The following is a 252,976-nucleotide window of genomic DNA, read 5'->3' on the forward strand; positions in this document are numbered from 1 at the left end:
CTTAATTGATAGTATGTCCAAAAGAATTATCTCAATTAATCACAGATAGATGGAGTGGCGTGGCAGAAAATTAGTGTCTTCGGATAGAAGAATATTAGAAATGTTTTCGTAAAATTAGTCATGCCCAATGTTAAAATTTAGAAATCGTGTTCGACGATTAATACATATATGACGACGAAGTGCGTTATAAAGCCTCATCTCCGATCAATAAGTCGAGTTTTAAATCATCTTATAATCATCTATGAGGGATTCGGTTTGCAAGATTGTATCTCGGATTAAATTTATAGTGTGTTTGGTTCATTCGATTCAGCCCCACAACTCAATCCTAGATGAATAATCATAGGATAATTAGTCATAGCTAACCCCCTATGACTAAAATAATCTCACAACTCAATCCTAGATTGTATCATTGTATTATTTTATATTGGAAACCGAACACCACCTTTATTAAAGGGATGGATGTGAAAGTGTGTCCATGCAAACTACTGATTTGATCGAGTGGTGGAGCCTCTGCAGCTCAAAGAAGAGATCAAGAGCTAGCTCGGCTAGAAAGGAGTTCGGCTAGAAAGGAGTTCGGTAAGCTCGGCTAGAAAGGAGTTCGGTAAGCTCGGCTTACCGAGCTGGAACTAGCCTGGAACTAGCCGAGAAGAAGAAGGCAGAAGAAGGAAGCTCGGCTTTGAGCTGGAACTAGCCGAGAAGGAAGAGTTCGGTTTTTGAGCCGAGTAGCGGTTATAACTAACTTTGGGAAATAGAGTTAGTTGGATTTTATTTCTTGATTGCATCTTGTATAAATAGCTCGATAGAGCTCAGTAGTGAAGTAGCAGAATTACACCATATACACACACACCCAGAGAGATTAATTCTCAAGATAGCGAGCGGTTGTGAGCGGTAGAGTGTGATCATTGTAATTGTAAAGAGTTCATCAATAAGATTCCGGTCATCTTCTCCGTGGACGTAGGTGGTTTATCACCGAACCACGTTATATCGTTTGCGTGCTTTATTTTCTCGATTACGTGTGTGAGATCAGCGGCATCGCAACCCAACAGGTGGCGCCGTCTGTGGGAATTTCCCAAAGGAGTTCTTGATTGCTTTCTGGGATAGTTAGGGTCCAAGAATTCCGGTACTTGAGCTGATCTTGGCGATTGCCCACCGTCTGTTTGAGAAATGTCTACAGCTAAGTTTGAGGTGGAGAAGTTCACCGGGAAAAAATGACTTTGGGCTGTGGAGGTTGAAGATAAAGGCCATCTTGATGCAGCAGGGCCTATGGAATATCTTGAAGAATGAAGTCGATGCCGAGAAAGAAGCGGAGGTCGATGAAAAAGAGAAAGGAAAGCTTCAGGATATGCAGTATAGAGCCTACAGCACCCTAATCTTGAATTTGTCAGATAGGGTTCTGAGGGAAGTCTCCAAAGAGGAGACAGCTGCGAGAGTATGGACAAAACTTGAGTCATTGTACATGACCAAGTCCACTACAAATCGTTTACACCTGAAGCAGAAGCTCCTTGCATTCAGATTCTCAGATGCGAGAGGAATTACAGAGCAACTTGAAGAATTTGGTAAGTGTGTAGATGATTTGGAAAATATCGATGAAATGATCAAGGATGAAGATAAAGCCTTGATGCTGCTGAATTCGCTTCCTAAGAGTTTTGAACACTTCAAGGATGCGGTGTTACTTGGAAGAGAGTCCAAGGTTACATATGAAGAAATTCATTCTGCTCTGAAAATGAAGGAATCGCAGAAGAATGATTATTCCACTTCTACTAGACAAAATGATCCAGTGGCTGAGAGTCTTTTCTTGAAGAAGGGTCAGAACAAGAAAGTTTTCAACAAGAAGAAACAAAACAAAGATAAGGCTGAGGGAGAGAGGGAGACTAGAAGCTGCTACTATTGCAGAAAGCCGGGTCACTTGAAGAAGGCATGTTTTGCTTGGAAAAGGAAGCAAGAACAAGCGATCAATGCAGGTTCAAATACTGCAGATCTTGCTCAGGAAGTGGAGGCCAATGAGGCCTTGAATATACTCTCAGGGGCAAGAATTGAAGAATGTTGGATCATGGACTCGGGTTGCTCCTTTCATATATGCTCCCACAGATCCTGGTTTCAAAAGTTGACAGCACACACAGGATCAGTAATGTTGGGGAATGATCAGACATGTGATGTTAGAGGGATTGGAGAAATCAAGCTGAAGGTGAGTGATGGTAGTGTAAAAACTCTCACAGAAGTGAGGTTCATACCTCAGATCAAGAGAAACTTGATTTCTTTAGGGCTGCTGGAGTCCAAGGGCTACAGGTTTGAGTCCAGTAACGGAGTGCTCAGGGTGACAAAGGGTCCCAGAATAGTCATGGAGGCCAAAAGAAAGAATAGCCTGTATTACTTGGTGGGTGAAACCGTGATCAATGCAGCAAATGTTACTCAGTCAGAGAGCCTGGATCTGTGGCATGCTAGACTTGGGCATGTGGGGGAAAAAGGCATCAAGGAGCTTGCTAAGCTGGGTGTAATGAGGCTGGGGACATCAGAGAGGCTCAACAAATGTGAGTCTTGTATTCTTGGAAAGGCAAAAAGGCTACCATTCTCTGGTGGAAAGCACACTACAACAGCTCCCTTTGTATATGCTCACAGTGACTTATGGGGGCCTTCTCCAGCAGAATCCATAGGTGGAGGTAAGTATTTCATATCTATTATAGATGACTATTCAAGAAAGGTATGGGTTTACATCCTCAAAGAGAAGTCTCAAGCATTTGAGAGGTTTAGAGAATGGCATACTAGATATGAAAATGAGAGAGGGTCAGTGCTGAAGTACTTAAGAACTGATAATGGGATGGAGTTCTTATCTACTGAGTTTGATAGCTTCTGTAAAATGAAAGGGATAAGAAGGCATAGGACCGTGCCAAGGAACCCTCAACAGAACGGGCTGGCAGAGAGGATGAACAGGACGTTGCTAGAAAGAGTGAGATGCATGTTGTTCTACTCTGGAATGCCAAAGAAATTTTGGGCAGAGGCTGTTTCTACTGCAGCTGATCTGATTAACAAATGCCCCTCTTCATCAATTTCTAATGAGACTCCTGATCAGAGATGGTATGGAACTTTGGGAGACTACTCAGGCTTGAAGATTTTTGGGTGTGCGGCTTATGCACATATCAAGCAGAATAAGTTGGAACCAAGAGCAAGAAAATGTGTGATGTTGGGATACCAAGATGGAGTGAAGGGGTATAGGTTATGGAATATGGATGAAGGGGGTCAGAATATCATTGTGAGTAGAGATGTAGTGTTCGATGAAGGAGAAATGCCATTCAAGAAAAGTAGAGCACCCCCTGGTGGTGACAGTAGCTCTAGCATACAAGAGTTTGACTTTGATGAGAAATCTGCTTGGTCTGATGCTGATGAGGATGTTGAAATCTCTGAACACCAAGAAGAAGGTGGAGCTTCCAGTTCTCAGTCAGATGAAAACACAAGAGGTGGAGATCCATCAAATCAAGGAAACAGAAGAAATCCAAGAAGGAATGCAGGCTTGCCCAGCAGGTTTTCAGATTATGATATGAGCTTCTTTGCTCTTTGTGTAGCAGAGGTGCTCATGTTCTCAGAGCCTTCAACCTATGAAGAAGCCATAAATTGCAAGGAAAGTCAGAAGTGGATCAGAGCCATGGAAGAAGAAATAGAGTCCTTGTTGAGAAATGGGACTTGGATTTTGGTGAATGACCCAGGGACTCAGAAACTCATAAGTTGCAAGTGGCTATTTAAGAAGAAGGTTGAAGTTGGGGAAGTTGAAAGCATACGTTTTAAGGCAAGGTTGGTAGCTAGAGGATTCACACAAGTAGAAGGTATTGACTACACTGAGGTGTTCTCTCCAGTGGTAAAACACACCTCCATTCGGATCTTATTGGCCTTGACAGCTCATTTTGATTGGGAGCTGCATCAACTCGATGTAAAAACAGCTTTTTTACATGGGGATCTAGAGGAGACGATCTATATGATGCAGCCTAAGGGTTTTGAAAGGCCTGGAGAAGAAAAGAAGGTTTGCTTACTTAAGAAAAGCCTATACGGGCTCAAGCAGAGCAGTAGGCAGTGGAACAAGAAGTTCCATGAGCAAATGGAGCTGATGGAGTTTGAGAGATCCAGCTTTGATAGCTGTGTATATGTCAAGAGAAGTGGAGATTTGATAATAGCCTACCTGTTACTGTATGTAGATGATATTCTACTAGCTGGATCAAGCTTGAGTGAATTGCAGATTGTAAAAGATGAGCTTAAACAAAAGTTTGAGATGAAGGATCTTGGGGAGGCAAAACGAATACTAGGCATGGACATTGTCAGAAATAGGAAGAAGAAGGAACTGAGGCTTGTGCAAGCTGAGTACATCAAGAAAGTGATAAGGAAATATCAGGTGACAAATGCAAAGGCAGTCTCTACTCCATTAGCAGGCCATTTTAAGTTGAGCAAAGAACAGGCGCCTAAAACCGATGAAATCAGAAGGGAAATGAGTGCGATACCATATGCGAATATAGTGGGAAGCATAATGTACTTGATGATATGTACAAGGCCGGATGTGGCTCATGCTATAAGCGTGGCTAGCAGGTACATGGCTGATCCGGGTAGAGAACACTGGATGGCTCTGAAATGGATCTTGAAATATTTGGGAGGATCTGTTATGATTGGTTTAAGATTTGGTGGAAAAGCATGGTCTGAGAAAGATGAGATTCTTGTAGGCTATTGTGATTCTGATTATGCGGCCAACTTGGATAATAGGAAGTCCCAAAGCGGCTACATATTCACTTTGTTTGGTACAGCCATTAGTTGGAAGTCGAATCTACAACCGGTGGTCGCATTGTCCACAACTGAGGCAGAATATATTGCACTAACAGAGGCCGCAAAGGAGGGAAAATGGCTACAAGGAATCTTACAAGATCTGGGGATAGAGCTGGGAGCAGTAATGATTAATTGTGACAGCAATTCAGCCATATGCTTAGCCAAGCACCAAATGTTCCATGAGAGATCTAAACATATCGATGTAAGGAGGCACTTCATCAGAGACGAAATTCAGAGTGGGAAGATCAATGTGGTGAAGGTTCCCACTGAAGAAAATGCCTCAGACATGTTAACCAAGTCACTGCCAACTTTGAAGTTCAAGCATTGCTTGAAGTTGGTGGAAATTGTGGAATGTTGAAGTATGGAACAGGATTGAGAAGGGAATCTAGATATTGATGGAGTTTTGCAAGGACAAGGTGGAGATTTGTGAAAGTGTGTCCATGCAAACTACTGATTTGATCGAGTGGTGGAGCCTCTGCAGCTCAAAGAAGAGATCAAGAGCTAGCTCGGCTAGAAAGGAGTTCGGCTAGAAAGGAGTTCGGTAAGCTCGGCTAGAAAGGAGTTCGGTAAGCTCGGCTTACCGAGCTGGAACTAGCCTGGAACTAGCCGAGAAGAAGAAGGCAGAAGAAGGAAGCTCGGCTTTGAGCTGGAACTAGCCGAGAAGGAAGAGTTCGGTTTTTGAGCCGAGTAGCGGTTATAACTAACTTTGGGAAATAGAGTTAGTTGGATTTTATTTCTTGATTGCATCTTGTATAAATAGCTCGATAGAGCTCAGTAGTGAAGTAGCAGAATTACACCATATACACACACACCCAGAGAGATTAATTCTCAAGATAGCGAGCGGTTGTGAGCGGTAGAGTGTGAGTGTGAGTTCATTGTAATTGTAAAGAGTTCATCAATAAGATTCCGGTCATCTTCTCCGTGGACGTAGGTGGTTTATCACCGAACCACGTTATATCGTTTGCGTGCTTTATTTTCTCGATTACGTGTGTGAGATCAGCGGCATCGCAACCCAACAATGGATATAAATTTTAGAATAAAAAAAATTGAAAGACAAACGCATACATAAACGAAATAATCATGATTCTTGACCAAGTAGAACAAGATAACTTAGTTTGACATAATAAGAGGCTAACTTAGATAGTTTTTAATAATCATTACTAAGTAGAACAAAATAACAGGATGGTTGATTATTATCTATGAAATCATTATTAATCATGAAATTAAATATGAAATAATTATTAATCATGTAAAAAAAGGCCTTAGTTTCAAAGTTCTAACTACTTGATTAGTGTGAAAATACACTGAAATAGAGTAGAAAAGCATAACCATTAACCACTCTGACTTAAAGAAATACAAATTTCTCTATTTTAGTGTCAATCTTAATCACACTAACCCACTCAAGAGCATAAGAATTCAGACAAATCAACTTAGGAAATTATATACTGGCATATCACATATCAATAGCTTCAGACATTTTTACAGAGAGGCACTTCAATGTTAATTTCAAATCCTACAAAAATGCAAACACTAGGTCAAAATTTGTAAACACTGTCAGCCCCTGAATGCATATATACAATTGAATGAAATCTCATGCTCTTTTTCTTCCTTGCTCACAGTATTAAGGCAAGTCAGAGCCACGGCTTCGAAACATATCCAACCTAACAAAGAGACGACATAATAAGCGAAAAGACGAATAACGAGACTGACTAAAACAGCTTGTCAACCAATAATACCAGTTCGAAGCAGCTGTCTCGGAAATATTATCTTGGTCTCCAGAAAGGACCTAAAACACAAACGCGGTAACTAAGGTAAGAGCGTAGTGTTCAGGTCGAACTTTCACAAAGTGCCAATTGTTATGCATGTCTAAAAAAGTTCGGTAAATTAGTATTAACCTTTATGCCATCTGGGGATAGATTGCATACCTCTATTTGCCACAGGAACAGGACCTTCGAAAGATGACCTGTTAAATTGCCTGTGGTTCATGGGTCGTGGAGGGAAATTCCATCTATTGTCGGGAAATGGCGGCTCACGAGGAGGACTGCAGTATGGCATGGGTGAACGATCATCTGGGTAGCATGGACCTGGAGAGAAAGAAAGGCTGTATTGAAAAGATAAATAAGGAGTGACAATAAGATTAGGGCGCAAGCAGGGAAAAACGGACTTACCAGAGATTGACGGAAATGGAGGTCTCCAGCACTCCCCAATATTGTCATGTGGTACAAATTTATTCCTGCCACGAACCTTATAGAAGTTCCCATTATCTACATCGCGTATGTGATATCTATTGGAATGTGAAGATGGTGGAGTATTCCTCCGTGCTTGTATCCTTTGTCCGTGGATATATGAAAACCGATTTGAAGGAGCAGGATGAGGAGGTCGCAAATGAAAACCCTTGTTGAGAGAATCAGTTTGTCGGTTGCTATAAGAAGCACGACTAGATACATGGGAGGTAGGCCGATCGCCATACGAACACACACTACTAGAATCGGTCATCTGTCTATGCCTCTGGCCTTCAAAGTCTTTATTTTCACGAACATAATGGCGCACAGCATCAGTAGCCGTTGGCTTGACTCTTGCCACAATACTCAGATTTGATCTGTTGGCATGATAATTTCTCTTGTACTCCTGCAGATGCACAAATATCATATCGATAGTAAATAACTTCAGCACTTACTCATCCAACAAAGTAGCAGCAGTTGTAGTTAAGCTAGGATAGAAAGAAACCTGACGACTAGAATAAGGCTTTGACTTGCAAGTTAAAGTAGAACTTGATAATGAAGCAGATGTAAGTGCCCCATCCTTAGATTCCTGAGGGGTAAATGGTGCTTCATAATGGTTATCGGATTGATGATTTGGTATCGTCTGATCTGCTCCAGTAATATTACTGGTGGAAGCAATTTCGCCTTCACAACATGGAATCACATCCTCCATTTCTAGCTCGCCATCGACATCTTCCAAAATATGGATGCGCTTATCAACTGCTGGAACTGGAGTATTCTCTCCTTCACTATTTTTAACATTATGCTCTGGAGTAACAGCCTCATAGCCCTCTCCATCGGAATCAGTTCCACCATCAATATCCCTAAGCATATGAGGCATACAGAAACCAGGAAGCTGAATGCTTGAATTGCTAAAGAAAAAAATGAAGCAGATTAGTAATAATCTGGAATTTTCTCATCATATTTAAAGACAACAGCCAATTTAAAAACACAAGATTAAACCTTCATTTTATTAGTTAGATTACAACATACGTTACATGTGTACATAATTCAATAGGTATTATACATTATGAAATAAGGTTCATGGTTTTCCCTCTACAACTAGTTATAGTGGTGGAACGGTATCCATCTTATATAGCATAACATTATCGTCTTTTACATACAGGTAATATATACACATATACAATTAGGGAGATGATCAAAACAAGTATGCATTTAAATCAAGAAATGCAGCCCAAATCTTGGCCCTAGGATTAGATGATATAATGGTCAATAATTAACCAAAAACATGGAAGGTCATAATTAAGCAGTTTTAGGTCATATTATAAGATTTGGGTTTAATGTCATGTTAAGATCATTTTAGGTCATTCTTTGTTAGAATGACCTAAAAGTAGACTAAAAATGACCAAAAAATGTCCTACGCATGATATGTTCTGCGTTTCTGTATTTAAATCTAGTTTTTCATAGATTAAAACCTCATACATACATATACAACAATCATTATATAAAGTGTGGTATAAGAGCTAATCACAAAATTGAAACATGTCTTCAGGTTTAATTCTGACTCGGGACAAAATTAAAGCCAATTACTACAGGAAAATGGAACTTGAAACTTGAAATGTAAATTATGTAACCAATTAATACTAGATTCATAAACTTAGTATCTTAATAACGTATCGTTGTGGCTTTAGACCTAATAAAACCCGATCAAAATGGAACTTCCAGAGACACCAATAACTGTTAAATTCGCAGATATAAACAAATTAAGGCTATACATACTGCAGCCAAACCAACACATCTACCATATTTAAGTGCGGCAAGAATCTAAAAAAGTTTGATCACATAAAGCCACTTTAATATGTTCAAGATATAGGCTATATATACTGCAACCAAACCAACTTACCTTCCATACTCATCCACACCCTCCAGTTCTCTTATAGGATCATCAAAAGCCCTTTCATTTCTCAAGGGTCGATGGGAGCCAACAAGAGGATATGAACCCGTACCACAAATGACATCAAGCTCACAGATATGGTGGTGGATTATTGATTCAGGAAGGATCTTTCGTTGCTGCCACACTCTCAAAACCTACCCATCAACAGAGTAAAGGGGAGTGTTACAGAATAGTTTTCTCAAGTAAAGAATCATGATAAGAAGGTCAAATAGCTGCACAGTTGGGAATCAGTCCACTAACTTTCAAACACTGTCGATGATTTTCACAAGAGCTACGACCAGGAGCAGCAGCTAATAATAATCGGGGTAGAAGTGCCTGGATTGCAGATGGATAAACACCACCATCACCTGAGAGCAATATGATTCGGTATAAATATCTTGCATGATACTATAACCACAAATGAGGTACATAGAAGGTTACACAATTTGCAATCATACTGCAAGGATAAAACTAAAATAACTTACCCTTGATGCCTCGGGAGCACTGCATAATAGAATCAACAAGTAAAAACAAGTCAACCTTTTTCCGCAAAGACGACTCCCTTTCCAAATTTTGGGCAAGTATTTCGACCACCTAGATCACAAAAAGGAAAAGTTATCACTAAACTCCCACTGGAGGTGCCCTCTATAACATCTAACAGCATTTATCTCCAAGCAAACCATTTCACAAAAGATCAGCTACATGTTTTGTTATATCAAGTCATGCAGCAGACCAATAACAGAATCGGGACATAGGGATAATCAAAGCACCTACCACAGAATGCATAACATCGCGAATTTGGTTGCTCACAGACAAGTAAAAAGACTGAGGTTAATATAAATAGTTGAAGAACTTAACTTAAAAATCCTATGGGTGCTATTAATAGTTTAATACTGCAAATTATTCACACTAAAGCACGTGTTAGAAAATTTTGGGGCCAAAAAACGCTCTGCATTATAAGAAAAATCTACCTTAGTTGCAAAACCAAGTTTTGCACAGTCAATTGCTATCCGTGTAGCTCGGCCTATGCTCTCTTTGGTTCTTGTCAATGATCTAATGATTGCTTGAAAGGACGACAAAGATTCCCCTTTGCTGGTACATTTTCCAGCAAGTTTAGTCTTTTCCAGATGCAACGGGGCATCTGTACTGGAAGAGCTATTATGCTCATTATTATTGTCTAATGAACCTAAGTTGCATCCGGAAGAACTTGGAGGAGATGATTTTGCACCATCTGCCCCATCAGTCATTGATGAGGTAGACTGAGCGACTGAAACCGTTCTATCTTCTACGTGGTCATAGGATGTTGAAGCGGAATGTAGTATAGAATGACGATGACTGCTATTCAGAACCTTTGTAGGAGTATCATCTGAGAGCACAACACTTGAGCCCAAAGATGCTGAACATGCTTCTTCCAGAAACTCAGTCCTGAAAATACAAATATGAAATACCAAACATTATAAAGCTAGTTAAATCAAGAAACCAAAAACCCTGGACACAGATAGTAAAAGTTTACCGCTTACTGTCGTGGTTTGACTTATTTGTTTCATCACCTTTACCATCTGCACTATCAAGCTGGACACGGGTGTCACCATTAGGCGAACAACCAGCACTTCCTTCCACATAGTTAGAATCTAAGTTCATCTGCGAAATATCAGGATCAGATGTCTCAGCAACTTCTTTCAAGTCTGAGCATACAGTCTTGGAGTGATTGGCAAAAGACATTGTTGTACCGACTGTGTTGCAGTTCAGATGAGTGGACTGCTCACTAACATTAACAGAATCTTGTTTAACATGATGTTCAGCATCAGTTTCTACAGGAAGATCATTTAACATGCACAACTTTACTCGTTTACTGTCAGCACCTTCTACACATTCAACTGAACTTCTGTACCCTACAGGATCTGAGCTATCAATACCACGAGTTTTAGTTTCTGAATCACCTTTCGGCGTTTCTGCCTCCGACTTTATACGGAACTCAGAAGCATGCACTAGAGAGTCACCATTTCTTAGGTTCTCAGTCGATTCCGATTCCAATTCAACCTTAGCTCTCTTTCCCATTGACAGGTCAGAGCTTTCCAAAGAGGGAGCATTTATTTGAATATTTGGAGCTGCTGAGCAATCTGAAGCTCGTTCAGAATATTCAGCAACATTAGCAGACATAGCCTCCAAGGCACGATGAAGGCGTTTAGATGGAGGTAAAGCAGCTTCCCCATCCACATAATTCTTTCTAGTCACAGAAAGGATAGGCTTCACAAGACTTGCATGTGATAGAAATGAAAAGGTTGGACCTTCTCCAACGAATTCCTTGTCAGCACCGTCTACCTGGAGACTTGGATGCTCAGAGGACTCTGTAACAAGACTGGCAGGAGCTTCAGACATTTTTTCTTCTTTAAGTACTAAAGTGACTTCTTCCTCCGCTGTTGGTGATAGAATCCCCATACGAACTCTGGCTCTCTTTACTAGAGGCAAGTGTTGATCACCATCATCCTTAGCATACTTTTGGGCTGTTTTCTCACTAAAAGTGGGGGAAACACAATCATTTCTCAGCATTCCTGCATCGGAAGCTACTACATCAGGTTTAGCTGCTTCAACAGTATCATTATTGTGTCTTTTTCTGTTTGGTTTCCTTCTTTTCTTAACGATAATATTGCTACTTTGAAAGTCAAGGCTATTGCTTAACTCACTGTTCCCCTCAGTATTTTCAGTGAAGGGCTGCTCCAATCCCACTGGCTTACAACCAGAGTCATCATTGTTACTAAGGGTGTCAGAGTCCCCAGTCATAATTCCAGAATCACTCTCTTCAAGGTTATCACTTGATACAAAAGCAAGCGAGCCAACATCCTCACCAACAGAATCATCAGTTGACTTCACAATCCTCTTACTTCTTCTAAAAGATCTATCATCTGATACATTTGCACCTGAGCATCTAGAGCTCCTAGTGTTGATGGTAGAAGGTATCAGGGTACTTTGGGGTCTATTAGCAGCTACCCTTGATGAACTTCTCAACACGGGGACAGATTTCCTTCTCCTTGCACCACTTTTCCTAGAAACATCGGATTGGTCCCTTGCCAAATAAGTTGCAGATATAGGTTTTTCTGTAGACACCCTTTTAAAAGGTATCTCGTCCAATTGCATGTCCTCATCCTGCAAAGCATCTTCAGCAGCTGCAGCTAAAGCAGCTTCAGTTAAAGAATTCAGATCATGAGTGGTCCCAGTAGAAAGTTGTTTAACTGTAACTACTACTGCATCATCTTTAACACATTCAGTCAAAGGTCTATCTCTGTTCTCATTGGCTATATTAGTTCCATCTGTATCATTAGTCTTGGAGACTTTATCTTGTTTCTTCAATTTCTCAAAGCAATTTATTATCTCATTCACTGCTCGGACAAAATCAGTGCCTTTCCCGTGGCGTCTTCCTACTAGAGATGCCTTCTTCTCTTCCGTGAATTCTTCTACATCAGCATGATTACAGAAAGCACTGCACAAGACCCATTTCAGAAAGAAAGGAAGGATCATAAACAGTAACATAGGCCATGATAATAATTTAGCCATAATATCAGCTATCTGCATGCACTTCTAATGTGGCATTAAACACAAATGAAAAAAAAAGTATAATTCCATTTAATGGCTACCATTCAAAATTGGATATCATTTATATATTTGCACACACATGCACACACATGTATATATATACAATTAATTTAGATTTTAATCTAGTTCAAGGAATGTGATACCTACATTACTGGAAGACAAATGACTAGACTCGTCAGAATTATGTTTGCTCAATCAGCAAAACACTCTTTAAACCAATAAAAATTAACTTCCCAACTGACTAATGTCTGTCTAAACTAACACGATTTCAAGGTTTCAACATTATTATTATTTTATAGAAGTTCAACTGAATCGTGCATAGCTTATGCATTATAAACCATTAGTGTTGTAAGTACATCAATGTCGATGCATGTATCTGTAACAGAGATAGTAAACATGCAGTTAAAGAATGAGGGCGGCACTAAAAGGTGATGTGCTAAATTAATATCAACAAGGATACACAAAGCAAAGCAATTTACAACCGTACTGCGGAAACTTGATGAATAGGAATCCAAATAAAGAAAGCTCACTGAGTGATTCTAATTCATTCTATTAAGTATAGTTTTATCAGAATAGGGATTTCATAAATCAATGAAAAGGGAAACTGAAGAACAAGAGGGAAATTTAGAGATTAAAAAGCAATATAACCTGAGAAAGCAAATAACTCACATTTGTTCAGTACCAAAAAAATGTACTACTACTTTCTTCGAGTCAGCAGTGTAACCCCACTGTTCTGGCTCACTCACCTGCCATGGAAAATTTGGGAGAAACACACAGTCAGCATTGTTTTAAAACTTTCAATAGCTCCCCTGGAAAAAAGTTGGGAATTTTTCACCAAAAAATTTGTCTAAGCCATGAATGTTCAGATCAAAAAACCGAATCATCAAAGAAAAATTATTTGTGGAGAATCGAATTGGTAAAATATGTGAATCATGTGAGATGTCCATCCAAAGCATGCTCCGTAAAACAATAGGAGCCTAAGCCTACTATAAACAAAATTCCCTATATAGTAAATCACCAAAGCCACCTATACTATCTAATAACAGAAAATTGGTGCGAATGAGTTTGGTAAGTTCATTAAGAGAAGTTATTATACTGGAAAGATGTATAAAGGATACACGATTTGTGCTCAGGCTTGCAACCTTCATGCATTCCCAAAACCCACAAAACTCTGAACCATATAGGATAGAAAACTATGATCTAACTGAAAAGTTACATTCCTTTCTCCAAATTTGAAAGAAGAAAACTATAAGATGCATGAATCATGGCATGGTAAAATCAATGGGGAGGCATTTATTTCTCATCCCAGATCATCTCTACTCTCTACCATTAGATATGTCAAATCCATTTATGCGTCTATTGGGGCCTAAAGGTGAATGAACAAGGGTACCATGCACAAATATAATAAGAATATACAATAACCAAAATACTTTCTCTATATCTTATACTATACATTTATTTGATCAATGTCAATAAATGTCATCATGATGCTTATATACAATTCTAAATGGGAAATTTGAAACAAACGGCAGATAAAAATCTTTACTATGATGCTTATATATATAACCAAGTCATATATGATAAACTTTTCTGATAACATACTAAACTACACCAAACTAAACTAACATCCCAATACGCCCTGGGTGGTATGGTCCCACAAGTTCATGCCAAAAACCTGATCCTACCAGAATTCAAATACTACTGCTATACTCCAGTGCTGTCAACAACCAGGAAGCCACTTAATAGCTAGACGAATAGTAGACCAATCCAATCTCAAGAAGGCAAGAACTCACAGTAATCCAATCCAATCTTATTCTTCTTATATTCCTTAAAAACAACTTGCAAAATACGTTTCTCAAGTTCTTTAGAGACAATGCTAAAATTACAACTATCACATCAGATTCATAGATACCAAAAAAAAAATCCAAAACTGTAACAAATACAACTACCAATCACTACAGCCTCGCTAAACATCCACCCCCCCCCCCCAAAACTAATTAAATCAATCAATAAAAAGGAAAATTAAAGACATACCGCCGCCGGCCAAGCCGGAAATCCTTTGACTTTAGCAAGCACAAGATCGCCTACCTTCCACTCCCGCCGGGTGGCAGCTGCTGCCGCAGCTTTATTGGCACCTTTTCTCCGGCCCGGCGCCATTCAACTACTACTTCAACTAATTATCCCCACACATTCAACAATTCTAATCAAGTAACAACATAAAACCCTAGCATCCTGCTCTAATTATCGCATGTAACGCCAATTATTTTTCCAAAAACGAAATTGAGTGCAAAATAAGAACTTCGTCACTCATATATAATTGAGTACAGTGAGCTGAACCCTAATCCCCATCACATAACGTGGGGTTGGGGTAGTAAGACAACGGTGTTGGGAGAGTTTTTGTTGAAGGAAAGCTGTGATAATTGGAGAAAACAGATATGAATGTGTTGGTTTCTTTTCGTGAAGGCGTTTGTGCTAACGTGCGCCGCTGTAGATACTGCGTTACCATAAACGTACGGGACTTCGGCCCAAATCCATTTACATATAGGTCCAATTTTGGGGCCCATTACTGTTTCTATTTGTTGATCGGAAAAATTTGTGTGTGTGTGTGTGTGTGTGTGTGTGTGTGATACTCAATTTAGTAAGTATTATTTGTAATTTCAAATATTTCAAATTGTATCTCATGCGATATGCACATGCAATAGTACTAAAAATTAGATGATCATATCAAATATGGAATTCATAAAAAAAATAGATGATCATATTTGAATATAGAATCTGATGAATCATATGTAGACATCACTTATATTGAGTTAAATGATAGTATAGTGTATTCATATACAAAATAATAATGTCGTTTGATTAAGAAGCTTCATCAATATTTACACGTAAGTAACCGTATTTTTATTGACTTGTGTTAATTGAAAACAGATTAATATCTCACGACTTTTTTGGCTAATTTGTGAAAGTGTAAATAGAGTGAACTTTGACCAGATTTCAAGTTTTTTCAGATTCTACTAAAAGTGGCACGATAGTAATAATAATAAGAAGAAGAAGAATGTGAAAGTGTCACGATTGTAATAAGAGAAGCGCTAAATTTTAATACTCCCTCCATCCCGACCTAAGTGAGACGTTTTTATTTTAACACAAGAATTTAGGTAGTGGTGTTTAGTGAATTCAATTATTGATAGTAAAGAAAGAAAGAGAGTCAAGTAAGAAAGAGAAATAGAGAAAAAGTAAGAAAGAGAAAGAGAAAATAAAGCAAGAGAGGATAAAGTAGGAGAGATGTGATGATAAAATAGGTGAGAGGAGTGAGTTGATTGTTGAAAAAAAAAAGAAAACGTCTCATTTAGGTTGTTGGGACGTACCAAAAAAGAATACGTCTCACCTAGGCTGGGACGGAGGGAGTATCTTCCTAGTACTTTTTAAGGTAACATGTAATATAAACAATACTTCTTTCGTCTCAAAATAATATGAACTTTAAGTTTGGCACGAATTTTAATATAAAATTGATAAAGTAAGAGATGTAGAGAGAAAAAATAATTATGGAGAATAAGTCCCTCTCATTTGAGATAAAATAATTTCTAAAATTAAAAAGTATATATTGTGGTGGGATAAACTAAAAATAAAATAGTGCATAATTTTGTGGGCCGGATAGAGTATAAGAGCATCCACAACCGTGCTCTTGCCAGCGGCACGGTTGTGGGCCCGGACGGTACAATTCATGCCTGCTCTCTGGCAAGAGCACAACACCCACAACTGTGCTCTTCCGCAAGGACGAGCACAATTAATATAAAATTCAATTAAACATAACATTTCCATAATATTAAAATCCATTTAAAAACCATAATAAATATTACAAATTACAAATAAAATTAAAAATACATAATTAAACTCCTTAAATTAAAAATTACATAATTAAAATCCTAAAAATTAAAAATTACATAATTAAACTCCTAATAAGATTACGCATCCGGCGGGATCAACCCCAATTGTTTTTGGAGACCTTTTATCATGGTCTCGTGTGTTTCAAGTTGCGTGGGGGTCATAGATGACCTATCGGCCATATTGAGTTGGCTTAAAAGCATCCACAGCGAGTTGTTCGGGGGTGGAGGTGGCACATAGGGAGCGGGAGCGGCTTCGGGAGTGGCTTCGGGAGTCGAGCCGCGACGACGGTTGGCCGCCGCCTTCTTCCTTCCTTGGGGGCGGCGTTGGGAACCGCTCGGTCCGGCGTCGGGGCTACCCAAGTTAGCTCCGGCGAGTTGGCTAGCCACTTCTTCCGAGCCGGAGTCGGATAGGGCTACCGACCTTGATCGTTTGGAGGAGCCGCTAGAGGAGGATGTTATGCCTCCCTTATACTTCGGGTGCGTCCGCGTCTCCTGCCAAACGTTAAGATATTTGAACGACTTATCGTTCATGGATTGGTAGGTGCTCAGCGCGGCGGTGATGATGTCGACCTCGCTTCGGCCGCTCCCGGCATTCCGGGACTCCTGGATGAAATAGCCGTTGAACTTGCCAATTTCTTCGTTGGCTCAGCCGATGCAGTTGCGCACCATACTCTCATTGCGCTCGATCGTTCCGGGCGGCCGGTTTGCATTGTACCGGCTAGAGACGCGCCACCAAAAGTGATCGCCGGATTGGTTCGTTCCAACCACCGCATCTTCGGAGATTTCCAAGTACGCCTTGAACAATCTTTCCATCTCCGCCGGTGAGTAAGGTGTGCGGACACCGGCGCGAGATGGAGGAATCGGCATTTGGGAAGGGGCGCGAGGCCTAGGCTCCGGTGTCCACCCGTAGCGCCCTTCGGAGGCACCTTGGTCGTCGATTGGGTATGGACGGTAGCCACCCGGAACGGCCGAATCTTGGGTTTGAGGAGGGGCCGAATATTCCGTTTCCGGACTAGGAAATGGTTGTGAACGGAACCATTCGGGGTTCCAACCGTGGGAGCCCGAAGGGTTATCGACTTATCGTCTTGGCGGGACATAGTGATGTTGTAGGGTATGAGAGAATGAAGATGAAAATGGATATGAGAAAATGGAGATGAGAATGGATATTGGAGAATGATGATGAGAGTTGTGTAGTTTGATGTGAATTTTTGGGGTGAAATTGGGGGTATTTATAGATGAAAGTGTGTATTTTTGGGGTAAAAAAATGAAAAAAAAAAATTAAAAAGGTGTAAAAAATTGTTATAAACGGATATATTTTTTTGGGGAAGTGAAATTTTTTTTTATTTTTTTATCGGTTTTTTTAATAAAAAACCGATTTTTTTTTAAAAAATTTAAAAAAATGTTTAAATGCAACGGTCGAGCCGTTGACGAATGGGAGCGCGCCACGTGTGCGTCCGCTGGCACGGACGTGCTCGATACATCGAGCAACGCCGTGCCAGCGGCGCGAGCGCAGTGGCGGCGGATGACGTCCGTGCCAGTGGCGCGGACGGCGGTGGCAACGGACGCCACACTGGCACGGACGGCGGTGGCAACGGACACCACCGCTGCGCATGCTCTAATACTTACTATAGCGCCGCCTTCAAAGTCGGTATATACATCCAATATGAATCCACAAAAATAGTGATATACTAACAAAACTTAACAACGAAGAAAACGAAAGAGGGTATATTCAAAAGTAATTAAAGTGTGACCGGATTTCTAAATTTGTATGTGCCGACTGCCGAGCAATATTTTGAATTTACAAATTGATATACCGACAATAGTGTGAATGAGATGAGACGATTTTTAAATACAAACTGTAACAACTTACTACGTACTCCAAATTATACTCCATTCCCCAAAAAAATTAAAACCCAAATATTTTTTTAATGTATCGAATCCTAATGGGCTGTCGCCTGTCAATAATATCACTTTAAATAAAATTTCTCAAAAAGGAGATTACTTTAACATGGCCTATAGTAATATGCAATTCCCAATTGCCTAAAATGTTTATCTTTTTCCCCCTAAATATAAATGTGATGACATAATATCGAAGGCATGAATTCATAATTCATACAAATACACTAAAAAATTGATTATAGTACACAACAAAACCCAATTCAATCCAAATCCAAGATTCTTATTTTGCTACCTCTTGAGAAACACTTGTCCATATCAAAAAAGGTGTTGGCTTTTTGGTCATGACATTAAATAAGGAGTATAAGACTAGCTAACAATGTAAGTGTGTTAAGCACAAAGGGAAAGTGACAAATGGCAACAAAATTAATATTAGTAGTAAAAAGTTTGATATTCTATTCGTGTGAAGAGGAAGGAGCAGATGCCCACATCCCACTTGTGTCTTTCCCTAAATGGGAAGGTTTTTCATTAACCACTTGGGCACACATTTTAATGCTTTCTTCATTTAAATTTTACTAGTACTCAATCTGTCCCTATTAATTCGTCACCATTTGATCCGGTATGAATTTTAATAAATATAATAGAAAGTCAGTTGAACTTTTATATATTAATTTTATAATAAAATAAGTGAAAATGAGTTAGTGGAATGTGGATTCACTACAAAAAGAATGGTAAAATTGAAAGGTGATAAATTTTTAGGGACTAACCAAAATGAAAATAAGTGATAAATTTTCAGGGACGAAGGAAATAATATTTATGTTATTGAGCCTCTTTAATAGAAAAGGTAAATTAAGAATGTATATTTCTTAGTTATCTTCTCTAATAATTTTCAAAAGAAGAAAGTAAATTAAAAGGCAAACATAAAATTTAATTATTTATCTTTTGTGTGAAGAAAAAGGTAAAGATACCTTTTGCAATAAAAAAAATGTATAATATTGTACATTCTAAATTACATCTTCCCTATAATGATTTCTTATGAAGGAGAGATAAATATGGTCATGTCTATTTAACTCTCTATTTACTTCTTCCATTGTAGATGCTCTTAGTAGGATAAATTGTTTAAGGAGTCACAATATTTGGTCAAACTCTAATAAGTTCTGATTTTTTAAATTAGCAAAAAAAAATTGTGAAATTAGAATTTGTTCATTTATTGCATAAAAAATAGATGATCATATCGAATATGGAATCCATAAAAAAAATTAGATAATCATATCGAATATGGAATCCGATGAATCATATGTAGACATCACTTATATTGAGTTAAATTATTATAGCGTATTCATATACAAGATAATGTCGTTTGATTGAAAAGCTTCATTAATATTTACACGTACGTAACCATATTTTTATTGCCTTGTATAAATTGAAAACAAATAAATATCTCATAACTTTTTTTGGCTAATTTGTGAAAATGTAAATAGAGTGAACTTGGACCAAATTTCATGTTTTTTCAGATAATTTACACTTTTTCGTAGTGTTCCATGCTTGGACAAACAGATTCATATGAAATCTTTCGTCCTAGTCAATTTTTTAAACCCATGGAATATTGTATACAATATTTTTAGTATGGCAAATAGAAGAAAAAGTAATGTTTTCTTTTAAAATGAATTTGTAGGATATGGGCATTAACTTAATGGTAAAGTAAATATAATACTCTGAAACTGAGTTTGAATAATTGAATCCATCTTAACACTTTCTAAAATTTTATTTATTCTATCAACTTTAAGAATAATCAATCCTCTACCAAGATCCGACAGCACATAGTTGGAATATAATTTAATCCAAATCCAAATTAAGAAACGTAATTAGCCCCTAATCCGACACGTGTACCTTCAAAAGATATTTTCAATCCACGTGTCCCTCGCTCACCCCTTACAAGGTGGATTTTTCCCATGTTCTTCTCTCCCTCATGCACCCGCCACTAATCTCCAACCGCGTGTATTACTGTCCAATACAAACCCACCACGTGCCCCTCGTCCCACCACCTCTTTTTATAAATTCCATTTCCACCGCCGCGGCAAAGTCGTTTACGTGATGGGCGAGTGGGGGAGCTCGAGTCAGGTGATGCGACTCAGCGAGTCAGCCAACTCGGGCCTGGTCAACGAGCGAGTCCTGTTCCTGGTGTTCGAGCACGTGAAGTGGGACATCCGCACGCTGTGCTGCGTCGCGGCCGTTAGCTGGAAGCTCCGCGCGCTGGCCAAGCGCCTTCTGTGGCGCGAGCTCTGCATCTCCCGCGCGCCGCGCATGATCGCGGCGCTCACCGAGGGCGCCACCAACAGCCGCATCATCGGCGGCTGGCCCGCCCTCGCCAAGCTCCTCTTCTTCTGCGGCGGATGCGATTTCGAGTCCGCATCCGCCGCAGTGAGGCAGTTCCGCCTGGGCCGCCCCCTCCGCGGCCACTTCACGGGGGAGTCGCGGTTCTCGAAGACGTCGGGGCGGAGCTTCCTCGCGAGGAGCTGCCGCGGCGACGTCCTCTATGTGAGCGACCCGTGCGAGCACGCGGAGGGAGGGGGAAACGACGTCGTGGGGATATACAGAGGGGTGTTTCGGTCATTTTTCAAGTCGAGGACGCGGGAGCGGCTGATCGCGAGGCAGATCGGGTTCGAGGAGGGGGTGCGGTGCCCGTATTGCGCGGCGAGGGTGTGGAGCATGACGGCGGCGCGGCTGATTCCGCAGAGGACCGCCGCGAGGAAGCTCGGATCGAGCGGCGACGGGGCGGTGGAGTACTTCGTGTGCCTCAACGGGCACCTCCACGGGCTCTGCTGGCTGGTGCACCTCTCCTCCGACGACGGCGGAGATGAGGAGGAAGACGATGACGGCAGTTTCTGCAGCGGCGATGAAGACGGCGGTGATCGGAATTGCATCAATTCAGCCAACAACGGTAATAATTGATGCAATTACATAATTAATCGGTGCACCTCTCCTCCGACGGCGAGGAAGAGGAAGATGACGACGGTGATCGGAATTACGTCGGTCGAGCTAACAACGGTAATAATTGACGCAATTAATACGTAATTAATCGGGATTAGTAGAATATTAAACCGGAAATGCAAATTTTATTAGTTTAATTAGTTAATGTTCACTGGCATCGGTGTGGGGATATCTTTTGTAGGATTAAAAATTACTATGAGTTTGGAAATTTCTAGTTCTAAATTTCTAATTAGTAGGAGTAGAATGAATTTCGATATTTTTATTTTGTTACTGAGAAATTTTTTTAGTCGCTTTATTCGGTTTGTCGTTTACTGATATTTTTCACCTTTTTGTATATGCGTTGCATGTGTTGCATGCATCAATAAGTTTGCCTTAGTATTCAAGGCAATTTGTGAAAAAAGTCAAATTTTGTAATTTTAAACTTAATTTTTAATTTTATTAGGACAAAATACGCTGATTTTTAATTATAAGACGTTATTAACATAATATTTCAACAAATTAGTAGCATATTTAAATTTAAATTATGTATTAAGTCTCTAATGGATCAAATTCATTGATAATATCGTCCTTGCATAGTTTTTACGATGTTATATTAAATATAATTTCATCCAAATTATATTCTTGACTCTTCAGAAAACTGAAATATATTATAAAATTGATGATTTTTTTTAAGTTATAATATAATCAGAATGTAATCAAAATTTATAATTTTTTTCTTGCAATTCTCACTTTTTTTGTACCGGAATTTGTTATTTTAAGTGACATCTTAATAGTACATGTTTATTTGCACTAATTAGCTTATATTTTTATGAAATGTTAAATGCATATCAAATAAAAAATAGGAACGCTTTCCCAAAAAGGAAGCTACAATAATTTTAATTCCAATTAATGTGACTATAGTTGAGATTTGTGAAGCATACAAATTAATTATGTCTGCCTTTACTTATTCTTCAAGTAAGATCTCATCATGAATTGGCCGATACTTGTTTTTATGTATATATATGCATTAATCAATAAATAAAATAAATATATTTAATTATAAGTGTTAAACTGTTGCACTTTTTTAGTTATGAAATTATTACAACTCGTAAAACAAAGACGCATCAATTCTCCAAATGGAGAGTTCTGACAAATGACAATGTTGTTTCAAGAATTAGTCAAATATAATATAAATATATAATCATCTTTTGCTTTGATATCATCAAATTAAAGACTAATTAGTTAATATCAATGTGAATTTTTTAGAATTTCCACACGGCAGATGTGATACACACGACTACAATCTACAAAACATAGCTATTTGAAGAAGAAAAAGGTGTCGATAAAATTTGAATTATGAAGTACCTATCTCTAATATTCGAAATTTTAATTTCAAACAATATATATTTCAATCGTTATAATAACTACCAACTTTTTGTCCAAAAGCAGGGGTGGTTGAAACGAAAAATAGAAGACTTTGAATTTAACCCATGAGAAAATATTCAAAAATAGAATATCGATTGAATACTTTCAGCGGCCAAAAGCAATTACATAATCTTAGTAATATATTAGTACTATATAAGTTTTAATATAAAATTGATAAATTAAAAAAAAAATATATTCAAAACTACTATTAAAGGTAAAATGAGACACACTTGTAGAGTATAAAAACTTATCACAGATAAATAATGACTAGTTTTAGTAAAGAACCAAATTGAAAAAACGACTATTTTCATGAATGGAGGTAGTATTATAAAGAACTACTACAAATTAGATTGAATATCAAAACAATAAATTTAGTGAAACATTTCTATTAATAATATTTTAATTATTTTATCTCTATGTCATTTGCTTTAAAATTTCGTATGAAAACTCGTGACGACTACTACCAAGACTATTTTACGTGGACAGTGCAATATAAAAATAAATCATGAAAATTATTGTAAGTATTCCAATAATGGAGTAGGGGGCAGAATGGTAATTTGAAATTTTGAAAATGCTGGTTGTATTGCAGTTATTAACGTTGAGAAATAACAAATGTGTGTTGAGAAAAGGAGAAAATCGGGAAGCAAAAAAAGAGCCGCGTTCTCCTTGCCGCCCTTGCCCTCGCCGCCTCCGCCTCCGCCTCCTCCGCCGCCTAGGTTCCATAATTCCTCTCTCTTCGACTCCGAGGAGACTAGGTAGACCGTTCCTCTCCATCAATATAGGTAATATCTCCCTCCACATTTCTCAACATTTCAACCACAACAATTTATCACGTCTTTCTCTTAACGTTATTTTTTTTCTTCATTTTGTTCCGAAATTAGCTCGGAAACAAGTTTTTTGTTCTCCTCTTGTTTGTATGCGAACATTTGGCGTTTGATTTTTTTTAAGTTTTGGAATTAGTTTTTTTTTTCGATGAATATTTTGTTTTCTGATATCGGATAGCGAGCAAATTCAATGAATTGATGTTAATGATGTGAGTGTTCGTTGAAATTAGAAGGATAATAGCATTGATCCTCTGTTTTGTGATATGTTCTTCGTAGAATGAGTTGCGTGCCGCATAAGAGGCATCATAGTAATATTTTCCTCTACATTTCTAAACATTTCAACCACAACAATTTATCATCAGTCTTTCTGTTAGCGTTATTTTTAACTTCGTTTTGGCTCCGCAATTAGCTCGGAAACAAGTTATGTGTTCTCCTTTTTGTTTATATGCGAACATTTTGCGTTTGATTATTTGTTTGCTTGATTTTTATGTTTTTGAATTAGCTTTTGGTTGTTCGCTGATACTATTTGTTTTCTGATACTGGATAACGAGCGAATGATTCGAGACATTGATGTAGGATGTTATGGTGTAATGCTTTGAGTTTTCGTTGAAATTAGAGGGATAATAGCATTGATCCTATGTTTTGTGATCTGTTCTTCGTAGAATGAGATGTGTGCCGCATAAGAGGTTGCTAGTACAGTATCATAGTTCTGATCTGGAGTTGTTTTGTAATTCTTTTTCTTAATTTTTTCAGGTTATTTATGGTAGTATGATTTAATGGCCTGTGATGTGGTATTCGACATGTTTTAGGAGCTCACAGAGATTGGTCTAGCTGATCAACAAGCTTCTAAAAGATTGTAAGTGGCAAGCAAGAATGTTTTCGATTAATAGTGAACTTTTCGATGTTATCTTTTTTCTTTATATTATTGAGGCAACTTTGATCACCTATCTGGCATTCATCTCATTCGAGCAGAGTTAATCGGTGATCGTTTGATAAGAGCATGGCCAGTGTTCAAGATATTGTCGTAGCAGCTTCCATCAATCTGTTAGCTGCACTGGCATTTCTTCTGGCTTTTGCATTCTTAAGGCTCCAACCGTTTTGTGATAGAGTCTACTTTCCAAAATGGTACAAAAAGGGCATACGAGAGAGCCCCAAGAAATCGGGAGCGCTGAAAAAGTTTGTGAACTTAGATTTCAGAACATATTTAAGGTTTTGGAAATGGATGCCTGAGGCGTTAAGAATGCCAGAGCCTGAGCTGATAGAGCATGCCGGACTTGATGCTGCTGTGTGCGTAAGGATTTATCTTCTTGGGTAAGTGCATAAGATTTGAGGTTATTACTTTGGTACATTGATATAGATTTGAAGGGAAAAACAGTTAAAGACACCAATTACTTTTTAAGTACTAGTATTATCCAAATTTACAAATCCAGCATTCTATGCTTTTTCTTTAATGTCCTTGAACATCAGTGCGATGAAGAAATTTCAAATGCAGATTGAAAATCTTTGTTCCTATTACTTTCCTTGCATTTGCTGTATTGGTGCCTATGTAATTGGACTGGAGAATCGCTGGATAAAATAAAAGATATAACGTACAGCAACATCGACAAGCTTTCTATATCTAATGTATCTTCAGGATCTTTGAGGTGAGAACTAGTTTTATTTTACTAGATATATTCATGTATTTTAGATCTATGGGCTATGAAATGCTTAAGGAGGACAACAAACACTGTTTTGATAATTTTTAATGCTATTTCATCTGGTAAATACTACTCAGTAAAGCTGATATCCCTTTTTCCCAGTCAGGTTCATAGCACACATTGCAATGGCATATGTATTCACATTTTGGACGTGTTATTCCCTTTACAGAGAATACAAGATTGTAATGACCAAGAGGTTGGAATTCTTAGCTGCTGAAAATCGTCGGCCAGATCAATTCACTGTGAGTTTATAAACTATGCTCCCTGCATCCATAGATGCTTATGTATAAGTTATTACAAATATTGATCGACAACTTTACCAATTGATCCTTAAAATGTGAATTTTTGAGCCTGGGCTCCATTTTAACACTCTATTGCTATAAGATGTGTGGATGACACTTGCCATTTCATTTTCAGGTCCTAGTGAGAAATGTTCCCCCAGATCCTGACGAATCAGTTAGCGAGCATGTGGAACATTTCTTTTGTGTAAATCATGCTGATACTTATCTCATGCATCAGGTGCGTGTTCAGTATGCCGCTATATTTCACAAGTTATGGGAATGTGCACGCACACACGCACACGCATATCCTCTTTTTGTTCACCAGACTTTGGACAAGAATATTGATTAATGATGAGAACTGAGCCTAAGGGAGAGAGGTCTGGCACTTTTAAAACCCGAACTTGTTCAAATTAGATGTGAAGAGTTGGATTCAAACCATCTTAGCTGCTCTTTGCGCGGATCCTAGGAATTATAAAACAAAATTATTTCTACATCAAGGGAATCATAAAGTCAATGCTCTAGCAGATTTCAATTTATTTCAATTTGACCCGGATACATTTGATTCCAACCTTTTAACTCTATATTGCTTGTTGATAACTGGTTCAGGTTGTATATAACGCAAATAAGCTAGCCACTTTGGTTGAGACGAAGGAAAGGTTTGCACAACTGGCGAACTTATTATCAAACAAGATATGAGAGAAACCCAAAAGCTAGGCCAAGAACAAAGGTAACTCGTTTGCACGTAATTTTCTTACTTTGAAGATAATGCTATAGATGAACTTATCATCTCATATTTTCTTAGTTTATAGAAAGGTTTTTGGGGGCTTTGGGGAGAAATCGTGGATGCCATTGATTACTACACAGAAGAAATCGAGAAGATAAATGGAGAAGTAAGCCTGCTAGTCTACATAATGCCATGCTAGGTTGTTATTCCATTATAGTTTGCTTGATTCATGCTATGTAAATATGTTGTTGTTTCAAATTCTGAGATCTTTCAGTAACCTAAGTGATTATCGTCGATTAGTAGGAAAAGAAGATAGTTACAGTGACCTAGTAACAAGAGTACTTCAATGACCTATCTTTAAGTTCTTTCTTTTCTTTGTTCCCTTTCACACTGGATCAGGAAGCTGCTGAAAGAGAAAGTTATGAGCGACCCAAATGCGATAGTTCCGGCGGCATTTGTTTCATTTTGATCTAGATGGGGAGCAGCTGTTTGTGCTCAAACACAACAATCAAGCAATCCAACCATCTGGCTGACTGAATGTTCGCCTGAGCCACGCAATGTCTACTGGGAGAATCTTGCAATACCATATGTTGAGCTTGCTGTGAAAAGACTGCTAATGGCTGTTGCTATGTTTTTCCTCCCCTTCTTTTTTATGATCCATATAGCATTTGTTCAATCCATGGCAAGCATTGAAGGCATCGAAAGGTTTTTCCATTCCTCAAACCAGTGATCGAAACGTGAGCTCAGCTCTATATAATATTTGTCTTCCTCTGCACATAACTTCCTTTAGCATGCACCATGATTTACCCCCCTTCTTCTGCACATAACTTCCTTTAGCATGCACCATGATATAATATTTGACCCTTTCCCCTTCAGGGAAAGGGTCAAATCCGTTGTTCAAGGTTTTCTTCCCGGCATTGCTTTGAAGATATTCTTGGTTCTTCTTCCCACAATTCTCATGTCAATGTCCAAAGTAGAAGGTCTCACCTCTTTTTCATCTCTGGACCGAAGAACAGCTGGAAATTACCATTTGCTCATAATTGTAAACGTCTTCTTCGGAAGTATCATCACAGGAGCAGCGTTCGAGCAGCTCCAGAAATTCCTCAACCAGGCACCATCAGAGTACGTTGCTTACCCTCTTCTTGTAGCTTGCAATTGCAATCCATACACATTGTTAAGAATCAACTAGCAAGTTGTTTTGTGAAAGTTCATTTTTGCTCGATCAATAACGAGTCCCTTTTTTTTTGCTGCCTTGCAGAATCCCGAGAACAGTGGGTGTTGCCATCCCAATGAAAGCTACCTTCTTTATTACTTACATCATGGTTGATGGTTGGGCCGGGATTGCTGCAGAGGTACTCCGAATAGTTCCTCTCGTTCTGTTCCACCTGAAAAACACATTCATAGTCAAGACCGAAAAGGACAGGGAAGAAGCAATGGATGCCGGTGGCATCAATTACAACTGTATTTCTTGTTGGGGCTCGTATATGCAACAGTCACTCCCTTCATCCTTCCTTTCATCATCGTCTTCTTCGCCTTCGCTTATCTGGTTTTCCGCCACCAGGTACGCTCGTATCACTCTGGGACCACCCCTCGTTAGTTCTAACCTGCTAAAAGCAGGTCTGGTTCTCCCACGCAGATCATAAACGTATACGATCAGAAATACGAGAGTGCAGCTTCATTCTGGCTAGATATACACCGTCGTGTAATCATAGGCTTGATAATGTCACAGCTGCTTCTAATGGGACTGCTGAGCAGAAAAGGTGTTTCTAAATCAACTCCGGTGTTACTAGTGCTCCCTGCCTTGACCATCTGGTTTCATCGGTTTTGTAAGGGCCGTTTCGAATCTGCATTCGTGAAGTTCCCGCTGCAGGTATATTCGACTTCCATCCACCTCCAGCTTCTTGTTAATCGAGCCATGTTTACAACCGCGCGTTTTTTTCCTTTTCGTGGTGCATACAGGATGCTGTGATCAAGGACACGTTGGAGAAGGCAACGGAGCCAAACTTGAACTTGAAAGCATACCTACACGATGCTTACACACATCCCGTGTTCAAGCCCGTTGAGGCCGAGAGAACGGTATTTATCGACGAGGAGGAGAACAATCCTCTTGTCACCACCAAGAGGACTTCACGTCGGGAGAACGGTGGCGGGGGCGGGGACGGCGGTGGTGGCAGTAAACCTGATTCTGGAAGGGTTACTCCCCGTGTTGTATTAGATTGAGAAGAACCCCAAGTTTCTAGGGGGTTTGTATTTTCGTAAATTCATATTCTTTTATTGGGTGATTCATTGCCCCGTGTAACTTTGTATTATAAGGTCAAATATACATGTTTGAGCTTTTAATTTTACTAAGAATGACGCGTTTAATCTATTCTCGTTTTTTTAAGGATCAATAATAATTTCTCATTTACCCGATCCCGTTAATCGAGATTACTCAAATCCTGACCTATTGATAGAAGGAAAATGGAGAAGCGTCTTACAAGCTAAATACTTCATTTTTCACTTAATAATCCACGTTAAATTTTCCGGCATACTAAAGCTGACGTGTATCGCAGCAACGACATCAAAGTGGCATTTTTACCCGATTTGGACGATTTGGACTCGACTCATGTATTTGGAAGATCAGCTACACCGGTGATGCATCTCAACTTTAGCTTGTTGCATTTGCTCGACAACTCCAAACTTTAGCTACCACGTCAAATTAACGGCCAGCTCTAAGAGAGCCAACACTTGATCAACGGCCCGTTGTTTCTCCTGCCATTTCAACCTGCTTGCAACTGATTCCGGGTCCAGAGCTTGTGAAGTCATGGCTTTTTGGTGCTCGGACCGCACCTCCTGGAGGAACACATCGACCTCTCTCACAAAATCGACCCTTAGAAGAACATCGTCAGCCTCAATGTTTGGCCTCATTGGCCCGTGATGCTAAATAAACAGCCAACGTTATCAAGAAAGAAACCATGAGAATCAAGACAAATATAGAATATGGCAACTTTCAGCATTTTACAAAAAAAATACCTTAACTAACGCTTTTCAATTCAAAAACCTCAACTTTGGAAAAAGTTTGATTTGTGACCCGCCTTAGAGAATCCGATGATAAAATGATGAATCACCTCACCGGAGTATACTATTGAATGTTGCAGATTCCGGCAAGGTGACTGATTATTCTGATGCCGGATTATGTAAAGCGGGACAAAATCAAACTTTGAAGTGAAAATGAAAACTGAGAATACATTTTGGAAAACGGTGGAAGTTGGAGACAGTGAGCCGAGGAAACATGCACCTAATACCAGAAAGGCGAGGCGAGTGATTTTACCTTATCAAGGTCGAATCCAGCAGGTACGAGGATGCTGAAAGGATCCTCTCTGGGAAAGGTTTCGATCATGAGCTTCTTGCACGCCTTGAGCCACCCGTCGTGATTGAATCCATCGTACATATTCAACATCTCGTTCAACAATCTCATCGCTGGAGTGGCCTCCCGCACCAAGATCTCAGTCTAAGAACGAGAGAATAATTCGGACAATTGTGACAAAATAATACTGCGTCCAATAACCACAGAACATGAGAAGTGAAGTTACCTCAACCCTCCTGTACAAGAGATCAAGACTTCTAATGGCATCCTTTTCTTCCTGAAATAAATATTCATGATTAAATCTCCCAATCTCAACAACTAAATTATTGCTACATTTTATCTCCATTTCAAAATTGGGAATCATCATCATCATCCTTGACATATCAACAACATAAATTTTATCAATCCATGCTAAGTATTGTGTTCATTTAAAAAGTAAAACATCTAAATTCACATTAATAGACATTGGGACACAGTAACTCACATCACGTCGAGCAAGATCAAGGCGATTCCATATCACCAAAAGAACCAGTTCAGTGAGTTCGCCTTTCTCAGCAGCTTCCACAATTCTCTGCAGTGAAAGTGTGTGATCCGATACTAGCTCGAAACAATAGCTAACATCACAAATAAAGAAATACTAACACAAAAAGGTAATCAAATTCTTGAGAAGCAACTGGAAAATGAATACAATTGAACACGAAATCAGTTTTTCGCAGCGACATATACACCTCGTCTGCAACAGTTTACTGGAATGAGGAGATTCGGGTAAAACGCATTGGTTTGAAGCAGATTCAATAATCAATTACTAATAAGATAAGAAACAAGCACATTCAATTTCTCATCTTCCTTCCATTTCTCTTCTATGCAACTTTTCTCCACAATTTCAACAATATACCTCTCTTTTTCCCTAAATTCCCTTCAATTGAGATAACATTCGACTTTTCAAGTTTCGAAATTAGCTTCTCTCTAAACCCTAAAACCCCAAATTTATGCTATTGCGAGAGAGAAAATAGTACCTCTTCGACCTCTTCAGCAGATCTAATGAAGCTGGAGACCAATTTCTTAGCTTTTCTCAGATCTTCATCGCGATAATTTTTGAGGCGCAATCCGATTTGACGATACTCATCAACTTTTCTCTCTTCTTCCTCGTCCTCCTCTTGCCGCCTCTTGTGAAACTCCTTCGTCTTTTCCCTCTGCCTAGCTTGCCATTCCTACACACACGCGCGCGCGCAGATTGAGAAAACCTAGAAATTGAATTGTGGAGCAAACGGAGCGAATACATACATCATCGTAGTACTCTTTAGGGAGGCCAGGTATGTAATCTTGCTCTTCTATCTTCCTGCATCTCTGTGCAATTGAGCTAGCAACGGATAATCGAGGAGAGAAGCTGCGATTGAAACAAGAGTGTGTGGGAAATGTTGATAGCGGCCATGAATTATTCAAGCTTGAGCATGTTAGGAGCTGCAAAAATTTTGCCTCCATTTCTTCGTCTCTGTTTTACCGGTTTCAGTTATATTATCCCTAAACACCGTGATTTTCTTTAATATTTTATTGAAATTGTAGTTATATAATACTATATTTTATTTAGACTGTTTTCTGAATTATACTGAAATTGAAATTAAAATTATATAGTAAATTTTTAATTTGATGTTAATTTTGTTTATGACAATTTAGTAATTGGTGTGAGTTTATATTGTAAAAACAAATTATTCATTTGTAGATCAAAAAAATATTAAAAAATAGTTAAAATCGGATTGATTTTTAATTGAATATATTTTTAAATTTGTATTTGTATTCATTAAGCATTCGGGATTGATTTTATGATTATGTTTTGTGTGCAAGTGTATATGTTTGTAAGATGTCCAATTCATAATATTTAAAATTTTAAATATTTACTTTGGACATGATACAAAACAATATTACTATACTGCATTCGTCTATAAAAAATTGTCTTAAAAGTGGACGACAATAGTAAAAAAATTGTTAAAGTAACTCATATAGAGAGATATTCACCATAAATAAATATGACTATTTTTTAACATTTTTTTAAAACCAATATTCCACTATTACTGTTTATTTACTTATTTTTCTTAGACAAATAGATGAATAACTATCAGTTCTTATTGAAATTGAGTTGAATCTCCATTTTAAATGCTCCACATTTTACTCTTGTATTGAAAAACCACAAAAGTTGAAATTGAAGTAAAAGTGACTACTCCATTCCAATTGCCAATTTTTATGATATTTAGTTGCTAAAATCATCTATATATATCTGAATTATACATAATCAAAGAGAGAGTCCATTTTTTGTATACATACTAAAATCATTGTCGCTAATAATCTACCAAAATTCATATTCCTGTTTCTACTATCATTTCTGCAGCAGCACCCATTGTACCAAACCCACTTATCCCAAGAAGAGCCAACGCCAGTTCCTCCTCATTCCACTGCTTCAGCCCCTTGCTCACCCTCTTCAGAACCTCCACGTCGACTTCGAGCATCCACGCGGGCGTACAGCTCACCATCAAACTCAGATACCCCGTTACGTACGCCCTCCACGTGGCCTTGTTGCACCCGAGCGATATCTTCCCATCGAGGGCGCTCGCGACAAACTCCAAGTGCTTCTGGAGAACCTTGGGTCGTCGTTTGGACGCAACCGACACTGAGTCCGCCCCCCACGCGAATATCCCAGAGTATACGGTGAAGTAGGCGAGAGCATACCCAGCCAGCATCGCGCCCATACCTCCTCCTGAATCCTGTCCGTTGGGGTCAGATCCGTGGAGGGATATGAACCACGACGGGAGTATCTCTTTGAATAGCGCCTGCACCGAGCTCAATCCACCGGTGAGCCAGACTAAGGAAGCCCCGAGTGAGGCTGCGAGCTTCACCTGACTCATTGCAGCAGAGAGGGAAACCTGGCCGTACTTTGTGTTGAACTTTGTCTTCTTCAGCTTCTCCGTTTTCTCCAGGGGTAACCCGCTGTTCACGATATCTTTAACAGTGTGCATTAGGAGAGAGACGATTTCTTCGATCATGAGCATGATGTTTCTGACAGCTCGGTGAACTCTCAAGTAGAGTATTCCGGGGGCTACCGCAGAAAGGCCTCCAGAGAAGTTGGAACCGAAGCCGTGGCCCAGAAGAGCACCCACGCCACCCTTGCTTGCAACGGAGGAAGAGTTTGAACCAAGGGCTGCAGCAAAGCAGACCCTGAGGAGTTGAACTATGGCATCACGATTGTGGTGGAACACAGTTTGGGATGCGGAGAAAACAAGAAAGTCGCTCCACCGTTTTACTTTTTGAGCCCATAAAGAAGATATTATTGGCATACATGGCCATGGACAACTTATGCCAAGACTACTTAAGGCTGGACCGACCATATTTAGAAGACGCTCAGAACCCCTGTCGAGTTTGTATGTTATTGTGAGGCTCACCAGAGCTGCCAAGGGTAATGGAAGTGTGAGCATAGAGCTTCCCCCTGCAAAGAAGATGGTACTTGTTAGCATAATGTTGAACCAACGATCAATAGGCTTGGGAGTCGCATTTTCTGCAGCACTAGAAAGTTCCAATGTTTTTCCCAGAAGACATGCCTACTCCAACAAAATCTCTCTATATAATCTGAATAACTTTATCACAGTACATAAAAGTTATATTTTGGATCAAATTCAATTTAATTATGCAAAAAGATATACAGTGAACTCTAGAGAAAAGAAAACTAAGCTGCAATAGGCAGTGTAAGGCAGCTAAAACGGGTCTACTACAGGTTATTATAGACAATATAAGGCCAGCACTAAAAAGACATACCGTCAGAAAGATCTGGGACATTGACACCAGTTGCAGCCAATATTTTATGTATTTGCTGTTCAACCATGGCTAAATTTGCAGCAGGGCTTGGCCAGTCGGTTCCATTCATAAAAGCAGGCTTCCAAAGACCCCGAGTCACTTCTGCTGACAAGTAACTTACAATAGTGGCCAAAGATGCAGGGAGAAAGTCAGCAAGATCTTTGAAACCTGAGATGAAAAACAATGGTATCACTTTGTCATGTTGATGCACAAATGGAAGGAACAGAAGTGACAGCATGCAACTAACAATGGATGTACAGATGCAACAGGACCAATGCCTTTTCAAACCACATCCATTCATTTTCTACTTTGATTTATGCAGTTTTGAGAACCTAAAACTGAATGGTACGTGACTGATAGTCATAGATTACAATCTAAGATATTATACTAGCCGATTGGTAAGATTATAGTCGATGATTAAATCAGATAACAGTTTGTGCATGTCAAACAGTAAAAGAAAGTGTGCAATCATGGGAGATTTTGTAGGCAGGTACAAAGAATTTAAGAAACTGGGCAAAATGGGTATTTTCTCTTGTACAGTGCAAATGGAGTTCATAAGCAGAATGAATTATTTCTGGAGTAACAGAATTTTACATGAAACAGATTTATCTTCCCAAAATACCAAGTACATATAATTGTAAATTTTTTAACTAACCGGTGGTCAATTCACGAGGTGATAGTCTCCCGTGGGCACAGGCTGTAAGGGCAGCATCCAGGGCAAAAGGAACAGCCTCTAGAATATCCCAAGCAGGTAGCTTAAGACGGAGAGAGTGATCATCAGACCCAGATGCAGATGAGGCGCTGCTTCCAGAAGTTGTTGAAGCCAGGGGTTGACCTCTGTTAATTTTTCGGAACATCATGTTTAGGAGAGCCTCCACAATCTCATGGACAGGATTTCCTGGTACTAGACCAGAAAGAATAGAAACAATACATTCCTGGTGTTTTCTGTACCAGCGCTTCAATTTTGGAAAAGAATCAATGAATACAGGTCCTTTCGGAGAAAATCTCGATGGCCTATTTGTTTTATTTTGATTTTTTGGTGAATTCTCATATGAAGCTAACTGGGAATTATGCACCAATAGGAGGTATTCCGGAGTTAAATGAGATCCTACTGGTGTAACGTCCCCCATTACATGTTCCAGAGGCGGCTGATCAAATCTCCACAACTTCAGCAGCAGAGTAAATGCATTTGAAAATACAACATGAGAGGAAATTTCCTCGCCTGTGCTAAGACTCCAGGACATAGTGGGTGCATAGGAACCAAAGAACTCACAAATTGGCATCAAGGCAGCAGCAAGTTGAGGAACCTGAATAAATTTTTCCGTACAATGTTGGAGCTTACTAGTCACAAAAACATTAAGAAATTTGACTTGGCTTCAACAAAACCTTATTGCTCTGTTCTACTCACTCTTGATGTTATTCTTTTTTTCTTTATTTTAATCATGGTATTCAACTTCAAGAAAATGAAATTAAAGACAGAAAATTGGACATAGCTGGACGTACCAAGCCATGCGAGGAAAAAATCTGAATGCAATCAACAGATGATACTCCAACAAGAATAACATTCACAAATGGAGCATAACCTATCAAATGGCTTTCACTTCCAGAAAAATCTGTAGGGAGAGCAGGCGAGAGCAATCTTGTGATTAGAAGGCCTGTATGTTCCTGTAAGCATATACACACAGCTTATCTTCGGAAAAGAGAGAAAGAGGGGGGGGGGGGGGGGGAGAACTACTCTGGTTTAAAATAATGACCTATCCCTTCTTCATATGCTGTCTCCTCTATTTTTAGGTTCAGGGAACTAGCAATCAACCAACATAAACTGAAGGTTGGAAATATTGCAGAGACATGTAATCAGTAGTACTTATTTCCATCAGCAAATTCAAAATGTATTACCTGTATGCTCCAACCACGAGTAAGAGAAGCCCCACAGAATATTGTAGCAGCGGAAATCTTCTCATCATCTGTGCCACTGACAGCAATCTCATACAACCGCTCCAACTCCGCTAAGCTTATATCGATCCACGAGCTCAAACTCAGTTTTCTTACTAACAAGTAAACACTAAAATACAACCCTATATATGCATCTTACTATTGTTGGCCACCAACCAAACTGAAGCTCGGAATATATGAGTCAGTTGCTTATGAAATAAGGATGTTTGGTTAAATAGATGATAATAGTCACATCACCATACCAAATGAAGTAATAATTTAATAGATCAAATTTTAAAATATACAGCCTTGTTAGCAACATTAGCTGCCAAACTGATAAAAGGATTATAATTTCAGTCACTTAGCATCTGAGTAGCACGTACACAAGTAAACTTTTCAAAATCATAAGTAGCACCTACCTAGTTGCTGGAGTTGACACCAATGCACTGACCATTGGAGGAGTTAAAGGTGACCCTTTCATGAAAGATGACCATCCAGGCACTTGACCGGAAATGTTTCGAGGAATTTGGCTGCAGCGACCTTTTACATATCCAGGCCACATATATGCTGATGTGTCCAACACATTTCTAGCAATGAAAGATTCAACAATAAGATGCCTGAGATTACCAGCTGCATGTGATTAAAAATAGGTCAGAGGGGCCACTTTCAACCATTAACAGGAACATGGAAGAGCTGGAAAGCTACAGAGGTTATGCATAGAATAATAAGAACTACAGGACCTGGGAAAAGAGCTAACACAGGCGTATATAGATATGGGCATATAAAAATGAAAAACATAAATAAGGTAAATGAGGCTCAATCTTTGAGACAGAAGGCAGAAGCAATGATGACGCAAATTCACCTTTCATATCACAAGAAATTGTGTTATCTGTAATAATTACTTAGGAAAATTGTAGCTCAAAATCAGAAAGCAAATCAAACAATCTCAGGTAAAGGAAAACCCAGACAAACTATAACAAATGGTAATTTTGTAAACATAAATTCCTGATGTTAGTGATGAAATACACGTAACAAAAATTAAATGAGATGATTATTAGTTTATTACTTAAAAATTAAAAGCAGAGGCTATACAAGATACTCACAAAAGTTCAAGGGTACGTCATTCAAGCTCATGCCACTAAGGTGGCCACTGCCAACAGACATGCCTGAAAGGAACAACATTGCTTTTGCAGCAGCTTGATTGGCCAAAGAAGTAACAGGTGGTGGTGCAGTCAACAACCCTTCAAAGTCATCCAACCGCTGAAGGCTTGAAATTAAGTCTTGTCGGCGCTTTCCCACCTGTTCCATATTTTTTCTCTGACTGACGGAGCATTGCTCAGCTTCACTGTTCAACTCATTTCCGTCCTCTTCAATAATATTAACAACTGAAAGTATGGCAATGGACAATAACATGCACAAACAAGTATCAAGACGAGGAACAGGACCCTCACTTGAATTCCTCTCCTGTGAAGGTAAGATACAGAGGAAAGTTTTCACAAATAGTGAATAGTGAATACATTTTTTAATTTCTTACAAATGTAAAGATTCCACATGTCAATTCTACCAAACTAATTAACAATGGCAACATCCACCAACATGCAATTTACCCGGTGAATACTAACAGCAGCTTCATGCAGAGAATTTAGGCAAAATATTTTAGATTGAATAGTTCAAATAGTTTTTTATTTTCTTTTCCAGTTGAAGAAAAAACTATCAAATTAATATGAATGCATCAAGATAAAAGAGCTAACAAAAACCCATAAGGCAAAGGTCTTACTCCCTCCGTCCTCTAAATATAGGAACTTTTGAAAGGGCGCGGGTTTTAATGCAAAATTGGGAAAGTAAGAGAGAGAGATAGAAAGAAAAGTGTGTTAATGGAAAATGGATCCCACCTCAATAGAGAGAGAAATTTCCTTAAATAGAAAGTTTCAATTTTTAGGGGACGGACCAAAAAGGAAAGAATTTCTGTTTTTAGGGGACGGAGGGAGTGCTTAGTAAGTGAGGAAAATCATATGCTAACGAATTAAGCGAGCTTTGTGTTTTTCTTTGTTCAAAGGAATTAATAGTCAATAATATCCAGTCAACACGACCAGTCTCGACAGCACAGCAGGAAGCACAGAAACAGTTATCATATTTCAACATGATTAAGTAGACAGTATTATCAGGTATGCTTGAATTAATGATCAGTTGATCAGGAAGAGAAACAAAAACACTTCCTTTATTTAAGATTATAATTATAATAAGAAAAAATTAATGCATTTCATGTATGTTGAATTAGCACCCACCCTCTGGACAAGACGTAAAGCTGCAGTCCACAAACCAAGAAACGCCTCTTGCCAAGTGGTTTCATTTAAAGCCTGCAGACCCTTCACCAAACCTGTCATACCAATTCAGTGTTGAAAGATATATATATATACAAAATATTAGCTTGAAAACTTGTAATTGTATTTGTAGGTAAATGTACCAGCAAGAGTTTCAACAGCACTGGTAGCTCTGACTTGTAATCCATCCATTGTATCTTCTAAATAAAGATCTATGGGAAGCCAAAGTGCAGAACGAACACTAGCATGACACTGGCTGGCAGACGACATAGGAGAAATAGCTGTCACTGCATGAAGTTGTTTCTGTGAGTTTGTTTTGCATTCACGCGACAGAACTTGGCGGGCAGCAGATGTCAACTGCAAGAGTGCCTCTGGGGATATATTTTTCGAGTTTCTTAGAGAACCAGACTTTGCAGCCAGCAGTCTTAAATGATCGATGAAGCATTCCCAATGCGCTGGCCTAAAAAGTAAAAGGAGGTGAATGTTTCAGATCCTGCATACAATCCCAAAGGAAAGAAGTCCGACAGCTAAAGTTGCCAAACTATATACCGTTAATGGAAAAGTATTCATTATTCTGTCATCTACTCAATGCAAAAGATATTCCACAATTTTACCAATAAAGCCAAAAAGAAAAGAAGCTTACATGTTTCGACGGGCCAAATAGAGAATCCTAGAAGTTGTTTTATCACGAAAAAACTCCCCAAGCATTTCAACGGCCATAATAGTATTTATCTTACTCAATGCTTCCTGGCGTTCCATTCTTTTCCCATCAAAATTATCAAGATGGTCAATGTCCATGTCTTGACTCCTAACTGGCCACCTTGATTTCTTTTCAGCAGTGAATTCTAACAGACCTTCATCATCAAGTGAAGCATCAAGTAGCTCCCATACAATAGAGAACACAAATATAACAATGAGAATCCCGGGTTCGGAGGATTGAACACGAAATATTTGGTAAAACTGGAGAACATCATTGATAGATTCCATTATCCTGAAATTCAGTGGTTCCAATTATCAATTGGAGTAACAGAAACTGGATCTTGTCTGATGCCAAAAGATCAAGAAATTCAACAGAAATTAGAAGGAGCTCACAAATCCGCTAGCAAGTACCCCTATGTCCCAAGCAAAGTATGCGGGTAATGAAACAGCTCAAATAATCAGTAACACCCCAAGTCTATTCCTATGATTTATAGCTCACGGAACCTAAACTGACCTTCAGGTTAAACACATCAATTTTTTTTAACAAATACATATCTTTTGGCCACATTAGGTAATATCGTATCATTCTGCTAAGCAATACCACAGATGGTGGCAGAGGATAAGAAATCTAAGAGTTCAAAATCAACACCATACATTACTTTGACAGTATAGCAAAAAGATTAGTCAAATTTGAAACCCGGACACACAGCATAAAGCAATAATATCATACTTCTGATAGTTAGGACCATTGATAAGCGACAGCAATGAGAATGCATATCTCTTAAGAAGCTCCATATACAATCTGTATGCCACCGGGTACCTCCTTCGACTTGGTATTACCCTGCATAACATTACTCTGGTCAGCACTCTTAGCTTCCCTCCACTTTTCATTGCAATATAAGTAAAATACCATTCTGGTTCAAATAAGAGCACTACTACACTAAGATGCCCTAGAATAAAGCTGTAAACAAATCAATCTAGCTTAACAGCCATACCTAGAAGAGAAATCATGCCAGAATACAAATAGAGAAACGCAAGTTATGAACAAAATTGAAACTAACCTAGTGGAAAGAAGTGCGAGAACGAGCATGGGCGGAACGATGCGAATAGTCAGCGCTTTCTCGAGGAATTTCCAGGCAATCGGGTGGTTATTCGACCAGCAAATGTGAGAAACGAGAAGCTCCGCGAGCTCGACGGAGGGCATGGAGACTCCGGCGGTGGTGAGGCTAGCGGAGAGCTGCATGGCCCACATGAGGGGATCGGTGGCCCTCTCCTGCGCGGACTTGGTCAGCTCCAGCACGCCGTCCCAGAGGCGCTGCTTCGCCGCCTCCTCGTCCTCCGCCGCCATGTGATCTCGAATTGACGAATTCCTAGCAGCGGAAAATTAGGGCATGGAATTGGGGATTTCCGGTTACACGTTTCAGTGTGTGAATGCAAATTTGAACAGAAGAAGCAATAGAGGGAGAAGAAGTAAAATCACAGTAGTCAATTTTGTGGGGCAAAACTATTAGCTCTTCCGAAGCTTCTATTGATCAATACTTTCTTCTAAGGCGGGGTTCGGTTTGCAAGATAAAATAATATCAAGATACAATCTAGAATTGAGTCGTTAGGTAAATCAACCCAACTTTGAAAACATAAATCAATCAACAGAATATAAAGGAACAACTCGCTACTGCATTCACAAATTAGAATTACTCTTCCGATATTTGATTAAAGCTTGAATTGCCCATTTGATCATAATCACAACATTTCAAATCCACTAAACAGCTCCTAACTAAGGCATCAACAAAAACTGAGCTGCTAATGCAACAAGACAGAAATCACTCAAACTACCAGAATCATCTAGTGAGTAATGTTATAGTCAAATTAAGCCAACAAAGCAGCGTGGCCATCGTATTTGAACCAGAGAGAGAGATTGTGAACATTCTTATCAGACATCGCTGCCCATTTTTCAACCAATTTTTACAGTATTGCGGTGCAACGTTCCGATAAACAAGCTGAATTTTAAAAAAATTTGATAGAAATCATACCTCTTTGATGACACCGCTAGGGTTTTGAGAGGATTATGGATAGAATTAGAATCCATGGAAATGAATAATCCATGCAAAATAATTTCCAAAAATTAAATCTAAAACTAAATGAAGGCTTGATTTTTACGTGATCTGTCAACTTAATTATGTTTAAGACTTAGAGGTAGGTAATATGCGTTTAAATTTCTAATTTTTTGTTAAAATTTGTCTTTACACACCAACTTTGTATTAATTAGTTTAAAATTAAATTGTTAACTTGATGACTTGCTTATGAGACATTATCGGACGTCAATCAAAACAATGTTAGATCAAGTAGTAAGTAGCAAGACAACATTAACATTAAACTGTATAATTTCATATGTTGAATAATGATATACTCCATATTAAAAAGGATCAAGATGAAAAGAGAAAACAAGAAATAAGATAGGAGGTACAACAAATGAAATCATCAACTTTAGTAAACGTGACGTTGCATCTAACAATGTCACGTAAATAAGTAATCAAGTTATATACTACTACTATCAATTCCAAAAAAATTTATTAATAGCAAAAATGAAATTTTTAATTCCAAAAATATGATACTCCCACTTAATAAAGTACTATCTAAGATCATAATGTATTTAGTTTTTTTTTTTTGCGGGAATACGACTGAACTTGAAGACAACCGACATGAAATATGACTCAAGTAACTTAAGATGAATGGAGTAATTTTTTCATGATAGAGAGAGTGGATAAAATGCGAGGGTAAACACACAGCCACTATTCTGGGTTTATAGTACAAAAACTTGCAAAAGATTGATTAGTTTCAACTACACAATCAAAGCTATAAGCCCTAGAGAAAAGATTTAGCATATCCGGAATAAAGACTTCCAATCTTGTGTCGAAGAACCCACTGCTTCGAGCCCATATGTCACCGAGAGCTAGCCGCCGCGTGCTTCTCTTCTAGTCGCATCATGCAGAAGCTCAACGTCAACTCCCTCAGGCGGCAATTGGACGTATCGGACCACAGATCCCCGGATGAAGCAGTTTCGCACTGAAAGCTGCAAAAAGTATGTTTCTTGAGGAGCACAAGATAGTATGGATATAACACATGAATGTAGGGAATCAACTATATCAAGAACAGTATTAATGAGGAGAAATCAATCGATCACAGATGCACGGATGGAAATTACTTGCCATGAATACTCAAATATGGCAATGGAAGTCGACAGATGCAATTAAACATACACATTGTCATAGAAGATTGTACAAACACTTGTAAAGATGGGAATTTGACCAGGCTTTTTGGAACTAGTATATAAACTACTAGTTCGAATACAAATTAGGAAGAATAATATACAAAGTGAAGTTTTTAACGAAATCTTCTGACGCCAAATGCATCATATTCAACGAAGAAACCAGCATTACAGCTCGACAGCAGAATGAGAATTTGTACATACAAAAACATGATTATTCATTGTCCATCAAACATTCAAAGTTTCGGTGCACAAGCAGCCTCAAGCCCTCAACAAAACACGATCAACAAATAAAGCCAAATGCTTGGTATTAACCATGAAACCAGCTTTACAGACAGTTAAGAGAGAATTTGTAGATAAAAAAAACTTGAATCTTCACTCTCCATCAAAACTTCAAAGTTCCAGAGCACTAGTGGCCTCAACACAACATTAACTACAACAACTCAAGCCAAATGCTTCGTATTAAACCAAGAAACCAAAAACTAGACTCTTCATTCTCCATCGAACTTCAAAGTTCCAGAGCACAAGCGGCCTCGACAAAACAATTAACTACAACTCAACTCACTCATAACCCGAAACAACTAGCCTAACTCAGATTATTCCAGATTGAATACAGAAACAAAATCAAAACACTTCAGCCTTGTTTATTCAGCAACAGGAGGGAAGTATAAAAACTCCCAAATTATACTATGGCATATGCATACATAGAACCATCACTAAAGAATTAAGCCCAAACTTCACAAATAGATAGTACACTAAAACCCTAATTAAACCCCACACACAAAAGAAAAAACAGAAAGCAAAGAACGAAAAAACAGATAACAAAAAGATCGCATTATTCACTTAACCCTAAATCGTAGAACACGAAAGGAACCAAGATATAGAGAGAGATAATACCATATGGGGATACTTGTCCTGATCAACAACCCTAGTATTCTCCAGCTTAATGTTGAGGTACTGATCCACCGAATGCAGAGTCCCTCTAATCGCTAAATCATTCTTCAATTCCACCGTCACTTCCCTCCCCACCAAATCCTTGAAATACGAGAAGAATAACTGCAAATTGAAGAGAAAAAAAAAAGAAAACAAGTAAATTAGGTTAAACCCCTAATTCAAAAATCAGAAAAAGGAAGCATCCGAAGAAGAATTCAACCATTTTTGCGAGGGAAATCGGTTTTCAGTTTCACTGCGCCTGCGACGAGAGATCCAAAAGCTGCTGGAGCGAGCTCGATGAGTAATGGGGGTTTTGCAGAATAAATTTTCGTTTTTTTTTTGCAGATGCGACCCCTGAAGCCTTGTATACTTTTACTTAAAGGTCCTTTATTAACTCTTATTTGCACTATTACCCATTAATATTGTTGTTTTTTCAATCAAATTGAAGAATACTAAATAGTATTTAATTTAATTATAAGTAAAGTATGAATAATGAATATCAAGTTGGATTTCATCCTTATCAATCAAACCAAACATCTTCTAAACAGTATAAATACCGACTCTTAGTAAAAAAATTGTTTAAAGATGATCCTAATATAAATTATATCATTAAATAAGTATCCAAATATTGTATATTTCCAACAAAATTTATTATTCTACTTCGGGAGACTCTACAATAATATTTCCAAATGAAAACTTCTTTCTTAATTCAGAAAAAGAGAAAAATGTCAACTGATGTGGCGTTTTTAAGGTTCGAAAAACACCAACTAAATTGACGTGTTCAAAGATGGAGTATATATTAAGCATATCATACAAGTGTCGAGTTTACTCGAATAGTCTCATTTTAACCGTATACATGTTCAAGTTTTAATGTGCGTAGTTTTCTACTTGGTTCGTATTTGATACAACGTCGTACTAGCTAAGGCTCGGATACCATCAAAGAACAAAACCATATATGCAATGCATACACACACACTATCATCTGTAGCAATCAAGCCACTTAACCCAATTCTTTAAGGATCCACATAAATAACTGAATCAAGGCACTCAACAATATAACAAATCACTTCTCTCAAAAAATAAAGAAATACAACAAATTACTATCAGAAACAGTAGGCATCAAAAAGAGTTGGGGAAAATATCAATTACAGATAGGTATGGTTCTTAGTTTACTAAGGGGAACCATACACACCATACAAGTTTATGGCAGAGGGCGTCGAGTTCATGCTCTAGACTGATCCATGATCTCAGATAACAATGAACGGAAGCAGATCATTTACACCTGTATCGAACACGACCAACAGCCGGACAAATATATTTCTAGTAAACCCTAAAAAAGGATCTAATGTATTTTTCTTACACTAGACAATCGCGACTTCTTACATCCTTTGTTTGACGCGTCTGCCATTGACATCACCTCCATCTAGAATACCTTCGATCCCTAGCTTGCCAACAGTAATAGAGTGTTCGTTGACCCTGGCAACATGCTCCAATAACTCGGTGAGCACCTGTGGACAGCTTTCTTTAAGGTACTCAAAACCATCTGTTTGCATGACAGCTGCAAAAAGAGATCACGCTTATCAGAAGCGGTTCCACACCAGTTAAGACTTTACGAAACAAAGGACATGTTATACAACAGCTATCATAATATACAAAGAAAGACTGATAAAATCTCAACAATTGACTTAATGAATTTTAGGACCATAAGGCAACTCAACCACGAGAAATTTATTCAGAAAGCAAAGCTGACACAATCATTCTGCAATGGTGTGCATCAACACTGTCAAGAAAACCAATGTACCCACAAAACTCTCGGATACTCAATGCTCAGCAATCTTAGGGACAGGTAACCACACAATTATGAGAACCTCAAGGTCAGCCAAATTACATAGTAGTATTTTCTATTGGTCAACATGCCTATGTAGAAATATCAAATGCACGACCTTATAGCTAATAGATTTCAGAGTCGGCACTATCAACCCAAAGCACTATTTTTGAGATAATTATTTGCGTCACCGTAACTAGATCCCTGATGCATCTAAATCAGTGGAGTTTCATGTTATGTTCCAAAACTAAAATACTTGCAATTTCAAGATTTACCTCTAAGATTTTCAGGAAGAGCGACAAATTTGAGACAGACAGATTTCAGCTGGAAAGAGTGGTGTTGTTCTGCAAGTGCTAATGTTGTTGCAACAGTATTGATGGCAACATCCTCACAAAGGTTGGCCTCACAGAGCAACCTCAACCTGTCTAAACCATACCGATCAGCAGCAGCAAGCATATGCTGAAACATCAATGTGGAGGCCCCTTTTGAGTTCAGTCCAGTAAGCTCTTCAAAATCAGGAAGTGCGTCCCAGTACATCCAATGAAGCAGGGCCTGAAAGGTAGGAAAAATGAAGCACAACAACGATAAAAAACTTGCAAAGGACATGTAACCAAAAATTTGCAGATATATTTAAACTAAATGGTAAACATAACTAAGAAAGAAGAGGTGAAAAGTTCTTCATTCACAAACCGGTATTAAAACATAACAAAGTAAGGACCTCCAAAGAGGCATCTCTCTCATGGTTTTCATACATGCTAGATGCATCACTCGAGGAAAAATTCACCAAATTCCATTCACCACCAAATTCTGGTTCGTAAACAAATTTATCAACTTCATTTTTACTTGAACAGTGGCACAGAGCGTGGGCTATTACATTTATATCTGTACATAAAGTGAGCTACATATTAACCATAGCAAGCACACTAGGCTTGCATATCAACTTCAATATGCATGTTCCAGTGCAAATGTTTACACCATTCCCATGTGGCACCAGAAAGTGATTGCTGAGTGCATCATGGTTGAGTGGAAATGACGAGCCCAATAAACCATACAAGAACACAGTACAAGACAAATGTTGGTCGGAAACATGTTTAATTTTACACTGTTTATATGAAAAGAAGTGCTTGAACTCTAAAGCATTTTACAAGCTATTCTGAAGAGCTTATAAGCTCGTCCAAGCACTTTCTAAACTGAGAGGTGGTTCTCAGTTTAAACATTTAAAAAGAAGAAGCCCCCCCTAATCAAATGATTTCTTAATCTGCAAAGTGGTAAATATTAACATAGAAACAATATATTTGGACAACGGTACAAAAGATTATTAATTATCATAATGTGAAAACTGAAAATCATTTGCAGTATACCTTAAACACAGGCGCCTCCATGTCTTCAATCTTTATACACTCCGTATTTTTATCCTTCATTGGACCATATAATTGAGCTCTGAAAACAGGTGATCGTGCTGCAAGAACCAACTTATGAGCAGAAAAGGTTTCTCCATCAACTTCAAAATTTACATCAGTCCCTTTTCCACTTTCTAGCAGCTGCCCAAAATGCAGGCCAATATTTGATGGGGAAACAGGAATCGAGTAGATCTTAGGTCCCTCTGTGCGCGAGTTAACAACACCAACACAGCAATGCACATGAAGGCAATCATCCTTCAGATAATCAGATGATTCCATAGCAGTTCTCTTGTAAAATCGTTTGTAGCCCCTGCAGCCAAATTTGAACTTAAAATTTACCATCCTCTACTTTTTAACAACCCATTACTTGATCACCTTGCATTCGTCATATACCACAATCAACAAAGTTTGAACACTTAACGAATTGTCAACAAATAGAGCCAATGTGCCATGAACTACTAGCATTATATATAAAGACAAAATCGACGAAGGCAACGCAGAAAAAACAATTGTTAAGACAGCCACCACTGAATACTTGAACAAAACATAAACACATAAGATTCACCACACTCAAAAGCAGACATTATTCTTACTAGAGATACCTAGCATACAATAGCAATTCGCATTCAACTACATCTCACAATCTATAAAAAAAACTTGACAGCAAGTACTCACTAATATAAAATTGAAAACCCACCACATGCTGCCTCGGTATTTAAGAGTATACGGTCCCGTCTCCAGCGCCCTACCGAAATGGCTATGAACTTTGTGCCGCTCCCTTCCACTTTGATCCAAGAGAGTCAGCTCAAAGAGTGCCCTAACGTCGGTGCCCTCACTAGCTAACGCGATGAAAAGCGAAACGTAAGTAGCATTATCCTCCGCGCTCTTTCCATCTGGATAAAAATAAACTGCCCACGAATACCCACCAACCATAAACGTATCCGACGCTACATACTTCCCAATCCCAATTCCCTTTGACAGCGAATACCCCGTGATCTTAAAATCGTGTGTGCCATTAACCGTCACCGTCTTCGACGTCGACGTTGTCTCCGCAGGCGAGGATGAGGGCTCCGCTGTTTCCTTGTCAAACCTGCCCATTATTCCCACCTCTCACAATCGTGATTGGACTTCTACACCAATTAATCGATATTTACCAAGAAATGTAACTCAATCGGGCTTTTCTCGGCCAGATTTTCTTAGACGGTGAAAATATATACGATCCGGAGGGGGAATTGGGGACAGATCTAGGTTAATTGGGGCGAATTTAAACTGGAAGTGGACTGCAGATAATAAATTTTAGGGTTTACCAGGGGCGATTGCGAGGAATTCTCGGGCTTCTTCTTGTAATTGAATTGAGATTGACGCGAGAAATTCCTCGATTCCCGAATGGAGCCGACGACGAAAGTCGGAGCTATTCTAGTTCTAGAGAGAGAAAGAGAAGATGGTTTTATAGAGAGAGAGAGAGTGGTAAAAAATGAATAGAAGAAACGACCACCACTATTTATAGAAATGGAGTGGCAGCTCAAAGTTGCTTTTCTGATTAATCACAATCTTACTTGGCAATGTCTCATTGGTTCATTTTATGCCAACTTTTTGAATCAATTAAAACGTTGGAATAGCATTGATGAAATTTAGTTAAGAGCATCTCCAGTGGGCGGACATCCCACTCGGACATCCACTAGGACATCCCAAAAACACCTCCTGCCACGTCACTAGGACATCCCACCCCACTGCCACATCACTAGGACATGCCCTGCATATCCGCCCTTCCCATCGCCCTTCCCACTAGGACATCCCGCAATTAAAAAATCACAATAATTTAATTTGTAGAAATGAAATTTGTAGTAAAAGAAGAGAGAAACTTGTTAACACAAGTGGTGCAAATGAAATGAAGTTCAACGAGCCGTATATATAGAATTTAAAAAAAAAAATCAAATATCGGACGTCCGACCGGGACGTCCGACCTTCGCCACAGTGGCGCCCGTCCACCCGCCCGTCCCCGGGACGTCCGAGGACACCCGACGTCCTCACGGGACGTCCGTATCCGACCTCCGACCTCCCAACGGCGGACGTCCCGTCGCCCTTCCCGGTGTCCGACCGGACGTCCTACCGGAGGGGCGCCATAGGAGATGCTCTAAGAGTTTAAACATAGCAATAGGAGTACTTTACACTAGATACTAAAAATTGAAATTGATACTCTCTATCCCACCATAGAAGTCCTAGGCACAAATTTTAAGAAACATAAAAAATGAGTTAAATAAATTAGTGGAATATGAATCTTACTTAAATATATTATTTTCATATCAAAATATGAGTGGAATAAGTTAGAGGAATATGTGACAGTGAAATATGACTCTTATTGTGGACGTACTCAGGATTCTTATTGGATTCTTATCGTGGGACAAAAAGAGTAATTAATTAAAGTAACATGAAAAATAAGGCCAATCCTAACAGCGATCGCGATGTAGGCTGAGACTGCTCTTAGTATCGCTACAGACACATTGAATTGTTTTTTATTAAATTCATTTTGGAGTTAATTTTAATGCCCTTTTTTGTCTATTGGTCCAATTTTGAACTTTTTACATTTCCTTTCGTTATTTTTTCTATTGTTATTAGTACAATAAAAATGTCATGCTCACACCACTTTCACTTACGTAATTTGGGAATTTAAATGGGACTGCTTTAATGGCAAAATTTGGGACTGGATGACGTCATAAAATATACAACAACAAAATACTTCTCTCCAAAAAAATAAGAAAGAAGTACAACAAATTACTGGCAGAGACTGAGAAACAGCAGGCAGCAAAAAGGTGGGGAGAAAATATGAATCACAGATCTTACAAATTTAGCAAGGGGAACCATACACATCTTACAAATTTCAATGGCAGAGGCCGTTGAGTAGTTCATTTACACCTGTATCGAACACGACCAGCAGGCCGACAACATATTTCTAGTAAACCCTAAATAAGGATCTAATGTATTTTCTTACTCACCTATTGGGAATCATTAGGCAATCGCGACCTTCTTACATTCTTTGCTTGATGCGTCTGCCATTGACATCACCTCCATCTAGAATACCGTCGATCCCTACCTTGCCAACACTAATGGAGTGTTCGTTGATCCTGGCAACATGCTCCAATAATTCGGTGAGCACGTGTGGGCAGCTTTCTTTAAGGTAGTCAAAACCATCCGTCTGCATGACAGCTGCAAAAGGCGATCAAACTTATCAGAGGCCATTTGCAGCATTAGGATTTTAAGATTATCTTGCTCTAATATACTACAATGAAATATCAAAAATCGATTTGATCAATTTAAGAAGACAAATCATTCTGCAATGTTCAAGAAGAAAAATACACCAAAAAATTCTTGGTTCTCAGTACACAGCAATCTTAGGGACTCGGGCAACCACAAAACTATAAGAACCTCAAGGTGCATCAGAAATTCAGATTACTTTCTATTGGTCCACATGCATATGCACAATGATCAAATGTAAGATTTTATAGCTAATAGTAGATTAAAGCCCAGCACTATCACTTCAAAACACTATTTTTGACATAATTATTTGCGCCAAAGTAACTAGATCCCTGGTGCATCCAAATCTGTGCAGTTCATGTTATATTTCGTAACTAAAATACATTGCAATCTCAAGATTTACCTCTAAGATTTTCAGGAAGAGCAACAAACTTGAGACAGACAGATTTAAGCTGGAAACAATGATGTTGTTCTGCAAGTGCTAATGTAGTTGCAACAGTATTGATGGCAACATCCTCACAAAGTTTGGCCTCACAGAGCAACCTCAACCTGTCTAAACCATACCGATCAGCAGCAGCAAGCATATGCTGAGACATCAAGCTCGAGGCCCCTTTTGAGTTCAGTCCAGTAAGCTCTTCAAAATCAGGAAGTGCATCCCAGTACATCCAATGGAGCAGGGCCTGCAAGGTAGGGAAAATAAAAATACTGATTGTTAATAACACATAGCAGCAATAAAAAGTTTCAAATAACATGTAAGTTCTCCAAGAGGCATCTCTCTCATGGTTCTCATACATGCTAGATGCATCACTCAAGGAAAAAATTCACCAAATTCCATTCAATAGAAAATGCTGGTTCATATATGAATGTATCTACTTCATTTTTACATATACAGAAAGTGAGATACTTATGCCATTTCCATCACACAACTACTGGCACCAGAAAGTGATCACTGAGTACATCATGGTTGTGTGAAAAGGATGAGCCATATAAACCATATAAGGACAAAGTGCAAGGAAATATGTGCGACTTTACACTGTTTATCGGAAGAGAGGTGCTTAACTCAAAAGCATTTTAGAATAGCTTATAAGCTCGGCCAATTAAATAGTAGAAGAGGAAGCTCTGCCTATGCAATGGTTTCTTGATTTGCAAGTGACAAAAAATTTGGACAACATAAAATTCAGATTAAGATTTGTAACGCAAGCACAAAAGAATATCCAATATTATATAATATGAAAGTCATTTGCAGGATACCTTAAATACAGGTGCCTCCACATCTTCAATCTTTATACAGTCCGTATTTTGATCCTTCATTGGACCATATAATTGAGCTCTGAAGACAGGTGATCGCGCAGCAAGGACCAACTTATGAGCAGAAAAAGTTTCTCCATCAACTTCAAAATTTACATCAGTCCCTTTTCCAATTTCTAGCAGCTGCCCAAAATGCAGGCCAATATTTGATGGGGAAACAGGAATCGAGTAGATCTTAGGTCCCTCCGTGTGAGACTTAACAACACCAACACAGCAATGCACGTGAAGGCAATCATCCTTCAGGTAATCAGATGCTTCCAGAGCAGTCCTCTTGTAAAACCGTTTGTAACCCCTACAGCCAAATTTGAGCTTTAAACTTACCATCCTCTACTTTTTAAAAACACATTACATTGTCCCTTTGCATTTACTCGAATATATGTCATATACCACAATCAACAAAGTTTGAACTCTTCATGAATTGTCAACAAATAGTGCCGTGAACTACTAGCATTATACAAAGAGACAAAACATATTGCTAAGACAGTTACCACCGAATACTCAATGAAAACAAAAACACATAAGATACACCACATACAAAAGCAGAAGGTAATACTTGTCCAACTAGCCCATCTCATTTTTCCTGTATAAACTTCACTAATAACATGCAATAAACCACAGTTCGCATTCAATTACATCTCACAATCTATAAAAGAAATTGACAGCAAGAACTCACTAATATAAAATCGAAAACCCACCACATGCTGCCTCGGTATTTTAGAGTATACGGTCCCGTCTCCAACGCCCTACCGAAATGGCTATGAACCTTGTGCCTCTCCCTTCCACTTTGATCCAACAGAGTCAGCTCAAAGAGTGCCCTCACATCGGTTCCCTCACTAGCTAACGCGATGAAAAGCGAAACGTAAGTAGCATTATCCTCCGCGCTCTTCCCATCCGGATAAAAATAAACCGCCCACGAATACCCACCAACCATAAACGTATCCGACGCTATGTACTTCCCAATCCCAATCCCCTTCGACAGTGAATACCCCGTGATCTTAAAATCGTGCGAGCCATTAACCGTTTCCGTCATCGACGTCGACGTCGTATCCGCCGGCGACGACGAGGGCACCGCTGTTTCCTTGTCAAACCTGCCCATCCGCGATTGGGATTCTACACCAATTAATCGATATTTACCTAGAAATGTAACTCAATCGGGATTTTCTCGGCCAGATTATGATAATTACGATCCGGAGGGGGGATTGGGGACAGATCTAGGTTAATTGGGGGGATTTAAACTGGAAGTGGAGTGCAGATAATCAAATTTTAGGGTTTACCGGGGGCGATTGCGAGGAATTCTCGGGTTTCTTCTTGTGATTGAATTGAGATTGACGCGAGAAATTCCTCGATTCCCGAATGGAGCCGACGACGAAGGCCGGAGCTATTCTAGTTGTAGAGAGAGAAAGAGGAGATGGTTTTATAGAGAAAGAAAGTGGTCAAAGAGACCACTGCTATAAATAGAAATGGAGTGGAAGCTATAAATTGCTTTTTTGATTAGTCTCTGTCTTACTTGGCGACGTCTCATTGGTTCATTTCTTCCATGTTGGTTGTGTTCACATAATGAGCTAAGAGCATCTCCAGTGGTAGGATGTCCCACTCGGACATCCACTAGTACATCCCAAAAACACCTCCTGCTACGTCACTAGGACTTCCCATCCCACTGCCACGTCACTAAGACATCCCCTTCACAATCCGCCCTTCCCATCGCCCTTCTCACTAGGACTTCTCGCAATAAAAAAAATCACAAATTCACAAATATACGTAACGGAATTATAATTTTGACACGGGAGTTCCTATCGTTCTCCATTAAGTAGAAATGAAATATGTAGTAAAAGAAGAGAGAAACTTATTAACACAAGTGGTGCGAATGAAATGAAGTTCAACGAGCCGTATATATAGAGTTTTAAAAAAAAAATTAATTACCGGACATCCGACCCAGTCCACAGTGGCGGACGTCCGCCCGCCCGTCGCCCGCACGTCCGAGGACACGCGACGTCCTCACGGGACGTCCGTATCCGACCTTCGACGCCACAATGGCGGACGTCCCGGTCGCCCGTCGCGGACGTCCGACCCGACGTCCGCCATTGGAGATGCTCTAAGAACATCCGACAGCGGCGGGACGTCGGAGTCCAAGTGAGACGTCCGCCATTAGGCGTCAACCCGGCGGACGTGGACGTCGCTTGCGGACAACGGAGTTCCGTGGCTTTCCGACGACGTCTGTCGGGACGTCCGCCATTGCAGTGTCACGATGGACGTCCCGATTTTTAATTAAAAAAACTCTATATATACGGCTCGTTGAACTTCATTTTATTCGCACCACTTGTTTTAACGAGTTTCTCTCTCTACGTTTCTTTTAGTATATCCAAAATGGCTAGTGATATTGGTAGTGGTACGGGTGGTAGTGGTAGGGTACTGATGACTGGCGCCGGCAAATTAACGAAGAGGTGCGGGCCGTTACGTCCAGGGAGATAAATCGCTTGATACAAGCGGCCTTGCAGCAGCAGCAACCGGCGGTACCTCGACCCATCCATCATCGAGCTATAGTACCCGGGGACCACATCGCTGCACACCGTCGGTTGTATGAGGACTACTTCGCTCTGGAGCCGCGGTTTGGGGAGAACCTGTTCCGGCAACGTTATAGGATGCGTCGTCCGCTATTTTTGCGTATCATGGGCGCTTTAGAGAATCGATACAAGTATTTCAGGATGAGGGAGGATGCGGTTGGTAAACCCGGCTACACGCCCATTTAGAAGTGCATTGTCGCAATCAGGTAGCTGGCATACGGAGGTGCGACCGACATGTTCGATGAATACCTCCACATCATGGAGACGACTACCAGCGAATGTCTGCAGTATTTTTGTGAGGGCGTTAGGGAAATATTCGGGGATAGTTATCTTCGGAAGCCTACCCCCGAAGATTGCCAGGCTCTGATGGATATGCACGGGAGTCAGCACGGGTTTCCGGGAATGTTGGGCAGCATAGATTGTATGCATTGGGAGTGGAAGAACTGCCCCACCGCCTGGAAAGGGCTGTACACTACCGGTTTCAAGGGCAAGAATCCCACGATGATCCTTGAAGCGGTAGCTAACTACCGGCTGTGGATTTGGCATGCGTATTTTGGAGTAGTCGGGTTTAACAACGACATCAACGTCCTCCAGTCGTCGCCCTTTTCAACGAGCAGTACATGGGCGTTGGTCCGGCCGTCAGTATCGTCGCCAACGGCAACCAGCACAATATGGGCTATTATTTAGCGGATGGGATATACCCTATGTGGCCAGTCTTTGTGAAGACGATCAGATGCGCAACAGAAGAAAAGAAGATCTATTTTGCGGGTCGTCAGGAGCCAGCGCGCAAGGATGTGGAGCGGGCATTTGGTGTGCTCCAGGCTTGATGGGCGGCAGTGAAGGGTCCATCACGGATGTGGTATATTAACATCATCGCTGATGTCATGTACGCATGTATTATCATGCACAACATGATCGCTGATGTTTGGAGGTGGTGCACGTTGGCCGGGTACACAACCTGATGAATATCGGTCGTTCGACCCCGACATGCAGTACGATCCCGAATTCAGTACGGATTCGTACGGTCTGTCTGACATAGAGACGTCTCCAACTCGCCCCTCCGCCGCTGCCGCCCCCGCCAGAAAGAAGCGGATCAAGTAACGGGCGTACAAGTTGCCACCTTCGGCAACGAATGAAGAGTACGCCCCCGGGAGGACGAACTACCAACCGGATGAAACCATCATCTTGGCGAGGTGTTGGGTGGATATCTCAGAGGACTCGGTATTCGCGAACAACCAAAAGCAGCTTGCGTACTAGGAGTGCATCGCCGAGCGCTACAATGAGGCGAAGCCGCCGAGCGCGTACAAGCGCCATAGGGAGCAGCTCCGCAAGCACTGGGATTAGGTTAAGAAGCAAGTCAACCTGTTCGCGGCGGAATACGAGAAGTGCTCGAGGGAGCAGGGAAGCGGCGAGAGCCTGAGCCATGTGCGCGATAGAGCGTTGTTGTCGTACCAGTCCATGTACGGCGACTTCAAGCATTTTTTAATGTCTGGGCGCTCTTGAAGGACAAGCATAAGTTTCAAGGCGGGATTCTGCGCACCGGTGCGACAAAAGAGGACGAAGACCACCGACACTGGTGGTTACACGAGCCGCGAAAGCGACACATATCCGGTGGACATCAACTGGACGTACACGGAGGATGAGAGATCCGGCACACCGATGTCCTCTCGGAGTCCCGTAGGCGTCAAGGCTGCGAAGAACAAAGGCGAAGGCGACATCCTCCTCGCAAGCCGCGGCTGCCCCTCCATCGCCGATCCCGACCACGACCCCGTCGGCACTTGCCTACGCGGAGTTGGCAACGGCCTCGATGGCGCGGACGTTGTTGGACACGTATAACGCCCTCATGAAGTGTACGGACCCGGCCAGAGCCGAATACCTCCAGGGGTTGATCGATGAGCCGCGCCGGAAGTTGGGGCTTTTGTAGAGTAATCAAAATTTTTTTATTTCTAACCCGTGTAATTTTTTTTAAACAATGTAGTATTTGCCGTTTTTTATTTAATCATTGTGTTTTTTAATTAGTTTGCATTTATATATATGAAAACATTTAAACTAATTAACAAAACAATAGTAAAACCTATATAAGGCGCCCTTTAGGGCGCCCCACTGCAGGTGAAATGGTAGGAGGATAAAATGCTGACGTGACGGTGCATAGGGCGGGCTTTAGGGCGCGCCTTAGGGCGCCCCACTGCTGATGCCCTAATATTGATATACATTGATATTAGTATAACATAGAAAATTGTCATTGAATTGTAAATCTATAATATAAGCTCGGATTTTGGATAGTCTAGCACGGTGAGTAATCGGGTTGAAAGCTTTATAAACTTCACATTCAACTAGAATGGTGATGAACGACCGAATCTAAACAATTGAAATCTTTATTTGTACATTTTCATCCATTATTATTTAAGTGATCCATCTCGGGTTGATACTAGAATTAGAAAAAAGTTGTATTTATTAATTTAATTGGGTTGAATCGATAGATAATTAAATAAAAAGGTACATAAAATTGGAATGATAAGATATAAAAAATACTACTACCTCCGTCTCTGAAAGTTTGTCCCATTTTTCCATTTCCGTCAGTCCCACAAAATTTGTCTCATTTCACTTTTACCATTTTTTGTAGTGAACCGCATATTCCACTAACTCATTCCTACTCATATTTTATTATAAAACTAATACTCATATAAGAGCATCCGCAGCGGTGACGTCCGTCCGTCCGTGCCGCTGGCATGGACACCCCTGTCCGCTGCTGCGCTCTTGCCGCTGACACGGCACTGCTCGATGCATCGAGCACGTCCATGCCGCTGAGCAGGGCGACGTGGCACGTTTCTATTGGCCGTTGGCATTTTTTTTCTTTTTTTAAAAAAAATAAAAATAATACCAAAATAAAAAAAATCGGATTCCAAAAAATATAGCCGTTTTATTACCGTTTTTTTGAATTTTTTTTAAAAAATTTAATCTCAAAATCATCTATAAATACAAACATTCATCATCCATTTGTACGAAATTCGGCCACTTATGAATTTAATTATATAATTTTTAATTTTTAGGATTTAAATTATGTAATTTTTAATTTTTAAGACTTTAATTATGAAATTTTTTATTTTTAGGATTTTAATTATGTAATTTTTAATTTTTTTAGTAATTAGTAATAGTATTTTGGGTATTTTTAATGCATTTTAATATTGTGGAAATGTTTTTATTTAAATTGAATAATAGAATGGTGGGACCTTTGAGCATGTCCTTGAAGAAGAGCACGAATGTGGGTGTTGTGCTCTTGCCTAAGAGCAGGGAGTAAAAGTGGGTCCGGCCCACATCCGTGTTCGTTGGCAAGAGCACGGATGGGGATACTCTAAAAGTAGGACTCACATTCCACTAACTTTTTCAATTTACTTTTCATTACATTTCTTAAAACCCGTGATATGTCAAAGTGGGACAATTTTAGGGGGCGGAGGTAGTAAGTTTAATAATTACTGACAGTTTGTGAAGATTGAACGTAGTATTTAGATGTAAGAGCATAAACATTACAACAAATTATAATCTATATTTTTTTTAGTAACCTCACTCTGATTAATTATAGTTTATACCATAAAAATGAAAACAACGTTATCTCAATATATTTATCCCACCTAATAAAATCTCGTGTACACATTGGTTACAAGTTATCAAAGTTCATATTAATATGAAAAAGATAACTTTAAATAAAAATAAATAGAACTATACAGAGACAACTTGAAGTCTTGAATCTAATTTGAATCCATAAATTGACGGCTGGGGTCGAAAGATTCCAATTTACAACCAACAAATGAAGGCTAGTACAAATCTTTGTCCGAATTCGGAAATCCAGGCTGGAATCCGGAGGTGTGCTGGCACCACAGCCTCTCATTTCGATCTTGATTCACATAAAATCACCGAATCAAATTTCGCATTATCAACAACTCGAAATCATAAGAGGCCTCGGTTTTGGAATAAAAATCTCGGCCAAATCTGAGGTGCGGCGGAGGAAAAGCCAAAATAAGCTCAGCCCATTATAAGATTATGTCTTCATTTTCCAATTTGGGGTTTTCTTGAGGGAGGGAGAGAGAGATGGCGGAGCTGTGTTTGATGGCTTCGCATGGCTGCCACCCTCCCGGATTGGGGGTTGCTTCCCATCAAGAACTTGCTCCAATTAGGGTTTCCGATGTGAGGATCTTATCCCTATTTTTAATTTGTTTTAGTGTGTTTGAGGAGTTGAATTAGGCTTTGAGTGTGCTATGGTGAATTGGTGATGATTCAATTGTTGATTCAATATTTTTTTTTGGTTGATAGAATTTGATATCTTCTTCAATATGAAATTGATTGAACTGTTTTCCCATGGTTATGTTGTTTAAGCCTCAATCCTCATTTGCAGTGAAGTATTGTTTTGAAGCACTATAAGTGTGTGTGTGTGTGTGTTGCATATTTTGAGCAATAATTCGGCACTCTGATGTGTTTCTTGCATAGTTGCATATATGTATGTTCCTTTCGCATCGGTCTCTGCCTTTTTGAGTTCATCGGGTTGCGAAGGGATGTATAGATTCTTCGTCTAGCTATATCTCGTCCGTGTTTAGGCATCTTGAAGTCCTCAGTTTCATGTGATTGCCTTTTCTGCACTAGCACAAATGTGTTGATCATTCGTATCCGTTTTGGATTGTCGATCTCTTGCATATGACTTCTCGTGTAGTACCGTTTGTTGTGAAGGCATGTGTATATTCTTTGTCTAGCTATATGCCTATATCTTGTTCGTGGTTAGGCATCTTGAAGTCATCAGTATCGCGAGACTGCCTTTTCTGCACGAGCACGAATGTGTTCCTTATTATCTGTTGTGAAGTGTTGATCTCTTGCTTATGACTTCTCGTGTTGTTGATTTCATATATACCGCCTGTTGCAGGAATTTCACCATTTCCTCCCCTACAACGGGTCGAGACAGGACCTTGTTGATCCCCTTTTGTTCAATCTAAGTGGGCTGCACAAGGAGGAGTGGAGATCCCCTAGTGGATTATTTGATCCAATCACTTACTCGGATTTGGCTCGACGTGTAGGAAGCATGCAGTCGTTGAGTTTCAAGGTTCGTATATCTGACTTGTTATGCACAGTCAAGAATGCAATAATTTGGAGTTTGATGGTATTGACATTTATACTGATTACTTTTTGAAGACAGACACCAGTCTTGATTCCGTGCCTTCTGGCTCTGGGATTGTCGAACGATGTGCAAAGCAGGAGAAGATCTTGAAGCTACTTGCCTCTGGATCAGTTGAAGAAGAAGATCCGTTGCTAAATTTGTCGATGCTCTATGATCTAGCGGGACCTCAGTCGCTGATAGCAGATTTGCCTCTTATATATCCAACTGGGGAGCTCTTTCTCAAGGAACCGTCGTTGGACTTGGCTGAAGATAGAAGCTACACCGGCACTGAAATGGCTGATATGCTTACAATAATCTCCGACATTCATTCACTGAAGAAAATGAATAAATCAAGTAGGCAGACGATGCTGGTCCCTTATTTCGAATGGTATTCTTCGCACCAGCTACTTAGCTTGTCTTCAACGTGTCGTCTCGATGAGATATTGTCATGTGAAGTTAGATTGAATCTCACCGGTGTTTCTTCTCAATTTGACAGGCGTAGAAAAGCAAGTGCTAGTACTAATGCATCAAAACTCGCGACTGAGAAAGTTATGTCTCCCAAGAGGTAAAGATCGCGTTTGCATTACATTGATCGAGCTCTTTTAGCATCGAAGTTGCTAGACTGACGAGAACATCTTAATGATCTTTAAGTATCTCGTGCTGAAGCAACAAGTACGTATATTGTTCGATTGATATGCAAAATTGTCCGTTGCTCACGTAAGCTCGTTTTTTTTTTCCAGCAATGATAAGGTGAAGGAAAAGACACCACGGAAGAAGAAAACAACGAGGGATTCCTACAGCAGCAGCTATCTTCACGCTTGCGAAAGTCTTCTATCCGTTATTATGGACAGGAAGCAGCCGGGTGGGAACACAATCCTCTCGTTGAAGAAATCCGGTCCCCAGCTACCCCGACTCCTTAATCAGTTCTCGGCCAGTATTGCCGGGACTGGCATTGCTGTAGTCTTATCCGTTCTCTGCAGAGCAGCCTACAGCCAGCTGCCCTTGTGCGCGTCCAAGATTCTAAGCACTGGATTGGGCTTAGGTCTTGTCTGGCTCGCTTGGGCCGTCAACAGGCTGAGGGATACGGTTGTCTCGATCAGCAAAACATCCAGCAAAGGCGACGTCAAGGAAGAGGAGATGGTGAGTGCTTTGGACAGGAACTTGAAAGACATCTACTTCAGGGTGATCACATTGGTCGCCGTTGTCGCCCTCAAGGTGGCCTAGCCCGAGAAATGAAGAGGCATGTGGTTCGAACCCCCGACCTATTGGTTTAAAGAGATTCATCTTACCAACTAGTCGTGCTCTTTTCTAATGCATCTCGTGTATAAACAAAGAAACAATGGAATTATAACTAATAAAAATCCATCGAGTACTAATTATAGAGCATTTGATTTCACTTGATTTTGCTACAAAACCAAGAAACTATTATAATGAAATTGATTTCAATACAAAAACAGTAGAGTAGTATCAACTCATTTGACCACCTCAAATTTTCAAGGCAAAGCATAGTAAAGTTACCAATGCAATGCAGAGAAAAAATTAATTATTAAATTTACTAAATTCCTAGTTTCTAAATGCATCAGCTTGCAAAAAAAAAGTGCCAGTGAGCACCATTTTAATGACCTATTTTCAGCTAAAGCTCTTCGTAGGCAATCCCTTGTGTCATGACAAAAGGCATACATGGTAAATTAAATCGTCTCGACTCGTTTCATCGCGTATAAACTGCATCAACTCATAACCTTTGAAACATCAACTCATAACCTTTGAAACAACTCCAGCCCCAACAGTCCGGCCACCTTCCCTCAGGGCGAATCTTTGTCCTGCCATTTTCAAAACAATATCATAAATCGATGGATCAAGAATGTTGGGAACAAAGGTAACTATAGTTTTTACAAATTTGAGTTTAAGGAATTGAGTGGCATTCCAGATTAATATAGACCAGAAAAATATTATACTACTACATAAATCATGGCATCCATAAAATAGACAAAATTGGATACCTGCTTCGAGAGGAACTGGATAGATGAGCTCAAAGACAGCAGTTACATTGTCCCCGGGCATAACCATCCTCACATTTTCGGGCAACTCAACTTTACCAGTGACATCAGCTGTTCTCAAGTAGAATTGAGGTTTGTAATTCGAGAAGAAAGCAGTATGGCGACCACCTTCCTCCTTTGTGAGGACATATATCTCTGCCTCAAATCTTGTGTATGTCTTAATGGTATTTGGTTTTGCAATCACCTAAACAAAAGACCCGCAAGTAAATCAATCAAAGAAGAGTGTTAGTATAGGCAGGAGTTTTATTGAGTGTCAACTTTCAAACGTGGGGCCATGAAATTATCAACTTGGATACTACCACCACCTTGGTAGGGTACTGCTATGGTTAGGCAGATGGCAATTTTATTTTTAACGAAGCACATTAGTATAAGACAGGACTACTGGGTTATAGAATATTTTTCTTTTATAGAAGCAGTTCTAATTTCTTGGAATGTCTATCAATCTCTCTGGGCAACTACCTTAGAATTAGAAAAAAAAACGGAATTGTAAAAACACTGATAGCAATATCAAGGCAGGAATTTCAAGTGACAGTTTTTGTATGAAAAACACAATTTCTTGAGAGTGGAACTAACCATCCCTCTTTGGACATCATCACGTTTCAAACCACGTAGAAGCAGACCCACATTGTCTCCAGCCTAGCAAAAGGTAAATTTTGTCAACAAATGCAACACGTCAATACAAGGTGAAAAGCAAACAATAATTAAATCCTTACCTGGCCATTATCAAGCGTCTTTTTGAACATCTCTACACCAGTTACTGTAGTTTTAAGTTTATTCTGTAGAAGAGAGAGATACATACAAATGTCAGTTTTGTATGTTGTTGAATTGAACATATTACTAATTTAACAGTACATAAGAATTCAGAAACCCATTTAATACCATGTAATAAAACTGTTTTGAAAAAGATCACCGGACATTACGCAGCAAGGAGATTTCAGGAGTATATAATATTAAAATTTTTCCTATCAATAGTAAGTATAAAATTCCACTTGATTGAAAAAAAACAGGGCATAATGGAGCTAGCAGTGAAACCAAAAGGAGGTATGATTTTAAATGTAGTAGTATAACAATTAATCATGAGAGAGAGAAAGAGAGCCTCCACACAAATCTGATTACTCACCTGCGACAGCCCTAAAATTTCCACTTCCTCCCCAGGTTTGATTATACCCTGTTCCACACGGCCAGTTGCCACAGTTCCACGCCCCTTTGGAATGCAAGGATGAAGACAACAAGATTACAAAAGGGTACAAGGAAGTTAAAGTATTTTCAAGAAAACTTTGCACTTTATAATCAGCAAAACAGATACTACAGTAATGCCTGACTCATACGTTTGATTAGTCGATTTTAAAATACATTTTGTAAAGAACAATTAGGAAATTTTGATAAGGATGGTTTAGCAAAGAATGACTATCACCTGAATGGTAAAAACATCTTCAACGGGCATCAAGAAAGATTTCTCAAGTTGGCGTACAGGATCGGGAATGTAGGAGTCTACAGCATCCATTAACTTCAAAATTGCCTGTTTCCCAATTTCTTCATTTTTACCCTCCAATGCAGACAAGGCTGATCCTCGGACAATAGGAATGTCATCCCCGGGAAACTTGTAAAAGCTAAGCAATTCTGCAAGTATTTTAGGTGATGTCAAAGTAAAGTAGCAGTCACTATCTGTTAAGGATCACAAAAACTGTTTTCTATATTGTGACTTACCACGTAGCTCCATTTCCACAAGTTCCAGCAGTTCTGGGTCATCAACAGCATCAACCTTATTCAGGAAACATACAAGTGATGGCACACCAACCTGCATTAATGTGTAACGGTTTATAGCACAAACCAAGCAGCAACAAGTAAGGTTTTTCTATTCAAATGTCAGTTTCAAAATCAAAACCTGGCGAGCAAGCAGAATGTGTTCCTTAGTTTGTGGCATTGGTCCGTCCGGTGCAGATACAACAAGAATACCCCCATCCATTTGTGCAGCTCCAGTAATCATATTCTGGTTATTGTTGAACAATTGTTTAACATAATGAGTACCAAAAACAACATTATTAGAACAGCAGATACAGAACATTTGCCCTGAAATTCATTTCAAATTTAAGCACAGGCCATTAAAAATTATTTGATTTAGCACTTTAAAGTTTAAACAGATAAACATTTCCAATTTCATCTAATAACTCAAATTTCACATCATGCATTGGAAGATTTCACTAATTTACATAGCAAGCCCTGTATCTAGGTTTTACTTAGATATGCACATTTTTTTATCTAAGGTAAAAATTGCTGCAAGGAAACCTAGAGAACATATACCCAGGATGTGTTCCGTACATAAAATCTTTACAGGATGTTTTATCAACAGAGAATATATAACACGGATCATTAGTCAAGAACGGGAGATAAAGCCCAAATCAAAATAGTCAATAAGTAACTGAGTACATCGCCAAACTTCTGACAAGAACGATTTCATAGCATGCAAACAGTGTCTTCATTATAATAATTTCTATTCTGGTTGGGATGGAGGACACAAAAAAATTCGTAGACAAGCAAAGTTAACTGCAAGGGAACTAAGAAAGCTAAATCTCCATGTGAAAATGTGACTTTGACTCATAATAAAGGATGTTTATCAGAAAACTTATCAAACACATAGCTAGGATCGCAGTATTATCTCCAGACACATTTATATACAGTATAATTTAAAGATCACCAAATAACCAGAAAAGGTAAGTATTAATTAAATCAAAGCATTAATAAAAATTTGCTCCAATTTACAAAAAAAGTAAATCTTTTATATCTCACCTTAACATAGTCAGCGTGACCTGGGCAATCTACATGAGCATAATGCCTCTTCACAGTTTCATACTCGACATGAGCCTGCAACAAGTACATACACATTAAGACAATAGAAGTATACTTGCATATAAATCTAGTGGAAAATCAAAGTACATAAAGGTAAATAAGAGCCCACCGTAGCAATTGTAATCCCTCTCTTCTTCTCTTCAGGGGCTTTATCAATTTCATCAAAGGCAATAGCCTTTGCCTTCCCTTCTTCTGCTAAGACCTTTATCCACATAAAGCAAAGGAATTCCAACAGGCATGAGAAGTTGAGAGCTACGCGTACTACCACAGTTTACAAAAAATACAAACAAACAACGAATACAAGCTAAATTCTCCGATTCCTTTCAAATCCTACCTTGGTAATAGCCGCAGTCAAGGTGGTCTTCCCATGGTCAACATGCCCAATGGTTCCGACATTGACATGTGGTTTTCTGTCATCAACAATCAAAATTCACTAAATCAATGCAAATCAGCATTTTACTAGAGCAAAAGTTTCACGATTCCACTATTCACCCTCCACTTATCCCAATACAGATCAGATGCACAAAATCTAATCCTCATCCTCTTTAAATGTCATCACCATAAATTTCCCCACAACCACACGTTAATATGAATGTAAAAAGCTCCAAAATGCTAATAGCAGAAAAAGGGAAACAAATCAAATATTCTAAATTAATGCAATTCGCCATTGCACTAGAGCAGCATCCTCCCACTCATATCAATACAGATCATACACACAAAATCAAATCCCTATCCTCTCTAAATTTCACCCCCTCTAACAACCAACCACACGTTAATACGAATGCTCAATGCGACAAATTGCTAATAATATCAGAAAAAATAACGAAAACAGCTGCGAATTAAAGGAAATCAAGTTACGTCCGGGTAAAGGTGGCCATGGATCTCCACCACGGATTGGGCATTATCGGCGAATCGGAAACGGAGAGCGGCGCGGCGACAGCGGATCCTCGGCAGCATGATGAGTATAATTGGGGGGAGAGCGTGAACAGCCGCTTCGAGCTGGTGTTCCTGAGCGCCACAGAGGCCATTTGATGCAGTAGCTGATTGAGTCAGTGGTGAGGAGAGAGAGAAAGAGAGAATGGAGTGAAAATGAGATCAGGGTTTTAGAATTAACTAGGGCTTTACAAAACGACATCGTATTCAGCCTGCTCCATTTTATGGGCTTTTTAGCTTCTTGCAAAGCCCACATTGAAACATTTGTTACCAAATTGAAAATTGGTTTTTAATTTGGATTTCTTAACTCAGGCTAGGATTGGGCTAACACAAAATTTTGACTAAAAGTTATGAACTATCACATGAATTAAAGTTAAAGTTATGAATTATATTCCAATTTTAAGAGTTATGGGATTGACTAAAAGTCAATAAAAAATATAATTTAAATGACAATTATATTTATATTTTAATACAAACTCGTGTGAACTTAGATGGTGGTTAAATATAAAAGTGAAAATTTAATATTATTGTTTTAAGTTAATTAAGTACCACTAGCTGGTATAATCAATTATTCCTACTAAAATTGAGATAACATGTGTAAATTTAAAATTTTCAATAAATTTGATAAAATCACAAAAGTTGTTTGTTTGTTGAGAACTTTAATGAAATTAAATGAATCAAGAAAACTTGTTTGTTTAATATTCATGTGGCTGTATTATGGCATTTAAACATACACATAGGTGCTCTTTACTAAGAGCATGCGCCGTGCCATTGGCATGACGGGTACCCTGCTCACCGCCGTGCTCTTGCCAACGGCACGGCCCTGCTCTTAGCTAAGAGCACCGCCGTGCCAATGGCAAGAGCACTAGCAGCGACGTGCATGCTCTGATTGGCCGTTGGTTTATCATTTATTTATTTATTTATTTTTAATTCAAAAAAATATGAAAATTCAGATTTAATAAAAAAAATATTTTTCCACTTCCCAATAAAATATATCCATTTTTTTCACACTTTTAATTTATTTTTTTCATTATTTTTATTCCAAAATCCACACTTTTGTCTATATATACCTCCATTTCAACACAAAAAATCACACTACACCAAACAACTCTCTCAACCTCAATTTTTAGGATTTTAATTATGTAATTTTTAATTTTTAAAATTTTAATTATGTAATTTTTAAATTTTTAGTAATTTGTAATAGTATTTCGGATATTTTTAATGCATTTTAATATTGTGGAAATGTTTTTAGTAATTGAAGTATTTAAATTGAATAATAGAATGGTGGGACCCTTGAGCATACTCTTGCGGAAGAGCATGAATGTGGGTGTGCGGAAGAGCATGGATGTAAGTGTTGTACTCTTGCATAAGAGCAGAGAGTAAAAGTGGATCCGGGCCCACTTCCATGGCAAGAGCATGGACGTGGATGCTCTTATAATCATAATATTACGTAACAGTCAATTTTTCACCCAACCGATAATAATTTTTGGCAGCTTTTTAATTATATTGCTAATACATTAGTTTCTTTAGTTATATATCTAGAAAAAATAAAACATAAAAATACATTCTTCAGACTCTATACATGGTTCTCAACAATAATTTTAATTATTAAAATATGTAATTTAACCGAATTTAAAATTTGTATTGTTTTGACAATATTTTTTATTTCCTTTCTTTCCTTTCGCATAAGCTATTTTAATCGTGAAAGTTAAGGAAATTCAAAAAAGTTGAAAGAAGCTTCTTAACCTTGAAAGACGCCACTCAATTATCAATATTTCCCTTCAAATATTCTCAACCTAATAACACTTTTTCTCATCTCATCACATATTTTTACAATATGTTGATGGATTTTTTCCCCACATTCTTGATCATTTTCCAAATCCTCTTACATTACATTCTAAAAGTTACCCCATTTGAGTTGAATTATCGTACAATTTTCATTTTTGGGGACTCAAATTCGGACACTGGTGGGCTGGCTGCTGAAATAGCTTTTCCGATCGGCCCGCCTCATGGACAAACGTTCTTCCAGAAGCCGGCCGGCCGCTTGTGTGACGGTCGCCTCGCCACTGATTTTCTCAGTAAGTTTCATCATTTTGTCGATATATATAAAAAGTTGATTCAAGTGTAAGGACATGCTTGACAAACTGGTAATGACTGGATATAGATACTTATATGTAGGGGTATCAAAATGGATACCAGGAATTGGATACCCGATATCCAAACCCGAAATATCGGGTAATTGGATACCCAATACCCGATTTTTCGGGTTTCGGGATCGGGTTCGGTATAGGATTTTTGGATTATTGGGTATCGGGTATACCCAAATTACCCAAATTACCCGATGTTTTTAATTTTTTTTAAATTTAATAAATTATGTATCTATTTTATTATTTAAAAAATCAAATGTACTCCTGAAATCCTTCACTCTTAAGTCACATTTAGGATTAAGGTATAAATTGTGATGTTTATTATGGATGAATGATATAAATTTTTTATTTCTAATAATTAGTAGTAATTTTTTTTAGCTTAAACTCGAACTACTTCAAGTTTGTATCAAATTCGAACTACAAGTTTGTATTTCTAAAATTTTGTAGTTAATCTTCTTAAAAAAATAATTTAAAAAAATATTTAAAAAATCCACAATCGGGACTGGATACCCGAAATAATTTTTGGATCGGGTATCGGGTATTAGATTTTGGAAAATTCGGGATCAGGTACCTGAAATTTTTGGATCGGGTATCCGCGGATACCCGATTTGACAGGCCTACTTATATGACTAAGTGTTTGGTATCATAGTTAACCTATCATGTAAGCATGTGGTATCCCTCTATGGCTCATCCAAGCCCGCAGTTTTTTTCCTCAAAATATAAGGATATGTATCTCACAAATTTTGTCGGATAGTATTTCTGCATCATTTCTTGTCTACTAAACAACAACGAAAAAACCCTTATTTGAGCTTATCTTGACACAAAACCCGCATATCTTATCTTACTTTGTAAATCTTCTTATATCTCATCTTTCTTATCAAACGAGCCAAGTGTGTTAGCCTAGTGATAGAATGGTTAATATTGGAGACTAAATGCATCCAATTCAAGTTCACGGGAAGTGGACTTAATTTCTGTTTATTCAAGAAAATTTGGTAACATTTGAAAAACGCCAAATTTTTTTGTTTATTTATCTATTAAAAGGAAAAGGCTACACATTCAAATAGACTGTGTTAATATGGAATTAAGACTAAATATCAGCATAAAGTCACAAATAAGTTAATGGGCCATTAATTACCACAATTATTAACAAGGTTTATAGCGATTACAATTTACCTTTTTTCAACTATGCTATAATCATATTTTTGAGGTTGTTTAGTGTTTTAGAATAACCGATCTAGTGTTATATGATATTCATTCTATGATCACAAAATTATCACTATATCATTACAAGACAACCAATACTATACAGTTTCATAATTTATACTCGTCCCACAAGAATATGCACTCTTTTATTTTTAGTCTGTTTCACAAGAGTATTATATGTACTTTCTAATTTTGAAAACTCTTTTATCTAATGAGGTGAGTCTCATTCTCCACTAACAATAATTTAATTACTTTTTCTTTTTATATCTCTCGTACTTTGTCAATTTTGCATTAAAACTCATGCACAACCAAAAGTTCGTACTCTTGTGAAACAGAAGGATTAATAATCATTATATAACTAAAAAATTATCAGTATAGTGTTACCGTTAACGGTATATACGTTGTGTAGTGGATGCAATGAGATTGCCATTCATGTGCCCATACCTTGACTCAATTGGTGCACCAAATTTCAAAAGTGGGTGCAATTTCGCAACCGGTGGCTCTACTATTCTCCCTGCCAAAGCCAATGCCATTAGCCCTTTCTCCCTCAACATTCAAGTGGATCAGTTCATCAGATTCAAAGCTCGAGTTCTTGATTTAATATCTAAGGGTACTCTCTCAATTTCAACAATATATATTCAAATATATTTATTTTTTTTAGAATAATAATTTTTGATGGTGGGCTTTTTCCAGACAAGAATTTGCGAAAATTTGTGCCTTCATCACATGACTTTGGAGAGGGTCTATACATGTTGGACATAGGCCAAAACGACATGGATGGGGCATTTGGTTTCATGTCCCAAGACCAAGTTTTTGCCCTAATCCCAACTATCTTGTCCGAATTTCGATTTAGAATAAAGGTTATACACGTATTTCATTATATTGTGGTTTTGCATATCAACTTTAAAATATGTGCGTGAATATTGAAAAAATATTGTTCCGTTACGATTTTAAAATCAATCAAGATTATGTCTTTGGCATGGCTCGTGACTTACTTGTGCGACACTTTCGTACGTCAGCTAGAATGATATCACATTGTAGGAAACGACGATATCACATTGTAGGAAATGAAATGAAATTGTATTATTAAATTTAGTATAAAACGACAACGTTTCGTTACCTATAATGTGATATCGTTTTGGTTGGCGTCGGAAAGTGTCACACAAGTAAGTCATGAGCCATGCCAGCGACATAATATGTCTTGATTGGTTTTAAAATTATAATAGATTAATATTTTTTCAATATTTGCGCACATATTTTAAAGTTGATATACAAAATCAGGATTACATAAAAGTTTAGTGATTATAAACAAATACTCCTACGAAAAGTTTGGCATAGTTGAATTTTGCAGAAATTGTACAGTGAAGGAGCTAGAAACTTCTGGATACATAACACATGACCCTTAGGTTGTTTGCCAAGAATTATAGCTAAATTTGGGCAAGATGAATCAAAATTGGACAAATTAAAATGCGTGGATTCACACAACCAAGCTGCAAGGCTTTTTAACTTGCAACTCCAAACCCTTTGTGCCGAGTTCCAACAAGAGTTCCCAGAAGCTAAGGTCACGTACGTCGATATTTACGCCATAAAATCCGACCTCATTGCAAATTATTCTCAATACGGTAATGAATCTAGATTGTATGCCCGTTTCATGCGTTAACAAGTGTTGTGAGGAGCGCAGGGCGAACTTATGCATATTTCTTAAACATTTAGGGTTGAATGAAATTTTATAGACTTCAATATTCTACATTATTAATTAATTTATTTCATGAATGTCAAAAGATCATTAATTAGAGATGAAAATGATAGACCTTTGAGAATTAAAGACATAATGTCAAATGGCATACGTGGTTTCAAATAGCTTCACGCCACTATTAATTAGCTTTGAGAATATAAAAAGATATAATTATGTGTAAATGTTATTCAATTTATCTAAAAATTCATCTTGTATTACTGTTTTGGTTCGTCCCTCAAAATCAATCTAGCTACTTCTATTTCTAGATTTCTTTTCACCGCACATAACATTACGTGCCATACTATTTCAAATATTTTTTCTCTTATCTCTCGAACTGTACCAATTTCACATTAAAACATGTGTCGTTCCAAAAGTCTTGACCCAACCAACTCGGTGTGATGCTAGTTGCGCCCCATAACAATACCGATTGATATTACTATGCAGGTTTCAAGGAAGGTTTAGGAGTTTGTTGTGGATATGGTGGGTTGCCATTGAACTATGATAGTAGGGTTATGTGTGGGCAGAGTGTGGTGTTGAATTGTAGTGTTGTGAAGGGAGAAGCATGCACCAACACAACTCAGTATGTTAATTGGGATGGAAATCACAATACCGAAGCTGCTAATCACTACATTGCTTCCAAAATTCTCACCGGAAACTACCTCGTTCCACCGCCACCGCCGAAGTCTACTTCATACTTTTCCCTTCTAACTAGGTAAAATAAACCACATAATAAATATTACCGCCTATGTTTGCTATTAAATGTTTCATCTGGGATCGGCACGAATGTGATGAAAATGGATGAAAAAAATTGTGAAATGTATCTCATTTTTATTTATTAGTACTAGTTTCGTGAATAAAAGGAGTTTAGTGGAATATATTACTAAGTATAATAAAAGTAAAATAAGATAGACATATAATAATGGTTATTCTAAAATGATAACACGGGATATTTAATGGCGGACAAATTAAGAGGGTATTTCTCATTTTCCACAATGCACGTATTGAATTTTAATTTATTGAATTTTAATTTATTTCATTTCATTTTTACTATGTTGTGCATGTTTATGCACTAGTCACCACTTCCTCAACCATTCGAGTTAATAAAAATAAAATAAGAATGGCTTCCTCAAAAAAACGATGTATGCCTATGGGGAACAACGCTTTATTTGTTTTAATGCGTAAATCTTGTGTATGGGTATAGTTTTCAATTAAAAAAAAAACTTATTTTCGTTGAGATAAACTTCTGCCCTCGAATTTGCTCGTGATATCTTTCTCACTATTCATGTATCTGATATTTTATTCGTTAATTATTTTTTTATTATATATAACTTGTAGTAATTGTTTATATCTATATTAAAATTATATGCAAATAATTGAAAATTATGGATTCCGTTAAAGTTAAAAAGGTTTAATTTAATGTATGTGTTTTATTGGGCTTATTATTGTCTTATCTACGATATAAGTAATGGGTCTACGAGTATAAACTTGGTAAAAATCATTTATGTAATTAATGTTATGCTGTATTCTGACCTTTTCAAGTTTTTGTGGGTCAACAAAACTAATATTTACCCAGACTATAATAAGGCCCAACTTCTACTTTTTATTGTTAAATAAAATGCATGAAATTAGGTCTTCAAATCTATAATTCGTGTGCCCTCTTAGCTCAACTATAAAGCTATCATGAAAATTATACCGACGAAACCAATATTAATATGGTCTATATATCGATATGAATAATATTCATAAATATAATTTTGTTGTCACAGAGGTAAGATTAGGCTGCGAAGTGTAGTTTTTACAAGTTAAATATGAGTATATAAAAAAAATGCGGTAACAAATGATAAAAATAACCACGATTGAAATAGCAATTTATTTTCTCCCCACTTACTAGTATCGGATATAGACAAATAATGGTTGTATTTAATTTATTTGGCATGGACTAAGATATCAAGCAAAAAAAAAACGTAAACTTTACTATATTTATGAGAGATTTAAATATATCACACTTTTTAATAATCAAACTTATGGATATTACACTTAGTGTAAGTTATAACTTCTCTCTTCATGTCCGTTTCATTATATTTGAGTTGGATTCTTTACATTTATCCATATTATTGTAAAAGGAAAATGGCTCCAATTAATTCATTTATCTTTATAACAAAATTTAATATACTTATTTGTCTTATTTTATGTTTTTTAGTTCAATTATTTAATCTTTTTTGTACTTTATCGGCTCTTCACTTGTGTGTGTTATTCTCTTTTCGCCTAATTCACTAAACATTTAGTATTTTTTTAATCTTGATGCCCAAAACAATTGTGTCAATTGTAATGGGATGGAAGAAATATTAGTATTATTTAACAATTTCACAACTATTTGTTAGCTCCAAAAAAGGAATATAATGCGTGTTATATACAGAGTAAAATTAATATATAAATGAGATTCACATTTATTCTCAACACACATTTCATAGACTTGTTGGAAAAAAACTCATATCACTGTTATATATTCCTTCTTTTCGCAAAAAATAATCTTGATAGCGAACGATGCAAGTTTTAATATAAAATTTGATCAATTGATAGAAAATATAGAAGAAATAGTTAAAAATTATTAGTAAAAATGAGACATGTCTTATTAAAGGTAAAAACTTATTATAACAAAATAGTGATTAAGTTTAATTAACCGACTAAAATGGAAAAATGTTTCATGGGTGGGGAATATAAATAATGAAAAGTCATGATATGGTGTATTTTCTTTGTAATACTATCCACCCGTGACTCAACTTTATTATTATCATCCTTATGAGTTATGACACTCATATGACCAAATAATTCTTCACTTAATTCCAAATTTGTTTAACTCAATAACCCACTCAATATTCCCATTAAATCCAATTAATTACACATCATTCACCAACAACCATAACCAATCACATGTCACCAGCCACAAATTAAATGTTAGAAAAGTTAGTAAATAAATGTATCACTACTAAAGCTGAGTAAGAATCATATGTTTTCATTATCATTTAAAAAGAATAAAACAATAACCCTCTAAATCCAGTTCTGTACACCTAAGCGAACCATGTGCTCCCTCACACCAGATCCCTTCTCCCAACGCGGTACCGTACAACACTCTCAACGCCATGTACAACACTGCAATCCGTTGAAAAATTCCCGCCATCGCACGACCCAATTAAAAAATTCCAGCTGTCGCCCACTACTATGTTTTTTTCCAACGCAGCAGCTCCTGTCTCGACCACTTGTGGGACCTGTCGAGCTTCCTGGATAAAGCAACCAGCACCTGCCACGTGGCGTCACCCTCCTCCACCGTGTCTCCGAACAGCAGGGCCTTCCTCACCCGTGGGTCCCACAGGTTCCGCTGGATCGCCGTCAGGTTCGTCGCCGCCACGTGCTCAAGCATGCCGCCGAGCTTGTCCACGTCGGCCTCCGCCACCGTGAGGCTGATGTCCGCCCACCGCACGGCATCGGGGAACGGCAGCCGGATCCCGTCCGCTATGATCACAGGGACGCAACCGAGCGCGACGGACTCGACCAGCCTCGGGCTCCACGGGGCCCACCCGAGCGGGCAAAGGCAGAACTTGGCCCGCGCAATCTCTGACTGGTACCCGGCAAACCTATGCCGCCGAAGATAGAACCGGCCGTCGTTGCCATACCTCCGCAGTATCGCAGTGCGCACACGCCTGTCAAAGAAGGGACATTTGCGTCATTTTCAATAAACATACTAATATTAGTTTACGAGGAGCGATATAATATTAACTTTTCTTAAATTGCTAATTTCTATCTCATCAACATAGAATTTTAAAATATCAATACGATCACATTAAAATGTCAATACAAATTTGTGTTGATATTATAAATATCAATGTCAACAGTGAGTATATTAAAATATCAACTAAGTTTATGTTCACATTTCAATATCATCGTATTGATATTTTTAATACACTACATTAATACGGTTAGCACTTAGCATCTTTAAAAAGTTAGCAACGGATCATAATTCTGAATCTACGTAAATTGCCTTCAGAATCAGAAATTTGAACAAATTATGGTCAGTCTCAAATTAAAATAGTTCAAAATACTTAATAAATTTGGATTTTACTATTTGGAACTTTATATTATTCTTACTAATTTTTAAAAATAAAAAACCAGAATACTCGTAGTAGTTTTTGTATTTTGCTAGTAAAAAGAAGTCATCGTTTTCATTTACTTGCTGTAGAATCGACCGCTGACATTCTTAGGGTGGACCTCCATCTTCCCCCTGAAAAATGCAAAAATGTCGCGGCGTCCATTGACCGGCGACGACTTCAGCGTGGCGTCAACACTCTCCGCCGAAATATACGGCGGCACCACCACATGCTCCACCTCCTGGCAAGGATGCTCACCTTTCACCCCAAACGTCTGCAAAATTATTGAATTCCTCAAAATTTCCGGCACCCCCTCCGATTTCGCCCTATCCTCCTTCAAATTTCCCCCAAATAATCAGTCAAAATCGATATATACACAGTTAGCAGTGTACATGATTTAGATAGACTTAGCAATACCATGGTGTGAAAGCATGAGCCGAAATCGTGAGAGGCGATGAAGACGTGATCGGAGCCGCGAGAGCGGTTCCAGAAGGGGAACTGCGACGAAACGTGTTCAATCGCGGCGGCGATGAGGGAGCGGGCATGGCCGATCGCGGGGAAGCCGTTGACCTCGCTGAAATTGCACGACACGTAAACAGGGACGAAGAAAAAGTCCGCCTGCCGCGGCTCGAGCGTCCGCGCCTCGCAGCTCATCAGCGCGCGGTGGATCGCCACCTCCGCCGCGAACAGGTGGCTGCTGCACCGCTCGCCGCCGCTTCTCCTCAGCCAATCGCGGTTGAACTTCGCCGGCAGATCGTAGACGTAGATTCTCATCCCGTTGAATTTAAAATCTGATTGATTGAAAAAAATTAATCGCTAATTGAGAATTCTAGTTGATTAATTAAGGTTAGTGAGCGATTAATTTACCTAGGGCGGAGGAATCGAGGCGGTTTTCCGCCATGAGAGCGAGGGAGGGTTTGGAGCGGGAGATGGTGGTGGTGGAGATGGTGGAGGGTTTGTGGCGGGTGATGATGAAGGAGGAGAGGAAATAGAGTGAGATTGAGAGGATGATGGCATGTTTGAAGCATTTATAGCGTGAATTGTTGTTTTTGGTGTGGAAAAGCTTCATTTCAGCATGGAATGATGCTTTCTTCTTTGTCTTCTTCGTCTTCTTCGTCTCCATGGAGAGAGAGAGAGTTGGTTTAATGGGGCTTTCTGTATTAGGTTTTGAGTTGAAGTGTGAACTAAGAAAACAGGGGATGAGCGATTGAGTAAGGATTTGTTGAGAGTTCGTTTTTTGCTTCAACAAACATTGTTACTCTTACTACTAATGAATGATGAGTTTATGGATTTGTTTGGTTTCATTTAAATGGAACAGATAGATATCGAAACTAAGAAATTTTATGTAATATTGTGATTTCTACGGTGTTAGTTACGTACTGATATCTTTTTATATTTCATTTATCTTTTATTATTTGTTACTCGTATTATTTAATTATTTTTTAGTATAAAATTGCTATTACTATTTCATTTGCTGCTATTAGTTATAGCGTCTCCAAACGGAGAAGTGAACTAATATAACTACCATATTTACCATTTTTTTCATAAAAAATCATTCTTTTGGAGGAGAGATATTTGAGAATGTTTTATACTTTTTCTCATTTTGATGAGGTATCTTTATCTTCCCATCAATGGATAGATAAAATCTTATAACTACCATATTTGCTTTCTTTTCATTAAAAACTCTTCTCCAATGGGAGAAGTATTTGAGAAGGTGTTAGAACATCCTTAACGCTAAGGGGCTGGCCCGCACCTGGGTCCCGGCCCGCTTCACCAGCGATGGAGGAGAGGAAGTTCCGGCCCAGGCCGGTCCCGGGGCCACAGTTGCAGCCTGAGGACGCGCCCGGGGTCCGGCCTGACCGGCGTTGGAGGTGCTCTTTTTCAGGTCCTGAGCCCCAATTTCAGGTTTCTTTTGCATTTGGAAGAGGAAGGAGGGGGATGGGGAGAGGAAGGAGGGGGCGACGATTTTTGGTTTCTTTTGCATTTGCACCCCCAATTTTCTCATTTTTTTGTTGCATTTTGAAGAATGATGAAGAGGGGCGAGAGGAAGGGGAAGAAGAGTACTTTTTTTTTTCATTTTTTATGTTCTAATTTAATATTTTAGTTTATAATTTATTATTTTTTAATTAAAAATGAATTTCTGGTGTTATAATTGTTCAACGTTTTTTATTTTACGTGTAAAATAGATGGTAAATTGTGAATAGTGCAATTTAATAGTTGTGGCCCGGGATGAGGCCTGCAGGATTAGAGCAGTTGTGGTCTGGGACTCAAATTTAGGGGAATGATGACGTGGAGGGGACTTTGGGCCTGAATTGGGGACGGGGTTAAGGATGCTCTTACACTTTATATTTTTTAATACATTTTGTTCTATTATTTTATTTTTAAAAATAATTTATGTTTTTATATATCTTTTTCCTTTGGAATGTGTTATTTTTTAAAATGATATATTTCGCTTTTTAAGAAGATAAATAAATAATATACCTTTTCTATATATCTTCTCCCCTAAGAGATGCTTTTATCCCATTTGAGATTGATACTAATACGAATTTTTTAAAATGTAAAATCATATTGGTGAAAAAAGTTTGATAAGTAGAGGTTAATTTTTAGATATTTGTTTATGATGACAGATCACTTTAAAATACTCATAAAAAATTAAATGCCAGTATAATGACAGATATCTTAAAATGAAAAAAATAAAAATTAATGGCGGATGGAGTGAGTGTTCATCTAGTCATATACAAGGTAAATGACTTGACGTAATTTATAATGGTAACTCATCATTATATTTTAGTAAAATTAAAACGCTAGTTACGAGTAAGGACCAATCATTATTAGCCAATAAGCATCCATTACTATGTTTTCATTATTAGCCATAGGGTTGAGAATTTAAATTTCAAATATCATACAAAATTTGGTGGTTTTAAATACTCGACTGTCGAATTAAATACTCAAATAGTTTCACGAATATGAATACAAATCGAATACAGTGACTTTTCACTTCAATTCCCTAATTTATTAGAACTATTCATATTAATTTCCTTCTTACAATTAAATAAAGGGGGTATGGTATAGGTTAGTGAGTATCCGCTAATTAAATGAGATCTGAATTTTAAAAAATATGGATAACAATTAGCTAGAATTTTTTTTACTACTTTTTTGTGTCTCTTTGATTTGGTATCTTGGATCTCCTTTGGCTGCCGAGCAGGGCCGTCCCGACAAAATCAGAGACTCTGTGCAAAAATCTAAAATGAGGCCTACCACTATAGAAAAAAGACAATGTATTTTAAAGCTATATGATAATTAAAGAAAAAAAGACAATGCATTTTAAAGAAATATACTATAGAAAAAAAGACAAATTGATGCGTTTGCGCTGCTCCCAATCGCAATGGCCGACGATGGCAGGCGCTGCAGAAGCGATCAACGATGGCTCTGGTGAGCTGGTCCCTGTTGCGGCGTTTGTTGATGGGGAACACCGAACACGAACAGGCGGCTCTCAGGTCTACGATCGGGAAAAGAAACCGATCAGAATTGGAGTCACGGTGCTAGAAAAAGGCCAGGGCGTTGCTATACAAGAGAAATAGCTTTGTTGGGCTGAAAAAATAGGAATACATGTATATGAGCTGAAATATTTCAGAGGCCCCTGAAAATTGGGGGCCATGTGCGGTTGCACAGGCCGCACGGGCCAAGGGACGGGCCTGCTGCCAAGTTTGCAAGTTTGTGTAATTTTATTTCCGACGAAAATAAATTGAGGGGTATTTTCGTCCAAAAAAAAAGTCGTCACAAAAACTATCATTGTGCTAATATAGATATGGATCTCCAGTGGGCCCAACTAAATGGTTTAAAATTTGGCTAAAGCCAGCTACAACTGATTAAGAAATGGAGTAAGATAAGTACCAGAATATTAACGATATTTTCTATTTTATTTCATATTAAGAGAAAAAATAAAAGACGATAAATACAAAAAAAATGTAGTGGCAGTCCTTTTACCGTAGAGTTTAAGCAACAATAACACACAACATTATCTCAATATTATTATTCTTTTTCGTTATTTATTATGTATGATTTAATTTGTGATGCTAATTAACGGATTGTGGAATTTGTCGTATCAAACTCAAATTCACACGCGTCGTTGTTCATGTTGCTTATTTAATTAGTGATGGTATGATGTGACACTCTTTGTTTTTATGTGATAGATTAGGTTGTCTTTTTATAATTAATCTGATTAATTAAGACATTTACTTACTAAATGAGCTTCGTAACACATGTCAATAAAGAAAACAAAGTCGGTTATTTGATTCAGTTCTACCCATATGATGCCTCTATAATTAGATTCCCTCCAAATAAAGTGTTCGGTTTCCAACTACAATAATATAAATTTAATTAAATATGATACTAAGAGTTCTTTTTACCATTTCGATTCTGATGTGAAATCAATTTTACTTTTACGGTAAAAAGGGATAAATGAGTACTTTCTATGTTTCTACTAAATCGAATCAATACAGTATTTTTTTTTGAGATGTTCCAACTAAATTAAGTTATTTAATTTTTTTATATAAAACAAAACATAAAATATCATATCACTATTACTTTATTTCACCACATTTATTTTTCTCTTCTACTCTTTTGTCTCATACGAGTATACACTTTTGGTTAAACACAAATTTTAATGCATAACTAGGAAAGTAAGAGAGAAAAAGAAATAATAATTAAAATATTGTTAATGGATAATTAGTCTCACTTCATTAAAGATAGAGTGAACTACATAAATGGTATCTAATCTTTCACTTTTGCACATAAATTGTACCTGATCTTCATTTTATACTCCGTGACAAAAATAATCTCAGATACCAAACGTGTGATTTTTTAGTTATGGAGGATATTTTTGGAAATTTCAATTAAATAGTACTCCCGCCGTCCCCAAAGAATATGCACTTTGGGTTTGACACGAGTTTTAATATAAAATTGGTAAAGTAAGAGAGATAGAAAGAATAAGTAATTAAAGTATTGTTAGTGGAGAATGAGTCTCATCTCGTTATAGAGAAAAGACTTTCCAAAATTAGAAAGTACATATTCTTGTGAGACAGACTAAAAGGAAAGAGTGCATATTCTTGTGGGACGGGGGAGTATCAAACATGTGAATTTTTTTCTTCCTCTCTTATTTCTCTTCTTCTTCTTTAGTTTCTTCTTCTTTCTTTTTTCTTCGTTTTCTTCCTAGTTTAGTACTCCCTCCGTCCCGCACTACTCGCACGTTTCCTTTTGGGCACAGAGATTAAGGAATGAGTGATAGACAAAGTCAACAAATACGGCTGTAGGTATAAATTGTTACTAAAAATGGAAAGAGTGCAAATAAATTGGGACGCCCAGAAAGGAAATAAGTGCAAGTAGTGCGGGACGGAGGGAGTATTTTATCTTACTTTCTTCTTTTCTTTTTTCTCCTTAGTTTATGTTTCCTCTTTTTTTCTTTTGTCTTCTTTCCTCTTATTTCTTTTTAGTGTTTTATACATATATCTAACTGCATTCATAATATAAATCAAGAACAAAACATCTAATTAAATCAATTATTTAAAGCAATTAAATTAATTCAATATTTTTTATTAAATTATTTTATGCTCATTATAGGGTTGAAACACCTAACAAAAAATATTCAAAACTCTTTATATAATTATGAATATCACAATTCTAATTTTTTAATAAAACTATATTGATTAATTATTAAATTAATATAATAATAATAATTATTATTATATAATATTATATAATTCATAGTTTAAATAATTATACTATAATTATTTATTAATTACTAGTACTAGTTTTTAGTATTATAACAATAATATTATTATAATAATTAAATATAATTATAATTAATTAAGTATATTTGAATGATATTAAAAAATAAATTAATTATTAATTTATAACATCAAAATAATAATATTAATATTGATTAATGATAATTATATAAAGAGTGAAGAGAATGAGATAAGATATTATAATAGTATCACTTTTGATACTTGTTTTGTGTATGCCCAAAATATCGTCTATGACACAAATGGAAAAATGTATTTGTTTAGAGGACATTTTGGGGTGAAAATCGCATCAGGTATAAAAAATGTGATTTATAGGTACCAAAAACGATATAAAAGAACATGTATTATTCATGTGTAAAAGTAAAAGATCAGGTATCATTTACGTAATTCACTCTTAAAGATAAAAAAAAGTTTCTAAAATTAGAAAGTGTATATTTTTGTAGGATAAATTAAAAAGGAAAGAGTACATATTCTTGTATGACAGATGACAGAGGGAGTATTTTATTTTATATAATCAAGTCAACATAATATCATAATCTCTATGCCCAAAATTTGTACCTCAACTTAATTGAGACGGATGGAGTAATTAATTTTTATATAAAGGAAATAACACGGCTATAATAAGAAATCCAAAATAAATATTACTCAACTTTAATAAAATTGACAAAGTATTTTTTACTTCCTCCATCACATTTCAATAGGCCGTTATATAAAACTGAAATTCGATACATAATTAACACTCAAATAAAACATTTTATGTACACCATGTGTCATTCGAACCGCTTGAATTATCTAGCCTCATTACCTTATTATTTATTAATAGTAATATTTACAGTATATATTTAACCTTTGAAAATAACCTCACTATTTGTTAACTTCTCCCACGTATTTATAAATTATTCATTTTTTTAGCATGTGACAATGAAGTATTTTATACGATCATATTTTAGCATTATAATATAGTAACTGATTTTATAATGTATACATGATATTTATAAGAGAGGTATTTTTTAAAAATTATGAAAAACTTAAGCTATAGTAGTTTTTAATATCAAATCTAGCCATCTCGAAATTTCAGCCCATTTATTCATCAAATATAAGGGTAAACGGTTTGAGCCCATATAAAGAATTAAAGGATCTTAATCACGGGCCGGGTTCGGACTCTTTAACTGACCCGGCCCATTACCCTTCATATTCCTTATATTGGCGCTCACAATTTTCAATCCGCCGGCGCCAATTTCACAACTGCGCATTGAGAGAGAAGAGATTGAAGAGAGAGAAAACGCAGTGAGCATATCTGTCCCTCTCAGAGAGAAGAAACGACTGGCGGAGGCTTGTGGTCCGCTTGATTTTGAGTTTGAACAGCCGATTCAGTTTTCCCCTGCTCCGCCGAAGAAAAGGTATAACCACTTTCCCCCATATTTCTCTCGTTTATACTCTCTCCGTTGCTTGATTTTGGTGCTCTACTACCATCTCGATCTGTGTATGTGTTTACGAGTAGATTACTAATTGTTGGTGACAAAATTGTAACGAGAACTTTGATCGCCGCGTTCTATTGTAAAATTAGGTTTTATTAGGCACGCACATTGATATTATAATATGAAGTAAAAAAATGGGGAGAATGCTTCCTTTTGTTAATTTTGTTCAGATTATGACTAAAATTTTAGTAGTTCCGTGCGGTTTTATGTTCTCTTCAATGGACACTATTGTATCTAACTGATTTGCATTTACTACACGAGAAGTTGATTATCACAAAATTTTATTGAATCACCTTAAATAGGTGTGTTGTTATTGCTGATATTGAGCTTGCACACTTTTTAGATTATTGTTGTAATTCACTATGTTAAGATGAGAATGAATAGTTGATTAGCTCAGGTAACATTGGACTGATTATTGATGAGTAATTATTTCCAATAGTGATATTTACTTCACCAATGGGTTCAAGTGTTTTTAGATTTTCAATTTTTATGGGTTATGGCAATCTGGTTTTCAGAAGGATTTCTAGTTGCTGTTTCATCTTTACACTTATGTACGCATATAAGTTTTCTGGTAGTGTAATTCTTCTTATATTGTAGGAAGAAACTTATTGGGCTGGATGATCTCTTGCATGATATTCAGAAAGAGCAAAAGAGACTTGATGAGAAAAAAAATCAAACAAAAGAAGATACGAAAGGCTTTTGATGCAGAAGATGATGATGAGGATGCTGAAGCGGCACTACTGTCAGAATGTGTTGACGAATGCGAGAAAGAGGCATGCTCTTTTCTTTTTTATTCTGTATGCGTCTTTGCGTATATTTTTTTTGTGTGTAGACTAGTTTCCTTTTTTCCCTTCTTTTGATAGAAAAAGTAACTGTAGATACATCAAATAAATGGTGATGAACAAATGCCCTACTGGGGAATACAAGTTTTTGGAGACCAGGTACATTTTTTTAACTTGTCTGGTCCTTGTCTCCTGCTCCTAGATATTAATTTGCCTCTTGTGTGATTTGAACAAGTTTTTTAATAGGACTATTTATTTTTGTCTAACTTGAAGGAGAAGTTGCCTCAGCTGGAGCATCCAGAACTGAAGAGTACTGGTCTCATTCAGTTATTTATGGATAAGAAGATCAGTCCGTTGCTGGATTTAAACTTTGAGAAAGGTTTTACTTTCTTATCTTGTCATGAGCGAAGAAGACTTGGACTTCTGATTTTGCACTAGTTTCTGTAAAATTCTAAAATTATTAACATGGAATCAAGTTTTCTTTTGTATTGAACCTTTAAACTCAGTTATCTATCCCTTAAATCTATTGTAGGTGAAGATTTCCTTGAAGGATTGTTGGCGGATGGCTGGTTACTGCACCTTTGCGTGCCTCTGGCTGTGTTGACAAATCTATTGCAACATGGACATTTAACTTAAGTGTGTGTCATGCCAAATATAATAATATACCAAAATGTCTTTATGAATTTCTCTTATGCTCTTTTATCATGATTTTCCAGTGTTATATTAATCAAATATGAGGTTGATGCAAGCTTCCTGTGACTTCTGGTCTGCTATATTCTCAATTAGAGATAAGGTTCTTGCTGGGTTTCGACACATGCATTAATCGTATCTAATGATATAATCTCTTTTAGGTTCTAATCTTGAGGTTTGTTTACCTTTTATGATCTTAAGCAGCCAGATACTTGTAATATCAAGATTGACTGGTTACCTAGTTATTCAGATCTGAAGAGAGCTCTCCAAACATATGGCTTTTCTTTTGATTTATTTTCTAAGTCTTCAGCAGACATTCAGATGGTTTCTGCTGGTAAGCATTTCAATGCATTTAAAGTTTGAAATTTCAAGCATGGACACTTATCCTTACTTCTCTTTTCCTTTTGCTACTCAGACTTGAAAATGTTTTTTTAGTGGTAATTATATATGTGCATTATGTTTGAGAATCCGTATCAGTAGACGAGTAAAATTGTATTCCAGCTGTTGACACCTTTTCCCAATCTTTTCATAGATTCTGTAATAGCAGGACCACCGCAAAACATTCAATGTTGGATAAAGTTTGTTGGTTTCTGTTGCCAATCAAGGTATGCACATATGATGTTGCTACTTGCTAGATGAGATGTCATGCTTTCTTGAGTTAATTTTAGTCTTTTTAATGTCTGATTACATTTCTTTTTAATGAAATTGTAATAATGGAGTGCTCATTTCAGTTGGAAGAAGAAGGCAGAGTTCGGTAAGCTCGGCTTACCGAGCTGGAACTAGCCGAGAAGAAGAAGGCAGAAGAAGGAAGCTCGGCTTTGAGCTGGAACGAGCCGAGAAGGAAGAGTTCGGTTGTGAGCCGAGAAGGAGTTCGGTCTTGAGCCGAGGAAGGAGTTCGGTCTTGAGCCGAGGAAGGAGTTCGGTCTTGAGCCGAGGAAGGAGTTCGGTCTTGAGCCGAGGAAGGAGTTCGGTCTTGAACCGAGAAGGAAGAAGCAACCTAGCCGAACTAGCCGTTGGAGCAGCAGTTAGTTAGCTGAGATGTAGCGGTTATTCTTCTTGCTTTCTTGATCCTTCTTGTAGTTAGTTAGTAGCAGTTGCTACTTGATTGTAGAGCTTTAAATAGCTCACCGTGTATGTAGTTTAGAGTAGAGTTTAATCAATAAAGAGTTTTCCAGTTTCTCTCCAAGATTATCATCTTCAATACTCAAAGTGTGAGTGTGTGTGTTTCTGCATTGTGTGATCTCATACAACAGTGAGTGTGTGTGTGATCTTATTGAGTGTGTGAAAGCCTTGTGTGCGTAAATCCCAACAAGTGGCGCCGTCTATGGGAAAGGGATATTGAAGCTGATTTGCAGAGGATCAAACGGTTTCAGAGATGGCAGCAAGGCTTGATGCAGAAAAGTTCACAGGCAAGAATGATTATAGCCTGTGGAAGATGAAGATGAAGGCGGTCTTGATTCAACAAGGCTTGGCGGCAGTTCTTACAAAACCAGAGGAGAAAGGAAAGGCTCCAGTGCTTGATGATAGAGCTCAGGCAAAGATGGAGGAGATGCAGCTCAAGGCACATTCTGCAGTGATTCTGTGCCTTGGAGATAAGGTCTTGAGGGAAGTTCAAGAAGCCAAGACTGCGGTGGAGATCTTGGACAAGTTAGATGAAGTTTACTTGGCCAAATCCTTGGCTAACCGGCTGTATCTCAAGAAGAGGCTGTATGCCTATAGTTTTTCTGGAGATAGGTCCATCATTGAGCAGCTAGAGGAGTTCAACAAGATCATTGATGACCTGGGATCTGTTGATGTCAAGATTTCAGATGAGGATAAGGCCATTCTCACATTGAATGCCTTGCCTAGCTCGTATGACCAGCTAAGTGATGCAATTATCTATGGAAGAGATAAACCTATCACCTATGCAGAAGTCTATTCAGCCTTGATGGCCAAAGAACTCCAGAAGACAGCCAACAGAGGCTCTGCAAGCTCCAATGTTCAAGCTGCAGAGGCCTTGAATGTGAAGAAGTTCAAGAAGCAGAACTTCAAGAAGAAGTTTGAGGGCCCTAAACCCTCAAGTTCTGATGCTCAGAAGGAAACCAGAGCTTGCTATTGGTGCAAGAAACCTGGACATTTGAAGAAAGATTGTCATGCATGGAAGAGAAAGATGGCCTCTGAGGGACACAACCAATCTGATTGTGTGGAGAGTGCTGATCCCCCGGCTCAACTCATGAATATTAGTGACAATGGGGTCAGTCACAGGTGGATAATGGACTCGGGGTGCAGCTTCCATATGTGCCCCAATAGAAGCTGGTTTCATGATCTTCAAGAAGCATCGGGTACGGTTGTTCTTGGAAACAATCATACTTGTCAGATCAGAGGAATAGGAAAGGTAAAGCTAAGCCTACAAGATGGCTCTATAAAGATCCTAACTGGGGTGAGGTATATTCCAGAAGTGAAGAGGAATCTCATCTCATTGGGAATGCTGGAGCAGAAAGGGTTCACCATATTGATGAGTCAAGGAAAATTGTTTGTTAAATCTGGAGATGCAGTGATGATGGAGGCTGACAGAGAGCATATTCTCTATTATCTGAAGGCTAAGGCTGTTGATGGAGAAAGCAATGCAGTGTCAGATGATTCCATAATGCTATGGCACAAGAGATTGGGCCACCCAGCTGAAGGAAGCTTGAAAGAACTCATCAAGAAGGGTCTGATCTCTGGAGATTTCAACAAGATGAACCCCTGTGAGCAGTGTATACTTGGAAAGGCTAAGAAGGCACCCTATCCTATAGGTATTCACTCTTCTACAGCCCCTTTAGACTACATACATAGTGATCTTTGGGGGCCTTCACCGGTGTGTTCAATTGGTGGAGGAAAGTATTATCTAGCTATCATTGATGACTATACAAGGAAGTTGTGGGTATATATTCTTAAAGAAAAATCTGAAACACTCACAAAGTTCAAGATATGGTGTAAGGAAGTTGAGCTAGAGAAGGGTAGAAGTGTTAAATGCTTAAGGACAGACAATGGCCTAGAGTTCTTGTCTGCTGAGTTTGATCTGTTTTGTAAAGAGAAGGGTATGAAGAGGCACCGGACTGTTCCTGGTAATCCTCAGCAAAATGGTGTTGTGGAGAGGATGAATAGGACAATCCTAGAGAGGGTGAGGTGCCTACTTCTTGGTTCTGGTTTGAGCAGCAGGTTCTGAGGTGAGGCTGTGTATACAGCAGCCTATCTCATCAATAAATGCCCATCTACTGCCCTGAAATCTGAAACTCCTGATTACATGTGGTATGGAGCTCATAGTGACTACTCAAAGTACAAGGTGTTTGGGTGTGTGGCCTATGCTCATGCTAGGCAAAGCAAGCTTGAAGCTAGGGCTCTGAAATGTATTATGTTGGGGTATCAGAGGGGTGTTAAGGGGTATAGGCTCTGGTGTATTGAGCCCGGTAAGCAGAAGGTCTTGGTGAGTAGGGATGTGGTGTTCTTGGAGTATCAGATGCCATACCTGAAAGATAAGCTGGACTCCAGTGAAGATGAGGGTGATTTCTTCAAGGTGGAGCCTGTGGGGGTTGGCCTAGGAGCAGGTGGAGTTATTGACTCAGGGAGTGAGTCTGATTCAGATAAAGAAGAGGCTCCAACTCAGGGCAACCAGGCTGGTGAGTCTATATCAGACTCTATCAGAGACTATCAGCTTGCAAGGGACAGAGTTAGAAGAGAAACAAGGCCACCAACAAAGTTCTCTGATGTTGTGTATTATGCTCTGTGTGCAGCTGAAAGTATTGATGGCGCAGATCCACTCACATATAAAGAAGCTATGCAGAGTAAAGATAGAGAAAGATGGATTGAAGCCATGAATGAGGAAATAGAGTCTTTACTCAAGAACAAAACATGGATTTTGGTGGACAAATCCAAGCTGAGTACAGATGAGATTGAAAAGGGGAGAGTGAAGGTGATTAAGATTAACACCTTGCACAATCCGGCTGACATGCTAACAAAGTCTCTAGGTAGAGACAAGTTTGATCATTGCAAGAAATTGATCAATGTTTGTGCAAGAACTGAGATGAGCCCTCAGGTGGAGAATTGTAATAATGGAGTGCTCATTTCAGTTGGAAGAAGAAGGCAGAGTTCGGTAAGCTCGGCTTACCGAGCTGGAACTAGCCTGGAACTAGCCGAGAAGAAGAAGACAGAAGAAGGAAGCTCGGCTTTGAGCTGGAACGAGCCGAGAAGGAAGAGTTCGGTTGTGAGCCGAGAAGGAGTTCGGTCTTGAGCCGAGGAAGGAGTTCGGTCTTGAGCCGAGGAAGGAGTTCGGTCTTGAGCCGAGGAAGGAAGAAGCAACCTAGCCGAACTAGCCGTTGGAGCAGCAGTTAGTTAGCTGAGATGTAGCGGTTATTCTTCTTGCTTTCTTGATCCTTCTTGTAGTTAGTTAGTAGCAGTTGCTACTTGATTGTAGAGCTTTAAATAGCTCACCGTGTATGTAGTTTAGAGTAGAGTTTAATCAATAAAGAGTTTTCCAGTTTCTCTCCAAGATTATCATCTTCAATACTCAAAGTGTGAGTGTGTGTGTTTCTGCATTGTGTGATCTCATACAACAGTGAGTGTGTGTGTGATCTTATTGAGTGTGTGAAAGCCTTGTGTGCGTAAATCCCAACAGAAATATTATGCAAATAATGAACCTCTATCTCACATATACTACGAATAAACATGTATTTGCAGGGATGCTGATATAATCGCCTCAACTCAAGAAGTACAAGAATTGCTGGTTATAATTATCTCTCTCTTTCTAGATCGACAACTTGTAGGACTAGCTGTTATATTGCATGAGAGCTTGCACTCATTACTTAATTCCTTCAAAGAGGAGAAGTGGCCCAACTGCTGTGATAACGTAGCAAAATCTGTTGCGTCAAGGTTATTTCCTTTTTAGACAGCCACTTTACACTACATTAAATGCGAGTCACACACCTTTACACTACACTAAATATGTGAATGCCAGAAAGTCCTGTTTACAGTCTTTTTGGAGTTATCATTTTCTTACCCGCACTCTCCCTGAATGTGATGACCGTGTTGTAGATGGCCTTGCGATATAAATTGTTTCAGAGTGGTGGAGAGAATTGAGGGAGACAATGAGAGAAGTAAGCAGCTTCGAATTGCAGTTGCACTACGATTTCTTGCAGCAATTTTAAAAAAGAAGGTAGGTACCCTCGATCCTTGCAGTTGCAATTCATCTTGTTGCTTCTGTTGCGATATATGCTAGACATCTGCTCTTATACAACAACAAAAGTACATAACTAGCCACTGGGAAAACATTGATTATTCTTGACACAGCATTTAATAGATTATGGTTTTGTGCTTAACTGCTTATTCTTTAAGTCAGCAACCTCAAAAATGACGTTTATATCCGCAGGTAAGTAGCACAGTGATGAACCTAAGGTCGCTAAATATATAAACACTAAATAAAATATATGGATAATTATTTAGTGTTGATATTAACTGTATGGATATTATATATTTTGTTAAAATTATAATTTAATAAAATAAAATAATTTAAAAACTAATTTAAAAAATAAATGATAATAATAATAATAAGATGATTAACAAACTAATTTTATTACATTAATCATTTTTAATATAGCATGAAAAACATCATAAACAAAATAGACAAATGACTGTTGCATGATAAAGCAATTAAATTTAAAATTTTATAAACTAGAACTACTATTAAAAAATGATCGTCCTTCCAATTACTGTATATTATGTGGTATATATATTATTTAGTGTTTATATATAGTGTGTCTATTATATATAGAATATGCATAAACTTTCCGTATAATAAAATGGTGTACATTATTATAGAGTGTTTCCATCTTTTATATATCTAGTTGGAATATATATTTCCATTTGTCAAAATTTTATGGATGTGACACATCAAATAGGATTGCCACCTTGATATTCCTTAACTAGGGATTTTTTTTTCGTTTGTAATATATGGTTCATTGATTTGTATGGCGTTTTAAAAGTTTACCATAGGTAAAGTAGTTATAAATAGGATTTATGTTCACTATACTATGTAGGAAGTGGCATACATGATTGGTACCAAAAAGAATACATAAATGTGATTTTTTTTCACTTTGAAAGGGTATTAAAAAGAATATCATTTCTAATTAAAAGTGTGATTTTTTCGCTTTTAAAATTTTCGTGGGACTATTTGTAACCTTTTTCTAGGAGAATATTCTCAAATTAAATAATTCAATTTTTATATTTAAATTATAATATTTTAAGAAAATAAATTTTAATTATATAAAGTTCTTATTATTAATGAGACTTATTTTTTGTTCCTTCCATACAAATTTATTAAATACTCTATCCTCCACAAATTAATGTGTTATTTTACTAGTTTAAGACATCCACGATTTAAAATTTCATTTTTTTTTTCATTTTGGTAAGTGAACCCAAATTTATGAAGATCTAGATACACATAAATACAAATGATATAAATAGAAGGAATTTAAAAAATATAATACTGTAATACCCCGACTTTTCTACCCTTTTTATTTGTTCTCGAAAGGACGTTGTTTACGCATCTGAAAATTTTTAGCCTTTATTTCTTTTGTCGAGAGAAGTATTTAATTTTTTTGGGGTCTATAACAATTATTCTTTTCCTATCCCAATTTATTTATTCACAAGCCAAATTCTTTTTGGAACTATTTCAGCCCAATTTTGGAGAAGACCAAGTCAGGTTTTATTTCATCAATTTTGAGCCCTTCTCTGCTCTCTTTTCTGTTACCACATTTGAGAAGGAGAAAGAAATCAGAATTTAAATAAAGGAGCAAATCTCGGCCATAACTCCAACATACATATCTCCTCATGATCCCACGTTCCTATATCATAAGATCTTTCTGCACTATTTCATTCAGTTTCAAATCGATGGAAGCATTGACAGAGAGGGCAGAGAGTAGGGATGTCAATCAGGCCAACTCGTTCGGGTTGTCGGGCCATTCGGTTACGGGCTATTCGGGTTATGATTTTTTCGGGTTATAAAAGTTCGACCCTAACCCTAACCCTTCGAGTTTCGGGCTAACCCACCGGGTTATTCGGGCCAATGAGTATTTTTAATTCTTTTAATATTTTCAAAAAAATAATACGTATTTTAAATTTTCTTTATTTATATACATATTTTTAATTAATCATTCAACAATGAAATACGTATTTTTAATTTTCTTCAATATTTTTAAAAAAGATTAAGTTATTTAAATTTAAATAACTTATTCATTACATAATTATTTACAAAATATCTATCAATAGTATGTTTATGTTTATGTATTTAAAACATAAATCAACACTTTGTTTCAAAATTCAAACATAAATCAATTCGTAGAAATTTAAATAAAATTTTCTTAACGTTAGAGGTGCATCGTAGATGTAACAAAAATATTTTGAATTGTTAAAGAGTGAATTATCAAGATGCTAGCTAATTGGAGTAACTCTAAGTTTTCTTGAATTATGATTTGTCAAATTTAATTTATTCCAGCTGTAAATAAGTCAAATAATAATTTATCTTTATTTTAAGAATCATTAAAGTACGCATAATTTAATGACGAAGCGGCGTCAAAACACTTTGCACTATTATATTGGAAATATACTAAAAGAAAGCTTTTATATACGAGTATTTATGAATCCATGAACCACATAGTGATTTTTTTCGTGATCTTATATAGTCGGTTGACGTATTTGGATTTTGCATGGTTTTAGAGGGTTGTCTTGGATGATTTTGATTATATTTCTATATTTTGGTATGTTTACATCTTTGTTGAGAAATGATAGAAAATTGATTAGAAAATGTGCACAAAATATGTGGATGTGCAGCAGCCTTGTTTGAGTCAATGTTTCTCGTGATTTTGAAGTCTGATAAACCTCTAATACATATCATTCTCTTCGTCTTCGAAAGAGCTTCGCGTGGATATATTGCACGCCTCAATCGGAGCTTTGTAGAGAAAGTTATGGCCGTTACAAAAACTGCTCGCTGTGTAGAAGCCTTCAACCCGACGGGCCGACCCGTAACCCGAACGGGTCAGCCCGCCTAACCCGACAACCCGAACGGGTCAGCCCGAATGGCCCGATTTTAAATTCGGGCTGCGAAATCACAACCCTAACCCTGTATTTTTATCGGGTTATTCGGGCCGGCCCGTGGGTTCGGGTTACATTGACATCCCTAGCAGAGAGTAAAAGCAATCAAAGATAGATTTTTTTCACCACACAAGTAGACGATGGTGCTGCCTGTGCATGTCTGGCAGCGGCGATGAAAACATCTCCGAACAGCAGTTAAGCGGCGCCAGAGTTTCGCGACGATGATGACGGGGGTGCGACTCGGGCAGCGCTGAAATTTCGTTGAGAAGAGAGGGAACGCAGCAGCGAGATCGATGGAGAGAGAGAGAGAAAGAGTGTTTTGGGCCATATTGCTTTGGGCCTAGGAAAAATTTTTAAGTTTGGGCCACCTCCTTTAAATTAATTTTGGGCCAAGGAATAACATAAAGGAGGATGGAATCAGAGGAAGGATTTTCTCCACGGACAAAATTGAAGTAGAGGTAAGGAATTCAAATTCAGAAAATTAAACGAACAAGGTGGGCTTTCGAACTAAAGTTTTACTGTGAGCTTTTCGAACTAAACTTTTACTGTGGGCTTTCGAACTAAAGTGTTTTCAAGAGCTTTCGTTTTAATATATCGGTTTGAGCATCATGTTATGTGTCATTGATTTATTATATTTATTCCAATGATGAGGCAATATATGTGATCAAAGTAAAAGTGTTGTTGCGCATGTTATGTGGTGCTATGTGTTGATTTCCTCTTTTCTTCCCCGCTTCTTTAACCCCCTAGTCGCGATCAACCGTGTTTTCTATCCTTAGAAAATGCGGAAGTGACAAATACATTCATAAATAATGTAAGTGAAGTGATGAGACAGTTGCATGACTGTAAACAGTGACGGACACAGAAATATTTTATGGCAGGGGCTGTACAATAAATTTTTTTTAGTTAACATACACTTCTTTCGTCTTTTAAAAGTAGAAATTTTTATGGCGGCACGAGTTTTAAAATGAAACTGGTATAGTTAGAAAGAAAAATTGATAAACTAGTTGAAATAGTATTAGTTATAGTGAACTCTACATCATTAGTAGTATAATTAGTGATGCAAAGATTTTTAAAATTTTAAAATAACTAATGAATCAAAATGATAAACATTTGAACCTACTGTATTTATAAGAGTAGTAAAAACATGTTTAGTACATTTTTAAATTACAATGCAACAATTAAACATTTTTAATACACTAAAAAGTACTAATAGAAGTAGAACATGTGATATAGGCATAGCCTATAGGTAGGGGACTTGATATTTGCCAATTTTACTATTCTTATTAATTTAATTAGTCTTGTTATCTCATCTCATCTTCTTCCTCAAGGAGCAACAATAGCCATTTTTTTTTAAAATTCCTTGTGTAATTTCAACTTTCAGCCCTCCTTCTTGTTCAATCATTTACATTTTAGACTTCAAATACATTAGTTTGGTGAGGGCTAAAGACATTTTTCAAAAATTTCAAAATTGTTTGAAATACAAAAGATTAAAAAAAAAGTAATTTGGGGAGGGCTTAAGCCCTTCCTTCCTTGGCTGTGTGTCCGCCACTGACTGTAAAACTAAAGTGTACAATTCATAAGGGCATCCACAACCCCGTCCAAAATCCAGGCTCCAAGTCCCTTCCACATCATCATTTCTCCTCATTTTATGCGCCAGACCACAATTCCCACAACCCCACAACAAGCCCCATCCAGGCCACAAACATTAATTTGCAGTATTCGTAACTTTAAATTATTTTACTCTTAAAATTGAAAATGTTAACAATTATATTTCGGAAAATTCATTTTTCATTCGGATCCAGACCGGATGACAAGTCCGGCCCGGCCCCATTTTTTTTGAAGCGTTGCATAGGCCCAAAATACAATAATCAATTGATCATTATACAAAGACCATAACCCGAAGTCAACTTTATCACAGCTCTGCATTTTCTATATATACAATACAAACAACTCATCTCTATATATAGACACACATATATATAACTTAATTATATTACTATTATATAAAAAATAAAATAATGGAAAGTGTATTGCTAGTCTCAAACGGTATCCGGTGCTCGAGCCTTCCGGCCAGCTACGTCCGGCCCGAGCCCGAAAGGCCCAAACTTTCAGAAGTTGCAGACTTTTTCAATGCTCCCATCGTTGATTTGGGCTCTGCCGATCTCTCTCTCATGGCCCGACAAATCTCTCATGCTTGTCACCACTATGGCTTTTTTCAGGTAGTTTTTTCTTCATAATAACCATATTATTGCTTTCTTCATCATTCTAGATTTAGAGTTTTTTGTATGTATGGTAGGATTTGAACCCGAAAATAATACTCTCCTCGTCCCGTTTACGATGTTTTTACTTGGTGGGTGGCATGGGAGTTTGCGAAGAGTGAAAAAATAGTTGAATGTATAAAATATTGTTGATATGACAGACTGAAAAAGGAAAGTTGGTACTGGATTTTAGGAGTTGTGGTTTAGTGTGTTTGATTATAGAGAGAGAAGTAGTTGAATGCATGTGATATTATTTGTTGGGACAAACAATAATAAATAAAAGTGGGACATTTATTTTATGATTTGAAATGTAGGTGATAAACCATGGTGTGGCAATAGAGAGCATGGATAAAATGTTGGATGTGACAAGAGAGTTCTTCAATTTGCCTGTGGAAGAGAAAATGAAATTGTACTCAAATGATCACACAAAAACCACAAGATTGAGCACTAGTTCTAATCTTCATAAAGAGAAGATTCATAATTGGAGGGATTATCTTAGGCTCCATTGCCACCCTTTAGACAAATTTGTCCATGAATGGCCAACAAACCCTACATCTTTCAAGTAACTCTCTCTCTCTCTCCATCTCTCTATATGAGTGTGTGTATGATAAATATGCTTGATAAGACACTTGCAATGATCTTTTTATGATAAAATGAGAATAGTTTTGTAGAATTAGGGTTTTTCGTTCGTCAAAAAGAAGAATGCGTCACTCTAACTAAATGCTATATATATCCCTTCCGTTTACTATAAATACAAAAGATCATATGGAACGAACGAAAAAATAATTGAAATATTGTTAATAGAGAAAGAGTAGTCCATCTTATTAAAAAAAGAAAGTAATTAATTTTTATAGATTATACAAATTAAAATGAAAATGAGATTATTAGACAGAGGAGATAAGTATATATATAAAAATGGAATTACTTACGTAAATATGAAGTTCATTTATATGAGAATATGATTCTCGATATGTCATCCATGAGATATGTTTGTAAATTCAATATTCAATAAATTGAAGAAGCAAGTTGTTAATAAAATTAATGGACCATGTTCCTTTTCGAGAAAGTAGAAGTATTCTCACGTGGAATGCTAGAATTGCCTTTGCTATGTTCAATGAATATATTATATAATTACCCTCAAATTAAAAACAGAGATATGATGACATGATGTACACATAAATTTATCCCTTAAAACTCTTATAATGCCTTTAATATCTTATTCTCATTATATCAAATTATTTACTAAATAACAATATTCTTACATGAAATATTAGCCTATATTTTACTTATCCAAACACTTACCTAAGTATTTATTAAAATTGGTAAAATATTAAAAGAGTTAAGTGGAATTGATGGAATATACAAATATTTTTTTTGTAAACGAAATTCTCTTTAAATGTATGTAAATTTATATATTGTGTGACTAGTTTGAAAAATACGACTTAGAGAAACATAACTAATTCATGCGTCCTATTTAAATAGGCCTAAGAGCATATTCCATTTGTTATGAAACCAATAATTTATACCATTAAAAAAGGAAAATTAATCATTTTTGTCGAGAGAGATGAAGTCCATTCAAAAAAAGCAAAAGAGATAAAATTGGTCTATAGTAATTTGATTTAGGAAAAAAGATTTTAAAAATAAAATTCAAGAAGAAAAACGCTATTTATATTAAAAATTTAAACCTTTTGGAATAATTGATAAAAGTATTTTGTTTTATGACGTTTTATACATGACGTCATTCACTGACGCCAGCTAAGTAGGAATATTCTCTTACTGACAGACACGTCATTCAAGTTTATGTGTAAAAACGCGTTTTGGCTTATGACGAGTACAACTATAAAAATATTGGACCACTCAACGATTTATTGTTCTTTATTGAGTGGTCGTTGCCCATATTTTATTAATAGTGCATTGGTATAGGTATTTTATTCGTGATAGACATTTGAAATTAATTAATAAAAAAAGTAAAAGGTTGAACTTAGTATTGCTTGTGTGGATCTTGATCAGCACCTTCTAGATTACGGCTGCTATTTTTTTTATTTTTATAGTCGATTTGTAAACACTAATTAATTAACTAATAGTAATAAATTAATACTATTATATACTCCTTTAATTTTTCTGCAATAGTTTAGGAAATCTCAAACTTTTTAAATTAAATTACTTCGGACTTTAAAATATGGAGTAATTTGCTTCATTGGATATATATGTACATAATTATCTTTGTATTTATAATTAATAAAAATTCATGGTTCCATCCTAAAACAATAGGAGTGGCATATGACATTTATATACTACTTTCTCCGTCCCATTTTAAGATTCACGGTTTACCACTTTTGGATGTCCCACTTTAGGAGTTCCGGTTGGAATATTCCATAAATGGTAATAGGCCCCACATTTCACTAATTTTTTTCGACTCACATCTTATTATAAAATTAATATATAAAAGTAGGACCCACATTTCACTATCTTTTTTCACCAACTTTCCTTTATATTTCTTAATACCCGTGCCGAACTCAGATGGACTCCTAAAATGGGACGGATGGAGTACTAGTTTCAGTTTTCTCTTGACACTGATGTGAGAGAGTTATATGTTACATTAGGAGTCCCATTGACTTATCTGCACTCGTTTTTAAAAAATGATAATATATCGTTAAAGTGGAGAAATACTAAAGTAAATGAGAGAATAATGTAGGATAAGCTCTCATATATATTGTTGGATCAGTTAATAAGAGTCATATTTCACTTTTACTATATGGAGAGTAGTCCCCACATTTCATCAACTTATTCCACTCACATTGTATTATAGAGTGAACTAATAAATGGTACCTGATCTTTCACTTTCGCACATAAATGGTACATGATCTTTATTTTATATCATTTTTGGTACCCTAAGACAAAAATAATCATAGGTACCAAATATGTGATTTTTTTGTTATGGAGGATATTTTTGGAAATTTCAATTAAATAGAACCAAATATGTGATTTTTTCTTCCTTCCTTTCTTATTTTTTTTCGTTAGTTTATTCTTCTTTCTTTTTTCTTCATTTTCTTCTTTATTTTTAGTATTTTATCTCCGTTTCTTCTTTCTTTTTCTCCTTAGTTTATGTTTCCTCTTTTTTCTTTTCTCCTCTTTTTCTTTTTTCTTTTTAGTGTTTTATACATACATCTAATTGCATTCATAATATAAATCAATAACAAAACACCTAATTAAATTAATTATTTAAAGTAATTAAATCAATTGAATATATTTAATTAAATTATTTATACTCATTTTAGGGTTGAAACACCTAACTAAAAATATTCAACTCTTCTTTATCATTATGAATATAATTCACAATTTTAAATTTTGATTAAGACTATATTGATTAGTTATTAATTTAATATAAAATAATAATTAATATTTATTAATTACTACTAGTTTTTACTATTATAACAATAATAATATTATAATAATTAAATATAATTAGAACTATAATTATGAGTAAGTATATTTAAATGATATTAAAAAATAAATTAATTATTAATTTATAACATCAAAATAATAATATTAATATTGATTAATAATAATAGTATAAAAAGTGAGGAGAATGAGAGAAGATATTATAATATCACTTTTGGTTCTAGTTTTGTCAATGTCCAAAATACACTTTATGACACAAATGAAAAAATGAATTTATTTAGAGGGTATTTTAGGGTAAAAATTGCATCAGGTAACAAAAATGTGATTTATAGGTACAAAAATCGATATAAAATAAAGATTTACCATTTATGTGCGAAAGTGAAAGATCAGGTACCTCTAACTAATTCAATTCATTTTTTTATATTTTTTAAAATCTATGTTTAAATCAAATGGGACTCCTTATGGAAGGGAGGGTGTATATGTTAGTATTGCCTCGAAGTTTGAATTAATGTGCTGAATTTTGATTCATTGAATAAAGAGAAGTGACCAAATTTGATTCTTTTAGAACTCTCCTTTCCTTTTTATACTAACAAATGAACTTTTTTTCAACAAAAAGGGCTTGACTTTAACAGTGAGAGAGCGACGTAACACTAGAAAAAGATAAGGAATATCTGAAGATTCATGTTTCAATTTGTAAGCATAATTATGTTTTAAAAGACTATATGCACGACTAATTATTTTTGTGTAGTTGGATAATAGGAGATTTTTTAGTTTAAAATACAAATTAATCTCAATATACATAAATTTAATAAATCTCTAAAAGTTATAGTTTTATTAAGACAAACCAGAAAAAACAAAACACGCTCTTCTACGTCTGTATGCATACAAAGCATGAGGATTATGGCCGAGATGTAATCACCCACTAATTTTGCTTTTTTTGTTTATATTCTTAATATAAAAAATAATTTGAATATTTTCTTGCTTGCTACTACTATATCGATGATTCATAGAATTTGAATAGATTTCATTCCGATTTTTAATTATGTGTTTTGATTTTAATTGTTTAATGAAATTACTAATTATTATTTTATTCATAAATATTAATCTAAATATATAGCAAGAAAAAAAATAAATATAAATAAAATTAAATGTTTAAGATATACTCCACTTATTCAATGATTTTGTCTTGAATCAGTTTGGCCCAATAATTTTACATCTAATAGTATTTGATTCCTTCTTCATTCTTATTCACAACACATTAAAAAAGGTTCAAACTATTGAAAATTAACTGAAACTATCTTGATGTTTATCCTAACATCTAATAATATTATGAAAAAAAGAATGAGAGTAATTATTTTTGTATACATAGGGAAATAGTGAGCAATTATAGCAAGGAAGTAAGACAATTGGGCTTGAGACTACAAGAAGTAATTTCTCAGAGTTTGGGCCTTGAAAAAGGCTGTATAAATAGTAGCTTGGGCGAAGCGGTCCAGCACATGGCAATAAACTATTACCCACCGTGTCCGGAGCCCGAACTCACGTTCGGGCTCCCGGCTCATACCGATCCCAACACTCTCACAATCCTTCTTCAAGACACGCAGGTTTCGGGCCTTCAAATGCTCAACGATGGACAATGGTTGTCTGTCAAGCCCGTTCCGAATGCTTTCGTTGTTAACATCGGCGACCAACTTCAGGTTCGAACCATCTATTTTACTATCTTTCACTTTATTTTCTCTATAGTTAATTCATAAAGCAACACTTCATAAAAAATTGTGAGACTTAAAAAAGTATTTTCAACATAAGATTATTTTTTAGCGTCATCATTTGTTTTAGACATGTCTGAAGATGTCATTTAGCTCACATTTAGCATTAATTGTTTTATGCATTTTGTTCAATTTTATTACTCCCCCGTCCCCAAAGAATATGCACTTTGGGATGGACACGAGTTTTAATGTAAAATTGGTAAAGCAAGAAAGAAGTAGAGAGAAAAAGTAATTAAAGTATTGTTAGTGGAGAATGAGTCCCACCTCATTAGTGAGAAAAGACTCTCTAAAATTAGAAAGTGCATATTATTGTAAGACGAACTAAAAAGGAAAGAGTACATATTCTTATGGAATGGAGGGAGTATCTTACAATAGTTATTGATATCATTAATTTGACAATTGCATTAAAATCAGAGCTTGATTTTTTAATTTATTATTTTATTTAAAATTATCTATCTTTGATTTTGAGTGATTGTAAACTAACGACTTCAATGGAGTAACATTCGAGGTAGTAGAATCAAAAAAATATATAAAATTCAAACGTATTACAATCAAAATATAAATAGACAAAATAAATAAACCGAGCTTTGATTTCACGGGTTAGATAATTAATAATAGTATGTGTGCTGGCTTGGTGAAGTGGTTAATATCCAAAATCAAAATCTTCTTATTTAAGTCCACTATAACTTCACCTTTAAAGGATTATTATTGTGTTTATTTATCCATTTAAAAATAAGCCCAGCATCGTTGTATAGTCTCAAAGCCCAATAATAGTGTGCGCTTACAAATTGGACGCCCATACTTTTATTCTTACTTTAATTTCTACTAATCTATTTTAAATTAAGCTCTAAAAGTATAAAATTATTTACGTGTTTTGATTTGATTATCAAAAGTGGAGTATAAATTGTGATTTGAATGCAGGCGTTGAGCAACTCAAAATACAAAAGCACGTGGCACAGAGCGGTAGTGAACTCGGAGAGAGCAAGAATTTCAATAGCGACATTCTTGTGCCCGAGTAACCGGGCTGTGATCAAAGCTCCGTCACAGCTGATTGAGGACCAATCACAGCCCATTTACAGAGACTTACACTTATGCTGAATATTTTGATAAATTCTGGAGTAGAAACCTTGACCAAGGCCATTGCTTGGATCTTTTCAAGAATATCGGCTAGACAATTATTATGTCCTAAAATCTATATTTAAGCTAGACAACTATTATCATAAATGTAAGTCTACTACCCTTATTTCAATAATGTTTCTTGGAACAAATCCTCCCAAGGTAAGCTTATGTGAAAATGTCACTATGAATATGTATGGACAATAAATAGTGTGTATGGGGTTGGTATAGTGGTGGCGTGGTAATTTCTGACGTCTGTTACGCGATCTTTAAATTTAAATTCACTTACCCCGTAAAAAGGCATGGGAATTAAGAATTCTTTATTTTATTGAGCATAGGGGAATACAAACTCATATAGGCAGCAAAACATCTTGCCATAGCTCTTCCATCATCTTTTGGAGGGTATTCTAGTAATTTCAACTGCACACCCTTCACCAAAAGGGATAAAAATCACACACTGAAAAACTCAACTCAACTCAACCACACCCCCAAAGTAAACTTGTCACCACACTTATATCATCACTATGATTTTTTTTTTCTGATTTACTTAAGCAACTCCATAATCCAAGAATTGTAAGCACAAGAAGCCTTGTGGAAGTGGTTGAAGCCAGCAGCTTTGGCCAAGTGGTGAAATTCCTTTTCTGTCCTTTCCTTGCCACCTGGGTTGTGGGCCAGCATGATGACGTCAATGTGGACAACATTCTTGGTGGCAAGGCCAGTGTCTGGTGCCTCTGGCAAAACACACTCAGCCAAAATTACCTTCCCATTTTGTGGCAATGCATCATAGCAATTCTTCAAGAATTTCACACAGTGCTCATCACTCCAGTCATGGCAGATCCACTGTAAAAAATTTTTTTAAAAAAGGGCCAAATATGAGTTATTTTTAGTACTACGTTTTTAATACTAATAGAAGAACGTTCAAATTACAAAAGCCAAGGCAAAAAACATCATCCTACAAGTTGTACAAATTCTCACCATACTCGTTATTTTGGGTATTTGCATGTAAGTTGTTAAATTTTCGTCAAATTCTTATTTTGCTTACCAGACACTATTGATTTGTTCATATTTTGCTATCAGTCAAGATTACTACCATGCATTGTTTCATTGTCTAAAATGTGATGCTACTTTGATTGGCGCCACGTAAGAAATTCATCGAGAACAAATCAATAATAGTTAGGAATTTATATGTAAATTTCGATTTTCATTAGAAGGTGGTGTTTTGGTAATTGAAGGTTTACCTTCATGAAGATGGCATCCCCTTTAGGCACACTCACAAACATGTCCCCACCCACATGCTCCACACCTACACAAACACAACACACATATATTTCGATTTGGAAATCCACAATCTAAAATAATTAATAGAAACTCAAAATAAAACACACACCTGGATAAGATGGGGCATCTTCAATAACATGGGGCAAATCAAAATTAATGCCCTTAATAGAAGGATATTTGGAAAGAATCATGTCCAGGGTGGCTCCAGTTCCTCCACCAACATCAACCACAGTCTTCACCCCATCAAACCCATTGTAAGTTTCTAGAATCTTCTTCATTGTGATGGTGGAGTGGTTGGACATGCCTTGGTTGAAGATCTTGTTGAATCTTGGATCTGTACCATGGTACTCGAACGCAGTCATCCCGTACGCTTTGTTGAAGGGAATCCCTCCGTCAAGAACTGCATCTTTTAGGTGGTACCTTTTCTCACACAAAACACAATCTTACTATAAGACCGTGGCCGTAGTCAATTGTTTCAACATGAGATGTGTGCGGAATATTATACTATGAGTAATAGTTTTATAAGTGTAATGAATTAGTGAAATGTATGATCTATTAAGTAAACTTAATATAGTAAAAATGAAACAAAATATTATACTGAACATTTTGAAATGACAAAATAGTAGTGGTATTAAGAAACTATTAAGATTCTTAATGACGGATATAGAGAATACTATTAAGATTCTATTCCTCATTAAGAATCTAGAGGCATGTCAATTTTTTGAGTCAAAATTTAGTGGTCCGACTATATCATCGAGTGTTATGTATAGTTAATTATAATTGTAAAAATAATTTTTATTTTATTTACCAGTTCTTGTAATTATAAAAAATTGTGCTCACCAACCCCATGAATATATGCAACATTTAAAGAAATAAAAATAATAAACAAATGTGGGACACACCAATTGAAAACGACTAATTGTTCACCTAATTGTGATAAGATGTCTAAATAATTCATTTTAACTTATAGCTCAAAATATTACTACTACTAATAATTATGACACGTTTGGTGGCCATGTAGTAGGTCAAGATAATAGAATCAGATTTTTGCACACTATTTTTTGATAGAGAACGAAAACAGCCTAGGAGAGTGGGTCCCATGTGGAGCTTATACTATAAGTTTAGTCAATTAATTGCTTTGCTTAAGATTATCATAACCTAATCATATACTACTATTTAAATCCATATATACCAATCAGATAGATATATACTTAATCAATTAATCAATTAGGGATGGCTAATCGGTCGATTCAGTTAATAATTGTACAAAATTATCAGTCCGCCAACTAAATTATCTAACACGTGACTTCAAGGTTACTAGACAAACACTCTAACCACTAAACCAACTCTTTTGATTAGGAAACTAATACTTATATTTATTTATATACTATAATTCATTCTTTTCTCAGTTATTTACTATAATCGATAATTGACTTCGCACTGAAATTCTGATATCAATAGTCTCGATTTTTCAATTATCAATTAATCAATCAATAATCGTCAAATCGATAAATCACCCTGATGTAGACCGAGAGCTCGTTCCAAAAGACTAGCATGTTAGGAGATAGAACAACTTTAATCTATATATCCCACGTCAGTTATTGTTCTCACCACCGATAGGGGAAATCAGTAGATAACACAACCCTATACCTAAATTGCACAATTATGCACTGACATAATAAAATGAAAAATGATCATAGGGCCCATATTTCAATAAAATATACTAGCATTATTCTCCACCTCATAATATTAGATCAAATTTCAAAATCTACATTTATTAAAAAAAAAACTCACCAACTCTCCATAAGCACTTTATCTTGATTCATGAGCGCCAGCGGCGCCATGGAAACTCCGTCGTCGTTCTTGGTGAGGAACTTGCACACCGGCGCGAGGCCGTAGCGCCGCCCCACCGCTCCGTTCTCGAGCGTCTCCAGGCGGCACTCGAGGACGGCGTAGCTCGCGAGGAGCCGGAGGATCCGGTCGAGCATCACCGGCGCGGCGGCGTTGGCGCCGCCGCCGGGGAGTTGCGCGGCGAGGTCGGCCGGGTTGACGAAGGCGCCGGCCCCGGCCCTCTTGATGAGCTCGAGGAGGTCGAGCTCGATCGCGGCCTTCAGCACCATCGGCAGGACCGAGGCGCTGGCCAGCTGCATGGCGAAGAGGAAGTTCTCTTCCTCTTCGCCATGTGGATTTTTGGCTGTGGTTGAATTTGTAGCCATTTTTGGGTTTTGATTTAGTTTTCTTGAATTTTTGTTGATGATTTTGGAGTGAGAGTGGTGAGAAAAAGTAGGGTATATATGGAATTCGGAGTTTACCTAACTTTTGTAGTGGTTTGAGATATAGAGTGGTTGGAAAAGTATGGCTCCCACCACTACCTTTCATCAATTTCCTTTTACCAAATTTCCCTTTTCTTCTAGTTGCTTGGGATATCAATTTGGAAGTTCAACTCTTTCCTTTAAAAAAGGCTTATTGTTGAAAAAATTAGTAAAATAAAAAATTGGGTTAAATTTTGGTCTCTCACAAATATTTAGAATCGGTTTCAAAAATTGTGAAATTTTAATTTGTTCACATATTTGTATAAGTTTTTGTGGAATTTTATTTTTGTTACCATTAAAAAGTTATTGAGTTATTGAGTTCACATATTGGTGTTCGGTGATGATATTTTTTTCCGACATATAATATTTGTAAGGGGATTAAAACTCGATGATTTATTCTGCTGATTCTTAAAGTTGCAGATTGAATATAATTTGATTAAACATTAGTATGATTTTGATGACAATTTGCTCAATTTATAATGATGATATATTCAAATGATTCTTAAAATGGATGTATTCAATTTATAATGATGATTTATTCAATCAATATATAATTATACTCTAGTATGATATTTATGATATTTTTTTTCAATTTATAAATATTACTCCTTGATCTATGCTCCATTTGCTTCCAGTGCACTTTTCAATAGATAGATTGGGCGTTTGAGAGGAATAATATACGAGTGAAATTTGAATTTTATTTTTATAATAATAAATTTATTATAAAATGAATTAATACGCTTACTTAAAAAAATAGAATAAGACTTGCAGTCTTGCACTGAGAGCGGAGAAAAATAATAAAATAAGACTTAGATTACCTCGAATAATAATATTCTACTTTTTTTTTATTATAAGACAAACTTTTTGATCTACTACATCGAACCTCCACATTTTCTCTTTGCACGTGTATAAAGAGATTGACACGTGTCAGTCGCAAAAAGTGCATGAGATAAAATGAGATAAGTTTTTTATACATGGAGATAAAGTAATTTGTTATTGCGTGATTTTCAAGGAAAATAATACTCATGTCCTTGCATTAAGTTGATTCTATTACATCAAATATCAATATATAACCACACGTAAAATTGAAATGGACCTACCACCTATAATACTATAGCACATAATGTTATTTTCGCACTCAATTATATTAATAATTTCGATAAATCAACCACATTAATAATAATAAAAAGATAAACTACCAAAAATATCATGAAATATGTAAAATTCTCGTCAAGTCCACAATTTTGAAATTAATCCGTGTTTATATTATTTTTTTAACTAAACGATATTGTTTATTGTATGAATTAAGTATAAATAAATAACATTGTTTAATTCATTGCAATCTCCATATATGACTTTTTGACTAATACTGTATAAAATTTTATGCTTATATTTATTACTATCATCTAAAAGTTTAGCAATTTACATATATAATAAACTCGAATTTTATTTATAAAAGAACGATAATATGGTAATATATAAAAAATAATTAAAATGCATATGGATTATGGATGTTATTTTTGTATCGACGTTCATCCTATTTAATGCCTTGCGCTGACTCTTCCCATCGAAGAATTAGTCAATTCAAATTGGAAAATACAAAAGCGAACCAAATAAATTAAAGTCATTTAATTTGTTACGTAGGAGTACATAATTTCCGGTTAATTGAAAGGGTGAAATAAAAAAAATCCATCACATATATATATATATATATATATCATGATTTTTTGGCAAAAAATTAAATCCAACCCATACATTTGTTCCTATCAAAAACTATTTGTAAGACTATGTATCGGCAAATCATCACATAAATCGTGATCAAATTCATATTTGGATTGATTTAATTTAAACGTGAAAAGTGAATATACGAAAAAATTGTTTTACTTGATCTTGTTTGGCAAAGGTATAACATCGAGTATAGTTTTTTCATCATTTTTATTTTATTTATTTACATGTGTAGTATTTTTTTCGATAAAGTAAATTAACTAATTAATGGATAAAATATTAATATAAGATAAATTATAATAATTTATGTGACTTTTTAGTGTAGTTAATTGTCAGCAAATACAACTACTTTATACGTTAAGGCATATGTTTTCACACTATCATAATAACAAAGCTTTTGTCTTTAATAGTGTAGATTAGGATTTATGAATTATAATTGAAGAAAAAAATTTAATAAATTAATGAGATTAACGTTATATTGACCATTTATCTGTATTGATCAATTAATGTATTTTGAAGAATATTCTTGGGCCAAAAACGACGACTTACCAACTACCACCTAACAAAAGGGTGACTTTGATCAAACTTTTTTTTGGAATGATTCTTTAAATTTCAATATTGGAATTAAAAAATACATATAAGGTTTTCCAGATTTAATATACTCCGTATTTTTTATAAATCTAATATTCAATTTTTTACGTGATTAAAATATGTTTCGACTTTTGAGCTATAGTAGTGACAAGTTGTACTTAGTTCACTCTACATCGCAAATCTACTTAAAATATTACTCCAATTGCATAGTGAGATTTAAATTATTATATTAATAAGTTTCGATTTGTTGTTTGAAACATTGTTCAACAATCCAAAAAATAAATACTCTCTCCATCTCATAATAATTGTAACTCTTTTCCATTTCGGTCTGTCCCACAATAATTATCACACTTCATTTTATCATAAATGATAAGTAGGTCTCACATTCCACTAGTCTCACATTCCACTAACTCACTTCATTCACATTTTATTATAAAACCAATATAAAAGTGAGTCTCATATTCCACTAACTTTTCCAACCAACTTTTTTTTAACATTTCTTAAAACTCATGCCCACAATAAGAGTGACAATTATTGTGGGACGGGAGAGTAATTGATATAAACGAGAAGCTTGGACGACGGATCTATTACATGAAATTTCTAAAGGCCCATTTGCAATGGCCCACAAAGCCCATATCCACAAGTAATGGGCTGAAAAAGGACCCACTACATGAAATTTAAAATAATTACCGTTGCAAAATATAATTAAATATATAAACATAAAATAAAACTCAGTTTCTAATTTCCTCTCTTCATCTCCCACGCTCGCCTCAGATTTCCAGATTTCAAATTCCAAAGCTTCAGTTTCTGATCTCTTCCAAAATTTTCAACCAAGAAAACAAAAATTCATAAAAAATAGACATAAAAAATAAACAACATATTCAACCTCGAAGAAAAATCCGTTCAAAATGGGCAATAAATCCGCTGTCAAGAAACGGAAAGTTAAGAAGGCTCCGAAGACTCCGAAGATGGCCGTGAAACGAAAATTGATTGAAATCAGCGATTCTTCCCCTTCTCCCTTTCAAAAGGGGACGCCTCTGAGATCGATATTTTGCCTGAAGAACAAAGAAGAAATCAAGAAATTCGAGGAGCAGGAGGAGTGCTTCATCCTCGAATTCGATCCCTACAATAATTTGGATGCGTTAGAGTTTCCCAGCACTATTGGTAATGATGATAATGCTGAGGAGGAGTTGAGCTTTGTTACTGAGAAGGGCCAGGTGAGTTTCTATTTTCTATTGTTTTTTTTTTAGTTTTTTTTGTTGATTGGAATTTGGAGTATTTGCATTCTAGGTGTTTGATGCTAGGTTTGTGTGGGTTTATGATGTTTTTGTTTTAAAAGATTTGAATTTTATGATTGTTTTCCCATTATATACGTGAGGTTCATTTAATGTATTTTGATTGCCAATGTGAAGGGACTTGTGAATAGCTTCATGGTTTATATATTGAGAATCACTTAGTTTGTTTTAGGTGGAGAATTGCTTCCTCTTTTTACATTTTGTTAAAGTTTATAGACCTTCTCTATAAGCTTTGATCAAATTTCTTGAAATTTGTTTGGCAATTGAAAAAGATTTTTGAATCTGTGCAATTATGAGGCGCCACAACTACTGATTGAGGTCTAAGTTTCGCGCTAGAGGGAAGTTAACGAAGCGTATAGTTATGCGGAAAACATCAAATAACTTGAAGAATTATTTGCAATCGTTCTTGTGTTTGGAAGTAGCCTATTGTTAGCTAGTAGAACTCACTTAGTTTTGTTTAGGTGGATAATTACTTCCTCTTTTAACATTTTGTTGAGTTTCTAGCCCTTTTCTTTATGCTTTGATCAAACTTATTGAAATTTGTTTGGCAATTGAAAAAGATCAAAAACATATTTTTGAAGTTGTGCAATTATGAGGCGCCACAACTACTGATTGAGGTCTAAGTTTCGCGCTAGAGGGAAGTTAACGAAGCGTATAGTTATGCGGAAAACATCAAATAACTTGAAGAATTATTTGCAATCGTTCTTGTGTTTGGAAGTAGCCTATTGTTAGCTAGTAGAACTCACTTAGTTTTGTTTAGGTGGATAATTACTTCCTCTTTTAACATTTTGTTGAGTTTCTAGCCCTTTTCTTTATGCTTTGATCAAACTTATTGAAATTTGTTTGGCAATTGAAAAAGATCAAAAACATATTTTTGAAGTTGTGCAATTATGAGGCGCCACAACTACTGATTGAGGTCTAAGTTTCGCGCTAGAGGGAAGTTAACGAAGCGTATAGTTATGCGGAAAACATCAAATAACTTGAAGAATTATTTGCAATCGTTCTTGTGTTTGGAAGTAGCCTATTGTTAGCTAGTAGAACTCACTTAGTTTTGTTTAGGTGGATAATTACTTCCTCTTTTAACATTTTGTTGAGTTTCTAGCCCTCTTCTTTATGCTTTGATCAAACTTATTGAAATTTGTTTGGCAATTGAAAAAGATCAAAAACATATTTTTGAAGTTGTGCAATTATGAGGCGCCACAACTACTGATTGAGGTCTAAGTTTCGCGCTAGAGGGAAGTTAACGAAGCGTATAGTTATGCGGAAAACATCAAATAACTTGAAGAATTATTTGCAATCGTTCTTGTGTTTGGAAGTAGCCTATTGTTAGCTAGTAGAACTCACTTAGTTTTGTTTAGGTGGATAATTACTTCCTCTTTTAACATTTTGTTGAGTTTCTAGCCCTTTTCTTTATGCTTTGATCAAACTTATTGAAATTTGTTTTGGCAATTGGAAAATATCAAGTGCATATTTTTTAAATCGTGCAAATCTGAGGCGTCACAACTTCACCGGGCCTAAGTTTCGCACTAGAGATAAGGTAGGTAACTATGTGGGAAACATCTAAGAAGCTGGAGAATCACTTCGATCGGGTTCTTACATAAAAATTTGTAATATGATCAATCATTCTTCTGTTTTGAATTTTACTGTGTTGGTGATATATGTCTTTCGTTTGGAAGTCGCCTACGTGTTCAGTTTCGTACAAACTTGTAGTTTATACGATTCAATCGTTCTTCCATTGTGTTTTAGTTTTAGATTAGAGATATTTAAAAGATTGAATCATTCTTGGATGAATTCAAGCAGGTTGCCTGCAGAGACTATCCACATCCGAGGAACACCTGTGCGCGATTTCCCTTTAAAAAGACGCCACATGACAAGCACTGCAAACTGGTAATAGTTGCCTTGTGTTTTCAGCCGCGTTTGTTGCTCCATTTCTAAATCTAAATCAAAACTTACTTCTTCTTCTTCTTCTTGTTGTTTTTATTTTGTACTAATTTGCAGTGCTACTGTTATGTGTGTGATGTATCTGCTCCGTGTACGAGGTGGACTGGAGCAGCCGGCCATTGTCATGCGTTGAAGGATGAAGTTTGGGACCACGAGAAGTGGTTAAGGAGACTAAACAAGAATGTATAGCTAGCTAGCATAGAGATGGTTGGGTTTTGTTTTTGTTGCTGTTTAGTTCGATGCTAAACTTTACTAGATGAAATGGGAGTCATTCGGAAGGCGATTTTGTTACTCTAACCATTCGGACGCGGTTAAAGCCGAAAACAAATCAACTAACGAATTATAAGAAACACTTAATCTGTCATGTACAAACCAACTAATGAGCTCAAGCAAAATGAGACAAATTTAGCAGAAAAATTACTTCTCTATGCGCAAAGAACATACTATTCATACATTGTTCACGACTTTCCAAAATTGCACAAGGAAAGTTGTTTATGATGAGAAAGACTTGATTCAAGACTCAAGAGACTAGATATAATGCAAAAGATCTTGATTGATGGCTGAGACTTAATATTTTAATCAGTTAATAATTATTAAAATTTTCACCTTAGTTGGTCATCGCAATTTAAACGGTCGATTATTATCGGTGGGACCGTTAAACAATAATCGAGACCAAATCGAATCATCGGTTATTTATTTATCGATTAACTGATAACGGACTCGTTTTCATAAAAAGGAAAAAAAGCTACTTCATCGAAAAAGATAATTAAAGAATAATTGAAGGTTAGCCCAAATTGTTGGGCCGAAGCCCAAAAAGGAACCCTAGACATGGAAAAGCCCATTCGTTTACGGTTTATCTATTCGACGTAAAGCAACTGAATCACTCATTTCACTCTTATCACCATTCTCTCTCTCACACACAGCTCCGACGCCATGCCTGGACCCGTCGTCGAAGAGATTGAAGCCGAGAAGAAGCTTCTGGTATGCTCTATCTCTAAACTTTCGTTACTCAATTGTTGGTAGATTTATTTATTTCACTGAAAACAATAATCCTTTCATTGTTTGGTGAAGGATGAGCCATTGGTGGAGGACGTGAAGGAAGATGAGGATCATGATGATGATGATTTGGATGATTCCGACGATGAGGAGGATGACAAGGACGACGGAACGCTAGGTATCTCTCTTTCTCTATATTTATCTGTGCGTGTGTGCGTTTTTTTTTCAGCATTGTGTTTATTGTTTGTTTTTGTTATGTGAGCGTGTTGATTAACGAATATTATCGGTGTATTTGTTAATTTTTTCGAGATATGTAGGAGCTCCGATTCTGTTGATGAGATTTGTGGATTTGTTTTACTATTTCTAGGGCTAAATTTTTTGTTCCGGTGATGGAAATTGTCGTTCATTTAATCAGAACAATGTTCTGTTTCTGGATACATTCTTCTGATAAGTAGAAGGTGTAATGTGTGAGATCATTGCGATTTAGCAACATATTGCGATTTAATGAGAACATTATTTCCGTTAATTTATGAATTGTGACATTTATAAATGTGATTTAGGAACATATTGCGATTGATCTTATTTTCTATTCTGATTTGTATGTTCCTTAGGAAATCTCTTCATTCAGATTACGTGTCGTGTGAAATGGTTTTAATCACCTTGTAGCAATTGTTAGGGCACATTCGTAAGGTTACTAGATATCTGCTTCCATTGTTCTTGAGCTTGAAACCTAGTTTTGAATATCTAGCTATGATAATGAGTATTTGTGGTTATACTGTTTTAGCTGGAAACCAAGTTATTGATGTCCTTGCCTATTCATTCTTAACTAATACTTGAATGAGTTTTCTTTGATTATTCGTTGATGTTATACTAGTGTTTTATTGAGTTTGTTACAATATCCCTTTTCATTTGAAAACTTATTAGGTAGCTTGTGTAAATAATTGTGTTGTTCTATGGTAAACTTGGAGCAGCTGGAACAGAAGGATCCAAGCAAAGCAGAAGTGAGAAAAAGAGCCGTAAGGCCATGCTGAAGCTCGGCATGAAGCCTGTTCTTGGTGTCAACAGAGTCACAATTAAGAGAACCAAAAACGTAATTCTTCATCCATATTCTTTGTTACTCTCTATACGCTTTATAAGTGCTCGTCTAATCAGTTCTGCATATATGCAGATATTGTTTTTCATCTCGAAACCTGATGTCTTCAAGAGCCCTAATTCTGAGACCTACGTCATCTTCGGAGAGGCCAAGATCGAGGACTTGAGCTCTCAGCTCCAGACCCAGGCTGCTGAACAGTTCAGGGCGCCGGACATTCGCTCTGTGATGGGCAAGTCAGAACTGGCTGCTGCACCTGAATCTGCACCTGAAGAAGATGAAGAGGTCAATGAGACGGGTGTCGAGCCTCGTGACATCGATCTGGTCATGACCCAAGCCGGGGTGTCGAGGACCAAGGCTGTCAATGCCCTCAAAACTCACAATGGAGACATTGTGAGTGCTATCATGGAGCTCACAACCTAGACATTATTATCTTAGTCTCTTCTATTTTTGCATCTTGTTATATTTTTTGGAATCAATGTTACAATCTTAGTTTTATTATCGTCTTGATTCCCTGACAATATATGGTTTAAGTAACGAAAATTTGCCCCTCTTTTTTCCAAATTTTTAATTTATGTAAATGATATTGGTGTTCTAATGATTGATCACTCTACAATCCTTGCGAATTTCACCAGCATTGCCAGTTAAAACTCCAATCTTTCCCATATTCACCATTGCTGAAGCAAATTTGCTTTTCCAAATGAATGGGTTTTGAGCATTTTGGAACACTTGAGCTCTTGTCTGTTGGTCCGTCAGCAGCGTTTGATCGGACGTGAACAGCCCTCTATTTGTCGCCACGGCTCTGTAGTATGCCACGTCAGCTGTGGCGGGGGTGGCCTCCATCGGCACCACCAGGCTCGCGTCTCCCCCCTGTGGGCACTGCTGCCTGAGCTGGCTTGCATACAGGGGGTCCAGAGTCGGGTCTATGCTCAAGTTCGCGTTGAAGTTGTAGAGCCGGTTGCTGAAAGACGTGCAGTGGGACCGGCCCAGCGTGTGCGCCCCTGCACGGGTTAGTAAACTCTCATCTCATGTTTCGTTTTCACATATACATTTATGGGCCTCAATAATACAAACATGCTTTAAAAAAGCTACACTTGTGATGAGAAATTTTACCAGAAAGAGTGACCATTTCCTCTTGTGTTAACCCCTTATTTGCAAATGCTGTAGTGAGTTGATCCACATTGAGTGTTGGTGGTGGTAGGTTTGCATTTGCCTCGTCCGATAAAGAAACTCTACCGTCTTGCCTCCCTGCAGGGACGTCGTACCCCAGCCCTCCGGCCTGACAACACAGACCGATGATTCGGGAAATCAAAGTATGATACACGTGCGGAGTTTCTTACCATCTCAATGCTGTCCCGAGCTGCAAATGCGAGTATATCAGCACAAGAGACTACCCCCGGGCACATGGCCTCGAGCCTAGCCTTGATGCTGTCAACGACCTCAAATCCCCGGAGGCTTGGATTATTCGCGGGCGAATCCTTCTCTGCCTTGGGTGAACCGACGGAGTCTAGCAGCACAGATCCATCACACCCCTGCACACAACAATGCTTGATGAAGTAAGGCTTTTCTTGGACTGAAAACCAATTTATTTTTAAAAAAGGTTACTGTATTTTTTTTTATGTAAACAGAAAAATTTTCTTACCCTTACAAAACAATCATGAAAATGCAACCTAACAAGGCCTGCAGCAACTCCATTGTCCTTGATGAACGCAGCTCGGACTCCTTGCTTCACGACGAACTCAGCAAAGCCACACGAGCGCTGATAGAACCCGACTTGAAGCTGAGCTGTCGCTGCCTCGACAATGCAGAGGCACAGGACTGCTGTGGTGAGAGTTTGGAGGAGCTTACAACTCATTGTGCCTTGCTTTAGTTGATGTGTTCTTACATTGCAATAGATGATTATATATAGACAAAAATTCGGTGCATTTATCTTATTTTTCTATAATAGATGAAAAAGAAGTAAATATAGGCTTATTTTGCTGTTCATGTTGTGTGATTTTTTTAGGCGTTGTGACATTGATTTTATGTAAGTGATCAAATCGAATCCATTTATGTTTGACTTAGGTGCATGAGAATCCAAAGTTAGTGGTTGGGTTAGATAAATTTGTGACAATAATTTCGGAAAATGATGATTTTATATGCTGTTGTGGGAGTCAAGTGGGACTAATCTATGATTTCATTCCTCAAAATAGGGTCATGAAAAAGGCTAAACTAATAATGGTATTGTTATTTTTTTTCGTTTTTGATAATTTGTTGGAAAAATAATGAATTTTGGTGAAATTCTAATTCGTCCCATAATTTAAAATATCATTTGTGAACAAAAATTAAGAATTTTAATATATTTAAATTTTTTCCTTTAGTCTAATTTAAGTCATATTGAATCTAAAGTGATATTCGAAAAATTCTATAAGGATAATTTATCATTTTTCTCCACATACTTAGCAAATAACTCAACTATGTCATCGATTTGAAACATGCATCGTGAAATCCGCAATAAAGTATATTACAAATAAGTATATATAATGATGATTTATTAAGTTGCGGGACGAACCAAAATTCATGATTTTTTTACAATTTACAATTTTAATTACTTTTAACAGCTAATCTAGTGCAAGGTTTTGACATTTATAACATAGACAAAGAGTGATTTGAGGGGACCACAATATAAATGAATAAAAAAAACTGCTATTTCTTGCTCCTTGCAACAAGATCCATAAAGATTTCTTTTACATCATATGTCACTTTCTTTGTATAATGTATATCACTAAATGTGGAATTATTCATAAAATCAAGAATTCAATATCCCAAACATACAGAGACCAAATAAAACATTATATTCAAAGTCTAATTTGATCATCACAAATGTTTTTCTCAATTTACAAAATGCTGTGACAATCTCAAGAGGGACAAGTTTAGTACTCCATATATGTATGTATACATCAGTTAGCAGCAAATTCACTAGTTTTTCAATGAAAAATCATCTTTCAGCACATGCTCCCACTCCGACGAAGACAAACTATCGCGCCACCCCGGCTTGTTCTTGCAGATCGTCTCCAGATGACTCGCTGCAATTTTCGTGACAGAGCCAGCAGCGTGCTGAAAATACGAGCCGAACTTGCCACTGCCAGCATCTCCCGAGTGACCTCTGACAAGCGGCCAGAAATGTTTCTCGTCAGGGATCGTCCGTGGTGGGTTTTCCTTGTCCACACCTACTAGTTTTGAGCTCTCCTCTCGCGATTTCAAGATGTTGAATCTGGCCGTGATGGAATCTGCATGCTTGCAGTCGACTATCTCGGGCCGTTGCTGCTCCTCTCGAGATTCCAAGATATTGAGCCTGGCTAGAACTGAAGACTCGACACAATTAAGATGTCCACTCGCGCCAGAAGCAGATGCCTCCAGTGACACGGGTTTAGGCAATGTGTTGACGCAAGGCTCGGGAGTCAGCACAGACATGATTACAGAATTAGGCGAAATGCAAAGCTCGGATACCATCTCTGCAACATCCTCGTCCTCTGATAACATTTATAGCAGTTATTAGGATTGTAGCAGATGAAAAGGCTCGTTCTAACGCGGTGTAAATCTAACCTTTCGGAACCTTAAGCTTGATGCCTGCCATCTGAGCCTTCATTCTCTCGAAACGAGCTTTATAACTGACGGAGCACAATTTAGCCTCCGCCTCTAGCCACAGATTCTTGAACAGAAGTGCCTGTGAGTGCATGTCCTCGTCTATCTCGAAATTCTGCTCAAGGACCTTCTTTATAGCCTGAAACAGCTTCTGAACTCTTGATCGTTTATCACAATACTCGAAAACAAAGGAATTGTTAAAAACATGGCACGCACCTTTGCCATATCATCGTCTCCGTTAATGTGAAAATCATCCCTCAAGGGCGAAACTATTGGTGTTATCTTGTCTTTCTTACCAGGATCCGTGCAAGGATTCGAAGCTTCACATTTCGTACTGGGATGGGCGCAAGAATTTAAAACTTCACCTTTCATACGAAGGCCTCTTGTAATAATATCCTGACAGACAAAAAGGAAAATACAGAGTTACATTTGATAAAAAAAATACGAAAAAATAGTTCATTTTTGCACGATTAGGCTTACTGCACAACATGTCTCCCGGAGGGAAGTTTCTCCGGAAAGATCTTTCAGCTCTGGTTTATTAGTTTCTACGACCTGTACGACGTTTTTACTCAAACAAGTACTAAGGTTGCTTATTGTGTGTTCAAGAATCTTCGCGTTTTCTTCCCCTAAAGGGCAAACGTCCCTTGAAATGTGAGACTGAAGCAATTCTGAGAGGCTATGCATCGACTTAACAATTGATGGCACGTCCAGTCTCGGATCTGGTACCGTACTATGATCAATTGGATCTTCTTGAGAAGCAGGCGAGGCGAGAACCTTCTCTGCTGCAAGGACTGCTACGGAGGCATCCTCAGAGACGCCATTTACCGCCATCCCAACACATCCTTCACTGTATAAATACTTAGTCTCAGAGACTTGGAAATCAAAAACACTCGTTAAGTCGTTCAGACGATAGCAATCCTTCGTAATACCACCACTAAACTCGGCTCCATTGCTCCTCATCGCATGAGGGGTCCAAACTGTGTCTGATATACAATCCAATAAAGTCTGCTCTGAATTAGAGCAGATTGCCTCAAGAGTCTTCTCGAAACCAAGCTTCATGTCGTTTCTTCCACATTCATTTTCATTTCCCGTGTTGCAGTCAACTTTCTCGGAGAAAACTCGGTTAGAATCCATTGACTGGAGCCTCGGATGCTCGCCATGACCAAATCCATATTGTTCAACCAAATTTACCTTGACACGATCACAGTTTCCGGATTCAATATCAAACACTGAAAACGGAGAAGACGGTGCTCCTTTCCAACAGGGTGAATCTACCGCAGTGCTGTGATGGTCCATAAAATCCGAAGACTCCTCAGTCGAATCAACCGCTTGAATGTCATCACCAGTCTTCGAAAAACCACTCGAGACATTCACGTGGGCTAGTTGAGATCCTAAAATAACCTCGGAATCAATAGTATCCTTGGTATTCAGAGGCCTTGAAAGTTCTGTCACAGAAGCTGAGGAAGCATTCCCTTGCTTGAAGAACTTGGAAGGACTCGTCTCTGGCTTCGAGGGATTGGAATGATCAGAATTCACAATGTGGACCCCAGCAGCATTATCGCTACCATCAGATTTACGAGAAGCATTACCTTGTCCCAAATCCAACCTGGAAGCTGGCGGTGGTCTAATGACCACTGTGGGCGACGATCTCCCAACTGAAACGCGACCATGATAGGGCGCATCGACAGGCCTGATGCATTTTTCATACTGGCTGGACGGGTTTTTATAGTCTGGAAAGTTCTTCTCCGTTGCACAGGACGCTAGAGGAGGATAAGGTTCAGGGTAGGGAGGACCCGACGTGACGAGTGTTTTACATGAATCGTAATGAAAGAAGCCGAATTGCTGCTCAAGGCGTGACTTGTCTTCCATGTATCCAGTGCTCGATGAGCCAGTATAGACTTCGCGGTCAGGCACCTGTCGGAGATTTTTATATAAAACGCTAGAATCTTCCTTGAATTGGTTCCGGTTTTCACTGCCACACCCACCTGAATTACAGAAAATTAAATTAAGATGCAATATGATAATCCGTATAGCAAACTACTTCACAAGAATAAATCCATAAAAGATAAATAACAATGAAATGAGACCAAATAAAAACCTCAAAACTAAATGGAATACCGGTTTAAAATGTCAGTTTTAGTTTCAACTCATCCTAACATACTAGTACTTACTGGAGTATAAATTTATTACTATCTTACAGTGATTCACATCATCTTTCGGAATCACACTTAACCACAGCGCAAACAAACTAATGCAAATCAAGGTTTAAAGAAAAAAATGTCTGAGAAAAAGACAAACTATGCTATCACTTTTAGCTTGTAAACTCTGAATTAAACATGCTATCTTAGTATCGTTTATCAATAACAGTGTCGACTTTTGCAAGAAATGGAAAATGCAATGTTTCAAGGAACAATCACTGGACTACGAGCTTGTAAACTCTGAATTTAAACAAGCTATCTTTTCTCAATATCACAGTCTATCCAAATGTCGAGTTGTTCAACAGATTAGGTTCCTATGAAGTTGCTAAATGTCATCTAATGGAATGTTGACTGAAACAGATAAACCTTCCCGATTTCAAGCATAGGATGTTTTCAGAAGAGACTCTAAATGATCTACCGGTAAAAGTTGAAACTTTTTTAGCAACATCTACCACATTTTACATCGTAAAAGATAGTAATAGAAAGGCATACCATGGTACAATTGATTTTCATAACCATGCAAGCCACCAACGAATAGCTTCTCCGGCAAGAATTTCCCATCAACTTCTGATCTTTTAGCCCGTTTCCCATCATCGAAACCTAAACCGCCTACCCAACGAGGCCCATACTCCAAGTCAAACAAGCTCCGAGCATAATCATGCTGAGGTGCCACACTATGCCCCACATTGTAACGAGACCCCTCGTCCCCACCCAAAACCCTATCCTCCCCAGTCAAGGACGCGACATACGGGGAGTAATACGGCTTCACATCACCACCATAACCAGAATTATGAATAGACACAGAGGCAGAAAACCGATAATCATCACTAATCATCTCATTAGAATCAATTGCAGATAATTGGGGAAAGGGCTCAACACCATAATCGGAGTAATGCAGCAAAGGGTTTGAACTGGGATTAGGGTTTAATCGATCAACAGTAAAAGGAGGTGCAGAAGCAGATAGATTTGATGTGGATGAATTCCCCCTAACCCCATAGCCCATGGAGCTCAAACCCATCATTACTGCTCAAAATCAATGCACTGATCGATCAAATCCCACCAAAAAATTCGCAACTTGAGTCACGAACAAATCAATGATCGCAACAGACATAACGAATCAAGCGGTGAAAGCATCAATCAGCACAGGATTACGCGATTCTTGCAAAACCTAGTTACATGATTAGTGAGAAATTAGATACATTAACACAAAGAAAAGGAGGGAAAGCATACCAGAAAGGAAGGAAAAGGTCGGCGACGTTTCTCCCTTTTGAGTTTTGACTCTGAAAACTCGACCTTTTATGCAAAAGCTTCCTAATTTTCGTTGAAATTGCACTCTTATTTTGAGCACCTTTTTGTTTTTTATATTCAAATATTTGGATTTTTTTATGAGCTAAAATCCAAAAAGACTATTTGGTGTTGTAGAATTTGGGGGAAGTTATATTGTAGGCTGATTTATATGTTAATGTGATAAACAATTTATAATCATGCTCTTCAAAAAAATTTGAATATTAAGATTTGTAGCATATGTTAAAAACTAAAAAAAAAACTGCAAAATAGAGTTATGTGCACAATTGTATGAACAAGAATACATTCAATATTCATGAAAAATATTGAATACAACTCTTCACCAATTTGTAATTCACTTCATGCTTAAATATTAGTAGTAGCTTGTTCGCGACTATTGCGATACGAAGACATAACACAAAATTCGCAAATGAATAAAAAAAATAGGCAAAGTTTGAAAATGGAAAGAGTATGTTTGAAGTGATGAAAAAACGTCGTCCCGCACTACTTGCACTTATTTCCTTTTTGGGCGTCCCAAGTTATTTGCACTCTTTCCATTTTTAGTAACAATTTATACCTACAACCGTAATTGTTGACTTTGTCTATCACTCATTCTTTAATCTTCGTGTCCAAGAGGAAATGTGCAAGTAGTGCGGGACGGAGTGAAAAGGGAATTTACATATAAAAAAAGATATCCGTCATGGAGGAAATAGGAAAGGAAAACATAAAATCGACGAAGGAGAAAAAAAAAGAAAAATATCAATTTTTAACTACACGAACTAATCATTCCTATTAAATTATATTTTTTTAAATATATTCATTATCCATGTTTTAATTGTACTTTATCATTTACTAAAGTTTGACACACATATATATATATATATAATACACGTAGAATTATATTTTATAATATATTTTTAATTATATATACTTGTACATTATTTCAGTCTGATCAATGGTTAAACTGGCCCAGCTGATTAAATTATGAATTGATAGTTTATTACTTTAGTTTGCCAATTTGCTTACTAAACCAATATTTGAAATATTGATGAATAGGAGTATATAATAGTAGAAAATTAGAAATTCAGATACTATGAGTTTCCACCAAAATCAAAAAAGAATTGAGACATGGTGTGGGACATTACAATGATAATAAAAATGGGCCAATATATTTGATTCAAATTTAGAACCCCACATAGTATGATGAGACATTTTTTTAACGTGGAGATCAAATCGCCATATCATAATTTGGCACATGTGCGGGTCCATTCGATACACAGAATTGGAATTATACTTCTACGGATTGAATTCGTAATTGAATTCTAAATTTTTTGTTCGGTAAAAATGATATACGAAATTGGGATGAAGTGTGTGCAGTGTGTAATGTGTAGTGTGTGCAATATCCAATTTTATAATTTCGTAATTATTTGAAATTCTAATTATCAAATTTTTATATGAAATTTCAATTGTGAAATTGGAGGAATTGAAATTGTAATTCAATTCTAAATCTAAATATTTTACAGTACCAGTTTAATTTCTGCAAACTCAATAGTCAATTCCATACCAAACATACCCGCAACAAATTTCACAATTCCTCGAGTGTAAAATATGTAGAAAATCTTTATCGGTAGCTTCTGATATTCCGATTTAATTATGGCCCATCAATCGTTTATATGATTCATATATTTCCTTACTAAAAATTGAGTATTATTTTGGTATGTCATTTATGTTGGATAACATTTGAGCATGGTGTGTTGGTATGTAATAGATTAATTTATTTTCAAAATTCAAAAAGTTCAATTTTGTGCATATTTATTAAGACTTAATGTAATAAAATCAACTAAATTATTCTATTAGTGCACCATTGAATAACTATAAGTTGAGTTTTATTAATTGACACGCAACAGATATTTCGCATTTTTTCATTATTTTATTAATTTTGATTTTAATATTGGTGCTATTTGTAAACACATTAGTTGACTTTGTCTAAAATAATCATGGCTGTAATCAATAAAATATTTTAACATCTATATATCTTTTCATTGTTTAATCAGCACTAATTGATTTTAATCGAGTTTAAAATTGTTATTCTTGTCATCTTGAGAGCATCCGCAGCGATGCTCGTGCAGACAGATGTCGTCCGTGCCGCTGGCACTTGAATGGAATAGAATGATGGGTGACAGTGGGAGATAACCACCTCCCCGGCACTTGAATGTTTAGATATGGAATGATAAATTAGGAATAATGAAAGAACTTAGTCTGCAGTCGAACTTTTAGCTCGCAAAAGAATTTAGTAAGCTCGGGACTTTTAAGAAAAATCCATGTATGTTACTGTGATGGCTTGACAACTATATAATGTATGTTTTGCTTTTCGGCACGTGTCCACTGAGTACTCATGTACTCAGCCATGCATGTATTTATAAATGTGCAGGTTGAACGTCAAGAGGATGGAGTGATGATCAGAGTTGATGTTATTAAATAATTAAGTTGATCTTCCAACGATTCGTGTCTTCATACACGAAGTCGTTTAGTAAGGACTTATTTCGTTGTGCTTTTGTGAAGTGAGAATTATAGAATCTCACCACCAAAACTCTGATTTATTGATGAGATGTTTATCCTATTTCCAAGACCATGTAATGGAATACTTGGCTTCTATTTTATGATATCAATCGACTTGGCATTGTGCAAATTTCTCAAGTTCTACCCCTTTTCTTTCCCCACTTCTTTAATCCTTCTCATTAGTCGTGGTTTACCCGCTTTCGCTATCCTTAGCAAAATGCGGTCGTGGCAATTTTAGTTGAGCATAAATTATCTTTGTTTTATGATAAATTAGATGAGAGATAAGCCATAAATTATCTTTGTTTTATGATAAATTAGATGAGAGATAAGCCATAAATTATCTTTGTTTTATGATAAATTAGATGAGAGATAAGCCATATGGTGTCCATCTTCCACGAGAATAGTCAAAATTAGCTTTTTTAACTTTTCGTATTATACTATTCAATTTTCGTGTCACACATTAATAATAAATCAAATATTACCAGTATAATTTAAGGTTTAGGTAAAGAAAAAGTCAAAACAGAAGTGCAAATACTTGAAAACACTTTTTGGAATTGCATATTCACATTCATTGTCAAATCAAAATAGTTGAAAATTTAAAAAGTTATGGATTATGAATCTACACTTTCATATACCATAGTTCCATCTCATTTTAAACCACAATTCAATTCTTTTGAGTATAATTTTTCACTTTATATTTAATCATTTTTTTATTTCAAATTATGGATCCATACGAGTATACGACCAACTCCTAACGATTTAATTGAAGAAATTATCTACACTTTATAAGTCTCCTCGATGAATAATTAACATTTGCTATCATGCATGTGATTTTTTAATTTCGATTTTGTAGTCATCTTAATTTAAAAACTTTTGTATTTTTCTTTTCAATTATGTTTTTTATTTCACTTATCCGCATATGAATATAATTAAGATTTAAATAAGAAAAAATAAAATAAAGGACTAAACTTATAAATAGGTGGCACAACTCAAAATTTTCTCTAACGAGCAGAGAATTAAATATAAAAATAATATTCATGAATCTCCCACTATTTTTTTTCCCTAAAACGAGTTTGATCGATTAAAAACTTTTTTTAGAGCTCTCCAATTGATCGATGGACTCTTCATCATTGACAGACTCAAGTTAAATAGATTGTGATTGTGATTGTGAAGTATATTGTATGTGGAGAATGAGTATATTTTAAAAAATATTAAATAGATTTTTTTAATAAGAGTAAAAATAAATGTATTAGGAGTATTATCTTTTCGGACAAATGGAGCAAAAAAGTCACCGACATTTTTTAGAAACATAATCTTCGATTCCTGGTTTTTAATTTTATTTCCAAGAGCCCAAATTTAACTTGAACTGGGCCATTGATAAATAATGTAAGCATCAAGATTGATGCTAACTCAATATAATTCATGAAATGCAACTCCAAGTCTTTCACAAAACCTCATCACCATAAACAAATAATTAATTACCTTTGAAAATTTTGATAAATCATAGTAAGAAAAAATAATTAATTACCTTTGAGATTAGCCAAAGCATTCTTGATTTTCCTCTCACATCCAAAAGAATACAAAGGCACCATCATTTCTACATATTGTGCCTCAACATTCTTTTGTGCTACAACTATTTGAAGCTCTTCACTCATTCTCAACACTTACCTTGTTTTCTCTCTCTCAATTTTATGAGTGAATTCTTGCATCTCTCTCTATAGCTATATATATAGATAAAGGTATGCATGTATTTAGATGATAAGTTTAATCTAATTATCCATTGAAATGTAGCTGACATATATAGGCATGCAGATTCCTATCAAAAGATGGATTAATTAGGACTACTTTTTATTTGTTCCCATCTCTAAAGATGCTTTAGCATTGTCACAATGTTTCTTGAAAAAAATATTTTGTTAACTTTTTTGATAAAGGGATCCAAGCCCCTTGGCCTAGCGGTAAAGGGCGCTGGATACCGCGTCCATCCTGGAGGTCACGAGTTCGACCCCTGGGAGGCGCATCTTGGGGATTAATTTCCTTTGGGGGTGATGGGTTCACTGGCCTAGACCCAGGAGCTGGGAGAGGTAGTCTGTACCCATGTTTGGGGGAGGTAGCCTGGACCCGTGCTTGGGTGAGGTAGGTGAACTCGTTTGTTCCCACCCAGACAACGAAGCGCAGCTCGGTGGTAAGACGCTTCACCTCCGACCGTTAGGCCGGGGGTCCGAGTCACTTCGGGGGTAGATGGGGAACCATCGTTAATCCTCCTTTTATTAAAAAAAAACCTTTTTTTGATAAAGGGAAGGAGAAAACTGTTTACTTTTTCCATAGGTTGTTATAGGAGTATTAAATACTCCATAAGATTAACTCTAAATCACATTTACAATCACATACATTTATGCTTATTATTTGCATAGAGGGTTAATGACAACACCTAAATAACAAATAACTCAATTTCAGGTAATAAAAATAGGATTTTCAGATATTTTAATTTATGTTTTCATTTTGAAGATAAACTTTGTTTTCACTTTAAACCCCAATGTAGTTGGGCAAAATTTATTTTTGGTCGATTTCGTTTGGATTGATAAATCATAAAAAGTGCGTGGTTAAGAGTGAGTCACACAAGTTTAAAGACGAGTCATAAATTAGAGTTTAATTAATCGAAAAGTTAGGATTAATAGACTTTTAGTGCATGTGGGGTGTTTTTCTAAGCAAAGAAGTTGTATGGCAAATTTGGTATCACTAAGTAGTGGAGGATGTGTAGTTTCCCTTTAAATTGCATGTTGTCTAAATTTGTGTAATCATGATCTCTATTTTAATATTCATGTGTTGATTATATTAATGATAACTACATTTCCCTATTGTTAGTGCAAATAGAAAGCAGTAGTTAGTAACAAATTATTAAAATTTAGTTATTATGTATTTAGAATAATATATGTATAATGAGAACCTCTAGTATTTAGAATACATGTATAACGTTTAGTTCGTATTAACATTATTTATATTGCTTTATATTTAATTTAATTCTATCATGTCAAATTATTATTAATGTCATTAATTTTAGAAATTACGTAAAAATCAAAACTCGAATAGTATTTTTATTCATTTATTCGAAGTTACAGAGAAAATAGACAAATTGATCATTAATTATATGTAATTTGTAAAATTAGCGACGCCAACAATAATTTTTGAGATATTATATTCAAAAAATATTGTAATTCCATCTAATTTTTACCCAACTCACACAATAATGTTTTACAAAAAAAAATATAATTCAATCTTATTTTTTTTTTAAATTGCACATAAACCTCTAATAGTTAGTACTAAAATTCACTACTTACATAAAATAAAAAAGATAAAATCTTGAAAGCATTTTTTCGTTAAATATCTAGTCTATTATTTTATTTTGTACCAAATGCAATTACAACAAAACATTATTATCATAAATTTGATAAACGAGATAATGAGATAAAGCGGGCCCTATCACGTTGGATCCATTTAATATATCTGGATCGGGTTGGATCCGCCGCCCATGTGACATGCGTATTTATTTTTAATATTTTCATATTAATGTACATGAATTTTCATTCTTCTTCCAAATTTTGATTATCGAACTTGTTTATTTACCGACTTATCTTTCCAACTTTGGTTCTTGTTTATGTCTATATTTTTAGGTCACTCTAATATGTTTTGCCTAATAGAAATCCATGGATTCCACTCTAAAATCAATTAGTGATAGGAGGAGGGGTCCATGTGATTTATATACTAGTTTCAGTTTTCTTTTGACACCGATGTGGGACAGTTATATGTTATTTTTCTAGTTTCAATTGTCAGCACCCTCCCTCAAACCCTTCAAGGTGAACTTGGAGGGGTTGGTCTGGGTCCATGGGATTTATATACTAGTTTCAGTTTTCTTTTGACACCGATATATGTTATTTTTCTAGTTTCAATTGCCAACACCCTCCCTTAAACCCTTCAACGTGAACTTGGAGGGGTTGGTTTGGGCCCATGGGATTTATATACTAGTTTCAGTTTTCTTTTGACACCGATATATGTTATTTTTCTAGTTTCAATTGTCAACACCCTCCATCAAACCCTTCAAGGTGAACTTGGAGGGGTTGGTCTGGGCCCATGGGATTTTGGTCTGAGCCCATGTGATTTATATACTAGTTACAGTTTTCTTTTGACACCGATATATGTTATTTTTCTAGTTTCAATTGTCAACATTCTCCCTCAAACCCTTCAAGGTGAACTTGGGTCTGCCCATGAGATTTATATACTAGTTTCAGTTTTCTTTTGACACCGATGTGGTACAATTATATGTTATTTTTCTAATTTCAATTGCTAACACCATTCCTCAAACCCATACTAGTATCAGTTTTCTTTTGACACCGATGTGGGAGTTTCAGTTTTCAGTTTAGTTTACCCATACTAGTTTCAGTTTCCTTTTGACACCGATGTGGGACAGTTATATGTTATTTTTCTAGTTTCAATTGCCAACACCCTCCCTCATACCCATACTAGTTTCAGTTTTCTTTTGACACCGACGTGGGAGTTTCAGTTTTCCCAGACTAGTTTCAGTTTTCTTTTTACACCGATGTGGGAGTTCCAGTTTCCTTTCCCATACTAGTTTCAGTTGTCAAAATGATGTGGGACTGCCAACACCCTCCCTCAAACCCATACTAGTTTCAATTTTCGTTTGACACCGACGTGGGAGTTTCAGTTTTCCCATACTAGTTTCAGTTGTCAACACCCTCCCTCAAACCCTTCAAGTTTTTTCTGATCAATTGGACAACTAGCCTTTTTTTTCAATCGGTTGGACCACCGGCCTAAATTTTAAGCCCAGATATACTACTGGGTCAGTCATGATAGAAATCCATGGGTTACATCCTAGCCTTTTATATACTAGCTTCAGTTTTCTTTTGACACCGATGTGAGACAGTTATATGTTACTCCCTCCGTCCCGCTTTAGGAGCCCCGGTTGATCAATTTCGGGCGTCCCGCTTTAGGAGTTCCGGTTGAGATAAACTAATAAAAAATGCCTACAAAGCAAGTAAAAAAGTGTTAAAAGTGGATCTCAACATCTACTACAACATTTATTTATTACACACTCAATTAAAAGTGGCTCGCAACATCCACTACAATATTTATTTATTATACACTCAAACACTTTCTTAAAACATGTGTCCAATTCAACCGGGACTCCTAAAGCGGGACGGATGAAGTATTTTTCTAGTTTCAATGGCCAATAGCATCACCTTCCATATCCGAATATATGTATTTCTAATTGTCAAAACTCATATCAAGAAAATGGATTATTTTATTCTTTTAATTCCCACCTCATATATTCAATTTTAATCATATAAATATTTCAATTACATTAAATAACACAGAATTAACCATTTTATTCCAATCATTTTATTCCTACCTCCATCCGATTCTTTATTCAACTCTTACATCCAATTAGATAGCAGAATGACTGTGATCTCTCAGATAAACTTCCGCGACTGCAGCATGAACAGCTGCTCCGATAGGGAGGACGTCCTCGTCGAGGAAGAAATACGGCGAATGAGGCGAGTGAACAGCCCCTATCGCCTCGTTCCTGATCCCGATGTTGAACATTTCCCCCGGGATCACATCCTGATAGAAGGCGAAGTCCTCGCCCGCCATCACCTTCTTCCCCTCCTTCACGTTCTCCGTCCCCAAAAGGAGGCCCCCGACCCTCTCCACGTGCCGATGCAGTCCTTCGTCGTTGAAGCAAGCTGGATACGCCGGGAATTCTTCTTCTTTCATGTCAACGTGCGCTGTACATCTCAGCGAAGCCGCCTGCCCTTCAATAACCTACAAACAAGCCTAGCTTGCATAAGTATTGTAATCTTGAACTAGAAAACCTAACATTTGATAAGTTATATACATACTCCAGGCACGAGTTTTAAGAAATATGAGTTGAAAATATTAGTGAAATTGTGGGTCTCACTTATATATTTTAGTTTTATAATGAAATGAGAGTACAATGAGTTATCATTTATCGAAAAAGTGAAATTAGACGTCTGTTGATGGACGAACCAAAATGGGAAATTTCGAATCGGCCATATTTTCTATAAATGGTTAGATAACACGGGATTCATTCGACTGCCTATTATGATTCGACAATGCGAACGACCAACTTTTAGTACTAGATGTTAGAGGGGTCTAACCTCGGTAACCCTCCGTTGGAGTTGGCTCAGACCTTCGGTTGTGAGACTTCTGAGCGTACCTCCTATCTTGACGCTGCTGGGAATGACGTTTAACGCAGTCCCGCCTCGTACATACGTGACGGAAAGCACCTGCAAGTTTCGCACTCGAATTTTTCGTCAGATTCTATCTAGAATTCGAGAAATGGTAAACAAGCTGCAGAAGCACAACGTACTTGACTATGAAGGGGATCAACTTCCCTCGAGACGAGCTGCTGTAGCGCCAATATAGTATACGATGCAGCAACAATCGGATCGATGCTGAGGTGGGGTGCTGCAGCGTGCCCGCCTCTTCCAACTATTTTCGCTTCGAAGAAGCTCACTGCAGCCAGAATTGGTCCCGGGATACTCGATATACTTCCCGTTGGATTTGTGAAATCAACGTGCATACCAAATATCGCCTCTGCCTCACCGAGAGCACCGTCTTTTATCATATGGGACGCGCCGGCACCTCCCTCCTCGGCAGGCTGAAACAGAAGCCTTACTGTTCCCTTCAACATCAAATACAAAGGCAAAACACAAAAGAAGATTGAATGTTATTGTTTCTCAATAGTCGAAAAACGTGAATTCTTGAAAGAACGAAGTTATACAACGACGTGTTTGCTCTTATCCAACATAGATTTCTAATGCTTTCAAGATTTCCATGAAAAACACAACTAATACAAACTAGATTAACAAGACACCTTCTTTTCACTAATCTTACGTTTCAAAATTCTTTGTTCCGTCATCTGCAACGTCATTAGAACCAAACGAGTTTTGTGGAAAGAACGGAGTTATACAAATGCACGTTTCCAGAATCCAACAATGTTTTCTAAGACCTTAAAAATTTCCAACAAAAACATAACTAATACAACCTAGATCAACAAGACACCTATTCTCTAACTCGTACATTTCAAATTCTTCGTCCCATCATCTGAAACAAGTAAGGATTCTGGAATGAATGAAGCTATACAAATGCATTAGGCAGAGCCCTTCAAATCTACCACAAAAAACATACTAACACAACCTAGTTCGAAAAAGAACATAAGCTATAAGCATCAAGCATCAAACACTCCGATCAGATTCATTACGAAAATCATCATGAATGATTGCAACTAAATTACAACCTTAAGCTCGTCTTTCCTTTGTTGAAGCAACTTGGCAGCCCCGAGCAGCATAGTAGTGTGAGCATCGTGCCCACATCCGTGCATCACACCATCCAACTTGCTCTTGTGCTCCCACTCAACTAGCTCCTATTCACACACATACACACAATAATCAATCACAATCGCATAAACGAACATCAAACGAAAACCAGTCATACTAACAATAACAGATACATCTGACTTCCCAAATTGAAGTTGAAACATTTATAAATCCATTCTATTATACCTTTATAAAACACACACACAATCATCAATTTAGTAACAAAACAAACATCAAAGGATAAAACAGTCAAACTAACAATAATAGATAACATCTATCTACAAAAATTGAAGTAGAAACAGTTATAAATCCAGTCTATTATACCTAAATTTTTAAAACACACACAAAATCATCAATTCAATTGCTAAACAGTGTCACTAGCAATAATTCATATATTTGTCTTCACAAATTGAAGTAGAAAACAATTTAAAAATAAAAATTCAATCTTTAATTCACCACTATAAATTCTAAAATATAAAAAACCCAAATTCCCAAAATCACGAACTTGCAGCGGAAGAGCGTCCATGTCTGCACGCAGAGCAACAACGGGGCGGGCGCCCGACCCGATTTGAGCGACCACGCCTGTTTTGGCAAATGGGTAGTCGTAAGAAACACCGAGTTCATCGAGCTTGCTGCGAATTAGGGCGCTAGTGTTGAATTCTTGAAACCTGAGCTCTGGGTTTTCGTGAATTCTCCTTCTGATTGAGACTAACCAGTCCTTTTCTTTCTGGGCTGAGCTCAGAATCTCGTTCGCGTATTCTTGATCGAAGCTTTTCGATTGCGTTTGATGATTTGCTAAGTGGGTGAGAAGGAGTAGCAAGAAAGCTGGAAACTTCGAGTTGAGAAACATGATTTTCTTCGTTGAAAAAAATGTGTTTAGCCTTTTCAACTAATGATTGCACCTATTGAATATTGCTAGTATATAGTAGTAGCACTTAAATATAATTCCCCTCAAGGCCTCAACTATCTTTGCACAATTCATTTAAAAATTGTTTTTTGTTTTTCTTTTTACTATTTTTTGTTTTTTCCTGAAAAGTGTGTTTAAGTTCGATTAAAATTTTTTAGGATTATAAACAGTGCTCACAACTCTATAATAATAATAAAAAAAGAAAGATATACATTAATATGAATAATTATACTTTGTCCATCTCATTAGTGTTGAGACTGTATTTTTTTTGTCATCCCAGTTACACATAAGTCATTTCCCCATTAAGCAAAATTCATAACCTTTTTTACTTTATTTTCTCATTATTACTATTACTATCTGGAGTCCTTTTTCTCATACACTTTCTCCATCCAATAAAAATATGTACATTTGAAATAATACGAGAATTAATATATAATTGATAAATAAGATAGAAAAGGTGAAGGGTAAATACTAAGTAAAATAGTGTTTAGTTGATAGTGCGACTAATATTATTATTAGTGTTTAATGGTGGACCCAAGTAGTATCAGTTGTAAAAAAAGATGTAGTATATGAATAATGAGTAGAGGAAAACTTTTCATAAATGGAAATGTTCATATTTTTATGGGATAGATGAAAATAGAAAATGTACATATTTTTATGAAACTAAAGAAGTACAACAGATATGTTTAGAGAATGTGTGGAGTAATGAACATCAAAGGGGTGGTGGCGCAGTTGGCTAGCGCGTAGGTCTCATAGCTTCTGAGTAATCCTGAGGTCGAGAGTTCGAGCCTCTCTCACCCCATTTTAATTTTTTCCCTCTTGCAAATACAGAAACTCAAATCAATAATATCCCCATTTTATTTTTTCCCTTATATATATATATAAAAACTCAAAGCAATAACTACTCAAAATATTGGTTTGTTAGTTGGACATTGCTTGAGAATTGAGATGTATAAGCATTTATATGCATTTTATTTCTATATCCTAATAAGCATTTTAATATTCATTCCACAAAATTAGTTCAAATTCATTTTTCAACATCAATTTTGCATTAGGACTCTTGTAGACCTGTAGTCCTCGAAATATCAATATTTTTAGATGAAGTAAACGTTTAACTACTCAAAAATGGGAAGTCACAATTGGAAAAAACTTGAAATTTATATTCACAAAATCTAACTTTTACAAAATTTCTATATCAGAAGCCTCCACCATCCCTGAAAACATCTACAAAAAAAAACAGAACTGTATCCTGTAAATCTCTATAAAATACACAAATATAGAGGACTAAAATTCCCAGATTCTTGATATATGTTACAAACAATGTACAGAAATGATCATTCATGAAGTTCAGCAATATACAAAACCATAGCATCCAGGCATAACATTCAGCTGTAAAACGACGAACTATCAGGCGCTGGTGTTAACCTATTGAACTATAAATACTATATAAGCGCTCGAGTCCTATACAAAAACGGGCTGATGTAGTTAGTTTCATTTAGAAGGTAGAATATGCCAACAGAGCAAGAAGTATGACTATGAGACTCATGGCCATGAGTACCTTAGGCATGTATCTCGATGGCGAAGCTGAAAGTGTATAGCTGGAGCGCAGTGAAACTGTGTCTTCGGACTTGCTATTTGGTGCTTCAGCTTTGGCATTTGGGTTTGTGCTTGTCTCCTTTGAGTTTCCATCTGTATTTGCATCAACAGAAGTTGAATCCCTCGATTCATCAGGAGTGAGAGTAACAGCCTTCTCATCATCCTGCAGTACCAACATGGCAACACTAAGATTAGAATACCATAAAGTGGACAAAGGTATTGATTGGAATTGAGGATCAGAGGAACATCTCACCTTGGCTTTGTCGACTTCTTCCTTTATTTTAGAGTTAGTTGGCTCGTTCGGAAGGCCACACTGAACTGATCCAACTTGTAACTTCATCTGCAGACGAATTCTTCTTGGAGCAGTTCCATGTGCTGCAGTGTGCTGCACGGTGCTTTGATTAGGAACCAGGCGTTTCCTTATCACAATGCCAGTTCCAGAATTCGCGCCATCTACTGCAGGGCTATGGAGAGCACTGTTTTCAACATTTGACATGTGTTGGATGTGATTGCCAGAAGAGTCAGTAGTGGAATCATTTGGGAATCCAATGAGGTTAATTGCATATCCCAAGTTCCCTTGGTCATAACCACTGCTAACATAAGAATTGTGGCTATCTTGAGCTAGCATTTCAGAAGAAACTTCACTCTGGAACGGTGACTCTTGCTTCATATTGTCCTCAAACAACTCAACTGGAAGCATAAACAGATCAACCTAGAGGAGAAATAATAAATGATATCAGGTCACTGTCAAGAAAGCAAATCCAGCTCTAGGATGATATTGCCTGCAGTATAATTACTTTTAACACAAGGAAAGCAACAAAGAAACTTCCTTACCGGTTTCTGAGACACCTCCCCATCCGATTCACTACATGAGTAACTGGGTTTTACCATACTGTCACCATTGTAGATGTTAGGTGGACTCTGCTCCCCAGAATCAACTAAAACATCGTTCAAGAACTTTTCAATATCATCGGCAACATTGGTTCCATACTGGAATGGGATAGTTTGTTGATTATGGCTCATATCATCATTAAAGTCGCTATAGAAGAATGGGTTTCCAAGCTCCGACTGCATCTGGGAATGCAATGGGGAAAACATTTTCCCGTCTGTGGTCAGCGGCACGGGGTAGCAAAACTCATCCAATAGTTTCTCCAGCTCAGGGTTAGGCTGAATCAAAGAAGTAGCAAAGATAAGTAGAATCACAGGGAATTCCAGGAAAAACAAAAAATTAAATATACTAGAAGTCTAGAACAGTAGAACTGGGGAATTAACAGGAAGCTGAGTACATAATTATTTCACTCACGGGAATAGATTTCATGTCGGATACATTGTCCTCCATCTCATCAGCAATGCCATTATAACTCTGCCAATCAATAGGTATAGCACTGCCAGCTACAGCTTTCGGAGTACTTGTAGTCTGATGGCTTCCAGCACTAGAAGGTTGTGGTTCAGGCGAGCCGCCTAAACTGAAACTAACTGGTGTTGGTAGTTCATATTCAGCAGATCGAACTTCTGGAGGAGAAGCAATAATCTCTTCAACTCCATTGACGTTTGACGATTCAGTGACATCGTCTTGTTTCAGCTCAGCCTTTCTGAACAATCGGCATAATATATAGGCACCCTAGAAAGAGAAGTCATCACATCAGCAATTACTAGAAAAATGAGGAAATCAAAGCATACTGTATATTACTTGTCCAACGCCACATCTTCAACAATCAACATACGTACTCAATCCAATTAGTGTTGTGATACAATTATACCCCTACGCAGATCACAGTATGAGGAAAGGGGTTTTCACATGTTCTCAAATTCCTTATAGCATGACTATACAACTAAAGAAGCTAACTTACGAAATCAGTCAATATTCACTTACCTAGAACAAGAAAAGATGATACTATACAAACTAAACATGGCAATGGAAAATATTGCTCGTTCACAGAGAAAGGCATATAACTATAAGCATAGAAACAAAGTCCCTACCTGACCAGGGTGCGAGCCATCCAGAGACTTATCAGTAGCACGATACTCGTGAATCACCCAGTTGGTCCTCTTTCCATCAGGTGCACGGCCCAGGTAGAAAACCAAAGTCTTTTTCATCCCGATCTTTGCCCCCTTTCGGGTAGTTATATTCCTATCCTTACCAGTTGCCTTCCAGTAGCCTTTGTCAGTAGCCCGGTTCAATCTCTGACCATTTTGATATTTCCGATCCTTCGGGCAGAAGAAGAACCACTCATTGTCAGTAGACTCCACCACAGACAAATCTGCAAGACATCGAAGAAACAAAAATTATGATCATCTCCAAGTTCAAAGCCAATTGTAATCTCTATTGATAGGCAACAACCACTAATAACAAAAAAAGGACAATTATCAGTATACGTGTGTGTTCATCAATTAATAATCACCACAACACCGTATTAAATTCGCATAAATTATCTTCCATAAACAAAAACTCTGATGATTACTCAGCTAAAACAATTTCATTTTCCATCAAAATCCTATAGACTGCAAGATTTTGCATTCGTTGAGCTTAAATCATAAATTGCCCAAATTAACCGCGCTGGACAAACCCTAATTTGAGCTCAGATCCACATAATCTTAAACAACACAACACAATTTAACAAACCAACGCACATTAGCAATGATCCACACATTAAAATCACTCATTTCAAACAACACCAGCAAAACAAAGGCCAAACCCGTAAAAAATCGAAAAAATTAGCACAAACTCACCAGGTAAATCCCATGGCTCCCATTTGCAAACATCAATTTCACGAATAACACTGACTTCCTTATCCCGCCGATTGATTTTAAGCCTCAGATAGTGATCGATTAGCTCCTCGTCCGTCGGCCGGAATCTATACCCCACCGGTAACGCTTTCACTGGAAGCACAGCCATTGAGCAGGAAACACTTTCGCTTTTTCGCAAAAAAAGGGGTAAAAATAGACAATTGTGGTAAAGGTAAAGTGAATTTATAAGAGAAGAAGCTGTCTTAGCAAGAGAGGGTGAGATTCAGGGAAAATTCAGTGGGGTTGGAGTGATGATCCGAAGATTTTTTTTTAGAGAGAGAAGACGAAGAAAGAATGCAGTTAAGAGAGAGAGATAGTGGAATTTTCTGAGAAAGAGCAGTAGATGGAAGCGCGTCCATATACCGTGTTATAACTGAAATACCCATCTTAGCCTTGCCAAAGAGACCAATCTGCATTGTGATAATTATAAACTTTAATTATTATATATTCAAATTTCTTCGTTCAAATATTAATGTAGATACTCTTGAAATTGAAGCGGTGCAATCTTGAGATAAACTTTCATGAGGTGTTCCTGAGCTTGATCTAGCTTCCTTATATCATATTACCACTCCATTATGCATGATGAAACATTCAACATAACGTGATAGATGCACTATTGATATCGCATACACATTCTCGATATTCTTTTGTGCTATATCTTGAATTTCAGAAAGATAATGCTCTATTTTATTTAGTCGAACATATAATCAACTTCAAATGCATCATTATCCATTTTAAATAAATAATATTTGTCGATAGCCAAGTAACCAAGATATTTTGATAGGAATATATACTAGGTAGGAGTATTATTTTTTTATGATAGCCCTGTTAAACTTTAGCAATACATTCAAGTATCGAAAATTATTGTATTCTTGATTAATCATACTATTCAATAATTTATTCTTACAAAAATACAAAGCATAACGAATATTCTAAAAGTAATAGTGTTAAGCTGAAAATTAAAATACCCATTGTGCTTGTGTGTTGTGAGTGTGATTAAATTTAATTTTACCCAATATTAAATTCACATATCTCTTAAAAATAAATGTGTATTCTCTATGAAAATATGTGCTTTGATAAATTCATACAGTAACAAATGGTCCATGGTAATTCTTATTTTTATTTTTTGACATGAAATTTCTTATAAACTACTATCAGTAGCTCCAACCTTCAATCTATTAAGCTTAAAAGGAAATTATCTCAATAAAACACTTAACTAAATTATGCATAATGTTGTCGCGCCAACCGTTTTAACTTGAGCACACAGAAACCTTCTGGGGGTATATTAGGAAATTCAACGAGTCGTAACGAGGAAGCTAGATTTTGGAGAGTGACATAGTCATACAACCAATAAGGGATATCCACGTGTCGATAAAGTTTCATGTGGGACCATGACAATTTCATACTACTCCGACTACTACTATTATCAATTTCATTTTAAATAAAACAATCATTCAGCTGATCATATCCGGTGACAACTGTTTCTAAACTCTTAATTTTTAACCCATGAAAATATACTATAATTTGTGTTTTGTCCATCCCTAAATAAAAGATTTATTTGAACCAAAACATCGACAAAAAAGTTTAAAATGCATCTACACACATATTCAATTTAGTTAAATAGTAGTAGTAGTACAAGTATATCGTTGTGTAGTTGTAAATAATTTTATTTTTCTTTATTGGGAATAAAACATATATATATATATGAGTAATATTTTGCTTCAACCTCCATCGCCTTATTTGTCGAAAATGAGTGTCTTTCACTTAAATATTTTATTTAGCTCCTTATGGATAATCGAATGTTTTCTAAAATGAGTAATATGATAACAATGTTTTCTAAGCTACACTCGTTATATATTGCAAAACCATTCCCAAATTATAACAATTAGAAATCGAAATAGATTATTTCAAAAATAATTTGGAATATTACTATTAATCACTGACCAGTATCCTGAAATTGAGGAATGTTACTCGACAGATTTTATTCATATAATGTGAAAGTCAATGTCTTTTTGCCCAAGGCAAAAAAGGCCAACATATTTTAGTTAACTTTTTTTTTATTTAATCGAATTCATTCAACTACTAAATATTTTAGTGCTTAATCTCAAAAGATTGATTAGGAAAGACGGTGACACCCAATTTGGTGTTGTCACTATTTTTTCACTTTACTTTTTCCTTCATAAATAAACATGTGTGTGTCGGTGTATTAATTTTTTACCTTTTTATGATGATAGATCTTTCATAATTTTAGCCATGTACCGATATAATCATGAAGGAGTTCATTCTAAACATGACAAATTTTAAGTGATTTTGTAATTTTAATATGGTTTTTGATTGAATGAATAGAGATATTATGTTGTGATTTTTATTAAATTATATAGTACTTTTAATTAAAACATTACATATCCAAGGATATAAATTACATAAGCACCTCTCGCTAAAGAGAGTAGTATTAAGCTTGTTATGTCCTAACTCACACGCTCTATATAAAACTCCAATCTAAATATGCTTACTGTTAGAATGCTTATAAGATGGATATAAAAAAAATAAAACAACCTTTTTTATATAAATACCATCTACTATTAGATTTGTTTTCCTTTCATCGAATATGCAGTCTCACACATACATACATACATATTCTCATAGAGAATCACTTCCTATTCTACATGCATGATGCATGATGTACCCCATGCATTATACTTGTGGTCCCCAAAGTTAACCACTTACATTAGACTCCGTTGCAGCAAAAAAGATGATTCCGTCGCCTTAGCTGCCCCACACTTCGGCCAGACATTATGTGAGGGGGTTCAATCAGGAGCCCGTTGAGGGGGAGGCCGGCCTGAGGGGTTCAATCAGGATACGCAGTAGCCCGTTCAGGGGGAGATCTTAACCCACTGGCTGCCAGAAGCCCATCTCCCAAGGCCTCACACTTGTGCCTGAGAGATGGAAGCAACTACACGACAACAGTGAGATTCGAACTCAGACTCATTGCAGCAAGATCTGCCCCTCCATTGCCAACTGCGCTATGCCCCTGCGGTCACTTACATCAGACTTCATTGATAGTAGTATATGTCATGATACATAAAAAAAAAGGCAAAGTGGAAAAAGAATATGCCTAGATTCGGTCCATTTGCATAGCTTGGTCAAAATTAGAGTAGAAAATCAATCACAATGCATTTTGTAAAAGATTTTGGGCGGTGGAGAGATCTATTAAAGCGTCTTACGCAGCTTTTGCTTTTGCGCTTTTACCTTTTGCTGTGAGGTAAACCCAGAAACGCGTTTTTCAAACACAAGTCTTTTTATGTTTGATTTGCTATTATGTACTAGGAGAATATGTTGGAATATATTTGTGTTGGATTATTGAATACTGGAGTAGTATTTACGCTTGTTAGAGCATCCACTACGCGTCCCGCGTTCCGTCCCTTTGGATTATTGAATACCGGAGTAGTATTTACACTTGTTAGAGCATCCACTACGCGTCCCGCGTTCCGTCCCGGAGGGACGGTTCCGCCGCGGGACGCGTTGCAACGTTCGTCCCGTCCCGTAGCCCGTAGCCGCGAGACAAGGGACGCGCCGTCACGTCACGCGCCCGGGCGACGTGTCGCGCCCCCGATGCATGCGTGACGCCCACTCGCTGGCCAGCGAGTGGGCGTCGTCACGGATGACACAATAATTCGTTTTTTTAATTCGAATTTTAATAAAAAAAATTTATTTTTCAAACGGTAATGTTACCGTTAATTTTTTATTTCCTTTTTATTTTATTTTATTTTATTTTATTTTATTTATTTACTTTATAAATAATCATATTTCATACTCATTTCACACACAAACACACATCTATTCCTCTCAAATCCTCTCTATAACCACTCCAATTTCATCTTAAATCAACTCAAACAAATGGATCCTTTTGAGCAAATGCGTCAACTAATGGAACAATCACTTGAAGAAGATCGACGCCGAGAGGCGGAGGAAGCCGCGCCGCCTCCACGATGCTCCCGGACATACATCCATCGCAACCGGGAGGAAGCCGCCGCAAGGTTAGTACGCGACTACTTCTGCGATAACCCGATTTGGGGAGAAACCTATTTCCGTCGCCGTTTCCGCATGAGTAAACCGCTATTTCTCCACATCGCGAATACTTTGGCGGCCCGGGAAGAGTTCTTCCGAAAAGGGTTCGACGCGGTCGGACGAATGACCCGAGGTGGGAAATGGTTCGACCCCGAATCCCCCGGAAGCTCAACCGCAAGTAGTCCGCCGCGAAGTGGAGCGCATTCGTCAATACAAGAACGGTTGTCTATTCGGGCAAGGACACGCGACTCTAGCGCCCACGCCTAACTCCAAGAGGATCTAATTGAGCACATTTGGGAAAACTTTGGCGGGGAAAATTAAATTATGTCATTTTTTTTGGATTTAATTATGTCCATTTTCTATTTTTTTTAAATTTTAATGTTGTTTTAATTTTAATAAAGTGTGTTTGTTTTAATTGAATTGAGTTGGAAAAAAAATGAAATTTAATGAATAGTAATTTAAGCAACGGAATAAGGGACAGTTAAGGAACGGAGCGTTGCAGGTTCCGTCCCTTGGAGGAATAAAGTACAATGGGGCCCTCAAATAGTAGTTTAAGAGAACGTGGGGGACAGCGTAGGGGACGCTCTTACAACATTTTTTTTCCGTTATAGAAGAGTTGATGTGGACAAATATCAATCATCGTTGGCGATGTATGTACGCATTAAATGCGGAATATTGACATGCCATGTCAACTCTCCATAGACCAAATACAGTTACTATGTCAATTTTGCAATAAATTTAGTGATGGTGAAATAATCACATTTAACGACATTTCAATTTAAATAAAATTAACAAGGACATGGAGTAATATTTTGTCTTCTTCCTTCTATGGGATAAGGGTGTCCACTTACTTTCCACCACCAAATTCTATATAGCCAAATTTATTTAATTTTTTATTGTTATCTCTAAAGTTTGAGGTAATTAAATAGCAAAAGAATTGAGACCTATCCATATCCTATAATTCAACTTCACTTTTCATGTAACTAACTAATCCTTTACACTTTTTGCAAGTTCTAATCACTAATATCTCAAAAGATACAATTATCTTTATCACTTTAAAAGGTATTAGTATTATTTTCAATGATATTATTTGTAGGTAAAAGTTCCTATGCAAGAATTCAAGACATAGTAAAATATACTCCATTGCATACATTTATATAGTAAGAATAAGAGTATTACATCACGAAAAAAATGGTTGCAATTTCACTAACACTACAAAATGAGAGAGAGAGAGTTGTGTTTCCCTTTCACAACATTCATCCATAGAGTAGTAATCTTCTGATGTTTCCCGAACGACGTCAGAGGAGGCGGAACGAACGCGTCCCGTGGTCGCATAAGCAGCCGGCGACGTATCTGATGTCGGGCCACGCACCAGACCTCATTAGAACCCTTCCTGGCTCGATTCGCTGAGATTATTTCGACAGAATAATATGTAGTTCGGTCCGACAACCCTAGGCCTCAGAGATTTCTAGTCGGTTCGTGAGCCCCGTGACGAGCAACGGGTGTCGTCAAGTGATCAGTCGGGGGCACGGCATTCTGACCGGCGAGAACACCACAGTGAGCCGAGCATGGTCCGAGAGAGAGTAATCTTCCGGCCACGTCCCTTTCTCCACCTCCGTGGGGAAGAGGACCGCGTTCTTGATGCTGAATCCGATCGCCTCCTCCGCATCAGTGGCATCCTCGTCGTTCGCCTTGGCTCCTTGCTCGAACCACGACGCGTTCCATATCCGTTGCTGAAGGGGAGAAGAACACGATAAGGTGACGTCTAACATAGGCTAATCTACCACGTATTTCGATGAATCGAACGATTATAAACTCAGTTAAATTACACGATCCTTCAAATACGCAATCCTATGTATCGGTAATCCGATCCATCACACAAAGTAAACGGGCGATACCTTAAATTCTTTGTAGTCAACGACACCGTTCCCGTCCATGTCCGTCTGCACCCACAGTCCCTGTATCTCCTCGTTACTCAATCCGTTACAATGGCCAATCAGATTGAGCTGCAACGAGCCAATAACGCGTCATTAGTATTCCATGAAAATCAAAACACGGAGAGTAACACGTCACAACGAAAGAAATATCAACCTGTCGTAGCGCTTCACAGAAGCCCGCGTACGAGATGAAATCACCGTCATTATCAGCCTTCAGAAAAGCGAACGCATCTTCTTCCGTCAGCGAAGCTCGCCTAAGTTGATACTGCAACCAGAGATATTGAAGCGTCAAACATCTTTACACGATACATATACGAGCAAGATCACTTAAAAATTAGGTATCGAACCTTGAACATCCCCAACAACGCCTCGCTCCAGCTAGCGTTTAGCAATTTCCGGTATCGATTGGGGTTGAGAAGCCATATAAAATCAACACCACAGATATTGCCACGGTGGTTGCGGTGGCTCACCCACTGCACGAAGGTGCGACATCAGAGGTGAGAATTTTCGAAACGACAAAATTCAAATACACGAGAAACGATTGTAGATTCGAGAAAAAAAGGTACCCTGTGCGCGTCTGCATCAGTGTACTGATGAGCAGTATCATACGATGATACGAATCCCTGAGATCGGAGAAATTTATAAATATGCCCCCTCTTACTCCCATTCCAGTCGCTGTCACACCCAAATAAACGAGCTTGAGTTTCGTCTCGTGTTAAGATGGGAAAAACGAAAGCGCAAGAGGAATACATACCCGCATAGTAAGATAGGCAAGGGCTTAAGTTTGTTTTCCTTTTGATACGATTCCACATATTGCAATATTTTGTATACCTACATCACAAAATCGTATTGCATTACTCGAAAATGAAATTGATCCGAAGAAAAAAGAGAAGAACGAAGCGTACCTGCCGCAGTCGCTCCAAGCACATGCTCGAATTATGTGGAAACAGTAAGTGTGTGTTCACTATGAGAAGTTCTTGGCGAACGTGACCGTTCAGAGTTTGTGAAAAGGGCGCGTTCAGCTCAACGTGCAATAACTGAGCAACACGGTCGCCAAAATCATTGAAAAGCAGCTCCCGGTGGTTGATGACCCTAAAATAGTCCTTATGCACGGCCGTCAGCAGACCTGCGACATTCGGAAAAGAGATAACTTCGTATAGGAATCCGACATAAAATCTGCGCCTGTTATAACTAAATCAGTAAAAACCATATAAATTTTACATAGAACAATGCTGCTCCTATGCCTATTATTGAATCTGAATCAAGAAGGATTTAAACTCAATTCATACGCGATGAATCACAATGACTTTTTCTAACAAGATGTGAATACAAAAGGCGTTCCAACGACATCCACTACCTTGTGATCCACATCTTGTTCCTGTTCTATCCCTACCAAAATCCCAAACACATCTGCAAAAACAGATGCATTAGCCACACATTGATCGCGAAAATCGCGATGCCAAATTCGACATATCTAGATAGAACAAGAAAGGGATATCCAAAAAGTACACCATAGTTCTATTTTGATCAAACAAGTCCACAACTGCAGAGGCTACATATACGATTCTGACCACGAAAAGGGGTAAAAAATCATACCATCTCCGCGATTGTTCGTCCGAGCCAGCTTGAAATTGAGGTAACCGGCATCACCAAGCCTCTTATCGTAGATGCTCACCAACTCCTCATTCCCAACCCAGAATTCCTGCAACGGAAATTATCAAATTGGCAGTTTTAAACATGAAATCGAAGAAAAATATGTACTGTGATCGAATCAAACGAGAAAAAACAATACCTGAAGACAGATTATGGAAGATCTCTCACACAATAACCAATTTAAAATCCTCTGATTTCTATCCATCCAATAATCTTTAACATCACTTTCTCTGAAGCTTGGATCCTGCAAATCCACATTTCAAACAACACATTAAACAAAACAATGCTTTTACCAGCCAAAATCACACATCAACAAAGCAATTGATGTTAAAACACAACAGCCTTAGTAAAGCAACGACCCTTTTTTTGAGCAAAATATGATCAAGAATGCATCTTTTTACCAAAATCCACATCAAATGGCAACGGATATCGAACCCTTTTCTCAAAACATACAGCAATATGCCTATCAATACAAAAAACTACAATCTAAAAAAAGCAGCAACTCTCTTTCGAGTAAATCAATATACATAACTTGGTAAAAAAATCAAGCCCTTTTCTCAAAAAAAACAATGCAAAAAAACAACTACTGCAGTACATCAATAGCTCTTCTCTGAACAAAACATAATCAAGAATGCATCCTTTCACCAAAATCCACATCAAATGGCAACGAAAATCAAACCTTTTTTCTCAAAACATACATCAATACATCTATCAATGCAAAAAAAAGTAGCAAAGTAACAGCCCTTTTTCGATTAAAACATGACCAAGAAAACAACTTTTTTTCAATAATCTACAAAATTTAGCTACAAAAGTCAAGCCCTTTTTTCTCAAAATCAAGCAACAACCACATTAAAGCTAATGCAACAGCTCTTTTCCAAACAAAACATAATCAAGAAAGCATCTTTTCACCAAAAATCCACATCAAATGGCAACGAAGATCGACCCCTTTTCTCAAAACATAGAGCAATACGTCTATCAATGCAAAAAAACTACAATCTTTGTAAGGAATCAGCTCTTTTTCGAGCAAAACATGATCAAGAAACCAACTTTTTTCCAGAATCTACAAAATTTAGCAACAAAAATCAAGCCCTTTCCCTCAAAATCAAGCAACAACCATAGTAAAGCTAGAGCAATAGCTCTTTTCCAAACAAAACATAATCAAGAATGCATCTTTTCACCAAAATCCACACCAATTGGCAACGAAAATCGAGCCCTTTCCTCGAATTCTCACCTCGTGATTGAGCCTCTTGTAAATGGGCGCGAGGATGTTGAAAGTCGTGCAAGAAATACAAGAGGGGTCCGTAGTCGAAGAAGCTATGGCGTAGCTGCCGATTCTTGACAATCTCCCCATGTTTAATGCTCTGTTCTTACTCCCCATTTACTCAAACAGCTCAAATCAGTGTGTGATTTTCACAATTAATGATTTTCAGTGTAAATGATTGACGAAAACTGCAAGAGGGAAATTCAAGAATCTGGAAAAATATACTGAAAATTTCCTTCCTCTTTTTTTTTTAGAACAATAGAAGGATTTTTTGTGATCTTGGAAGATTTGTAATTGTGACGATTAACTCAACGAATGATGATAATTAGAGACAGTGGCTGTGATGCATCCCTCTATATATATATATATATATATGAGAGAGAGAGGTTTTTGTTTGTATTTTTTATTTTTTTTCAATTAATCAAGTTGTAAATAAGCAGATGCTATTATGAATTTTTTGAGTGGTGACGGTTATTAAAAATACGATAAATATTAAATAAATATTTGTGTGGAGAGAGGAGAGAAAATCGTTGTTTTTGATATTTTTTTCAGTATTTTTATAATTTTAAGTGGGTGTAATTTTTTTTATTTTTTTTTGGTATGTAATTTTAGTCAAGTTGTAAATAAATTGATAAGAAATAGTATAACTTTATTTAAGATAAATACTTAAATAAATTATTGTGGAGAGTGCGCCACCATTTCAATTTTTCATGCTACTCACACGACACTTCCACTCATTTAGAATCTTCACTCTTTTTCCATTTATTAATACAAATTTGTCATATTAAGACGAACATAAAATCGACATTTATAGCATATATTAACAACAAAAAGTTGTCTAATACATATCGAAATAATTGCAGATATTTTCTACATTCAATGTAGCTGATTTTGGCCACATAGCATCTGATAAAATCATGAATAATTATTTTTTGGATGATATATAGTTTATTTTATAATCTTTCTCTCCTTAAATAAATACTCCATAATATACTTATATTATGCTACATCCAAATAAAATAATCTCTTTTCCTGTATAAGAATACATCAATACGATATGTTACCATTAAAATCGAAAAAATGGAAATTAACAATAATTGAACTTTTAAATTTTTCGACTGAAATACTAAATTGTCTTCGAAGGATGTTGTATTTGGTTGAATATAAATTTTTCTATATATACATATATGTAGACAAAGTTTGGCAGAATTATTTGGGTGAGCTGTCACTACAAGATTGTCGAGGTGTTTCTATTTGAATTCCCAGAGTATTGTTATAATTGAAAACTAATCTAAAAATTTGTAATTATTAAAACAATTAACTTTAACCTATACTATTTTCAAAATAAATAACTATAGCAAAAGTGTATTGCTAAATTATGATAAAGGTGTTGGCATCAATTAATTTTGGCCTTAATAACTAATACGCGCAGGCATAAGAATAGCGTGGTTCCTATAATAATTGTAGTATTTATTTTTTGTCACACGACTTGTCTTGGATAAGGATAAGATTAGCCATTACATGAAAAGTTATGAGGTTTTATAACTTGACTCATAATCATGTCTCTTTGTTTAAGCTATAATTATTTTGTTATTTTTAAATTTAGAAAACATTACTCGTATAATCACATCGAATAAGGTCAAAAAGATCGTCGGCAGTAAGTGATAGAGATCTTGCCGAAGATCATTCCCAATATACCTTTCTTGATTTTATTTGATTCGGCATATCTTTTATTTTATCTTTTTTAAGCTTTTTATTTATTTATCTCGCTTGATTAACAAGGTACATATTAGGGTTTATAATAGAATTCTATAGTATTTTGATTCATTGAGAAATACTAATAAATAAATTATTCACATCCCTAATTCTGGCGGACCCCCTAGCACCTTGGGTTTATTTTCTTTTTGTTCTTATTACAAACGTGTGTGCTCAATCCTGATTAATTAAGGGTCTATCAGTACGACGACCAAATTGACAATAGATGACAAAAGAACAAAGAAGTAAATCCATCACTAACCTCAATGGACCAAGGCAGAGTTACTAAATCAAATCGATGAATGTAAAAAAAATTGAATTTTAATGAAATTTTCCAACCTATATGGGTTTGTGTGGTGAGTCAATCTATCTAACCTCCTAATCTCACTTGAATAATTACTTCACATTGACATTTATGTTGATGTTATCACCTTAGCTAATTAGCACGATAGTCCACGTAATACTATCATACTAATCAATAATTCTATAAACTTGGTCACAAATTTTTTTGGATAATGTTTATCCTAAAATTCATACTCCTTAAACTACTAGCAAAAATTATACTTCTTCTAAGTTTTGACATTTGATTAAGCCCGAAATACCCCCTCCGTCCCAGTTTAAGAGTCCTGTTTTGTCATTTCCGTCCGTCCCAATTCAATAGTTTCATTTAGAATTTACCATATTTGACCATAAAATTTAACCTCATTGTTGATGAAATTTACACTCAAATGTCATTACTTTCATAAAAATAAAATAAAATAAAATAATAAACATACAAAAGTCAAAAGGGTCCTACTTTCCACTACCCTACTTCAATTATTACACACTCCAACAACCACTATCCCACTTCATTTATTACACACTCCACCAATTTTTTAAAACTTATGCCATAACTAAATCTTATTCTTAAACCCAGACGGAGGGATCAGTAGTAATATATTCATATCACACACTGTAACTTTTAAGTTATGGATCTATGAAAATGAATATACATAATTATTATTCTCAAGCACGGAATACACTTATATTCTGCTAAATAGAATATGATAGTATATTAATTGGATATTGTAATTATGTGATCAGAATTGAACTTAGCATCTTTTATTTACCTATCATTATAGAGAAATTGAAGAACAAAATAATTATTGGAAAGGTTATAAAAATGATGATACTTCCACCAAACACGGTATAAGAGGGCTCCACAACTCCACCGACGCAACTCTTAATTCTAAAAGGGGACCAAGATTTTATTCTTTTCACTTTTGATTGCAATTGTAGGGAAATCTTATCTTTTAATTTTTCAGAAGTTATATATGTCGACGTGTACACAAATTTGGTTTTGATAAAATGCATGATTAAATTAAAATCGTTGATTTAACTGGATATCAGATTGGTCGTTCCAATTTTAGAACATAATTATCTCTGATATGCTAAATAAGGGTATTGATAAACGTATATAATTGAATAAATATAATTGAATTTTTTTAACATTTTATATTGAAAATCGATTTATAAACATTAACTGATTTGAAATAAATTTCATACAAACCATTTTGCAACACTTCGAAAAAAAATTAAAATTTTAATTTAAATATTTGTATATTTTAGGAAAAAAATATTTTCTTACTAAATATTATATAATTAATTCGAATCAAGCTCGAAATCATGTTACGATTTGACATAAAATTTCTATATCACTTCTTTCTTATTGCTACATATAATACAATAAATAACAAATCAACTTTTAATTAAATTTAAAAATTTAAAGATATTATGTACATGTACAATTTATGTACGTTTATCTTTTCTCGCTAAATATTTGCATATCGATTAATTTTGATTTCAAACGTTTAATTGTTGGTTTGGCCCAAGATAAAAATAAATTTTAAATCGAGAAAAATTCTTTGCAAGAGCGAGAAGACACTAACTTAAACAAACCCAAAAAGTAATACTTTGGAACCAGAACCATAACCATAACCATAACCGTGCCAACGATTACCAATTCAAAATTGAAATTTGTCGGATCGATTAGAGTGTCCACAATGGGGGAGCCGCGGCCCGCGGCTCGGTGCGCGGCCCCCCATTGCAGAGAGCCGAGAGCCGGGGCGCAGGGCCGGGAGCCGAGGGTGAGCCGCGGCTGAGCCGTGGGAGCCGCGGCCCTCCACTGCAGCGGGCCGCGGAAAATAATTTTTTTTTTTAAGTTTCGAAAATTACTTTATAAATATACACTCTCATTTCCATTTTTCCAACACCATTTTACTTCCATTTTACTCCAATCTTTCCATCCAATTTCAATACAACCTTGGAACTATGGATTCCGACGATGAACAATTCCAACAAGTGGTAGATCTGGAGTTCCAAAACCTTGTTGCAGCGGTGCAACGTGAAGCCGACGAGGCGGAAGATGCGGCGGAGGCCGCGGCTGCGGCGGCGGCGGCGGCGGAAGTCCATCGGCCATTCTATCATCGGCGATTTTTCGATCGTGATCATACCGGGGCTGACCGCCGGTTGATGGAGGACTACTTCAACGAGAACGCCCATTATCTGGCAGAAATTTTCCGTCGGCGATTCAGAATGTCGCAACGTCTCTTCGTCCATATAGCGACGTGTTTGGCGCAGCGGTTCAGGTGCTTCAACTTGCGATATGATGCCTCCGGCCGACCCGGCTTATCGACATACCAGAAGTGTACCATGGCAATTAGACAGCTTGCATATGCCGGGCCCGCTGATATGTTCGACGAATACCTACAGATGGACGAAACGACTGCCCTACAGACGTTGAGGCAGTTTTGCAGGGGCATTAAGGATATCTTCAAAGGGGAGTATCTACGGAAGCCATCGGCTGATGATTGCCAACGTCTGATGGATATGCACGGGACTGTACATCATTTTCCAGGGATGTTGGGGAGCATCGATTGCATGCACTGGGAGTGGAGGAACTGCCCGGTGGCTTGGAAGGGGCAATTCACTTATGGTTTCAAAGGCCGACATCCGACGATGATTCTTGAAGCAATTGCTGATTACCGCTTGCGAATCTGGCACGCGTATTTTGGGGTCGCTGGATCGAACAACGACATCAACGTTCTACGATCGTCCCACCTGTTCAATGACGAGAGCCGGGGTGAGGGTCCGCAAGTTAGATTCATGGCCAACGACACTCAGTACAACATGGGGTACTATTTGGCCGATGGGATATACCCTCGCTGGCCCGTGTTTGTGAAGACTATCCGACAACCCGTTGGACCGAAGCAAACATACTTCGCGAAAAAACAAGAGGGTGCTAGGAAGGATGTGGAGCGAGCTTTTGGTGTACTCCAAGCGCGATGGGCAATTATACGGTGCCCGGCTCGACAATGGCACGAAAATGATGTCGCAGACATCATGACTGCATGTATCATATTGCACAATATGATAATAGATGACGAAGGATTTGCTGCACAGCGGTGGACACCGGAAGATGGTGCTAGTTCGAGCTCGGGTACTGCCATGGAGCCCCTGCAGATAGGTGTACCACGTAGTAATGAATACTTGATCCAGCGGTACACCGACATGCGGAGCCAAATATCGCATTCATCACTGCAGGCTGATATGATTGAAGAGGTCTGGAACCGTAGAAGTAGCGCCGCAGAGTGATTTTAAACTAGATCACTTTTGTTGTATAATTTTCCTATTTCAATATAATACAACGAAATTATTGTTACATTTTTTTTTAGGTTGTGAATTTTTTTTGTTTACAATCCAAATTATTTTATTTTAATTAAATTTATAAATATCATAAATTTAAAGAATAATAAAATTTATTAGACATAAATTAAAAAATATTATTACAAAAGCAAACAAATTAATTTTATTTTTTTGGAGAGGGCCACATTTCATGGCCCTATTGTTTTTATACATTTCGTGGCCTTTAGCATTGTGAAGGCCACAAGAGAGCCACGAATGGTGGCCGGGCCACATTTGGTGGCCTTTGAAGGCCACCATTGTGGATACTCTTATGGTTCCTTTGTAGATGGAATCGTTGATTCTTGAATTGATGGAAAAAACCTTAGATTTGATTAACTTTCATTTATTATACTACTTGTCTATCAAAGTTCTTACCTAGTTTGAAGATCAAACACCAACCCCCCCCCCCCCCCCCCCCCCCAAATCAAATTCCATGACCATGGACATTATCATTTGTGATTTAATCTCTCTTTTCCATTATGTATTTTTATATAGTCTATTTTTTTTAGTTTAACCACAGGTGTACTGAACCCGGCGAATCCGACTAATTCTGCTTGACCGGGCTTGCGGATTAAGGCCGAAAGTCTCCCAGCAAGTGGCGGAGTTTATATAGTCTATTTTGATAACAACTGAATCTTCTATTTGTCCTTTTCTCCCACACGGTGTACAACACCGTGATATGAATTAATGTGCTTTAATGATGGTGTATTAGTTTAAGTATTATAGTGGTTTAGAGGCCCTAAGAAAATGATTATGTTTGTTCTTTTCACAATTAAATAAAGCACAAATAACATCATTGATTGACACGTTGCGAGTACGAATTCGATTGTTCTTGATTATAATATCATTGGGGCAAACTTTTGAAAAATTCTAAAAAAATCGAATTCAATATTAAATTGTTACCAAAAAAAAGAAAAGATCAAATCTTAAAAAAGGTCCGAGTCATCAGTTCTTATAGACATATTCTTCGAATAAAAACGATTCCAATATGAACAAAATGATTGAGTGAATTAGAAGATAGTAATATCAAAATGAAGCCTCTTGTAAATAACAAACCAAAAGCACTAAACTAGGTATTATTTCACAATTTATAATTTAAGTTACCACTTTAATATGTGGTGCACATTAATTTTCTTAGCATATGGTTTTGCCTTGTTCAATAAGTATCATCCTCAAATGTACTTATCATTAAATATTGCGAGGATAAGCATCATTGCAATAAGAGGTTATTAAAAATAGTGGATAAAATTTATTATTGTTATAATAATAATAATAATAATTAATTAATTAAATATACTACGTTTCTGATATTGACATAGAGTGAAATTTATAGAAGCTAGTTTAATTTATCTTAGCCCCCATTTCCATGTCATTATTCAAATTCGAATTTAAATTTCACTTGATTTATTGACTGTCAACGCGATTATCAAGTACCTGAAAAATGAACATAAAATTTAATCACTTTATCACTATTGAAAGCATGCTCTACTTTTTTTTTTAGAAAATGAACATCTATGATGTTGAAATTATATTTGTTCTCATAATTGTAATGTAACATAAATTAACTGATGTAGTACTTACTACATACATAATATTATCAATATACTAGCACAATATTACCCTTTTAATGACTTCTTCAATGGTATGATATATTGATAAATGAAGTGTGAGGATTAATTTATAATTCCACACGTAATTATGAGAAAGGCTCAAACCTTATAATATACTAATAAGGTATTTTTCTTTATAACATAGAAACATTAAAATATCGTATTATTGCAGATGTATGTAATTATTTATGTGTATGAGAGTGACATATATAGCTAGAGCTAGGTGACATGAAATAATAGTTGGCACACCCAGTTAGACAAAATTCTATGAAAAAGAGAATATGGATACAACATAACATCTCCCCTAAATAATAAACCAAACTCATTGTCTTCTAGAAACATTAATTTGACCATTCTTAAAATAATTATATCAATAATACCTACACATAATTTATAGTGCGTGCATGTTTATGCTATTATTTCATATCATATGATTCATAATTATATTCCTTTTTTACTTTCGTACTATCTTTTGTTCCTTATTCCATTAATCAAACTTCTTTTTTTCCTTTTTTCTAGTAGTACTATTACTATATATGAAAAACAGCAGTTTAATTGCGAGGTAATTATTTTACAGCACAATTCATTTTTTAAAAATAAATAATAAATTGTTATTTAACTAATCTTTTCTAATTACAACTCATTTATACTCATACTAAAGCATTTAAATTTCTATTCAATTATCAATTACAAAATCATTAATCAATAGGAAAGTACTAAATATTAGCCTTATTATTAAATTTTACTCGTAATAAGCTTGAGTGTATATTAATTTAAGGGGGTAAGATTGTGAAATAATCAAAGCCCATGTGATTTCAGTTGCTGATTCTAATTTTTTATAATTGATTTAAGACACAAAAGTGACATGGAGAAATAAATGTTTTTAAAGTGGGGAGCATATGGGAGGAAAATAAGTTGCTTGTAGTAGTCTACTACTTAAAACAGTCTATTTTGTTTTCTATATAAAAAACAATTTATTATTAAATTGTACAATATTCATTAATGTTGTTTTTGTAATAAAAGTAACGCACATTTTCACTAACAATAATTCAATATTTCTACAGAGTATTAATATTTCCGTGTGACAAGCTGGCTGCCTTTTCGTATACTCATTGACCCTTGGTTTAATACTGCCGACATATTTGAGATATAAATCAATTTTATTTTCCTTACCACCGATTAATAATATTAATTAAATTAATTAGCTTACGCAGTTTCAACGCTAACAACAATAATAAAAATATACAGTACCTGTTAATTTCTAGGATTCATTATTAAAATTTCCTTTCCCATATTCCTTAGTTGGAAAAGAGAAATAAAAAATACAAAAATCGCATTTAAGATGAACACACTACTTAAGTCTCAAAGGCCCATCGTAATGAAGGGTGGTGTTTGGTTTATTTATCTAAGTCAAATAGCAATTATTCAATCTTCAAGGCATATTTGACATCTATCTTGAGATTATACTTTTGATTTTGCAACAAACTTAACTTTGATACAATAATAGAGTAACATATAACGAGAATGACATTAGTTTGGTAAAATGTTTCTCCCTTATCAAGTATGATAATGTAGGATCGAGGATTCCAGACATTACGGGATAAACGAATAGAATCAACAATTTCGATTATTGTATGATTTCATAGCAAATGCATACTACCTCTATCTACGAAAAATGGTCTCTTTTTTTAATATAAATTATGGTCCATTTAGCAAATAAGTCTATATGTAACTGAGTTAGATTATATTTTTCACTAAAGATACTTCTGAGCTTTTTCTATCAATCTATCTCTTACTTTACCAATCTTCTATTAAAACTCGTGTTGTTCATTATTAAGATTAATCGTGCACGGATGTGATTTATGTGAAACGAACAATCAACTAAACATAATATACTTTGTTATTTGCCTAATGAACAAAAGGTGTTTATAAAATCAGTAACACTTGTTGTGGTATCTAGTGCAAAATTAAAATTAGAATTTGAGAAAACATAAAAAAAAAAATATAGTTACAAAAACTCATGTCATTAAATTGCTTTGAATTTACTCGACCCAAATATAGCCCAAAATCAAATAGGCCGACCCAAAACTAAGTGGGCCCTTCTCTACCTCGAAGTAGGACTAAATAAATATTAATCCGTCTAAATAAGCCCATTAACTTAAGAAGGCCCATACACTAACTAAGCTCAAGCCCAAAAAGAAAGTAGGGTTTAGCTCTTCATTTTCTTGTATATATCGTCGTCTCTCTCTAAACCAAACCCTCCCTCTGCAAACCCTACTTCTTCAATCCGCACGCCGCCGCACTTCCAGCCGGAAAAATGAAGACAATCCTGTCGTCGGACACCATGGACATTCCCGATGGCATCAAGATCAAGGTGAAGGCGAAGGTGATCGAAGTGGAGGGGCCCAGGGGCACGCTATCGAAGAATTTCAAGCATTTGAACCTCGATTTCCAGCTCATCACCGACGAGGAGACCGGGAAGAAGAAGCTGAAGATCGACGCCTGGTTCGGAAGCCGGAAAACCACCGCCTCCATCCGTACCGCGCTCAGCCACGTCAACAACCTCATCAACGGTGTGACGAAGGGATACCGCTACAAGATGAGATTCGTGTATGCTCATTTTCCTATTAATGCCTCCATCACTAACAACGGCACCGCTATTGAGATCCGTAACTTTCTCGGAGAGAAGAAGGTATGATATTTTGTATCAGCGCTGTTTTTGTTCTTGCTATTGCTGATTGTTGATTTCTCTATGCGATGTGCTGGTTTTGTTCTGTTTCCGAATATATGTTTGAAGCTTAAACTGTCTTTTGCAATTAATTTGTTGTTGATTCGATATGGTAACCTAGAAATGTGAATTAAATGAGTAGTGTAAACTGAATATTTATATATATATATATATATGTAGTTTTTATATAAGTGGACAGATCGTATGAATTTTTATATCAATGTACAATTGCTCATGTTTTGATTCTGAACTAGCTGTTTAATTGTTTGCTACATGTTCATATGTTTATATGCATCGCCACTGTATTTACTTGTGCCATTGCAGCTTGTTTGATTACTCTGTTCATTCTGCTTGATTATTAATGTTTCTGAATATGTATCGAAGATTAAACTGATAATGTTTCTGTATCTTTGCACTAATGTATGTGTTTTGAATATGAACTTGCTGTTTTAATACTTTGCATAATGTTCGCATCCTGAGTAAACGTAGTGGAGTATAGTAGATCAAATTGAGTAAGTTAGCTTCTTTATGTTTCGATACATTGATTGCTCGGGTAATTGAATAGTACTCCATTACTATTACTTAGTTTAGCTGTGTGGTGATTTGCATTTTGTCTTCAACAGGTGAGGAAGGTTGATATGCTTGAGGGAGTGTCGATTGTGCGATCTGAGAAGGTGAAGGATGAGTTGGTGTTGGAGGGTAACGACATTGAGCTCGTTTCTAGGTCTTGCGCCTTGATTAACCAGGTGAAATGATATCCTGAAACTCATTATAGTTTTGATACTTCCTTGCTCTTTTATCCTAACCCCCCGCTCGTTTTGTTTGTTCCACAGAAATGCCATGTTAAGAACAAGGATATCAGGAAGTTCCTTGACGGTATCTATGTTAGCGAGAAGGGAGCCATTGCATCTGAGGAATGAAGTCAGATATTTATGTTTCAATCAGTTATTCCCATTTTCTTGGTCTTGTTTTCCTACTGACTTCTCAGACTTATATAGAAGAAGATGAATCTCCAAATTTTGTGTTGTCACAGATTGACTCTATTCTTATTGTTTTATGGTATTCTAGTTTTATGTTGCCTTTTCTAACTATGTTCTCTATAGGATTTATTTTTATTCAACTACTTTTCACAGCATTTTCATAGTAACAGTTGCTACTGATTTAGGGGCTTCTTACAAATAATTCCTATCTAATAAATTCTACCATCATCTTCAAAAATTGTTACACAAGTAGTAGAGTATACCTTATCGTGTGATATCATATGCATATGTGCACATTTTTTGGGCATATTTTTTAAGATGCAAAATGGCATTGAAAGTTATGCGACAATGGGAATATTACTAAATTTCATTATTTTGTACTCGTTAAATTAATTCACGAATAATTTTTACTATACACGAAAAAATTTCATACCTCGTGAATTTTGTGTATTTTTCGTAGGCGAGCCTCGATTTGACAAAATTTCATAGTTCTAGGAGTATTTTTTTTTGCAATCTGCCTTCCTAATATTATGAAAATACACTAAAATTGTGTACCTAATAATTTTAAAGAACTGCGGCAGCATTTGCATACTTGTTTATGTGGATTGATACCAAATGTGTTGTGTAGATGACTCAGGTTTGGGCACACAGATTTACTTTTGGTCTCGATTGTTTTGGCTCCATCTTCTTTGTGGTTTGTCTTCATTTAACACATTTTATTAACCTTTAATAATTGTAGATAAGATATGTTCACTTGTTATAAACAAAATGAAGCCAATAATTAGGCTTGTTTTGTGACAAGCAGAATCTGAAACTACTATTTGTAGGCCTGTTCAAATATCTTATAATTAGCACTTAGATTTTAAATTAATTAATCATTCATGAGTGTATAATGCACCTAACTTCCACTCATCAATTACTACAAAATATCACATACAAAACCTAACAAGTGGGTTAAACACTATCATTTGCATAATGGGGACAAAAAGGTACGCTTGAAAATTGAAATATGCTTGTACGCATATTTAGTTTTATGACTAATTATCGGAAAAAACCCACGAAATCTGATTAAATTTTAATTAACTTTGAAAAAATTCATGATATTTGATTAAATTTTAATAGTTAACTTTAAAAATAAGCCGAAATAAGTATGAACTTGGATTTTATGTGCAATTATCTCACGGCAACAAATTTTGGTCGCCTATGTGTAATACTATATTGTTAATGATAATCAATCAAACGATCATATTCTCTTTATGAATAGACGACATCGTTTAGCTCATCGAGCGTGAAATCTACAATATAATGTTCAGGCTCAGGCTTTTGTATCAGAATTCAGATACAATCCCATCATGAATTTCCTTTGTGAGATAAGTGTGAATATATCAAAACTTCATGCACCGCTTTCTGAAATTGTATGACGGACTAGAATCTTACCCCAAGTAAAAATTTTCCGATGATTTTTCCTCTTATTTATCATTGTTTCGACCAAGCTTGATTTGATATTGACACTTATCGCTACAAAATTATTGATAGGAATAGGACCACACTACTAAAATACCAGACATACGTCTCTTCCTCAATCCTTATCACATGGCCATGTAAATGCAAAATCCTCCTCTTCTCCTTCTTCGATTCATCACTTCTTCAATCATGTTTCATCTCTTAATATCAATCATCCTATCCTCCACAATCCTAGCCCAATCTTCCCACAACCACCACAAGCCCGGGCCCGAAATCACCCTCAAAAAGAGCCTCTCCTTCCCCACCTTCGGCCCGAACAACATCAACCAAGACATCACCCTCTTAGGCAGCGCCGCCATCCCTCCCCAAGCGGGCTGCATCCAAATCCCCGAGCCCGAAAATCCCCACTCCTCCGCGGGCCGGGCAATCTACGCCTCCCCCGTCCGCCTCTTCGACCCGAGCTCCCGCCTCCCGGCCTCCTTCGAGACCACCTTCTCCTTCCGCATCTGGGGAGGGCCCGACGACTCGGGCCCCACGTCAGGTGGCCTGAGCTTCGTCATCGCCCCGGACGAGCTTACCACGGGCCGGCCCGGCCCGTGGCTCGGCATGCTCAACGACGCGTGCGAGGACGACCTCAAGGTCGTCGCAGTCGAGCTCGACACCCGCATGAACCCCGAGTTCGGCGACCCGAGCGACAACCACGTCGGCGTCAACCTCGGCAGCATCGTCTCTGCCGCCTCCGCCAACGCCTCCTCCGCCTTCGGCGTCCGCCTCAACGACGGCGAACTCCACTGGGCCTCGATAGCCTACGATGGAACCAACAAGTCCCTGTCCATCTTCATCGGGCCGGGCTTTTCCGTTGAAAAAGCCCGGCCCGAAGCCCGACCTGAAAACGGAGTCCGTTTCGATAACATTGATCTCTCACCTTATTTGAACGAATACATGTTTATAGGATTCTCCGGCTCCACCGGCGACGACAACCACCCTCAAATCCACAGTGTGTGCTCTTGGAACTTCACCTCCGCCACCCGGGCCCGCCTCCGGGTCCCCTCGCCGGAGAGCTGCGCGAGCAAGATCATGGTCGGAGACGACGGCAACATTCCGAGCAAAACCCCGAGCAGTTTCTACATCTTCGTTGCCGTCGTTGCTCTCGTGCTGATGATCATGATCAGCTTGTTCTTCAATCGGAAAAAGAGGGAGAGTTACGAATTCTCCGACGAGATGGCGGTCGTAGGCATGGAAAAGAAGCGGCCCGTACCTCCGAACCGGGCCTGGAAGTTCAGCCTTGCTGAGATTTACTCAGCCACAAGAAGATTTGGCGAATCCCAAGTTCTTGGTAGTGATAGGAATAGTGTCACTTATAAAGGGAGCTTGTTGAATGGATCCAATGTGGTGGTGAAGCGGTTTTCGATGGAGGCTGTAATCCCGGTTCGCCGGAGAATGATGGAGGAAGTTAAAACGATAGGTCAGTCTCTTTACACTGATGTGAAATATTATTATCATAGTACTCCCTTCGCCCCGTATAATTTGTCACCCGATCGTTTTAAGAAATGTTACAGAAAGTGGGTTGAAAAAATTAATAGTACGTGGGTCCTACTTGTACATGGAGTATTGGTTTTATAATAAAATGTTAGTGTTAATGAATTAGTGGAATGTGAGATCCACTATTAAAAATAGTAAAAGTGAAAGGTGACAAATTTTTAGGGACAGACAATAGTGGAAATAAGTGACAAATTTTCAGGGATGGAATAAGTACTTATTTTTGTTTAATTTGCCAACAGGTAAAATCAGGCATCCGAATATAGTTCCGGTAAGGGGATGGTGCTTTGATAATCAAGAAACTATAGTGTTATACGAATATGTCGGAAATGGGAGTCTGGACAAGTGGTTGTTCGGGTTCGGAGTGGTGCCATGGACACGACGGTTCAAGGTGGTTAAGGACACGGCCGAAGGGTTAGCGTATCTCCATTCGAAAGGGCTAGCTCACAAGAATGTGAAGGCTAGTAGTGTGTTTATTGATGTGAGCTTTAGGGCACTATTAGGGGACTTTGGGTTCGTGTTGTCGTTGGGTGAGGCGTCGGCTCGGTTCGAGGCGATGGTGAGTCAGAAAGTGGATATTTTTGAGTTTGGTGTTATGATGATGGAGGTTGTGTCGGGTCGGGGCAGGGAGACCGGGTTGCTGGATTTGGCGTGGGCTTTGCATGAGAGCGGCGAGAAGGCGAAGCTAGTGGATCGGAGCTTGAACCCGGATCAAGCGGTTCGGGTCATGGATGTCGGGTTGATGTGCACGTTGAATGAGAATAGAGGGAGGCCGAGCATGGAGGAAGTGGTAGGGTATTTGAATTCAGAGAGACCGTTGCCCGACCTGCCTACGACCCGACCCGTTTCGTTGTTCCCCTACAGCAGCACTACAGGGTTATGCAGTGGCTACTCTTGTGGTTCATTCAAATAACGCCCCCTCATCCATTCAATTATTTTGTTGAGTCAAATTTTATTTTTGTATACAAATATATGTGAAATCCAACTTTTACAAATAACACAAAGCAATTTTATAGCTGAATTTGCCCATTTCTTTTACTATTACTATTACTATTATTGAAATGGAGACCAGTTGGAGATACTACTAGTCGAGTAGTCCTAGATAGGTAAATTGTTTTGTATAATTATGGTCATAAACATATGATCAAAATATGAATTTGGTCCAAAACATTCACTTTTTGAAAAAATATGTCCATAACAAATGAAATCTTTGTCGAAGTGGTCCTTTTTTACGGTTCCGTCAAAAAACTAACGGTCATACTACTGTGCAATTAGCGTTGACAGTTAGTTTTTTAACGGAACCGTAAAAAAAGGACTACTTCGTCGACATTTTCATTTGTTATAGACCTGTTTTTCAAAAAGTGAATATTTTGGACCAAATTCGTATTTTGGTCATATGTTTAGGCCAAAATTGACATTTACTCAATTATAAATAAGCTATATAGGTTTGTTACTTTTCTTAACACATGTTTAGAGTTATAAAAAGAAAACTAAAACACCGTACTTATGAGCATAATGTAGTAAAAATTATAAGAACTAAGACTAAAACCCACTAATTATCTTTTTCTTTAATTTGTATATAAAAATTTGTATAAATTGCTTAAAAATGTATTTAGCCCTTAATGCTTAAAAAGTATGAGTATAAATTAAGTTATGTTTCTACCAATATTATTTCCCGTGTTTGTAAATCACAACTATTTTGTAAGTGTCTCATTTAGAGCTAGAAAAAGTACTTACTCTAAAGCAATAGACTTCTAATCACCATGTTATTTAAAATTGAGTAAAGGTCAATTTTGGTCCTAAACATATGACCAAAATATTCACTTTTTGAAAAACAGGTCCATAACAAATGAAAATGTCGACGAAGTAGTCCTTTTTTTACGGGTTCGTTAAAAAACTAACGGTCAACGCTAATTGCAAAGGGTATGACTGTTAGTTTTTTAATGGAACTGTAAAAAAAAGGACCACTGCGACAAGGATTTCATTTGTTATGGACATGTTTTTCAAAAAGTGAATGTTTTGGAGGACCAAATTCGTATTTTGGTCATATGTTAAGGATCAAAATTGACCTTTTACTCTTTAAAATTTATTAAAACAAAATTAACTATTGATGCTAAAAACGAAATATAAGTTAAAAAAATCATATCCGGCCACTAAAACCAAACACTTAAGCATTTACTAGTATAATTCTTCAGTGATGACTCGAACTCTCTATTGAGCTAAAGTTCAATAACAACCTAATTGATCCTAGGGATGCAACGTACATATAGTTTGATCTTCATGCATAAATTGATTATTGAATTTGAGCAAACTTTATTTATTTTTATATAATTTTTTAGAAAAAACACAATACTATATGTAATATGTGTACTCTTTCTCTCCATCAAATTTTCTTGAGTGAACTACGTAAATGGTCCTTGAACTATGTCTTTTGCACGCCAATGGTACCTGAACTTTAAAAATATCGTGGATAGTCCCTGAACTAAGGGATAATCACATTTTTTATACTTTTTCACTTTCCGGTCTAATTTTTTTACCCAAAATACCCCCAAAAATTGGAGGGCATTTTTGTTCATACAGAAAAAATCGTTCATTATCACACTTTTGCTTTTCAAAATACGCAGGTGGATGTGATTTGGTGTATGTGATTTGGAGATACACTTACATATTTTTTGTTCGATTGTATAAAGGAATGAACCAAATATGTAATACTCCATATACCAAATTATATTATAATATTTAGTTGTAAAATATTTTCAAAACTTACAAAACCCCTTTTGACTTCTACACCTCAATTTCTAAAATGGACTTCTCTCTCATTTCACCTAACCTATCGTCTCTCTCTCTGAAATTCACCTCTCGTCCCTCCATTCCCACTCCCCTTCTTCCTCCTGAAACCAGCGACCACTCGCCCTCGCAAGTCAGTCAAGGCACTCTCCCTCTTCCTCTAACAACCTCCATTTCCGTCTTAGATAGGATAATGCGTAATGCCTCCAAAAACAACGAGCACCAACATCATCTTCGAGAGACCAGAATGACGACACATGCACGAGCTATCGAGCGCCATTTTCAGAATCGTTCTTTTGCGACACCAACAATTATCGTATTGAAATCGAAGCCACCTACAACCATTTCCCACTTCACCCGAGTTATTTACTGACACAGTAGACATTGAAGAGAAAAACACGAAGAGGGAAGAAGAAGAAGAAGAAGAAGAAGAAAAGAAATTGGGTATTTTGATAAAGAATAAACACAAACGCACGCTCTATACTTGAGAGATAGAGGGAAGAGAGATAAAAGGGACTTGCAATGGAAAAATAAATATATTCTGAAAAGCAAAAGTGTGAAAATGACCGAATTTTTTTATGTACAAAAATGCCATCCAAGCTTTAAGGTTATTTTTAGTGTAAAACTAGACTGAAAACTAAAAAAATATTAAAAATGTGATTATCCCTTAGTTCAGGGATTATTCACGATTTTTTTAAAGTTCACATACTTTGGCGTGCAAAACACATACTTAAGGACCATTAAGGACAATTTGCGCAATTCACTCAATTTTGTTTTCTCTTTGTCGACAAGGAGTCTCTCTATCTCTCTTGTTCGACAAGCCATTTCTGCACCTATTTCTGGGTTTAGCTAAGGGCTTTTGCCAATTAACATCGCAAATCAATTCACTCACATTGCCAATTCTAAGATGAATATCGTCAAATCCAACTCTCTCAACAAACTCGGCGCCGCGAGGTACCTCCTCGCCGCCCGATCGGCGATCGATTCACGCGGAATCGCCACCGCTCCTCCGCGCCTTCTCAGCTCCCCGACCTCTCGCGTTTCGACCGTCCGCCACATTCGTCATTTGCGCGACCCCGACATGAGGTAGTATTTCTGAATTCTGATGGCATTTTATGTAATTATTGTAGATTTTCCCTCTCACATTTCGTTATGATGTAGCTCGTTAACTTCATTTGTTGTGCATTCTCATCTATTTATTGTTAGCTGCTGCTAAATCACCGTGCGATGTTTATGCGACATCTTCGTCTTGGATTTTCTTCATCTTCTAATGATTTTTATCCATCTGATATGAATTACTGTTATTGCTGTCTCTCTATGTAATCATTGTAGATTTCCCCTTTTACATTTCGTTCTGCCGTAGCTCGTTTACTTCATTAGTTCGTTCGATGTGTATTCTCATCTATTTATTGTTAGCTGCTGCTAAATTGCGATTTACTTCGTCTTGGATTTTCATCATCTTCTAATGATTTTATCCATCTGATATGAAGTAGTAGTATATTCCAGTTGCTCTATGTTGGTTGATATGAATTTCTCCTATTCCTGTCGCTCTATGTAATTATTGTAGATTTTCCCTTTTACATTTCGTTATGCCGTAACTCGTTTACTTTATTTGTTTGTTCGATAGTATTTATTTGTAACTGCTGCTAAACCACTGTACGATATTTATGCGACATTTACAATTTACTTTGTGTTTCCATCTGGTATGAATTCTACTATCCTGTCGCTCTATGTTGGTTGATATTTCTTGTGCTGAGTATCACCTATGACTAAATCGATTTGATATTCAATTGAAAGTTTTAGGCAGTTTGATAAAGTATTGTGGTTAATTCTGATTAAGGTATGAAAGCACACCACCCATAAATTGGGGAGTTCGTATTGTACCAGAGAAGAAGGCATATGTTATTGAGAGATTTGGGAAGTATTTGAAGACTTTGCCTCCTGGAATTCACTTGCTGGTTCCAATGGTTGACAGAATTGCTTATGTGCATTCACTAAAAGAAGAGGCAATTCCTATTCCTGATCAATCTGCTATTACCAAGGACAATGTCAGCATTCTGATTGACGGAGTCCTCTACGTCAAGGCATGTAGGCATACGATTTTGTGTCTTGTTATTTTACATGATCATGAACATTATGATCGAGTTTATGAACTGTTCACATTCTATTTCCTTTTAAAAAATTACAGATAGTGGACCCAAAGTTGGCATCATATGGGGTTGAGAATCCATTGTTTGCTGTGATTCAGCTTGCGCAGACTACTATGCGAAGTGAGCTAGGAAAGATCACACTTGACAAGACCTTTGAGGAAAGGGATACTCTCAACGAGAAGATAGTGGTGAGCTATATTGATAACTGGTCTTTATTTTCTGCTTCTTTTGTTTAGTAGGAGAATGAGGATCTTTGGGTTTCCTGTCCTAATGTGATAGTTTATGGTATTGGTAATTTTTATTTTGTTTCTTACTGTATCATGTAGTATCATTACTTGTGAAAAATCCACTGAACAGCTGATAACTTGTTGTCAACTCTACTACCTTGTTTGTACGTACTCGGTACTACCCTGCAGGCCTGCACTCATCTATTCTTAAATTTTGTTTAAAGCAAGACCCGCTGAGCTAGATTAAGTTAGTTATGGGATTTGAATTTACAACTCAGATCTGTTTCTCATTAATGCAGTTGTGTACTTGTGTATTCATCTGCATATTTTTCTTATAACCAAGAACTGGAGTTGATTTGGCTTGCATCTTACGCACATAGTGTACTGACCGTTCTAAATGTGTGTGGTGCAGATTTCCATCAATGAAGCTGCGAGAAATTGGGGATTACAATGCCTTCGTTACGAAATAAGTGGGTAGATTGGGGGATATATCTCTTATAAGGTTGTAGTTGAAAATAATCCTTCAAGTTTCTGCTGCATCTTATTTATTTTCTGGGGTCCTTTTTACCAAATTAGGGGATATATCTCCTCCAAGAGGAGTGAAGGCTGCCATGGAGATGCAAGCTGAAGCAGAGCGCAAGAGGAGAGCTCAGGTTTTAGAATCCGAAGGTACTTTATTGATTTGCAAGCTGTAGTAATGCCATATCAAGCTCGGTAGTGATGAATTCATTGATTTGCAAATTTTCTGGACATGAAATCATTTGGTTTAATTGATTTATTCCAATAAATATCTCTGAAAGAGGTAAAAGAAAGTATCACTCTTATATGGCCAATAATGAATAATTGCATGCCAAACCATGGTGTTAGCATGTAAGTACTACGTAAGAAATTCAAGACGCTTCTTTCAATTCATGAGATTAATTGTCTGAGCTTACACAGGAGAAAAGCAGTCAAATATTAATTTAGCAGAGGGAAAGAAAACCTCTGTGATCCTTCAATCTGAAGCTGCGAACATGGACCAGATAAACAGAGCTCGAGGTCAGTTATCTAATTTGTGTTTGCTCTTTTCAGTTGGTCCTACAATTTCGAATGATTAGTTACTAAATCGATATTTTATGCCAAAAAAATGAAACAGAGGGCTTGCCTTGACCTTATATGTATTCCTTTAAAAGGAATTTTTATAATGTTTGGTGCTTCATGTTAAAAATTTGGTCCCTGAAATATGCTTATCCCTTAAAAGTTTTGCTATATCAGGAGAAGCAGAAGCTATCCGTGCTCGAGCACAAGCAACTGCAGAAGGGATTGCTGTGGTATCAAAAGCCCTCAAGGAACATGGTGGTTTGGAGGTGAAGTTCTCTTCTTTACAGACCATTTACACACACCTTGAGACACACATACACGCATTATCTGGATTGTAAGAAAGTATTCTGCTAGCATGATCGAAATTTCTGGCCTTAATGCATCGCGTTTGCAGGCAGCAAGTTTAAGAGTTGCCGAGCAATATATTCAGGCCTTCGGTCAGCTTGCAAAGAAGGTAAGTTCGAAAGATCTATAGCTTATTGTGATAGTATTAAATCGTCAATTCATCTGTGAAAACTTTGAAAGGATTGTTTTATCGAGTTCATTCTTTCCATACGATTCTTCTAGGGGACAACTATGTTACTACCCTCGGATCACGGCCAACCTGCCAGCATGATGGCCCAAGCCTTTTCGATATACAAGAACATGATTGGTGATCAGCTTGGCACCCGGCCAACTGAGAGTTCAGGATCGAAAGCTGAAACAGAAGATAGTGGTTCACATTTGGAGCTTGATGCCGAGAGCTCCCCGACACCTAAACCTGAGGGCGACAAGCACTTGAGTGCACCTGTTTTCACACTACAAAGCACGGAGAACAAGAAGTGAAAGAGAGGGCGTCGTAGCTTTGAGGTTCCATTCTTAACTGACTGTTTCCTTTTGAGAAAGCTAATGAACTGATAGCTATTTTTTTGCATAAAGTATATTGCAATCATATCATTTTTTAGCTAGGCAGCACCAAAATTTTAGAAAAATAATTGGCCATTTTTCAATATATATTAATCTTCCCTTAGACATATAAATCATGCTATCCTTTTAAATTTCTTCGTTGATTGGTGATCATGTCGATTTTACTGCATTGTTGCTTGCTCGTCGACCGTCGTGACATGCTTGATTTAGGGTTCATTGCCAGCTAAATAGATATTTTAAACACATTTTGGCACTAGTTTTTTTTGGGTCTCACATTTCTATGATGTTTCCACCTTTGATTTTAAGCATTTTCGAACACTAGAATATTCTCAGGCGAGATTTCTTCCTCGAAACATGTCGTGTTTCGATAATGATGTGATTGTATGAAAATAGTGATTTATTACCTTTGAATTCAAGTACACATTTTCATTTTCTTCTCTTTGTTTATCGGTTGCATTATTATGATGCTATTTACCACCCCTTGAATGCGCTACACCTTGTTATTTTTCCTTCTCGTTGCCTAATTATGCACGGCTTAAATTTTTTAATCTCATTGGTAAAGCAACAATGCTAATAGTATTTCATTTTTTTTTTCTTATTCTTTCCCTTTCTCTGCAATAAATTCCCGTCGCATTCTCTTGGCTGCATTTGTTCTGGAGTGGTCCAAACGTAAGATTCCTTTTTCTTGATTGGTAAAAAATTTGTGAGCTATTTAAGGTCACGAACTTTGAGAATGAATTATTGTTATTGTAAACGAAAGTAATACTCCCTCCGTCCCGGACTACTTGCACTTATTTCCTTTCTGGGCGTTCCAAGTTATTTGCACTCTTTCCATTTTTAGTAAAAATTATCACTTACAGCCGCAATTGTTGACTTTGCTATACACTCATTCCTTAATCTCCGTGCCGAAAAGGAAATATGCGAGTAGTCCGGGACGGAGTGAGTAATTTAATAATAATTTAGTTATGAATAAAAGTTATCGTTCCTATGAATAACAACATGACCATGCCGGCCGTTACTTATTTGTTATTTCCAATATACTTACCGTTGACGCCAAAATAATTCATTTTCTTCTACGTAAACGTCTTAATAAATTATTCACTAGCATACTGAAATTAATTTTGTATTTAGTGATAAATTTCTACTCTATTGCCTATCACGGATTTAATAACATGGCCCGAAAAGTCATTCTTGGTGGACAATTATATTGAAAACGATATTCTTTAAGAAGAGTTGATTGCAGTTTTATCTCTGATTCTCTATCAATTAAGACGATTTGTATTACTGAAAGTGAATGATTGTTGTTATGCTTTTGTGTTGTTATATTTCATTTTCATACTATTACAAGTGAAGATTTACTTGTCTTTTAACTTGTAAGGATTGTCATTTCCATATATAGGTCTTGAGTAATTTTCCAAGGTTTTTAATTTCATATTTAATGAATAATTTAATATTTGTTCCCATGTGAACTAAAAAAAGCAATCTGGTGCTTGAGCCATTGATCTGTGTATATCAACAATTATTAAAAAAATGTTTTACAAAATCTTAGCCTAAAAGACATTATTGAATATTTGAATATACCATACACAAAATATTTAAAGGAAACATAATTGTTTATGATTAATGTAGTTTCTAAAAATATGAAACATAATTACAAAAACAAATTCCAACATAACCTCCCTTATATAATAATAATAATAATAATAATAATAATAATATTATTATTATTATTATTATCTTCATCCAATAATATGTGTTTCACTGTTATTCAGCATAAATTTTAGGAATGTATAATAAATGAAATGAATTAATAGAATATGTGATGTATATATACTTATATAATAATTGCAGATAAATTAAAATAGAAAAATGAGACATTGCGTCTTAACGAGGGAAGAAGTATTATTTAGTCAAATATGACCAAACAATATAGAACAAATCACCCAATGCATGAACAACAAAAAGTGTTTATAAGGGAATCTTCCAATAAAGTGATAATCCCTTCAAAAGAATCACCTGCATAAATAGAATATTCACAACTAATACCAGCCTGCAATAACTCAAATCCAAGACACAAAATCCATAACAACATCAAGAATTGCAATAAAAAATGAACCTCAACCATCATCACTCTTAAAATTTATTGTTTTCATAGCAACGACGACTTCCCCAATCTCTCCATTTGGCAGTTGCTGCTTCACTCTCACACACTACACTCAGTAATAAATAAATCATCATCCTCAATCTCAATCAATCAAATCCCAACTTAGCAAATCACAAAATTGAAAAACCCTCAGTTTAAATCCCCATTTTCCACACACCCTTTTTCCCTCCCACCTCTAAAAATCCAATCTTTTCAAATGGGCGCCGGCGATCAAGAATCCGGCAACCTCCCGCCGGAAACCGCTGTGAAACCCTCCCTCCTCCGCCACAATTCCCCTCTAATCCAGGTGATACTGATCGGATTCGTGTGCTTCTGCTGCCCCGGCATGTTCAACGCCCTCTCCGGCATGGGCGCCGGCGGCCAGGTCGACCCCACCGCCGCCAACAACGCCAACACCGCCCTCTACACCACCTTCGCCGTCTTCGGCGTCCTCGGCGGCGGAATCTATAACATCCTCGGCCCCAAGCTCACCCTCGTCTGCGGCTGCTCCACCTACGTCCTCTACGCCGGCTCCTTCCTCTACTACAACCACTACCAGCACCAGGCCTTCGCCATCTTCGCCGGCGCCCTTCTCGGGATCGGCGCCGGCCTCCTGTGGACGGCGCAGGGGGCCATCATGACCTCCTACCCGCCCCACGACAGAAAAGGTACTGACACGGATATCTATTCCACATCATCTAGTCTCATCTGTTAAATGACACGAGATTTTAGAACGGACTAGCATTCAGATCGAATGGCTCCATGAAATTAGGTCGATACTTCCACATACCATGGATAACGAGTAGTGGCGGACACAGAAAAATATTATAATAGAGGCTATATATTCAAATTTTGTATGAGATAATAATTTTCCTATATTTTGTTGTTCTGTTAGGGCCTTTTGCACTTCATTTTACACAAAATACCAAAAAAATCATAATATTATATAACTAAAATATTGAAAAAAATTAGTTGGGGAAGCTCCTTAATCACATGTGTATCCGCCCATGATAACGAGGAAACATCTCTACTTTTCCTCTTAGGAATTTTTAGAATTCCCAATGCTTAGCTTTCTATTCCACCTTGTCTAAAATAATTTATCTTTATTACTCCCCCGTCTCATTGTTAAATGGCACAAGATTTTGGGTTGAGTTGTTGAGTTTATAAAAATAGAGAGAGAAAAAGGTAATTGACTAGCATTCAGACAAAATGGCTCTATGAAATTAGGTTGATACTTCCACATATATGTACAATGTAAGAAACATCTCCCTTTTTTTCCCACATATATGGACAATGTAGGAAACATCTCCCTCTTTTTTCCTCGGGGAATTTTTAGAATTCACACTGTTTAGCTTTCTATTCCATCTTGTCTATACTGATTAGTCTTATCTTTGTTAGTTATTGCTCTCTTCGTTTCATTCAAGATGATCAAATTCTCGAATGACACGGATTTAGGGTTGAGTTATTGAGTCTATTAAAATAGAGAGAAATTGACTAGCACTCAGACCGAACAAATCTATGAAATTACGTTAATACTTCCACATATTATGGGTTACGTAGGAAACATCTCTATTTTTCCCTTGTGAATCTTTAGAATTACCACTGCTTTCTGATCATAAAATAAAATGTGAATAACCTGTCCTCCTCTCTTTGAAAGAAGGGTCGCTTCCGGTTCTTTCGGTGCTCGAAACAGTTGTCTTCCGATCCCCATACTAATGAACTCAATCACTTGATACTGTATTACTCTTCAGGTTTCTGTTGAGGTCTATCTTGTAGAGGTTAATAAGAAGAGAAATACACAAATCTTAGTACTATTTATTTCTATATATTGGTTTGATACTTTGTATTCCCACGTGTTATAAATATGTGTGGAGTCTTTGACAGTATTTAACGAACATTATTTCCTAAACTCTCTCTGTTTCATACATTTATGTATCAGGTACCTACATTGCCTTGTTTTGGAGCATTTTCAATTTAGGTGGAGTGATTGGAGGCCTAATTCCATTTGCAATGAATTTCCATAGAACTGAGGCAAGATCAGTCAATGATGGCACCTACATTGGCTTCATGGTCTTTATGTCAATTGGGACTTTGCTATCTCTCTCAATTCTCCACCCGAGCCGCGTCGTTCGTGACGACGGGTCAAGGTGCACCAACATCAAGTACTCGAGCGTGGGGGTCGAGGCTCGGGCGATTTCCCGGCTGTTTCTCGACTGGAGGATGCTTCTAATGGTGCCTGCTTCTTGGGGCAGCAACTTCTTCTATAATTACCAATTCAACAATGTGAATGGGGCATTGTTCAATCTTAGGACACGGGGTTTGAACAATGTCTTTTACTGGGGTGCTCAGATGATTGGTTCTGTCTTGATTGGTTATGTAATGGATTTTAGTTTTCGGAGTCGGCGGGCCCGGGGACTGTTGGGCGTCGCGGTCGTTGCGGTGGCGGGGACGGCTATTTGGGGCGGGGGGCTGGCGAATCAGCTCGGTTATGACCGGAGCGACGTGCGTTTGAAGCGTATCCGGCTACTCGATTTCAGGAGTGGGAGTGGCTTTGCTGGGCCTTTTGTGTTGTATTTCTGCTATGGTTTGCTTGATGCCATGTTTCAGAGCATGGTGTATTGGGTGATTGGGGCATTGGCTGATGACACTGAGATTCTTAGCAGGTAGATTTTCTCGAATCCTGATTTTTTGGGGTCGTGATGATGGCTTATTGTTGTTTTTTTATTTGTAGGTTTACGGGGTTCTATAAGGGCGTGCAGAGCGCGGGGGCAGCTGTGGCGTGGCAGATCGACTCGCACAACATCCCGTTTTTGAACGAGCTGGCGACGAATTGGGCACTTATGACGATAAGTTATCCGTTGCTGGTTCTGTTGATCGTGAAAGCTGTGAAGGATGACGATGAAGTTGATGGAAAATCGAAGGGAGACGGGACGATCGTCCCCGGGATCCATTGATGGTTTTTTTTTTGGTGTTGGGATTGAATGTTTTGCACCTAGGGTTGTTGGTGCTTGTTCATTCTTGTGGAACATTAACGTGTTCCACTGGAATAAGTGTGTGTGATTGTTTTTGTAACGGTCGGCTTTGGTTCCGGAAATGCTGAAACTATAACAGGATCGTAAGTTGATGATATTAGGGACCAAGTTTTAAGTTCGTGGAAAAATATCAAATTTTACCAAAATTTATGATTTTATGAATCATTACTGCAAAAAATAATTATCTTAGTAATATTAAAAATGAGCAATCTCCAACAATATTGATTTTCGCTTGGGCTTTGAGTTAGACTTAATTGCGCCGGGCCGCAAGGAAGGCTCTTTTGATCCTTGGGCTGAATTACATATTTCGGGCTACCTATTTCCATATCCTCATTTTATGTGATTTTTAATTTTGTAAGAAAAAAAAATGAAAAGATATATATTTTCAGAAAAGATGATGCATTTTGAATGAGGCAAAGTAAAAGTAGTTAGTGATGAGTGTGTTTGCAAATATTGAGTGTGAACAAAGGATATAAATCTAAGAAATTATATCTTAAAATGGAGCACTATACTTTTCATTAACATTGAAAATGACACTAAAGAAAGAGTAAACAAGTTCAGAAAATGTTCATATGAGAAATCTTAATTATTGTGACAATGGAGGATTACTTTTAATCTGAGGAGCTATATATATTGAATGTATTTTCTTGCTAGACAAATATTTATAATACAATCAATTTCACAATGAATCCAATAACTTTATACTCTCATGAAATTATTTCGGTTCTAACAAAAAAGTAATTTTAATGATAGCTCAACCCCTAGTAGTTTACATATTTTGTTTTTTGATGAAATATAATTAAATTGGGGATTAAACCAATTTACCACACAATTAGCAGCTCAACAGTATATAAGATAAAATGGCACCTTTGCTAAGTTTAGAATTAGAAAAAGAATTTAAATAATCAATAAAATATGCATTACGTCATGGCTCGAAATTAAACAGAGCTTAAATTATTGGTCCCTTGTTCTTTACTTAATGAAATAAACACTTCTATATTTAGGTAAAGTTTTTGTTCTTTAACCAAAATTATTTTTTAAAGAATAAACAATCTTTTTCAAATGAACTGATCTTTCTTATTTTCTATATACGTGAATTATTTACTATTTATTATGAGAAGATAATTGAAGCAACAAATTGTTTTAAGAAAATTACAAAAATTGACTGAAAACTAATGCAATTATGCAACTTTGCTTTTACAACAGAGATAGATAGATAGTTAGTTAAATGTAGTAGAAATATTTCTACATAGATATTTGAATAACGAAAAAAAGTAGAAAATACAAAAGATTATGTTATTGATATTTCAGTCCATTTTATCTTATCAATATTGTTCTAAATATTCAGAGATGATGATCAATCTTTTTATCATTTTGTCATTTCAGTTTTACCAAACCACTATCTTGAAATAACATAGACATAGATTAAATATTTAGTTAGGAATTATCCAATGACACTTCACTCTTGTAACATTTTTATATGTGACTTATTGATTTAAAATTGGTCGGATTTTTTATTTATTTTTACAAAATTGTGTGTGAATTCTTATGCAAAAGCTATGTGATTATTCAAATTCGAAAAAATTACACGCACAAGCAAAATTCTTTATAAAATCTTAGTATTTTTTTTTTGCATTTGTGCTTCGTGATTTTATGATTTACTCTCATTAGAAATTCAGACAATAACCTCGACTCAAGATACTGAAAGAGGAATAGAAAACACATGAGGCGGATGAATGTAGTTATAATTAAAACATCATCAAACATCGTGACTCTCCTCATCCTCATCCTCCTCCTCCTCCCCCTCCTCCCGAGGAGCGACGACGGTCCCCATATCCGCGGCTACATCAAGAAAATGAAGCAAAAACACAAGTACAACACTAGACACAAACATATGAATGGGCCCAAAAATCCAAAGAAACAATGGCAATGACAAGTAGAAAGCATGTAAACCCATCGACCAGAAATAGCTTCCCCTGTTCACCACCCTCCACACGTACTCCTCCGTCACCGGGCACTCCTTCTCGTTGCTCCGCCCCCTTTGCCTCGGCACGTTGATCAGCAAGCTCGCGTGGCTGTAGTACCTGAAAAAAACACACACACATCCAGGCATGTCACCCCGCGACGCGTGCTGATATATTATATCATTAGATGATGGCATGAATTCCTAACAGTAGTACTATTATTACCTGATCGACTGCACGTTCAGTAGGAACGCGCAGAGGAAGCACACGAGGATCGAGAAGAATTTTATCGACGACCCCAGCTTACTGTTGTCCCCGTACACCGCCGCGACAGGGCGCCGCCCGCAGCCCCCGCCCGACATCAGCACCGCCATCACCGAGCACAGCATGATCGCCGCCGACGCCAGCACCGTCGACGCCATTATGTTGTTCCGCAGTGTCTGGACCGACAGGATCCCGTTTTTCGTTGGATCCTGCACAACTTAGTTGACAAGACGATTTCTCCCAAATGAGAAACATTTATTAACCCTTTTTTAAAGAAAAAATTAAGTAAGAGAGAGAAAGACAGAAAAACCTCCATCATGGCCCGGATCCAGAGGCGGCGGTTGGCGGCGTTGATCCCGATGACGGTGGTGTCGGGGTGGCGGATTACGCGGCGGAGGAGCCACGCGTGATACGCCGCCATCACCAGCAGCCCTAGCGGCACCAATGCATAATCGAGAGTGTATTTCTGCATTTAGTGAGAGAAATTAATAGAAGAGATGAAACACAAAAGCCCACCTCAATTAAACTATTTTTTTTGGATTAGTGGTGGGTTTATTTATGCTAAAATGAAAGTATACATACAAATTTGTCTAGATTATAAACATGCCTAAATTAAATTATTCGGTTTAACTGGAATGCTTTGTTTAATGTGACATTGTTGTCATATGCTTAACGTGTAATAATAAAATATAAGAAAAATAGACTTTGAAAGAACACAAGTAAAACTAAACTATTTGTACAAAAATGGCATTATAGTATGTGAAAATGTAGATAATTTATTTTCCCATTTGCCATCTATATGAGTTCGTCTTCAAAATTTTTATTACACAAAGTTTTAGTTTTTTCGCAATTTTAGGTCATAGTATTTGATTTGTGAAAAATGTTTCATTTTGAATATCATGAGATAGTTGTGAAAAATTGAAACTTTGTCAAGGATTACATGAGCTTTAATAAAATATTAGGTAGGTATTTAATTAATTTAGAAAGTATCCTATTAAGGTCAAATAGTGAATTAAAGAGTGTACAGCACTAAAAATAGTATGAGCTTTATTAAAATATTAGGTACATATTTAATTGGTGGAGAAAGTATCTCATCAAGGAGGTCAAATAGAAAATTAAATTGTGAGACATATTTTTGTGGTAAATAAGAAGTATTATAAAGGTAAATTATAACTAGTGATATTAAAAAAATAAAGTCACACAATGCGAATGCCTTATATTAATACTACACTACATAATTGTTTCACATTTTTTATGGAGGAAAAAAATATGTCTTAGAATTATACCTTAGCTATTTTAACTTTTACTTAGTAATTAATATATGTGAACATTTTTAAAATATTAATCAATTTATGTTCAATTATTATAAATAACATATTCGATAAAAATTTAAATCATCAATCCTATATGTATACATTTATAATATTCATATATAGATTCAAAATGCATACATCTATATAATTAATGATTTATGAAGATGATTAATTTTATGAACATAAATTAGTCAAAATAAAATTTGAATTATATAAAATAAAAAATTAGACAAGGAAGCGAGGATCCTTTTCCTCTCGACTGCTTAAACCTATCGATTCAACCATCACTCTCTCTCTAAATGGAGGCAGAATCAAACTGAGATGCCGCCGGCTGATTTTCTCCGGGTATAATTGAAATCGAATTTCTTCTTCATTTTTGTTTTCATTGATTTTGAGCTGCATTTGACGCATAAAAAGCATGAATTCGGTTTCTGAAGTGTTAACTTCCTGGGAAATCAACAATGTAGAAATTCCAAGACAATGCGCTAGGGTTTGATTTTTTTTTGTTAGCTTATATGATTAGGTTTCATGTTCAATGATTTCTGTTTGGATGTTTACAAATTTGGTTAAATGAATGACTGATAAGTGATAGAATGCCGCTAGAAATGTATATTTTGGATTGTTCAAGCCCTCGTTTCGATTCAATATGCTAATCCTAGGGCTATTTATCGCCTGTAATTGCTTCAAACAGAACAATTTTCTTATTGTTGTTTTTTGCTTCCTGTTGAGCTGCAGATATAGTGCTAATTGTGATTGGTTATATGATGAAACAAACCATTTGTTTGTGCCGGGTATGAGTATGTCGAAGATATGGTTATTTTGAGCTGAGAGGAGAAGCACGTTTGTTGTTTTTTGCTTTTTGAACTGGGGGAGATGGATGTTAGAATGGTTATGTGACTCTTGTTTTTCTTCTGTGGAAGGTATGGGCTTCTGATATCGGCTGTGATGAGGAGAATGTGCCTCGGACTATCGACTAAGTTGTTGAATATATCTGTAGCTTCCCTTTGTAGAACCAGGCAATTGGAGAAGGCTGAAGCTGCTTTAATTGATGGAATAAGACTGGGCGTGCTACCGGATGTGGTGACCTACAACATTTTGATAACGGGGTATTGTCAAGTTGTTGGGTTCGAGGCAGGCTACCATGTCATTCACCGAATGAAGGAAGCTGGGATAAATCCGAATCTTATTACCTATAATTCTTTGATGGCTGGTGCCACTAGGCAGGGCTCGTTAGCTTGCTGTCTTAATATGCTCGATGAGATGCTCGGAAGGGGAATAGATCCTGATGTATGGAGTTATAACACGTTGATGCATTGCTATTTCAAAATGGGAAGGCCAGACGATGCATATAGGATTTTCAGAGAAATTCTTTTGAAGAATATCACTCTTTGTCAGGCCACATATAACATCCTAATTAATGGACTTTTCAAGAACGGGTACATCAAGGATGCTTTGATGTTATTTAGGGATTTGCAGCGTCAAGGATATGTGCCGCAGATAGTGACATACAACATTCTTATGAATGCTTTATGCAAGTTGAAGAGGTGGAAGGGTATAATTAGACTTTTCGAGGAGATCAGGGAATTGGGTATTGCACCAAATGCTATTACTTACACCACAGCTATGAAGTGCTGCTTTGGGAGTAGACGTTATAAGGAAGGGCTTCAAATATTTTTCGAGATGAAGAGCAGAGGGTATGCGTATGATTTGTTTTCCTGCTGTACAATTGTTGCTGCTTTGGTTAAGTCGGGTAGAAGACTAGCTGCTGAAAGATGCATCGCACACATGATTAAGATCGGGTATGATCTTGACATAGCGTCGTACAACACCTTAATTAATTGGCATATTAATGAAGGCAAACTTGAGAAGGCCTACAACTTGTTGGGTGTGGCTGAATCGAGGGGACTGGATTGTGATATTTATACCCATACCATCTTGATTGACGGGCTTTGCAAGGCTGGCAATTTTGATGTTGCTGAAAGGCATCTTGACCACATGAAAACTATGGGTTTCAATTGCCTAGTTGCTTCTAATTGCTTTATTAACGGTCTCTGCAAAGCTGGCTACATAGATTATGCACTGCAAGTTTTTAACGCGTCAGATATGAGGGACTCGTGTACTTACTCTTCCTTGGTGAACAACCTTTGCAAACAAAGGAGGTATCGTTTGGCTGCTCAACTCTTGCTATCTTGCATTAGATCAGGTTTGAAAGTACTGAAGTCAGATGAAAAGAATGTTAGTCAGGGACTCACTCGATTAGGCACCAAAAGGGATGCCAAGAGATTTAAGCTACAAGTTCGAAGATCTAAACTATTGCAGTATTGATATCGCATTGATGTCTATCCGAGCAACCAGCCCTCATCTGCCACCATTATTGATGCGTCTTATTCCAGAAAATGTGAGGATTATTTTATCATGCCAGATTTTGACTGTCACTAATGCATATCTTACACTAGAAACATTTGGATGGTCGTTGATTTTGATTCATGGAGATGGAGAAGTTCTAATACTGTTAGTTTTAGATCTAGTCGGTGTTACTTGAGTGAAACAATGACGTGATATTATCAGGCTTTGGGTACTGTAGCGGCATGCGGAACATTGTGCTGAGGTATTAAATGCCTCTGAAAGTGTTCCAATGGGGTTATGTACTCGTGTCGTGTGGTCTCTATTCCTAGTGACTTCTCCTTCTAGCCTTGGTAAAGCAGGCAAGATCTCCTGCAAATTGCAGAGAGAACGATTGCTGGATAAAATTTGGTTGATGGGACCAGGTATCGAATCCATAGCTTATGCTTTTAACTCTGTTAAATTATGTTTTCTTCATGTTATTTCTGATATTCCCATGCCAACTTGACGTACTTTCGAGTTGGATATTAAGCTTGCATCCCTTTCCTAGTTACTAAGAAAATTGTCGGTCAAGATTCAAATAGTAACTATATCATGATTAGCAACTGTAGTATTATCTGAGGATTTCTCATCACACTGTTTTACTTATTTATTCGTTTTGGTTGTTGCAGATGCAACCCTTCCTCTTTTCATGGCCATTGACCAGGCACAATAATTTATGTCAAATTCATCTAGCAGCTGGTGGAGGCGAGTTTAAAGCACAGTCAGCGCTGTAAAATTTATCTTCAACTGACAAGCCGGCAAGTTTTCTGTATCATATTCATAGTTGCTGCAATGAGTTTGTTAATATATTGACAAATTAGGTGCTAAGTAAAAAATTCCATAAGTTGACAGACAAGAAGTTTTGTGGTGAGACGATACTCCCCACTTTATCTTTAGAGGCTTACACACGAAGAATTGTTCTAATCCATGAAAGGCTAGATTTTGAAATTGAGGCTTGAAAAACATCTTGGCTCGTGATGTTTCAAAACTAGGGAAATTGTTCAGACTTGGTGAGCTTCAATACGTTTTTGTTGTTGTTGTTGTACGACCACATACAATACATACATGATACATCAATGTGTATGTAAATTCTGCAATAGAAATTCACATATCCTTTTAGCATTTTTTATTTTTACTAGCATTTGATAATTTACGCATTTTTCGTTGCTTATCTGTTTATTAGCCCTCTCTGGAAACTGGTATGTTATGCTCGGTTTTCGAGTTCATGGGCCTTTCTTGGTAAACAACTCTCATTCTCTCTCTCACATGTGGTACTAATGTTTGAAGGCAGTTAGCATGTTTGAAGGCACTTATGTCCTGAGCATTTGGTTCTTGCTAGTTATTTGGAATTTCGAAATTGTTGTCCTTTTATTTCGTTTTTTTTTTGCCATACCAAGCAAGTGCCATGAAACTTGCTTGATCTACATGTTTTACCATTTTTTAGTTCACAAAAGAATCCACTACCTTCGATGCACATTCAATAAAACCCACATTTCTGCCCCATTGAAACCGATAAATGTTTTGGTGGAATTCGAACTCGAGAACTTTGGTCCCCGAACATCCACTTAACCACTAGACCGTTACAAATACCGTTTTTTATCATTTCCGTACCTTGTCATCCTTAGTGTTACATGTCTTCGAACAAAGTTGAAAATTCTACTAATTCTTGATTTCAAGAACTTAATCTTAGTTTTGATCATTGCGATTTGTGGTGCAATTTTTTTCTACTATTTTTCTTCTATATAAATTGGATTTTAGGTAGGACAGTACATTTTTATAGCATCATATTGCAAATCAGGAAAAGGTCGAAATTTTCTTACACGTTGAATCATTCATATATTTCGGCATATAGTCAACACATAAGGTTTCTCTCTCTTTAAAAAAATTTGACTTTATTTTTGTTGGATTAAGTACACTTAATCCTCATTGATTTTGGATGATCTTTTGTTTTCTATTGGGAACTACTCTTGTCTGAAAGATGTATAAAGAGGCTTTCCATTCAAGTGTGATATTTTGATTTTTTTCAAGATTTACCTCCTATATATTTTAGATTGATGGCTTTAAGAAATTGCGCATTGCTGACAGTATTTCATGATATATAGCATTGGTTATATTTTTAATAATGGATGGTTGCATATATGATTTAGAGACATAATGAATTTGCTATAGTACTAATTTTGTAGTTTTGAAAATCTTCTTCTTACTATTTTCGAAGAATCTAATCAAAATAAACTATTATTATAATTAATTTTTTTAATTCAAATTGTCTTGAACACCTTAAAAATTATACTATTCCACAAAATATCAGAATATAAGGTCAACATACGAATTTGATTTTTTAGATAAGTGTGTCGAATTAAATGGAACTTTAATTTTTATGAAAAATACTTATAAAATTATAAATGACGAAAACAATTTTTAATATTAGAATCGAATTAAATATATAAAATAATATAAACAACGATAAACGTGCATTAAACGAGCGTGATGCTCATATAAGGTATGTAACATATGATTAATTCATTTCTATTGATTTATATTTTACCAAAATAGCGCATCATATGTACTCCATATATTAATTATAACATAAAATATAATTATGAAAAAAATAAAAGCAGTATGACATAGAGAGATAATTATGTAAAAAAAAATCATTTTTTCTCAAATATATTGGACTATAAAACTCTGAATTTGGACTTATATCATTTTAGGCATTGACTTCCAACTTTTTCATTAGTACATAAGCATGATTGTAATACTTTTTTCTCAAAAAATAACCTCTACTATTATTTTTCAAACATTGAATGTCATTTCCTGAAAAATAATTCATTAACACAAACTCAACAAAATTTCATTTGAAAGACAACAATGACAGCCGCTGCTGATTCACATGACATTAAAAATGGAATCAAAATAAATTCAAAAAGTCCACGCATTTGACTACGAACTTATCCACACTATTAATAGATTCTTAATTTTTAATATTGGGATATGAACAACTATATCCCCTTAATCATCATGTACATTATTTTTGACTAAGATGATTCTAAATCTTGCTACCAAGGTAATTGGCGGTTTTGATTTTGAATCGATAACCGATCATTCTGATTCACAATTAAATATAGAACAATGAGTATAAGTAAAAGAAAAAAATATTTGCATTGATATTTATTTTTAAATGCAATATTTATATATTTATAAATAAATTTTTAAATAATTGTGAATTTAAAACTACTACATGTTTACCATTATACGTTAAAATAGAAGATATACGAGAGTTGATTGTAAACTATGGACTCTTGCATTTCTTCTATTTTCATGAGAACCTCCGATATTATGACGAAAAGTCTACTCATACACCTACCTTGCACCTTAAGGAACTGTCTTTTCAAATTGATAGTTAATCATCGATTTTTTATTCCATTTAGTGTGAACGAAAACCCCATCAACCCTATTCCGAATTGGAGTCGTCAGTTAAGTTTAGGTCCAAAAAAACCGATTCTAGTTCAACCATAAGATGCCATGGAATTTATGGCTAATGTAACGACGAATTGAGCACCAACGCATATAAAGAGCCACTGAATTCGTGGTAGGCACGAGACTACATGTGTACATGAAAGATTTCTTGTAAATACGATAATTGCACGTGATTTGAGAAATGTAAATCGGCATAAAATCTCCGATCTTCTGGCGAATAGCCTCGAGGAACCAACTTGTAAAATTCGCGGCTAATCATCAATTTTCGATTCCATTAATGTGAACGGTAACCAAACCATCTAACTCGCTAAGTCAATCTCCATTCCAAAATTTGAGTATCCCGTTAAACTTGGGTCAAATCGACGATTCCAGTTTAACCATGAATCAATACACATTTCCTTTTTTAATGTAAAAACAAAAATCCCATGAGAAGCCTCATCGCAACTTCTCCCAATCCCCATATAAAGAGTGAAATAAATCAAGAAAGGGAAAAAGAGAGTCAAAGTCAAAACTGGGTAGTAGCAATTTCTCTCTCCAAACACACACACTTCCATTCCCTTTGATTGCATTCCCTTTCTTTCACCACTTTCTTTCTTCCCAGATTGGGAAACTCTTTATTTGTCAACAGGACTTCCAATCTCTGCGACGCGAGGTAATAAAGGTTGAATCTTTTTCCTTTTTTCCTTCAAATTATTCCATTTCCTGCCGCGGCTCGATTAATGGGCTTTTGGGTTTTGGTGGGATTGAGGCAAAATGAATTGCTAGCTCAGGAAAGTAGTGATTTTGGATTATTGAGCTTGAAAATCGGTGTTTTGCACAAGATTGTAGAATTTTGCTAATGCCAATGAGATCCGAGTTTATGTTGATATGCTCATATCTGCTTGCTTTTGTATGTATATGTGTGTGTATATCAGTTTATTTCTTAGAAAAGCATCAATTTTTAGCTGTGGAATAGTGTTAAGATTCGAATGCTAGTTAAAACCAGTAGCACTCTAGCAAAGTTTTTCCCTGATTATGGTTAATTTCAAGATAATGGATAGTTTCCCTCAAAAGATGGGGATTCCGAATTTATTCTTTGCTAAGGAGAGGAATAATTTCTTTAAAAAATTAGTAAAATATTTCAAGAACAGAGTCATTTTCAAGAATTTGTTTTTGATGTTGCTAATTCAGGGCTTAACAGTCAGTTAAGGTTGCTGATTTAGTTGCTCGACGATCTTTTATGATTCTTGTTGTTGTATATAAGTGAAGAGGATCTACGTGACATTGATTACTGAATGCTCTCGTTCCCAGCAGTGATGCATGTACGGGTATCAGCTTGAAGCGTTGATTTTGGAGGTTTTCAAGTGTCGAATATGGAAGATACCAGTCCTAGAACGGATACGTCTACTGATGCTGATACGGAAGATAAAATGGTTAGTACTAATCAGCCATAATGCAGTTTGTGTCTTTTTTTCTCGTTTTTCAGAAGAATATATGATGTAAGCTATGTGTCGTAGCTTCTTTTAATTTAGTTTTGATGCCTTATGCTTACATTCTTCTAACCAATAAACCACTGTGATTAGTTGAGAGATCAATTACATGGAATAGGTGCTTCCGATGGAAGTGATAAGTCGAGAGATCAAAAGGTTCTTGAACTCTTCAATTTTTTTTCCCACGCGCATTTTTTTATTTTATATAGATGTGTAACTGCCACTACCTTATGTAGACTCTCCGTAGGCTTGCTCAAAATCGGGAAGCTGCAAGGAAAAGCCGCTTGAGAAAAAAGGTTGGTTTCTTGGTACTTTTGACAAATCCTTTTTTACTTTAAATCAATAACATAATGTCACTCTTTAGTTGTCCCATCTTGAATAGTAGTATCAAGTTAAAGCTCTGGTAGTTCGATATGTTTTTGCTCTATTGGTATATTTGTAAATTGTCAATTCTTATCTAGCACTAGTATTTTTCTAAATTTGAGGTTGATTTACCTTAATAAGCGGACTGCTTAAGATCTAGTGGAATACCACAAGACTTGAGATGTTTAGAAAATCTTGGTTATTCATATGTCATTTGTTCCTTAGAGAGTCCATTCTTTCATGTGATATGTGGTTGTAGAATTCTTGTTTTCCGGGCATATTGCATATACAGGTATTGAGTATGAATGATAGCAGTCGACGGACAGATGCTGGTGCTGTCTGCTAACGAAATTATTTTTCCCTAACCGTGAAAAATTAATTAACGGCAAATTTGGTCAATCTAGGGGAATTCCTCATTAGTATCGAATAGTGAGCCTGCAAGTAGTATTCTTAAAGTTGTGCTAAAGAAGCCTAATATTATAATGAATGAGGATAATCTACAGAGTATAGTAAGTGTGGGTTTACTATTGTCTGTGACGCCAACTTTCAGCATTTTTTAAAGAATGTTTCCTACTTACTTTTCACTTCAAAAACCCTCGACTTTGGAAAAAGTTTGTTCCTTTGTCAGTAAAAGTGCTTTAGATGGATCATGGATTCTTAGGCTGATAATTTCATTTGTTCCCTTTTCCTTTACTCGGAAATTGTTTGATGACACTCACCCGCACAATATTGTACGATTCTTGAGAGGGGCTTTTCCATATGATTCATCGCTACTTCGATTTTGCCCAACATTATTTGTAACTTGCTTCTGCATTTGTGATACAGGCCTATGTTCAACAGCTAGAAAGCAGCAGAATGAAGTTGACACAACTCGAGCAAGAGCTTCAACGAGCTAGACAGCAGGTTTCTTGCTGCATTCTTTGTACAAATATGTAATTCCCGTTTCCTCTATTTTGTTTCTCAATTTAGTGAATGATGTTTTTTTTCCTTTTCTGAAGGGGATATTTATTTCAAGCTCGGGAGAACAATCTCAATCGAATGGTGGAAACGGTATCAACCTCTCATTTTGACTGTCTACTTTCGTTACTTATAAAAGATTGTTTTTTCGTTCAATTCAGTTTTTGAAGAGGAAAAAGGTTACAAGCTTCTATCTTTTGAATGTGGGAACTTTCTGTCTGGCCTTAATAATTAAAGAATAGTAGAAATCGATAATTTGTTGCATCAAATCCGAAAAATGAGAATTCTTTATAGCCAGCGACATTGACATCCATGAATATCCACTTGTAGGTGCCATGGCCTTTGATGTTGAGTACGCGAGGTGGCTGGAGGAGCACAACAAGCGGATTAACGAGCTTAGAGGTGCTGTCAATTCTCACGCGGGCGATGGTGAGCTCCGCATAATCGTCGACGGCATTGCGTCACATTATGACGACATCTTTCGGATAAAAGGTGATGCTGCAAAGACCGACGTCTTCCACATCTTGTCGGGCATGTGGAAGACGCCTGCTGAGCGATGCTTCCTCTGGCTAGGCGGATTCCGCTCGTCCGAACTTCTCAAGGTTTAGTCACATTCTATCATTTTAAGTTTCTTGATTCATGTGATTTCTGGTTATTATATTTAGTTTTTGAATGTTTTTTTTTATGCAGCTTCTAATTAATCAGTTAGAGCCATTGACTGAGCAGCAGTTATTAGCTATCAACAACTTGCAGCAGTCGTCTCAGCAAGCCGAAGACGCTCTGTCTCAAGGAATGGAAGCGCTGCAGCAGTCGTTGGCCGAGACATTAGCTGGTTCCCTCGGTCCAACAGGCTCGTCTGGAAACGTTGCCAACTACATGGGTCAAATGGCGATGGCGATGGGCAAGTTGGGAACTCTCGAGGGCTTCATTCGCCAGGTTAGCTACCGTTTTGCTTTTGTGTTTTTCGTAGCAATACCATGTTCTTCTTGCCTCTTCAAATGCAAGGTGCATCCTCCATTAAATACTCCCTCCGTCCAGCAATATGTGTAACGTACGTGTAAAAAGTTAGTGAAATATGGGTCTCACTTTTATATAGCTTTATATTGAAAGAGACAGTGGAATGTGGGACCCACTTACTGAATATAGTAAATGAGACATGTAATGGCGGACTGACTGAAATGGAAAAATGGGATACATATTGCTGACGGAGGGAGTAATAATTACGGATTGGTAAACTCTAATTGAGGACTACGAAAACCTAATATAGAATTTCGCTGAACCTCAATCAAATTTAGTTCGGGGTGCCCCGTACATTTGTATGCACGCGAGTTTTGTTTTTTCTTCTAGAAAAAGGTATTTGATTATCCGTCATACAATGTAACGTTACGAACGGAAAAATCTTGGTCGCAGGCGGATAATCTGCGGCAGCAAACTCTCCAACAAATGCACCGGATACTAACAACTCGTCAGTCGGCCCGAGCTCTCTTGGCTATCAGCGACTACTTCTCCCGTCTCCGGGCCCTGAGCTCCCTCTGGCTCGCGCGTCCCCGGGAATAACGTCTGTTAGTAGTTTAGATGGGAGATGAGGGATCTTGTGGTTCTTGCCTTATTGAAGCAGTAGGAGTTGAGGGTGATTTATTTCAAAATGTAACATTTAGCTTCTGCAATTGTACTGCTTGTATAATTTCTCCCCCCCATTGTAAAATTTGTAGCATTTTTAGTTGTAAGTGTTTGTTTCAACAGTTTAGCATAATATAAATTCAAGAATTGGTTGATTGTAGCCTTGTTGGAAAAATCTTGATTTGAGAATTATTTTTGTCCTTGTAAGAAAAAAATGGGGGAAAAGGGGAGAAATATTGGTAAATTGCCAGAAGAACTTTGGTTATATATTCTGATTTGTTTCTCAACTTTAAATATTAGTCTTTTAATCGTGAATGCTAACCTTTTTTTAAATTTTGTGATGATAAAATAGTCCAATTTTTTATTTGTAATTTATTATTAATTTAATATGCACATGTTTCAAATTAATGACATGATTAAGTAATTTGTATGAGAAATTATAATACACATAATAGTCAGAATTTTCTAGATGCTAAGCTACCAAAAATTTAGTTTCAACTTCAATCTCTTTTTATAATCTTCTAAGAAGTCTTTTAACCAAAAACGTGTTCTACTATAATTTGTTATTTTAGTATAAATTACTACATTTCAAGGAAGATGACCCCTTCCTTTGGGAGTGAAAATTTTATGGTCAATCCACATTAAATTAGAATTTTTTCTCCTTCCTAGGCGGCACAAGATTTTTTATAATTTTATTTTGTGTATTAAGTGAAGAGAATAAAAGAGAGAGGAAATAAAGTAGAGATAAACGTGTTTCTATTTTTTAATAATACTTAATTTTGGTTGTGATAAAAAAAATCGGTCATAATTTCGGAAAAAAATGCTCAATACGCAAGCCTTTCAAAATTTAAGATTAAATTTGCACGCCTTTCAAAATATGGGATCGTGACATGCGAATTTTTCGGAATAAGAGATTTTTGAGGTTTTATCTATTTTTCTCTTCTTTTTTCTTATTATTTCTTTCATGATATTTATAAATTAACCAAATTACCCCTGATTTATTCACTACAATTTTTTATTCCAATTATTTTCACCCAAATCACCAAACACCAGCTCCAAAAATTAGCAATTGAAATCCTAGAACGTCTTTCTCTACCCCCTCATGCGCAACCTCCAATTTGCAATCTTTCTCTTTCTCCTTCGTTTTTCCACTCTTTCTCTTGCCCTATCTTTTCTCTTGTGCAGCCGTCAGCGACCACACAAAGTGGTCCTTTGTTCACGTCTTCATCGACACGGCTGTTGCGTACCATCATCCCCTGCTCTCTAAGTCAGTCGGAGCCTCCCGTCACGCTGTTGCTGTAGCATGTCTTAGCCACTGTCGCTCAATGGCAACCAGGGTGCCGCCTCTTCCGGTTTCGAGACTGTCAACCGCCGCCGTCTCCGGAGACTCTTAGCACCCGTCGCCTCTCTCCCTCGGCACCCTTATTTCAAAAGCAACTGGACACCTCCGTCTTCTCTCATTGCAACCCCCCATCCGTCCCCAAATTTAGAGAGCTAAAATCCGTCGACTATCTCTTGTTGCACACCCAAACATTTCCATCACTCGGTTCAGGCGATGTCATCGCGCCTCGCTGACAGCCAGTGTCACCCTCTCGGTGCTCAGCGCCGTCAGCCCTCTCAAATTCGCCACGACACAGCATCCTCGCTGCTCGAACTCCCTCGCCAGCCGCCGTGCCTCATTGATGAATCCGCGAATTATTGATGAAGATAAATGCTCGTAAAAATAAATTACGACACGGTGAATTTACGTGGTTCGATTTACTGAAGTAAATCTACGTCCACGGGAAGAAGGGAGGGCAAGATTGTATTGCTTGATCTGGGATTACAGCTTACAACACAGACTTGCTATATGCTTTTATCTCTAGAGAGCTTAACCCTTTTCTATCTGATCTAAGTTCTATTTATACATTGAACTAAGGTCGTGGTTTGCAGCCCCACTAACAAGATCGTGGGTGAGCAATAACTGCTCAATAACTGCTTCGTACCACTAAATAGATCGTGGGTATAGCGGAGGTCGTGGAGGCCTTTCATGAGTCCACTAACTCCTAGTTCGGTCGAATGCTGAGACCGAACTGCTGGACTTTACCGATCAGCTCTTGCCGATCTGAGAGGAGAGCTTGACTGGTCGGCTTTTACCGAGCTGTAGGCTGAGTCCGAACTCTTGGGTCGTGCCGAACTCTTTGGTGCCGAACAGATACTCTTTCTTGGGCTCTGGGCTGATGGGCCGTCACTGTTATTGGGCTTGCCATTAGGGTTTAGTTCGTACCCCATCACTACCCCCTCCGAAAAGCGAAGTGAATCACTTCGGCGAGGTGAGTCACTTCGGCATTCTGGATAATGGTAAGGGGGAGGCTGACGTCAGGGGACGTGCCTTGCGCGTGCCTGCATTAAATGCGACAGTAAAATCCGGCCGTTGAATCCTGAAAAGGTGGGATTCGAAACGGCGCAACGATCTCGAAATCTTTCCCGAATCTGATAAATATGCTCCTTTCTTCATCATTGAAGCACTTTTGCTGTTGCGTCTTCTATACTCTCTCTTTTTCGAGAAATTTTCTTCCGCTTTCAAGAGCTTCTTCCGACTTTCTTCATCTTCAAAAAGTAAGAAAAATGTCTTCTTCTTCTTCGGAGTCGGGTAGCGGTAGGAAAGGGGATAAGGGGTCTTCTGGCCGGAAAGAGTCCGGGGAGAAGACTGTAGAGTATTTCCATAGTATTTTGAGTAAGGATACTGTGATATCCCTACCCGAAAAATACTTTTTTCCTGGGGGGAAGGCGGTGGTACCTGACGGTGATCATAGGGCTGACTCCCCGCCGGAGGGGTACGCCACCGTGTACGAGGCCTGCTTAGAATGCGGGCTTCGTTTCCCCCTCCCTTCTGCCTTTATAGATTTACTAGATTTTTTTCAGCTTCCTTTAGGCCAAGTGACTCCGAACTCTTGGAGGCACTTGTCGGCCTTCGCTGCCGAACTCCGTAGGTTAGGAAGGGATTTGTCTTTGAAGGCGATCCTTAAATTCTTTCAATTTAAGAGGAAGGGGTCTTGGTTTTACTTGATCCCTTTACAGCCCTTTAGAGCCTTTTGTAAAACGAAGTGGCCGAAGTGGCAAAATCGCTTCTTCTACTATGATAGGACCGCGGCTCCTAGTTTTCCCTGGAGAGGGCCGGAGTCCGTTATCCGTCACCCTCGGCCTGAACCGTTGGACGAGCTCGATGGCGAGCTCAACAAGATTCCCATAGTTAGGAAACAATACAAGGAGTCTGAGCTCGTCAAGGGCGACGTTGTGTTCGACATCTCGTCTTCGGACGAAGAGGCCGAGGGTGAGGATTTCTCTTTATCTTTATGCTCTACTGCTTCAACGAAGAAAATCTGACTTTGCTTTCTTGCTTTTTGGCAGTGTTCATGCTGAGTAAAGCTAGCCGCAAATCTTCGGAGTCCAAGGAGCCGGAGAGGCCGAAAACCACCAGCTCGGCGTCTGATGCCGAGAGGACTCCGAAAAGGCAAAAAACCTCTTCGGATCCGAAGAAGCCGGAGTCGACTTCGGCAAAGGGGAAGGGGAGGGCTCAGAAGCCCCCGAGAGCGCCAGAGAAGGACGTGGTCTTGGCGCCTCCTTCGGAACATATCTGTGAGCCGTTTTTATGGCCCACGGACTTCGCCGAGGTGAATTCTCTTCTTGATTTTCTGGCCTTGCTTTTTTCCTGTATTTTTTGTGGCCCCTTTGTTGACTTTTTTCTTTATTCATTTTCAGAGGAACGATATGCTCTCCAAGCTCGTCGCCGTCGAACTCTCCAAAGCGTCCAATGACTATGCCGAGATGCAGAGGAAGTTGGCGGCTGCTTGTCATCGGGCCGAACAGGCTGAGGCTAACTTTGAGAAGGCCAGAGCTGCTAGGATTTCGGCCCAGGATGAAGCTCAGTTTGCCAAAAACCAGCTCGTCATCCAGCGAGAGCAGACGAAGCGGAGCGATGCTGCTGCCGTGGTTGCCCAAGGGGAAGCTCTCCGTGTTTACACGGAGAAACTCTTTTTGAGCAGCCAGTTCTCGGCCTTTGTCGGTAGCCTGGTAAGGCTAATTGCCGATAAGGGCGAGCAGGGGGCCGACGTCGTGCTGCCTCTGTACAGCCGAGAGATAGCAGCTCGGCTTCAGAATCTGCCGCTCCTGGAGGAGCTCGCTTCATCCTCGGTCCTGCTTTCTGCAGACCGAGTCCGGAGTTGTCGAGCTGATCGGGACGAGAACCTGGAGGCTATCTTTGCCTCCGTGGGACCCGTTTCACCCGCTTCGACTTACAACGGAGAGGGTGAGGCCGAGCTGCTGGAGCTGGAGGCCGAAGTCGAGCGGGCCGGGCATCCGGAGAAGGAAGCCGATCAGGAGGCGGAGGCGAGGCCGGCAGGAGGCGAGGCCGAGGCTGAGGTAGCTCAGGAGAAAGAAGCTGAACCAGACCAAGGAGCCGGAGACGAAGCTGGCGGAGTATGATTTCGTCTCCCTTCTCTTAGTCTAGTTTCTTCCTTGTAAAATGGCCTTGAAGCCCTCCTAGTGTAAAAAATTTTCCTTGTGAACGAAAAATTCTCTACACTTGTCTTCGTATAGCTTTTCGTACTCGCCTTTATTCCTGTAGTATTTTACTATCTGCTCGGTACATCTGCCGAACTAATATAGCTGCTTTGTACCCAAGGAGATGGAGATACTTCACTGGAAACGGCTGTACTCTTCGGCTTTGGACGAAGCTGAGAGAAGAGCTATAGCCGATCAGACGAAGAATGACGAGCTTCTGGCTCGTTTAGTGAAGCTGGAGGCCGATAATAAGGACTTAGAGTCCGATAAGAAGGATCTGGAGGCCGAGCTGAATACGACCATTGCTGAGAGGACTGCGTACGAGGATTACATCCGTGTGCGCGGGGGCTTGACCATATCAGATGTTCAGAGTCGAGTTGACGAACTGTGGGAGGAATATCATGTACTCCGGAGGAACAATGCGCTGGAGAGCTCGGCTTGCCAACAAGTTGTGAAATCATTACGGCGCTGGGCTTCTCGGTACGACATTGTTCTTTCTCGGCGCCCCTCCATAGAAAGATTCCTTCGGCATATCGTGGCAACAGATGCTCGCACTCCAGATCAAACCTCTGGTTCCCTTGTTCAAAATCCTACTCCCAGTCAACAACGAACTCCGGCACAGCCGGAAACGTCAAGACGAGAACGGGCTCAGGAGCAACCGGAATCGTCAAGACAGGGACGGACTGAAATTCGCCGAGGAGTTGTGACTATGAGCGAGCACGATCAGCAGATGCTTATTGCAGAGACTCTTCATCGCCGAGGTGTTAGGACTTCTCGGGCTCGGGGAAGAGGCGTTGGGTCGAGGATAGCATCTCGTCGACCTGCTTATTCTTCATCTGCTCGGAACAACCGAACTCGGCTTCCAGAGGGTTTTGCAGATAGGTGGCTTAACTTCAGCAACCCTGGACAGTAGAATAGTCCTTTGTAATAGCGTAACGCCATTTTGTAGGGTAGCGGAGTTGTATGCCGAACAAGATTTGAAAAATGAAATTTGTTTTCGCTTCTAACACTGTATTTACAGCTTAGCGAAAAAATTTCATCGTACTTGTCCTCGGTCTTATGAAGTAGACTTCTTTGACCGGACTTGGTCCTTGGTCTTATGAAGTAAACTTCTTTGACCGGACTCGTCTTTGGTCTGATGAAATAAACATCTTTGACCGGACTCGTCTTTGGTCTGATGAAATAAACATCTTTGACCGGACTCGTCTTTGATCTGATGAAATAAACATCTTTGACCGGACTCGTCTTTGGTCTGATGAAATAAACATCTTTGACCGGACTCGTCTTTGGTCTGATGAAATAAACATCTTTGACCGGACTCGTCTTTGGTCTGATGAAATAAACATCTTTGACCGGACTTGGTTTGTGTTCTAATTTGGCGATTTTTGTCGCCGGGATCGAACTTTCCCTTGTCCTAATTCGGCGAGTTTTATCGCGTGGATCGGACTTTCCCAGTTAACCGAAGTGGTCTTATGCAGTAAACCTCTTTGACTGGACATGGTCGTCCCCGGTCTTATGAGGTAAACTTCTTTGACCGAACTTGGTCGTCCTAATTCGGCGAGGTTTATCGCGTGGATCGGACTTTCCCTTATTGCAGTTCGTTTCAGACGAAGTGCTTGTTAAGCTGAATTGCGGTCTTGTATCCTCCTTGGAAGCTTGGACTCACAATCGTTGGCTTATTGCAGTTCGTTTCAGACGGACTGCTTGTTAAGCTGAATTGTGGTCTTATATCCTCCTTAGAAGCTTGGACTCACAATAGTCTTTAATAATCGATCTAAAAAGGGGATCAGTCTTTAAAGAACGATATACCTTGGTACCATTTGTAAGAGACGACAAGCACATAGAGACAAAACACATAGAGAAAAAATGAAAAAGACGAAAGAAAAAACTTTAAACTTTTTATAAAACGACAAGTAAAAGGTACAAGTAAAAACAAACAAATAAAAACATGTACCCCTATGACCGAACTAGACACAAGACAGACTGACCGGACTTTGTCTCTTACAAGTGGAACTTCTTGAGGTTGGAGACGTGCCATGTTCGGGGTACTTGTTCTCCTGACATGTGAGTCAATTTATAAGACCCTTTGCCGAGGACTTCTGACACCCGATACGGACCCTCCCATGTGGGTTCGAGTTTGCCCAGCTTTTCTGCTCGGCTTACTTCGTTGTTTCTCAAGACGAGATCTCCCACTTGAAATTGAAGCTTTTTCACCCTTTGGTTAAAATACCGGGCTACTTGCTCCTTATACTTGGCTGCTTTTATGCACGCCAATTCTCTTCTTTCTTCGGCGAGATCTAGTTCTGCTCTCAGTCCGTCGTCATTCATTTCTGAGGAGAAATTTAGAGTTCGGGGACTGGGTACGCCGATCTCCACCGGAATTACGGCTTCAGTGCCGTACACCAGACTATACGGAGTTTCACCGTTGGAGGTTTTGGGTGTAGTTCGATAGGACCATAGGACTTGAGGGAGATTTTCTACCCATTGTCCTTTGGCTTGTTCTAACCGAGCTTTTAACCCTTTCACCAGAATCCGGTTCGTTACTTCCGTTTGTCCGTTTGCTTGGGGATGGGAGACCGAAGTGAACCGCTGTTGAATGTTCAGCTCTTGGCACCAATTCTTGAACGTCTTGTCGGTGAACTGAGTCCCATTATCCGAGATGAGGATGTGGGGTATGCCAAATCGGCACACTATGTTCTTCCAGACGAAGTCCAATGCCTTTGAGCTCGTTATCGTAGCTAATGGTTCAGCCTCCACCCACTTCGTGAAGTAGTCCACGGCAACGATAAGGAATTTCATTTGCCGAGGAGCTTGAGGAAGTGGTCCCACTATGTCTATGCCCCATTGCATGAAAGGCCAAGGGCTTTGCATAGTGTATAGATCGGTCTGCGGCATCCTTGGGACATTTGCATGAATTTGGCACTTCGTACACTTCTTGACGAGCTGCACTGCCTCTTGTACCATGGTTGGCCAATAATATCCCCATCTCAGAACTTTTTTAGCTAAAGCTCTGGCTCCGATGTGGCTACCGCACGATCCTTCATGAACTTCTCTGAGGATGTAGTCCGTCTCTTCTGGTCCTACGCACCGCAATAACGGCTGGAGGTAAGACTTTCTAAAGAGGACTCCTTCATGAAGTTCGTACCGAAGTGCTCGGCACGTGATCTTCCGAGCTTCTCTCTTATCCTCGGGCAATTGTCCTTGATCCAGATACTGCAAGATCGGCGTCATCCAGTTCGGCGAGCTGGATACTGAATGTACCTCGGCTTCCTCAATGCTTCGATGCATTAATTCTTCCGCCTTTGAGCTCGGATCTGAGGCCAACTTACTTAAGGTATCTGCTCGGCTATTTTCCGCTCTGGGAATGCGGATTATCCGAAAATAGGAGAAACTTCGGCTGATGCTTTGCGCTTTGTCCAAATACTTCTTCATTCTCTCGTCACGGGCTTCACTTGTACCCAACATGTGATTTACTATGACTTGTGAATCACAATGGACTTTGAGAGATTTGACGAGTAGACTTTGCGCTAACTGGAGTCCGGCCAGGAGGGCTTCGTACTCGGCTTCATTATTAGTAGTGGGGAATAGGAACCGAAGTGAGTAGGTTACCTCGTGTCCGTCGGGAGCGACAAGTAGAATGCCAGCTCCACTTCCCATCTTGTTTGAAGCTCCATCTACGAATCCGCTCCAGCAGTCCGGCGGCTCTACTTCGGATTCCAAGGGCTGTGCGAGTTCGGCATTGGCAGAATTCTTCTGTTCGGCAATAACAGGAATTGCTTGATCGAACTTTGCTTCTGCAAGAAAATCTGCCAAGGCTTGTCCCTTGATGGCTTTCCGAGGTAGATATTCAATTGTGTGCTCTCCCAACTCTATAGCCCACTTGGCGATTCTGCCTGATGCTTCTGGTTTGGTCAACACTTGCCGAAGTGGCAGATCAGTTAAGACGCATACCTTGTGAGCATAGAAGTATGGCCGCAGTCTCCTTGCTGCATTTACTAATGCCAGAGCAATCTTTTCCAGTGGTTGATACCTGGTTTCTGGACCTCTTAATGCTCGGCTTGTAAAATAGATGGGAAGCTGCTTTAGGCCTTCTTCTCGTACAAGCACCGCGCTGATGGTTTGATCCGATGCCGCTAAGTATAAGAATATTACTTCGGCTTCGGTTGGAGCAGAGAGAATAGGAAGCTCGGCTAGATAACTTTTGAGCTCGTCAAAGGCCTTTTTCTGCTCGGCTCCCCACTCGAACTTTGGTGCCTTTTTCAACACCTTGAAGAACGGCAGTTGCTTTTCGGCTGCTTGGGAAAGGAATCGATTCAGTGCGGCTAGACATCCGGTTAGCCTTTGCACGTCATGTATGGACTTCGGCATTGCCATGTTCTGAACGACTTGAACTTTTGAGGGGTTTGCCTTGAGTCCGTCCTTTGAAACCCAACAACCCAGAAACTTTCCCGAATCTACCAAAAAGGTACACTTTTGGGGATTAAGTTTGAGGTTGGCTTTCTTGAGCACGTCGAGAGTGGACTTGAGGTTGTGCTCGTACTCCGAAGTGCTTTTGCTTTTGACGACTATATCGTCAACATACACTTCGACCTCCTTTCCAATCAGGTGCCGAAAAAGCTTGTCTACCATCCTTTGATAAGTGGCTCCGGCATTCTTTAAACCGAATGGCATCTTTTTATAAGCGAAAATGCCGAAATCAGTAATGAAGGCCGTTTTTGAAGCGTCAATCTCATCCATTAAAACTTGATGGTATCCTTTGTACAGATCAAGAAAACAAAAAATTTCAAAGCCTATCAAAGCTTCTACTTTTTTATCTATGTTCGGAAGGGGATAGCAATCTTTGGGACAGTGCTTATTTAGATCGGTGAAATCTATGCACATCCGCCATCCTCCTTCCTTTTTCTTGATCATGACAGGATTGGCCACCCACGAAGGATACTTCACTTCGAATAACACATCCGCCTTCAATAATTGACGGACTTCGTCATGGATGACTTGACTTCGTTCTGCCGCAAAGAGTCTTTGCTTCTGTTTTATCGGCCGGACTGAAGGATCAATATTTAACCGATGAGTGATTACCTCGGGAGGCACTCCGGTCATGTCCAACGGAGACCATGCAAAGACGTCTTTATACTCCTTGAGGAGCTGGATGGTTTTTTCCCGAAGTAGGGGCGTTCCCGCGAAGCCGATCTTAACCGTTCTGGATGGATCATCTTCGTACAGCTGAACTGTCATCGAGTTCGGCTCCGGTATGACTTCGGTCATCGCCTCTGACTCCGGCTGCTGTGATTGCTATGCTTGGTGGTGCCGATCTGACTGCTCGGCACTTCTAAGCGCAATTTGCAGACATTCCTTTGCTCTCTTTTGGTCACCTCGGATGACCGCTATCCCTCCTTTAGTAGGGATCTTGATGGTGAGGTGATAGGTGGAGCAAACGGCCCGAACTGTGTTGAGCCAGTCTCTTCCCAGGATGACGTTGTACGGGGACCGAGCTTTCACCACGAAAAACTCAATCATCGTACTGGAGCTAGTAGGCGCTTTCCCCACCGTGATCGGAAGGCTGATAATACCTTCAGGGCGGGTGTCCTCCTGGGTGAAGCTCTTCAGGGGAAGCGGAGCCGGACTGAGCCGAGCTGGGTCCACTTCTAGCTTGTCGAAGCACTCTTTAAAAAGAATGCTAACCGACGCTCCTGTATCCACAAACACCCTGTGGATCAGCTTGTTTGCCACTCCGGCTTGGATGACAATGGCGTCTTGGTGAGGAGAGATGGCCGGGACGGGATCAGCAGCCGAGAACGTAATCACTTCGTCCTGCTTCAGCCTTTTATGCGTTGGCTCCTCTCGATTGGAGCCTCTGCGTTCTGACTTTAGGGACGACTTAGTCTTCCCGGCAGGGAGCGCGTCAATAGTCTGGATTACTCCATCATATTGCGGCTCGTCATCGTCTTCGGGATCCGGCTGCCTTTTCGGATCCTGAGGAGCGCAGTTCGCACCACTCTGCTTTTTATTCTTCTTTGGCTGCTTGCTTCGGTATTTTTTCAATGTCCCTGCCTTCACAAGAACATCGATACCTGCAGCCAAGTTTCTGCACTCCTCGGTATCGTGACCGTGGTCTTGATGGTAGGAGCAGTAGTTATCCTGGGGTCGGCGCGCGGCTGATTTCGTCATCCGCTTTGGCTTTTCGAACAGGTCAGAGTGCAGTTCGAAAATTTCCGCTCTCGGCTTGTTCAGCGGTACGAACTGAGCGGGCGGCTTCTCGGGATTGAGACGGGGTCCCAATCTGTCTTGCACCGGAGCCCTTTGAATTCTTTCAAATGGAGTCCGGCGAGGATGCCCCTGATCGCTATGATCGGGCTTCCTTCTGTCTCCTCGGGACGATGAGCTGTCTAACGACCGTTTGCGACGGTCTGCCTCATCGGCCCGGGAGTACTGGTCCGCAATGTCCCACATTTCCTGAGCTGTCTGCGGACCGCACTCAACGAGCTTCCTGTAGAGAGCTCCGGGCAAGATTCCATTTTGGAATGCCGAGATGACAAGCAGATCGTTGAGATCGTCTACTTGCAGGCATTCCTTGTGGAATCTTGTCATAAAGTCGCTGATTTTTTCGTCGCGACCTTGACGAATGGAAAGCAGCTGAGCCGAAGTGATTCGGGCTTCCGCTTTCTGAAAGAACCTCCTGTGGAAGGCATCCATTAGATCTCGGTAAGATCTGATGCTGCCCTGGGGGAGGCTATCGAACCACCTTCTCGCGTTCCCGATGAGCAGCTCGGGAAACAGCTTGCACATGTGGACCTCGTTGAGACCCTGGTTCGCCATGTTATATTGATAGCGCCCCAAGAAATCGTGAGGGTCCACGAGCCCGTCGTAAGTCATCGACGGAGTTCGGTAGTTCTGTGGTAGGGGAGTTCGGGTGATGTCGTCCGAGAACGGAGTCTTCAGTGCTCCGTACACGGCGAATCCGATATCTCGTCGGTATGGAGGAGATTGAGTTCTCCTGTGATTCCGGTACCGAGGAGGAACAGGAATATGTCGGGGTTGAGGATTCTTTCTCCTGGGAGATGCGACACTACTGCGGTAGTGACTTTCTTGTGCGGAGGGAGAAGGAGAATCCGTCGTTTTCGTCTCCGGCTGCTTTTGGCTTTTTCGCAGGAAGGTTAAGAATTCCTCCTGCTTTTCAGCCAAAAACTGCTTAACAGCCTCATTCAAATCGGGCTGCTGGGAAGACTCAGTGGGACGATTTTTGGAGCGGCTTGTTCCTTCGCCATGAGAACTGGTGGTGGATTTATCCCTAGGCTGTTTTCCCGACCTATGGGATGGATTGGCTTCCTCCTGGTTCTCACGGGCTGGAATACGGGTATTCTGCGATCTGGTATGCATTTTTTGGGTGGAAAAAATGGATCAAAAATTCGCTTTATCACAAATTTTGTTCTCTGTTTCCCACAGACGGCGCCAGTGATGAATCCGCGAATTATTGATGAAGATAAATGCTCGTAAAAATAAATTACGACACGGTGAATTTACGTGGTTCGATTTACTGAAGTAAATCTACGTCCACGGGAAGAAGGGAGGGCAAGATTGTATTGCTTGATCTGGGATTACAGCTTACAACACAGACTTGCTATATGCTTTTATCTCTAGAGAGCTTAACCCTTTTCTATCTGATCTAAGTTCTATTTATACATTGAACTAAGGTCGTGGTTTGCAGCCCCACTAACAAGATCGTGGGTGAGCAATAACTGCTCAATAACTGCTTCGTACCACTAAATAGATCGTGGGTATAGCGGAGGTCGTGGAGGCCTTTCATGAGTCCACTAACTCCTAGTTCGGTCGAATGCTGAGACCGAACTGCTGGACTTTACCGATCAGCTCTTGCCGATCTGAGAGGAGAGCTTGACTGGTCGGCTTTTACCGAGCTGTAGGCTGAGTCCGAACTCTTGGGTCGTGCCGAACTCTTTGGTGCCGAACAGATACTCTTTCTTGGGCTCTGGGCTGATGGGCCGTCACTGTTATTGGGCTTGCCATTAGGGTTTATAATTTTATTTTGTGTATTAAGTGAAGAGAATAAAAGAGAGAGGAAATAAAGTAGAGATAAACGTGTTTCTATTTTTTAATAATACTTAATTTTGGTTGTGATAAAAAAAATCGGTCATAATTTCGGAAAAAAATGCTCAATACGCAAGCCTTTCAAAATTTAAGATTAAATTTGCACGCCTTTCAAAATATGGGATCGTGACATGCGAATTTTTCGGAATAAGAGATTTTTGAGGTTTTATCTATTTTTCTCTTCTTTTTTCTTATTATTTCTTTCATGATATTTATAAATTAACCAAATTACCCCTGATTTATTCACTACAATTTTTTATTCCAATTATTTTCACCCAAATCACCAAACACCAGCTCCAAAAATTAGCAATTGAAATCCTAGAACGTCTTTCTCTACCCCCTCATGCGCAACCTCCAATTTGCAATCTTTCTCTTTCTCCTTCGTTTTTCCACTCTTTCTCTTGCCCTATCTTTTCTCTTGTGCAGCCGTCAGCGACCACACAAAGTGGTCCTTTGTTCACGTCTTCATCGACACGGCTGTTGCGTACCATCATCCCCTGCTCTCTAAGTCAGTCGGAGCCTCCCGTCACGCTGTTGCTGTAGCATGTCTTAGCCACTGTCGCTCAATGGCAACCAGGGTGCCGCCTCTTCCGGTTTCGAGACTGTCAACCGCCGCCGTCTCCGGAGACTCTTAGCACCCGTCGCCTCTCTCCCTCGGCACCCTTATTTCAAAAGCAACTGGACACCTCCGTCTTCTCTCATTGCAACCCCCCATCCGTCCCCAAATTTAGAGAGCTAAAATCCGTCGACTATCTCTTGTTGCACACCCAAACATTTCCATCACTCGGTTCAGGCGATGTCATCGCGCCTCGCTGACAGCCAGTGTCACCCTCTCGGTGCTCAGCGCCGTCAGCCCTCTCAAATTCGCCACGACACAGCATCCTCGCTGCTCGAACTCCCTCGCCAGCCGCCGTGCCTCATCGACACAACCTGTCGTCTGCTGTCCGGAGATCCTCGAGCCCGAAATCAGTCTGCTTAGGGCTCATGTTCTCGTCGAGCATGGGGTCTCGAACTTCAGGTTTCCATGGGTAATCATTTGGTGGCGGTTGTGTTTTGGGTGAAAATTGGATTGTAATAAAAAATAGTGTTAAAATTTTAGTGAAAATTATAGAGGTCAATTTGGTCAATTTATAAATATCATGAGAGAAACAATAAGAAAAAAAGAGAAAATAGATTAAAAAATTTAAAAATCCCTTGTTCCGAAAAATTCTCATGCCACGATCCCATATTTCGAAAGGCGTGCGAATTTAATCCTAAATTTCGAAAGGCTTGCGTATTGAGCTCTTTTTTCCGACTGAAGGAGTACTATATTTTAAATTTCATTTTTTTATTTTCTCTTTTTAACTATAATTATTTTTATTTAACAAATTCAATATGCTCTTGAAAACAAGCTTTGTCAACAAATCATTTGTTGACAGATTCAAATTTTACGGATTAAATATCGGAACATAAATGATTTCTCCCTTAAAACTCTCGCTTTGCTTGCAAGTTCGATCTTTGACATTGACTTTCGCCGGCACCGTCGATCTCTCCGGCTATCTCCGGCGGCTTTGTAATAGACAAGCTCAGGTGACTATAAAGCTTGAATTGACTGCTTATGCATTTGATTTGGCAGCATGAATTCTAATGTTTGAGATTTACCTAAAACTTGTGGAGTATTAGGATTTGGTTTCAAGTTCGTGTATATGTTGATTTTGGTGATAACAAGATGAAATTACCTAATAATTTGAACTCTCCAATCAGATCATGTCAACTAAACTAGATTTATTTAACTTGGAATTCGATCATAACAAAATTGCCTCATTATAGATTGGTTGCTCCTTTTTCTAGTGTTAATTTAGATGATGAAAATGTGTTGGAGAAAGTGACTCGAGTGTTCATGTACAAGTAGAAGATAAAAATGAGATACTCAACCTGATTTGGGATTCAACTGGAACTGTATTAGGATTTGTGTGCAAGTGAAATGGTTTGAAGTTTGTGCGTGTGTTGATTTGGGAGATAACAAGATGAAATTAACTTGTAATTTGAGCTCTCCAAACAGATCAAGTCAAGTACAAGATTGTTTGCTCTTTCTCTAGTGTTAGCATAAATGCATTTTGGGAGATAAAAGTAGAAGATACAAAGGAGATTCTCAATTCAGCTAGTCATACTCACTTGTGCAACATGAAGGTCTTGATTCATGTCATGCGACTAGTCAAGACTCAAAACCTTCCGTTAAGCTATTTAGGGTTTTACAGTTGCTATCAGTTGCTACACTGTTGTATTGATCAATGTGCCGTATCTGAATGAATATTGACAATCCAAAATCATGCCTTTTTTTCCTCTCTCTGTCTTCTTGTTCCTTGTTTCTTTCATATACCATTCTTGTTGGATTGAGGTGTGAGATAGTGATAGAGACAGTTACCACTACCAGAGGTCAAATGTCATATGCATTTTTATTGCTTGTATACTGATACTAACAGTAGCCCCAAACTAACATTTTAAAATACAAGAAAATATAGCAATAGAAAGCACCCCGAGTATATGAAAATGTAATCCCGATACAGAGTATTATGATTTGTTTCTGAATTAGGTGAAGGATTTCTTTTGTGGTTATAATACTTTTAATGGACTGCTTATGTATTTGATTTGGCAGCATGAAGTCAAAGAAGGCCAAAGTTCTTGCTGCTGTAACTCCTGAGGAGGATTATGGTGATAGATGGTCGAGACTGATCTGGAACAACGATCTTTTAACGGAAATATTTGTCCGGTTACATGCAAAATATGTTACCCGATGCAAGTTGGTATGTAAACATTGGCTCTCACTTGTCTCCTCTGAAAATTTCTACCATCTCCACATCCTGCGCTGCCCAAACCTGCGCCCGTCTTTTATCCTGGATCGGAGGACTTCCATCTCGCAGTTCTTAATCATCGATCCAATAATGAATGGTGAAAAACAGATGATACCTTACACCTTCTCTGTTCCAAATTCGATAATAAAAAATTCTTGTAATGGCTTGATGCTGCTACAGTCTCGCTCTCGCCCTCCAGAAAACAGTTTTCATGTTTACAATCCGACCACTAAGTTGTCAAGAAAGGTCAGTGTGACCGATGCTCATATTGGCAACAACCCTTATATTGTGGAGATTGCCTTAGCTTTTGATCCTTCAAAATCGCCTCATTACAAGGTTGTTTGCATTAGGTCATCCACATACCGTTCCACCCCTTATCATAAGATGCATACTTATCAGATCGAGGTTTATGACTCAGAGAGTCGCGCTTGGAAGCTTAGGTTGGGACCATTTACGTATCCTAAAAGGCTTTACTTGTGTGGCGGACGTGGGGGCGTGTATTGTAATGGCTCGATATACTGGGAGAACTATAATGACATCGTCTACTATGATATTGCTCGGAATGAATTCCAAAATCTCTCTATGCCTGATTATCCATCTTATGAACCAGGAATAGTACATTGGAAAACTACTTCCGGTCTCCAAGGTGCAAATGGCTGTCTATACAAATCTAGATGTCTGACAAAGGACAACTATCAATCAGTTGAGCTTTTTGAGTTGGAGATGGATGATGATGGTTCTTCTTCGTGGCTCTTGAGGTACAATGAAACAATTTGTCAGCATGAACACACTAACTTTTCTTATGAACACACTAACTTCCCTTATCTACTGGGATTCATTAAGGGATCGTACGGCACAGAGACGTGCAGTGTAGTGTCACATACGTGCGGGAAGATCAGCGTCTATAGTTTCCTTGACAAAAGCTATAAATTGCTCGTTGATTTGAAGCGCCAACCACCCCGCAGTAAGGCATATCGTCAGGCTCCTGAGTTGAAAATGTATGAATTTATTGAATGTTTGGCTGTGGTTTAAGGGATAAGATGCAAACTTACTTTGATGATATTACTACTATGCATGTTATGGCTAAGTATGTCTTCATGTAACATTTTCTTTACTATGAGTTAGTATGAAACCTTGAAGTTTTGAGTCAAATTCATTGAATCAGCTCATTGTCAGACCAAGTTGTATATCATAATACTCCATCCTTACACAAAAAATAATCTAATTAATGGACTACATATCTTAATGCATAATTTGATAAAGTATGATAAAAATAAGAAAAACGGTAAAATATGAATGAGAATAAGATAAAGAAATTGGTGATAAAGTTTTCATAAAATGAAATGAAATTAATTTTCATAGACGGATCAAAACGAAATAATGAGACTATTTGTGAAATATTTTAGAAATTTGTAGTTCTGTATTTTGAAATTTGTAGTTCACAATTCTCCACACTGCCTTGCTTTAGTTTCAGTTATTGATTAACTGAAGCGTACAAGTAGAAGAAAAAAGTGAGATTTTCAACTCAATTTGTACAGCTTGAGGTTGCATTAAGGTCTCTAAACCTTTTCTATTAAGCTATTTCGCTTTATTCTCTTTATTGTGGCTGGAAAGGAACCTTGTGAATTTAGTGTTTGATCTGTGAGGTTGTATGTAAAGCTAGGGTTTGGATATGTTGCTATAAGTAGCTACACTATTGTATTGAACAATGCGGCATAATTGAAGTCATGTCAAGTACACCCGATTTCTGTCGCTTGGAATCTGATCATAACAAAATCCCCTCGTTGCGAGATTGTTTGCCCTTCCTCTAGTTTTTAGATGATGAAAATGTGTTAGAGAAAAGTGACTCGAAAACGAATGTTCATGTACAAGTAGAAGATAAAATGAGATTCTCAGCCTTGTTTGAGATTCACTAGAGAAATGATTTCAAGTGTGTGTATATGTTGATTTTGGTGATAACAGTATGAAATAAACTAATAATTTGAGCTCTTCAAACATATCATGTCAACAAATCATCTCATTACAAGATTGTTTGCTCTTTCTCCAGTGTTTACATTGCCATTTTAGATGATGAAAATGCGTTTAGGGGGATAAAAGTAAAAGATAAAAAAGGAGATTCTCAACTCAACTAGTCCTTCTCACTTCTGCAGTTTGAGGTTGCATGAAGGTCTTGAGTCATGGCACGCGACTAGTCAAGACTCAAAACCTTTCCGTTTTAGTTGTGATTTTGTTTTGTTAGTTAAGCTACGGTTTCAATAGGTTGCTATCAGTTGCTACACTTTTGTACCGATCAATGTGCCGAATCTGAATTAATATTGACAATCCAAAATCATGCCTTTTTTTCTATCTCGATCTCATTTTCCTTGTTTCTTTCATATACCAATCTTGTTGGATTGAGGTCTGAGATAGAGACTTGCACTTGGCAGCTCAGTTACCAGAGATCAAATGTCATATGTATTTTTATTGCTTGTATACTAATACGGGTCCAAGCTGGAAGGTCTACAGGCGTGGGGATAGGAGGGTAGTTTGGCCGGCTGAGGGAAACAAGGAAGCAGCTGGAAAAGTAGTTCAAGCGGCAGAGAGAAAGAAGGAGGCAGCTGGGGAAGTTTGAGAGAGAGAAGGCTGTTCGGCTGTTCCTATTTTAATGCATTTTGAATTCAAATAAGTTAGCAAGTAGTTCCTATTTTTCAGTTGTAACCCCAGCGACGAGATAGCTATAAATAGATGTAAACCAAGAAGAAGAGATCATCTTTTTTGGAAGGATCAATTTGTAGGCGACGTAGTCGTTTGGCCTCTTTGTGAGGAGTGTTACTCATTCTTTTCCTTTCAATAAACACTTGAGTTCCCTTTCCTCTTTCACTAGCCTTTACTCTTAACAAATTGGTGCGGTGACGATGGTTGTTTCGAGGACGGATACGCGACTGGATGTGTTGGAGAAGGCTACGGAGGAAATCAACGCTCGGCTACAACTATCAGACGGGCGGGCGATAGCCTTGGAGGCGAAGGTTGACGCCATGGTGGCAGAAATCCGAGCAGGTTTCGCGGCGATCAACGCCAAACCTGGAGGTCCGGGTACAGGCGAGAACAACCCTCCGGAGAGCTCGGAGTCGAACTCGACACCCACGGGAGGCAAGACGCCATCACCAATGCCGACCTTTGAGGGTACTGATGCCCTGGCATGGCTGGCTCGGGCAGAACAATACTTTTTGATTGCGGAGACAACACCGGAGAATAGGGTGGGCATCGCGATGGTAGCACTGGCAGGCCCAGCCCTTCCGTGGTACCAGCTATTGCGGAAGCGGGTCCCAAATATCTCTTGGGCTCGTTTTGCACGTGAACTGATGAAGCGCTTCGGTGGCAATGGAGCGCTGGACGAGTATGAAGCCTTCGCCGCGGTGCGACATACCGGATCTCTTGTCGACTACGTGGCTGCTTTCGAGGCACGTCTTGCTCAGGTCCCGGACATAGCCAGCCACCAATACCTCGGGTTTTTCATGGCGGCCCTCCGTCCTGAGGTTCGCCTCCAAATGAAGGCAGCGAAGATCACAACCTACGAGGATGCAGTCGAGCTGGCCCTGGATATCGACTCACTCACAACTGCACACGCCCCAAAGTCAGGTCAGTCGCTCACGCAGGGCAGTTCCCATTCCAGACCGCCGGCGGGATCTTTTTCGAAAGGATATTCCCACACTTCACCAGCGTTGTCTTCAGGCTCGTCTCGCCCTGGACCGAAGCGTTTCCGGAACATGTCCACGGAAGAATATCAGAAACACATCGCGGCAGGCACTTGTTTCAAATGTGGATTGAAATTTGGGCCGACTCATAGGTGTCCCCCCAAGACCTTGAATGTTCTCGTCTGGGACAACGACGACGAGACATCAGATCACACTCCGTTTGACGAACCGGAGACTGCAGACACGGGCCTGGAGCTGCAGCTGTCGGAATTGTCACGGCATGGGATCGACACGTCGCGAACCATGAAACTTTTTGGTACTATCGGGCAACAGAAGGTTAAGGTTATGGTGGACAGCGGCGCCAGTCATTGTTTCATTTCAGAGCAGCTGGCGAGTACGTTGAGGCTACAGATTACCTCGACCTCACCGTACTCCGTTCTACTGGGGGACGGAACGAAACGGCGCGCCAACGGCATTTGCCATCAGGTGCCATTGACGATGGCTTCGGAAACATTTTCCCTATCATGCTACATTTTTCCTCTCCGCAACATTGACGTAATACTGGGGGTTTCTTGGCTTGCCTCTTTGGGAAACGTCCTAGCTAACTGGCTGCACTCATCGATGAAATTTTCAGTCGAAGGCAGGCTGATAACCATTCAGGGAGACCCCACCCTGATGCGCCGCGCATGTTCCCCCCAAGATCTTCGCAGCCTCGATGCCGGGGACTGCTGCTGGGTGCTCCGGTCAGTGGAGAAGGAGGCTGGACCGGACGGGTTCGGGATCAGTAGCTCGCTGCCCGCTGCTGTCCGCTCCGAACTACTGCAATTAGTGGAGGCTTTTCCTTCACTCACACGCCCCGATCCAGGGCTGCCCCCGCCCCGTCACACGGATCACCAAATTCCTCTGCTACCCGGGGCAGAACCCGTCTCAGTTCGACCATACAGGTACAACCATCTGCAGAAGGACGAAATGGAGAAGTTGGTGGCCGAAATGTTGGCGTCAGGAGTAATTCAGCCGAGTACCAGCCCATACTCGAGCCCGGTTCTCTTAGTCCGCAAGAAAGACGGCTCGTGGAGGTTCTGCGTCGACTATAGAGAGCTAAACAAGAAGACAGTCCCGGACAAGTACCCAATTCCGGTCATCCAGGAACTCCTCGATGAATTGCATGGAGCTCGATGGTTCAGCAAGATCGACCTTAAGGCCGGCTATCATCAGATTAGGGTGGCTCAAGACGACGTGCATAAAACCGCATTCCGCACCCACTCAGGGCATTATGAATTTCTGGTCATGCCATTTGGCCTTACCAACGCACCGGCAACCTTCCAGAGTCTGATGAATGATATATTTCGCCCGGCACTGCGAAAATTCGTACTGGTATTCTTTGACGACATCTTAGTGTATAGCGACTCTTGGGAGACTCACATGAGGCACCTTCGGCTGGTTTTCGACTCCCTACACGCCAATTCATTGGTGGTTAATCCGAAGAAGTGCCTTTTGGGACGTGACAGCGTGGAATACCTCGGACATATCGTATCCTATGACGGCGTAAGGATGGACCCAACCAAGGTCTCGGCGGTGCTCCGTTGGCCGACCCCTACATCTCTCAAAGGCATCCGGGGCTTCCTCGGCCTCACAGGGTACTACCGCCGTTTTATAAAGAATTATGGCAAAATTGCAGCCCCCCTGACCGCCCTATTGAAGAAGCCGCAGCCCCCCTCAACCAAACCGCGTTGGATCTGGCCAACTGACGCAGCAACGGCGTTTGACTCCTTGAAGGCAGCTCTAACCTCAGCCCCCCTCCTGCGAACGCCGGATTTCTCCAAGGAATTCACTATCGAATGCGACGCGTCGGGCAGAGGCTTGGGCGCGGTTCTAATGCAGGAGCGCCAGCCCGTGGCCTACTTCAGCAAGACATTGGCACCTCGGTGGCTAGCAAAATCAGCGTATGAGAAGGAACTTATGGCCCTCGTCCTCGCCATCCACCATTGGCGCCCGTATCTGCTTGGCCGTCGTTTTATCGTGCACACAGATCAACGGAGCCTTCGCCAACTGCTGGCACACCCTCTTGCGACCCCGGCACAACAAAATTGGGCTGCCAAGCTATTGGGATATGACTTTGCTATCGTTTACAAGGAGGGGAGATTGAATAGAGCCGCCGATGCCCTTTCTCGAAGGGATGAGACCTCGATCGAACTATCAGCAATCTCTAGGCCGACCTGGCCGGAATGGGCAGCCGTCCAGTCGTCTATCACCGATGATCCGGCATTAGCCAAGATACGGTCCGAGCTGGAGGAAGGGCGTCCGTCGAAGGCCCACTACGAGTTGATCCACGGAGCCTTATTCTATAAAGGCCGATTAGTCATTCCGCCACATTCCCCGTGGATCCAGAAGCTGCTGGCCGAGTTCCACATCACGCCAAGTGGCGGCCACTCGGGTGCCTATCGGACCTACCGCCGTATAGCTTCTAACGTCTATTGGCCGGGAATGATGAAGCAAGTCACTAACTTCGTCGCAGCCTGCGCAACTTGTCAAAAGAATAAGTCAGAGACCAAATCCCCGGCTGGTCTACTGCAACCTCTTCCGATCCCGGCCAGAATTTGGGAAGATATAAGTATGGACTTTCTCTCCGGTCTACCCAGGTCAGGCGGTATCGATTGCATCTTGGTCGTCGTGGACCGATTATCAAAGTACGCTCACTTCATCGGCCTGCGTCACCCGTTCTCGGCCCGACAGGTGGCGGACGCTTTCACTAGCGAGATCATCCGGCTCCATGGCATTCCCCGATCAATCGTTTCCGATCGAGACCCCATATTCCTTAGCTCGTTTTGGCGTGAGCTGTTTCGCGCCACCGGGACTAAACTCAAGATGAGCTCGGCATATCATCCGGAGACGGATGGACAGACGGAGGTGTTGAACAGGTGCCTGCAAACATACCTGCGATGTTTTTCGTCGGAGAGGCCTAAGCATTGGGCTAAATGGCTCTCGTGGGCGGAATATTGCTACAATACGAGCTCTCACTCGGCGGCGGGTACGACTCCCTTCGAGGCAGTTTACGGTCGGCCCCCGCCGACGATCCATGCGTTCCTACCAGGGGAGATTCAGGCCCAAGCCACCATCGACTGCCTGCGCGCGCGCGACGACGCCTTGGAACTCCTAAGGCACCACCTTCATCGAGCTCAGCACCGAATGACTGTATCGGCAAACAAACACCGCCGAGATGTGGAATACGACGTAGGCGACCTGGTTTACTTGAGGTTCAGACCGCATAGGCAGGCCACCTTATTCTCCGCCCGAAATCGGAAGCTGGCTCCCCGCTACTTCGGCCCGTTCCGGATCGAGGCTCGGATCGGCAGCACTGCCTACCGCCTGCAACTGCCGGTTTCCTCTCGCATCCACCCGGTTTTTCACGTTTCCCTTCTCAAACGAGCCATCGGGGAGGAGGTGGCTGATCCTACGCTACCGGAAGGGGTGGTCGAGCACGAACCCCCATTTCTTCCTGAGGCAATATTGGACCGCCGCTCCGTGGACCGCGAGGGGGACTCGGTAGATCAGGTGCTAGTCAAGTGGGGCGATCTAAATGAGGACGAGGCCACCTGGATGGATATGGCAGACGTTCGAGGCCAGTTCCCTTTCTTCAGCCTTGAGGACAAGGCTGTTTCGACCGGCGAGGCAGTTAATACGGGTCCAAGCTGGAAGGTCTACAGGCGTGGGGATAGGAGGGTAGTTTGGCCGGCTGAGGGAAACAAGGAAGCAGCTGGAAAAGTAGTTCAAGCGGCAGAGAGAAAGAAGGAGGCAGCTGGGGAAGTTTGAGAGAGAGAAGGCTGTTCGGCTGTTCCTATTTTAATGCATTTTGAATTCAAATAAGTTAGCTAGTAGTTCCTATTTTTCAGTTGTAACCCCAGCGACGAGATAGCTATAAATAGATGTAAACCAAGAAGAAGAGATCATCTTTTTTGGAAGGATCAATTTGTAGGCGACGTAGTCGTTTGGCCTCTTTGTGAGGAGTGTTACTCATTCTTTTCCTTTCAATAAACACTTGAGTTCCCTTTCCTCTTTCACTAGCCTTTACTCTTAACATATACAAATACTAAGAGGCATTTTGGAATGGTATATAACTCATCTATCTATCTTGGAGTTATATAACAAAAAATGACATAAAATGTGTGTTCTGACCATGTTTTGTTTATTTATCTTCCCTGCCAAACTGCACCTAACAGTAGCCCCAATCCACCTATTTAAAATACAAGAAAATATAGCAATAGAAAGCACCCATAGTATATGAAAATGTAATCCATGTTCAGCATAAGTTTTCAGATTTGTTTCTGGATTAGGTGAAGGATTTCTTGTAAAGATGATGAATGGTGAAAAGATGATAGATACCTTACACTTCCAAAACCCATAATAAAAATTTCTTGTAACAGTGATGCTGTTACTGTCTTGCTCTCGCTCTTTTCCTCCAAAAAACAGTTTCTATGTTTACAATCCGACCACTAAGCTATCAAGAATGGTCACGTGTGACTGATGCTGATAGTGACAACATCCCTTATATTGAGGCGTTTGCCTTAGCTTTTGATCCTTCAAAGTCGCCCCATTACAAGGTTGTTTGCATTAGGTCATCCACATCAGTGGCGGATCTAGGGGGGGGGCAGGAGGGGGCGGTCGCCCCCTCCGTGCGACTATTTTTCCCTTATCGGGATGTAAATTTACCATGTCCGCCCCCTCCGTTTGCCTCCGGCGTCGCCCCGAACAACAAAAAAAATAGCCATGTCCGCACTAAACCAAGCTAATACTATATATTCCGCCCCCTCCATTTTCGGATCCTGGATCCGCCACTGATCCACATACCGTTCCGCCCCTTCTCAATCCGAAAATTACTACCACTTTTTAAAATCAAATTTTCTAAAATAAACTAAAAAACGGACTGGAGTTTTCCTCCGTGTTATCTAAAACTGATGGTTTTGCTTTCTGCAATCAAATGCATACTTGTTTTGATCATAATCCACAAGTCCGTAAATAACCTATATAGATAAGCTCTAACAGCTATTAAACTCTCCAAAAATTAAATTCTTCTATCGTAACTCATTTTTTTTTACTACTACTTATAAACAATCTTTTATAGAAAGAATTCTACATTTTGTTATTCATACTTATATATTACTAATATCATTTCTTTAATTATGACTATTTCTTTGTATACAAAATCTCTTCCCTATTTTATCATTTCAATTAATCAAAACACTCTTTAAAACAAATTTAGCCAAACAACACCTTATTTTTATTTAGCGTAGAAAGCTATAAATAGAAATTTGTCAGTGGGTTTAGTGTTAGCTAATCCGCAAAATAAACTGTTGATCCCTCTTACGTTCAAGAAAAGCCATCTCCCCCTCCGGCGACTTTGTGATTGGAAAACAGTCTAATATTGCTCGGAATGAATTCAATAGTCTTCCTCTGCTTGATTTATATCACCCGCTAAAAATAGCAGGTTGTGTTAACTGTTACCACTTCCCCTCTCCAACAGAAAAACGGTTGTCTATACAAGTCTAGGTTGGTCACAAAGGCTGGCAACGATTCTCAATCAATTGAGCTATTTTGAGTTGGAGATAGATCATGATCATTCTTCTGCGTGGGTCTTGAGGTACGAGGAAATGATCAGTCAGCATGAATGCCACTCCCCATTTACTGATCGTACGCATTTATTGAGCTTCATTACGGGATCAAACGAAGCAGAGATGAGCATTGTTGTGTATCATAAGTGCGGGAAGATCAGCGTTTATAGCTTCCTCGACAAAACATGTACGGTGCTCTTTGATATGATGGGTTCACCTCTCCGTAGGCAAATATTAACGGATCCTCCGATGGCTGTTGTTTGATGATGGGATAGAACTTAAATGTGTTGATATTCAAGCAGTATATAAAGGCAGTCTAGGCTGAGCACTTTTGGCGCCTACTTTCTATTTTTGTATCTATATATTGATTAACTAACGTAGCATAATTCACCTGTAGAGCAGTTGGTTTGTCTCACGGTCTGTCTCCTTAACGGTGTCTTGATCGATCTTTGTTTGGTCCGTCTCCTTAACGGTGTCTTGATCGATCTTTGTTTGGAGCTCATGTATCGTTCTTTTTTGTTGTACTTTTGATACATAAACATTTCATAACATCGTACCTCTTTCCTTTTTTATACATAAACACTTTTATAACATCGTACCTCTTTCCTACACCCCCTAACAGTCTTTTCTAAATATTTCTTGATTCAGGTTGTGTAAGGAATCATAATATTTGGACAAATTTTGCAGTAAACATTTCATAACATCGTACCTCTTTCCTTTTTTATACATAAACGCTTTCATAACATCGTACCTCTTTCCCACACCCCCTAACAGTCTTTTCTAAATATTTCTTGATTCAGGTTGTGTAAGGAATCATAAGATTTGGACAAATTTTGCAGATACAGTAAGAAAGAATGCTGCTCCATATTCAAATGATGTGGTGGTCGTAATTCTTCTTCATCTGCCTGCGAAATCTCTAACCCGATTCAAATTAGTTGCAACTTGCAAGCATTGGCTCTCAATCATCTCTGCGCAGCAGTTCTGCCATCCCCATACTCTCCGCCACCCGGAACCACTGCCCTCTCTCATCCTTCGAACTCATACCTCACACTGCTTTTGCTTCAATCCAGTTTCCAGTAGCCAAAAGCTCATACCTTACAGTGTCACCGTTCCAAACTCAAAAATCTTGAATTCATGCAACGGGCTGCTGCTGCTGCAGTCAGTCCATCCAGATCCAGTGGAGTACCATGTTTATAATTCAACCACGAAACAATCAAGAACCATCAGCCTTACTGATAGCGAGGATTTCAAGAAGATTATGGGGCTTACCTTAGCATTTGATCCTTCAAAATCACCTCATTACAAGATAGTGTGTGTGTCAGGGATTGAGGTTTTCAACTCTCAGAGCTTCACTTGGAGGGTGTGCTTGGAGCAGCTTACAGCTCCTACAGGAGCAAACTTCTCATGCTCAAGTTCCTCACACACACATATACTATAATATAAACAAAAATGTCGTTGGAAATTTACCTCATGCTCAAGTTCCTTGGCATGGAGGTGGAGGAGGGGCGGCTTCTCACTGCCAACTCCAAGAATCAAACGGTCTTCTCTATCATTTCATCATAGTGTCGCACCTTGGCGACAAATCAATAGCAGTTTATGAACTGCAGGAAGATTATTCTCAGTGGCTACTGAAGTATCATGATGAAGTTGGGCAGCTTCCGGGAAGGTCTTGCATATTAAGCTACATAAAGGGAGAGGAAGGGCAGAGTTGCACTATGCTCACTCATGTCCCTGGAAAGATTACCTTGTACAGTTTTCTCAACAAGAGATCCGAGGAGATCATTGATTTGACAAACCAGCCATTCTACCAGGAAGATTCTATGCAGTTCGATTCCAGAGATGTTTTCCACTTTGGTGAAACTCTAGCTCCTGTCTAGTTAAAGTATGACTGTTGAAACAGAATCTTGTATAAAAATGACAAGCGTTTCACCTAGACAGAGGCAATTAGTTTCAAGAATAAGGATTACAGAAAAGAATTACAATTATCTAAAAGGAGGTCAATGATTTCACAAACAACCATTCCGCGTGAAACATTATATGCAGTTTATTTACAAAATGTTTTTCATTAATGGATACACTGAAAAAATATGATCCACAAAGAAGGAAATAATTTATCAGTTGTCTACTACTTAGCCTAGCATCTATCTAAGCATAAATTTAGTACTAATGTTCCAAGAGTTTGAGAGTCGCAAGGCAGTTTTGCATCTCCTTATGAGCATAGGCTGTGAGGCGGTCACCGGCCGATAACTTGTACTGTTCAAATTTCAACTCCTCGAGCTTGAGAGCAGCAGTTTTGCAGGCCTTGATGCTTCCTAGAAAGAAATTTTAAAATAATTTTTTTCTTAGTGTATGTAATTATAGCAGAGCATATACATATGAAAACAAATATAACAAAGAATGCATAAAATCAAATTTTTAGGGGTATATCCATATAATACTTAAAGAATGCATAACTCTTAAGCCTTTACCAGAGCAAAAGGACGGTTGGTATTTGAAAAAAAAACAAACCAGTAAGACTTAGAGATAAGAAGTGAAGTAATCAGGCTTACCACTAAGGTCAAGGAGGTTGAAAACCACAGGACAATGCCCCACGCTCTTAATCATTGTAATTGCAGCCCAAACTTTCTGGTAGTCCTCTCTTGAAGTTCTAATGATGACATGTTTTGTAGTTGGATTCACATACTTCACTGCAGGCGAAAAAACACACGTTAAGTTCTACTGTTCTACAGATAAGTGATATGAATACATCAAAGTAACAACCTCACCTTTAGAAGAATTTGTGGCCGACGCTAGACCACATTCCCCAAAGTTCACAAGAATGCTTTTTACAATTGCTTCCCATAAATTCTTAGAAGTGATCCTAATAGGTTCATCCACCGAAAATTCTTTGTTTGGGTCCAGAAAAACCTCCATTATCAAGTACCTATTCTTAAATCCTACCATGGTGTTTCTTCATCAAGAATTAAATCAATGTCAGATTTCACACCAAAAAAAAAAAGAAAAAAACTTTGACTCAATACACAAACCAAAATCAGCTCAAAATAAATAAATGTGTGTACACTGAAAATTAAACAATGGCCTATACGCAATTCGATTTTGGTAGAGTTAGGAAAGGCAAAGAAGCAAGCAAATATAATCGAATTGCTGCAGAAGCAACATACAAAACTCAGAGCACACACACAGCTTATTCTATTCTAGACAAAATTGAACCAATTAAGTAGAACCACAACCATCTATGCTCGACGAAAATCCAAACAAGCTCAAACAACACGTGTTCACTCAATCTAGAATAGAAACAAAGCCAATAAACAATAAGATCAGAATACCTGAATTGATCGAGAGAGAATACCGTGAGGGAAAGAGAGAGACCAGATGATCGGAGACGGCCGGCGGTGTCTGCGCGGTTCCCGGCGAGAAGTCGAAGAGAGATAGGGAATTAGGGATTTAGGGTGCTCTGATTTTATTGTGGGGATCTTTAATCGGGAAATTCTTAATTATTTGGGCTAATAATTTTAAGTGGGCTAGATTAGTTCTTTCAATGAGTGGGCCGGCTGATTTAGGAGAGATGGATTAAATTTAAATACTTGGGCTAAGAAGTTTTAAAATAAGCATTTTCTAATATAGGTTTTAATTAATTGTTTGGGCTAAGATAATTAATTGACGGGACCGATTGATTAATTTACAATTTCCTGTATAATTAATTCGAAGTAATTAGTTTATTGGGCTGATGAACGTAATTAATCAAATCCCATGATTTAATTAGTGCACGAGAACTTTATAAATTTCTTAAAGAAAAGGGCGACGAATGAAATGAACACACACGTAGGATAGATATGTATGCAATCTTTTTAAGTTTAATGATTTCTTAATGTCTAATTAGGAAGTTCTCTTCTTTTAAAAAGGATTTTTCCGCACACCATACAAAACTCAACGACTGTTCATACGACACTTGCAGGAATTCATCATAGGATTTAGCAAAATACATAAATTATATATACACATATAGAATTAAACTCGTTAAGACAAAATTAAGAGAAAGTACTTTATGGTAAAGAAAATTCCGACAAAATGTGGCTCTGAATCAACTAGCACAGAGATTAATGTGAGTGTTTAGGGCACCCGCAACGCGTGCCGCCGGCGTTCCGCGTGCCGTTCCGCCGGAACGGTTTCGCCGCGGAACGCGTTGCGGCGCACCGTTCCGCGTGCCGACGGCACGGAACGCGGCACGGCTTGTGCCGCCACGCGCTCGGGCGACGTGGCGCTCCCCGCTTCGTGCGTGCTTTCCACTCGCCGGCCCGCGAGTGGGACACGTCAGCGATGACGCAATAATTAATTTTTTTTAAAAAAATATATTTTTATAAAATTTTTTTTAAACGGTCATATTACCGTTTTTTTAACTTTTTTATTTTATTTTTATTATCTTATTCTATAAATACACCTAATTTATTACATTTCACACACAACTACACATCTACTCTTCCTAAACCAACATCAATTCCTCTCCAATTTTCTATTTCAATCTCCTTCACAAAATGTCCGGCGACGGGAATTACGGCGGTGGCGGCTCCGGTGGGTGGGATCTCAACGCGTTCGGCGATTGGGAGACCATGTACAACACACTAGGTGGTTCCGGGTCGTCGACACCGGGCACCCAGGGGTCGGCGACGCCGGGTGGGTACCAACCACCCACTTTCGATGTGGATGCCTACGCTCGACCACTCGGCTCGCGGCTTTCTCAGGGTTTGTCCCAGATTCGGGAGGATATCCCCGTAGAACCCACCCAGGGAGGAAGTCGAGGCGGTGGAAGCTCTAGGGCTGCGTCTGAGGCACCCGAGGAGGAGGAGGAGGAGGAACTGGAGGATCTGGGCCGGCATCCGTACAACAACGAAGAAACTAAGGCGGTGTACACCGCCTGGCTCACCGTCTCGTACGATCCCATCGTCGGGAACCAACAAGCCGCCAAGTGCTTCTGGGAAAAGGTCCGTGATGTCTACCACCAGACTAAGCCGAAAGGGGCCCGGAAGCGCAAATATACAATGCTCCGTGCTCACTTTGGCCGAGTCGACGCACAGGTCAAAAAATTTTGCGGCATCTACGCGGCCGAAGCGGCGAACTACCAAAGCGGAGCTTCGGGCGCCGACATTCTGAGGGCGGCTTTGCGCGACTTCTACCAGGACACCGGCCTACAGTTCAAATATGTTGATATTTGGCAGCTCGTCAAGGACGAGGAAAGGTGGGCCGGCGGTGTCCGCTCGAGCTCGGGCTCAACCTCAAAGCGCACGAAGCACACGGCGAGCGGCCGCTACTCGTCTGGTGACACCGGTGAGGCCAGCGAGGGTACACCGCAGGTGTTTGGGGGTACGGGGGATCCAATGCCCGACGAATACGGGGGATCCAGCCGTGGACGCCGTCGGCCGCAAGGGACGAAGGCGGCGAAGACGGCTAGAGCGAGGAAGGGCCGAGGCGAATCAAGCCAGTCGGCCTCGGGATCGGGCTCGCGGGGAGGCTCGGACACACTTATGGTGGCGTACATGACCGCCACAATGGCGGACACTTCCCGCTTCTCGTACGCCCAATTTACGGCCTGGTGGAACGGAATTGTGTATATGGCATCACAACTTGGCCTTCCGACTCCCCCTCAACCTCGACCGCCTCCGGAGGATGATTCGCCGGCGGAGTAGTTTTTTTATTTTCCCACGTTTAATTGTGTGTTTTTTATTTTGTGTTTTTTATGTTTTTAGGATTTTAATTGTGTGTTTTTTTTTTGTTTTTTTAAGTTTAAGTTGAATTTTTTTTTAATGTTGTGTGTTTTTTAATAAAGTGTGTTTGTTTTTTATTAAAGTGTGTTTATTTAAATTGAATTGGGTTGGAAATAAAAAAAATGAAATTGAATGAATAGTAATTTAAGGAACGGTTAAGGAACGGTTAAGGAACGAAGGGTTGCAGGTTCCGTTCCTTAGTTAAGGAATGGAGTAAAAAAGTACAGTGTGGCCCTCAAATAGTGGTTTAAGGAACGGTATAGGAACAGCGTTGTGGATGACCTTATCGCCGCATAGATATTTTCATGAAATTTAGCCTATTAAACAAACCCTCAATCTTTGCTTTAATTACAAAAACAGACCCGAATAAAATTGTTATTGGGCCTGGGCCTATGAATGATGGATTGTAATAGAAACTCATAGGCCTGAATAAAAGGCCTGTTAAATTAAAATACCGAATTAGTTAAAATAATAAAGTAACATAATATTTTTAATAATAAATTTTATGATTGTAATGGTTAGGATTTTCAATTTATTTATTTCCGTTAGTCCAACAAATTTGGGAAAGGCCTGAATTCATTTATTTATTCTTACTTCTATCTATAATTCTATATGTAACTATGTAAGACAAAAGCGCGTGGTCGGATTCTACTATATGTGAGAGAAGAGCGCGTGGCAGGATTCATATTAATTCCCTCTACCACCTAAAGAGGGCAACACTAAATTTGTCTGCATTTCAGTTGAATTTCATCTAAATTTGCACTAAAAGTGGGTTGCTACTCATTCATACCCATATTTACCAAGTCAATGCCATATTTGCACCCCACACCTTTGCTTTTACCTGTTTCTCTTTTGTGCCCTAAAATATTTTTTCATCTTTCTTTGGTCCTCTTATTTTCACAACTTTCGACCTTCTCATTGACTAGTTCTTGTTGATTTGGAGGCATTCTAGATAATGAAATAACTAGTCTAAAAATTTAGGGATATTGACACCTAATACCATGGAACTTTTAAAAATTTTGGTTTTTTTCACGAACTTTGAAATTGACAAATAATATCACGAACTTTACCCCGAGTTTGTTATTTCCCATCAATGAAAAAATTCCGACAAATAACATCATGATACAGATTTTTTTCATAATTTCTTGACAACAACTTCGAGAGTTTCAAGATTTTCAATCTTGGAGAATAGTTTTTCTTGAAGCACACCCTCCAAATTTGTTCTTCAATCTATTAATATAATTGGAATTTTTTCACTGGTGGGAAATAACAAACTCAGGTAAAGTTCGTGAATTTCAAAGTTCGTGGAAAAAAACCAAACTTTTTAAAAGTTTCATGATATTATGTGCCAATATTCCAAAAATTTTAAGTTGCTTCGAATCCAAAGTCAGTGATCAATCTCCTGACATTTGGTTAAGGATGAACGAGTCTCTACTACTCAACCACACTTCTTAAGTTACTTGACTTTCAGCTTAATTCATCAACATCAACAAAAATACTACAGTATATGTCATTATTAAACGTCTCATATTGTTATTTCGGTATGTTAATTATAAATGTCTCAATTCCCTTTTTTTTGGTAAATGAACATCGCATTCTACTAATTCATTCCACTCATATTGTATTATAAACCGAATATTTCCTTTGTCTATGAAAATAGTCATGTTATTCTATGTTGGGCTTGTCCATCAAAATTACTCCATATCTAGTCAGGCCAATTTTCTGACAATTTATTACTCTCACACATCTACTTATTTGCAACTTGTACCTACATGATCTATCATTTCAACATTTTTTTTCTTTTTTTCTCATACTTCAATCACTTTTCCATCTCTCATACTTTATAAATTGCATATTAAAATTTTTTGCCATTTACTACTCAAATTAATTTTCATGGACGCATGTAGTATATAGAGTTAGAATGTTTATTCCGCCCCATTTTTCTTTATATTTAATAATGTCTAGCTAAAATGTGACATTTATTCATGAAGGGTGGTATTTTATAAATTATCAAAATAAATAGGCGTTCGATTTATTGGGAGGTTAAAGCATATATATTTAAATTACAGGGGCAAGAATGCAAAAAGACAGTAATTGAAGGGCTAGGTGAGCATTTACTGTCTAATCCACAGGAAAATAGGAAATGGGATCACTCCTTCCTCACTCTATAAATAGCTTCACACCCCTCTTCGCATTGTCGCCCATTGTTTTCGTAATTTTGTGCTGATTGAGCTGAAGGAAGGAGGAGTAGGTGGTGTTGGTTGCTGTTCCTGTGTTCTTCACTGTGTAAGTTTCCTGTTTCCTCGAATTTTTCCTTCAATTCTACGGTAATTTTGTGCTTGAGCTATGCATTTTTACCGTGTGTATGAGCGCGTGCTGCATGGATGGAATGTTATCCGTCAATTCGTGTTGCAATTATCGTTTCTAAATAGATCTGGTTGCAATTTTTGTCTGCGTTGCATAGACGTTGAAAATTGGTTGAATTGAGTGAAGGAATTTTAGTTGTTTGGCATTAATTCAAAGGGGAATTAGGTGAGAATGTATTCGGTGTGGAGTTTATGCGAGGTTCGTGTATAAACTCGTTTACACAAATACCTAATGAACGTGTGCGATTGCGGAATCGTAGGTGATGATTATATCAGCTTCTTTTTGTATGCATCTGTTTTTCACGAAAATATCTTTTGGTATGTATTTTCTCGAAATCGTCGGTTAATTTTGCTTGAATAAGCTTGTTGAATTTTAGGTGGGGAAAATGTTATCTTGTTGGTAAAATAGCGCATAAATTTTTTGGTTCCTCCACATTAGATGTGTGTGTGGGGGGGGGGGGAGATTAATCTATCTGCTACTGCATCGAATTCGATGGATCTTCTGCAGTTTTATGTGTGGCAGTGGCTTGCTTGCCTTCTGTGGATTTTATTCTGGTTTGAATTTTGGAATTGCTGAGAGGAACATGTAATATAATATTGTTGTTAGATGATGGTGAAATGCAGTCTGTTATTGGTGTGTGCCAAATGCTATTTTTCAAGCATTTTGGTGCATCAGCGATATCTCAGTTACTGTATCTTATTATTTGTGCATAAGGATTGTTTAACAAGAAACGAGGGAGACTGATAAGTTGGGAAAGAGTTCACAAAATTTTATGAAAGTTTTGGCAAACAAACTTCATCGTACTATTGCCACTAAGCTTCATTCTCGGCTTCAGAATTAATTAATCTTCACTTTTGGGTATGCAGAGCATCGAAGTCAGGAGTTGGGAGTTTGGGATTGAAGGGTTAACGTTTTTCTGAAAAGAAGCAATGGAGGTATTTGGAAAATCTGTGGTAGCTGTTCATTCCAATGTTATTTACTTGTCAAGTATTCTAGGCCAAGATGGGCCTAATCCAGTTCACAAGTGTGACTGGAAATGTGAGAACGAGAATTTGTTTGGGAACATGTTTCGCTGCAAGCTAACTGGGCTGACACATGTTTGTGATAAAAACTGTAATCAGAGAATTGTCTATGATAATCATAGCTCCCTCTGCAGAGTGAGCAAACAGGTTTTTCCTTTAACACTGGTTGAGCAACAAGCTGTCAGAGGTGTCCGAAGGAAGCTTGATGCTGAGAGTTCCTCGACTGAGTCTTGTTCTTTTAAGCGCAGAAGGGATGCGCAGTGCCACCCCTCACCATTTGAGAGGCCCTTCACTACTGTTGGTCCCATCTGCAGTCCGATTGGTGATGGCATGGATACGAACTAGGCGTTATAACTTCTTGTTTCATATCCATCCTTACCCTTTCCCCTTTAGATCTTGTTCTTTTCCTAGTATAAATCGAGGACTAAAACTCAGCAAGTACCTAAGTGGCAGACTTCATTGTATTGCCTTTTATGTAGGAAGCTTTATGTTCAACTTTCCTTTATTGGAGTTGTAGCTAAGACTCTTAACTATTAGGAAGTTTATGATACTATATCTTGTGAACTATGATGAAGCTCGATGCATTTTATTGCACGGCATCTTGAAGTACTATGAGACAGGGTTCTATTAAACTTTACTGTTCTATTTGATGGTGCTCTGCTAACTGCATCTCTCCCCCTGTTATCTATCATTTTCATTTTTGCTGTGGTTTATTGTAATGACTCTTATCGCCTTCATTAAAGCAAGGCAATCAGCAGGAATTTTTGGATGAAGTTTATTTTCATTCAGTGGTTCGATTTGTTTGTATATATATAGTTTAGTGATTTGCATTGAGATGATTGTAACTTACCTGTAACTCTAAGGAGGAAGTTTGTGCTTCCGGACAGGAAGATCTTGTTATTTGGTGAAAAATACCCGTATGGATATTTACTTGATTTTATTTTGTGCTGCAGGTTGAAAACGGAGGCTTTAATCAATTCTTTTGTTTCATTTATTTCTACTTTTGTGCTTCTATTATGGTTTCTGTACATCTCAGTTCCTAAAACGATGTTGCTTTTGCAGGACCTTGAAGTGTATGCCACTCGAGAGAGTTCAAATATAGTTTGCTGTCTTGATGAATGATTTATAGTGTAATGTGTTCTTGATTTTTGGAAGCCTTCACTAATAGATTATTCGTTTCTCTTCGTGCAGGAAATGAGTCGCTCCTCCAGCAGTTGCTGCTCAAGGACGTCAACAGAAATGCCATTACATACTCATAACTATTCAGTTCACAGGATGGATCCGAGGGCTGGAACAAACAGATAGAGCCCATTCATTTCCACGCCTTACTCCGAACATTCCGTATTTCTGTGGCAAGCATCGAGGAATCATGCATATTTCCAGCATTCGGGGATCATAAAACCCGCTGGTCTGAGCTTTCCTCTTAACTCAGCGATCAGAAGGTACATATTCTGCCCCAAATCACCCATGATAGAGAAGCAATCTTGAATTAGTTATCCCTGTTGCTGATTTCTGTTCCTCCCGGGAACCCTCAGATTGCATTTCCCTTCGATTCCGACCCTAGCGATAAAGACCAGCTTGCAACATGATTTTGTTCTGCCCAACATTTTAGATATCCTAGTACTAGTTTGATCATGAATATCTATTCAAGAAAAAGCATAAATCACCTCCAGTGTTGAGTAGCTTGGACTTTGTCGTGCACGTGCCGGAGCTGATGCTCGTGGCCATTATCGGGCCATGTGATTGGTGGTGGAGTGCATCTTTCTTAACCGTTGTAATATAAAAACTTGTAAGCACAGTTTTGTCAGAGTAGTTTAATATGGACTTGGTAAAACAAGTAGTTTAATCTAGCTGCTCTGTTTTTTAATGTTGTTTGTAGACTCACATTTTTTGGGAAGTCATTGTTATATTTTTAGTGGTGTTTAGTTTAGTGCTGACCCATTGTTAGGTGGGATTTGTTGTATGTTATTTAATTGTTTGTAGGTCTTTTTTTGTATCAAAATGATTTAGCTTTCTAGAAGTGATGGAGTTGGTGAAAATGAAAACCAATCTCTCTCTAAATGCAAAGCAATCTTTGTGGTTTCCTTCCCCTCTCTCTGTCTCTCTCTCTCTCCCCTAATGCAAAGCAATTTTGTAGTTTCCTCTCTCTCTAAAATAAACATACTAATTAACCAAGTTAGTTGGTATAATAAGATTAGTTTATTAAATTTTGTGGGTATAAGATTGTTAAAACAAGAATAGTTTTAGGGCTAGGATAGTAGTGGTCAAATAGTCTGAGTATTTAATTTGATTGCTAGATTTAGATGTTTTATTTATCTTAGCTAAATATTTTAGTCTTTAAGTATTTAATTTGATTATTAGATTTAGATGCCCTATTTATCTTTATCCAAAGTTTTCTTGAGGCCATGATTCTGATTCACATCTTAACTTCAAATCATATACTGTACAAGAAAAGAAAAGCTTGGAGGATTTATTTTGTTTTTATTGTTCTAAGAAAAAAGTAAATAATGGCATGTTTCTTTACTAGTTCAAATCAAAGAGTGAATTTCAATTTTATAACACACCCGTATATCGATTAATTATCTCTTCTGATCATGCCAAAGCAAGGAATTTCTTGTGTTTGAGGCCATCCAAAATTCAAGAAATACTAAACCCAAAATCACAATCTTGCTGCTGATGAAATTCAATTCTGCAAAGGAATCTACAAATTCCTCAATATACAAATAGCCATAAACCTCTCCATCCCTACAAATCATGGCAAATACAGCTCTTCTCCTTTCTCTAGTAGCATTAATTTTCACATTATTCACCAGCTCTTATGCTTGCACATTTGTCATAACCAACAGCTGCCCCTTCATGATATGGCCCGGGACGCTGTCCGGCTCGTGGACCCCGCCGCTCCCCACGACGGGGTTCCAGCTGGTTCCGGCCAGAGCATCACGGTTCCTGCCACTCCCGGATGGTCTGGCCGGATGTGGGCCAGGACCGGCTGCACGTTCGATGCGGCCGGTACTGGCTCGTGCCAGACCGAAGACTGCGGCGGTAGGCTCGAATGCAACGGCATTGGCGCCACGCCCCCGGCATCCCTCCTCGAGATAACCCTCGGGGTCGGGGACCAGAGGGACTTCTACGACGTCAGCATCGTCGACGGCTACAACCTGCCGCTGGCCGGCGCGGCGGATGCAACGCCACCGGATGCGTACAAGACTTCAACATGGGTAATTGATGAACAAATTAAACATCCTTGGATATTTAGGGTGGGCTGGAGCCCCCTCACAAAAAAAATAATACTAATAAATAAATAAATCGGCGAATTCCTCTTATCATTTTTTTTTTCATCTACAGACTTATAAGTTACAAATAGTAAAAATTGTTAAAGTATAGAGCCTCAAATGAATTAAATCAGTCAACGACCATATCGGTCAAATTGTCACTTCTTGGATCAAATTTGTATGGTGGATATGATTGGATTTTGCTATTGAATGTATATATATATATTATATAGAGTGAAATCTCTTACTTGACATTGTCCACAGGATACATATTATATCGAACTGAGTAAATAGTTCTTATTTTCGTAATTACTTATGTCGATTTCCTAACAAAATTGACTAAAATAAGCTCGCAGGTTGCCCTAAAGAGCTCCAGGTGATCGGGAGCGAGGGGGGCGAAGGGGGCGGCGTGGTGGCATGCAAGAGCGCGTGTGGGGCGTTCGGGCTCGACCAGTACTGCTGCAGTGGGGAGTTCGCAAACCCGGCGACGTGCCGGCCGTCTTTCTACTCCGGGATCTTCAAGAGAGCTTGTCCAAGAGCCTACAGCTATGCATTTGAAGATGGAACCAGCACCTTCACATGCAAGGCCTCAGTCTACAACATAGTATTTTGCCCTAATAGTGGGTAATGTCCTAAATTTTGGTCACACTTTTTTATAATATTATTGAGCTTTCAATTTTGTTTTTTAACCAAATTGATCTAAGTCAAATTAAATATTTGTGATACTGGATGAGGATAATAGATGGTGGATTGGAAAATCCTGTTGAAGAAAGAAGAACTAGCAATGTATCTAGGGATGTTTCATCTTCATCGTCTATGACTATGACTATGACTATGATAGATGGATCTTACCAAATATTGATTACTTATGTTATCTTGTTTGCTTTATGTTATTGGCATGTTTGATAATTTCATCATTATCTATAGATAATTGTCACCACGTGACAGAAAAATATTAAAGATTATTGTGGAAATTTTGGTAGATTTTTACCTGATTATTGGCAAATATAGACAATAAAGATATATTCCTCACATGAAAAATGTTCTCTTGGAATCGAGGCATTTTTTTAAATTGTGAACTAATTTAAGTAAAAAAAGTGAGTCATATTTTTACACTCCATTCCATCAACAATTACATGTCTCATATTTCCTAATCGATCCATCATCGAATACATTATACTCCCTCCGTCCCGCACTACTCGCACCTTTCCTTTTGGGCACGGAGATTAAGAAATGAGTGATAGACAAAGTCAACAATTACGGCGGTAGGTATAAATTGTTACTAAAAATGGAAAGAGTGCAAATAACTTGGGACGCCCAGAAAGGAAATAAGTGCAAGTAGTACGGGACGGAGGGAGTACATAGTATCTCATTTCACAGTATTTTTTATAAATAGACTTAATATTCTACTAACTCTATTTAACTCACATTCTATTATAAAAATTAAGATATAAAAATACACTCACATTCCACTACTTTTTTCACCTGACTTTTCTTTATATATCTTAATACCCGAGTCAGGTCAAAGTACGACAAGTAACAATGGAAGGATGAAGTATTAAATATATATTCTTCTCATCATCACTTTTACAATACCGGCTGTGGTCCTTTAATGAGAAAATCCCTACAAACTGTGGCTAAGAAAGGCGCATCTAATCAAAGGAGAGAATTAAAATAAAATAGCATCAAATATGCTTCATTTCTTGGTTTTGCCCTTTTTTGAAACTTGAGGTTTCTTTTTCATCGCTTTCTTGGCCGGCTTGTCTCCTGTTGGTTTTCCCTTTTTCTTCCCCTAAATCAAGATTCATACAAATCACAATGTAACCAAAATAATTTTAGAATATAACGTGTGTGTGTGTGTGTAATAGCAACCACACCGGTTTTTTGTCAGTTTTTTTCTTGGTTTTTCCATCTGTTGGTTGTTCCTCCCCAGCCTCTTGTTGATCAGCTTCAACCACGGGTTTGTCAGCTTCTTCGTCCGAATCAAACGAGAATCCATCCAATGTCCCTAGCCATTCGAAATAAAGTAATTTAACAAACAGTTCATAAGATGCATATAAATAGTAGTATAGCTAGATATGAAATAAACAACTAACCTTCAACCATAGTTTCGGATTCATAAACGTTGGATTGTGGTTTCAACTGAATGTAGTCATTCATAATAGCTTCTAGCTGATCAAAGATGATTAAAAATCATAAACTATACACATCTTTCCATTTGGGCAATCTTTGATGAAAAGACGAGCAAAATTCTTGGGTAGGTATACAAACCTTTGCTTCTGATTGGCTAAAGCTTACCTGGAAATAAAATACGTTGTGAGAGTCGAGCTTAAAAATGATGAGCAAAAGTTAACAAGCAAAGAGTATTTAAGTTGGGGATAAAGGGGAGGAGTCCGTGACGGATGGAGTACCACACAGAATGTCCTTGATGGAACTATTGTTGTTTTGTATATGGTTCCTGGAACGAAGAAAATGAAGAACCTTAGAACCGACAATATCCTGAATTTATGCCTGTTAAATCGGGTTAGCAATAAGCATGATTCATCCTGAATTTGAGTCTGTTAAATTAATGATGTTGCAGAACAGGAGTTATAGTGTTGTTGTAAACATAGAGACGCTTATTCGAATCCAAAAGCTAATTATATACTGAGGGACGAGGTTTAAGTATTCAATGATATACAAGAATCAAGTCACATTACCAAAAATTGTTAACAAAAGAAAATAGAGAGCGGGATGCATACCTTTTAAATCCAAGAGCATCTCATGTTTTTTGGATGAATCATCAGCAATCACTACCCTTCCAACGGAACCCACGTCACCACTCAAATCTATGGAATCACCATCGCACTCAACAAGAGCCTGCAAATAAAAAAGGCGCCACATGGCACGTAGTGGCATTCTATCCATCAGGAAAACAATAAAGCAGCATGTATATTTTAAAAGATATAGATATAAATGACTGGTGAACATATATATGAATAGAAAATTCCCATTAAGGCGTATTATCTAGGCAAACAGGGAATGAAATGGAAACATGAACTGTTGTATATATTCAGTTATTAATAAATAATTCGGCCATATAATTGTTATCCGTTAGAATGCAACAGAAACAAGCAGCAAGTTATCAAAGGCCATTAAATTTATTAATAATCACAGTGAACTATGGAAAAAAATGAAATTCCAACATGATCTCCTAAAGGGTATGAGGGATGATTAAGTAACCTTTGAACGCTGAACTTTATCTGAGAGAAATAATGGCACCCTTGAAGAGGATACCTGCATTAGTTGGATGACAAGCTTTTTTGTCAGAAATCATTGAACAAACTATGCTTAGCTACTTAATAATAACTACACACTTAAGCTTCTAACCTGGTGTCCAGAACGCTTCCCAGAGACATCTTCCTTCATAATGTTATCTTTATCATCATCATCTGGAAAATTAGATGATGAAAAAGATTAGATGGAGGAGCGACATAGAGGTCGAGCTAATGAGTGGTTCTATATTTATTAAAGATGTTGTCCACATTCTTCGTAACGATAATTTGGCTATTTACCTCCCTTCATATTGATATCTGTATCCATCTCCTTGGATGATTTCTCATCCACTTTTTCCAGGTTTTCCACTGGTGATTTAACCTGTGGGGCTTGATTCTTTAGGGATTCTAAATCATGGTCAAGGAGACTGTCATAATCTTCCTTTTTATCTTCTGGATTGAAATCTTTACTTGCAGAAAGTTTTTTCACATTAGGCTTGGACTTTTTAACGGGCCTAGCATCTGGAGCAGACTCAGAATCTGAAGATAATGACCAGATGGAAGTATTCTCTCCCTGTTTAAGAAAATTTCAGACTGTTGCACGGGGACCCCAAGTAAAATTTAAATGACTCAATGCAGTACCAAATAAGTATGCAATAAACTATGCACAACAACTTTAAGAGCAGTTCCTTAGGTACACTGACAGTCTTCAAAACCAATCTCAAGACGGTTTAAGTTTTACTTTATGAATAGTTACAAATAAAAATATTATCTCAATCCTCTTCAGATCCTTGAGTGCTGACAGAAGTTCAATGAAACTGATGCTTACATGAGACATCCCAAGATTTTCAGGTGTATTACCCCCACTTCCGTCCTTTCCTTTAGCCCTCTTTCCTGCATAACCAGAAACCATGAAGTCACTATAAAGAACCAAATGCTCTATCTTTTTTGTTCCATGGATGAACACATCAGTTGAAGGGCGCAATAGCTACTTATTTATGGAAAAGATACAAAAACAACCACCTCTTCCACTGTCATCATCTTGCTTCCTCTTCTTCGGTGTCGTCTGTTTTGCTTTATTAGTCTTTTTGGGAGACTTTCCTTTGACAGGACTCTCAGATAGAGTCACTTTTCCATCATCACTATCGTTACTATTTGATACCTGTGTTGCTCCTTTCTTAAACAACCTACTAAGGTAGACAGTATCCTCGTCATCGCTTACTGGACTTCGATCCAATGGCGAATCCGATCCAGATGACAATTCTATGGCAGTTTCAGTTGGCGGCTATAAAGAAAAACAATAACAATCTTCATCGTTAGCAATGAATGATCAGATGAAATCATTTCCAAAGCTCAAGCAGCTTAAATTGCAAATTTAGCTCGAAATTGAATAATCAGATGAAATCATTTCCAAATGCGAAGCACCTAGAAAATTATGAAAATTCACTAAATCGAAGACGAACTAGCGCATTCAACTGCAAGCACGAATCGTAACTTGCTGGATTCTGAAAAAATATCGCAGTTAAAAGTTGCAAAAACAGAAAATTACCTGAAATGACCGCAACCAGTCGGGAGATTCTTCTCTGGAATCGCTCATTGAATGTGTATCTATCAATGTATTGAAGAAAAAGCAAATTTCAAAACCCTAATTCAGCATACCTTCTTCCAGTGGAAGCTCACTGATTGAAAAGGAAAGGAAATTAGCAAATTTTGGGGGCTCTTCTTCCATTTGACCAGTCTTAAATATTTTATCCTTCTTCTCCTTTTCTTCTTCTTCCTACTTTCAAAATAATCTACTCTTCTTTTTTCTGTCACGAAATTTACAAATAAAAATAAAAATGGGTATTTCATTTTATAAAAATGTAATATAAGCGGGAATTGATTAAGAATAAAAATTATTTGGATGGTAACTTAATCTGATCAAATTAAACTAGTTACGAAAAATGATCGTTAAAATAACATATAAATCAATCGTAAATCAATATGTTTAGTGATTTTTTATCAACTTTCAACTAGCTACATGCTAATATTGCCTTAATAGGGAAAATATATTTAATTTTTTGGTACAATTCATTAAAGTTTATAATTGTTATAACGCATATAAATGGAAATGTATAATCCCACAAATTAATATATTTTTGAATTATTAATACTAATATTTTGAATTTTTCCCTTATAAGGACCATGTATTTTCAAATGATTTGTTCAAGTCAAGTGGAATACAACTAGTTTGAATCATATGAACCAAACATTAGATCAATGTTATAATTTAGATACTTCTATAAACTGAATCAAATTATTGAGTATCGGTTTCGAACCTTTAACCACGGTTATAAGTATAATTGAAATTAAAATCTTGTAAGAGTGATAGTAAGTTGATGTTAAAAAAATACTATATAATAAAAAAATCACTAATTAACTGCCGATTCGTCCAATTAACATGCGATTCACATGCATTCATATATGCCGCTAGGGGTGAGTCATGCCGCCATGAATAAATTTAATAGCAAATTAATGTAAATATTACTACTTATTATTCTATATTTTATTTTGGGTAAATTGATTAAAAGGTCATAAACTTTTGAGAAAGTTTGGTTTTTCTCAAAGTCATGAACGTTGTCGGATCGTGCAAATTATAAAAGTTGCGCCTAAAGTCACGAACTTTATCGGATCTTGCAAATTTCTCAAACTACCCGACCTGATGACATATTTCCGTTAAAAACTTATCCCATGTGGCATGCCGGAGGTGTGACTTGGCAAAATTTCTGACTGGGCACAAAACGACGTCGTTTTATGTTTTTTTTATTGAATCTTCTTTACACGTTGATGATTTCATCCCTAAACAGTTTGTCGACGATTTCACTCTTGTCGATTACGTTTTTCATCGATTGAACCGGGGTTGCGCTTTCGAAATCAGCCAAAAAGAGGTTTATTATTTGAGTTCATAAAATTTGTCAAGTCACGCCTCCGACATGCCACGTGGGATAAATTTTTAACGGAAATATAACGTCATGTGGGTATTTGGGAAATTTGCACAATCCGATAAAGTTTGTGACTTTAGGCTCAACTTTTATAGTTTGTGGAAAAACCCAAACTTTTCTCAAAGTTTGTGACTTTAAGGCAATTTACCCTTTTATTTTTATATTTTATGTTAATCAAGTTAAGTTACAGTATTAAATACAAGAATATAAAGTTTTGAATCTTTGGATTCCACCTCTCATACACTAGAACCAGAATCAATGGTTTCTGAACAGCGGGCTAGAAAAATCTCAACCCGGCCCGATCCCAAAATATTGGATTGGGCCTATTTCATTTTATGGACTTTTTTTTGGTAAAAAAATAAAATCTGGTAATGCATGCACCGATTTTAGCAATATTACAGCTTTAGGGATCAAAATGAAAATACGAAATAATTACTGTACACTGTTATCCAATTCATTCATAGCTGCCTCCATAAAAACTGCCAAAAATCTCACAATCCACCAAAATCCTCTCGCAAATTCACACTAGATTCGAGCGGAAAGCTTTGAGGAATCGGCTACGCTAAATCTCGAATTGAGGTTGAAAGCTAGCAAGGATTCATGGCGGTGGAAATTCCAACGAAGGCCGGCGGATTGATGGTGAATCCTCAGCAGAATCCGGTGGCTTTGGTGCAGGCCAAGCTGAAGGAGGTAGAGTTGAGGTTCAAGGGGTGGCTGGAGAAGCAGTCTATCCCGGTTGAGGCCGCCGTCGTCACCGTCACCAGCGCCGCCCAAGGCGCCGCTATTGGCGCCATCATGGGAACTATCTCCGGCGGAGAGGGGTCCTCGCTCCTCATGCCGCCTCCGAACGCTGCTATTAGTCCAGATGCTATGGCGTCGCTCAAGCAGGCTCAGGTAAACCTAATTTCTCACGTATATTGTCGCTACTGTGTTAATTATTCTGTTTTCCTTGGATTAAGAGATTCGGTTATTGGTGTGTTTGTGAAAATATTGCATTTCCTCATTCTTTTGCAGCTAAATTTATGGTTTTGGTGTTGTTTTATTGCATTAAGTTAATTGCTGATTCTTTCAGTACATTATGGATTTGTAAGCTAAGGATTAGAGCTCATGGTTTGGAGGAATTCTAGTTAGTAGAGTTATGCTTTTAAACTTTTCTTTGCTTAAAATGAAATAGTGTCCTTGCACAATTTATTGTGTGAGCTTGGAAAGGAGCACAAGAATAGCACTGATTACAATGATAGTCAAAGAATATGCTTTTCATTTAAGGACGAAGCATGTTAAGTTGAAATATTACCACATCCGTCATCTTTAGAAAAATTGAAGCTTTGTATAGCTTCAATTTGCTTGGAACTTGAGTTGAAGATATGACACTGCCGCGCAGATGCGGGAAGATGTTTAGAAGTTATGATCACATATGAGGTCGGGCTCCAAGTGGGAGATCTGAGATTCTGCTTGTTAGGGGTTTTCCATGCTAATAAATAGCCCATCTCATTATAATTGTAGTGTACACCATGTTCTTGGTAGTGAAATATCCATAGCTTGGCCTCGAGACATAGTCTTGAACTGTTGACCAATGTGTATTATTTCCCAATCCCCAACATAGGCCAAGCAACTAAACTAGTTAGCAACGAAGGTTATGATGCCTACTAGGCTTTAGCAAGCTTTTTTAATAAGACTCGTAGTGGTTAAGCAGCTGAGTAGTATGTTTGTGTTATAGGGTGATGTTTATACCTCATTTTTCACACTCAGGCTCTTGCTGGAGGTCCGTTCGTACAAGCTCGGAACTTTGCTGTCATGACAGGTGCAAATGCCGGTATTTCGTGTGTCATGAAAAGATTGAGAGGCAAGGATGATGTTCAAACCAGGTATGGATTGATGGAACTTTGCTGACTTTGTATCTCCATTTCTCTTGCAGCTGCAATTGGATAATATAAACAATTTAAAGTTAGCCTTTTGACAATTGCTGCATAATATTTCAAGCTCAGTTAATTGCCAGATTGATCAACACATAAAATATATTCAAATAATAGCGTGTGCCTTCAGCGTCTTCCCTCCTTTGAGGACTCAACTATTTTACTTTGAACGTGTTTGAGATGCCGATGATGTTTTTGGTGATCAATGTTATGCCGTTTGAGAAAAAGTGTTTTCATTAGGAAAACATTAGCAGTTAATATAGTGATGCTGCATTTTAGATCTATTTAGATGGCTATTTGAATTGTCAGCATGGGTTTAGGGGTAAACTCTTTATTTCAAAGAGTGATGCTGCATATTTGTAATAATCATCTTCTTTACTGATGATGCTCACTCTCAACAAGGAGAATAATGCGTAGAGGCGTTTGATCTGCTTTACTATATAGTGTGCTACACTTGTGAGTTTAGGTTCATTTGAAAATACTTGAGTTATCTCTTACTTCTGTGCAAATTGAAAATTTATCTTTTGGGCTACACACTTAAGCTCCTGCCCATAGCACGAGTCGAAAAATTCAGATCGTTAGCTTAATCATGAGAACTGGGATAAGGAAAATAATTGAATTTGAGCCCTGGATGCTTTCTGGTTAGTTAAACATTTAATTGAGCCCTGATGTTTGAGCTGCTCTCGGCTGTTGTGAATGCTAACTTTCTGGTATTGTTTACTGTAGTATGGCTGCAGCTTTTGGATCCGGGGCTTTGTTTTCGCTAGTAAGTGGTATGGGTGGCCCGAATCCAGTAGCAAATGCTCTTACATCTGGTCTTTTCTTTGCACTTGTTCAAGGTGGAATTTTCCAGGTGATTTAACTCGACTCTGATCAACCTGTCCTTGTTATATTACTCCGGTATGCTGACATCGAATTAGGATCTATTCATAGATGTAAACAAATCGTATTTTGGCATTAGGAATCTAAATTTTCACTTATCCAGAGAGTCTGAGACCCTTTGTATTGGTTTGTACAGATTGGACAGAAGTTTTCACAACCACCTGCTGAAGATTTAAATTATGTGAAAACGAGATCGATGCTGAGCAACCTTGGCCTGCAGAACTACGAGAAGAATTTTAAGAGAGGACTGCTGACAGATACCACTCTGCCATTGATAACTGATAGGTAAAAATTCTGATGTGTCGCCAGAATACTCTAGAAATACGAAGTTGGAGCCGTGATCGCTTAACAACTATGCCATTTCTCCTTGGTAAAAATTTCAGTGCTCTCAGAGATGTGAAAATACCTCCTGGTCCAAGATTGCTCATTCTGGAACACATAGAGAGGTAAATCTTAATAACAATATTGTTGATGTTATAAATTTCAAAGTTGTGATCGTATCTAGTGTTATCAGGGAGCCTGAGTTCAAAGACAGGCGAAAGGCAAAGGGGCCTCGTTGAAGAACTTCTACAACGACACTGATTGCGAAGGTATTTGATTGCGTTGCTAGAGAATAGTATGTTTTCTAAGAGACAGAGAAGGTGAGAATTTTGCTCCCTGACAATGTTATGTGGTAGATTTTTTATATTTGGGATCTTAATTTGAAAAATAATGATTTAATTGAAAGCTACATCTATTTAATGGTCTCATGATTTAATTCATTCTCACCACGTTATAAATCTTGTTTGGTGTGGTTTGGTGTGAAATTTGAGATTTTTTGGGCCTAGTTTTCTACGATAATTTTGTTGTCTATTTTTCCTAATTTTTCGTCTTCATCTGCGAAAAAACAATTTCCAGTAAGCAAAAAACGAATCAGTTAACAAACGTTTTATATTTAAATTTCTTCTAGTTCAAATAGTTAGTTACTCCATCCTAATTATACAGGTTGATTGAAGTTTTGTCGGTAGTAAAAATATTATGGAGAAAGAATTATGCAATAAATATTATAATGTGCCCATATTTATTTTGATGATCAATTAATACTTAAATTTAATTAAAAAAATAAGTAGAACATATTACTAGTAAATAGTGTACTCGTTAGTAAATCGATAACAATTCATAAATTACTAAACAAAGATTAATTGAAATCAATGGCATTGAAATCTCCAATTCCAAAAATATTGAGTAATATACAGCACATACACTCACATAGACAACTCATAAATGTGGAGTAATATACTATATACATAATGCATACAAATTTTTTTAAAAATATTTAATTAAAACTTATGTCAAATTTTGATTAATGTATTGATACACCGAACAAAAAAAATGAAATTAAAACAAAATATTTTATATTGTAGCACCAATTAATTAAATTTACCAAACGCATTACACACCTAAAAACATTCGAAAAAACGTCTACGAATCGATAAATACAAGTAGCTCAACATTTTTATAGCTCAATACAAGAATGTTTCTTACTCAAAAAGAGAATCCTACAAAACTAAAAAAAAGAAAAAAAAAAGAAATAGGAATCGTCATTGAGAAATGACGCTCGAAAACGACGACGTCCTCTCAAGCATTTCCTTGGCTCCGGAAAGCTGCTCCAGCAGCTCCACAATCCGTGCCCCGTATTCCCGGGCCTGGCCCACCGCCTCCGCCTCGAGCTCGCCGAGCTGCGAGCAGAGGCGCTCCTCCGCCTCATCCGCCACCCTCAGCCGCTCCATCGCCCGCGCCAGCTCCGCTCTCATTCTCTCCTCCCTCTCCCGGCTTTCCCTGAGCTCCCGCTCCAGCTCCTCGTTCCTCCGCCTCAGCGCAGCCTCGCCTTTCTTCTGCTGCGGCGCCGGCGAGGGAATCGCGATGGTTGGCGCCATTTAATGAGGGAGTAGTTACAAGACGGAGATGCGTTTGTGGTTTCTGTTATTGGAGAAATGATACGTGCGTGTTGCCTTTTATAGGCGTGGGTTTAAGACCTAAATGTGTCTAGGTTCAATGTATCTGGGGTTTGGATTTGTGAGGTTGCCAGTCGGCTTTGGGTTATCCGTCTAAATAATTTGCCTATTGGTCCCTCGAGTTTCGTCTATTTACAGAGGGCGTTTGTATATTTTTATGTTAAATGTATTTTATTATGTGAAATTTTTTTAAAATGAGAATTTTGAATATTATATAAATTCTCTAATATATTAATATATGTTGATATCATAAAATATATTACTCCGTATCAGTTTATGATATTGAGTTAGAAACAAGTTTTCATGAATCAACGAAACTGATATTAAGTCGATAACTAATATGTCTTGTGATGTCAACTAATATTAATGTATTTTCAAATTGATATAGTTATGTGTTCTGACTTTATGAGAAATTCTAAAATGAATCATCTTCTAGTATATACTTCCTTCGTCCCTTTAAATATGCAACATTTGCTTTTCGGCAAGAGATTTAATGTAGTGTTGTTTGGTGAGTTAATAAAGTGAGAGTAAAGTAAGAGAGAAGAAAAAATAGAGAGAATATTGTTTTCATGTTTGAAAACGTTTCATTTTTAATGAGACAAACCAAAAAGGAAAGCGTTTCATTTTTAATGGGACGGAGAAAGTATAAATATATCTAACTAGAGAATAAATGTAGTAGTAATTGTTAATGAAAAATGAGGTTCAATAGATAAATGGCTCACCAAGAATAGAATACAACTTTTTATATATAAACATTCATTCTATCTTTATGCCTATAAGAAAGGGCCATTAAGATTAATTAGGAAAATTTTATTTTTAAAATAAATCAAAAGCGGTTCGAGTCAAATTTGACCCACACTCATTGTAGCGTCCTCAGGAACTTTTTTTTGTGAAATGTATGTCTCATTTGTGGAAGCATCCAACTTTTTCTGAATTTCGCTAATTCATCAAAACTCAAAAGTAAACCATATACCGAATTATCATCACTCAAACAAAAAGAAATATAAACATTTCAAATATTAACAATTCAAAGTTCAAATCATCATCAAACTACTTTAATAGTAAATCACAACACCACACCACACCACACCACACCGTAACCAAATACTACTGTATATGAATAAAATCACAAAAGAATAAAAAATAAATAAAAACCAGCATCATTTTTACTTGCTCCAAAGCTGTTGTTGTGCATGGGAAATTTGCTTCATCAACGCCTCGACATGAGCACTATATTCCCTCGCATTCTCCACCGCCTCGGCCTCCGTCACCCCCAGCTGATGGCACAGCCGCTCCTCCCCCTCCTCCGCCACCCGCAGCCGCTCCCGTATGCTCTGCAGCTCTCTTCCCATCTTCTCCTCCCTCTCCAGGCTGCTCTTCAGCTCTTTCTCCATCTTTTCGATTCTCTTCCGCAGCGTTTCTTGCTCTCTTGGATTCATTATGTAATAAAGAGGAAAACGATGAAGATAATATGTGTATTTATAGATAAATTAGGTAGACTTTTCTATATGATTTAAGTCTTTTTGTTTGACTTTGATTATATGTTAAATGATGCCGTGTTCTGCATTTTCAAGTCACATTATATAGCACTCCTACGTATTTATGTGTATAGACTATAGACTATAGGATTTTATAGATCTAATATTCTCTTGTATTAGCATGTGTAATATTAATTTTTATTATAAATGTAAAATTAATAGTATCATACGATCGTGATTTCAATACAGTATAATATTAAATTATAGTAATACTTACTACACATTTATAAATTAAATGCTATGCTAACTATAGACTCTAGGATTTTAGAAATATGCTAATAGTTCCTAATATTAGCATGTGTAATTTAATTTTTTTTATCATTTAATAGTATTAAAATGATGATAATAATTATCAAATTTAGGGAATAGGATCGTGATTTCAATATAGTTATTAAAATATTAATAACATGAGCATGTTAACACAATTTCATATTTACATTATACATACATTATATTACATTATATTGACATATTATGATAGACATAAAGATATTTTTAAATGATTATTAAAATATATGAAAATTTAATTCAATTTTATCAGATTATATCATCCAGATATATGTAATTGGGATATCGTCCAAATCAAAAATTACTTTTAACCTAATACTCCCTCCGTCCACGAATAGGAGTCCCGTTTACCTTTTTACACTTGTTTTATAAAAATGATAACAAATAGTTACAGAGGAGAAATGATAGAGTAAGAGAGAGAATAATGTAGACGAGACTCTTATCTATGTTATTATCTCTCTTACTTTACCATTTATACACTTTAACTATTTATTATCATTTTTATAAAACAAGTGCAAAAAAGTAAGCGGGACTCCTATTCGTGGACGGAGGGAGTATATGTTATGAGAAAAAATAATTTATATCGATATAGTTATTTGAATTCAAAGTGTTGATATTAAATCACGAAGTTTCAACTTTTTTATCATATCATGTACTCACAAGATGACATTGCCTGAGCATCACCAAAAGATATTGTTTTAAGCACGATTTAATACAACTGAGAAAAATATAAGTTTCATAATTTAAAATTATAATTTAAATTTTACATATCTAATTAGAATTTAATTAAATTTACAATAAGAAACAAGTAATGGTGGAGTGGATGAGTCTGTGACTGAAAATTAATTTAAAACCGGATTTCCTCTAAATTGATTGATTTATGTAATTTTGACATCTACCTCACACACGTGTGGTTTAATAAAAAACAATATTTCGAATCATAAGTAACTTGTAAACAAAATAAAAACATGTTGAGTCCTATTAATTAATATGAACGTGACTTTTTAAGTTGGAATAAAATAAGCGTGTTGGTTGAAATTTTGGCGAACGTGCATTGAAATTTTGCCGAAGCAATGAAAATAAGCGTGTTGTTTGAAATTCTAGAAACAAAATATAAAGTTTTGTGAGACTCATAAGTACACTTGCTCATTCTTTCTTTCTCTCAATTATGTATATAGAAAAGAAACTCGAAGCTGGTGAAAAGTTATTCATACTCCAAAATAAAATAAAATAAAATAAAAGAATATTTTAGGCCCAAAGTTTGTTTTAATAAACCACAAGGAAATCCAGTTAGATGAGGGTCAGCATTAATAATATTTAAAACACTTAAATGGACCCAAAAATTACAGGCCTAACACAATTTCCCTCTATAAATTTGGGTTCACAAAGATATAGTACTACTACACTAGAACTATTGTTATCTCCTAACAAAAATGATACACTTTTTTTTTCAACAAATATAATTTATTTTTAAAATTAAAACATTAGCATATATAATTTATACTTTATTACTTATGATATAATATAAATCTGCATAAAATATTGTGCAGTCTAAAAAAATCCTTTTTCTTTGGATAAAAAGAGTATAATATAGGAGAAAATATCTCAAAGCTTTAAAATTTTGAAATTTGAGACTTATGACACTACTTGAAATAATATTAAAATGTTGCATAGTAGTACTACTATTTTGGCAAATTAAGACTTAAAAACATAATATTCTTAAAATGAACACACTATACATAAACATTATAGTATATAACTAGCTGAATTCTCTGTACCACAATGATTGAATTAGCCTAATTCTCTGTATCTAATTTTGAGATTTTGAATATTGATTCCTTTTATATTCCTTTAATTAGTATTGGGCCCACTTTTGATAAATCATGCTCTATGGATAAGACTCAGTTAGGAAATGTTATTAAAAAACAAGCGAAATCCGTTATACCTGGATTAACATAGTAATTAATGCTACTAATTACGAATATGGAGATATTATAATTCTACATATTTGAATATTTTATTTAAAAAGAATCTATACACTTATTTTTATCTTAAATATTAATGACTAGGTGTACAAGATTTTTAGTTGTAATCTATACAAGAATCTATACACTCGATTGAGCTGTAATCTAAAAAACCATACAAGATTTTTTTCAATTAGATTTTTCAATTTTTGGGTGGAATTTTTTTCCCAAAATAAAATAATACTACTCTCCCATATACTTTCGATGACGTTATAATTTATAGTTCATATGGAGTAGTATTCTGATAAATATAATGTGACGTGACATTGCAATTATTGGATAAACCAGAAGCAATTAGTATATAATGTCAACTGAAATCAATCAATGCAATATAAAATTGATAAAAATAGATTAATTGCTGTTTAGGGAGAGAATTGCTTAATTAACCTAACTTTTAATGATAAGATTTGAATATATAAAATCAACACTCCTCTCTCTCTCTCTCTCTCTCTCTCTCTCTCGCTTGCTAGCATTATACGCAATCTTTCTCTCTCTAAATTGCCCAATTTTGATCTCTAACACTCCATTGTTTCAAGGAATCATGCTCTCTCAAGTAAGTAATGTTTAATTTGAACAAATCATTTGAGCTATTCACCGTTTCATTTGTAGAATCTTCAAATACTCTAATTTTGTTTAGATTTTCGAGTAAATTTTGCAACATTATTTCCGTTCAATCAGTTGACGAACTCGAGATTTATAATTGTTGATGCTGGACAGTAACGCGCTGTTATTAGCTAAGATTATTGATCTATTCCTGATTTTTCTCTATGATTTAGATTTCTGCTCCAATTTACTCTATACCAAAAAATTGAATCTGTAATCTAAAAACATTTTCGAGTAGTTGGTGAATTTCTTGAACTAATTGATGGATTTTCTGCTGCATGAATTGGAAACTTCATCATGCAACATTTTCAGCTGCAAATTCAGTTTTTAGCTTAATTTTTGTTTTCCGATTCCAATTTTTTTTAATGCCTGTTTGGTTATATGCTTAATCTATCTACTTATGTGCTATATTTTCAGGTATGCATACAGTATACAGATGCATGCATATGAGAGAGATTGTTTCTGGATCAATAGGGGGGGGGGGGGGCTGTTTTACCCAGAAATAATTGTTAGATGTTTTAGTTAATTGATCAGTATTGTAAAAAAAATTGGATTTTTTTATTGTATATTTGTGTTGGCAGTAGGAATCTAGGGTTAGACTTTGTTTTTTTAGGGGGGATATTGGGTCAGATTTGGTTCAAATAAAGAAATGGATTTGCACAGCTATCCTCATGGTGAACATGGAAGGTTTGAGCAAATATTCAATCAGTTTCTTCTAAAGAGCTTGCACATTATTTTGGATTCAAGGGTTCCAATGAACCGGCCGCCTAGCCGGGGAGGCGAAATAAGAAAGAGCGACAGATGGTTTAATTTAGTGTTGGGGGATCGCCCTGCAGCTATGGATAGCTTAAGTTTTTGGAATAGAAGTTTGATGGAACCTATGGTGATTGATATTATACTCGTGCAAGAGTCACGTTACTCTTTGTCAGAGCATGATTCTCGCTCCACTCTGGCCACGGAGATGCCTGCTGAGACAGTTATAGAGAGGTGGGTGGTTCAGTATGAGCATCAGAGGTCAATGGCTCCTCAAATCGGTGATGCCTTTTATAAGAAGACATACAAGAAATCAATAATCCTATTGCGCTCGGTTTATTCAATGCTGAGACTCCTTCCTGCATATAAGGCCTTTCGTAAACAACAGTCATTTAAACAGAATTGTGGCTTTGAGATCAATTACAAGGTCTGCTCCTTCGGTTCTCCATTGTTGAGATCAGAGGAAGAATCAATGAAGAACTATTCTTTTATTCCTATTGACGCCCAACAAGGTTGCCTATCTGTATCTGTGATGTACCGTAAAGATCTATCTGACTTTAATCTGGATTCTTGTGTATCGCACCCTATTGAGATCATTTCAGATTACGTAGGTAGCCCTCTTACTGATCCTATGAGAGCATTTCCTTGTACCTCGTCCGAGAAGGGTCATTCTATATCCTTCCAGACAAGAGGGAGGCAATCAGCTCCTCCATCACCATTTCAACCGCCTCACAGCTGGTCCAGTGGTCTCCAAAGGGAGCTTTCATCACAACAGAGCCAACCATATAGTGCATCTCCACCATTATATCGCTCACCGTACGAGTATTCATCTTCTCCTACTGAGGCATACATCCAAAGAAATCAAAACCAAAGGTTCCCGGCTAATCAGAAAGCACCCTGTGATGAAATACTCTCCCCTCCATTCTCATCATCTCCTTCTCCATCTCCCCCTACAAAGAACGTAATTCCTTTTCATAATCGGCGTCATCCAGAAACTGCTCCAATGAGTATTCCTCATCCGATGATAGCTAGAAGTCCTAGATACCTTTCTCCCAATTTGTCCGACCCGAATAGGAATTCTCTTCCACCCCTATCCCCGAGAAACACCAAGCACGACTCGTCATCTCATGAATCACCATCTGGAATAAGGTCAATAAGGAGACTAGATTCAACCAGAACTGGAGAAATGAGCAACACTCCAACTAATGCTGGTCCTAAGGTAGGTTTTGACGAGTGTGACTAATGATTACTAATTCTTGTTGTTTATTGTTCTTTTCCTTAATGTTTGAGCTAATTTACACATGTCTGAATTATATAGTTGTCTCGAGACTCAAAAGAGGACTCTGGACGGTTTTCAAGTTTGCTGTCTTCAAGTAGTTCTCCACGTGTTGGGTTATCGAGGACCTCCAGTCGATTGTCTTTCCAGGATGACTTTGGTGATTGTGACTGTCCATTTATTGTTGATGACGTAGATCCTCCTGATAACCAAACAAGGTAATTTCCACTTTCCATCTTGAACATGTCATCAAATGATTGAAATCAGAACTTTCATTCGAAGCATGTAGTGCAAAAGAATGTGGCATGACTGGCGTCTGCATAGGGCTCCACATTTAACTCCACTGGATACTTAATTTTAAAGTTGTTATCCATCTATAATATTTTCCATCACTGTTATTTTCAAGCTTGATTTAGTCTTTTCTTAAGATTAATTTGCGTAATATACATGAATCATCCATGCCAAACAATCAAGCTCGCCAGGGTATAATTGTAGGGTTACTGTCTTTTCTTGATAATTCCAAATTGTTTTAGGATTTCCTTCTATTTGTGTTAATTCATCAAATTAAGTTTATAAAGGCCTTGGCTATTGCCACTTTTGTTGGATCGTCTGTCCTATTTTCTATTGATTTCTGGCGCATTGTATCTTTGCTGTTCTCATGTGTGAAAACATATAAGTCAAGGCAAAGCTGAAACTTTCAAAACTTTTGAGATATTACTGTTCCCTCAAAGTGCATAATAAAAACAAGTGATGGTGTCAGCTGCATGGTTGCCAATTTGCCATGGAATGTTTTTATCTGATTCACCAACACTTTTTGTGTAATATTCTGTTTTGTGCTATCCTTGTCTGCTCGTGCACATTATGTGAAAATGTGTGTATTACACTGGATTTCTCTCCCACTTTGATTATCTTTGCGACTTTTCCAGCCTCTGCAAAGATTTCTTTTCTCTCTCCTAATTATTGCAGTGATTTTCTTATGTGTTACATGGTCTGGCTTCGTTCTATTTCCATAAAAGAGATTATTCAGTTCTGCTAGACTATGTGTTTTAGTCAGAAAATAAATATGCTAGTTTATTAGTTTTATGCCAAGTTAACTGCAGAGGAACATACATTCTTTGACACTTATGGCTTTTACAGTTCCAACCCTTTGCTAGTGGCCATTTCGTCATTGTTTTTTTATTTTTTGACCAATCGATACACAACTTTGATGGAAGAAAAATTAACTTAATCCATGTCCCACTTGATGTGTGCATATCAACTCAATTTCTACAAAATTCACAGATGAAAATTGATTGCATCTTTCATTTTGTTTTTGCTATTAATTCTTTTTTATAACAAGCTAATGTGTCCACATGCTTCTCTATTTGATGTTAGCTGTGAATTTGCTGATATCATTCAAATCTCTTTATTCATACAGTTCAAATCTCGTCGCAAGAAACTGTTCAGAAGTTTCTTCACTAGCACCCTCAACAATGAAGAAATCGCAGGATGCTGCTGTTGGTGCCCTTGTTCACATGCTGAAGACAGCTCCGCCTCTCCGCCAAGAATCCTGCTACTACAACACTCAGTCATCTAAGACTGAATTCGAGGGAGAAGTTGGAGCTGCTTCCGAGTTTTTTAAGCCTCGAAAAGCATCAGATGCCTTTGAAGAACTCAAGGTATACAGACAAATGAAAGATTTGCTACTTTCCAAGAGCGCAGCTCATCTGGTCAGCAAGGAAAAAACCGAGTTCTAACCACCGTTGTGTTGTATCATTATTTTCTAGGTAAGGTAGCTTCTACAATTGATTAATTTCCTTCTTTAGACAAATTGATTTGAACTAATTATCCAGATTCCAGAACCAGTGAGTTATGTACATAGGAACTTACATCGAAACAACTTACATTTCTTGAGTTCTTAACCGAAAACCCATGAAAGGTCATTTCCTTTATACTTGATTCAGTATTTTAAAGCTGCATCTTTATTTTTCATGAACTCGGGTATCGTTGCAGCTCGGGTTGGGATTGGGTTCTAACTTAGCTCTGGCCACGACAAATGTTGTCGTAGGTTTTGTGATGGCTCTGGGGGGTTTGTTCTTGTTATCATTGGTTTCTTTCTTGTGTTTTGAAGCTTAGTCTTGGCCCGACGACTCAATTGCCACACTCTCGAGTTTTGAAGTTGTTCTTTTTGTTCTGTTTTGAAGTGTGCGCGTTGCAGGTGTTCAATCTCGTACCTCGAGGTTTGAATCCTGGCATGAGTCGGAGCCAGGATAGATTTCTTGCGAGGTGTATGTGAGTGATATTCCAAGATTTGGATGTGGCATGGCACTTGGATTATTGGATTGGAGTTTTTCAATAGATCATGGAAATATAGTAGTGCAATAATTTTCAACTTTATAAATGTTCAAAATTGCAAGAGTATTCATAGAATCACATATGTAAATGCAGCCAATTTGGCAAGTTGTGTGACATAATTTATTAACAATATTGAAAAACAATGAAAATATGATTAATGCAATTGAAATGGACCATGTATGATACGCCAGAGACATGTGGTCACTTCAAACTTTTGCAATAAACTTGTACTACTATTCTTTAAATTGGTTTTAGAACAGTACCAGAATTCAAAAAGTTCAATTCTCCTCAAATAGAATGCTGAAGTAAATTTTTTTTAATAAAATGCAATAATGAAAGAAAATGGGGTGGGTTTTTTGAGGTAAAATAGGTGTGATATTTTTAGTTTTTCTAAGTAGAAAATCTACAATAATTAAACTCACATACAATTACAAATTAAAATATATAGCTAGGAAAATCTCGTACCGTAATTGGGCATGAATCCGTTACTGCTACTCGAAATATTTTCCTATTTTTTAAATAAATTTTTCTTGTTAATTTAAGTGAGATTTTTTAGGGGCTTTAATAAGTCTTTTGATGGTTGACTTTTTTTTCTTTGATTTGAATATTAACATATTGTTTTTAAAATTTACGAGTAATAATAATCTAGAGAAAAATACAAATAAAATATTACTACTAATATAAGTTCGGAAAAAACGGCGGGAGAGGAATATATAGAGCGATCGGCCTCCCACCTATAAATTCTCCAGCGCCTACGTATCATTTTCGGCAGATTCAAAGCTCCAAAACAAACAAACAGATTAGTTTCGATCTCGAAATTCTCCAATGGTGAGTTTTTGGCTTGATCTCTTTGTAATTGCTGCTTCGCGAGAGTATATTCTTAGTTTTTCTTGTTGGCGGCTACAATTTTCTCTACTCATTATCATATTTGCGATATAGTGCGTGTGTATTTCTGCAGATTTTCAAGCGTGAGAAGTAAAATTCGGAGAACATTTTGATTTCACTCCATCTGCATCACGTCGTAAGCAATTTGCAATTTATCACTTGTTCATTTATGTCACGATTTATTTTGCCTTTTCACGCTTGTTTTGGTTAGATTTGCTGGTTTGTGGTTTTCGTTCGGTGAATAAGAAAGGCCTCAGCTGCTTTATGTTGATCGTAGGAATATCATGCATTTGTCGCTGCTGTTAATCTGTTTGACAATCTAGTTTCCGAGTTGCATCCTTCTCTACAGCTTATTGACAGTGTGTAATTGTTGTATTGACAGCGATAGGAGATCATGAAACTAGACACATAGAATCAGCAGAATGGGCTGCAGAAAGGTTAGCATATATAGAGGATGAACAGTATTTGAAATGAGCCTCGACCTATTGTAGACTTGCAGTTGCGATATTTGGACAAGGGGAATGGTGTAACTCATAATACGTGGGAAAATGTACCAAAATATGGTAGCGTTTCTTCTGTATTAGGCATGAACTTCTAATTAGGAGATTCACTGGTGAAGATTGATTTTCAAGTACAGCTCATGTTTTATTCTGTTTTCTATTGAAGATGGGTACAAGAAGTCAGGGAAAACTGTTTTCAATTAATATCATTTCCTTACTTCCTCAAGTGCTGACCATTGTGAGTGCTAAAACCAATTTTGAGATTTTTGCATGATTTAGATTCCAGGTATGGAAAGTGCGGTGAGTACAAAAAACGCGGAGAGTTTAACGCAAAGTATCATGCATTAAAACTAATCTCCTATATTCATAAGCCTTTCTGGATTATTTTCAACAGATGATCAGCAACAGCAAGTAATACACTTATTTCTAGCAGAAACCTGAAGATTGCAAAGTAATACACTTATTCATAAGCCTTTCTTGATTATTTTAATATCTTCACTACACCTCAAATGCACAACATGCCCTGCACATGGAATAATTCTCAAATGGATGGGAAAGTGAGATTCTAACACAGAGTATCTTGTTTGGCATGGCTGTTAAAAGAAGGCTAAGTCTAAAAAACTTAAGTTAGAGAAGACATCATTTTAAGAAGTACAAGTATCTACTATAAGTAGTTACATTCACTTTATGTGCAGGTTGAAGATATCTTGCAACGTGGACAAAATTATTTGACAGTCTTTAGAACAATTCTCGAGTAATGATCCATTCTGAATTCCGTATACTCAATACAAATGTAGACTCTTCAATTTCCTGCAAAACTCTGGTGCCTATAAAGTTTCGAGTAGACTCCCTCACTTGCTGTAACAAGGTTTGCATGGGTGCCCATTTCTACAACTTTCCCCTTGTCCATAACAAATATGGTGTCTGAGTTGATTACAGTTGAAAGCCTGTGTGCAACTGTAATATTTGTTGTACTCTGTTTCAGTGACTCCAGAGCATTGATGACAGCCCTTTCAGACTCGGCATCAAGCGCACTTGTGGCTTCATCGAGAAGCATTATCACTGGTTTTTTCAGCAGAACCCTTGCAATTGCTATCCGCTGCTTTTGTCCACCCGAAAGTTGGCATCCCTTTTCCCCAACTGACGTGCCGTATCCCCTTGGTAGATTGCTTATCACTTCATGGATGTTGGCCTCCATAGCTGCCTGTATCACTTCAGCTTCCGAAGCACCTTCATTTCCATAGCATATGTTTTCTCTGATTGAGAAGCTGAATAGAAGTGGCTCCTGCTGCACCAAGCCAATCTGTGCTCTCAGAACTTTCAGGTTGTAACTCTTCACATTTTTCCAGTCAATTAGTACCGCTCCTTCGTTCACATCGTAAAATCTGAGCAGAAGTGCTAGAATAGAAGATTTGCCTGCTCCACTTGGTCCAACCAGAGCAACTTTTGATCCAGCTTCAATTGTCAAGTTGAAGTTGTCGAGTATAATCATATCTGGTCTGGAGGGGTAAGTGAAACTCACATTTGAAAATTCAATATCCCCCTTAATGCTTTTACGAGGTTGTTGCTTAGGCTCATCTGGCTCAATCTCAGTCTGTCGGTCAAGGGTATGGAATGCAGGGGTCAGAATACTGATAGCAGAGAAAACAGTAGGTATCAATGTCCACAATTCTGTGATTGATGGAACTGTGAGTGAGAATATCTGGTACGATCTTATTCCATTCTCGAAGGAAGATTGTCCTCTCTTAACGAGGATAGTTGTATACCATAATGCAACGGCATGGGCTATATTCCACAAGCAAAGTGATACACCTTGAATGATCCCATATTTGATGCTTTGTGTCCTGCATTTTGCCAGTGGCTTCTTTAAAGAAACCTTGGCCTTTTCAAGCACATGATCTTCCAGGCAAAAAGATGCAACAGTTTTTATGTTGGATGTTGATTCAGAAGCAAGGGAAACCAGTTCTGAATAAGCAGCATTGCTGCCGCTCGAGAATCCTTTTGCAGACTTGGCTTGAATCAGTCCACCGATAAAGTGGCAGGGCATCACAGCCCAAGCAACTAGGCCCATTCTCCAGTTGACTCTGATGCTGACTATCGTTGCAATCAGTATGGAGGAGATGCATTGAACAATAACGGACATACGGTCAGATATGATTGTTTTGACTGTTGCTGTTTCGTTGATAACCTGTGATGTAACTGATCCTACACTGTTTTGAGGCTTCTCAAACCAGGCCAGTTCATTTCGTAGTATAGCTGCAAAAAATGTCGGTTCATAAGAATTGGTTGTCATAGAAGTTATCATGCTGGTGCTGTAGAGGTAAAATACAGTTGGCATTAAAATGATACCTGAATATAACGCTTGTCTGAGGTTCGTCATGGCCTGCTCCCCAACCAAGCCATAGAAAAAATGCTGCAAAGTATGGGCAAAGCATGACAAAAATCCTATACACGCAAAAAGGATCGAGTACTTCCCTACTCTGCTTTCTGCATTATCTTTATAGTATGCAACTCCTATTGTTATGATGAAGTACCCAAAGACTGGTTTAGAGATTCCTGCAAGAGCAGCTCCACAAGAGCCAATGAAAATCTTTACAATCTCTCTCTTCCTTAAGCCAAACCAGATTCTGTAGAATACTGCCTTTTCCTTCCTTTCTTTCAGATCCTCTTTATTGGGAGAAAGTTGTGGAGTTCTGTTGGCTTCCCTAGATTCATCCGGGAAGTGTGATGAAGCATCCGTGTATATACTTGCTAAATCTTCCAATGGGTCCTCTACTCTGCGAAGTGAACAGTTAGATGTTATTACAAGTCCATCAATGCTATGCAACTGGGTAAGTAGTTTTGATTAGCCAACCTTGCGTCACTATCTTGGCTGAGATTCTGCATTTCAAACAAGCTACGGTAAAAATTGTTGCTAGTCAGCAAGTGGTGATGTGGTCCTGTCTCTGTAACTACTCCATTTTCTACAACAGCAATCATATCTGCATTAACAATGGTGGATAATCTGTGTGCTATCAAGATGACTGTCCTTCCTTGCATTGCTGTCTCAAGAGCTGCTTGAACTAGCTTTTCTGATTCTGTATCAAGGGCGCTGGTGGCTTCATCCAGTAAAAGAATTGGGGGATTCTTTAGGATTGCCCTTGCTATTGCTATTCTCTGTTTCTGTCCACCTGATAACTGGACACCCCTTTGTCCGACCTTAATGGAAAAGAGGACTCCTCTTCAGGATACGTGAAATTTACGAATTTGAAAATAAGAGCATATATTATTTTTCATGACTGAGACAAAAATATTGCAGGTGTATACGAACAGTGTATAATGGCATGTCCTAGAGAGCATGCTGCAAAACTATATGGCCCTTAGTCTATTAGTTATTTAATTGATTACTTTGTTGTATATGTATCAACTCGGTGTTCTTCCCTTGCTATCTTCACCGGACTAACCCAGAGACGAGTCTATTGTTTTCTATTCTCAACGATTTTCATTATGTGATACACTGTATTTATCATACTAGTTTTTAGGGACTTATCTGACCTCAGTTAAGTATTGATTTGGAAAATCACATATAAAAGAGTGTGCATTTGCCATTTGAGCTGCTTTCTGGAGTTGACTCTCATCTGCTTCCCAGTTTCCTGCCTGAATGTTCTCCTTGATGTTACCAGAAAAAAGTGATGGCTCCTGAGAAACTACTCCGATATTTCTCCTGAGGAACTTCAGATCGAGATCCTTGATGTTGTAGTTGTCAATGAGAATAGAACCTGAGAGATACCAAATCTATTAGACTCCTGATTTCTTAACCGATGTATGTTTTCTCTTGCTATGTACAGGAAAATGAATTCAGCATAGGAAAAGTCTACCTTCTATTGGGTCATAGAATCTTGTTATCAGTGACATGATGGTGCTCTTGCCACATCCGCTACTTCCAACAAATGCAACCACCTTTCCTGCTGGGATCGATAATGAAAATCCTCGAAGAATTGGAGTATTCGTCCTGGATGGATATGCAAAGTGCACGTCGTTTATACATATGCTCCCTTTGATGGCATCCAGTTCTTTTCCCTCGTGGTTTGTGTATATCATTGGCTTTCTTTCAATCACTTGAAAAACTTCCTGCCCTGCTGCTTTTGCTTGATTGAAGAGTTGCATGTCTGGTGCAGCATATGTGAGGGATCTGGAAATCGAAAAGTTGAAAATGTTTGTAATAACTGAGGTGTACTTAACACTAAGATACAATGTGGTGATGGTTTTCTTACATAGCACCAAAAAGAATGCTCATGACAGCAGCAATAACATCTCCTCCAAGTGCTCTCCCGGCTGTCACAACAACAGCTCCAACCCACACAATAAGTGCCCAAGAACAGAATGTCACAACTTGGAACATTCCTGTCCCAAATCCCTTCACAAATGCTTCGGTTCTGCTTATTCTCAGCTGCTTCTGTAAGCTTTCTGAGAAAGATCTAATTGCCGAATTCTCTCCAACAAATGCAAACACAGTCTTGATGTGGGAAATTGTCTGTCAAACAGTCTCAGATTGTTTTAATAATTGAACTTGGCAAAATGAGCAATATGTTATGATTTCATGATTCTCTATACCTGTTCCACCATTGCAGTGGCCTCCGATAGATATGCCATTCTTGTTGCTGAAACGGCGTTCATCTTCTTCGTATAAGTAGCCCCGATTACGAGAATCATGGGGACAACAAATATTGCTAGAAGTGACACTTCCCAGCAGGCTATGAATGCAATCAAGACGCCAGAAAAGAATGTAGCGAAGCATGATATGAAATGCCCCAACTGTCAGCCACAGAAATTGGTGAGTTAAATCAGATCTTCCATCTTATAGTCCTCTTTGTTCTTTGCTTATATTTTTCAACATTCTACAGAACCTAAATATGATTGTGAAAATCATAAGCAGTTCTGAGTAAATAACTACTTCTCTTTATTTATAATTAACCGTTGTTTTCTTGTACTTGTCATCTAGCAACAAATATAGTCAAATATCTATATCGTCACAGAATCATCTCTATATTTATGTTTGAGCCATGTATGATGTGCTTTGTGGACCCGGAGAAAGAATGCATATGCAAAGTTTTCGAACAAATATTAGAAGGATTTGTATAAGACAATAGCAGATCGACTAAACCAATTTATTCTCAGTACAGTACTGAAGTCTTTGTCCTTTCTATGCGTTTTCTACAATTTAATAGTCGTTTATTCTAGGATATTCTAATATGATGCCATCTATTTTATGATTTAATTAATAAGGATGATTTTGGCAGTATATTATCTAAGTACTTCTGAGAGCATACTGTATGAAATGCTTCTCTGCCTCTAAGGAAGGTGACAGTTATGCATGGGGTTTATCATATTCGTTCAACTCGGTAAATTTATGTGTAGCTTTTTAATATTTGCAATGAAAGATGATTTAGCAGTTACCTTTTCTCCGATGGCATCTTGAATGACGAACATATGGCTACTGATACCAGTGATTATCTTTCCGCTTGTTAAGTCAGTATCAAATGCTCCAATCTCTTGGCTAAGGACAGCTTTTAGGAAAGATAATCTTAGGCGACGTACTTGTCTTTCACTTGCATACATCCAGCATCCTATCTCTGCATTTAGATTTTCGGAATATTTGAGCACAAAAAGATCATAGTAATACTTTTTCTGCAGAACTATCATGTAAAAGTACCTAGAATTCCAGCTGGAAATGTCGCAAAAGCCATGTACCACACATATGGAACGACCTGATCGAGCAGAATAGATATATCAGTGTCAGACTTAATGTTATCTGGTAACTTGCACTGATCACATACTCTTAAACAGTTATATTTATACTTGTACTTACCTTAAAAAGTGCCTTAACCATTTCATCGGTATTGTTGATGTTTTTACCAAAGGCATCAAGGGCTTTTCCCAGCAGGAAATACCCTACAGGCTGCGCGAGGCCGTGGACAATGGATCCCAAGGTGCCCAGAGCCATCAAAATCCAGTCCACCTTATCTGCTTGGCTCAAAAGCTTGTAAAATGGCAAGGTTAGTGGCTTATCATCCTTTTCCGACCTGCCTGCTTCGTCTATAATCTCCGCACTATGCATAGTTTTTTGAAGTTTGTTTGAGAGTCACTGAGCTTTACAAGTTTGCATGCAAATTTCTCTCGTTTGTCTGATTCATTTCACCTATCTGACTTATAAATGTTTTATAATTACTAGATTGCAAAGAATATTTTCTGAATATGCTTATAAGTATTGTAGTATAGTAATTTGTCATATGTGAATGATATGTCCCTTTTTCCCACTTTGATGTCACCCCCAATTCATATTTGGTAGCTGCTAAGTTGCAAAAGGACAGCACATAACAAACAAGAGAGTTCTTAGTTTACTAGATCATGACAAGAGAGCTCTTAGTTTACAAGATCATGCTGTTTGAATCGGCATAGGGAATAAGAATCCACCCCCCATGTATTTGCTGATTGGCAGAGAACCTTGTTTGTGCACCAACATTAGATTTTACGGGGCTAGGCACGGTCTCATTCATTGAAGCGCACATGATACGTAAAGGGGAGACCAACCAAACCCTTGTGAGGTCCCCTTCATGTATCAGGTACGCTTCAACATAGCTCACGTAAAATCCAACAAGCAACACTAGCCCATTCACACATGTTTTCTTAAACTGGAACCTTGGGATTCTAGGCATTTTCTGGTGAAATCAAGCATTTTACATAGTTCATCTGTGACCATATTCCTAGTTGACAGTATCTGATTTGGAATGTGCAAATCATCATATCTTATTATTATGATTAATTTGGAATGCCATTCATAACCTTGATGCTACTCTAAGTCTTGATCTCCATATCAAAGATTAGAAAAACTTACTTTTTTTCAATTGAACCTTGAGATTCTTGCCATTTTTTGATGAAACCAAGCATTCTACATAGTTCATCTGCGATCATTTTCCTAGTTGATAGTATCTGATTTGGAATATGCAAATCATTATATCATATTATTATTTTGCAGATTCTTACGTGTATGATTAATTTGGAATATGCCTTAGTCTTGATCATGCTGGAAATTATCCATACCTAAGTTTAAAAATATAAATCTGTATATGAGTATAGTAATTTCCAACAATTATCAGTAATTTGATAATTGCTGAAAATTGCTATATTCACATACAAATTTATATTTTCACATTACTTTAAAACAAGTAACTTCATTTACATCTCTGGTCTTTTCAATAGTAAAATTATGTCGTTCCTTTAATAAACGACCTCTTTTTAAAGAGACATCTTGCAAAAAAAATTAAAGAATTTAGGAATCTTCTAATTAAAATATAATTAGATGTTGTAATTTCAGTGTTTTAAAATATGGTGAAAATACGTATGTTAGTTTTCATTAATTGACCTTATTTATTTGCTGTTTATCCTCTAATACGACTATCAAGTTCGTTCTTTCAAGATTGTGATATACTACTAGTAGTTTTGGCCATACCTTTTTTTACCTTTTCCCGCATCTTGGATAAGGAGACACATAATCCATCCCATGACTTGCACCATTATCTTTTCTTCTTTTTCTTTTATTTATTTATTTATTTATTTGAAGTTTAGATAGTATCTTACAGTATTTGTTTTGTGGGGCTATATACATATATTTTTTGAAATAATAATAATTCATCAGAAGAAGGTGACGACTACGAACTAAACATCAACAAGCAGTGATGGTAGGAATGAAATTTAATTTTAGGCTCCAATAATAAATTCATAGTGAGTAATGTAGTAGTACTACTCTGGTTCAGCGGCTAGCAGTTGGCAATTATGAATTTTCATTTATATTGCATTAATTCTGAATCTATATACAAATTCTGCCCATAAATTATACTCCTACCATCCTGCAACAAATAGCAAACAAGTTATGGTTGGTTTATTAGATGAAGTGCATGAACTAAATTAACAGAGTTATTCTTTTAAGCATAAGACTGAAGAATGTGATATTTAATATTAAAGTGAAGAATGAATAAAGGAGATTGTTAAAGAGATAATATGATAAAAAGAGGTTGAATTAATTTTTGTCAAAAAGAGAAATAACTGATTTAGCTTTAGATATTTTAAAAAGGAATACAATTAATTTGAGACAGATGAAATATAAATATGATTGTATTAATATTTTTTTCAGTTGGATAGAATAATTTCCCAGCCAATATATTATACTCCACACCATTTATATTAGATGTGATGTGGTTTTATGCTGAAACAATGATACCACGCAAATAAACATCAACCTTTTATTCAATTTTGCAATTCTAAATTTCCCAAATCATATTACAAACATAATTTAAATAGTTGCGCTGCAGTTCTTCTAAATAAATATAAAAGGAATATGAAACTCTTACCTAATACTAATTGATAATTAATGCCTAATCATCCTTGATTTTATACATAAAGACAAAAAAAATTGTGGTTTGTTTTGTACGCATGTATAAAAACGTTAGGTAGCATAGAGTTTCCTACTAATTTTAGATTTAAATACAAAGATTTATTGTGCAAATGCAGAAAAGACGTGTTTGTTATTATTACACTTCCTTGTCAAGTTTCGATCCGATCGTATTAGTAATTAGTAGTAATTGGGATATTGATAAATATTTTTTTAATTTGTCATCATGATTCGACTTTTTCTTGCTTTATTACGAGGTTGCCTCTTAATATTAGATTAATGTTTTGATCATTTTGTTTTATGTAGCAAAGATGGTTATTTTATTGTTCACGTTTCATTACATTACAGAATATCTATTTGTGTATATTGATCGTCTCAATAGACTTTAGTACATGATTATATATCAACTATTTCTTGGTCCACTGAAATATGTTCTCTTAGCATAAAATGTTATCTTATCCCCTTTATCTCTTATAAGAAACAATAATATTTTATTCATAAAAAAAGAGAGAATATTTTATTTCTTAGGTTTATATTTTCCAGGCGACCCATTCTTGATGACAGACGTTTTCATGGGTCATATTATCTCTCTTTTAATTTCAAATTTTCAATTGGTTTGGGGGATATTATAGTTTCAAATTAAAATGTCACTTTCTTGAATTTCTTAATTTTTTATTTCATCGTTTTTATTTTTGTTTCTTTTCCATTTTTCAATTTTGTTCGGCCGCGTTTTAGTGAGGGTTGAAGTTAAGAGTGTCCACTATGGGACCGCCGGGCCTATAGCCCCGGCGGGGGCGATCCCGGGGCTATCTATAGTGGGGAGCACGTCCGCCCCGAGGCGGACGACATTTCCGGGGCGGACGGTCATCCGGCGTCTTCGGGGCGAGGACATTGCTGAGGAAGAAGGGGTGGGGCGAGGGCCGCGGCGCCCTATTGCGTGGAAACGGGACAGGCGCGGGCGGCGCGGCTATGAAACGGCTGTGCGAGAAGGGGGCGGCGGTGGGAGATGACTATCCTCCTATAGTGGACACCCTAAGTTCTCTCTGCAGTTAATTTCTATTTATAAATACTATATTGCTTTATCCTTTCTTAATGCCTCGTTCAATACTATATTGTTGATACTAATCATACCTCGGAAATTTAAACCTAAAGAAAAATATTATTTCTCCTTTTTTGATGAATAAAATATTATTATTTCTTAGAAGCGATAAACGGATAACATTCTATGCGTGGTATGAATAAAATATCTATTAATTCTTTATTAGGGAAATAGAAATTAATTGGAAAATATCTGTGCGTGGTATGAATATAGCAGTGGAGTACTCCATTTATTGCCATGCATATATAGTGGCAAATATTTATATGGATGAACCAAGTTGAAAGTACTCTATAGATATCTACACATCTTTATCTGATGTTGACGATGAAAAATTGAAAATTACGTAATCCAATAGCGTACAAATTGTAAAGCTGGCGGTCCAAGTGAGAGAAAGGCGGGCCGCGTCTCCTGTAAAACGTGACGCTTTTAACCAAAGATCGATTTTATCTTTTTATTTCTTTATGTACCACACAAATATATTCCTTTTATATGAAGTATGATTTGAATAATGGAGTCGTTATAGATAATAAAACATTATATTTGCCACACAAATATATTTATATATAAATGTATTTAAATTTGGGCAAAACATATTTAAAGATCTTATTCATATTTCGATTTTTTTGCATTCATAGATTTTTGAACAATTTTTTTCATTTTAATCGGTTTTTTTAACTTCAAGACTCTAGATACTAACTATATTTACCACGGAATGATTTGATCTGTCGATTTTTTTTCGTTGAATATATTTCACTTTAATATTACTATTATTTTCATGAGTTGTCAATTTCATCAATTATTATAATAAGTATATTTCAAATCATGTTGTCCATTCATCACTTATTATTATCGTTTAAGTATATATTTCTAATCATATTTTTGTCGAATTTGAAGAGAATGATAATTGCTTATTAGGAGTCCTCAACAATACCAATGCATTATTGTCTATTGATGTGTAATTGGTTTAAAGGATATATCATTCATATATAGAAGTATAGAACAATATAACTTATTCACTAAACTACTAATGATAGTGATAAATAATGGTACTGTCTTCTAAGGGTTTCTAGTTTCTATCATTATAATTGCAACATTTATGGTCTACTTATAGTCAATTAGGTAGTGTAGTTGAAAGTTGGAGATCCTAATAATTTCCTTTGTTTTTTTCTCTTTGTACATTTATAGATAGGTAATTTCTGATATATTTTATCTGATATATTTTATCATCTTTTCTTGTTTTCGCAAATAATGTTGAAAAATAAAAATATAACGGGATAAGGAGTAATATAATCTAATAATGCATCATCATCATCTAAAAAATTAAAGCCCAAATCCAAGTCTCGGAAAGCGGCTTGAAGATTGTTCTTGTAAAACTAAAACTAAACTTAAAAAATGTAAATTAAAGAAATCAGTTCATAAGAGCATCCGCAATGGCGGCGAGCCCACCGGCTAGCCGATCCCTGGCACTCGTCGGTCCGCTCGCCGAACCATTGCAGCCGGCGAGCGCCAAATCGGCGAGAAAAACGGCGAGCGCACGCCAGTCCTAGGGCGCAGGCCGATTGGCTGGCCGCCATTGTAGGCTCCCGATCGGCGAGCGATCGGCCAACATATTTTTTTTTAATTTTTCGAAACACTATATATACGCGATCTGTATGTCTATATTTCGATCTCAAAATATTGCAAATTAGTCTTTCAACTTTTAAAAATTATATTTCCGGATAAATTTTCTGTATAATAACTTTAATGGAAATAAAAATTTTCTTGGCTATTAAAAGACCACTGCATTGCACAATTGTGCAGAAAATTACAAAAATATTAGTAGTAGTTTATTCCATGCACTAAATGCAAGAGTGAGGTAGGTGTGTGAGAGAGAGAGAGAGAGAGAGAGAGAGAGCCTTATCTCTGACTCTATACTAAAACATGCAATTTTCCCATTGAAGCCAAACCAAGGATTGAGCGAGTAGTCAGTGTAAACATAGAATTTTGCAAAATCCAAAATTAGAGCACAATAAATTAATAAGGTGTGGGATTTATCCAGAAGGATGATGGCAACGTGTTTGGCATTTAGAACCTCCACAATAGAAATACCCATCTATAGCCTAGCCACAAACTCCTTCTGCCACATCAGCAACACTAAAAATCATCCTGCCACATCATCAGGGCAAGCAACTGGACAAACAATAGCCCAGCCATAGCCTAACCACAATAAACAAAATTATAAAAAACAAATAATTAACAATCACACAAAATACGGAATTAAATTTACGACACAGATACGAGAAAATTCAATAATAATATTAAAATTTAAAAAAGTATATTAATTAAAAAATTACATTAATTAAAAAAAATATAACGACGTGGAGTCCTCTGCGCCCACAACTCTTCAATTAAAGACTGCGCCCACAACTCTTCAATTGAATACTTTTGGAGACATCAAAGTTCATCGCGGTCCAGTTATAGCTTATAGGCCAATACAGCCATCTGACTTGGTGATTCTTGTGAGAGACAATTTCTGGTTGCTAAAAAAATAGATCAGTGTTTTCCCTCCTTTTCTTTTCTTTTCTTAAAACCATCTCATGCTCCTTCAGGTATGAAACTGAATTCTTCCAGAATGTTGTCAATGGCCAAGATATTGTGTCGTGGGGAGCTGTTGCTCGAAGTCGCCCTGATGAACCGCCACGGGCTGCCGCCCCTTGGATCCCACTACTCGGGGGCGCTGCCTCCGTACCCCGTCTAATCATAACGAATTCAAATAAGTGTACACTCCGCACTTCCAACTTATTTGATGTCTCATTATGATCATATTTATCAATCAAGTTAATCCAATTGCACTAAAATATCTAACAATTTGCACGTCATTTTCATTCGCACCACTTATTTTAATGTACGTCTGTATTATCCTGCACAACATGATTGTCGAAGATGAAGGTGTACAACGGACTAGTTGGGCCAATGACGATGCTGATGAAGTCGGTCGCCTCAAGGCACATGCCGACATGCGCCAGGTGGATGCTCATATTCGACTCCAAAATGATTTAATTGAAGAGTTGTGGGCGCAGAGGACTGCACGTTAGATTTTTTTAATTAATGTAATTTTTTTTAATTAATGTAATTTTTTAATTTTTAATATTATTATTGAATTTTTCCGTATTTGTGTCGTAAATTTAATTCCGTATTTTGTGTGATTGTTAATTATTTGTTTTTTATAATTTTGTTTATTGTGGCTAGGCTATGCTGAGCTATTACTTGTCCAGTTGTTTGTCCTGATGATGTGACAGACGGATTTTTAGTACTGCTGATATGGCAGGAAGAATGTGTGGCTAGGTTATGGGGTTTTTTCTTTTTTTTTTGTTCTAAACCACAACTAATATTCCTCGAGTGTACTAGACTTTTTTTTTATTCCGGCTTTGGGAGAGACGCATGACCCTCATGCGTCGCCTTTTAATGAAACGAATGACGGAGATGCATCTTTCGTAGAGACGCATGAGGGATATCCGTCTATCAATTTTTTCGGTTTTTTTTTAACGACGCATCTTAGGGAGTCTCTAATTTGATTCCAGGGAAAGAAAACGCGGTTTGAATTATGGGAAGAGTGTTGCAGATGGGAGAGCAGGGTGTATGCCAGTCTGACATTGTGGACTTAAAAAATACACTTAAGACTTTTATTGAGGATTGAAATAAGTATACGAAGGATCTATGATAATGGTATCAGAGCCCGAAACTCACTTTATAATTATTTTTAAGTTTTAATTATTACGTGACTGTATTATTAAAATGAAATTTTGCATATGTATTCCGATAATCGAAGTTCGATTTAGTTTGCCTTTCTCATATGGCTGTTCGAATTACAGAAGGCGAGAACAATTATAGAGTTTTATACGGATTCAGTGAATGAAAATACTATAAAACTAATCCACGTGTCGCTTCGTAGAAGCCTCTGTCATAGATGTGATACCAATATCCAAACTAATTACGCTAATTAAAATAATCAAATATAAGCACTAAAGCTAGTATAGTTTGTTTGGGGATTTTGAGATTGCGTTTGCGATGTTTTGCAAGGATAGCAAGAAAA

The 252,976-nt window shown here is 37.7% G+C and overlaps 34 protein-coding genes, 1 non-coding gene and 4 pseudogenes across 49 annotated transcripts; 21 read left to right on the top strand and 18 right to left on the bottom strand.

Annotated features, from left to right (window-relative positions):
• Window positions 1-6,227: 6,227 nt before the first annotated feature.
• Window positions 6,228-14,994, bottom strand: LOC121755896 (protein HUA2-LIKE 3-like). Of its 2 annotated transcripts, none has more exons than XM_042151344.1 (12): window positions 14,578-14,994; window positions 13,213-13,289; window positions 10,466-12,430; window positions 9,924-10,377; window positions 9,438-9,546; window positions 9,214-9,320; window positions 8,923-9,107; window positions 7,525-7,882; window positions 6,966-7,425; window positions 6,723-6,881; window positions 6,534-6,583; window positions 6,228-6,458 (listed from the first exon to the last, which is right to left on the bottom strand). In XM_042151344.1, the coding sequence occupies exons 1-11, from the start codon at window positions 14,698-14,700 to the stop codon at window positions 6,561-6,563; spliced, it is 4,020 nt and encodes a 1,339-aa protein (XP_042007278.1). In that variant the 5' UTR covers window positions 14,701-14,994; the 3' UTR covers window positions 6,228-6,458; window positions 6,534-6,560. The 2 variants fall into 2 exon arrangements, with proteins under 2 accessions (XP_042007278.1, XP_042007269.1); XM_042151335.1 differs by having other exon boundaries at window positions 7,525-7,930.
• Window positions 14,995-20,417: 5,423 nt separating this feature from the next.
• Window positions 20,418-21,994, top strand: LOC121792687 (EID1-like F-box protein 3). The gene has a single exon (XM_042190735.1). It carries the CDS (start codon window positions 20,418-20,420, stop codon window positions 21,273-21,275), a length of 858 nt encoding a protein of 285 aa, XP_042046669.1. The 3' UTR covers window positions 21,276-21,994.
• A 1,322-nt stretch (window positions 21,995-23,316) lies between these two features.
• On the top strand, window positions 23,317-28,524 carry LOC121755929 (annotated as a pseudogene).
• Window positions 28,525-28,671: 147 nt separating this feature from the next.
• Window positions 28,672-31,105, bottom strand: LOC121755918 (protein PALE CRESS, chloroplastic-like). Its single transcript, XM_042151366.1, has 6 exons — window positions 30,875-31,105; window positions 30,607-30,801; window positions 30,075-30,161; window positions 29,817-29,867; window positions 29,555-29,734; window positions 28,672-29,163 (listed from the first exon to the last, which is right to left on the bottom strand). Exons 1-6 carry the CDS (start codon window positions 31,070-31,072, stop codon window positions 28,930-28,932), a joined length of 945 nt encoding a protein of 314 aa, XP_042007300.1. The 5' UTR covers window positions 31,073-31,105; the 3' UTR covers window positions 28,672-28,929.
• Window positions 31,106-31,787: 682 nt separating this feature from the next.
• On the bottom strand, window positions 31,788-39,909 carry LOC121755938 (mediator of RNA polymerase II transcription subunit 33A-like). The gene is made up of 12 exons (XM_042151388.1): window positions 39,444-39,909; window positions 39,113-39,223; window positions 38,327-38,674; window positions 37,827-38,143; window positions 37,648-37,739; window positions 36,466-36,826; window positions 35,782-35,992; window positions 35,327-35,441; window positions 34,934-35,095; window positions 34,086-34,737; window positions 33,392-33,598; window positions 31,788-33,065 (listed from the first exon to the last, which is right to left on the bottom strand). Exons 1-12 carry the CDS (start codon window positions 39,728-39,730, stop codon window positions 31,942-31,944), a joined length of 3,987 nt encoding a protein of 1,328 aa, XP_042007322.1. The 5' UTR covers window positions 39,731-39,909; the 3' UTR covers window positions 31,788-31,941.
• A 1,193-nt stretch (window positions 39,910-41,102) lies between these two features.
• LOC121755946 (BTB/POZ and MATH domain-containing protein 2-like) lies at window positions 41,103-47,279 on the bottom strand. The gene is made up of 6 exons (XM_042151397.1): window positions 46,503-47,279; window positions 45,767-46,115; window positions 44,681-44,957; window positions 43,978-44,138; window positions 42,545-42,703; window positions 41,103-41,452 (listed from the first exon to the last, which is right to left on the bottom strand). Exons 1-6 carry the CDS (start codon window positions 46,901-46,903, stop codon window positions 41,333-41,335), a joined length of 1,467 nt encoding a protein of 488 aa, XP_042007331.1. The 5' UTR covers window positions 46,904-47,279; the 3' UTR covers window positions 41,103-41,332.
• Window positions 47,280-48,591: 1,312 nt separating this feature from the next.
• LOC121755955 (BTB/POZ and MATH domain-containing protein 2-like) lies at window positions 48,592-51,799 on the bottom strand. Its single transcript, XM_042151408.1, has 4 exons — window positions 51,061-51,799; window positions 50,309-50,657; window positions 49,461-49,737; window positions 48,592-49,009 (listed from the first exon to the last, which is right to left on the bottom strand). The coding sequence occupies exons 1-4, from the start codon at window positions 51,459-51,461 to the stop codon at window positions 48,831-48,833; spliced, it is 1,206 nt and encodes a 401-aa protein (XP_042007342.1). The 5' UTR covers window positions 51,462-51,799; the 3' UTR covers window positions 48,592-48,830.
• Window positions 51,800-56,820: 5,021 nt separating this feature from the next.
• Window positions 56,821-59,442, top strand: LOC121755973. The gene is made up of 5 exons (XM_042151429.1): window positions 56,821-57,108; window positions 57,836-58,012; window positions 58,102-58,454; window positions 58,563-58,631; window positions 58,807-59,442. Exons 1-5 carry the CDS (start codon window positions 57,013-57,015, stop codon window positions 59,288-59,290), a joined length of 1,179 nt encoding a protein of 392 aa, XP_042007363.1. The 5' UTR covers window positions 56,821-57,012; the 3' UTR covers window positions 59,291-59,442.
• A 25-nt stretch (window positions 59,443-59,467) lies between these two features.
• Window positions 59,468-64,058, bottom strand: LOC121755965 (elongation factor Tu, mitochondrial-like). The gene is made up of 12 exons (XM_042151418.1): window positions 63,829-64,058; window positions 63,305-63,380; window positions 63,080-63,172; window positions 62,911-62,985; window positions 62,009-62,113; window positions 61,831-61,921; window positions 61,538-61,743; window positions 61,244-61,327; window positions 60,837-60,899; window positions 60,697-60,759; window positions 60,067-60,307; window positions 59,468-59,886 (listed from the first exon to the last, which is right to left on the bottom strand). Exons 1-12 carry the CDS (start codon window positions 63,996-63,998, stop codon window positions 59,816-59,818), a joined length of 1,338 nt encoding a protein of 445 aa, XP_042007352.1. The 5' UTR covers window positions 63,999-64,058; the 3' UTR covers window positions 59,468-59,815.
• Window positions 64,059-65,740: 1,682 nt separating this feature from the next.
• LOC121792696 lies at window positions 65,741-69,717 on the top strand (annotated as a pseudogene).
• Window positions 69,718-71,981: 2,264 nt separating this feature from the next.
• On the bottom strand, window positions 71,982-74,450 carry LOC121755982 (probable glucuronoxylan glucuronosyltransferase IRX7). The gene is made up of 4 exons (XM_042151440.1): window positions 73,998-74,450; window positions 73,548-73,921; window positions 73,214-73,464; window positions 71,982-72,686 (listed from the first exon to the last, which is right to left on the bottom strand). The coding sequence occupies exons 1-4, from the start codon at window positions 74,251-74,253 to the stop codon at window positions 72,206-72,208; spliced, it is 1,362 nt and encodes a 453-aa protein (XP_042007374.1). The 5' UTR covers window positions 74,254-74,450; the 3' UTR covers window positions 71,982-72,205.
• Window positions 74,451-80,174: 5,724 nt separating this feature from the next.
• On the top strand, window positions 80,175-82,673 carry LOC121802299. The gene is made up of 7 exons (XM_042201940.1): window positions 80,175-80,334; window positions 81,053-81,185; window positions 81,291-81,353; window positions 81,468-81,573; window positions 81,727-82,218; window positions 82,417-82,489; window positions 82,616-82,673. The coding sequence occupies exons 2-5, from the start codon at window positions 81,072-81,074 to the stop codon at window positions 81,828-81,830; spliced, it is 387 nt and encodes a 128-aa protein (XP_042057874.1). The 5' UTR covers window positions 80,175-80,334; window positions 81,053-81,071; the 3' UTR covers window positions 81,831-82,218; window positions 82,417-82,489; window positions 82,616-82,673.
• LOC121792705 lies at window positions 81,928-87,183 on the top strand. The gene is made up of 6 exons (XM_042190757.1): window positions 81,928-81,987; window positions 82,089-82,218; window positions 82,417-82,489; window positions 86,580-86,771; window positions 86,961-87,054; window positions 87,118-87,183. Exons 1-6 carry the CDS (start codon window positions 81,928-81,930, stop codon window positions 87,181-87,183), a joined length of 615 nt encoding a protein of 204 aa, XP_042046691.1.
• Window positions 87,184-91,946: 4,763 nt separating this feature from the next.
• Window positions 91,947-98,678, top strand: LOC121755998 (annotated as a pseudogene).
• A 157-nt stretch (window positions 98,679-98,835) lies between these two features.
• Window positions 98,836-102,084, bottom strand: LOC121755989 (caffeic acid 3-O-methyltransferase 2-like). Its single transcript, XM_042151448.1, has 4 exons — window positions 101,599-102,084; window positions 99,914-100,224; window positions 99,765-99,829; window positions 98,836-99,366 (listed from the first exon to the last, which is right to left on the bottom strand). The coding sequence occupies exons 1-4, from the start codon at window positions 102,018-102,020 to the stop codon at window positions 99,070-99,072; spliced, it is 1,095 nt and encodes a 364-aa protein (XP_042007382.1). The 5' UTR covers window positions 102,021-102,084; the 3' UTR covers window positions 98,836-99,069.
• A 3,110-nt stretch (window positions 102,085-105,194) lies between these two features.
• Window positions 105,195-108,044, top strand: LOC121756026. Its single transcript, XM_042151482.1, has 3 exons — window positions 105,195-105,649; window positions 107,528-107,614; window positions 107,726-108,044. Exons 1-3 carry the CDS (start codon window positions 105,341-105,343, stop codon window positions 107,855-107,857), a joined length of 528 nt encoding a protein of 175 aa, XP_042007416.1. The 5' UTR covers window positions 105,195-105,340; the 3' UTR covers window positions 107,858-108,044.
• A 505-nt stretch (window positions 108,045-108,549) lies between these two features.
• Window positions 108,550-110,297, top strand: LOC121756018 (nascent polypeptide-associated complex subunit alpha-like protein 2). The gene is made up of 4 exons (XM_042151472.1): window positions 108,550-108,649; window positions 108,740-108,842; window positions 109,636-109,754; window positions 109,833-110,297. Exons 1-4 carry the CDS (start codon window positions 108,602-108,604, stop codon window positions 110,175-110,177), a joined length of 615 nt encoding a protein of 204 aa, XP_042007406.1. The 5' UTR covers window positions 108,550-108,601; the 3' UTR covers window positions 110,178-110,297.
• On the bottom strand, window positions 110,220-111,642 carry LOC121756009 (peroxidase 5-like). The gene is made up of 4 exons (XM_042151464.1): window positions 111,397-111,642; window positions 111,095-111,286; window positions 110,868-111,033; window positions 110,220-110,755 (listed from the first exon to the last, which is right to left on the bottom strand). The coding sequence occupies exons 1-4, from the start codon at window positions 111,607-111,609 to the stop codon at window positions 110,349-110,351; spliced, it is 978 nt and encodes a 325-aa protein (XP_042007398.1). The 5' UTR covers window positions 111,610-111,642; the 3' UTR covers window positions 110,220-110,348.
• A 923-nt stretch (window positions 111,643-112,565) lies between these two features.
• On the bottom strand, window positions 112,566-116,916 carry LOC121756031. Of its 3 annotated transcripts, XM_042151494.1 has the most exons (6): window positions 116,807-116,914; window positions 116,069-116,744; window positions 113,859-115,363; window positions 113,595-113,774; window positions 113,340-113,529; window positions 112,566-113,266 (listed from the first exon to the last, which is right to left on the bottom strand). In XM_042151494.1, the coding sequence occupies exons 2-6, from the start codon at window positions 116,595-116,597 to the stop codon at window positions 112,713-112,715; spliced, it is 2,958 nt and encodes a 985-aa protein (XP_042007428.1). In that variant the 5' UTR covers window positions 116,598-116,744; window positions 116,807-116,914; the 3' UTR covers window positions 112,566-112,712. The 3 variants fall into 3 exon arrangements, with proteins under 3 accessions (XP_042007428.1, XP_042007422.1, XP_042007436.1); XM_042151488.1 differs by having other exon boundaries at window positions 116,069-116,916; XM_042151502.1 differs by having other exon boundaries at window positions 113,340-113,517; window positions 116,069-116,912.
• A 7,799-nt stretch (window positions 116,917-124,715) lies between these two features.
• On the bottom strand, window positions 124,716-127,724 carry LOC121756052 (IAA-amino acid hydrolase ILR1-like 5). The gene is made up of 5 exons (XM_042151513.1): window positions 127,337-127,724; window positions 126,753-126,878; window positions 125,823-126,137; window positions 125,611-125,739; window positions 124,716-125,254 (listed from the first exon to the last, which is right to left on the bottom strand). Exons 1-5 carry the CDS (start codon window positions 127,679-127,681, stop codon window positions 124,877-124,879), a joined length of 1,293 nt encoding a protein of 430 aa, XP_042007447.1. The 5' UTR covers window positions 127,682-127,724; the 3' UTR covers window positions 124,716-124,876.
• Window positions 127,725-128,455: 731 nt separating this feature from the next.
• Window positions 128,456-128,540, top strand: TRNAM-CAU. Its single transcript is given in 2 exon segments — window positions 128,456-128,493; window positions 128,505-128,540. It is a non-coding gene; the product is annotated as a tRNA-Met (tRNA).
• Window positions 128,541-129,015: 475 nt separating this feature from the next.
• On the bottom strand, window positions 129,016-132,444 carry LOC121756061 (NAC domain-containing protein 62-like). The gene is made up of 6 exons (XM_042151520.1): window positions 132,065-132,444; window positions 131,315-131,595; window positions 130,638-130,955; window positions 130,169-130,501; window positions 129,588-130,046; window positions 129,016-129,497 (listed from the first exon to the last, which is right to left on the bottom strand). Exons 1-6 carry the CDS (start codon window positions 132,228-132,230, stop codon window positions 129,234-129,236), a joined length of 1,821 nt encoding a protein of 606 aa, XP_042007454.1. The 5' UTR covers window positions 132,231-132,444; the 3' UTR covers window positions 129,016-129,233.
• A 4,871-nt stretch (window positions 132,445-137,315) lies between these two features.
• Window positions 137,316-141,381, bottom strand: LOC121756069 (uncharacterized calcium-binding protein At1g02270-like). Its single transcript, XM_042151530.1, has 10 exons — window positions 141,011-141,381; window positions 139,919-140,023; window positions 139,723-139,828; window positions 139,032-139,252; window positions 138,881-138,957; window positions 138,693-138,801; window positions 138,474-138,599; window positions 138,281-138,391; window positions 138,088-138,195; window positions 137,316-137,922 (listed from the first exon to the last, which is right to left on the bottom strand). Exons 1-10 carry the CDS (start codon window positions 141,155-141,157, stop codon window positions 137,698-137,700), a joined length of 1,335 nt encoding a protein of 444 aa, XP_042007464.1. The 5' UTR covers window positions 141,158-141,381; the 3' UTR covers window positions 137,316-137,697.
• Window positions 141,382-150,379: 8,998 nt separating this feature from the next.
• On the top strand, window positions 150,380-151,944 carry LOC121802310 (60S ribosomal protein L9-like). The gene is made up of 3 exons (XM_042201949.1): window positions 150,380-150,820; window positions 151,480-151,602; window positions 151,690-151,944. The coding sequence occupies exons 1-3, from the start codon at window positions 150,446-150,448 to the stop codon at window positions 151,774-151,776; spliced, it is 585 nt and encodes a 194-aa protein (XP_042057883.1). The 5' UTR covers window positions 150,380-150,445; the 3' UTR covers window positions 151,777-151,944.
• Window positions 151,945-153,383: 1,439 nt separating this feature from the next.
• Window positions 153,384-155,860, top strand: LOC121802319 (probable L-type lectin-domain containing receptor kinase S.7). Its single transcript, XM_042201961.1, has 2 exons — window positions 153,384-154,765; window positions 155,082-155,860. Exons 1-2 carry the CDS (start codon window positions 153,442-153,444, stop codon window positions 155,750-155,752), a joined length of 1,995 nt encoding a protein of 664 aa, XP_042057895.1. The 5' UTR covers window positions 153,384-153,441; the 3' UTR covers window positions 155,753-155,860.
• A 2,541-nt stretch (window positions 155,861-158,401) lies between these two features.
• LOC121756088 (stomatin-like protein 2, mitochondrial) lies at window positions 158,402-162,100 on the top strand. Its single transcript, XM_042151552.1, has 9 exons — window positions 158,402-158,712; window positions 159,467-159,710; window positions 159,815-159,964; window positions 160,416-160,473; window positions 160,580-160,672; window positions 160,943-161,041; window positions 161,258-161,349; window positions 161,478-161,537; window positions 161,651-162,100. Exons 1-9 carry the CDS (start codon window positions 158,534-158,536, stop codon window positions 161,906-161,908), a joined length of 1,233 nt encoding a protein of 410 aa, XP_042007486.1. The 5' UTR covers window positions 158,402-158,533; the 3' UTR covers window positions 161,909-162,100.
• Window positions 162,101-162,242: 142 nt separating this feature from the next.
• LOC121756079 (UNC93-like protein 1) lies at window positions 162,243-167,310 on the top strand. The gene is made up of 3 exons (XM_042151543.1): window positions 162,243-164,800; window positions 166,072-166,795; window positions 166,864-167,310. Exons 1-3 carry the CDS (start codon window positions 164,350-164,352, stop codon window positions 167,084-167,086), a joined length of 1,398 nt encoding a protein of 465 aa, XP_042007477.1. The 5' UTR covers window positions 162,243-164,349; the 3' UTR covers window positions 167,087-167,310.
• Window positions 167,311-168,923: 1,613 nt separating this feature from the next.
• On the bottom strand, window positions 168,924-169,881 carry LOC121792711. The gene is made up of 3 exons (XM_042190768.1): window positions 169,703-169,881; window positions 169,354-169,601; window positions 168,924-169,248 (listed from the first exon to the last, which is right to left on the bottom strand). Exons 1-3 carry the CDS (start codon window positions 169,862-169,864, stop codon window positions 168,924-168,926), a joined length of 735 nt encoding a protein of 244 aa, XP_042046702.1. The 5' UTR covers window positions 169,865-169,881.
• A 1,062-nt stretch (window positions 169,882-170,943) lies between these two features.
• LOC121802327 (putative pentatricopeptide repeat-containing protein At4g17915) lies at window positions 170,944-174,219 on the top strand. Of its 3 annotated transcripts, XM_042201988.1 has the most exons (4): window positions 170,944-171,050; window positions 171,441-171,496; window positions 171,626-173,473; window positions 173,720-174,219. In XM_042201988.1, the coding sequence occupies exon 3, from the start codon at window positions 171,651-171,653 to the stop codon at window positions 173,028-173,030; it is 1,380 nt and encodes a 459-aa protein (XP_042057922.1). In that variant the 5' UTR covers window positions 170,944-171,050; window positions 171,441-171,496; window positions 171,626-171,650; the 3' UTR covers window positions 173,031-173,473; window positions 173,720-174,219. The 3 variants fall into 3 exon arrangements, with proteins under 3 accessions (XP_042057922.1, XP_042057907.1, XP_042057914.1); XM_042201973.1 differs by having other exon boundaries at window positions 171,441-173,473; XM_042201980.1 differs by lacking the exon at window positions 171,441-171,496 and having other exon boundaries at window positions 170,958-171,050.
• Window positions 174,220-177,054: 2,835 nt separating this feature from the next.
• LOC121756098 (transcription factor TGA2.2-like) lies at window positions 177,055-181,136 on the top strand. Of its 4 annotated transcripts, none has more exons than XM_042151574.1 (9): window positions 177,055-177,228; window positions 177,858-177,979; window positions 178,130-178,192; window positions 178,273-178,332; window positions 179,225-179,302; window positions 179,398-179,449; window positions 179,687-179,958; window positions 180,047-180,292; window positions 180,767-181,136. In XM_042151574.1, the coding sequence occupies exons 2-9, from the start codon at window positions 177,920-177,922 to the stop codon at window positions 180,911-180,913; spliced, it is 978 nt and encodes a 325-aa protein (XP_042007508.1). In that variant the 5' UTR covers window positions 177,055-177,228; window positions 177,858-177,919; the 3' UTR covers window positions 180,914-181,136. The 4 variants fall into 4 exon arrangements, with proteins under 4 accessions (XP_042007508.1, XP_042007494.1, XP_042007516.1 ...); XM_042151560.1 differs by having other exon boundaries at window positions 177,861-177,979; XM_042151582.1 differs by having other exon boundaries at window positions 177,056-177,219.
• Window positions 181,137-195,017: 13,881 nt separating this feature from the next.
• LOC121756133 (F-box protein At5g07610-like) lies at window positions 195,018-197,604 on the top strand. Of its 2 annotated transcripts, XM_042151603.1 has the most exons (3): window positions 195,019-195,190; window positions 196,257-197,210; window positions 197,296-197,604. In XM_042151603.1, exons 2-3 carry the CDS (start codon window positions 196,258-196,260, stop codon window positions 197,324-197,326), a joined length of 984 nt encoding a protein of 327 aa, XP_042007537.1. In that variant the 5' UTR covers window positions 195,019-195,190; window position 196,257; the 3' UTR covers window positions 197,327-197,604. The 2 variants fall into 2 exon arrangements, with proteins under 2 accessions (XP_042007532.1, XP_042007537.1); XM_042151598.1 differs by having other exon boundaries at window positions 195,018-195,190; window positions 196,257-197,604.
• Window positions 197,605-207,676: 10,072 nt separating this feature from the next.
• LOC121802343 (probable ribonuclease P/MRP protein subunit POP5) lies at window positions 207,677-209,196 on the bottom strand. Of its 2 annotated transcripts, none has more exons than XM_042202011.1 (4): window positions 209,059-209,196; window positions 208,498-208,682; window positions 208,282-208,419; window positions 207,677-208,044 (listed from the first exon to the last, which is right to left on the bottom strand). In XM_042202011.1, the coding sequence occupies exons 2-4, from the start codon at window positions 208,673-208,675 to the stop codon at window positions 207,896-207,898; spliced, it is 465 nt and encodes a 154-aa protein (XP_042057945.1). In that variant the 5' UTR covers window positions 208,676-208,682; window positions 209,059-209,196; the 3' UTR covers window positions 207,677-207,895. The 2 variants fall into 2 exon arrangements, with proteins under 2 accessions (XP_042057945.1, XP_042057935.1); XM_042202001.1 differs by having other exon boundaries at window positions 209,082-209,182.
• Window positions 209,197-214,787: 5,591 nt separating this feature from the next.
• On the top strand, window positions 214,788-215,225 carry LOC121792718. The gene has a single exon (XM_042190781.1). It carries the CDS (start codon window positions 214,788-214,790, stop codon window positions 215,223-215,225), a length of 438 nt encoding a protein of 145 aa, XP_042046715.1.
• Window positions 215,221-219,384, top strand: LOC121756159 (annotated as a pseudogene).
• Window positions 219,385-219,689: 305 nt separating this feature from the next.
• Window positions 219,690-223,180, bottom strand: LOC121756146 (DNA-binding protein BIN4-like). Of its 2 annotated transcripts, XM_042151614.1 has the most exons (12): window positions 222,956-223,176; window positions 222,430-222,691; window positions 222,236-222,300; window positions 221,707-221,980; window positions 221,522-221,583; window positions 221,375-221,428; window positions 220,894-221,011; window positions 220,564-220,610; window positions 220,424-220,450; window positions 220,249-220,324; window positions 220,030-220,160; window positions 219,690-219,944 (listed from the first exon to the last, which is right to left on the bottom strand). In XM_042151614.1, the coding sequence occupies exons 1-12, from the start codon at window positions 223,001-223,003 to the stop codon at window positions 219,849-219,851; spliced, it is 1,260 nt and encodes a 419-aa protein (XP_042007548.1). In that variant the 5' UTR covers window positions 223,004-223,176; the 3' UTR covers window positions 219,690-219,848. The 2 variants fall into 2 exon arrangements, with proteins under 2 accessions (XP_042007548.1, XP_042007556.1); XM_042151622.1 differs by lacking the exon at window positions 221,375-221,428 and having other exon boundaries at window positions 222,956-223,180.
• A 1,651-nt stretch (window positions 223,181-224,831) lies between these two features.
• Window positions 224,832-227,918, top strand: LOC121756169 (chloroplastic import inner membrane translocase subunit HP30-2-like). Of its 2 annotated transcripts, none has more exons than XM_042151643.1 (6): window positions 224,832-225,281; window positions 226,137-226,252; window positions 227,027-227,153; window positions 227,319-227,467; window positions 227,566-227,628; window positions 227,688-227,918. In XM_042151643.1, exons 1-6 carry the CDS (start codon window positions 224,988-224,990, stop codon window positions 227,740-227,742), a joined length of 804 nt encoding a protein of 267 aa, XP_042007577.1. In that variant the 5' UTR covers window positions 224,832-224,987; the 3' UTR covers window positions 227,743-227,918. The 2 variants fall into 2 exon arrangements, with proteins under 2 accessions (XP_042007577.1, XP_042007584.1); XM_042151650.1 differs by having other exon boundaries at window positions 224,834-225,281; window positions 227,697-227,918.
• A 636-nt stretch (window positions 227,919-228,554) lies between these two features.
• Window positions 228,555-229,240, bottom strand: LOC121756184 (protein RESPONSE TO LOW SULFUR 3-like). The gene has a single exon (XM_042151662.1). The coding sequence runs from the start codon at window positions 229,096-229,098 to the stop codon at window positions 228,763-228,765; it is 336 nt and encodes a 111-aa protein (XP_042007596.1). The 5' UTR covers window positions 229,099-229,240; the 3' UTR covers window positions 228,555-228,762.
• Window positions 229,241-233,439: 4,199 nt separating this feature from the next.
• LOC121756190 (autophagy-related protein 13a-like) lies at window positions 233,440-238,203 on the top strand. 3 transcript variants are annotated; one of them, XM_042151684.1, is made up of 5 exons: window positions 233,440-233,579; window positions 234,047-235,601; window positions 235,701-235,876; window positions 237,076-237,424; window positions 237,842-238,203. In XM_042151684.1, exons 2-4 carry the CDS (start codon window positions 234,279-234,281, stop codon window positions 237,392-237,394), a joined length of 1,818 nt encoding a protein of 605 aa, XP_042007618.1. In that variant the 5' UTR covers window positions 233,440-233,579; window positions 234,047-234,278; the 3' UTR covers window positions 237,395-237,424; window positions 237,842-238,203. The 3 variants fall into 3 exon arrangements, with proteins under 3 accessions (XP_042007618.1, XP_042007627.1, XP_042007610.1); XM_042151693.1 differs by having other exon boundaries at window positions 237,856-238,203; XM_042151676.1 differs by lacking the exon at window positions 237,842-238,203 and having other exon boundaries at window positions 237,076-237,616.
• Window positions 238,204-239,822: 1,619 nt separating this feature from the next.
• On the bottom strand, window positions 239,823-245,608 carry LOC121802355 (ABC transporter B family member 19-like). Its single transcript, XM_042202022.1, has 10 exons — window positions 245,226-245,608; window positions 245,070-245,124; window positions 244,814-244,989; window positions 243,971-244,171; window positions 243,631-243,890; window positions 243,235-243,548; window positions 242,912-243,135; window positions 242,232-242,575; window positions 241,727-242,154; window positions 239,823-241,633 (listed from the first exon to the last, which is right to left on the bottom strand). The coding sequence occupies exons 1-10, from the start codon at window positions 245,472-245,474 to the stop codon at window positions 240,180-240,182; spliced, it is 3,705 nt and encodes a 1,234-aa protein (XP_042057956.1). The 5' UTR covers window positions 245,475-245,608; the 3' UTR covers window positions 239,823-240,179.
• Between the last annotated feature and the right edge of the window lie 7,368 nt (window positions 245,609-252,976).

The sequence above is a fragment of the Salvia splendens genome, chromosome 1 (genome assembly GCF_004379255.2).
Source record: "Salvia splendens isolate huo1 chromosome 1, SspV2, whole genome shotgun sequence".
NCBI lineage: Eukaryota > Viridiplantae > Streptophyta > Magnoliopsida > Lamiales > Lamiaceae > Salvia > Salvia splendens.

Coding starts and splice junctions, on each gene's coding strand:
- LOC121755896 (XM_042151335.1), bottom strand. CDS start 14,700: ATGGCGCCGGGCCGGAGAAAAGGTGCCAATAAAGCTGCGGCAGCAGCT. Junction 10,378..10,465: donor TCAAACCACGACAGTAAGCG/GTAAACTTTTAC, acceptor TTGTATTTTCAG/GACTGAGTTTCTGGAAGAAG. Junction 6,882..6,965: donor TCCATTTCCGTCAATCTCTG/GTAAGTCCGTTT, acceptor CTTTCTCTCCAG/GTCCATGCTACCCAGATGAT.
- LOC121792687 (XM_042190735.1), top strand. CDS start 20,418: ATGGGCGAGTGGGGGAGCTCGAGTCAGGTGATGCGACTCAGCGAGTCA.
- LOC121755918 (XM_042151366.1), bottom strand. CDS start 31,072: ATGGAGGCAAAATTTTTGCAGCTCCTAACATGCTCAAGCTTGAATAAT. Junction 30,802..30,874: donor CTAAAGAGTACTACGATGAT/GTATGTATTCGC, acceptor GCGTGTGTGTAG/GAATGGCAAGCTAGGCAGAG. Junction 30,162..30,606: donor CTGCTGAAGAGGTCGAAGAG/GTACTATTTTCT, acceptor CTTTCACTGCAG/AGAATTGTGGAAGCTGCTGA.
- LOC121755938 (XM_042151388.1), bottom strand. CDS start 39,730: ATGGCGGCGGAGGACGAGGAGGCGGCGAAGCAGCGCCTCTGGGACGGC. Junction 37,740..37,826: donor TGCTGTTGAAACTCTTGCTG/GTACATTTACCT, acceptor TTGGTATGACAG/GTTTGGTGAAGGGTCTGCAG. Junction 34,738..34,933: donor TTTTTTCCTCGCATGGCTTG/GTACGTCCAGCT, acceptor AAATTTATTCAG/GTTCCTCAACTTGCTGCTGC.
- LOC121755946 (XM_042151397.1), bottom strand. CDS start 46,903: ATGGGCAGGTTTGACAAGGAAACAGCGGAGCCCTCATCCTCGCCTGCG. Junction 46,116..46,502: donor AAATACCGAGGCAGCATGTG/GTGGGTTTTCAA, acceptor ATTTGGCTGCAG/GGGCTACAAACGATTTTACA. Junction 44,958..45,766: donor TGGAGGCGCCTGTGTTTAAG/GTATACTGCAAA, acceptor CCTACCTTTCAG/GCCCTGCTTCATTGGATGTA.
- LOC121755955 (XM_042151408.1), bottom strand. CDS start 51,461: ATGGGCAGGTTTGACAAGGAAACAGCGGTGCCCTCGTCGTCGCCGGCG. Junction 49,738..50,308: donor TGGAGGCACCTGTATTTAAG/GTATCCTGCAAA, acceptor CCTACCTTGCAG/GCCCTGCTCCATTGGATGTA. Junction 49,010..49,460: donor TCTTCCTGAAAATCTTAGAG/GTAAATCTTGAG, acceptor CGCCTTTTGCAG/CTGTCATGCAGACGGATGGT.
- LOC121755973 (XM_042151429.1), top strand. CDS start 57,013: ATGGCGGAGCTGTGTTTGATGGCTTCGCATGGCTGCCACCCTCCCGGA. Junction 58,013..58,101: donor TGCAGTCGTTGAGTTTCAAG/GTTCGTATATCT, acceptor TACTTTTTGAAG/ACAGACACCAGTCTTGATTC. Junction 58,632..58,806: donor AAAGTTATGTCTCCCAAGAG/GTAAAGATCGCG, acceptor TTTTTTTTCCAG/CAATGATAAGGTGAAGGAAA.
- LOC121755965 (XM_042151418.1), bottom strand. CDS start 63,998: ATGGCCTCTGTGGCGCTCAGGAACACCAGCTCGAAGCGGCTGTTCACG. Junction 61,328..61,537: donor AAGATGTTTTTACCATTCAG/GTGATAGTCATT, acceptor TGCATTCCAAAG/GGGCGTGGAACTGTGGCAAC. Junction 60,760..60,836: donor AGACGCTTGATAATGGCCAG/GTAAGGATTTAA, acceptor ACCTTTTGCTAG/GCTGGAGACAATGTGGGTCT.
- LOC121755982 (XM_042151440.1), bottom strand. CDS start 74,253: ATGGAGACGAAGAAGACGAAGAAGACAAAGAAGAAAGCATCATTCCAT. Junction 73,922..73,997: donor CCTCGATTCCTCCGCCCTAG/GTAAATTAATCG, acceptor TCAATCAATCAG/ATTTTAAATTCAACGGGATG. Junction 72,687..73,213: donor AGCGGTCGATTCTACAGCAA/GTAAATGAAAAC, acceptor CTTCTTTGACAG/GCGTGTGCGCACTGCGATAC.
- LOC121802299 (XM_042201940.1), top strand. CDS start 81,072: ATGAGAAAAAAAATCAAACAAAAGAAGATACGAAAGGCTTTTGATGCA. Junction 81,354..81,467: donor TACAAGTTTTTGGAGACCAG/GTACATTTTTTT, acceptor TCTAACTTGAAG/GAGAAGTTGCCTCAGCTGGA. Junction 81,574..81,726: donor GGATTTAAACTTTGAGAAAG/GTTTTACTTTCT, acceptor AATCTATTGTAG/GTGAAGATTTCCTTGAAGGA.
- LOC121792705 (XM_042190757.1), top strand. CDS start 81,928: ATGAGGTTGATGCAAGCTTCCTGTGACTTCTGGTCTGCTATATTCTCA. Junction 81,988..82,088: donor TATTCTCAATTAGAGATAAG/GTTCTTGCTGGG, acceptor GATCTTAAGCAG/CCAGATACTTGTAATATCAA. Junction 82,219..82,416: donor CATTCAGATGGTTTCTGCTG/GTAAGCATTTCA, acceptor ATCTTTTCATAG/ATTCTGTAATAGCAGGACCA.
- LOC121755989 (XM_042151448.1), bottom strand. CDS start 102,020: ATGGCTACAAATTCAACCACAGCCAAAAATCCACATGGCGAAGAGGAA. Junction 99,830..99,913: donor AGATGCCCCATCTTATCCAG/GTGTGTGTTTTA, acceptor GTGTTTGTGTAG/GTGTGGAGCATGTGGGTGGG. Junction 99,367..99,764: donor GGGATGCCATCTTCATGAAG/GTAAACCTTCAA, acceptor AATTTTTTACAG/TGGATCTGCCATGACTGGAG.
- LOC121756026 (XM_042151482.1), top strand. CDS start 105,341: ATGGGCAATAAATCCGCTGTCAAGAAACGGAAAGTTAAGAAGGCTCCG. Junction 105,650..107,527: donor TTGTTACTGAGAAGGGCCAG/GTGAGTTTCTAT, acceptor GAATTCAAGCAG/GTTGCCTGCAGAGACTATCC. Junction 107,615..107,725: donor ATGACAAGCACTGCAAACTG/GTAATAGTTGCC, acceptor ACTAATTTGCAG/TGCTACTGTTATGTGTGTGA.
- LOC121756018 (XM_042151472.1), top strand. CDS start 108,602: ATGCCTGGACCCGTCGTCGAAGAGATTGAAGCCGAGAAGAAGCTTCTG. Junction 108,843..109,635: donor CAAGGACGACGGAACGCTAG/GTATCTCTCTTT, acceptor AACTTGGAGCAG/CTGGAACAGAAGGATCCAAG. Junction 109,755..109,832: donor CAATTAAGAGAACCAAAAAC/GTAATTCTTCAT, acceptor GCATATATGCAG/ATATTGTTTTTCATCTCGAA.
- LOC121756009 (XM_042151464.1), bottom strand. CDS start 111,609: ATGAGTTGTAAGCTCCTCCAAACTCTCACCACAGCAGTCCTGTGCCTC. Junction 111,034..111,094: donor CTCGGGACAGCATTGAGATG/GTAAGAAACTCC, acceptor CTGTGTTGTCAG/GCCGGAGGGCTGGGGTACGA. Junction 110,756..110,867: donor GGAAATGGTCACTCTTTCTG/GTAAAATTTCTC, acceptor TAACCCGTGCAG/GGGCGCACACGCTGGGCCGG.
- LOC121756031 (XM_042151488.1), bottom strand. CDS start 116,597: ATGATGGGTTTGAGCTCCATGGGCTATGGGGTTAGGGGGAATTCATCC. Junction 113,530..113,594: donor GAGACGATGATATGGCAAAG/GTGCGTGCCATG, acceptor TCAAGAGTTCAG/AAGCTGTTTCAGGCTATAAA. Junction 113,267..113,339: donor CAAGCTTAAGGTTCCGAAAG/GTTAGATTTACA, acceptor AAATGTTATCAG/AGGACGAGGATGTTGCAGAG.
- LOC121756052 (XM_042151513.1), bottom strand. CDS start 127,681: ATGTTTCTCAACTCGAAGTTTCCAGCTTTCTTGCTACTCCTTCTCACC. Junction 125,740..125,822: donor TTGATCCCCTTCATAGTCAA/GTACGTTGTGCT, acceptor CGAAACTTGCAG/GTGCTTTCCGTCACGTATGT. Junction 125,255..125,610: donor TCCAACGGAGGGTTACCGAG/GTTAGACCCCTC, acceptor GCTTGTTTGTAG/GTTATTGAAGGGCAGGCGGC.
- LOC121756061 (XM_042151520.1), bottom strand. CDS start 132,230: ATGGCTGTGCTTCCAGTGAAAGCGTTACCGGTGGGGTATAGATTCCGG. Junction 131,596..132,064: donor GGAGCCATGGGATTTACCTG/GTGAGTTTGTGC, acceptor GATGTCTTGCAG/ATTTGTCTGTGGTGGAGTCT. Junction 130,047..130,168: donor GGGAGGTGTCTCAGAAACCG/GTAAGGAAGTTT, acceptor TTTCTCCTCTAG/GTTGATCTGTTTATGCTTCC.
- LOC121756069 (XM_042151530.1), bottom strand. CDS start 141,157: ATGGGGAGTAAGAACAGAGCATTAAACATGGGGAGATTGTCAAGAATC. Junction 138,600..138,692: donor CTGATGCAGACGCGCACAGG/GTACCTTTTTTT, acceptor ACCTTCGTGCAG/TGGGTGAGCCACCGCAACCA. Junction 138,196..138,280: donor TCTGTGAAGCGCTACGACAG/GTTGATATTTCT, acceptor GGCTCGTTGCAG/CTCAATCTGATTGGCCATTG.
- LOC121802310 (XM_042201949.1), top strand. CDS start 150,446: ATGAAGACAATCCTGTCGTCGGACACCATGGACATTCCCGATGGCATC. Junction 150,821..151,479: donor ACTTTCTCGGAGAGAAGAAG/GTATGATATTTT, acceptor TGTCTTCAACAG/GTGAGGAAGGTTGATATGCT. Junction 151,603..151,689: donor CTTGCGCCTTGATTAACCAG/GTGAAATGATAT, acceptor TTTGTTCCACAG/AAATGCCATGTTAAGAACAA.
- LOC121802319 (XM_042201961.1), top strand. CDS start 153,442: ATGCAAAATCCTCCTCTTCTCCTTCTTCGATTCATCACTTCTTCAATC. Junction 154,766..155,081: donor GGAGGAAGTTAAAACGATAG/GTCAGTCTCTTT, acceptor ATTTGCCAACAG/GTAAAATCAGGCATCCGAAT.
- LOC121756088 (XM_042151552.1), top strand. CDS start 158,534: ATGAATATCGTCAAATCCAACTCTCTCAACAAACTCGGCGCCGCGAGG. Junction 159,965..160,415: donor CTCTCAACGAGAAGATAGTG/GTGAGCTATATT, acceptor TGTGTGGTGCAG/ATTTCCATCAATGAAGCTGC. Junction 161,350..161,477: donor AGGAACATGGTGGTTTGGAG/GTGAAGTTCTCT, acceptor TCGCGTTTGCAG/GCAGCAAGTTTAAGAGTTGC.
- LOC121756079 (XM_042151543.1), top strand. CDS start 164,350: ATGGGCGCCGGCGATCAAGAATCCGGCAACCTCCCGCCGGAAACCGCT. Junction 164,801..166,071: donor CCCGCCCCACGACAGAAAAG/GTACTGACACGG, acceptor TTTATGTATCAG/GTACCTACATTGCCTTGTTT. Junction 166,796..166,863: donor GACACTGAGATTCTTAGCAG/GTAGATTTTCTC, acceptor TTTTATTTGTAG/GTTTACGGGGTTCTATAAGG.
- LOC121792711 (XM_042190768.1), bottom strand. CDS start 169,864: ATGCAGAAATACACTCTCGATTATGCATTGGTGCCGCTAGGGCTGCTG. Junction 169,602..169,702: donor GGATCCGGGCCATGATGGAG/GTTTTTCTGTCT, acceptor TAAGTTGTGCAG/GATCCAACGAAAAACGGGAT. Junction 169,249..169,353: donor CTGAACGTGCAGTCGATCAG/GTAATAATAGTA, acceptor TGTTTTTTTCAG/GTACTACAGCCACGCGAGCT.
- LOC121802327 (XM_042201973.1), top strand. CDS start 171,651: ATGAGGAGAATGTGCCTCGGACTATCGACTAAGTTGTTGAATATATCT.
- LOC121756098 (XM_042151574.1), top strand. CDS start 177,920: ATGGAAGATACCAGTCCTAGAACGGATACGTCTACTGATGCTGATACG. Junction 177,980..178,129: donor CTGATACGGAAGATAAAATG/GTTAGTACTAAT, acceptor CACTGTGATTAG/TTGAGAGATCAATTACATGG. Junction 179,450..179,686: donor TCAATCGAATGGTGGAAACG/GTATCAACCTCT, acceptor ATCCACTTGTAG/GTGCCATGGCCTTTGATGTT.
- LOC121756133 (XM_042151598.1), top strand. CDS start 196,258: ATGAAGTCAAAGAAGGCCAAAGTTCTTGCTGCTGTAACTCCTGAGGAG.
- LOC121802343 (XM_042202011.1), bottom strand. CDS start 208,675: ATGGTAGGATTTAAGAATAGGTACTTGATAATGGAGGTTTTTCTGGAC. Junction 208,420..208,497: donor GGCCACAAATTCTTCTAAAG/GTGAGGTTGTTA, acceptor TTTCGCCTGCAG/TGAAGTATGTGAATCCAACT. Junction 208,045..208,281: donor CAACCTCCTTGACCTTAGTG/GTAAGCCTGATT, acceptor ATTTCTTTCTAG/GAAGCATCAAGGCCTGCAAA.
- LOC121792718 (XM_042190781.1), top strand. CDS start 214,788: ATGGAGGTATTTGGAAAATCTGTGGTAGCTGTTCATTCCAATGTTATT.
- LOC121756146 (XM_042151614.1), bottom strand. CDS start 223,003: ATGAGCGATTCCAGAGAAGAATCTCCCGACTGGTTGCGGTCATTTCAG. Junction 222,692..222,955: donor ACTGGTTGCGGTCATTTCAG/GTAATTTTCTGT, acceptor TTTTCTTTATAG/CCGCCAACTGAAACTGCCAT. Junction 221,981..222,235: donor AAAATCTTGGGATGTCTCAT/GTAAGCATCAGT, acceptor TTTCTTAAACAG/GGAGAGAATACTTCCATCTG.
- LOC121756169 (XM_042151643.1), top strand. CDS start 224,988: ATGGCGGTGGAAATTCCAACGAAGGCCGGCGGATTGATGGTGAATCCT. Junction 225,282..226,136: donor CGTCGCTCAAGCAGGCTCAG/GTAAACCTAATT, acceptor TTTCACACTCAG/GCTCTTGCTGGAGGTCCGTT. Junction 226,253..227,026: donor AAGGATGATGTTCAAACCAG/GTATGGATTGAT, acceptor TGTTTACTGTAG/TATGGCTGCAGCTTTTGGAT.
- LOC121756184 (XM_042151662.1), bottom strand. CDS start 229,098: ATGGCGCCAACCATCGCGATTCCCTCGCCGGCGCCGCAGCAGAAGAAA.
- LOC121756190 (XM_042151684.1), top strand. CDS start 234,279: ATGGATTTGCACAGCTATCCTCATGGTGAACATGGAAGGTTTGAGCAA. Junction 235,602..235,700: donor CAACTAATGCTGGTCCTAAG/GTAGGTTTTGAC, acceptor TGAATTATATAG/TTGTCTCGAGACTCAAAAGA. Junction 235,877..237,075: donor CCTCCTGATAACCAAACAAG/GTAATTTCCACT, acceptor TTATTCATACAG/TTCAAATCTCGTCGCAAGAA.
- LOC121802355 (XM_042202022.1), bottom strand. CDS start 245,474: ATGCATAGTGCGGAGATTATAGACGAAGCAGGCAGGTCGGAAAAGGAT. Junction 245,125..245,225: donor TGGTTAAGGCACTTTTTAAG/GTAAGTACAAGT, acceptor CTGCTCGATCAG/GTCGTTCCATATGTGTGGTA. Junction 243,891..243,970: donor CCACTGCAATGGTGGAACAG/GTATAGAGAATC, acceptor ACTGTTTGACAG/ACAATTTCCCACATCAAGAC.